Below are 286,613 nucleotides of genomic sequence, written 5' to 3'. Positions count from 1 at the left end.
TCCAATACTTTGGCTATCTCATGAGAAGAGAAGACTCTCTGGAAAAGACCCTGATGTTGGGAAAGATGGAGGGCACAAGGAGAAGGGGACGACAGAGGACGAGATGGCTGGCTAGTGTTCTCGAAGCTACCAGCATGAGTTTGACCAAACTGTGGGAGGCAGTGGAAGACAGGAGTGCCTGGCGAGCTCTGGTCCATGGGGTCACGAAGAATTGGACACGACTATATGACTAAACAATAATACTGGCGTTAAATTGTTTCTACAGTTCAGAGCCCAGCTTCTGCTCTTGAATTCAGCAGGGCTTCTCTCCTTTCCCTCATTCTTAACTATCAGGTCACAGAGGACACAGCTGAATCTCTTTATTAACTTCATTAGACCTAGTGCCTATTCATCACTCTAAGTTTTGTGTTTCATATTTTTATGTTGTAACCCGCCCTGTGATGGTTGCCAGCCTTTGAACAAGTCAGGATTCAAAGCCAATTCAAACAGGGATTTAGGATACTACGCTGCTCCAAGATTTCCTGGGCAATTCTTTTCATAACTGCTTATTAAGCCAATAGTATTGTTCAAATTGGGCAATTAACTTTTATGGGACTTACAAGGTTCTAGACTTAGATGTCTAAGAGGCACAGAACAGCTGATCCTCCAGAGCAGGGTTTCCCAAACTTGGGTCTCCAGCTGTTTTTGGACTACCGCACCCATCATCCCTGACCACTGCTAGCTTGGGATGATGGGAGTTGTAGTCCAAAAACAGCTAGAGACCCAAGTTGGGAAACCCTGCTCCAGAGCACCAGAGATCCTGCTGGCTCCTGCCAGGCAGAAGGTTGAAAGTGTTTTCCTTTCAACCTTCTGCCTGGCAGAAGCCAGCAGGACCAAAGATGGGGCTTTAAGATGCCATGGATTCAAAGCCTACGCAACACCATAAAACATCGTGGCTTACTTCCGGTAGTAGCTTCCAACCTGCTAGGGCAGATGTGTGTGTCTCCAGCACAGCAGGGCTACACACCTCCCACCAGTAGTTCTTCTACCACCCCTCCCCATCAACTTCAGAGGTTCAGGACTGTGTCCTTAGAACACAGCCACAACACATTACACACTATTATCAAAGTGCACCAGTATCTGAACAGGGCTTAGAATATGGCTTCTACCTCAGTATTAGAGTAGTTCACAGTGATCAGTGTTATGTAAAACTATGTTGCTGTTACATTTCGAATGGGGTTTTTTTGGTTGTATATATATTGCTGGGGGCGAGGGGTTGAACAATTTCTTTATTGTCTATCCTTATCATGCTTTCATTTCACTGTGTTCTTTCCATTTTGAACATTTGCAGCTAAATTGAAGGGGAAGCTGGCACCATAACAGGAAGCCAGCAGTCAATAAAAGAAATCAGTTTGTTAGCAGACTGTTCAAAGATCAGAACACGCTCCAATTTAATGAATGGGGTTGGCACCACTGGAGTGCTTTGCGAGGATTAATGCAGACAACCCAGTTCTCAAAGCTCTTATACTGGCAGGAACTGCAAGAAACAAACCATCAAAGAAATATGCAGTGCAGTTGTTTAAAAGATGACATCTCTGTTTTAAATCTGGGGCTCAGTTAATTAACAATCCTATTTAAGAGGGTCCTTGTAAATGAGGAAACCACCATAATAAAATAAAGATGGCAATCCTTGCTTTCTTGGCAGAGAAGCCATAGGAAAATTAACATAGGAGGGTGTGAGAAATGAGGAATTATGAAAACTTCAGTAATAACAATATTTTCATTATTTGCATCCTGTCCATCTGACTGGATTGCCCTGGCCACTTGGGCTGCCTTACAATGTTTTCTAAAAGTCATGTAGTTTTTAATGTCTTTGACATCTGATGAGAGGGTGTTCCACAGGGTAGGCACAACTGGAAAGGCTCTCTCCCTGGTTCCCCTGTAACTACACTTTTTGCAGTGGGGTAACCTCCAGAAGGCCCTGGGAGCTTGACCTCAGTGTCTAAATGATGGGGGCGGAGACGCTCCTTCAGGTATACATGGCTGAGGCCCTTTAGGGTTTTGAAGGTCAACACCAACACTTTGAATTGTGCTCGGAAATGTACTGGGAGCCAATGTAGATCTTTTAGGACCGGTGTCCCAGCAGCTGCTCCCAGTCACCAGTCCAGCAGCCACATTTTGGGTTAGTTGTAGATGGTATCATCCACATACTGATGAACACCCAGCCCAAACCCCAATGATCTCTCCCAGTGGTTTCATAGGTATTAAAAATCAAGGGGGAGACAATGGAGCCCTGAGACACCCCACAAGTGAGCACCCAGGGGTCTGAACACTCATCTCACCCCACCACTTTCTGGACATGGTCCAGGAGGAAGGAGCAGAACCACTGTTTAACAGGGCCCCCCAACTCCCAACCTTCTGAGACGTTCCAGAAGGATACTGTGGTCAATAGCTCTGATTAGAAAATGTAATTGGTCTCTCCTATCTGCCCACCCCACCCCACGCTCTTTCAGAGAAACTCCCTAGCTTCCTGTATTTCCAAACCTTTGGAATGTAAGGTAATTAGCACAACCAATTTTAAAGCCTTACTGATCCTCATATTATTGGCTCATTCGTGTTTTCCAGAAATGAAGGAAGTAACACTTTCCAGAACAGAGAGGGGACGTAACCATAGTGACCTTGGCAAGGGCTGTTGTGGACTGCTATCAATGGAGTTTACTCCCACATTAGTGTGCAAAGGGCTGCAGTGCTAAAAGGAATGTGGTGAGGAGTCAACACTTGTAGCCAGAAACGGCTGAAAGAACATTTTAGGATTGAGAGTCTCAAGTGAAGAAAATCTGGCTACATGACTGAATATCAAACCCAGATTATTTTAAAAAAACAGTTTTTCCAAGACCTATTGGGAGAGCACTACAGTGCTTTAGGCTGAAAAACTACTTGACTTACTCCCAGGTAAGTAGACATAAGACTGCAGCTAAAGTGGACTCCAAAGCCTATGGAAATACACAACAAAAGGACTGTTAATTTTTAAATGTGACAGATAATTCCTGCTTCTTAAAAAAACTTGCCATTCTTCTGTCACATTTGCAATGAATGACAGTGAATTAAAATAGATATGTTACTGGACAAAATCCATGCATTAAAAAACTGGAGTTTTAATAAAACTCTTTACCACTAGCCCTAAAAAAACCACTGAATCACAACTAATTTTGTTTTAAAATATGTTCACATATTCATTAAACTAGAAATATCTCAATTAATACATAACTTCATTAAATCGAATATATAGCTATAAAATACATTGGAGGACAACACAATACCCGTATATACTAGAAATTGATGGTATAATGCTGGAGATTGTTACCCACTGAGTATTTCCTCAGCTGGTAAAAAAAAAGATAAAGGATCCCTGACAGTTAAGTCCAGTCACAAACGACTCTGGGGTTGTGGTGCTCATCTTGCTTTACAGGCCGAGGGAGCCGGCATTTGTCCGCAGACAGTTTTTCTGGGTCATGTGGCCAGCATGACTAAGCCGCTTCTGGCGAAACCAGAGCAGCGCACGGAAACACCGTTTACGTCCCTGCCGGAGCGGCACCTATTTATCTGCTTGCACTTCTGGCGTGCTTTCGAAGTGCTAGGTTGGCAGGAGCTGGGACTGAGCAACGGGAGCTCACCCCGTTGCAGGGATTCGAACCACTGACCTTCTGATCGGCAAGCCCAAGAGGCTCAGTGGTTTAGACCACAACACCACCCGCGTCCCTTCCTCAGCTGGTAGATGTGTCCTAACATAGTCTTCTGGCAAATAAATTTGGGCTTCATTAACCAAATTATGGACGCTACATTTTTTATGAATCCCTGCTATTGTATTAATTGGTTATTTGATGGATTCAGATGTCTAATTAGAACATTGATTAGTACTTCTACCAATACAATTTGTTTTTCTAATGAAGTATTTCTGCCATCACTGCCAGGTGCCTCATTGCAATCCTGGATTTGCATCATGTCAGGGTGGGGGAAGAAGCAAAATAGAAGGCAGGTTTGAAAATGGTGGTTCTAAACAACAGCAGAGGCATGAATAATGGAGAAAATGTAGTGATTTTAAATAATGGCAGAAATGTGAATAGAGTGAGCCGGGGGTGACACTGAGCGTGAAAGTGGGATTGTGCCTTCCCACAATCATGTATTTCACTCTTAGTACATTATGGTGTCTTCAACATGAAATTCCAGATTCAATGAATTTAGAAATTATTTTATTAACAAGCAAACATCCGTACAAACACAACATCCAGCAACTTCTCTAACTGAACATTCTAGCCAACAGGCCTGCTATTAAAATTCACCTGAAAGATGCAATAAAGTACAGTATATGAGAATGAGGGGGTGCAGAAAGAAGGCTACAGAATAGAAAAGAGGCAGCGGCATAGAAATGAAGGCAACGTGTGAGCAAGGCAGAGTTGAAAAAAGGGGGAAGGAGGAGTGTGAGTGCAGAGTGGTTGCGGTCTCCACAACGGAATGTCTATGCGCTTTTTTGTGCAGTAACATTATTTTTGTTGTTCATTTCTATACCACTTTATATTTTAACAAAAAATCTCAAAGCCATTGACAACATATTAAAACATCAAATAAAACAATCCAGAATAAAATTAATTCTTCTCTTAGTGATGTTTTGCCTTTCCCATATTTCTTTACCTACTTAATTTATAGAGCTGCTCCACAGAAGAACTATTCTAGGTAGCCAGTGTGGTGAAGTGGTTAAAGTGTCGGACTAGGACCTGGGAGATCAGAGTCCAAAACCCCACTAAGTCATGAAGCTCACTGAGTGGCCGTGGCCCCAGTCACAGCCTCATAACCTATCTCACAGGGTCATTGTAGGGATTAACAGAGGAGGGGAATGAACCATGTACTCCTTGGAGAAAAAGGTGGGATATAGATGCATATAAACTCTTATAGAAATGGATCTAAGCTATTCGGCTCACCTGCTTAAGAAAACTGGAGGGGCCAGCCAGATGGAGATGTCAGTCGACAATCTGGCATCCAGAGATCTCCACATGTTTACATGCATGCACATGTATGATTTGCAATAAAATAAGAAAAACCTCTTTTAAGAAAGCCTCTGAATTAAAGAGCATTTGCCCTTCTAAACCAACAGCGTAGATAAAATTTATGCCTTAGGGGAAAGATCTTCAATTTCTGTAGCATTCTACTTAGGCGTTTTACTTTCAACAAGAGACTGTTTGAAATGCAGCCTCCCTGCAGCCTTCAAGCCAAAAGCTCCACCCTGAATGAAGGCCAAGAAAATGATATATTTAAAAACTGACAAAGAAAGAGGAAAGATTAAGTTACAAGGCTTATGTTCTTTCCAGACATGGAACATGCATTTTAACACAATACAGATGTGTCAAAGCATTAAGTGTGTGCAGTAACATGTAGCCGAAGTTAAGGACAATTATAAAAGTTTCAATTTGAAAAGAACATGGAAAAGTTTCAAGAAAGTAGCCACTGCAATTTTCAAATGGTACTGTGATGAGTATGAAGAGCTGTGTTAAAAAGATCAGAGTCGATAAGTGTATTTGGGGAGGGAGAAGGCTTTTAAACAACCAGTCTAACTTATACAATAATAAAATAATAAAATTCCTTCCAGTAGCACCTTAGAGACCAACTAAGTTTGTTACTGGTATGAGCTTTTGTGTGCATGCACAAGCTCATACCAATAAGAAGGTACTCTCTAAGGTGCTACTGGAAGTAATTTTTTTATTTTGTTTCGAATATGGCAGACCAACACGGCTACCTACCTGTAACTTATGCAATAATAGTTTAAACCTGTTAAAGGAGATAGTAATGGAAGACACAGGCCATGTTTGGATAGCACACAAAGCACAGGTTCTCAAGTTCTCCCAACCCCTCCTCCTGTGCAGTAAGGAAGAGGAGTCTGAATTAGGACTGCCATATGTCCAGTTTTTCCTGGACACTTCCTCTTTTTCAGGGGTAAATTTTCTGTCTGGGTAGATTTTTAGAATTTGGCAAAATGTTCAGAATTTTTGTTGTTGTTGAAGTGTGAGAAAGGAGGGGAACACCAGGAATCTGCACCAGGCACCTTGCTGTTGTGGGTGGGCAGCGCAGCCCCCACTAAGTCCCCTCCCAGTCTCACACGCGAGCAAGAAAGATGAATGGTGGGCAAACAATGGACAACAATGAAGCTGGTGGGCCTCATCCCACCTCACGTTGACTCAGCCAGTTCCTTCCCTTCCCAAAATTGGTTCTGCTGCTCTGCCAGTTGTGCCTCTCTTCCTGCCATCTCTTTCTCTCCCCACCCCCCCCCCAGCTACTGTTAGGATGGAGGTGTGCAAGGCAGTTGGGTAGGAAGGAAAGGGGGGTCATGGACACCATCCACTGGCATTCAAGTTAAAACGAGGAGCCAACAGCGCCCCTGAGCCTCAGGCAACGAAGGAGCAGCTGCCTGCTGCAAGACCGCATGCAATCTTATGCAGAGGGGGCTACATGGTGCAAAAGTAACTGCTCCATTGTCTATTGTCTGGGTGCTATAATAGTGCACTAAAGTGGCAGTGTAGAAGTGGCTGTCAAGTGTATCAGATGACTTGCAGCCTTTTTGAATAAGCTCTGCTGTTTTTTAGCCCGGGGTGCGGTGAAAACAAATAGTTGTGGCCTCTTAAGCAATAAGCAGTTGTTCAACAAGATCTTATCTACAAAGTGCATCTGAAAGTGACCCACCATGAGATATTTGCTAATATTTATACCAATACAGGAGTTTCATATAGGGTACCAATTGTTTGTATTATTTTATTGTTGAAAGTTAAGAACATTGCTATTAGCAATATAGTACAGCTTCTATAGCCTACGGGGCATTTAAAATGAGAGTAGTCATAGCAATCCATAGTTAAAAGTATAAGCCGGCAAATGTGTCCTTTGTTTTGCTCTTCAAAATATGACAACCCAAAATGCTTTCATGCTTTGTTAACTACAGCTTGCCATGCCATCCACACCTGCAACTAGTAACAAACTCAGTTTAAACAAGCCAGCTTTAGAAGTCATCATTAGCTAGTTTCAAATTAAACTGTTACAGTTCAGGTTTTGCAAAATCACATGTCAATGTGGTGTCAGGCCCTGCATGCTCTGGCAGGTAAATGAGGTGAAAGGAGGTTTTTAAGTTTTGCTATTGATAGTTCAAATTTTTTAAAAGCTGTGGACATAGGAGAAACAGAGCCTTTCACTCTGTTGAACAGGAATACCCAACATGCTGCCCTTCAGATGTTGCTGGACTACAACAGCTATCATACGTGGCCACAGAGCAGACGGGCCAATCCAGTCAGATGGGTGGGGTACAATAAATAAATAAATATTATTGGCCTCTGCTGGGGTGGATGGGAGTTGCAGTCCAACGGAGGAAACACACCAGCTACCCTTACTGTAGGCTAATGCTCGCTCAGTTCTCTTAGCAAGCAAGCATCCAAAGCTTAAAAACAAGGCTTCTTTCTAAGGACACCGCACCCAGTAAATGCCAGCGCCCTGCCTAAAGATTTTAATTTTATTTTTTTTAAATGGAACATCTGGCTGTACTATGAAGCAAAGTGCCTAATCTCAAGCTGACCGCCACCTAGAATGCCTTTGCTGTGTGTGCTCCTGCAAAGTGAACTAAAACAGGTGGCTACTAGGAAGAGGGCCTCCTTGGTGGTGACATTCTGGTAAAACAAAAAACAAAAGCAAAAAACAAAAAAAACCCTCCCCAGAAAGGCTCATCTACCGCCTTCTTTTGGACACAGATGAAGATTTCATTCCCCCACTGTAAACGCTAACTACCAAAAGCCTGGTGCCCAAAAGCTAATAATGGTGCCAGTTTACTACATATAGGAAAGAATAATTGCAATAAGTTATTTTAGTCAATTATTCTAATTAAAGATGTTTTAAAGATTACTATAGTTAAAACGCAGACTACACATTAAAAAGAAAACACTTAAGAATGCTAATACAGATTGGGTATAAACCACAAACTAACCCAGTTCAATTAGGAACCAAGAGATTTCCTCCACTAATCCAGGGGATAGCAGAGTTGATCTATGCTGGTGTTACCGGCTAATCGCTTCTTTGTATGCCGAGCAGTCTCTCCACTCAGTTTCTGCATGTCAGCCACCTATGGTCAGGTGCATTCTCTTACCTTCTGTAAGGCAGAATGCAGTATTTTGCATGAAATGTTTGAAAAATAGAGTAGTTATGTTATTCAGGGGCCCTTTTCTAAATGTCCCCCATTTTAGAGATATGACAGTTGGCTATTAATATCATTTGGCTATCTCCACATAGAAATAACTGCAGCCCTAGGATTCGTTTAGCTTCTTGCAATGCAACATCAACTGCCTAACACCAAAAGGAGCTCCTGTTCCTCCCCCTGGAAATAAACCCAATAAGCCATTTTCCAGCTTCTCAACTGCAAGGTCCCTGCCTTCAGGTCCACAAGTTTCATTTGGGAGGTATGTGTGTCTGTGCAGAAAACTTACCAATTGAATTATATGGAATTCAAATTGCAACGCAATAAAAATGCAACAAAAAGACAATTAAAAACCTCATCACATATAGCACAGCACATTACAACTGATACAACAGGCAGAAAACCAGTTCAAGTCTTTAAAGTGTCTATGTTTATGCAGCTAAACACCACCGCTTATAAGCAACCAGAAGCAACCTGAAGCCTCAGAGTCAAAGAACAAAGTATTGGGGGGGGGGGTCGGCTGGGTGGTGGTGGAAAGAAACAGCCCCAAAGTAACTCAAAGACCAAAAATGTTCAGAGTCCGAGAAGTGAAGGAATCCTTAAAAGTGGGAAAGGGAGAAGATAAAAATATAAACTAGTACAGTACATGGAACAAGAGGACGAGTTTTGTACGTGCAGAGGTATGTGAGCACACAGTACAGACAAGCATCTCATTCTCTAGATGGAACACTTCCATTATTTTTAAAATGTCCTCGGGCATAGAAGCATTGCAAGCAGTCATCAGTGGACAAATAAAGCAGTTCATGTTCTGGGCTTGGGGACAAGCGCAGTCACCCACTCCCCCCCAAAATATAAAGAGAGGTAAGAGATGCACCTGGAGAGAAGCTTCGGAAACGAAGCATGCCTCAGTGAGCACTGGATGCTGAGCAACTGTGGGAGGCGGGAAAGGGGGGGGGGAATGGAACTGAAGGGCCCGATCCCTAATTCCAAGGTTCGGGGGGGTGTCCCAATACCGTTTCTAACATAGCATGCTCCAATACATCCAAAGCAGGCCCACCCATGCAGTGTTGCCACGCTGACTTGGAGACCCCCGAGATCTGCAGAAGGACAGAAATTCTTTTAGCGAACTGGGGGGGGGGGCGGGGGGGGAGAGAGCTGGAGCTGCTGCTGCCGCCGCTTGATCCAGGAGTGCAGGGCCTGCTCTGCAGGCACTTAAGCAGCTTCCCAAGCAGCAGGCCCAGTGGGGGCCCCAGCTCTGGCCCTGGGAAAACCGACACAAGTGCGGAAAGTGGCGGGCCAGCCCCCCCTCCTCCTCCTCCTCCTCTTCCTGCGGGGAGGCTTCCCCCCTCTCGCCTGAAAACACGCCGGCTGCAGGAAACGCCGCCACCCCCCTGCTGGGGGGGGGGGACAAAAAAGAGGAGGTTGGGCAGGGGGGCCGCGCGACGGAAAAGGCGGGCGACAAACATAACGGCAATAACGGCGCGACGGTGCCCTGACTCTAGAGCATCTGCCGCCGCCAAAAGGGTTTCGCTCCTCAAGCGGCGGCGGCCCCGTCTCGGGGGGGGGGTGTTCGCTGCAGAAGAGAGGCCGCTCCACCCCCTGCATTGGACGCGACCCGAGCCTGCGGGGCTCCCTCGGCGCGCCGGGGGGCAGAGATCCCGCACAGACAACGAGCATTTCTCGGTGGGAGGAGTCACCTGTCGAGCAGCGGAGCGGGGCGCCCCCCCTCACCACCCGCACCCCGAGCCCCGGACGAGCCGACGCCGGAGAAGGGCGCCCCCCCCTCGACTCGCCCCGGCCGGGGGGGCGGCAGCTCTCTCCCTCCCTCCCTCTCTGTGGGGCCGCCCCCTCCCGAGCCCCAGGGGAGGCGAGGACGCGGCGGAGGCGGCGGGCTCTTCTTTACCTCCCTCCCCTGAAGACGAGGAAGCGGCCGCAGCCCCGGACGGATCCGCCACAGACGCGCCTTTCGCAGCCGAACCGACCCCAGACGCCGCCGCCGACGCCTCCCCTGCCCGCCCTCTCTCCGCCGCGCCAGGGTGCGGCTTTGAAGGGTCCGCAGGCCAATAAGCGCGGCAATCATTGGAGCGCGCCCGCGTCCCGAGCAAGCCGCCTGCTCATTGGCCGCTCCTGCGGGGAAAAGGCCCGCCCACCCGCCTTCTGGGATCGTAGACTTATAAAGGAAGACTAGGGAGCCCGCGCTCTGCTGCGGAGATGCCCCGGGTCCTTTCGGGGGCCATTTCCTAGAGCAGGAGGCGACAAAGGGAAGAACCCGGGATTTTTAATCCGGTGCAGCAGCTTCTCGCCCACGCATTCAGGCGAAATGTTGACCTGAAGGCGGAATTTTATTTATTTTTTTAAAGAAACGAACTACTTCCTTAAACGTTGTTTTTTCAAAGTAATACCCTGCAATTAAAGTGCAAGCACAGGCGGTGGGTGGGTAACACTCTGCAGCCTAATGCAGTGCCGTGGAAGCTGTTTCTAAAAATGGATTTTACAAAGCTAAACACAAAAACAATAAAGGAGGCATACTAACAGAAAAGAAACACATCGTATTCCCTATGCAGTGGAAGTTAGTAGTAGCAGCAGAATTTATTACCCTCTCTTCACCCTAAGGTCCCAGGGGTTACAACAATCAATGTTATTTTCATTGTTATTATTAAAAACAACTTTAAAACAATTTACAATCACAGAATAAGGTGTGAGTCTTACAAAATATACACCCTAAGGGTCAAAAGCCAGGGCATTTGCCAAAAGCTGTGTAATGAAGGTGTCAGATGACACCTATGGGGAGTGAGTTCCACAACTTAGGGGCTGCCGCAGAGGAGGCACAAACCCAAGCCGCCACCGCCACCCCATTTAATTTATGAGTGCAGAGGAACTACCAGGAGGTCCCTGGCTATTGATCTTAACACCCAAGAAGGTCTGTAAGGGAGGCGGTGGACTTTCAGGTATGTGGGGCTTGAGTCATTCAGGGCTTTAAACATCAACGTGAGCACCTTGAATTGGGCCTAGAAACAAACTGGCAACCAGTGCAGCTGTTTAAAACAGGAGTTATATGATATCTGTATGAAGCCCCACGGGACGCGGGTGGCACTGTGGCCTAAACCACAGAGCCTAGGACTTGCCAATCAGAAGGTCGGTGGTTCGAATCCCTGTGACGGGGTGAGCTCCCGTTGCTCAGTCCCTGCTCCTGCCAACCTAGCAGTTTGAAAGCACGTCAAAGTTCAAGTAGATAAATAGGAACCACTCTGGCGGGAATGTAAACGGCACGTGCGCTGCTCTGGTTCACCACAAACGGCGTAGTCATGCTGGCCACATGACCCGGAAGCTGTACGCTGGCTCCCTCGGCCAATAAAGCGAGATGAGCATCGCAACCCCAGAGTCGTCCGTGACTGGACCTAACGGTCAGGGGTCCCTTTACCTTTATATGAAGGCCCAGCCACTAATCTGGCCGGTACATTTTGGAACAATTGAAGTTCCTGAGTTGTCTTCAAGGACAGCCCCAAGATGTGGGTAGTACAACAAAGAACCAAAGAAAAAATAGCAATTGTCATAATGAGCAGAACATTTTAGGGAGAACAAAGGATGCTATGCTGGCTGAGTAGTAGGAACTACCAAATCTAGCCAGAATTGCAGTTTGTTTGCTCACTCACAACACATTAGTCATTGTTTTAGTGTTTTTTAAAGTGTTTAAAGTGCTTTCTTTCTTTCTTGCCAATTCAAAAGATCAGTGGATGGTGAGTATACATTGTCTTGATTATTACCCAATGGAAATGGACAGGGTCTTAAAGGATACAAGGAACCAGTGGTTTCTGACAAATTTTTCACAGCATCTGTCCGGCATCCTGGACTGAGAATGGAAGTCATGACATCTGCAGTGGAATCCACAACTGTCCACAGTGTCTCAAGGACATGGACTGTTGGAAACTGTCCCAGGGAGCCACTGGGGTGGCTGCCATTGGGGCAGTGGGTGGCAAAGACACCACACATAAGGAGGTGGTTGCTGGTTTTGTTTTAAAAGCACCTGACATGCAGTTTTTGAACAGGGAAACTAATATTTAACACTGTAAGATACCTATACGTAATCCATTTGTCTTGGATATTGGTTCTCTAGAATACCTCAACTATTTCCACATGACTTCAAACATCAAGCCAACACTTCCTTTTCATTGTAAACTAATGCTAATACTTCTCCTTTCCTGTTTGGTCTATTCCTTTTGAATAGGTTATGTCTATTACCACATTCCAGTCATGAGTTTCATGCCACCAGGTTTCTGTAATGCCTATTATATCATGTTTGACATCCTGCATTAAGAGCTCAAATTCATCTTGTTTATTTCCTATGCTCTGTGCACTAATATAGAGGCAACTGTAACCATAAGCCATTCCCTCCAGCTGCTTCAATATTGGTTTTTTCTTGCATATTAGCAGGTTCCTGTAGCACCACCCCAGTTTCCTGTCCATCAATGAAGTTATTATTCCCAGTACTTGGTGTCCCCATCCTCTGAAATATTGTCTCCCTCATCCTGAGGATTCAGTTTAAAGCTCTCCTAATCATGATGTCATATGTTTGACAGGTGGCTTGTTCCACCCACCTGTCCTATTTGTCCTGCCAAAGGTCCTTCATCCTTTGCCTATTGTGGGGTGGGTGGGAGGCTTGGTGAGATCTAAGGGGATAGGGGATCTAAGGGGATAGGGGAGTTGGCAAGCTGTAAGGGATGGGGATGGCAAGGAATATGCTAGGAGTGGGTGGCTTTTCTGGGACATAGGCAGTTTGTGAGCAAAGTGAGTGGGAACAGCAGCCACTGGTGCTACAATTAATATGCTGGTCTTTAAAGATGCCACAAGGTTCTATACCCAGTGCTTAGGTAGCTGTGCTCCCTTGGGTTGAAGATTTCCAAAGACTTCCTTCAAAAAGGAAAAAATGTGTTTCCTGAATATTTTATATAGGAATAGCATACAACAGTATTTTCTTTATACCTGAACAGGATTAAATTAAAGTTTGGTGCATATGTGGTCTGTGTACACATAACTACTATCTATGTTAAGTAACTCATGCTTGTTATATATGACCATGACTTGAACCATTTCTTCAGTCTGATGCACCGATTTGGTTATGAGCATCTTTGAAGCATTTGCATTCAGCACTTGGTGCAGAAAGTCTCCCTTACCTTGATACGACACAACTTCCACAGAAATGCCTTGCCTTCAAGACATACATGGCACACATGTCTCTTGCATAGCTAAATTCTAATGAATACATTGTGAAATATGTAGTATAGCACTGTTGACTTAATATTGAACAAAATAATTATACAGGAACACCACAGATGTATCAATACAAATCACAGATTGAGAAATCTTTATATAAACCCTGTTCAGTAGAGTTCTTCTTTCATAAGAGCCATAATTCGTTGGTATAGTTCTTACAATATAAAAATAATGAAATATAGGACATTAAAAACCCTTATTTTTCACATTAATTTGCATGTTAAAAACAAGTTGCCATTCTATTTATTCATTGGGTTAATACTTATGGTTAATCATATGGTCAACACATTTCTTTAACTTAACTATTTGGTGATAATATCAAAAAGTGCATATACGTCAATATTCCTGGTAGATTTTTCCAAAATTACAATTTGGCATCAGCTGAATTTTCACACAGTTACCCTTGCACAGAGGTGCTTTGTAACTCATTAAGCAGAGCAAAATACAACAATATTGTGTGATGCGTGTAAGAGTGAGAGAGACTGGTGCTTACTTTGACCATTATTATGAGGGTCTAGAGGCCTAGGGGGTCCAAATGCCCTTAAAATATCACAATTGTGACAAAGCAAAAGTGACAAAGCACATTCATGCATGGTTTGTATTATGGTGCAGTTTTGTGTTATTTACAGCTAAATTATAAACTATTTTAAAACTTTGTCAAGCACCAGTGATGAGTCAAAAACCAGCCAGGAAAACACATAGCAAGAAGCCATTAGCACTTTGCTTCTAGACATGTCTCTTAGTAGCTCTGTTAGTTGTCCATATGACCCATTCAAGTTAGGAGGTGTGTTCAGCCCTCTTCTGAAATTCGTCCAGGCTCTTTATGAAAAGCACAGGGGGAGGGGATATCAGTCTATAACCATTCATTAATTAGGAAGGTCAACAGTTGTGTCCTAGGATTCCATAACTGTGCTTGGTGTTAGAGCGAGAGTGTATTAGGTAGGTCTGTCACCTGGGTCCAGAATAGCCGTAAGGAAATTTGAGGACCAGATTACGGTGGCTGGGCAAGACATGGCTGCCGTAGTGCTCAACCAGACTTCCAAGGCTTAGAAACACAACATCTGCCTCCAGGTAAAACTTTGAGTCCTGTTGCGGAAGTAAAATGGACATCTGAAGTCACTGACCACCGCATGAACATTCCATGACAATACAACAGACATACAACTCAGAGCAACTCTGACATACTGCAAAACATAACTAATTGGCTACACTCCATAATGTTCGCAAGCCTAATTCTGGTTAATGTTCAGATCAGAATACTGTATTTCCTCCCTTCAAACATAAAAAAAGGTAAAGGACCCCTTAAAGTTAAGTCCAGTCGCAGACAACTCTGGGGTTGCGGCGTTCATCTTGCTTTACAGGCCAAGGAAGCCGGCGTTTGTCCGCAGACAGTTTTTCCAGGTCATGTGGCCAGCATGACTAAGCTGCTTCTGGTGCAACGGAACACCGAAACCAAAGCAGTGCATGGAAACGCCGTTTATCTTCCCACCAGAGCAGTACCTATTTATCTACTTGTACTTTTTGGCATGCTTTTGAACTGCTAGGTTGGCAGGAGCTGGGACTGAGCAACAGGACGCGGGGATTTGAACCACTGACCTTCTGATCGGCAAGCCCAAGATTCGAACTGCCAACCTTCTGATCAGCAAGCCCAAGAGGCTCAGTGGTTTAGACCACAGCGCCACCCACGTCCCTTTCCCTTCAAACATACGAAGACCTAAATCTGAAAAATCAAATGAGGCCCTTCTACATCTCCTTATACAGTGGTACCTTGGTTTTCGAGCGGCTTAGAAGTCAAACGTTTCGGTTTTCGAACACTTTTTGGAAGCCAAACGTGCCACATGGCTTCCATATTGAGTTTTTTGGATGTAAATGCTTCCAGAAATGCATGCTTCAGTTTTCAAACGTTTCGGAAGTCCAACGGTCTTCCAGAATGGATTACGTTTGAAAACCAAGGTACCACTGTAATCCAAACTCTGTGGAGGAAGATTAGTTTAGAAGCACAGTGAATAATATTTTAATCAAACACATAAAATAGAAGGGAATAGTTGCAAACCATGTTTTTACCCACCTGTTGAAAGATTCTGTAGTTTCTCACTTTCCCAATAGATTCATCCCATACAACCAATACCTTAAAGGAGGAGGAAAAAATCAAGATAAACACCTTACAACACCAACCATGTCCCAAACGTCTTTCCAGTTGGTATATTGCGAACAAAATTATTACAATTTGGTTTTTTACCTTGCCAGGATTTGTGGATGAATTCCTAATACAGAATAATCCACTTTTCGGGTGTCCTGTGGGATTTTCTGATCTGAACATCCTAAAATTGTAGGAAAATACTGAATTATTACTTTTTCGAAACAACAAAAACAAGCTTCAATATGGCAATTACAACAAACCTGCCAAATGAATTTTCAGCAACAGCACTCATTTTCAGAACAGGTTAAAGATTTGCATAGCCATTCAGAACACGGATATTTGAGGAAACCACAACATACCCATTATGGGAAACAGATACATACTGCACATCAATGAGAGCAACCTAACCTACTCATAAATTGCCACAGGATCCCATCTTCAAAGCTCTCGGCACCCAATAATCAATACTACAATAGTACATATCAGTACGTATCAACTGCCCAGAATTCTGGTTTTCAGCCCTTTGCCAGCAGCTATTTCCCCTCAGTTTTCCATCCCTTTTTCTGACTGATTTTTGCAGCAAGCACTAGGAAATATTGACATACCACAACGGCTTGTAATAAATGTATTTTACCTTTCAACTTCAAGGGATTCAGAGGTGTTCACAAATACTGAATTAGGCAGCTCAACCTGTATGAAAAAAAGGGTTGTCAAGCCAAAAGAATAAAAAGAGTACAATAGGTAAATGCCTATCAAAAGCAACTTTATGATCACATGTGACCACACCCATCTGTGGATCAAGCCCAAATCACACACATAGGGAAGCATATGTGATATCAGGGCAACATTATGAGAGTTGAATTATGAGTTGGCTGGCACTTCATCAACGCAAGTTTTTATTACTATATGTCTTCAATGCCAAATTACAGGAAATGCAGAATACTGCCCCAAAATAATAAAAGGCAGATGCTGCAATACCAACAATTCTGTAACTGACTTAAAAAGGTAAAGGTAAAGGTACCCCTGCCCGTTCGGGCCAGTCTTGCTAGACTCTAGGGTTGTGCGCTCATCTCACTCTATAGGCCGGGAGCCAGCGCTGTCCGCAGACACTTCCGGGTCACGTGGCCAGCGTGACAAGCTGCATCTGGCGAGCCAGCGCAGCACACGGAACGCCGTTTACCTTCCCGCTAGTAAGCGGTCCCTATTTATCTACTTGCACCCGGAGGTGCTTTCGAACTGCTAGGTTGGCAGGCGCTGGGACCGAGCAACGGGAGCGCACCCCACCACGGGGATTCGAACCGCCAACCTTTCGATCGGCAAGTCCTAAGCACTGAGGCTTTTACCCACAGCGCCACCTTGACTCAGCACTCAATAAAAGCCTGGCAGAGTGCCCTCTTTGTGCCAGGCTTGCGGGAGGGTGAGTTGCCACCAAGCATGGACTTGGGGCTGCTGCTGCCAAACTCTGTCCTTCCTCCGTGTCTCTTAGGACTGTAATCAACGTGAGACTTTGTCTGCAACCACTTACGGAATCAACATCCTGCATACATCTACCAAATGCTTGGCCTTCCCCCACCCCACTTGAGTGGGCTTATCGTGTGGCAACGGTTCACAACCGGGCTTGGTTGGCATTGGTAGCATCTATTGTCCAGGGTGCGTAAGGGTGGGCTCCCTGCTTACCTTCTGGAGCTAGATCTTTAAGGGGCTTGAGGCTGTGGACTGAGAGACGGCTAGCCAGCCATACCCTTCAGGTCAACAGTGGCGGTCATAAGCCATTTGCTACTACTTACACTTGCAATTACTTTCTTGCCCTAATCTGCTACTTGCTGCTAGTACAAACCCACATTTCCAAACACTATGGACTGCATACTTGAATACTGTGACACACATTACAACATTCCTACCGCATCGATTTTCCAGATGTTTCTGGACTACACCTCCCATCATCCTTGACCACTGGCTATCCTGGCTGGGGCCGGTGGGAGTCGGGTGTCCAACAACTTTAGACTGTAAACTGGCCTGTGCTCTTCAGATGAAGGGTGGCATATGAATTTAATAAGTAATAATAAATAATACCACTGCATTTTTTTGATGCAAAGGCAATGTCATGGTGAGCTGCATGTGAATTTAGTGTATACTCCTACTTTACAAGTGCTTTTGCTGTAGCCACTCAGTAACATATGAAGCCGTTCTGCTTGTTTAAAGATCATCAGATGATTTGCCCATCAATTCCAAATACAAGGTATATCAGGGTTCTGGTACCAGCCAACAGGATAGGACTGTATAAAGCAGAGCAATCTTACGGAATGAGCTGCCTTACCTTTTCATAGTCACCATCGGACTCTTCTCCAGATAAGTCTGATTTTGAAGGCAATAGTGGATTCTCAAATGAGGCAACTCGGAAACTTTGTCCATCTGGAGAAGATCTTCTAGGAGAAGCAGAGTCTAAACTGAAATTAGAAAGGAAATATTACATCGTTAACAGATTACGTAAGGAAATTCACATATGCCCAGTGCTTCATATGAACTGAGCCTGGGATAGATCTACTGAGTCTTCATAACTGAAGCATATGAATTGAATAACGCAATGCAACCAATAAATACACATGTAACACTTGTGGCTGCACACAACAGGCAAAAATTGGCAAAAGCAGACAAGTCGCTTTGCTCACCATTGTTGATCTTCCATTGAGAAACTCCCAGTAAAACTTCTAAGGGACCCTAGAACACCTGGGAGCAAGTCTGAAAGCTAACTATCTAAAGCCATTCCAGATGCTTAATTAGCATTAAAGGTAAAGGACCCCTGACAGTTAAGTCCAGTTGCGAACGACTCTGGGGTTACGGTGCTCATCTCACTTTATTGGCCGAGGGAGCCGCAGACAGTTTTTCTGGGTCATGTGGCCAGCATGACTAAGCTGCTTCTGGCGAAACCAGAGCAGCGCACGGAAACGCCATTTACCTTCCCGCCGGAGTGGTACCTATTTATCTACTTGCACTTTGACGTGCTTTTGAACTGCTAGGTTAGCAGGAGCTGGGACCAAGCAACGGGAGCGCACCCCGTCGCGGGGATTCAAACCGCCAACCTTCCGATCAGCAAGTCCTAGGCTCAGTGGTTTAGACCACAGCGCCACCCGCGTCCCATTAATTAGGATTAGGGGACCACAAATACAGTCACCAATCAATCAGGAATCAAATTCAGGGAACCAGGACAGGGGTTTAGTCAGCAGCCTGGAAAAACTGCAGTATTTTGCCATTTGTTAGAATCTGAAGCAGCAGCAATCAGGTGCTTAAAAAAATTATGTTCTTCTGCCACCTCTGTTACATCAACAGAAAAAATAATAAGAAAAAATATTCACAAATGTTTTCTCTCAGAGTTGTGTTTTTAAATTTTACATTCCTGGGACAACTTAGTTTTTTAATCCATCCCCCCCCCCCTAAAATCTGATGTTATAAGGGGCTTTTAAAAGTTTTTTTTTTAATTCACAAGTTTATCTATAAGCAGACTGTGAATATTATTTGTAGGTTGGTAACTCAGCAAATTGTTTGCAAGACTGCTCTGGCAGCTTTCCATTCCAAGGCAAGGATTTGGGGGAATGGTAAATGAATTACTACCACATAATTGAATTAACACCAGATTCTCCAACATGATCAATACACATTTGTTTTCCAACTTACTGTGGAGGCAAAGGATTCTCTGGTTTAGAAACAGGCACACGTGGTTTCTCACAAGGCACTTGAGGCTTAGCTGGTACTTTTGGTGTCAAAAGTCCAGGTTTCCTTGGTGCCTGGGTATTTACCAGTGGAGTCACAAGATACTGTGGTAATTTGGGCTTGCTGCTTGGCAATGAAGGAGGCACTTGCGCAGGAAGTTTTTTCTCTTTAAACCTCTGACTCTCTTCAGCAGTACGTAAAGTGCAGGTCAGTGGCAGACGTATACCTGAGGAAGAGCAACTCTCTGTGAGGTAGGTTGGCTTTTTGGCCAGAGGAATAGGAGGCACTGGTGGACCCTGGTTAGTGATTTGATGACGTGCTGGATGGGGTCTCACATCGTGCTCTGCTTGGCACTGAAAGGGGAATTCTCCTCTCCTGCTTAAGAGGACTTCAGGCCTCACATCCGTTAAGCTTTTCTTCAGGGAGGGCGCTGGAAGCACCGGCACACCACGCCTGCCGGAGAACGAGTGTGCTTTTGTCTCTGGAAAGAAAGCTTTTCCCAGCGATGGAACCGGAGGAGGTGGGTACACTGGTGGAGATACTACATGATCTGTATAAAAAAGAAGCAGAACAAGCCCGTCATTTAAATGGAAGTATCTTCTACTCAGAGGAGAATCTGACAAATTTATTTAAAGGTCATTTAAATTGTAGATGGGAGAGAGGAGGAAATGCCATGAGGCACAAATAGAGGACAGAGATGCAGAAATTAGAACAAGTGACAACAACCACTTTAAAAACGGTATTTAAGAAGTTAGCGGCATTACAGTCCATTTAGTATGTAATTCAGAGTAAGTCACAGACCCTGGGAGTGACAAAGAAGGAAGGGGCATGGTCCAGATCTGGCCATCACTCAGCAGACCACACCTCTAGTCCAAGTGCTCATTTTGAGTCTCATCAGTTACCAAACCATTATCTGGTATGCAAGGAAAGACACTTCAGGATGTATCCCAAAGTTATATTTTGTGGGAAGAATGAGTGACAGAGGTACAATTTGAGATTTTAGTGATCAAGACTTCAACACAGATGTTGCAAGTCACATTTGAGGAGACTTGGAAAGTTATTTGTTCTTTTAAAAGGGTTGTGAGATTCACTAATTGGGAAACCTAGTTTAATTCAGAAGCAGGATCTAGCTTATCTCAATATATTACTTACAATAGAAGGCAGCATGCCTAGAGAGTGGCAGGTGTAGCTGGGAACTGAGATTGCTTATACAGTGGTACCTCGATTTTTGAATGTCTCTGTTCACGAACATTTCAGTTTTTGAATGCCATAAACCCAGAAGTAAATGCTTCGGCTTTCAAACGCACCTCGGAAGTCGAACATGCCACGCGGCTTCTGCTGAGTGCAAGATCCTGAGGCCTAGCTGTCGACTACTGAGTTTTCAGTTTTCAAAAGTTTCAGAACTCAGTCTTCTGGAATGGATTACGTTTGAAAACCAAGGAACCACTGTGTAAGTATACATTATATGCTTAGTGTAAGTTGCAGCTGCATTGTTCTTGTTGTTAATCATTTCTTTTCCTTGTTTATATTTGGATTATTATTATTTTTTAAGTTATGTATTTCTTCAGCACAGAGGTGAGCACCCTTTTTGACCCTGAGGGCCACCTGCAGAGGTGATCACTTACAAACTGCATGCACACACTCATCCTTTGAGATCACCCTTTAAAGTATAGCATTGCTGGAATGGAGAAGGGTAGACTCCTCTCCCCACCAGCAGGGAGACATCACACTTCTCCTAGCTCACCTCAGTTTGGCAGGCTGAGTGCAGCATGATTTACACAAAGAGGAAGGTGCATGAGGTGACTCTTCCTGTGTGCCTTCCTCCCAACTGGAATCAACATTTCTCTGGCATGCTAACCTGATTTTTACCAGTGGCAGCAAAAAGCAAAAGTTTAGAGTAGACAATGCTAGGATAGGTAGAGAGTTTGAAATCTGTCTACCCAACCCAGTGTCCTGATAGGTATGGGAATTGGCCCATTTGATAGGCAGGGAGGCGGTGATACACTGAGAATGAGGAGCTATGTGTTCATGCAAGTGTGCACATGTGAAAGTCTAGGGTAGTCACGCCCACTTTCCACACCCACTCATTGCTGGGCTGTGGGTGCCAAATGGTTTACCAATGGTGAATGTAACTTTAGCCATTCCTGCTATAGATATTATTTTCATTAAACCCTCAAGGTTTTTCTCCTCTTACCAAGTACCAATAAATCCTCTTCATTTATTTCAAGCTTTGCACCAACAAATTGCACTAATTAGTTACAGGCCACAGCTGGTCAGATTTCTGCAAATCATCAATCTGGTTTCTGTGGAGATGTAACTTCCTAGTTCCACATACCTTCACACTTTATACCATCCGAGTTATCTGGCTGTAAATATTCATCATCTTCATCCTGGTCATAATCTGAAAAGCAAGGTAATGCATTAAATAGCACAGCAAAGTTACTTAACAGTACATGTCAGGGGCTCTGCAGCAGCTTGCCCAGCCAGAGGAAAACATGATTGGGCTGGAAATGACACAAAGCCAGTAGCATTCTGCTCACATCCTTATACATGGCCTCTCAAAACTTGCTTTGGGGATGGTAAAAACTGCAGCGCCCCTTTAAAAGGCCAGCAACCAACATAAAGACAGAAGAGAAGCCCTGCTGGATCAAGACAAAGGCCCATCTAGTCCAGATTCTTATTCTCACAGTGGGCAACTGGATACCTCTGGAATTCCACAAGGGGCCAATTACAACAGTGCTCTCCTGACTTGTGGTGGCCAGCAACATGCATCCTCCACCAGTGGAAGTACAGCATAGCCTTATTCTTCAGGAATTTGCCTAGCGGTCTTTTGAAGCCATCCACATTGGTGACCACCATCACCCCTTCTTGTAGAATTCCACAATTTAAACTATGTGCCATTTGATGGCTTTTCTTCTGCCTGCCCTGAGTCTCCCAACATTCAGCTTCATTGGATGACCCCAGGTTCTAGTGTTATGAGAGATGGAGAAAAGCTTCTCTCTCCTCACTTTATCCACAGCAGTCATAATCTTGAACACTTCTCCCATGTACCACCGCCTTATTGCCTTTTTCTAAACTTAAAACGTCCCAGATTTTGCAACCTTTCCTCATAGAAGCTCTAGTTACTTGATTGTTTTGGCTGAACCTTTTCCAGCTCTATAGTACCTGTTTCCCAGGTGAGCTGGCACAGTATTCCAAATGTGGTCTCACTATAGATTTGTATAACAGTGATATGATATTTCATTTTCAACTTGTTTCTTAATGATCCATAACATGAAGTTCACCATGTTAGGGGCAACCATGATACATTCATATTGAGCTTTGCTACTAATTAGGGACTCTGTCTGTTCTCTTTCCCTCCATGTACCTTTAAGAGTTCATGCCTTGGCAGTGGTACAAGTTCCCTGGGGTGAGCCAAAGGGCAAGAGCTCTAGGTCTCTTTGCCTGGGGTTTGTGTACCTGGGAGGAGAGAAGGAAGCCAGTCCAAAGGGACTGTGGAAAGGATGCTCCTAAGCTTCTCGCATGGAGAAAAGATATAGACAATCTGGATCTTCTTTGGAACCTGTTGCCCCACCCTTCCAAAAACAACATCGTTTCTTTATTTGATCAGTTTCTTTATTTGAGGGTGAAACAGAAGTGGAGACTAAAACCTAAGAAAAACTTTGCTGCCTGGGAAAGTGAATTCTCCCTACCCAGAGAGAATATATCAACTGCCCCAGAGCTAGTGCCATTTCTGATATTTTTTTGAATCACTATGAGTTCATATTAAAGTGCATTAACAGTTTGTTTTTATGGTTTGCTTTCTGCCGTATTTATATGCTATCATGTTTTTGATATGGTTATAGTGATTGTAACAGTTGCTAATTTAAAACGTTATTGCTATTACTTTGAGCTCAACATTGTTGTTGGAAAGGTGGAATACAGCTGTTAAGTCAAACCTGGTTTGGATAGGGTTGCCTTCCCACAAAGGGCATCATTCACTTCGGAGGTTTTCCACAGACATTGCTGTCTGTGGAAGTACAGGTGGCAGCTGTGCCTAAGGAGTGTGGCTGCCAACAAATGATCAGGAGACTTAACGTGTGCTCCTGTTTGTTCCTTGGCAGGAGAGGCTTGCTGCCACAGTCAATCAGCTGATCGCCAGTGAAAGAAGCCTGCGGGGATTGGCTGTGTTAGAGAGTTCCATGTTGGGAACTCCATAATGCGGAGCTTGAAGTCATCACCTGTCAACTGACCAGCAGTGACTGCAAAAGCACCATTTGAGTCCTAGCTGTGCTGCAGAGGAAGATCCAAGGTGAAGTCAGGTGATTGATGGTGGGCAGGCCAACCCACCTGTCAAAGTAGCCCTGTTGGGGAACCTAGGATCTGGCCCAGCCACTGGAAAGGTTCTTCCCTCTGCCTCACTCCAGAGGAAAAATGTCTACCAGCTGCATCACCTTTATGAAAAGGGAACTTCTAAATTATCTTCTTACCTGAATTTTCCATTGAATGTTGAGAGTAGTGTATATTAACGGGTCGTTCTACTGAGCCATAGAAACTGTCAACATCTGAACCAGAATCACTAGAGAGAGCAAGAGAGAGAAGTTTTAGAGATGACACTTGTACATTGGACTTATGGGAAGAGAAAAACTAGAGCACATTGATTGTGGAAATACAAAGTAACTGGGAAACTATTTATATCTTATGTTACTGACAAAATGATATTGTATTAACAGGCAACATTCTTATTTTAGACTTTATAGCAGCCTTCTCCAACCCTGTGGAACGCCCTCCCACCAGATGTCAAGGAGATGAGTAATTATATAACCTTTAGAAGACAGCTGAAGGCAGCCCTGTATAGGGAAGCTTTTTAATGTGTACTGTTTTATTATGTTTTTATATATGTTGGAAGCCGCCCAGTGTGGCTGGGGCAACCCAGTCAGATGGGCAGGGTACCAATAATAAAAAAGGTATGTATGTATGTATGTATGTATGTATGTATGTATGTATGTATGTATGTATTATTCTCCCTACTTTAGGGGTAGCCCGTGTGGCACCCTCCAGATGTTTTGGAATACAACTCAGATCAGCCCCAGCTGGCATGGCCAATGGTCTGAGAAAAAAGGAGTTGGCCCAAAGCTTCTGAAAGCACCAGGCTGAGGAAGGCAGCTTAAGGCAAGTTCCTTGTCATTCTTCTGCCATGATGCCTGTGCCAGCATGTGCTGACCTTAAGTCAGTAACAGTTTCCTTCTTCTCATGGTAGTGATCTATTTCTCTTCTAAGTGAGGCCATCCAGTCCTGAAAGACAAATGATGCATTATTTGGTAGGATTTTTAAGCAACAAGCATTTTGAAACAGGTATGTTTCCAAGATATAACTGCACAAACAGCTATGAAGCATGTAACATTCTATTCACTAATTTGTATTTTCAAAGCAACTATTATACAAGATTTATACAGGGGAGTAATCTCACAGGGGCCAAGCTCACACCATGGCCAGATTTTTAATAGTACGAATGATACAACTGCACTATGGCCCATGCCTGCAATGCAGCACAGACCCTAAGCTTTCATTTTTTAAAAAGGAAGTAGTAAACCTCTCACCCTACTAGAAGGAAAGTGATGAAGAAAAATATGCAGGCACCCTTCTAAGCAATTTCTGTGGCATATGCCAGCCTGGCTACTCCCATCTTTCAGTGTTTTTAGCCAATGAGTGAAGTTAGAACTGGGAATGATCAGTGAGTTATTTGGACACCCTACTGGGATCCTAAAGAGCTACTGCTTTCCCCTCCGCTCTAGTGCACTTTTCCTTCCTGCTTCTGTTTCATTTTCTAGTCTTTCAAATCTCAGTAGTTCTAAAGACCAACTTTTGCCCTTCCCTCAATCACCTCAGATGGTTTTGTTTGAGGTAAGGTAATCTCTAAAAGTATTTTTTGCAAATGCTGCTACATAATAGGTAGCTGAAGTCCAGGCAGCCCCTAAAAGTTCACCATATAGTTAATATACAATACAGTGGTGTACATGACTACTCAGGATTAAGTATCTTTGTATTTACTGCTGGCCACATGACCCGGAAGCTGTACGCCGGCTCCCTCGGCCTTTAAAGCGAGATGAGCGCCGCAACCCCAGAGTCGGTCACGACTGGACCTAATGGTCAGGGGTCCCTTTACCTTTACCTTTAAGTGGGAATAGGATTGCAGGCCTTTGCTTGCTTGTGGGGAAGGAGCATAGGGTGAGGGGGGGTCAATATCAATACAAAACAAGCAGATCTTGCATAAAGGCATTTATTTAAAAATTATGAAAGAGGAGTATAAAATTAACAATAATTTTAGCACAATTAAATTATTAATAATAAAAAACAATTATTCTATACATTTAAAAATCATGTTATTTATCCCAGTGGGTCTGCTGTTGGAGTAGAATATTGAAATGTAGGGCTTTTTGGTTTTTTACTGGGCCATTAGGAAAAATACTATCCTTACTATTTTACCTATAAATAATTAAAATGGTAAAAAGGGGAAAAAAATTAAAAGTATATCACTCTGCTTTTCACAATTATTAGTATATAATTATGGCTGTGAGAGGGCATAACTGTGACTATCATGAAGGGACCCTAAACTTCTGAATTTGCCACTACAGTACGGGTAGACATGGCTAGGAACATAGCATTGATTGCCTTTCAAATATCTTATTTAGATAATAAATTTTGTTTCACCTTTCTTTCATCTTCAGAGGCGGCAGAAAAAAACCAGGTCCTATGCTTTTTGCTAATGTGAACCAACTTGAAAGGAAATACATTGTTTGATGTTGTTTCTTCTGCTGCCCGCATAACCCTGTGTAACAATGAAATTATTTTTAAGCTAAAATCATGTTTATAAAGATAGCAAAATTGACATACCAAATCAATGCACAACACAACATCTGTACTGCTTTGTCTAAAAGAGCCATAAAAATGTAACCCTACTAAACTACAGGTGGAAACAACCTCCACCAATTAGGAGGACCACATGAAATAGTTTCCAAAGGGGTAGCCATGTTAATTGTTGCAGCCAAGAGCCTTGCAACCACCTTAAAATACATTTATTATGGCATGCTTCTTTGTGGACTACAGCCGACTTCATCAGCAGCATGAAGCATTCTCCGAAATAGGCAAGTACTACACAAGCGTAAAACAAAATGCAAATACAAAACAAGCCACACTGTGGGAACTATATTCAGGCTTAAATATATGTAAATAATTACAACAACAATTCATAAAACCATGCTGGTGAGAACACAAATAACCTTGTATTGCTAAGCTAATTCATGCATTATTAATTGAATTTATTATATAGCTACTCCATACCATAAGCTCTCTAGGCAGCTCCCAAAGCAAATTCAACAATTAAAATGCATTGATAGACAGATGCTCCATGAATATGACTAATGCTCTTTTAAAGTCATCAATGCTGATGGCCTTCACTGCATCTTATGGGAGCAAATTCCATAATTTAGCTATGGGCTACGTGAAAAAGTAGTTTGACTCTCCTGAATCTTCCAACGTTCACTGGATGGCCCCAAGAGTTCTAGTATCATAAGGTAGGGAGAAAAACTTCATTTCTATCATGGTGAAATACTGCAATAGGATAAACTATATTTCCACTTACCTATTATAGCCCTTCAGTGAGAAGGCACCCTGAGGAGCTGCCGAAGTGCTACTCTTAAAGTAGTAAATACATCCCTTATGGATAATCACAAACCTCAGTGGCCCTGGACCAATATCAAGGACATGGAAAGAAGGGGGGGGGAAGGGACTTCATGTATTATTAGATTACCAAAAAAATGTACTTGCTTACATCAACACTGATGGACTTCGGATCTATAGCATTTCCAGATGCCTATCACAATGCTAGGGGATGCCAGCGGTCTTCCCCCTTCCCATCCCAAATACTCCATACGTGGGGCAAAGTAGTATTTTATAAAAGCTAGTGAAAACACAATTCTGGCTCCTTGTGAATGGTTTTGCAAGTCAGATACCTGCCCCTGAAACATATGCTCCCTCCCTCCTTTCCACCCTGGAAACTGCTTAAACAGGAATCTGGTAAGTATCAGAAGTAGCCATAAGGCCAACTAGGGAAAGGAAGGGGACATTTGTGCCTGAAAAGGGACATGCTACTAACACATGTACCTGGTTTGCAAACCCTATTTTGCAGGGAGCTAGTGTTACATCTGCACCAGACTTCATTGGCTGACGACTCAACCACATTCTACACAGCTGCAACAAAAGCTCAGCAATAGGATGTGGGGATGAGTGTACATTTACTGCACTAAAAACAGATAGTGAAATAAGGCGTGCCAGTAAAATTAAGTCTAGTCCACTTTGACCTAGTGCAGATATAGCCTCCGTACAAATATAAGCACATACTTTATCACAGTTTGGAATGAAAGCATTTGAGGTTGGCACATCCTTGTTTTCCAACTTACATTTTAAGAGCTGGAACTGAGTTCCTCCTTTTTTGTGCAGGTATCCTGACTTGGTAACACCTCCAGGCATTGTCAGTAGGTTCTGTGCTCCAATAGCTTTCATTGGGACAGGCCACAATGTCTCTTCTGAAGTCATTGTTCTGAAATTTACAAAATGAGCACATTAGAGATATCATTTCATTAACATACACCAACACCATTTTACATGTAATGCATTATCTAATTTGATACAGCCTACAAACACTGATCTATTTTCTGGAAACAGAGAAACTAGTCTAGCTTAGACTGCTGCAGTGTGTTGTAAAACTGTGTTAGCTCCATACAAAGACAGCACACTAGTAACTGGAATTGAGTACTGAGAACCATTTTGCCAGTACAGTGGTACCTCCGGTTAAGAACTTAATTTGTTCCGGAGGTCCGTTCTTAACCTGAAACTGTTCTTAACCTGAAGCACCACTTTAGCTAATGGGGCCTCCCGCTGCCGCCGCACGATTTCTGTTCTCATCCTGAAGCAAAGTCCTTAACCCGAGGTACTATTTCTGGGTTAGCGGAGTCTGTAACCTAAAGCGTCTGTAACCCAATGTACCACTGTACTTAAAAGCTCCACTGAATTCTGGTTTCTTTCCAAGCATAGTTCAGAGTGCGGGCGCTTACAAGATGCCACAGAATACTGTTAACAAAGGGCCTAATAAACTTCCCACCCTAGGTATAAAGAATACCCCCAGCCCCATCCCAATATAGAGATTTCAACTGTAGACATTACCAAAGAGCAAGCCTCCATGAATGAAGTGCTTACTTCTGAGTAAACAAGCATAGGATTTAGCAGCAAAAGGAAAGTTTCAAGAACAGTGATGGGGTGGAGGGGGAAGCAAAGATGGCAAACAAAAAGCAAGGGAGGGAAGTCTTTCCTGTGGACCCAGAACCAAAAGCCAGCATTCATTCTCACCAAGCAGTGGAGGCAGGGGTTGCCTAAAACAAACCATAATCTCCTTCACTCACCCTCCTCATACTGCACAGTCAATACACACCCTGCTCCATTTTGTTTTGGTTTCTAGTACACTTTCAATCAAAGGGGTAGCCCACTAGTCCTAGCTTACAGCAGAAACAAGAAATAGTCCAGTAGCACTTTAAAGGCTAGAAAATGTATTACTGCATAAGCTTTTATGGATTACCAAGAATGGAGCATCTGAGGAGGGTGACTCTAACCCAAGGTACCTTAGCCATAATAAATCTGTTTCCCATAAGTGGAAGTTTATGGGAAGGCCCTGTAAAGAAGTCCTGAGTGGCACCTTTAAGGCTAACCAATTCAGGCTACAAGGCTGTGCATAGTTATCATGGAGCAATTCCCATGGAATTCAGTGTGGTCTGCTTCTGAGTAATGTACAGTTACTGTACAGTAGAATCTCACACCCTCCAGCCTTTCAATGAAAATAGAGGCATCCAATCCGTGCCTCTTCTGAACCAAAGCCGGACACTTTTCAGTTAACTTAGGTGTAAAACTGCAATGCTGAACGTTCCACAATATCTTTGCAAGAGAGGAGAGGGGGGAGAAAACCAGAATGACTTCACCACACTCCTATGACCTCCATCAGGCCCAGCTACCTGGGAGTAAGGTAAAGGTAAAGGGACCCCCTAAACATTAGGTCCAGTCGTGACTGACTCTGGGGTTGCGGAGCTCATCTCGCTTTATTGGCCAAGGGAGCCAGCGTACAGCTTCCGGGTCATGTGGCCAGCATGACTAAGCCACTTCTGGCGAACCAGAGCAGTGCACGGAAATGCTGTTTACCTTAGCGCCGGAGTGGTACCTATTTATCTACTTGCACTGGCATGCTTTCGAACTGCCAGGTTGGCAGGAGCAGGACCAAACAATGGGCGCTCACCCCATCGCAGGGATTCGAACCGCCGACCTTCCGATCCGCAAGCCTTAAGCTCTATGGTTAAACCCACAACGCCACCCGAGTAAGCCCCACTTAATTCAATAAGAGTTACTTCTGGGTAGACAATGTTTAAGTGTGTGCCACATATCAAAAACCACAACAACATGGCACTCATCTTGAAATTTTTATTTTTATTTTTGCTTTCAGTGGGTTTATTGTTCCAGTTGCAGATGTGTGCTTTCAGCTGCTGAGTGGCATACAAATTCTTCTGCTGGTAGCAGAGAACATGCTTGGTGTCAAAACGAGTCAGAAATTCCAGGAAGTTTGCAGTCTATTTTAAAAAAACGACAAAGCAGAAAGTCCCAGTTTATTTATGTACTTCGGAAAACAGACAACTGACCAAAGATGAAAAAAGGAACTTGAAATGCACACAGTATTTCCAAATGCAATCTTCATTGCTTCTCTGTCCTTGCGTGACTCTGTACGATCTCTTTTAACAAGAGACAATTATGATCTAATCAGTCTTCTCTGCAACAGTTCCCTCTATTGCCATCTTAAGACTGAAAGCTAGCTGCATACAAGGGTTTAATGCAGGGGTAGGCAACCTAAGGCCCGGGGGCCGAATCCGGCCCAATCGCCTTCTAAATCCGGCCCGCGGACGGTCTGGGAATCAGCATGTTTTTACATGAGTAGAATGTGTGCTTTTATTTAAAATGCATCTCTGGGTTATTTGTGGGGCACAGGAATTCGTTCATTTTTTTCGTTCAAAATATAGTCCGGCCCACCACATGGTATGAGGGTTGGGGGACTAGCCCACGGCTGAAAAAGGTTGCTGATCCCTGGTTTAATGCATGGGTGTAGCCAAGGCAGGGTGTAGCCCAGATCAAGTAAAAGAATAGAAATACTTAACCAACTGACCAATCACATCAGTTCTGTCCGCTCTAACAAAAGTCCTGCCCTCCCCCAACAAAAATCCTGGTGATGCCCGTGGTTTAATGCTATACCCTGTTAGAAATATTCTTTCCCCTATGAATTATTAGGTTTCCAATAATAAGTAAATACAGAAGCAGAGTTAAGGATGCTAATGCAATTTCATTACACTGTTATACTTCCCCCACTGAATAAACAAACAAAGCATGCCTGCAACTTTCCCGGGGTTTATGTTCTGGGGATCGTGCCTAAAGCCAAAATCGTGTATAGTCAAAACACATTGGGTTTATTGGCGGGTGGGGTTGCCAAAGTCATTTTTCCTGGGTGCCCACCCCCTTTTTATTTATTAATTTTCCCAAGCATGTAAAGTTGAATGCACACAAGTAAATTGTGTTTAAGTTGTGGACTTACTGTGCATGGAACCACTGTAAAAAATAAAGTAACTTAATTAAAACTAAATTCCCCCTCTCTCACCAACAGACCCTTCCAACTCTACAATTCTATGATTCTAAGTGTCACACAAATGTCCTCAACATATCAGTGCAGAAAAGAAATAACAATTTACATGCAAATGATAACATAGCAAAATATAATTAATCTACCAAAAGAGCAGTTTACTTCAAAATGCCCAAACAGCAACTCTTCATAAATTCTACAGTGGTACCTCGGGTTAAGAACTTAATTCGTTCTGGAGGTCTGTTCTTAACCTGAAACTGTTCTTAACCTGAAGCACCACTTTAGCTAATGGGGCCTCCCCTGCCGCCGCGCAGCCGGAGCACGATTTCTGTTCTCATCCTGAAGCAAAGTTCTTAACCCGAGGTACTACCGGTATTTCTGGGTTAGCGGAGTCTGTAACCTGAAGCGTATGTAACCTGAGGTACCACTGTATTGTTATTAACAAGTTTCACAGCATAAAAAACAACCAGCACTGGTGCGGGATTTGAAGATTAGATACATAGATAAGGTCTAAGGTCAAATCACATCAAAACAGATTTTCAAGTGTAGTAACAGCCAAAGTACCTATATACAACAGAATCCCTCCAAAATAATCACTGAAGAACTAAATAAAAAAATTCCTTCCAGTAGCACCTTAGCGACCAACTAAGTTTGTTATTGGTATGAGCTTTCGTGTGCATGCACACTTCTTCAGATACCTTGCATGCACACAAAAGCTCATACCAATAACTAACTTAGTTGGTCTCTAAGGTGCTACTGGAAGGATTTTTTAAATTTTGTTTCGACTACGGCAGACCAACACAGCTACCCACCTGTGACTGGAGAACTAGTAGTTGAAAAGCCCCTCCGTATGAGTTAAAGTAAGTAAGAAAAGGGAACCACACATCCATAAAATTGTATCCCCCACCAGCTAATCTACACTGAGAGTTAATTTCTCTTCTAGAGCTAACAGCCACTCTACGATATGAATGCCCAATCAAGATTTTCTCTAATACTGTACACTACTCTTTTCAATTATTTATTTAAGGCATTTATATACCTATTAATCATTAGCATTTCCCACGATGCACAATTTCCATACTCACTGCCATCAAGAACTTAATGATCTCTATGAAGCACTTGATTGTTACTGACTCTGAAAATACTGAGAAGTGCTAAAACTGGATCTTAAAACCTTTATGTGGACAAAACATTTTCTCTACAAGAAAAAGCAAAGAGACTTGATTTGCAGAAAATCAGTGCAGGTTATTATAAAGAAAATATCCCTCATTCCCTAGCTGAAGATGAGCCTAAACAACTCTCACTATACCTGGCCAATTGGCTGTGTTGACTGGGGGCTAACGGGAGCTGATATTTAAAACATCTCTGCTGGGCACCAGGTTGAGGGAAGCTATTCTAGGCTATAGAATCACAAGGTTGGAAGGGGCTTCAAGGCCAATCTAGTCTGAATCCCAGCCAGTGCAAGTAATTTTCTGGTACTGCATCCACCTCAAAGGTGGATGACCAAAGGCTGCTTGACCACCTAACAAACAAAAAGCTCACAACTTTCCAGGGCACTTTGTCTCACTGTCAAAATGCTCATACACATATGAAGATTTTTCTAATATTTGGTCAAAATTTGTTCTCCTGACATTTGAACCAGTTCCTTTGAAATGAGGCACAGAGGAGACTGTGGTGCCTTTATGATATATGGTTTATTTACACATATACAACCTGAGCCTACAGTGGAGGGGCTCGCAGCATTAACTCCTATCGCCACAGCCTTGGATTCAAACAGACATCAAACGCTGCTCTCTGACTCTCTTGTGCTTGCTGCTTTATTTCTAAGTTCACATCACAGCCCCAAAACTCCATGTCAAATTCAGCTTTGTCTGTTGTGGGAGGGACCCCCCACCTATTTGCTGTCTTGCACAGAGCCCCTTAATCGTTTGCTCCCTTAAGGTCCAGGCGATCATTTGCCAGGAAGCAAGCTTGGCTTGAACAGATTTTAACATTTCTGGATCCAGGGATTAGAGAGGGCTAACACCCAGTTTAACACATTGACACACACACATCTAAACTCATAACACCTTCAAATGTTGAAAGATAGCTATCAAATTGCCTCTTCATTTCTTTTTTAGGCCAAATGTATACAACTCCTTTAATCTTTCCAGGGCCTTCAGCAACCTTGTCACACTCCTCCAGACACTTTCCAGTGCCCCTGCACTGGTATCCGTCTTAAACTATGGTACCCAGTTTGGGCACAGAATTCTAGGTGAGATCTGACCAAAGCAGAATAAAAGGGTGCCATTACTTCTAAAGATCTGGTAGCTATAATTCTGTTGATGAAGCACAGAGTTACATTAACTTTCTTAGCTATCATATTGCCCTGGTGACTCACCTTTAACTTGTGGTGTACTAAAACCTCTTCCCACATGCACTGTTGTAAATAAAGCTCAGTATATTCCATTCAACATTTATCCACCTGATTCTGCCTAATCAAATGCAGAACTTTATATAATCTGTTAGACCAATCTTTACTTTTGGCGCAGTTCTCCATCCCATCATGATAATTCTGAAATCTTGTTTCTGTCTTTAAGGTTGTTAGGTAGCTCTACCAGTTTGATGTCACTTGCAAATTTGATAAGGATCCCCTCTACTCCTTCATCCATGTCATTTATTAACTATGTTGAAAGCCACTGAGCCCAAGACTATGGCACCCAACTTGTCAATTCTCAGCACAGATGGGCACTCTTACCAAACAGCTTACCATAGCTTACCAAACAGCTGCAAATTTACTTAACAATAGCACAATCTTGCCCACATTTTGCCAGCTCATAAAGAATAGTATGGGTGGGGAAGAAGACTTTTCACAAGGTGTACCATATCTACAGCATTCTCCTTAGCTACTCGGGCTAGTAACTATATTTAAAAAGAAGATACAGTTACTCAGGCATAAATTATTGTTGAGAAACCCTAGCCAGCTCTTTGTAATGCATGTACTTTTCTGAGTCCAGCTTTCTTTTTTCCCCCAAAGTTTTTAAAACTTCATTTTATGATGTACATAAAACAGAGAGAAGAATTATAACAGCAGATTAAAATTTGAAGGTGAAAAACAAAATCATAAAATAGGCAATATAATGAGTACAGTTGCACAATGCCTTAAAATGACAAAGTCCAAGTAAAGACTACCGGGGTTATCAGATTAGCAAGAACATTTCCAACAATTGACATTATTGACATTATGCTATTGACACAGCAGTTGCCTGGGTCCTCTTTCCCTCTTTTTGCAGAGGGAGGGATTTGCTTGCCTCTACTTCTCTTGTTCTCTAACAGTTCTGAAAACTTGAATGGACAGAGGCTTTTGAGATTACAGCTTTAGTTCCTTGAGTAATTGTCAAGCCCTGGATTCATTTAGAGAGGCTGCTAGCTGCTCCCATACTGCTTTACCCAACCTGGACTGCAGCACTCTCCCTTGTCAATTTGCTATATTTTTGCCGGGTTAACCTCGTGGGAGAAAACTGAGGCAAAGTAGAAGTTATTATTCGTTAGTTTATTCATTACATTTCTACCCCACCCTTCCTCCCAAAGGAGCCCAGGGCGGAAAACGCACCTTGTATCACATTTCTCCAGCAAAGCTACTATTTCCTTGGTCTTTCTCTTGCTTTGAACACAGTAAAAAAATCAGTCTTCTTATGAGCATCTCTCACACACCAAGCCTCATTCTATGCTTTAGCCCTCCTGACACTCTACCTACAAGCTTTGCTCACTTGTTTCGTTGTCTGTATATTATATTTAACATGGTGTCCTATGAAAAAGATGTTTCTCATTGATGTCTACTACTCAGTGAAAGTATATAAAAATTTCTTGGTGCTGTTCTACATGAGCCAGCCCCTCCCCACCCAGTTCTTCTTGCTCTTTCAACATCTGCCACAGTCAGAATACATCCACAATTTAATCTGCAAGCTCTAGCTTTCTCGTAATGATCTAACAAAGGGACTATTCGCCCAACAACTAGCAATTACAGCCCTCAAGTAAAACCTCCATGAATAGAGCAGAAACCCTTATCAAAAGGCTGTATTATCTCCAGGAACATTTCTGCCAAAAAGTTGGCCCAGTGTTGCTCAGTATTTGAAATTAAAAAACTATTTAAAAAATCAATTCATATGTAGTGTCTCATGTATTATTTATTATAGTCTCTTTTTTATAATATATTTATTAAAGTTTAAGAATTTATATAAAACAGAATAAACAGAACAGTAAAAACAAAAACAATAACAATACATACAATCCAAAAAAGAAAGAACACACATACAAAACAGGTATAATTTCCTTCCCTTATATTCATAAAACTTACTTTTCCGACCTCCTCATACCTCCCCTTTCTGTATTCCATTCTCTAATTAAGTCAATTCAGCAAATCCTTTCCCTAATTTCTATGTACTTTTTAACCTTTCTTTTCTTAATCACATAATCATTGCAGCTTTTAACTCCTTAATTTCTGAATCAACATCGTTCTAGCCTTCAATAATTTTACAATGTTTCTTAAGATAGTCCCTAAATTTCTTCCAATCTTCTTCCGCCGTCTCTTTTCCCTGGTCTCGGATTCTGCCGGTCATTTCTGCCAGTCCCATATAGTCTATCACTTTCATCTGCCATTCTTCCAAGGTGGGTAGATCTTGTGTCTTCCAATACTTTGCGATGAGTATTCTTGCTGCTGTTGTAGCATACATAAAAAAAGTTCTATCCTTCTTTGGCACCAGTATTTGAAATTAAAAAACTCAGTATTTGCTCAGTATTTGAAATTAAAAAACTATTTAAAAAATCAATTCATATGTAGTGTCTCATGTATTATTTATTATCGTCTCAAGGATCCGTACCATATAAAGATTCACTAGTTTAACCGACTTGTGGGCACAACAACCTCTTTCTCCACATCCACATGGAAAGTTTATACAATGATAACGCTATGGCACTCCAGTTTATGACCAAAATGGTGGCTTAACAACAGACACCAAAACAGAGAAATAGAGTGTTCTTTTCATGCCACCCTTTGCCCAACTTTATGGATATCACCTATCCATCTATAATCTGGGGCTGTATTTTGTAAAAGCTGGAACACTGATTCCAATCTACAGCGCTTAATGCAGTGGCAGCTGGTGCTTCCAAAATGTGGGGCTTCTCCAAGTCACACTTATCCTGCCAAGCTATTCAACCCCTCAGTCTCACCCACACAAAGTTCCTCTTAGGAGTCAGGAGACTGCAGTTGCTCTCATGCTTTGCTTGTAAGCTTCCTAGAGATATTTAACTGACTGCTGCTAAAATTCTGGACTAAGATGGAGACAGGCAACTTGTCTAAGTTAGTATAAAGCAGAGCTAAGGCCTGGGCACCAAACACCAAATGCCTATACCTTTTATTTGCTACACCACCACAGAATGCTGTGCTCTGAATTTATTCTCTTTCCTTCAGCACCCCCAACCCAGCTTTCCATGGTTCTGGAAGCAAGAGGAAGGGGAATGAATGTAACTTTGTAAAACACTGCACATGTTATTTCTCCTCACGTCTTATAGAATGAATTCACAAGCTGTGGCAATGACCACTATATTAATGGCTTTAAAGAGGATCAGACAAATTCATAGAGTATCAATGAACAGCTATTACCCATGTACACTAAATGAATCTACTGCTTTCAGAGGCATAATACCTCTGAATACCAGAAACTAAGGACAAAAAGGGAAATATCATCATTAGCTTCACATCTTCCTTGTGAGCTTGAGGAAACACCGGGCGAGCTACAGCTGGAAAAGGCTGCTTGATGAAGAGTGATGTATGAACATGCCTCAACCCTTCTGATTATCATTTACACTTTCATGTGGTATTTGAATTTCACTGCAATTGCTTTATTTTGTACAAGTCTGTGTTCTGTTGTGTGCGAAAATATATGCAGTTTGAATTGCAGTATATGTGTTATATTTTACAGTACACATATGATTTTTTTTACATAGCACACAATAGACATGCATATCTCATATTAATTCAATATTTACAAATGAATTTATTTCCCTGCATACTCCCTTCAAAGTTAATGAATTTTCAGAAAGTAGCCCTGTTACTCTTTTTGAGGAAAAAGAAGCAAAGAGCCTTCTGACACCTTAAAGACACAGTTAATGAAGCGGTTAATTGCTCACCACAAAGCCATTTATGACTGTAAAGCTAATCTACTCCCAGGTAAGTGGGGATATCTTGATTTCACAGTTCACTATAAATTTGTCATCCTAGCTCACTTCCCTCACTTGGGCATCAGGGTTGGTCAAGTTTAGTTATGTCAAGAAAACTGCAAGGAAGGGGGAGGAAATTTTAGATTTAATTATACTTTTTAAAAAAGTATACAGTGGTCAAATATGGGTAGTCAAATCAGGATGGTTCTTCCCACGCCGAGAAAGAGGCTAGGACTTTAATGGAGGATCACAAATAAAATCCACAGATATTGAGAGATTATTCTTCTCCATGTAATAAGAAAAGCAAAGAGGCACCTGTATACATCATTGACTTTCTCACATTTTAGAAACCCTTCTGTCAGCCAAAAACCAATACCTTGTGTTATTTACCTCCATGTGCATTCTGCTTTAAAGTAAATGAAGCAGCTAATGTCCAGCCATATCCCCTCATGCTTCTAAACCTCTGTTGTGCTTCATGATACAGTAATAGTGTTAGGAAACATCAAGTAAAGCAACAAGCCAAACATTACAATATTAATTACATAAAATCTTCACTTAAAACAGTGTGGATGAATGAATGTGGATTCCATTCACTTCAAGGAAGTACATTCCTGAGCATTGATCAAACATGCAAACAGGGAATTTCTGTATCTGCCTCTACTTAGAGCGGAATTCTCCAGCATCCGTATTGATGACTCAAATGAATTTTGAACTGATTCAGCAAAGATCTTATACATAAAAGCCCAATTACAATTTCCTGTAATAAAAATATTTTCTTTTTACATATTCACCTTCCCCAGATTCCTTGAAAATTAATTTTCTGGCAGAATTCAGTTCTCACCAGATTCCTTCTTCTAAACTCTTACCTCCAAACTATTTCTGCCCAAATTACATTTTTCTTCACCTCTAGGAAAATACTGGTTTCCCCCCTCACCTCGCGCATGCCAGTTCCCACTTCAATGAAGCACAATCCTGTTATGCCTGTAGTCATACACACCTCATTTTTTCAAAACAGATATGGCAACAGGCAACAGTTATCCAAACAGAAGCCTTCCATCAGAATATGCTAGCTTATTCCCATTTCACACTATCCTGCATCCATGTTTATAGACTGTGCAAGTACTAGTATGCCATTCTGCTTTCAACCACAAAGACATCCCAGAAGCAAAACCTTTTGCATGATGGGTTGGAGTCTTAAAGCTCCTCTGCATTTATTTATTCATTTGCTACTGTTGGAAAAGCAGTGCAAACACATTCACTCAGCAAGTATATCTTGTTCAGGATTGCCTCACGCTGATCTGTTAGTGGAAGAGACTGTCATAAGTAAGTTCATTATGCATCTCTCACTATTTAGATGTAGCATAATCTAATACTACTGAGTGGCTCTATAAATATATCAGGAAGCAGGGATGACAAAGGGCACACCTGCTAAGGACCCCAGGCTACTCAAGTCATCTTTTATCAAGTAATGAAGTCACAGGAAGTTTTTAATGTTTGCAATTTTATTTTATTTTTTATATTTTGCTGCAAGCCGCCCAGAGTGGCTGGGGAAATCCAGCCAGATGGGTGGGGTATAAATAATACTAATACTAATACTAATACTAATATGGCTGTACTGGATGAAGGGTTGCATATCAGCAATGTCAGAGCCAAAACATACAGACTTCACACTACAAAAGGGACTTCCTTTCTTTGCTTCTTCACTGTGTGCTTGAGGAAAAGTGCCTTTCTCTGCACAACCAAAGGAAATGCAGCAAACTGGAGATGCAGGAAGAGGAGAGCACTATCACATTGCATTTACTCCCTGTTTCCAACCAAGTTCTTGGCACTACACAGCTCCACTGGCCCTGCTTCTCAGCTGCCAAAAGCTCACCAGTCAAGAGAGTCAATGGAGGGGTTGGAACAGAGGCCAGTGGCACGTCAGAGAGCCAGAATGGGGTATGGCCTGCAGACAAGCTGGAAGACCTCATTTCTGCTTTTAAAAAGGTATCTAGGGATACGATTCTGGCAGGGACTTCATAGACATTCCTCAGATATGCTATTCTATGTACAGAACTTAAGAGCTGTAAATTACAAATTCTTTTTCATATTTTAGGCTATATAGGTTGCAATAGTCAGATTGTAGTGACTTGACAAATCCATGTTTGAGAAAGGCAGCTTTCTTCAAAACTGTACTCTAAATTGCCTACCAACTACCCTCACAAGCACCTTATGCCCAAATGGCAAATTTTAGACTAGCCAATCTTTGCTCAAGTCATCTTGGTTTAATGCTCTTCTTCACCAAGAAGAGATTGAACAACAAAACAGCAGCCACATATCCAACACTAAAAAGCAGCATTGCTATCCTATTGACCAGGCTGGGCAGGCTTTCCAGGTGCCACCAGCCAACAAGGGCCATACCTCAGATGTCTCCAAGACCTTGCCTGCCTCTCCAGGCAAAACCAAGAGAAGCAACCACAACTATTAGGAGCCAATGCAGACTTTGCTTGGTTTTCAGGTTACTGGTGACAAGATTGCTAATTCTCAGCTCTCAAAGCAAGGCTACTTACTAATGGAAATATTTCCAGTTCTTTGATTTGTAAGCCCAAGCAAGAGGCGGCTTCTCCTTGCTATCACCCAAAGTCTCAGGAAAGGAAGAAGCCAAGGCTCTACAGCAAAGCCATAAGCAGGAGGACAGTTCTCTAGGCAGGTTTCTGGTCATGAGGAGGATGCTGAAGCTGTCAGGAATCCAGTCCAAATGTTAAGGTACTCCCTACTGGAGACCCATTTTCTTTGTACCATAAAGGTAAAGGTAAAGGTACCCCTGCCCGTACGGGCCAGTCTTGACAGACTCTGGGGTTGTGCGCCCATCTCACTCAAGAGGCCAGGGGCCAGCGCTGTCCGGAGACACTTCCGGGTCACGTGGCCAGCGTGACAAAGCTGCATCTGGCGAGCCAGAGCCGCACACGGAAACGCCGTTTACCTTCCCGCTGGTAAGCGGTCCCTATTTATCTACTTGCACCCGGGGGTGCTTTTGAACTGCTAGGTTGGCAGGCGCTGGGACCGAGCAGTGGGAGCGCACCCCGCCGCGGGGATTCGAACCGCCAACCTTTCGATCGGCAAGCCCTAGGCGCTGAGGTTTTACCCACAGCGCCACAGCCTTCAAATACTGTCCCTGTCAAGAACACAGCAGTCGCTTAAATGTCAAGCTTATGTACAGATGCCTAAAAAGATCAAACCACATTTCTCCAAACTGAAGATGATGAATGCTTCTTCTGGAATATATATATTTTAAAAAATCACAAAAGTTGAGCTATCAATATAATTTATTTTTATTTATTTCATAAAATTTATCTACCGCAGTTGCAGGGCGTTTGATTTTCGCCTTGATTTTCTACCTCAAGCTGCTGTTAGGTGTGTGCGCGGCGGGCACCCGCCCTAGTCGGTCCCTCGGCCTTCTTTCTGGCGAGGTTCGCCTTATCAACTCGCACAAGCGGAAGAAACTTCTCCGAGCCAAGAGAGACCGAGGCGGAGCCCTTTCCCAAGTGTGAGGAGACGCCTTCAAGCGGCCATGGCGCGCAGCTCAAGGGCGCCGCGTCCACCAGGCCCGCCCGCCCGGAGGGAAGGGGAGCCCGGCGCCCGTCCCGCGCTCGCTTCCACACGCGGCCTGCCGCTTTCCGGGCTCGCACCTGGGAAACGCCGCCGAGGGAGAGGCGGCCTGAGCACCTGCTGCGAGCGCAGCCAACCCCGTTGCCGCTGAGCAGCGCGGAAGCGGGCGGGCTGCGCTTGCCGCCGGTCCTCAGCCTCCGGGGCGCCTCCGCTCTCCAGAGCGCAAGGCCGCTGGCCGCCTTCCTTACCTGCGCGCATAGCGCGAGTCCCGTCAGGGGCGCTTCTTCCCGCCGCGGCGCCGGGAGCCCCCCGGAGCCGCCATCCTCGCCGCCGCCTTCCCGCCCGGCTCCTCCTCGTGCGCGGACTTGCGCCTCCCTCGCAGCGCCCGGCTCCTCCTCTGCGCGGCTGAGGGAAGGCGGAGGCGGCGCGGGACACCTTCGCCAGAAGAAGCCTCGAGGTGCTCCGGGCGCCCGTCGCAATGGCGCCCCGCCGCTGCCGGCCCAGCGCCCGATACCGGGCTGGGAGTCAGGCTCCCCCAAGGCGCGAGAGCCCTGAAGCGCCTCTTGCCTCAGGCCGAATTGTAAACGCAACTGTGAAACCTTCTTCTTCTTCTTTCTTTGCTGAATTGCACGTTCACGTCGTAAATCCACCTCCCTCCTCCGCATTGTTCCCCCCCTTTTTTTTTCTTTTGCGCTACCAGTGACATAAATAGATGGAGGTTCATATGCTGAAACCCCTGATTCGTAAACTTTCAAGAGGGTGCAAGTCTGGGAGGTTTAAAGAGCGCAGTCTTGGTGACTCTGAAGAAAGAACTCGCAGGAACCTGAAGATTTGCTTTGCTACTTGGCGAAAGCTACCCTGGGGCGAAATGTAAATCGGTCCCTCAGTGCTGCCTCATTTGCAGTGACCCTGAAAATTCTGGATACGCGTAATGGAAAACTGCTTACCAGCACTGAATTAATAGGAAACCGGCAGCAGCTTCAGTCATCTACCACCTGTAGAAACACCTTCGAAGAGCTATGTTAAATATTATTCCCCCCCCCTTAAAAATAATCTCATACATTTTTATTAATCTTGACTTTAAACACTTTTATGGATCTTTATTGTTCTGAACATTCTCTTTGATGGAAACATGGCAAAAGGAATTCATGGTTTGCCTTAAGAACATGAGAAGAGCCTTCTGGAACAGGCCAGGGGCCCATCTAGTCCAGCATCCTGTTCTCACGGGGGCCAACCAGATCCCTCAGTGGGAAACCTGCAAACAGGACCTGAGCACAAATAGTGCTTTCCCCTCCTGTGGTTTCCAGCAACTTGTATGCAGAAGCATCGCTGCCTCCAGTTGTGGAGGGAGGGCAGAGCACAGCCAGCATAGTTAACAGCCATCAATAGCCCTCTCCTCCTCCATGAATTTGTCCAATCCTCTTTTACAAGCCATCCATCACTGCCTTCTGTCGAAGCAAGTTCCATAGTTTACCGTAACTACGTGCTATGTGAAGAAGCAGGGCTTTTATTCCAGGGGAACTCACAGGAACTCAGTTCCGGCACCTCTCAGATGGGTGCCATTGCCATTTTAAGAGAACAAGAGAGGCATTTATGGTGAATTCGAGCACCTTGTTCCCTAGAAAAATAGCACTGTGAATAAGTATTTTCTTTTATCTGTCCTGATAAAATGTCGATGAGGTTTAGTGCCATGAGAGAGGGAGAAATACCGGTACTTTTCTCTTTAAACTTTTTTCAAATCATGCATAATCTTATACATCTCTATCATGCCCTCCTCCTTTACTTACTTTTTTCTACACTAAAAAAAAACCCTTTTCACCTTTCCTCATAAGGAAGTTCCTCTTCCCTGCACATTTTCAGCTCAATAATATTTTTATATAGGTTTAGTTACCAGAAGTTTACAGATTATTTAAAAATGTAGTCATGCCACTGTTTTGTATAATGGAATTATGATATTTGTACTTTTATTTTCAGTTCCTTTCCGAAAGTTCCCTAACATGGAGTTCACCTTTTTTCAGGGCTGTCACACACAGCATTTTCAGGACAGATGAAAGAAAGTAGTGAGGTTCTGATCACATCAAAAAGGATATTGCAGAGGTAGAAAAGCTTCAGAAAAGGCCAAGCAAAATGATCAATGGATAGAGCAACTCTCCAGAAAAGAGTGGTTGCAACATTGGGAGCTGGGGATTGGCTTAAAGAAAAGGTGAGTAAGAACTGACTTGATAGTATGCTATAAAAGTATGCATGGCATTGAGAAAGTGGATAGAGGCAAAGTATTTTCCCTCATAAGAACTCAAGTGGGCACTTATCCACCAAGTCCTCTGGTCTGGCAGTGGGACTATGTAATGCCAGGTCAGTACAAAATAAGGCCATGCTCAGACATTCTTTGATCATGGATGAAGGTGCCAACTTGCCATGTATCACTGATACCTGAGTGGGTCTGACCTACTTGGTACAGCACCAGGTCATACTGGGGAGCCAGGGCAGGACATCACCAATGTCCATAGGAGTTCCATTTCCTTTGCTATAAAATGTCTAGCATTATGCTGGTGGTCCTCAGGGCAATAGTTCATAGTCTAACATCCATATAGAGGCTGCTGTTGGGCCAGCTTGGGACTTTGTGGTTTCCATGACAACCATGTGGCTGTCTCAAATGTTCATCGGTCTGACACACCAAGCAGATAATACCTTCAGTGTAATCTCTCCCCTGAGTGATGCAAGTTGTGGTCCGGTGGTACTGTGCCTGTGGTCGTAGTCTGACCAATATCTGGTGAAGTTTGGGTTGGTGGAGGTAATTCACATTAGAAGGGTGGTGTACCAGTTTGAATGGTCTGCCCCTGGAGCCTGATCAATTCCCGGGTGCTCCGGGGGATTTTACAGCTGAGAAAGCTTGAACATCCTGTCAAAGCCCTGATCTCACTATGGAATGGTGAGTTGAAATCAGGGCCAAGCCACTCACCCATGAGACAAAGTGAGACAAGGCCTCAGGCATCAAGAGCCACCAGAGAAGCAGATCCAGTCTCCAAGCAATGCATTGCCTTCTTCTGTTGCTGTGGTGGCAGCAATGACTGCGACACGCAGCCAGGAAGCCAGACATTCTGCTTCCTTGGCAGCCCCCTGCATGCCGCCTCCACAGTGGCCTCTCAGTGAATAGGAGGCACTAACGGCATTGATGGTCTCCTTGCACCCCTAGGGAGGAAATATTAGGGTCTCCTGGGCTCTGCACATGCCCAGCGTGATTCAGAGAAGCACCCTTGCCCATGATGGCCTTTGATTCCCACTGTTGGGTAAAGTTGGTTAGACTCCCGCCCCAGGCTTGTTCCCAATGTAGATCTTCACTCCCCACCCCTTGTTCCTGAAGTAGATCTTCACTCACCCCTTCTTCCCTGGTGGTGGGGTTCCATTTTGTGGTTCACCTCAGGTGCCAAAAATCTTGGGCCAGCCCTAGTTGAGATATTCACCCCTGAGTATCTGCTCTGGCGTTGTGGAGCACATTTGATTCCCTGGTATTCCGAGGAGCTATGGGCTATGAAGACACATTGCAGCACACACACAGAGCTGGCCCACAGCTGAGGCGGGATGCAGCAGCCGCATCAGGCAGCGGAAACGCAAGAGGCAGCATCCTGCCCACCCCACCGCTTCTGCCACTGTGGAAGAAGCTCTGTTTTGGCACTGATGTCCCTGTGCCCCTAGAGGTGGAGAGAGGTCAGTGCCAAAGCTCTCTGGAATGCCCCCCTCTCACTGAGTATTGGCCAGAGGTGCGGTTCTGGACACCCTTGTGGATTTTGCCACACACCCCAATCTTGCAGCGAGGCTTTCTAAGGTCTTTTCCTTGAGGGGAAGCCTTTGCAGAGCCTCACCCATTCCTATCACAAGGGTGGCAGCAGGACGTTTTGCTGGCAGAAGCCTTGCTTTGAAGTTGACCAAGCTCTGGTTAGTGTGCATAGCCATGCCTGCCATGCAGCAGTGTGGGCAGCTCAGAAGGCATGCTTCACAGCTTGCATTGCAGCCTCAAGTAGCTAACCAGCAGGGCTCTTTTGGGTGGTTCTGAGGCTACTGCTAAGCGGGAAGGACCACCGCAGCCATCAAATACCTGCTGTGATCAACTGAATGCGCATTTTAAGGATAAAGTATAGGTGACTGTTTTTTAACAGACAGCTGCTAGCACTTGCCATGGAAATAACCCAGTCCAAATTTTAAATGGTTGGACAAATCATCTTGATGATTGCATAGTTGAGACCGCATAGTACTAAAACCTGTTGAACCTCTCTTCCTTGCCCATATAAAGTTGACAGTGTTTGTGTAATTCAAATTCAGATTTTCACTTGGAAGTTATGGTGATATTTCAAAAGGTGATATTTCAAAAGCTTCATCCACTGCATCTTTTGCTCTGTATTTCTCATTCAGGCTCCAGCCTGATGACTTCTCCAGCTATGTTAAAGCTGCCACTGAACTGGGAAGCAAGAAATTGTGAATACTTACGTCTGCTGGTCCTTTTGTTTGCTGTTCCACTTTCAGAAAGGACTCCAGGTATGCTTTGAATTGATAACTGACAACCTACTTCCTCCATTGCTTGTGTGTTGAAAATAATGATTAATTTTGCCCCATTACAGGTGAGCAAGATGTGCGAGAGAGAACTGGTGGATAAATGGGGCAGGATGCACAGCAACTACAATCTTGCTCAGTTTGTAATATGGCTGATTCAGGATATTTGAGTTGTGTGATTATATGAAACACACTGAATTTCAAAAATGTGGAATGCATCTAAATACAATGAGTATTATAAGCAACACCCCTTTGCTAAAACCACCCATTTTTGCTGACTTGGGCCATACAGAAGTTGTTTATTTGAACTTTTCTGTCTTGGGTTCCATTGGAGGCTCATCTTCATTGCTGTGTTGGAGATGTTGAAAATGCTACGAACTAGGGACCTATGGACTTGCACCATCCCTGACCATTGGCTATGCTGGCCGGGGCTGATGGGACCTGGAGTCGACAACATCTAGAGTGCCAAGGTTCTCTCCCAAGAAGCAGGGCAAAGCAAGTAGGGAGGGCCTCCTACCTTAGAAATCCAAGACTGCAACATAATGCAGAAGGAAAGAAGTGAGCACAGGAGAACGCAGTTGCTACAGCTATAACAAATAATGAATAAGATCAAATTAATCGTATCCTAGAATGGGATAATGTAGAGCAGGTTGATTTTAGTATTTTTGTTTTATTTTCTCCCTTAAATTTCAGGGCCTGGTTTCCAGGCACACAAGCTGAAATCCTCGCCTGCGTTCTCATTTTTCAGTTTTACTTCCATGCAAATCTTTGCTGGTTGGATAGTGAGAGGCTGGCTGGGAGGGGCTTGCTCAGATGCAGCATAGGCAGATGACAGCAGTAGCTGCAGCAACAATCACTGAGCTAGTACCAGGCAGCATTTGCTGCAGTCAGCTGCCTGCCACTTTCTTCACATTCGGCAAGATTTCTCAGCGGCAAGCTTTGGGAGCTGCCTCTGCACAGGAGCTCATTTAAGGAGCAGCTGGCTAGAGAATTTAGCTATGTCAGCAGGGCCTCTTTGCTTTGCATCTGGACCCCTTCTGGCATTTTGAGTTCTGCATTGTTGATTTTTGGAGCCGATCTTGTGCTTGTTCTTTCTTTCATTCACCTTCAAATCTTTGCTGCATCGCAAGCTCTCATTATGCTGCACATCATACCACAGTCAGTTTCTTGCCTCTGCTAGGCAGTGGCAGCATGGATGGTGTTCTTGTGACGACCTCTGCTGATTCTATCAGTCCACTGCGGACAGGCATGCTGAGTAATCCTGCTGTAAATGGGCGAGGACACAGACACACGGAAAATTAACCATGGCTTTCTTCGAGACCACAACTATGTGACTGAAGGTAATGCAGATGTTGACATAATTTATCTTTTTGTTTTTGAATGCTAGTGCATTATAATCAAAACCTGTATTCACTTGTTTGGGTAAGTTATATATAATGAAAGCAAAATTTTTATGTTTAGCAGATGAAGAAGCCAAATCTCTCTGGTCTTGCTAAAATGCAAGGAAATTTGCCAGGTTCCTGTAAAAATCTGAAGTAAATGGAGCACTTGGATTAGCTTGTTGAGAGGAATGTGAGCAGCTGGAACTGCATGTCTAGGAGATAACTTGAGAGATCAATTAATATGATAGGCTGAGCTTCCATACATCTTTGGAAATATGTATTCTTTACCTTGCACCAGATCTCTTTTAAGTGAGCCCTTCCTTTTGAGTCTCTTCTGACTTTCTGTCTGGAATGTTATGTAAAAAGCTTGTTCCTGTAAATGTCATGGACGCTAAAATATTTATAGTGAACAAATATATTTTACAGGCAAGCAGGGCTTATATCCATAACAATGTATAGCTGCATAGCATAATACTGGAAATATGGTTTTAAAAACATTGGTCACGACTGAGCAACATGCCTATCAGTCACTGTGTGATCAGGTTGTGAACTTCCCAAGCATGTCGTTGTGGTTGTGTGTTGCATGTAGCCTGTTTCTGTAGCATCTTCCGTGTGGTATTTTCTCAGCTAGGATGGCAGCTTACATAAATTTAATCAACTGGGCCATGCTCGATTATTGATGATCTGCATTTTTCTAGAAGTATAAAGCAGCTTTATTACTGGAACTACAAAGACAATTTTGGGAGAAACCCCCATCGCTTGCCTGAACTTAAGGAGCAATATAAAAATTAAGTCAAAACAGCCATTTCTACAGCATTGACTCCAAGGCCTACTGCTTTTATGTTCTGAATTGTTGTTTGAAGTCTTGCATCTATCTGTGCGCTTTTTGTCCTATGCATGTCAATGTTAAATATTATTTACACATATTTTGCAATCAGGTGGTAAGGTCGCTTTTATTGGGTATGAAGGATGGCAAAAAATGAGCAATGTGACAACTGTGGTGTGCTCACTTTAGCCATGTAGGCTTGTACATGTGGACAGCTGTAGGTTAAATAGAGACTGAATTCTTCAAGGATCCAGAGCAGTATTTGGTGCCCTCAGTAATTACCACTGGAGAAAATAATTTGCTCAGTTATATCTTTATATATTAAAAATATCTCATGCCCAGAAAATGGGTATTGTTATAGCTCTTTTTCGTTTTGCTGAGCATACTGCTGATTCATGCTTTCATGGTGGCTAATACTTGAGTTGCATTTATTTTTAAAGTTCAGTCACTTTCCTGCTAGGGTAGCCTTGAAGGGGAATGTAGAGCGGCCTTCCCCCACCATACTGTTCATGTAAATATTACTACAAATTAACTGCTATTTTCTCATGGCAAAACAGGTTCGAAGTGTCATATTCTTCATTACTTCCTATTTTATTTTAACACGAGGGGTGTTCATGCAAAATACCCTTCATGTGATAAAAGAGGGGATGGGGATGGTACAAAGCGGCCGCATCCCCCCACTGCTGACGCACTCGCACACCATGTGACCATGTGCCAGGTGGCTTTACAACATGCACATATAGAAATCTTCCATGTGGAGGTGACCCTGGCCCAAGCAATAATTATTATTATTATTATTATTATTATTATTATTATTATTATTACCTCGCCCATCTGGCTGGGTTTCCCCAGCCATTCTGGGCGGCTTACATCATATGCAAAATATTAGTATATATATGTAGCATCTCTTCACACACATGCCACAGTTGTGTGTTTGGGTGGGGGATCTGAGCACCTTTAAATTGATGGCTGAAAGAGAAGTTAATTTGGGAATAATTTACATGTCTCAAGTTTTCTTCCTTTCATTTTGTGACCTCCACCTACTGTTTGGCTTGTTTGCCCCTTAAAGAGAACCTTAAATCTTCCTGAAATAAATAAATTGTGGTTCACATAAGTATTCTGTATCGAAAAGGAGGAAAAATAATGGAGGGCATCCACCATCAGACATCAGTGTTTGGCATCTCTGTTACCTCTTAGTTCTATCTGGAGCTGTAGATGAAAAGTGTACCTAGGTTATGAATACAGATCAGCTGACTTAATTGGACTCTTAGGGCCAGTCTTGCCACAGGAGTGCTTTGGGAATTATTCCTGTTGAGACAAAACATGGAAAATGTTGCATCAGAAACTAAAGCATTGGGGTCGGGGGGGGGGCTTTCCTGGGGGAAAAAACATAGATTCCTGCAGACTTTTCTTAATAGAATATTTCTCAAATTTTAGGAATTAATGCTATGCCCAAACTTACTAGGGATTATTTTATTTATTTGATGTACTGCTCTTTGTTCAGAAATAATACTCCGAGAGGTCTAGCAAAGAAGTTTGAAGCACTATCAAAGAAAAATAAATATGATAAAATAAAATATTATAATTCAGTACATAGCAATGCAGATTGAAAAATAACATATAATGGCTCTAAAGTCTGGGCAATTAAGAAGTTATGCACCTAGTGCCAAAAGAATATCAGACAATGGTGCCATGTACAGCCAAAGCACTGGGAAAGAGGATAATTGTAGATAATGATTGAGGATATTTATGGAAACTTATTTCCCTGTAATTATGTACCTAACGTATCCACCGAAGCCAAACATGGGAATTTTTAAAAATGCTGAGTGATAATGCCAACTCCACTCTAGATAACAGTACCAGTACCAAAGCAGTGTTCCTCAAATTTTTCAAACAAGATGACCCTGGTTTTCTTCACAAGGGTCTACTGAAAGAACTGGACTGCATTCCTTAGCAGGCCTCAGACTACAATGGATTAACAAAAGGTGGGGTGCTGCATATTAGTGCTAGGTTGAGCAATGAAAATATATCTGCCATCTAGGATTTGATTGTCATTTGCGGATGAGTCACAACTTCAGCAATAGTTTGGTGAAACTGATTATTTAGATAGGGTTGCCACATTTAAAAAAAAATGTAAACAAAAATCGCCCTATTTGCCATACGTCTGGGTTTTCTTGGACATTTTGCAGATTCAGCAAAAATCTGCCCGAATGCCATTTCTCAGCCCGATTCCCAGATTTATGGCAGCCCTAATTTAGATCCATTCCAGTTTGGCTTTTACTCTGATTTTTGTTACCCCAGTGGACCATCGTTACCCTAGTAGATCACCTGACCAGGCAATAAGCAAAGGAGATTGAAGCCCTGTTGAGTATCTGTAGTATCAACCGAATTCAGTATCACAACATAATATGCTTCTGGCTAGGATGGGACTTGAGGGACGGCACTACTTTGTTTTGTTGCTACCAAGTGGTGTTCAAGGTAGCTAGCAGCACTAATACAAAGAAAAATACAAAATAAAATGAATCAAATCATGAAAACAAGGCAGGTTAATCACATCAATAAAATCAGTCAAACCGGTACAGACAGCAGCCAAACCAATGGCAGCATGATTCCAAGAAATAAAAAAGAGACTGTGAAGGCCTCCCAAAGAACCTCTCCAAAACTGAGTGAATGGGTGATAAAAATGGCAAATGCAGCTCAGTGTAAACAGGTGTAAAGTGATGCATGCTGGCACCAAAAAAAAATCTTAATTTCCCATACATGCTCAGGCCAGGCCAGATCAGGTATGAGACCTTCGGGTCCTAGCTTGATGAAGATGTAGACCCAGTGTGCAGCAGCTGTGATAAGGACAGATTCTATGCTAGGGATCATTAGGAAAGGAATGGAAAATATGTCTGTCAATACCATGGCATTATACAAATCTATGGTGTGACTGCATTTGGAATACATGCAGGTCCCGCTAGGTGAACCTAATCTGTTCATGAGAAACAGTTCATAATGTGAGTGTTTGTATAGTGAGCTGACAATTTCCATTCTTAATTGGGAAAATCCCAGTGCATTCCCAAACCCAGAATGGTTAACCCCCAAATTATTAAAAAAAAGCAACAGCAACAGAGGCTTGAATATAATTACACACAGGCCTTGCTATTCAGATTCTCCTCTCCTTTTATTTTATTTTCACCGACCACACTTCCGTAGATTGCATTCAGTCAGGGCGCTGAACAACTTCTTGCTGATCTGTATACATGCAGGTCCTGCTGTTCGGATATTTGAATCAGACATTCATTTAGTGACCTCAGAGTAAAGATCCTTCACGTGCAGATAACTGAAAGTTCATATAACGAGTGTTTGCATAGCTGGACCTGCATGTAATATGTATGGTTCACATCACCTCACATCAAAAAGGATAGGGCAGAGTTGAAAAAGGTTCAGAAAAGGGCAACCCAAGTGATCAAGGAATGAAAGGACTCCTGTGAGGAAAAGGTTGCAGCATTCGGGACGTTTTAATTTGGAGAATAGGCAAGTAAGAGGTGACATGATAGAAGTTTATAAAATTATGCGTGGCATAGAGGAAGTGGATAGAGAAAAGTTTGTTGACTTTGAACGAGGATTGGACATGGGGGTGTGCTGATGGGGGTGTGCTGACATTGTGCAACATGCTCAATCGCGGGGGCAAGGTGGTGCGTGTGATCCACTCAAACCAGATACAATATTAGGATAATTCCTAGTGTTGGGGCAGAGTAGTGTCCTTATGCAGGCCTACCATATTACTGGAGTTTCCAAGGTTCAGATAACAAGTACCGAATATACCCGAGTATAAGCCGACGAGAATATAAGCCGAGGCACCTAATTTTAGCACAAAAAACTGGCAAAACTTATTGACTTGAGTATAAGCTGGTTCACCACACCACAAACCTGGTGGTGGCAGCAGCAGCAGCGGAGGAAGAACAAGCAGCCTGAAAGGGCTGCTTTTGGGCTGCTCATTCCTCCGACAGTGGCAAAGGCACTCGTCCCTCCACTCGGGCCACTCGTCCCTTCGCCGCCGCCACCGCCCGCCTCACTCAAGTATAAGCCAAGGGGTGCTGAAAAAGTCAGCTTATACTCGAGTATATACGGAACATACTGTGTTGAGTACGTGATGTTAAGCACTGCTTTTTTCTAGGAAAAAAATGTGCCAGTATTCGCCATGATCCTCTCCACCCCCCTTCTCTCTCTCTCTCTCTCTCTCTCTCTCTCTCTCTCTCTCCCCCCCCCAGCCTTCCCACTTTGCATGCCCGTCCCCCTTCCTTAACCTTCCCCCTACCTTGCTCCACCTACTGTTCACACCCGCCCAGCATTCTGCCCTTCCCTTTTTCCTTCTCCCTTCCCCTCCTTCCAGCCACACTGCCCATGCTCCCCTCTATGGTTTGCCCCAGCCAAAGAATGGAAGGTGGTGGCACTAGCAGCAGAAGATTTAGCGGGGGGGGGGAGGTGCCAGTACTGTGTACCATTGAGCACCGCCAGGGAAAAGAAGCCCTTAAGATTTCTGGCTGCTATCTTTCATTTCTTACTAATAGGGATTATCCGTTGTTGTTTCCTGAATGACTGAAAATCCCTTTAGAAAATGCCACCTTTCAACTAGTGGAAGGGTTTGCAGTCTGAATTAAAAGACAGAGAGTGGGGCATTTTAGAGCTTGGTTTTATCTGGACTGGAAGCAGCCGGGGTTTGGCTAAGGACACGCACAAATGGGGAATCTGATGCAATTTTGCATCTGCTTTTAGAATGCATTTGCTTCCACTCTGGTGTGCTCAGCTATGACCCTACAATTACGAAGACTGAGGCAGCCTCTTCAAGTGCTGAATGCTGGGGAGGGCGGATCTTGTGGTGGATGCTGGGGCTCCATTCCTCCTGGGCCCCCTGGCCATTTCCCTCTGTTGGAAGACAGTCATGGGTGTGCCACACAACCTGCCCTCTGTCCCTAAGTTAACTTGCTGATCTCAAGTGTGGTGAAATAGAAATTATATTCAACTGTCAGATTGATCTGCATTTGTATTTAAATCTGGGAGGTGTGCCATCTTGTCCTTTGTTTTAGGCAGCAAAATGTCTTGGCTCAGCCCTGGTTCTGCTTATGTATATGTAAGCAGAACAATCTCCAAACCTCTCACTATCAAATGAGACCTTATAGCATCAACCTAGACAGGTGGTGGCTCAAGAAAGTGTGAAGCACTGAACTATATTGTTGAAATCACACCAGTTGCTACATCTGAAGGGTGAGGTCATTATCTTGTATAAAATGCTAATCTCTTTGTAATTGAAACTGGCAGATCAAAAGCATTGAATAATGCAAAACGAAAGAACACACAGTTCATGCAGAACACTTCCTGTTGCTCCACTGCAGGGGATTTTTATCATCACATCATTCTGAAAGGGAACACTTATGTTTTGTATCATAGTCATCTAGAATATTTTTCTTTGATGACCGGGTCTCCTTCAGAATGGATAAAGAAATTAGAGGAAGACAGACAAGTTGTCAATTCAGTCTATGACTGTGAAATATGGTTGAATAATACTGAATATTTTATGGTAGAAAAATTAGAAATGACTATCTTTTATTAAACTCATAAAAAGAAAATCCATCACTACTGGGTGTATCACATAACTTATTCCACGTCTCATCTTTCAAAAAAATGAAAATGAAAAAGGCAATTCACATACTATAAGTTATCAACGTACAAGGAACATAGCTGTCAATGTTTCCCCTTTTTTAAGGGAAATTCCCTTTTTCTGAATAGGATTCCTCGCAAGAAAAGGGAAAAGTTGACAGCTATGACAAGGAAACATCCTTCCTTAATGCCTGAGTGAGAGAAATAAGGTCAGTGTGTAAAATCAAGCTGGTGAGACTGGGGAAGAAATTTGATTCAGTTGAGAGTTAAATTAAGCTGAATTTGTCAAATTTGCAGTTTCCAAAACAACATGAGAAGTGAAATATAGCCGTTTTTGCACTTACAGTACCTGAATTTTGCAGTGCAGTTTTCCAACCAACCAGTATTTACAAAAAATCACAAATTAGGTAAACGTGTACATAAATTTGAATATATTAGTGTAAACAAGGTACAAAATGCATTATAAAGGTAGAAAACACTTGCAAAAATGTGTACATTAGTCAAAACTGCATTACAAAAATGTGTTCTTAGGAGAAATTCACTCTAAAATGCTGAAGGCATTTCATTAGGATTTTAAAAAATTAATAAATGGCTGCAGAAATAAGGAAAACTGAATTTAAGATTTGAAAAATGGGCAACAGAAATTGAGAACAGAAATTGACAGATCCCTCTATCCCTGTCTGGTAGTAAACCCAATTTAATTCATTGGGGCTTACTTCTGAGTAGACATGCAACTGTAGATGGTTTTTGAAAGGCCATTAGCCACTGCATTTCATTTGTGTTTAAAATTCCATAAGATTTTTTGCTGCGAAAGACTAAGAGAGCTATCCATCTGGAACGTCATTAACTTTGAAAGGAAGGCAACTAATTTGTAAATAAATAGTTGAGGGATATATGTGTATTGTACAATATATGTAAAAAATATGTTTATTTCCTCATCAGCAACGAACTGGAAGAAAGACTTGTACAAAATATACCAGTTGCAGTGAAACAGAAAATACTGGATGAAAGTGCAATTAATTAATTAAATTTCTATACTGCCCTTCATCTGAAGAACATGGCATGGTTAACAATATAAAGACATCTACAGGTGATACCTAACACCATGTAAGCTAGCGATGATACACCCAGGAACTTCACCTAGGTGCTGGGGAGGCTGCACCGCCAAGGGCACATAGCTCCACATATGGTGGGAATGCTCCAAAATTCAATCCTTCAGGATATCAGTTTTACAATAGATCTGCAAAATAACAAAACAGGTAATAGAAGCAACTCCAGAACTGGCCCTACTAAATATCTCCCAATACAATAACACACAGTCACATGACAAAGAACTCATTAGTCAGCTCCTGTGCTCTTTGGCAAAACATGCAGTACCGGTAAATAGAAGTGTGGAAATACAGTGGTGCCTCACAAGACGAATGCCTCGCAAGACGAAAAACGCGCAAGACGAAAGGGTTTTTCAGTTTTTGCGTTGCTTCGCAAGATGATTTTCCCTATGGGCTTGCTTCGCAAGATGAAAACGTCTTGCGAGTTTGTTCGCTTTTTTCTTAAAGCCGCTTGAAGAGGCGCAGTTGCGACGGACCGTGCTTCGCAAGACGCAAAACATCGCAAGACGAAAAGACTCGCGGAACGAATTAATTTCGTCTTGCGAGGCACCACTGTACAGGCTTTAAATCCTTAAAAGGTGCCCCTTTCAGTTAATTCCAAAGTATTCCACATTAAAATCTCCTTCCAAATTTCCTTCCCCCAGCATAGAAGAAGACCACACATTTGGTAAGTTATAAAATAGTTTACTTACAAACTCCCCAAAGATCATATTCACATACTTTTCCATACAGCAGTAAGCAAAGTTCTGCAGGCTGTAAAATGTAGCTTGGTTACAAGATGGTAAAAGTCCCTAAACTATTAGTATAGGAAAACGCTACTTTCAGATTCCATTCTTGGTCTGAAGCAAAAGTGACAGGTTGAAGTCATCTCCCCCTTCAGCCTGCCTGCTACATTTTTCACCTCAGGAAGTTTCTGAATTGTGTTCAAGGGCAGCCCCACATTCAGTGCATTACAATACTCCAATCTGGATGTCACCAGAGTATGGAGCACAGTTACCAAATAATCGTCTAAGGGGCAATGGAGCCAGCACCCCAGCCAGAGATGGAAATAGGCACTCCGGATGACAATTACCACTTGTTGCAAATAATCTGAAAACATATATTTTGTTTTTCTACTACACGGTTGCAACTCCTGGACCTACTCCCAAACTTCATACATTGTCCAGGTCTTCTGCAGACAGCCTTCATGCACACAAACTGTAGGCTGTGTCTGTGTAATCTGAGTAGGAGTGTGCACAGGCACCGTGAAGGAGCTCTGAACAATGGGTGGTGAATAATCATGCTTCATCTTCCACATATTGAAGATTGCCACTGTTGTGGGTGAACATATCAGATGACACAGTGATTCTTCAAACAGCTCTTGTTTATTCAGAGGCCAGAACAGAACTGAGCTGAAGGGCTCAGTCAGCCTGCTTATATAGAGCTCCAGTACAACGTTACTGTAGCAACTTTTTAAAACTATCCAATCACTGAACGTCACTTTCAATCCTTCATTTGCATAACTATCTACAGTATCCCCCTGCTGGCCCAGGGTGAGAACTTCAGTACATAACAGCCACACTGTAGTCATCTGCACAGGATTAGTAAAAACTCTCTGTAAGACAACCGAGTGCATAATTGATACCTAAGGCTCAATACACCCATGTGTCTATGCCACCCTAACTGGTTCGCACCTCAGTATGCAAACTGCCCTCAATGAAGAATATTATGTTTGAGGTGATTTGAAAGTTGTCTCTGTTACAGTATTTGAGCTTCTAAATGACATAGCATCGCACCTTGTGATTCAGTTGCCAGTATATTGCCAGAAACTATCAGTACTGTATTATTTCTAGAAATCCTTGAGAGATACATGCAAGAGATAAACAAAAATGTGTGTAACAATAGGAATTATCAGACTTTGTTGCTTGAGGACAGCTTCTAGCTGTCTTGTATCATTTTTATTTTTTTACAGCACGGGTGGGAAACATTTTTCAGTCTTGAGAGCCCTGCATGCTCAGGGGGTGGGGGTGGTAAGAGGTAGGCAGGGGCGAAAGCCAGGGAATCAATGGATGTACAGCAGAAAACATTTCACCCATGCAAAAGTCAGAGGGTCACACCCACCCACCGTTCCCCATCTTTGTGCAGGCAAGGAAGAGGCATTCAAAGACATAGTCCAAATGGGGGGGAAATCTAAGGAGGGTGTGGAGCAGGACTGGCAAAGGGTGTGGCTTGGGCAGGGGGGTTGTGGCCTAGAAAGGCCTGGAGGGTTGAATTCAGCCCCCTGACTAAGGCTCCCCACCCCTGATTTGCAGGCTTAAACGTAGCATATGAATTAAATGTTGAAATAAAACAGAGGGTGTTGATTACAAGAGCTGAACATTCTCATCGGGATCATGGAGAAAATCACTTTGGACTTCTGATGGAATAATTTCTAGTGCAATACACAAGGCATTTTAGATTAATTTGTACTTAGACTGTTACAGGGAAATTATAATTGGAAGATTTCCCGTAGACCTAAGTGCACTTTTGCATGATCTTTGAAGACCTTCAGAAGCAACACTTCAACCATTTATTTTGTTGAGGTCGGAACTGACAAAATTGTGGGAGAGGGCTTGGAATACATCAATTAGTTGGCAGAGCAATCCTACCGGGGGTTGCGAGAGCCCCAGCATCAGACGCTGCAAACCCTTGCCAGGCGCAAGGTGGAAGGAAAGGAGGAATGGCATTTCCCCTTACTTTATTTCTTTCTGGGGGCAGATCATACCACACACTTACAGCACACAACTTCTGCCAAAGAATCCTGGAAATTGTAGTTCTCCCCCACAGAGCTACAATTCAGTATCCTTAACCAACTACAGTCCCCAGGGTTATATTGGGGGGGGGGGGAGTCATGTACTATCAATGTGTATTACATGTGCTTTAAATGTTTAGTGTGGAACTGCCCTGTTTTTGTTTTCTTTCGGAATGTCTCTCTCCCATGGTTTCCAAAATATATATGCCATATCGTGGGCTTGTGTATATTTGCCCCGGTTTTGAGAGTGTGCTGGGTTGAGTGGGGGGGGGGGGTTGGATCCTTCAGATTCAAACCTTCTCCCTAATACGCTTCCTGAGACGCTCAGCTTTTGTTTCTATTGATGTCAGAGCTCTGGTGTTAGTGAGGCAAGGGCCACTGAGGTTTCTGAGGCAGTGGGGAGAGACCCTACACAGTCAGATCACCCTCTCAGAGAGGCAGGTCTTGAGCATTCAATGACCCCTGGGACACTATTCCAAGGACCATAGGAATGCGGTCTATAAAATATTAAATAATCAAGGCAAGCTCATAAGTTGTCTCATCCTCTTTTAAAGCCATGGGCCACCACATCCTGTGGCGGTGAATTTTATGTAATGTATAATTGACTTACAAGATCCACTGCCACAGCCACAGGATGTGCTGATAGCCTCTAAGTTAGAAGACTTGAAAGGGAGATAATTAAAGAGGCGTGTCATTTGCAGTGGTGTTAAAAGGCTGAACAGCACATGCTAGAAACAGAGAACAGGGCAGGGCATTTGTTTCCCCGCCCTTTTGTGTAGGCAGCTCTCTTGGAAAAAGGAGGCCAGACAAGGTGGTGCCCCTGTCTGATCCACCAGAACTCTTTTGATGTAACAACCACACATTTAAAGGCCTCGAGTAGAAGCTGGGACCAGAAAACTTGGGTTTCATCTCCTTAGAGCAAGCATGGCCAAACCTGGCCCTCCAGATGTTTTGGGACTACAACTCCCACCATCCCTGACCACTGGTCCTGTTAGCTAGGGATGGTGGGAGTTGTAGTTCCAAAACATCTGGAGGGCCTAGTTTGGCCATGCCTGCCTTAGGGTATGCCCTGCGTCTCCTCATTACAGGGGAGTCAGTATCAAAAACAAGTAAGTCATGCTAGCAAACATGGCACATTAATGGTTCAAATCTGCTTTCTGAAAAGGCAAGTCACAGCTGAGGTTCATGTAGAAATGTGAGGATTAAGCTGGTCATATTTGTTCTTTGTTCTTAGAAAACCATATATATATATATATATATGAGGATATATATATCCTCATCAAAAGATTTTACTGGAAGAGTTCATCCCATAAGAAATATTTTAGGGAAGGGGAAAGGCACAAAATGCCATTTTCCTTATTGCAAACAGTTTCCCCCAACACATCCTTTGCAAACACATGTTACAAACTCAATTCATTAAAATAATGGTGTTTGCAAATATTTTGCCTAAATATTGTTCAAAAAAAGAGCAGTGCATATGAAGTTAAGGGCTCTTCATCGTTGTTTCTAATGAAGATGGGGCTAGAGAATTTTGTTTGTTTTCTTTTTCTGCACATGTAACCTGACAGGTGCTGAACTGGCAGCACTGGAAATTGAAGTCCTCTATTTCTCCACAGGACTGGCATAGCATGGGCGGCGGCAGCCATGCAACCTTCCCCACACTGCCATGCCAATGTGTCTGAACCCTCTTCTGAAGAGAGCACCTCTGGAGGTGAGTGGGAAGGTCAGTCTCTATGTCTGTCCAGTCAGTGGCCTGCATGCCAGTGACTCATGAAGCTGCCCAATGTGTTAGTATTCTGTGGACACTCATCCACTTGGATGAGAGGAGGGCTGGCCCTCCCGTGAGGCAAGGTGAGGTGACCACCTCGGGCGGCAGGATCCACTGAGGCAGCAGATCCGGCCTCCGAGGAATGCATCAGTAGAAGATCTTTATTCCCTGCTTGCTCCCAATGTAGAGCTTTGCTCCTCCCTTCATCCCTGGCAGGGGGAGGACGCCATTTTGTGATTCGCCTCAGATGCCAAAATGTCTTGGGCTGGCCCTGGATGAGAACACCACCTGTACCTTGTGAGCCATGTAATGGGCTTGGCTTATGGTGACAGTATAGTCAAAGCCTTTTGCTGCTGGGCTACAAATTACAAATGGTGGGGGAAGAACAATATTAATTGACACTTATTGTATGGGCGGCATAAGAGTTGCACTCACTCTCTGAGTGCAGCTTGCTTGCAGCTAGCCTGGGTTTTTGTCTCCTCACTATCTTGCATTATAGCTGCCAGTAAGTGATGTTGGGCAAATTCCAAATTCCATTATTGTGCATATATGCTCAATAGTGCTAACCAAGCATCTCTTCTGAGGAAGAACCTGCATAAGGGTTTGCATAAATCCTCAAGGCTGGATCACTGCAATGTGCTCTATGTGGAGCTACCCTGGAGGTTTGTCTAGCGGGTGTAGCGAGTGCAGAACATGGTGCCTAGGTTACCTGGAAGGGGGAACAAACTACTCAGTGGCGTAGGAAGGGGGGTGCGGTGGGTGCAGGCTGCCCCTGGTGTCATCACTGAGGGGGTGGCAAAATGGCAAAAATATGTGTTTTTGAAAAAAAATAACTCCCACCCCCACCTACAGGAGCCCTCTCCCCTCAAGTAATTTCCAGAAGCATTGCTTCCTCCAACTTTGCAGGCAGAGCACAGCCTTTATGGCTAGTAGCCTTTGACAGCCCTCTCCTCCATGAATCTGCCTAATCCAGAGGCATAGCTAGGTGAGGTGGGGGCACGGGGAGTCACACCGCGGGGCCTGCAGCATGCCTGAGTCATGCGTCTCTCCTGAGGAGGAGGAGGTGGTGGGTGGACTGCCTGCAAGCTCCGCACCGCTTTTTTGAGCAGCATGGGGCTTGCATCTGCCCACCGCCTCAGCCACCCTACAGCTGAGGGGGAGGTTGTGGAGAGGCTCCACGCAGCCCTGCTTTGGCTTGCCCCACCCCCATGGGCAGCTTGCCCCGCCCCATGGGTGGCTCAGTCTGCCCCCGGCTGCAGGGTGAGGGCTCCGCCCCAGGCACCAGCGCAGCTAGCTACGCTGCTGAAACTCCTCCCAGCATACAGCATCTTACTTGGGGACTTACACTGGCTGCCAATATGCTACTGGGTCAGGTCAGGTTTAAGCTATTGGTACTATCCCATAAGGGACGCGGGTGGCGCTGTGGGTTAAACCACAGAGCCTAGGGCTTGCTGATCAGAAGGTCGGTGGTTCGAATCCCCGCAACGGGGTGAGCTCCCGTTGCTCGGTCCCAGCTCCTGCGAACCTAGCAGTTCGAAAGCACGTCAAAGTGCAAGTAGATAAATAGGTACCGCTCTGGCGGGAAAGTAAACGGTGTTTCCGTGCGCTGCTCTGGTTCGCCAGAAGCGGCTTAGTCCTGCTGGCCACATGACCCAGAAGCTGTACGCCGGCTCCCTTGGCCAATAAAGCGAGATGAGCGCCGCAACCCCAGAGTCGGTCATGACTGGACCTAATGGTCAGGGGTCCCTTTACCTTACTATCCCATAAAGTCCCATTCAGCTCAGGACCAGGTGACATGAGGGACTGCCTTATCTATTATATACCCAGCAGATCACAGCAGGCCCTGGGAGATTTTTCTCCTAATAGTTCCAAAGAGATCCTCCACAGTAACTCGGAGCAGGGCTTTTGATGTGGCTGCGCATTCTGTGAAACAGCATCCCTGTCGAGATACAACAGGGGCCCACTCTCTGCATTTTTGGAAAACACCTGAATTCATTTTTGTTCCCAACGAGCTTTCCCAGCTGGATGAATAGGTCTCTGGCATGAGTGTCTCATGTTATTCTTTTTTAAATTCATTTGCTGTTATTTTCTGTGCTGGTTTTTAACTGATTTTATCATATTGCATATGTCACCTTGAGACATATATGTGGAAGGTGATTAATTAACATTTAATAAGTTGTCTATATGCACTGTACACAATTATGTTTACTCATGTTAATCTTTCCTTGAGCGCATTGGTGTTCAAGGTCTTAGGTATTACGAGGTGACAGTCTTCCGCAGATGGGAGCTGTAGTCCAAATATCTGGGGGGCATCTTGGAAACTCCGTTTGCTTTACACAAATCACTTTGTCCAGGGTAGGTTTTTGTTCCTTAAGCATGGGCAGGTGCCTACCAGGGTGTTTCGACTGTAGCTCCCATCCACCCTAGCTAGCCAGTAGTCAGGACTGGTGAGAATTTTCGTCCACAGCGGCACTACAGCACTTGCCCCTTCCATAAAAGATAGCCGTAGGTGTGCCGTCTTTCGTGGGTGGAGGTCACTGTTCCAAGGCTGGCCTGTGAGGGAGCTAAGGCAGTCCCAACAAGGAGATGTGGCTTAAACAGCTTAGAATCCCTTGTTTTCGTAGGCAAGGAAGATACCCAGCCTGAATTCTGATGGTGCAGCCTGTAGTGAGTTCCTTTCAAGTTTCTGTTAGGCTCCCTGTGTCCATTGAGTGTTGCACAGACTGAAAGTCGTCTTCTAGGTTTTGGCTGCTTTCATGTATTGTGTTATGCACCATGTTTCCCTTCCTTATTCTGTGTGTGCAGTCTTCAGATTATGGCAAGTAACTCAGCATTAATGTGATCTATTATACCGAGCAATGATAGTGGTTGCAAAGTGGCAATATACCAAGTGCATAATGATTGCTTGCAGATCCTGTATACTTCCGTAAGGGCTCAATAAATCTTAGCAGACACGACTGATGCAAAAACAAAGCACACAAAAAAGAGTTCGGCTAATACCAGCATTTAGCATTTGCTGCTTTGATATCTCTTGCATTAGAGATCTACCCAGGAGTCTTGGAAATTAATCATGTTGTGTAAAGAAGCCATCACCCTGTTGACATAGATTCTGTAGTGATGAACATCTGTAATGCAGGAAGTATGGGTATTATTAGTTTATTTGGGTGGTTGAATAGCTCTGATAAATCTGTGTTCTCATCTCATGATTTGTACACTAGTTTTCAAAAGGCCAGTGTGCTTTTGTGAGTGTGAGAGAGGTGACTTGTTGGGTGCATTTTGTTTCAGCTTCTCCAAGAGAAATAATAACCCCGAGATAATTGAAGTGATTCTATAATGTCTTGTCAGGCTATAAAACCTGAAAAGTTATGATTGGGCAGACATACATAGAAGGTTGGATTTTGTCTTGGAGACTTGTGATCCTCAGTGAGACATGGTGGGTAGTTAGCTCAGTTCCTTTTTGTCCTCTTCCTTTGGACAAATTAAAGTCTTGTTCAGTTCTAGTGACTCGTCTCAAAAAGGGTGTTGCAGAGTTGGACAAGTTTCGAAACAGAGCAACCCAATTGATCAAAGGGATGGAGCAGCTTCCATATGAGGGATGGTTACAGCATTTTGGGCTTTTTAGTTTAGACAAAAGAGTAAGAGACAAAATGATAGAAGTGTATAAAATCATGCATGGTGGGGAGGATGTGGAGAGAGAACGGTTTTTCACTCTCACGGTGCTAGAACCGAGGCACGTCCAGTGAAGCTGAATGTTGGAAGATTCAAGACAGAAAAAAGAAAGTACCTTTTAACACAGCACATAGTTAAATTATAGAATTAGCTCCCACAAGAGGCAGTGAAGGCCACCAACTCAGGTGTCTTTAAAAGCAACAAATTAATGGAAAACAAGACTACCGAGGGCTGTTAGCCACAAGGGCTGTGTTGGAGGCAGCAGTGCTTCTGAATACCAGCTGCTGGAAACAGGAGAGAGTGCGCTGAGGTTCTGTTCATGAGCTTCTCATAGGCACCTGCCTGGCCACTGTGAGAAGATGCTGTTGGACTGGATGGGTCACTAGCCTGATCCAGCAGGATCTTCTCATGTTCTTAAGCTACAGTCCAACCATACAGAAGTCAGAATTCCCAATTTTTCTATCAAGAGAAGGAAGATGTATTATTTCAGTGAAGAGACAGATTTCAACAAAGCAAAAGCCCCAAACCTGGATTTTGGCATCCAAGGATTCTCTATTTTTAGACCTATTTTCCCCTTAACTAGCCAAATGCCAATAATTTGCAAGCTTGGCCACCTCACTGAGGGAGCAGTGGGTCCTGGGGCATCTAGGTGCTGCATTGCGGACCCTGGTTCTATGATATTCAAGCTAGATATTAAAGAAGAAATTGAATGAATGAATTTGTTATTTCGGTCACAGACCAGTTCCAGCTCACATACAAAATCAGGGGAGTCATGAAACACAACAGGGATACATTTAAATTAGCAGAAATTAAAGAAGAAATAACATAAGTGCTTCTGTGGAATCCATGGACATAACCACGGTTTACCTGGCATACTTTTCAGGCTATAAAGAAAAACCACAGGACACAAAACCAATAACTAAGCCATTATCCTTCAATTCTTATACTGACTTTTTTGTATAATCTCATTGGCATCAGTCACTGTGCTGGCTTTGGTGCAATAAAGCTGTGATTCAGGCATGTAGTAGCTGGGCCACTGATTGGTTGCTATGGCAGTGTGCCTGTTCAGACCAACCAGCCTCCTGATTCATTTTCACTTGAGAAACACAAAATACTAGTGTGCGGCATATCACTTTTTGTTACTGGAATAAAAACATCAGCCCATTACTTTGGGAATCAGAATGATGTTAACTGAAAAAGAATTGATGTGGCTATAGTACAAGTAAAACGAGACACCTGTCTTGCAGAATGTAGTAGTTTATTTTTCAAAATAAAGTACAAGAATACTTTGTGGTTTTTTAACAAGCAAGTGATGTATAAATTTTATGAAACAAACAAACAAATCACAGCTCTAACTTCACATATTGGCTAAAAACACTGAAAGGCAGGAGTCGTCAGTCTGAGGTATCTCCCAGAAATTGCTTAGAAGCTGGCCTGTGCATTATGCTTCATAACTTTCTTTCTAGAAGGGCTCGAGATACGTTTTTTAAGAAAGCTCAGAATCTGGGGCACCTGCTGGCATAGGCCTGGAAAGAATTGCTGCAATAGCGCTTTCATAAATTCAGCCCCAGTAGTTACCACTCCAAGTACTGTGAGCCAGGGTCCTGTGGCCATCAGGTGGCTGAAAGCACTTGAAGCAGAGCTGGAGAGATGGAGAGAATTATGACTTGAACACCTTTTATATTGATCAGAACCTGGACCAGGAGGGTGAAATCTCCTATATTTCACATAAGTTTCAGTACTTATGGTATATAGGCTAGTCCATTTAAGAAGTAGACTGTGGATGACTACCATCAGTGTAACTGGGATACATTCTGGTACATTGATTTGAAACTTTAACAGTCTTTATAATTTCATATCCAGTGTGACACTATCGTTCTTCTCTTCCTGTTCTTTAGCATCTTTTCAAAAGGTTACAGTGATGGTATGATGCTGTCATTAATCTTATTGCCATCCAAGTTGCCAGGGTCTCATGTGACTGTTACTGAGAGTCAACAGTCGTTTCCACAGGCCCACACAAAGGTGGTCGAGCACTGAATCTGTCATCCATGGACGTCCATCTTGGCTGCTCTCCTGCTTCCTGAAGTTTGCTGTAGCTGGTAGTTTGGCAGGCCCAGCACAGTCCAGATTAGCAAAAGTGACTGTTTGTAGCATCGGGAACATATATTTTGAGAATGTTTATTATTTATTTTACTGATACCATTGGCCTGTAAAGTGCTGAACAATAGTAATAAAATACTTCACTAATCCATAAAAGCAGCCCCTTTATTGTCCAGTAATCCAGAAAATAAATAGCCTAGGATGACATTTATGCCATTGCTATACAAGCAGAGAAAGATCTTGCCTTAACGCTTCTTTCCAAGCTGGAACTCATACTATGCTAAAATTCAAGGATCATCTATTCAAATTAATGGTAGTGGTGCTCTTGGAAATAGTGCTCAATTGGAAGGATGCGCGCAATCTTTCTACCCACAGGTGTTGCTCCTGAATATGGCCACTAGCATTTGATGAAAAACTGACTAAGCAATGTAAGAAGGCATGGAGTGAAATCCAAAGATGTAGGTTTCAGGACACTTGGTTTCAGTTTATTAGTTATGTCAACTTTAGTGATCATTTGATCCACTGTCCTCGCTCTCAGTGTCCTCTTTGAAGAAGATACCCTTCTTCAATATGATCTCTTTAACGGTTTACAGTATAAGTATTTTGCTGTGCTTGAGAATGATTATGTTTATTTCTTTGTGCAGGACACATGTACTTTGAAGTTTTGTTGTTCAGAGTTGGAAAAATTAATAAACAGTATTTTAATAAATGCAAAGTAGCTTTGTTTGATGTTTTTGCCATTATTCCACTGCTCATTTTATGTGTACATATTTCTTTAATATTGAAATCATGATCGTATGAATTTAGATGTGCTAATTAGCTTTCGGTGATGTCGTGTCAGCATCTGGGTCCAAGCTGTTTTATAACCATCATCTCTTAATGCGCTTCATCAGAAGTTCACCTCCGCTTGATCCAATTACTCTCAAGGATCATTGGGGGTTGTGCCAATGGGTGTCAGAAGCGATAAAGAATAATGAAAGTGGCTGTGCAATTAAGTGAATGTGGAATACTATTCAGATAATTAAATTCAGAATAATTTGCAGTGTTCTTGTGTTGTATAGCATATAAAGTATTCTCCATCAGTTACAAATAGATTAAAAATTATTCCCCTATAGCTAGAGTATTCATAGCAAGTGAGTGAAAATATTTGACCTTTTTAGTGCTCTGAATAGTCAGGGAGCTTGAGATGGAGGAGTATTTTGGTGGTTTAGTTCCTGTTACCATTTAGTGGCCTGTAATTAATGAACTGGTTTCTAGATGGGTGACATCTGGCTTCTCAGCAGTACAAGTCAAAAGGATGTCAGTGTTTTAGAAAACAACAAGCTAAACATGAATCTGCTGTGTGTTCTGGTGGCTTAAAAGGTTCAAGCAATTCTAGGCTCCATTAACAGAATTACAGATCATAGTAAGTACCACTCTATTCTGCTTTGGTCAGACCTCACCTAGAATATTGTGCCTCCTGGGTACCGTAGTTTAAGAAGGATATGATGCAAACTGGAATGTGACAGATATGGCAAGGTCCTATAAAGAGAGGCTGAAAGAACTGAATATACTGTATTTAGAATGAAGGAGGTCACTTTGGTGCCTGCTAACGCAGAGGTTTGACCCCCAGAGGCGTACTCCATTGTCTCTCGAGATAGATGCCAACAATTAAGAGGTAATAGGACAGCCATCTTCAAATACTTGGCATACTGCAAATACATAGAGGATGGAGCAAATATGTTATCTGTTGCTCCAGAGAATATCACTTGAACCAATGGATTAAATGACAAAAAGCATTACTTCCTGACAGAACTCCATGAAGAGCTGGATGACACTGTGAGCTGTTCAAAATGGAACAGATGATTGAAAGGTGCTGGGCTTTTCTTCACCAGAGGTTTTTACATAAAGGTCAAATAGCCATCCATCAGGTGTGCGGTTGGGGATTTCCTGCATTGGCAGGGGGTTGGACTAGATGGCATTTGAGGTACCCACCAGGTCTGTGATTCTGTGACTTAAAATGCTAAAGTTCTCTTGTGGTGGAATGAAGGTGGGGCTCAGGAAAAGAAAGAAAAAACCCCAAGTAACTCATTGTGAAATATTTGGTATTTTGGAGGGGCGTTTTTTTCTGTAATTTGATTTTTCTACTTTTTCTTTCACAGCTGACATTATTTCAACTGTTGAGTTCAACCACACAGGAGAGTTGCTGGCAACAGGGGATAAAGGAGGTCGAGTTGTTATATTCCAAAGGGAGTCAGAGGTATGAGTTTTTAAAAAGGTGTTCTGATTGTTGAAGGAATGTCTCTTACTACAGTAGCCAACAGCAAATAACCCCACCCTCTGTTTGACCATACTGTTAGCTTCCATGTCCTGATCCACAAGCCCTGTGCACACACAAAATGCTGATACAGTATTCTCCAAAGCTACACTAGCTCTGGACGCCTGCCCATAAGTGTTTATTGTGGCACTGGTGCTCCTTGCTTTTGCAAGTTCTTTTTTGCAGCATCTTCACGATGTCACTGGCAGCAAAATGCCAGCTCATCTGTGTGCGCGCGCACACGTCTACGAAAATCTGATATCTTTGCCGGACCTGTTTGCAAATTAAGCTGCTGACTGCAAGCACCCTGTGAATATTTTTAAAAAACATCATGATGTACAAGCTGCTATTCCCCTGTTGTTTGCAGGACAATAGATGTGACTGTTCTGGGCTTATTTTAATTGCACACTGGCTATTTTTGTCGTGCTCGAATGCATGCTTGATAATGTAATGGTTACATGTAAAGGTTCTTATTTGTGGTTCAAATCGAAACTTTCCGAAAAGATTGTTTGTGATTGTTGGAAAGAAAAACTAAGTTAAGCCCTAGGTTTAGAAACCGTGAAGCTAAGGCTTGGAAGGGATTGGTGCCTTGTATTTTTAAAATTTGGTTTGTCCTCTCAAAGTGAGATAATATTGGCTTTTCCAGTAGCAGTAATTCTCCCTGGTGCAGCTAGGTGATGCTGCAAGGCAACATTCAGAATGGTGGAAAGAGGAATTTTCTCCTTCTCTTGTAGAAGCTTTTTGCAAATAAATTGATTTGCAATAGACTGAGAACAGACAAGAGAGTGGGTGATATTCATCTAAGTTTTACTCAGAATACACATAACTTAGTCATGCTCATTGAGTTCAGTGGGTTTGCTTTGAGTACAGCATAGCTGAATGCCAACCTGTACTTTTCCACATAACAAATTACCTTGCAGAATGCACCACCACAAGGGGAGGTGGTCACTAGTTTAGATTAAAAAGAAATTATTAGATAACGTCATGGAGGGCAGATCTAGCAGTGGCTATCAGAACTAAATGGAAATCCTGCGTTCTGAAAGCAGATGCCCAGCGAAAGCCATGGCCCGACCTGTTGCTGTAATGGTAAGTATATAGGCTCCCTTCCTTCTTGGTTGCCATTGAACATATGGTTTATTTGGATCAAGTCAACTTGAAAGATCAGATAAGCTCTGAGGTCAACAGTTCATTTTTTGTTTGTCTTCACAGAGTAAAAATGAGCCTTATAGCCAAGGTGAATACAATGTTTACAGCACCTTCCAGAGTCATGAACCAGAGTTTGACTATCTGAAGAGTTTGGAAATAGAGGAAAAAATAAACAAGATAAAGTGGTTGCCGCAACAGAATGCAGCCCACTCTCTTCTGTCCACAAATGGTAAGACAGCAGGAACAATACAGGATTCACAGTTTTTCCTTGTCTCTGGCAGATGGGCTTCAGCTGAAAATTTGATGAATTACATCTAATTTTAAATATACATTTTTAGTGTGAAAAAGAACCTTGGAAGTGGCAGCAAGTTATGATGTGTCTTCACTTTATGGGAGTAAAGATGGGCACAGGGGCGTACGAAGTGGGGGGGCGGGTCGCCCTGGGTGCTACTCTGGGGTGTGTGTGACAAGATGGCTCCTGCATCCACCCCCAGCTGTAGAGCAGCTGAGGGCGAGCAGTCAGTATGGGCACCGCTTGCACGGCGTCCATATGGGTTGCCGCTCTCGCGTGTCGTCAGTATGGGCTGCCTCTGGCACGGCGTCCATACGGGATGCCGCTTGTGTGGCAGCCCATATGGTTCCCGTGCAAGCAGCAGCCTGTACTGTTGGCATGCAAGCGGCAGCCCATATGGCAGGAGTGTGCACATGTGGCAGCCCGTACAGTCGCTGCGCGTGCACAGTCCGTACGGACTTTGTGCATGCGTCACCAGGTGGTTTGCCCCGCCCCGGGTGCCAGAGAGGGTTCCTCCACCACTGGGTGGGCAGCCCTCATGTACCTGTGGAGCCATCTTTTCCCCATACTGTTAGGCCCCCCATAATGTTCGATTTTGATGCACACTTACCAACATAACATAACATAAAAATCATGGGTTATTTAAGCCCAGGATGAGGAACCTATGGCCCTCCAGCTGCTCTTGGACTCCAGGTCCCATCACCTCCAGCCAGTATGGTGAATGGCTAGGGTTGGTGGGGAGTTACCTCCCCTCTTTTCATGGACTCAGTAGGCAGTGTCCCTCCCCAAATTAAAGAGGAGCTCTTTCAAGCACCCACTGAAACACATGTGACTTTGAGCTGGGAACATGGAAGCCGCTCGCCACAATAACAGATGCCATCTGTTAGACCTTTGCACGTACAGTCAAACCTTGGTTTTCAAATGTCTTGGCAGCCGAACGTTTCAGAAGCTGAATGCCAAAAACCTGGAAGTGAATGCTTCCATTTTCAAATGCGCCTTAGAAGTCAAACGGCTTCCAAGGCGCGTTTCTCAATTTTCCCCATTGCTGACAGCCCTTTGATCCTTGGTTTTCAAACGTTTCAGAAATCGAATGGACTTCTGGAATGGGTTACGTTTGAAAACCAAGGTTCTACTGTATAGCACCAAGGTTCTAAAGAGGAGTCAGGCTAAGGGTGAGGCAAGGAAATGGATCAAAAGTGTGTAGATTAACTTGGGATGTGTTTTATCTAAAGTGAGAATCTTAGGACCGGAAGAAGAGCTCAGAAATGTTTGCTGCTGATAAGAGGTGCAGGAACAGTTGCCCTAGCTCATGGGTAGGCAAACTAGGGCTGAGGGGCCGTATGCGGCCCAATCGCCTTCTCAATCCAGCCTATGGACAGTCCGGGAATCAGTGTGTTTTTACATGTGTAGAATGTGTCCTTTTATTTAAAATGCATCTCTGGGTTACTTGTGGGGCCTGCCTGGTGTTTTTACATGAGTGGAATGTGTGTTTTTATTTAAAATGCATCTCTGGGTTATTTGTGGGGCATAGGAATTCATTCACCCCCCCAAAAAAAATAGTCTGCCACCCCCACAAGGTCTGAGGGACAGTGGACCAGCCCCCTGCTGAAAAAGTTTGCTGAGCCCTGCCCTAGCTCAAGATTTTCAAAATTTAGAACCCTGGGGCTCATTGAAAATTACTGAGGCTCGCTATTAAAATAGTGGCACATGGGCAGAACCAGTCATAATATGGCAGTGGAGCCAGTCACAAAATGATTGTGCAGAAACAAATTGTATAATCTCTTCCTGTTTCCTAATAGTGGCTACATTGGTTATACCAAACAATTTGGGAAGTGATAAAAAAAATTAAGAAAAGAATGAATAAATAGAAAGTTTGGCAAACAGCACAACTGACTACATTAACAGTGTGTGTAATATTAAAAGATGGAAGACATGGGGAACCATCTGGAGCAGATCTGGGGAAAGCACAGGGGAAGAATGAATCATGCCCCCTCTCCAATTCCATTGAGAGGTGCCTTCTGCTGTATGGGGAGCAGCAGTCCATGTGTCTAAACCAATACATACAATCTGCATGTTGTTCCTTTTGTAGAACAAACACTTCTTATACAGTGGTTTAGGGAAGCTTTTAATATCTGATTAATTATTGTATTTTAATATTTTGGGGTATAAATTATTATTATTATTATTATTATTATTATTATAAAATGAGGAAAAATGTGACAGTTACTTCTCATAACAGTGCTGATGTCTTTTTTAAAAAGATAAAACTATTAAACTGTGGAAGATCACTGAACGAGATAAGAAACCTGAGGGGTACAATTTAAAGGATGAAGAGGGGAAGCTTAAAGATCTTTCGACGGTGACATCACTTCAGGTGGGTAGATGGAGAGTTGTTTTCTTCACTGAAAGAACAACTCGTGATGTTCTAATATTTTATGTGCTGCGTAGCTTCAAACAATGGAAAACACTTGAAATGCAACACAACAACCTGTGAATAGGCATTTGAATGTACAACAGCAGCCAGGGAAGCTGGGAGCTAAGGGTGTCAAATTTCTCATGGTTCCCAGTAGCCCCTGGATGTTACCATTTCCTGTGTCTAAAGCCTACCTGAGGTACCTGTGCAGACACAGAGATGAACCAGGCAATTTGGTCTGTTCTATTAGTAAAACTGACATCTTAGACGCCATCTTAGGCTCCAATGCCTGGAAGATGAAGGGTTATAAAAAAATCAACAGGAGATAGTCTATTTTAAGGCCACACAAAACCAATGTTTGGAGAGTAAATAAAGACACTTACCCATCAGCCATATGCTATGATAAGAAGGGTAGGAATGGGGGAAAAGATAAAATCCAGACAGATTAGGGAAGCAAGGTTGGAACATTCAAAGGAAGCTGGCATTTTACATGAAAGAGTGGGAAAGTGTGTGGCAGACCCTAAGTAATGAAGCTGAATTTTGGAGACTTATGGCTGTAGGAGAGAGTGAAGGGAGGACCATAAAGGAGGCCTCGATTTCCCCACATGAATGGTTTCTGCATTGTAGTAGGGGTTTTGGAGAACCCTCAAATGTCTATTCCCCTATTCTTGACCTTCCTATGGAACAGGGTTACATTAACTCAACAGGCATTTTAATTCCAGGCTAGTCATCTAGTTTTGTTGTTCCAGTCTTTTAAAAAAGGTAACAACAGACCAATAACCTGTGGGATGTACCTTCTAAACTGTTCTCCAGATACCTTCTGATCAAGCCAGTAATATTAAAAATTGTTTCCAGCCTTTATAGACCTGACCACAGCTTTCAACTCAGAAAACAGGTCCTGCCTTTGGGAGATGCTTGTTAGTACCAATTTTGACGGAAAATAGCTTTGGTTAATTCAAAAACTCCAGCAGAATAATGTTACCCATATATTAGTGGGTTTAAATGGGCATCTTATGGAAGACAAGAATATTTGTCAGGGAGTCTAGCAAGGATGCATTTCTCATTAATTACCCCCCCTTAAAACAAGCACGGTTCCAAACTTTATATACATGAGTTACCATACTTTTTCGTCTATATATTTTGGGGGACTCAATTTTAAGAAATTGAGGGGAGATGGCCCAAAGTTGTTGAGCTTCTCCCCCCATGCCACTCTCCGTGTATTGGACGACTCCAGTTTATTTACACGGTGTTTGAGTCTTAAAACCTCGTCCAATACACAGAAAAATACGGTCTGTAGTTCTGCTGTCGTTCAATTAGATAGGATTGTGACGCATGTTAACTAAGCTCTTTTGCAATGAAGGACATCTTAGCACTGATTACCCGAAAACTAATATAGTTGTTTTTGGGAAAGGACACAGAAAGCATAAGTGCACCGTGGATGTCTCTGCTGTTGAGCAGTGTAGCTCTTTTATATAAGCAGTCAAAATGACGGTATGCAGAACTAGACAATGGACGTTAACAGCTTTTATTTCTGAAGGCGGCCGATTGGTGGAGTCTGTTCTAAAACATATTTGTAGGAAAAGCAGTTGCTCGAAGGTGTTTTGGTCCAAGATCTGGAGTGAAGACAGTGTCACTTCATTGGAAATACTTCAGAATGGGTTCTTGAGAAAACTACTTCCTTTAATCCTGAATACACCAGCAGCTTTGAGAGCAGAGACAGCTGTGCCCTCTACTGAGTCAGGAGTTATAGCAGGTTGATCCAGTATTGGTGGAGACTAAATGAAATGGGCAGCTCAAGACTCCCAAAGAAGAGTTGGTATGAACAAGTGAGATGGGGGGGGGGATGGGCAAAGATCTGCCAGGGCAAAATGAACATGTATTCAGCGAATTAGAAAATTCAGTTTATCCCGGGATAAGGAAGCGATTAATGACCTTAATAAAAACCACTCCTCTCAATGGTATGTTGCCATTAAAAAAGGACCATCAAATTCAGAGATATTTCTCTAACATTACCTACCAACAACTGATAAGTTTTTACAGAATTAAGATTTCAACAGATGCGTTCCACAGATTTGACTAGCAGGTGTCGTCATATTCCTGTAAGAAACAGACATAGTACAGTATTTATTGCATTACTCAAGAAATTGTTATCTTGTGTTGCAATGTAGTGGGTAGCCAATATACAACATAGTAATTTACTCATTATCTGAGGAATATGTGATTATCTATATGCGGGTGGCACTGTGGGTTAAACCACAGAGCCTAGGACTTGCAGATCAGAAGGTCGGCAGTTTGAATCCCTGCGACGGGGTGAGTTCCCGTTGCTCGGTCCCTGCTCCTGCCAACCTAGCAGTTCGAAAGCACCTCAAAGTGCAAGTAGATAAATAGGTACCGCTCCGGCGGGAAGATAAACGGCGTTTCCGTGTGCTGCTCTGGTTCGCCAGAAGCGGCTTAGTCATGCTGGCCACATGACCTGGAAGCTGTTCGCCGGCTCCCTCGGCCTTTAAAGCGAGATGAGCACCGCAACCCCAGAGTTGGTCACGACTGGACCTAATGGTCAGGGGTCCCTTTACTTTTACCTTTATATCCCGTCAAGTTGTTTACAGTTGCAGTGAAAAAAAAATCCAAGTGAGAATCCTTGAACCAAATGTAAAGGTTTGTCAAGGTGACTTGTTCATTTGAGCAAGCTAAATGCAATTGGCATTATGATTCAAATGCGTGTTCATACTTGGATTTTTTAAAAAATAACTTTATGTATTGTGTTATATTATATTGTATGTTGTATGTATGTTTTGAGAAGTTCTCAAATAATGACAAATGTTTTAAAATATACCAAGTTCAACTCACAATTCTATGAACAGCTCCAAGTTTGAAATGCTGTTTAAAACACATTTATTCATTACTTTTTTATGTAGGTGCCTGTACTGAAACCCACGGACTTGATGGTAGAAGTCAGCCCCAGAAGAATTTTTGCTAACGGCCACACCTATCATGTCAATTCAATTTCTGTCAACAGTGACTGTGAGACATACATGTCAGCAGATGATCTTAGGATTAATCTCTGGCATTTAGGAATTACAGATCGAAGCTTCAGTATCCTTTCTCATGGCTACGCGCACTAGTCAGCTACTACAGTTTTTTATTTCAATGCATTTCAGACATCTCAGTCTCTGGCTGGTTTGTAACTAATGTACTAAGCAAACAAACCAATAATGGCGACGCTTGGAGACTTCTGCATTACCAGCCCACTCAAGCACACCCCCTCGCCCCCATGACTGAAGGGGGCAGGGCCCTGCTATGCGCATACACTGTGCGCACATGCTGCAGGGCATGCTGACGTCACTCACACATGAGTGCATCACATGGTGTGTGCGCACAGCTGCCGTGAAATTTTGAGGGGGCCTGGCCCCATCCTTGAAATTTGGGGGGGTCTTTAACTCCCCGCCCCCAGTTGGCACCCCTGACCCCACTTGAATATCCAATCTCTGCTGGAAAATGCAAGGAGATATCAAGTCTTTTTCACTACTAACCCTCTTGTCAGAGCCAGCTCAAGAGGTTTTGCCACTTGAGGCAAAATCACCAGTGCTTACCCCTGCCCCCCTCTTGATTTTTGCCCCCTGCCACCACCAGGCACCCGCTGCTTGCCACAAATGGGTGCCTGCTGCCTCCTCTGCTGCCCAACCAAGGCCATGACCCCCGGCTGCCTCCAGCACGCCAGGGCTTCCCCCCGGCCGCCTCCAGGACAGCACAGCAGGACTTGGCCATTGTGGCAGAGCACAGCCACCACAGTGGAGGAGCAGGAGGTGGTAAAGGCCCTGCCATGGTAAGTGGCAGGTTCCCAAAGTCATGAGACAGTGGCAGTGCCACCCTCGGAGCCTGCCACCAAGGCCACAGTCTCAGTACACCTCATGGCACTGCTTATGGTGACACCCCCCCATCTCACACAACCCCATTCCATTTCCCCCAGAATTTAGCGAGCAGTGGATAATATCTCAAGAGGCAGCTGACCCTGTATAAAAAAATGGGCAGTCATGCCAAAATGACGTTTTGGTCCACCTTCTTGATTAAAAATGACATCCAGTGTCCAAATGGTGACAAAGTCTGCCACGTTACCTTGGGAACCCTTGTTCCAAGTTTGATGATGATATAGAGAGAAGGCCAAACCTATGCTGTGGTAGAAAACAGGTCAAGTCCCACCAAACTCACATTTTGGTCTGCCATCTTGATTCAAAATGGTGCCTGGTGTCCAAGCATCAGCAAAGATAATTGCCTCCACTCTGGGAACCCCTGAGTCAAATTTGGTGGCAATATCTCAAGAGGCATCCAAAGGCACAGAGAATAACCAAGCAGACAAACTATTTTCTAAAGTATCTGGTAGATAGTGTCTGACGGTTATGGCCAAAGTGACAAATCAGCAATTCTCTCTATAAGTCTAGAAGAGTTAATGTAGCTTTCTCCTGGCAGGTGCTATAAACTGGATTAAGGTTAGAAAGATATAACTAAATTGGTCAATGAATTAAATCCCTACAAAAATACAAAATAGGTTGCTGATGTGGCCTTATTAAGGACCAATAGTGTTTGAAAAACTAAATTTCTCAAGGATGTTGAAGCTCATAAAGCAGTAGCAAAAGGTTATGACAAAGTGCAATGATAGTTCTTCTCATTGTCACCCACAGATAATGGCAGATATATATTAGCAAATAATGGGATGAGTGCTGGCGCCTACGGCAGTGGTAGGAGGTTCCTGCTGATTGTGAGCTGAGTCTGAATCAGCCCAGGAGTTCTTTCAAAGAGGCTGAGTGTGGACTTCAAAATCCCCAAGCAGAACCTGGATCACTACTTCACAGACAAAATCATATTTATCTGAACATAGGAGGGGTGCATTTCAGCCTGGTTGCCAAGGCAATACTTGATGCATAAAAGGCCCAGTTTCTCCTCCTCTTTTTAATGGGTTTTAATGGAGATTTTTTTCAAACTCTCAGATTTCACTGTCAGTCCCATAACTGCATCAATTGCATCCTCAACAGCTTAGCAGAACAAGTGGTTTTGACTAATAAAATGTACATAGCAGATATGATTAGCTAATAAAAGGTATTTTTAGCTTCCTAGCTATAATTCAGTAGTGTTTTCAATGAGAAATCAGTAATATAGCATACATGAAAAGATGGTAGAGTATAAGTTTGTCTCTGAACATGTTCCTTACTAAATATTTCCACTCAGACATTGTAGATATAAAGCCAGCCAACATGGAGGATTTGACAGAAGTAATTACGGCATCTGAATTCCATCCTCACCACTGCAATCTCTTTGTTTACAGCAGTAGCAAAGGGTCTTTGAGACTTTGTGACATGAGGGCATCAGCGCTCTGTGACAAGCATTTTAAACGTAAGTTACCGAGTGAGATTTCCATTAAAAAAACGTTGACGTCTGCATATGGCAGACTTGAATGTGGAGGTTATTGTTTATGCGCTCAGTAGAAGTAGAGATGGCTCACTAATAAGCGCCATGACCATTCCGCCCCCCCCTTGCCACAGCCACCTGCCCAACAGCCAACATCACTGGGGCAAGAGGACAGGTTTACCGTATTTTTCACCCCATAAGACGCACCAGACCATAAGACGCACCTAGTTTTTGGAGGAAGAAAACAATAAAAATATTCTGAATCCCAGAAGCCAGAACAGCAAGAGGGATCGCTGCGCAGTGATCCTGCTTGCTGTTCTGGCTTCTGGGATAGCTGCTAAGCCTGCATTCACTCTATAAGACGCACACATTTCCCCTTACTTTTTAGGAGGGAAAAAGTGTGCCTTATAGAGCGAAAAATACGGTAAACCCTGCATTGGCTATAGGTGAGATTTTTCTCAACATGATGAGTGGGAGTTGAATCATGCTTAGTTCAAGCAACCCAGGAAACTAGAGGCTCACCTTGGAGTGTGTGGGCTGCCTGAAAGCCCTTGTGTCATGTCAGATCTGACCCCCCTCCCTCCGATGGGGCACAGGGGTGAAATGGACGAGGAACACAAGCTGAGCTTGAATCCTGGCATGATGGAGGCACGGTGGGTGAGTAGCTCCCATCTCCGAGAAATTGGCCCATTACCTACCCTGGATGGAATTGCACTCCCACTGAAGGAGCAGCTTTGCATTTGGGAGTGCTTCTGGGTCCATGTCATGGTCCGGTTTACGGGCAGTCGAAGTCCTGGTGGAAGACGTTGGAACTGGGGGCAAGACGGCAGGGTGGGAGCAGGAACGAGAGTCGGGAAGCCAGGAGTCGGGAAGCCAAGGGTCAGAGAGCCGGGAGTCAAGAAGCCAAAGTTCCGAGGATCAGGAAGCAAGGCGTCAAGAAGCCAAACGTGGCAAGGCAGGAAGCGTGTTACTGTGGCAAAGAGCCAAAGGGAAACGCTGACCTTATATCCCTTCCCAGCTCTTGCCACCAGGTGCTGTGAGTTACCAATCGGCCTCACCTGTGCAGCCACGCCTTGCCTCTTGAGAACAAACTTAGGAAAGCCCCAGTCTTGCAAAGGAGTCACAGGGCCTGACTCCTGCACACACTCCTGACAGTCCAGCTCCACCCCTGGAGGCTCAGGGAGCTTCAGTGGCTGGAAGCGCCTTTGACCAGCAGCCTTGCCACAGTAGTCCATGCGCTGGTTACTTCAAGACTGGGATTCCTGCAATGCATTCTACGTGGGGCTTCCCTTGCTGACAGGAGGAGGCTGCAGTGCAGAATGCTGCAGCACGATTGCTGACAGGAGTGAGGCCTCTCCAGCATATAACATCCATGCTCAGAGATCTGCCCATTTGCTACTGGGACAAGTTCAAGGTTTTACTATTAGCATATAAAGCCCTTAACAACTTGGGTCAGTTTACCGTATTTTTCGCCCTATAGGACGCACTTTTCCCCCTCCAAAAATGAAGGGGAAATGTGTGTGCGTCCTATGGGGCGAATGCAGGCTTTCGCTGAAGCCTGGAGAGCGAGAGGGGTCGGTGCGCACCGACCTCTCTCGCTCTCCAGGCTTCGCGCAGCTCTCCGCAAGTGGTGGGAGCCCGACGCTGGGCTCCCACGGCTTGCGGAGAGCTGCCTGTTCTGGGGGCTGGGTTGGGGGAACCTCGGGCTTCCCCCACCCCAGCCCCGCACCTGGGGGGGGAAAATAAATTTTCCCCCTTTATTCCCCCCCCCCAAAAAAACTAGGTGCGCCTTATGGGCCGGTGCGTCCTATGGGGCGAAAAATACGGTACCTAAAAGTTTGCTTTCCCTCACATGTAACCACTTGACCAATTTGACTGGTGAAAATGGCACTTCCACAGGTGCCTCATAATACACTTTCTGCCTTTGTACTTGTTTAATGGCAGCACCTAGACTGCGGAACTCCCTGCCTGTTGATACCAAGCAGGTGCCTTCACTGAACTCTTTTTCAGCGCCTGCTAAAAACATTCTTGTCTAGACAAGCCTAAGCAGGTGCTTAGAAAGTTGGGGTAATTTTAATCTATTTTGATATTTTAACTTTTGTATGTTTTAAAGTAGGGTTTTTCCCCCAACCCCTGGTTTTCATGATTTATCATTTTGTAAACTGGTCTGAGTTACTTTGCAATTAAACAAATAAGTAATAAAAAACCAGAACCTAGGCAGTGATTAGGCACCTTGGAGGCACTGTGTGAAATGTTAGCATTTTAAACATTAAGTCAGTTTTACATTAACAGGACAATCCTATAGATATATGTCTTGTTTTGAGTTAGCAGAGCTGTATTTGTTATTTGAGCCAGCTATAAAAAATACATTTTTAAAACACCTTTATTGTGCCTTTTCTTTTTAGAAGTTCAAGGTGGGTAACAGATTTTAAAAATCAGATAAGAAATTACAATGTAATATTCTGATTAATGTGAAAATGCCATGACAAAATAAGTGATGTGTACTTTTTAATAGGTGTATTTTTCTCTTTGTTTGACCTAATCAGTTTTTGAAGAGCCTGAAGACCCCAGTAGCCGCTCGTTTTTCTCCGAAATTATTTCTTCTGTGTCTGATGTCAAATTTAGCCACAGTGGGCGATATATGCTTGCAAGAGATTACCTCACTGTCAAGGTTTGGGATCTGAACATGGAAACGGTGCCAGTAGAGATATACCAGGTGAGTGTTTGTTGTTTCTGTTAGACCATGATGGTCTAATAAATGGCAGTCTAGGATAAAATCTTCTCAAACTCTGTGATACAGAGGAGACTGGATTACCTTTGACAAGTAAGACAATATTTTTAAAGGAAGGGATGTGGTAGCAGTAAACTCTTCCAGGGCCAAAAGTCAGCGCTTCTTCTGACATTACTTAAAAGTAAGTAGCTACAAATGCTATATAAACTGTTAAATAAACAGAAGGGGGTTACATAAAGAATTTATAATGATTCAGAGCCACTGAGAAGGAAAGCTAACTGACAGATTTTGCAATTTTCCCATCACTCCCATGCAAGAGGCAAGTGAATCCTCTGGAACATGGGTAGGAGTTGTGAATGTGCCTGTCATTAAACTCCAACATATATCTAATACTATCTTTTTAATCCTAAACCTAATGCCTCTTTGTTGCTGTTGTTGTTTAAACTGTACCTGTGAGGTCCTTCAGCTCCCAGGGATGCTAACTTACCGTATTTTTCGCACCATAGGACGCACTTTTTCCCTCCTAAAAAGCAAGGGAAAATGTGTGTGCGTCCTATGGAGCGAATGCAGGCTTTCGCTGAAGCCTGGAAAGTGAGAGGGGTCGGTGCGCACCGACCCCTCTCGCTCTCCAGGCTTCAGGAAGGTCCCGCAGGGATAGCAGCCTGCTTCCCGGAGCGTCGGGCGCCCTGAAAGCAGAGCGCCCGTCGCTTCCGGAACACATCCGCAGCCTAGGCAACCCTGCGGGAGATCCCGCAGGGATGTCTAGGCTGCGGATAGCAGCCTGCTTCCCGGAGCGTCGGGCGCCCTGAAAGCAGAGCGCCCGGCGCTTCGGGAACACATCCGCAGCCTAGGCAACCCTGCGGGAGATCCCGCAGGGATGTCTAGGCTGCGGATAGCAGCCTGCTTCCCGGAGCGTCGGGCGCCCTGAAAGCAGAGCGCCCGGCGCTTCGGGAACACATCCGCAGCCTAGGCAACCCTGCGGGAGGTCCCGCAGGGATGTCTAGGCTGCGGATAGCAGCCTGCTTCCCGGAGCGTCGGGCGCCCTGAAAGCAGAGCGCCCGGCGCTTCGGGAACACATCCGCAGGGTGGGGAGCCCTGCAGGAGTTCCCCGCAAGGCTCCCCACGCTGCGGATAGCAGCCTGCTGCCCGGAGGGCGGGGCGCCCTGAATCAGAGCGCCCCTCGCGCCGGGCAGACATCCGCAGCGTGGGGAGCCCTGCAGGAGTTCCCCGCAAGGCTCCCCAAGCTGCGGATAGCAGCCTGCCGCCCGGCGGGCGGGGCGCCCTGAATCAGAGCGCCCCTCGCGCCGGGCAGACATCCGCAGGGTGGGGAGCCCTGCAGGAGTTCCCCGCAAGGCTCCCCAAGCTGCGGATAGCAGCCTGCCGCCCGGCGGGCGGGGCGCCCTGAATCAGAGCGCCCCTCGCGCCGGGCAGACATCCGCAGGGTGGGGAGCCCTGCAGGAGTTCCCCGCAAGGCTCCCCAAGCTGCGGATAGCAGCCTGCCGCCCGGCGGGCGGGGCGCCCTGAAGCAGAGCGCCCCTCGCGCCAGGCAGACATCAGGCAGCCCCACAAGCTCGGGGGACAGCAGGGAGGCGCAGCGCCACTATCCCGCTGTTCCTCGACCTGGTTCGGTTTCCCTGACCTGCTTTTGGGGGGGAAATAAAGGGGAAATTTTTTTCCTTTATTTCCCCCCCAAAAAACTAGGTGCGCCCTATGGTCCGGTGCGTCCAATCGTGCGAAAAATACGGTACTTCAGTCTCCTCTCTTCTGTTAAGGCAAGTCTGGAAACATGCCAGTAGGGCTTGAAATATATAGAAACTCTTTGAGAACAATGCAAGCAATAGGGGCTTTGGGCTCGTCCACACTTTTGCTTGTCCTACCACTTCCCCTTGGAGGAAACCTGCTCTTTACTGCTGAAGTGGAGCAAACGTCCGTTGGGTTTCCTGCAGATTAATGTTTGTTCTGATTCAGCAGTAAAGAGCAGGTTTTCTCGGGGAAAGCAGCAGGGCAGATGGAAAACTGCTTTCTAGGCACCCAACAAGTGCAGACAAGCCAAGAGAGCTGCTATTGCGAGCGTTTTGTGTGGGAGAACATGGCTATTGAGATAAGCACCAGCAAACTGCAGTGGAAACTGCACTGCACATTGCCCATTTCCCTAGGAATTTGGGCTGAAATCCTCTAGCCATTTTCCTAGGAGTAAACCCCACCTAACAGGAGTATAGGGTTGTGCCATTACAGTGGTACCTCGGGTTAAGTACTTAATTTGTTCCGGAGGTCCGTACGTAACCTGTTCTTAACCTGAAGCACCACTTTAGCTAATGGGGCCTCCCGCTGCCGCTGCGCCGCCGGAGCACGATTTCTATTCTCATCCTGAAGCAAAGTTCTTAATCTGAAGCACTATTTCTGGGTTAGAGGAGTCTGTAACCTGAAGCGTATGTAACCTGAAGCGTATGTAACCTGAAATGTATGTAACCTGAGGTACCACTGTACATTGAAACTGAGCATAGGCCTCTTCTAATTTCACCTTTGAAGCAGGGATGGCAAGGACATTGAGCTACGTAATTCAGCTTACTACAGAAGTCTCTTTCAGGGAAAGATGTTCTGTTCTCTTAATTTTATTGTCAATGCTTGTGTACAGGCAACATTTAAAAAGCTGATTCCACCAAGAGCTGTTGGCACTGGTGTTCTTTGAGGGCAAATGGAAAAATAAAAGGTCTAACCTTGAAATAACAAAGCTTTTTGCTCACAAAACAGGTTCATGACTACCTTAGAAGCAAGCTGTGTTCCCTTTATGAAAACGATTGCATCTTTGACAAGTTTGAATGTGCGTGGAATGGATCCGACAGGTAATATAGCCACCCAACTGTCTTGTTTACCATACAATGCTACTTTGATAAGATGAGAGGAGCCAGTCAAGAACGCCATTATAGCTGATGCCTAGGGGAAAGGCTTCTCTGATGTGCTAGATTATGAAGAGGAATATTTCTTGCTCTAAGAGATGTTTGGAAAGTCTGAAATATATTGCTGCTCCCTTCAGTGGGGGGGGTGGGAAGCAGAGTGGCGCTGCGAAGCAAGAAACCTCCACATTATTATCTATTCACATAGTTATTGATTTTATATCCCCCACCCTGCCTCTCAAAGGAGCTTAGGGCAACAAACATGGATAAAATAATGAAAGCCATCTTCGAATGATCATAAAAAATAATTCCAGCACTGATTTCAATGGCTCCTGTGCAGAGGCTTCCCCTACTGGGTTGTGCCCTTCGTAACGTTTTCCCTGTTTTCCTTCCTCTGCAGTGTCATAATGACAGGAGCATATAACAATTTCTTCCGAATGTTTGACCGGAACACGAAGCGCGATGTTACGTTGGAGGCCTCCCGAGAGAGTAGCAAACCCCGAGCAATTCTCAAACCTCGGCGGGTGTGTGTCGGAGGCAAGAGGAGGAAAGACGACATCAGTGTTGACAGCTTGGACTTTACCAAGAAGATCCTGCACACGGCATGGCACCCAACAGAGAACATCATTGCTATCGCAGCTACAAACAATCTGTACATATTTCAGGACAAAATGAACTCTGAAATGCACTAGGATTCCTCTTTGTAAACAGCCGCCCAAGAGGTGACAGGTGTGGTCGCTGTTTGAGATGTGATGCTCATCCTTTTACCTGGAAGCAAACATCACTGAATTCAATGGGTCTTACCCCCATTAAGTGTCTGCAGGTGTGATGGAGATGGATTTGCCCTTTTAACTACCCCTACCATCCCTTGAGACAACCACTCAAATGTTTTAATTTATTGCAATTGCTGCAGATATGTTTCAAAATAAATTCTGTTAAGAAGGGCCCCGTGTCCCGCTCATCACTAATTATTTTATATTGTTTCTAAAAGACTGCCCACAAGAATCAGACACCTACGTAGTTCAAGGTCCTCCGTGATTCTTTTTAAGGATATCCCTTGTGGGGGAGGGGTTTAAGCCCACTAACACAGTTGTAGTTCCAAGAGCAAGGGGTTACTGAAGCACAGAAATGGCCCCAAAGATGCCTTAAGCCAGAATCTGGGGCATAAGGAAACCTTGCAAGAAGCCACTGCTTGGGCCAGGGCAGCTAACAGCACATATGCAAGCAGAAAGTTGTGGCTGAGATCAAAGGTAGATAGGAAGGCCTTTAGACTAAGGACCACATGGTTGGCCCTATCATAAGGTATCAGCTAAGGGGGTGGGACCATTAAGGACACAAGCAAAGCAGAGGACCACCTGCAGCCTGTCAAGCAAAACTGCTGCATGACTCTTTCAATCCGCAGCTCTCCCCTACTATGCAATACCAGAGTAGGTTTATGGAGGGACTGGCAATTATTCTTTAAGGAGATCTATTTTCCGCTCAATTTGAGTAAGGTGGGTAGAATATGATGATAACAGCTATCTAATGACTTTTCAAAATATCTGCCATTGTTACATCTGAAAGTTTCACTCTGAAAGTTCAGAAAGTAAAAGGGCCAGGACGACAGGCACTAGCTCACCTAGGAGACACAAAACAAATAAATGACTATCCCAATTAATGTCACAACGCAGCCATTTAAATCACTCTTCCGTCAGAACTCGGCTCTTCCTACCAGAACTCACTGAGTTGGCAATGCTAGCCCCTTGGACACCAAATGTGGAGATTTAAAAACCTGCAGCATGCTCAATGAAACCTGTAAAAGTGAGTTGTCTCATGTCAACCATCTCCAAGTTATTTCTTGGCCTGACTGAAATGGAGGAAAGCACAATCACCTAACTGGCCAGGCTGCCTTTCTCAAGATCCCTCTGCTGTTAATTAATTTTGCACTATTCTGCATAGACCTTTCGATAAATGAGAGGAGGGCGTCATAAAGAAACTTGCATGCCTTTGCACTTTGATTTGGAGGGGGGCGGGGAAAGAGAAGGGGGGAAAAGTGAATCCAAATGGATTCTGTGACACCATGATTTTAATCAGAAGCTTTGTTAACACTACATGAAATGAAGGACACCTGACATTTTCTTGATGCTGGACATTGTGTACAGAAGCATCAACTCCAATAATCCACATACAGTATGAAATGTATACAGTAATTTTACCTGGGAATGAATGTTTGTTTATAAAGCTACTGCATACTCTACGAGACACTGGCAGTATTTACATACACTGTATTCTAATTGAAATTTGAACAATCCAGTCTTCTTGTAAAAACTTTTAGGAATATGAATACTGTATAGAATTCTTGTTAAAGCCAAATAACCATTTTTCTTTTTTTAACAAACAAAAAAACCTTTTGGCTTTATTCATTAATCAGAGTAATTTTAAAAATGATAACTGCACACTGGAATTTTATGTCTAAAAATTGTATTTTGGGGGGTGGCGGGGGCACTGTCTGGCAGTAACCAATGATGCAATTGTTCTTCACACTCTTTCCCCCAGTTTCAATTCTATTATCTTATCCATCAACTACCAAACTGGTTTATGCAGGGATTATATAATATCTTTCTAACTACATAAAATGGGTTTTCAGGCCACATTAATACAAAGTTTTCTGTTAAAAAGGAGGAACTAAACTCAAGACAGTAGTGATCTATCTGGGTCCCCAATATCACCATTATAATCTAATTTTGTGAATGTAAGAAATGAATGTCACTCATTCCAAATCCATGAAGAACATCTTTTTGCTTTGGTTTTGAACTTAAGAAGGTAAATAATGATACAGTTGGTAAATCCAGTTAGTTGGAAAGCTTCATGGCTGTATTCTTGTGTTGCACAAATTAGCTGACTGTTGTTGGAACATATATATAAATATGTTGATACTGGCTTTTTCAATAAACACTTTCTTTAAAAAGCTGAGCTGTGCTTAATTCTACTCCAGCAGTTGCTCCTTTAAATCAAATAATTGCACCTTTGATTCAATTATTGCTCTCAAAGCACTTGAAATGTACATTTAACAACAAGATCAACCCTACTCTATTCAGAAGTATGTGAGGAGCAAAGAAGTTGCACTCACACACGCAAGACACTTCCAAATTTAATAATTATGCGCTCCACCAGCTTCCTCTCATCTGTCCCCACTGGCCGAAAGACCCCCCTCCCCATCCTTTACTTGGAAAGTGGCAGCAGAAATGGTTTTGAGTAAAGCACGGGCGCCATATTTCTTGAAGCACAATTTAAAATGCTGGGCGTGGCCACACTGCTATCCAAATCTGTGGAGTTGCCCTCTAATTGTGGATTTCCTTTTGGCATATTCAAGAAGTTCGCACAGAGCAAGAGGGAAGTACCCATTAGTTCATACTTGAAGGCAATAAGGAGGGAGGGGTGCAGGCCTCTATAGTAGTCCATTATTGAACATAGTCTGGGATACCGCGCTTATTAAGTGGAAAGTGGTGTAAAATCTAGAACGGTAGGTAGGTGTGTGAGACAAAAGTGCATTCAAATAAGACTACAAATCTTTATAATGTAGATTTTGAATCCTTGTTTAATTTTGTGTTTGTATTCATATATACAGACCATTAGCCAGATGTCCATTTCCACCTTCAGTACAGATTCTGACACATTAGCCATTCAGACTTTCCATTATGATCACACAAAGTACTTTTCTGTTCAAGAATACTTTCAACAAAACTGATGACTGATTTAAGTCTGTCATTCTCCAACACCGAATACACGATTTCTATCTCATAGCACAGTTAATATTTTTGTATGAATCACTACATAACTGGCACTAGACAGTTGTCACCCATGAAGTCAGCTTTAAGTATAGGAGAGTGGAAGAGTGAATTATCTAAATAAAGTGCTTTTAATATTTCTGCCTGATGTTAAAAATCAGCTCTTGTAGGAAACACTGTTCATGCTTTTAATAGGCAAATAATGTTTTTCACATATAGACATGTCCAGCACAGAAATTACTAAGATGGCATTGTGCATTGTACTCAAAACTAATTTCATTCCTTTGAAACATTTTTATAACTTGTTTTTAAGCCAAATCTTTGGTTGTGCAGATATGACAATTAAAATTCAGCATGCAACTGACAAAAATGGGGAGAAGAAAAAATCAAAGGCAAATCTGAGAGCTTTCTGGACGGTGCTTCGCCAGTCATGCTCTAGTTTCACATGCCTTCCTGCAGGAGAAAGTTTAGACATGCAATTCAAGCAAGAAATGGCTTTCAGCTCAAATACAGGCCATTTGCTGCCAAGACGGCCTTCCAGGATGGTACTGAACTCAATGACACTTCCTTGCCTCAAGTTCAGTAACACTTTCTTAAACTCGTTGCTTGCCTTCAGCACAATATCTTTGGTTACATCGTCCTCTTCCATAACCTTGCTTCCATTGAAAGGCATGCCTACCGTTATTTCAAATTTATAGCGGTCAAACCTTTTCATGTGGCAGTCGTGTTTCGTCAGATACTTTAGACGACAGAGTTCCTCCTCTTCCAGGGTTACATTTTGGGGATCACATGCTGGATATGTTTCACCGTACAAGCACCTCAACCAGTCACCAATGAAAAAAGGAAGCATGTTTACTGCTGATTCTGCACTATTGTCAATGTCAGTAACTCTCACGTATTTGAACCTTCCCGTCCAAGTCACTCTATGGCCCTCCAGATGACTACATAAGATTTGGGTGCGCGCCATGTTAGTTTCCTTCCAAGCCCGGGGACCACACAAGAACCCATACTGATTCCACGTCAAGGTAGAGTTATACACCTTCATCCCCTCTGAGCGGTACACATAAAACCAACAGAACAACACTATGGCAGTAATCCACACCAAAATAAGCTTAACTATAGAACTCTTTGTTAGGGATTTCACAATTTCAACCACAGAGATGCTGGCCTTTGTCCACCATCGGAAAAGCAACGGAACAGCACATAACAGAAGAGTTACCACAATCTTCATGAGCTCTAATGTTATGAACCATTTTATGAAGTGGACGAGGCACATCAGTGCAATGCCTACCATGAGAACAGGAAGAGCAAAGAGGAAAAGGAAGTAGCCAACCGAGGCACGAATGAGCCCAATGCCAGAGGATTCCTTCAAAATCACCACTGACAGTTCACACCACATGAAGCACACTAAATAAGGAACCAGGTAGCAATAGGTACCTTTGAAATTCCTCATCTGTGCCATTCTGAAGAAGAGATAAAATAAATATAAAAACAAAAGGCAGGGAACGCTCACATTCAGGACAAAGAAATGGCCAACAGGAATGCTGTAAAAGGTTTTCCCCAGTAGCTTCAAATGGCCCAAATGAACAGGTATAACCGGCAATAAGGAGAGGGAACCTGCCGCGACTTCTGTGAGTAACGCTCTTCGTGTGTAGGGCTCGGCACTTGCGCCCAAACTCATGTAACTTGTCACCATGAAGAAAACAGAGATAGTGGCCAACTCTGAGCAGGGGATCCAGTCCTTACTAGCTACAGGGAAGGAGAAAATGACAAAGAACACTGAGAGGAGGAAGTACAGGTAGGGCTCTAAGTGGTTCCAGCCAAAATTCACTTCCGCTTCCTCGACATCTAGGTTGGGTTCAAAGCGAAGGAGCAAGTCAGTGAGGGTGCGGAAGTTTTCCCAAGCTTTGCTATCTTGGAATACTTTCAGGGTGCAAATCACCATGGAAATGAAGGACAGATAGAAGATAACTAGTGGGATAAAAAATGCAAAGAAGTCAATGGTCAGGTTACTGATGATGAAGAAGAAAATGAGAGCATTGATGTGGTGTGTTGGGATAATAGTGGAAAGCCAATGCATTCCTGCTTTAGATGCAAGATCTATAAGGTGCTCTTTGATTTCCATAATGGCATGAAGTGGGAACTTTATCACCTGGAAAGAAAGAAAATGCAGTTCACGCAACAACTCTTTTGTAGCATCACGTATCACCCCACGTCCCCTGGACAGAATGGACAATCAAGCCAAACCTGATCAGCTGTTTCAGAAGCTTCTTCTTCTTTTTAACAAACAAGCTGATTGTGATAGCCATTGTGTTGGGCTCTCAACTAGTGCCCATAGACATTACAAAACTTGTCACCATTTCATCCCATTGAAATGGTGAACTCAGGTGATCCAAGTACATACGAGATGGAAGTGAAATGAGTCCTTTTAAAAATATATATTTTTGCAGAGGCAACCTGGGTTCTACACACTGGCGAAGGGGGGCTCCCCACATATGCAGAGGTTTGCAAATTAAAGGAATTTTTTAAAACCCAACCCCCAAATGCCTGACAAGGACCAGGTGGTAGAGAGCCTATACAGAGAAAAAGAAAGAGAGTGTAAAGAAACCAGAGGCAGATTATATGAGTTTATCAATTAAGTCTATAGACGGAAACAGATGAGACACAGTATTTTGGCTGCCAGTAGAAAAGCAACCTCTTCAAAAGGAGAATGAAGAGTGTGGAATTGGACCTGCTAAAGCCTCTTACGATAAGTATCCTGCAATGACAGTTGTGATTGGGGAAGGATACATACACACACACACACACACACACACACACACACACAGCAAGAGAGAGAGAGAGAGAGAGAGAGAGGGAGGGAGAGCAATTGAAAGGAAAGGAAAAAATGAGGCTACATTCAGTTCTCACACTTCAGAACCTTGGCCCTCCTCACTTATACTTAAATAAAATTTCACCTTGAGTCGAAGAGGAAGGTCTTCTGGACTCTTTCCTGCCAGTTCATCGTCATCATCGTCCTGCACCAGAAGGTTGGTTGGGATGATGCCTTTTGCATACTTTTTGGTAATTTCAACAAAGTCATCCAAGGCAATATAATTCTTAGCTGAAAGTTGTAAACACAAAATGCATTACTAAAACTTTTTTTTTCTTGAGAGAAAATGGTTAATGGTGAATTATTAAGCAGTGACAACACATATAAACTAACAAGACTAGATTTAAAGTTGGTTCCGGTATCAACATTTTTAACGTGGCAAAACTCTCTTCCGTTTGACTCTCCCATTTAAGTCACGAGTTCAAGATTATTATGTCCTTAACTCTGCAACTTTAAGCCTATTCAACTGTATGACTGCCGCAGGGGCCTGTGGAGGAAATAAAATTCTAGAAAATATTTAGAATTATCATGGCGATCGAAGGATGAAGAGTAAAATGAAACTCTGCAAAGCCAGCCAGTCACATACACCAGTAAATGCAAATCCTGAACGATGGGCCTGAACTGCTGATCTCATCAACCAAAGATGGGGAAGCTGTGGTCCTCCAGATCTTGGACTCCAGCTTCCATCAGTCCCAGTCATCATGGCCAATGAAGATGAGCCCGTGACTCCCAAGTTCCAAACAGATAATTAAAATACTCCTATGCCTTTATTTTTAAAAAGTGGATTTCAGGAACTTTGAATGAACTAGTCCTTTAAACATCCTGTGAAATAAACAGGATCTTAGTCTTTTTAGCTCTTGTCTGTTTTTTATCCTTGTTGTTTACATTTAGGATCCAAGTAATAATCCAAGGAAGTTTCAGACTAGTAATTATGCCTTTCTTGTCAGGCAAATTGGGAGAATCTATAAAACTAAGTTTAGGAATAATGACTTTATGAAAAAGAATTTTAACTTCAAACTTAACAGTTATGGTGGAAAATATTGAGCAACAGCTGTCTTGACACTTGGAATAAAAAAGGCTAAGAGAAAAGATTCCTCTCCCCCTTTAAGGGGGAGTGTGGGGGAGGGGGAGGGAGGAAGGTGGCCCTTTCCCAGAAGCTTAAGGATCCTATTGGTGGGCCCTGATGATTATCCAAACCCTTAAACGGCTGGAAAAGGGCAACTTGCACTGCTCTATGAGCATGACATTCCCTGCTTTAGCAGCATACAAGCCCCTGAGGGGTTAAGTGGCAGGTCAATTCAGATACTCAAAAGAAGCTATTTGCCCATCCTCTGCCTCAATGTATGGACACAAGGCCCCCTCTCCCTTCTGCCCTTCCTTCAAGAAGCAAAGCACCTGAGGTTTCCCCCATAAGAACCCTGAGAGGTAAGGTTATGATGCAGGTGATTCGAACATTTAAGCTGGCATATTCTACCTGAGATCCCCCCGCTATTCTATCGTATGCAACAAATAACTTCTAGGAGACGTGATCATGGTTTATTGTATTTGCAGTGCCTGGTGTTTTTATGGTTTTCGTGGTTATTGTTGCTTTTCTTTTTCTTCCCTTTGTGAATGCTGCAATGCCAGTGCAATGAAGTTTATAATGATGATGATGATGATGATGATGATGATGATGAGAGTGTGAATGGTCAAAGGTCACTCAGCGACCGTGTACCAATTCCCCCAACAAAGTCCCCCCACCCCACCCACTGAACATTGCTGGCTCTTTATGGGAAGTGTGCTTCCCCACTTTGGAAAAGACTCAAACGTGAAGGAAAACAATTTGGAGCAGCGCAGCAGGACACTGGAGGGCAACCGTTAGAAAACCGCATCTTGAGCCCAACTGAAAACATTCTGAGGACATGATCTCCAACATCTTTCTCACAAGGTAACTGATAAAAGAATTAGCCCGAACCGTGTATAAGATCCAAGTTTAACAGAAGAAATGCTTCCTTACATTCGCTGCTCACCAGCCGTTCCAGCATCCTTCTTTGCTTCTGTACGGCTTTTGGAACTGGGCCGCCAGTCTGTTCCTCACCACCTGTTTGTTCAAGGTATTTCACACAGCATTAGTGGGAAAATTCAAAGAAAGAGAAACGCACCCAAATGATATACATACTGTATCAGTCATTGTGTAGCATAGCAATCTGCTCTTTCAAAATTGTGGCCCCCATGTTTTAAAAAAGCAATGTAAAGCCTGATTCTACAGGGATTCAATCAACAGCTTTCAATGGATTAGAATGTAAAGTTGATTAATTATCCAAAATGCCTCTTGTTTAAATGGAAACCTATTTGCCACAGGAAGGAGCAATTTTTGAGAAATCAAAGAGAGCGAAGATAGTGTGAAAAACTAAAGACTGTCACTTAAACTTTGAGGGCCACTTTATATCACAGTAACACATCAGAAATAAAATACTGTGCCTAAGTGTGCTACCTGCTGGGTTTGGGTTAAAAATAATAGGTTTTTTTTAAAAAAATCCCAATTAATGAAAAAGAATATGTAATTTACCTAACAGATCAATCAACTAATTCTTATGATTCCTGGGGATCTCCAGTTCTTGGGAAATAGGACTGGGAAGGACCTGTCTCTTCTTGAGAACCTGGAGGAGTCCGCCAGACGGGGCGAAAATACTAGGCTAGATGGATCATGGTCTGACTCAGTTTAAAGACTGCTTCTTATGGCCATAATAGATAAGGTACTATTGTCTCCAGACACTTTACATTCTCAGAAAGCACAGTGGAGTTCATGTGCTCTTCCACTTGCACGTTTTAATGAAATAATACCTATGACTATCACTGCAACATTTTTTCTCTTAAGCAATTTTCCCTACAGCAAAGGTTTAATTACACCATTCTAATTTTGGAAGAATTATTCATGTTCAGTACATCTTTTATATTATATTGGATACAAACCTTCACTGTCAACTTGGCCAACGTTTTCTAACAGTTCTGAAACAGCCAACTGCTTTTTCTTCTTTGGGTTTAGTTTCCAGTACATGACTAACGCAGCCTTTCTCACAGCTCTTTCTAAATCAGTCTCTGATGATAATTTCTTCACTTCTTGTTCATTCTCTGAAGTGATGCCTCAAGTAAAGAAAGAAAATGAATTGGGTACGATTATCCCACCTTCTAGGCTGAGGGAAGAGTTGACACCTTTTAATAGTTTGTCACTTCAAAAGATATCAAAGTGCTTGCAAAAACTAACATTTCAAACCAGAGTTAGGTTACTCGAATAGACTCTAAATTCACATCTTATATAGCTAAAGTAAGTAGGCAATTCCTTAATTCACACTGTATTTTACAGAGGCATATCTAAATACCCTTTGGAACAAAGACTCTTCTTAATAAATTAAATACCCAAAAGAGTTTTGTTGATGAGTAGAGAAGTGAATTTTGCCTGATCATGACATGAGGCTCATGCCAAGTCGGATCATGAGAGCTAAGCAAATGGAGCTGCAAGAATCACATGCACTTTCTGGTTCTCATTGTAGCCAAAACCAACAACCCTTCTCCAACATTATGCCATTAAAAAAAAAAAAACCTACCGTATTTTTTGCTCGATAAGACTCACTTTTTCCCTCCCAAAAAGGAAGGGGAAATGTGTGTGCATCTTATGGAGCGAATACAGGCTGCACAGCTATCCCAGAAGCCAGAACAGCAAGAGGGATTGCTGCTTTCACTGCACAGCAATCCCTCTTGCTGTTCTGGCTTCTGAGATTCAGAATATTATTTTTTCTTGTTTTCCTCCTCCAAAAACTAGGTGCGTCTTATGGTCTGGTGTGTCTTATAGAGCGAAAAATACGGTAATTATTTTCTTTCTGTTGTTAAATACTAAGTATTCCTCTGCATACTGCTCATCTGGCCTTTAAAAGTGTATACAAAACTGCAGATTCTTGGAATATAAGAATCTCGTCTTCCCCTTGTTAGTGGCTGTGCACAAAGAACAAAAATGTAGCCAAGCAAGCTACCAGCCACACACATTTTCCGCTGGACTAGAGGAAGGCCAAAAACTGGAAACTCATTCCATGAGGGTGCTGATGGAGGGTGGTTCGTCTATTCAGGAATATGTTGTTCAATGACTTGTGCAAACGGCTTCACTCCACCATAACCATGGGGCGTGCAGCTTGGGAAAGCTCATGGATCTATAACTGTTGCTAAAGGATCAAATGGCTTCAGTGTTATGGATTGCCCTTTGTTAGCCAAGGCTAATATACTAACTGTGGGCTTTCCTGAACAAAGACTGCATAACCTCAGTTACTCAAACTCTGTCTAGTAATTTGCAGGCTCAGATGGCTGCAGTGCATTCTTGCTGGGTTTTGCCTTTGATGAAAACCCACATGCTCCAACAAGTTCAAAACGAAGCTGCTAGACCGCTAAACATGGACTAGGGACTCAGCTATACAGCTGCAAATAAAACGTTTTAAGTGTGTTGTAAAGTGCAATATACAAATGTGACATTAGATGGCGATGGTGAGCTATGGCAAATTCAATATATTTTACAAAACGTTTTTTTTAAAAAAGCATTTTCACAGCATTTTTAAAATCTGTGTGTAGATTCCACCTAGCAAGGAGGATCATAGCAGACAGGATAAATATTATAAAAATAAATAGAATAAAAATGAATCTTGAGATTTTTCTAACATGCTTATCCTTGAGGAAGCTCAACAGAAGTCTCTTGAAATTCACAATGGAGGTGTTAATTGTCAAGGACCAGGAGGGATGTATACCTCTTCTTTCCGCTAAACATCTCCTCAGCAGTTTAACAGCTTCCCTTCGTCCCTGTTTGGCAGCAAGGATCAACCACTCCACCCCACTGCAACTGTTCAGCTCCTCATCCTGGTCTTCTGCAAGCTTCAGGTAATGCTTCCCCACCTATACAAACATGGAAAAAAGATATATTTTTTGTTTTAATTTAAATAGGGTTTCTTCCACCTCTACAACTCTTTGATTCTACAATTCTCTTCTGCGTCCAAATCAGGGTTCTCCTTACGAACAGCCATATTCCATAGCATACTTCATATTGAAAGAAAAGTACCAGCAAACCAAGGATTCCTTTCAAAATGAACCCGGCTGACATCTATTCCCGTGTTTGATGTAACACAGCTGGGTAGGAGTGACCAAATATGTTGCTCTAAGTCAAAGACAGGATGAAGTCCTGGTCAGCCCTCACCTGGGCAGTGGGGGGAAAGACTGGTGTTACCCCACGGGCGGAATAGATGCTTTCCCTCCTGTGTTTCACATCTTTCCAAATTGCAAGTTTCTGTAGTAAAAATGGAATCTCTGAAAATTCAGCGCAACGCATTTATAATCCTATGAAGTTACAACTACAGTATAAGACTTTAAACTATAATTAGAAAAATGGCATCCAGCACTATTTAAAGAGAGCTATACAGGAAAGTGACAACCATGAAAAATTACCTCTGTCTGCGCTTTAGGTTCCCCAGCTTTTGCTCTTTCCAGAAGTTCTTCAAAGAGCTCCTCTGGTTCCTCCATCACAGTCTCTACAGAAGGCAGGCAAAAAAAGACGTGCGTTTACTAAAGGAGCATTGAGGCTGGGTCCATCTACAACCTGCACTGCTTGAGCAGATCATGTACTCACTGACGCTTGAAACTCAGTTTTTCAGGAATGCAAGTCAAATCTCCAGCTGCAAGAACGAGTCTTTACAATGATGCTGCGCCTGGCATTAGTAATAAATTAGTTAACCCAAACCGGATCTTGGTCACAGGCACACCACATATTTAAAATACTCTTTTTAAAAAAATAAAATTATTAAACAATTTTAACAAAACAAATTAATAATCAAAATAGCCAATTACATTTCCCTCCCCTTATTCCCCCCTTCCCGCCCTCTCTCACCCGCTAAAGACTTCCCTCAACTCCCCACTCTGATTTGTTTGCACGTATTATTCTCTGCATGTTAAAAATTGTACATATCTTTGCCTTATCTGTCATATATTCTACTAATTAATTTGTGGTTGTTTATTCAAAACCTGCCAAGGAGTCAAAATCATTTTGTTGTTTTTTTAGATAGTTTGTAAAAAGTTCCCATTCTTCCTTGAAGTCACAATTGTCCTTCTCACGTAATTTATATGTCAACTTTGCCAACTCCGCATAACTCATCGGTTTTTCTTGCCATTGTTCTTCGTTGGGGTTTCCTCATTCTTCCATCCTTGTACTAACAAGACTCTTGCCGCTATTGTTGCATACATAAATAGATTATTTGTTTTTCTTGGCAGGTTTCGTCCTAAAATCCCTAACAAAAACGCTTCTGGTTTCTTTACAAATGTCATTTTAAACATTTTTTTTTCAATTTGTTATGTATCATCTCCCAAAAATTTCCAACTTCTCTACATTCCCAACACATATGGTACAAAGTACCTTCTTTTTCTTTCCATTTCCAACATGTATTTGACCCAGTTTTGTACATTTTTTTCCATTTGTACTGGTGTGATATACCATCTATAGATCATTTTCATATAGTTTTCTTTCAAGAGAGAACAATCTGTAAATTTCAAATCCACCTTCCACAACTTTTCCCAATCCTCAAATTGTATATTATGTCCTATATCTTGCGACATATTTAAAATACTCTTGTTCCACTTTAAGATTTATGCAAAATCCTGGGAGCTGTAGTTTGTCAACAAAGCTGGGAATTTTAGCTGTGTGTGGACAGCACCATTAAGAATCTCCCCAGGATCCTATGGGAGAAGCCATGACTGTTAAAGTGGTCTAAGTGCTTTAAACGGATGGTGTGGATCTGTGGATATAGTACTAGCTCTGCTAAACTGGAACAGCAGCAAGTGAGTCACGATTTCTACTTCCTCTCTAGGCCAGAAAGCGCCATGGTTTGTTTTCGTGAGAACAGTGCAACACGCTGAAAAACTGTGCCTCAGGACCACCATAGCTGCTTGTATATTTTCATTTTCTCTCTTCCTCCATCTCCTCTGGAAGGCAATTCATCTTTGTTTGGATGATAAGTTTATGTTCAGCATGAAACTGGGCCTTTCAAAAAGCTCTGACTCATGCAAATGCACGGCCAGTCTTCAAAACAAGCACATACTTTACAAAGGTCACCTTCTTAATTCTTGGAAGGAAAGAAACCGGCAGCAGTATTTCTTCTTAACTCTTTAAAAGCAATACACCTTCCTGCAATTAAGTGGACGACGAAGAAACTCTTCTTCCACATTCAATCTGAAGCAAGTCCATCAGACGTCCTCATCTTTTTCTCCCTTGGTTCTATGGCTAGTCCCCTTATTAGCAGCAGCTCTGACAATTTCAGGAAAACTAAGCAGTACTATCACATTTTTATGCAGAAGTTATTTTCAAACAGATTATCTAATTAAAAAGGTAAAGGACCCCTGACAGTTAAGTCCAGTTGTGAACGACTCTGGGGTTGCGGCGCTCATCTCGCTTTACTGGCCAAGGGAGCCGACGTTTGTCCGCAGACAGTTTTTCCGGGTCATGTGGCCAAGCATGACTAAGCCGCTTCTGGCGAACCAGAGCAGCGCACGGAAACGCCGTTTACCTTCCCACCTATTTATCTACTTGCACTTTGACGTGCTTTCAAACTGCTAGGTTGGCAGGAGCAGGGACCGAACAACGGGAGCTCACCCCATCCCAGGGATTTGAACCACCGACCTTCCAATCGGCAAGCCCAAGGCTCAGTGGTTTATAATTCCCAAGCAAATCAATCTGCTTTTGAAAAAATAGTAAGGGATGAAACAGCTGGAAAGAGGCCATTTCCTCAGCCTCCAACAGCAGCAACCAACAAAGTGGAGGGAAATCCCTGGGTTCTAGCAGGCATTACAGCAGGGAAGTAGGTGCAAAGCTTTCATTATTAGTGGCAGACATGCCTACATCACATTGGCTATTCGGGCCCTCAAGCCCTTTGCACTTAACATAGAAACTTCTGCTTTCGAATCACTGGTAGATATTTCTTCTAACAAGGACAGACTCTTAGCTTCTCCAGAGTCTATTTATACTCCTCGAAGCGAGTTCTGTGGCTGAATAAATATCCTGCTACACATGGAGGGACCAGGCCTCATCCTACGTATCAAGTCCCGTTCCATTCTTAAACTACACTGATCAAACAGCTTTGATAAATCCTGATTAGAACTATCTGTGCTTACACTGCAACTCGTACCCAAACGAATGTCACCAGGGTTAGTATGATGGGCACCTGCTAAAGCCCACAGTAGACACACCACGGATCTGAGATGCTGGGGCACTTGCTTACTTCTTGCATGGTCAGGTGCTTGGCACCACAGAATAAAGAGGGTGCAAGGTTCCAATGCTACCTCCTTCAGGCCCCCCTCCCAAAGACCCTTGAAAGATATACCATTTGCAAGAGTTAGGTAGAACAACACTACCTCAAATTCTTTTTGGGCCTGCCAGTTCTGTGGAAGGAGAGTCATGCTCCGTTACCACCAGCAAACAGGTTTCAGGGGACACTGTAAAATTTCATGGCCATCCAGGGCACTGCTCCATTTAGAGATACCCTTAGAGCAGGCATGGACAAACTTGGCCCTCCAGACGTTTTGGGACTACAACTCCCATGATCCCTAGCTAACAAGACCAGTGGTCAGGGATGATGGGAATTGTAGTCCCAAACCATCTGGAGGGCCGAGTTTGCCCATGCCTGCCTTAGAGGGAGGAGAGTTGCCACTTGCTCAAACTCAAAAAAAAACCCCCAAGTTGTTGCTCCACCACCCCATCATTCTATTTCTATTTCTATTAGCTATTTACTAGACTAAACAAGAAATGCAGTTGATTTTGCTGTAACTATGAAAATGCGAAAAAAGAAAGCTACTTAACTAAAGATTCAATAAGCAAAGTAGATGTATCTACTAGTCAGCGATACTGAGAGCGAAGAGAGAAATCCACACAGTATTATTAACATCTTATATTCAGTTTTCAGCAGCAATGACAAACATGCCATCCCACTACAGAATGGGATTTTGTTATGTTTGGTCAGGCGGAAAGTATCCATAGGTGTTTTGGCATCCTTAAAATCCCATTCTAAATGTGTTACACGGAAGCAAGAGTCACTGAAAGAATTCTGAGATATTGCTACGCAAGCATCTGTGATCACTGGAGAGTTAGTCACACCTCAACTAAAAGCTATCAGGCACACTAAGTGCCAAGGGGATGACATTTCTACGCCCACAGTGACAGTAATAAGAAGCACATTTAAGATATGTAGGTGGAGGAATAAAAGGGCCAAATCACTTGACACTTCACAAGAATGAAATAAAAAAGGCATGTTACAAAGGATAATTTGATTTTTTTTATGTGGCACCAATTATTCAGAGAACAATGAAAGTCATTTACATAGAGTTTGATCCAGATTTGGAATCATCACAATTCCGCTCACAGAGGAGGAAGGATGAGAGGAGGCAATTCATCCATCTCCCCGCAGCCCTAAGAAAATCTGCTCCAAAGGGTTGTAAGATGGCAGGCAGGAAAGGGGAAATGTGGCAAAAATCACTTCCTCCACTCCCCCTGCAGGGAATCCCACTGGATCTGGGGGCCTTCCATGAACTGAAGGCATTTTGTTTACAGATGGGAAACCCTGGATCCAACACACAGAGTATTTTTAAGCATGAAAGGAGATCTTCAGCCCTAATCAATATACAAGAAAAAAGCACACCAAGAACTCTGGCCAATGTAAGTTTCAATAGCGGGAGTGGTCCCTACTCACAAATCAATAGTCAATTGTAACAAAAACTAATCCGTTCCAAAGTATGTATTCTGACAAGGATTACAAACTCAAACAGAGATTACAAACTCAAACTCATAAAGATATGTTTAACACAATAATTTGTTACAGTATTAAAGATAAGAGTTTTTGAGTAGAGATAAATTCATGTTAGTCCATAGTAAGATTTGACGTGAAGATCTTAGTTTCAATCATTGAGCAGAAGTCAGAAGTCAATTATGGATCAGAAACCAGGACAGGGCCCCGTTTCAATGTATTCACCTAATCAATATACAGTCATACCTCGTGTTGCGTTAGGTTCATTTTGCGTCTTTTCGGCTTGTGAACGCGGCAAACCTGGAAGTGTATACTTCCGGGTTTCAACCCGCACGCGTGCACAGAAGCGGCACTCTAGTTACTGACTTTTCGGGGCATGAACGGTGCCCCGGAATGGATCGAGTCTGTAACTAGAGGTACCACTGTATAAGTAAACAACAACAATACAGGAACTAGTCAATCTTCATTGTGTTGTACAGGTGCACTCTTTCCTTCTTTCACAAATAAACCATCTGGCAGGAGGCAACTCTACATCCAACTAACTTTCTTTCCCAAATCTCTGGTTGAAACCTAGCAAACAGTCTAAAGATTAACCCAGTGTGTCGTTCATGGTGCAGATCAGGCAACTGGTTGAATCTGACAGGACCCTTCTGTGCCGCTCCAGATGCGTTTTTAGCAATTTTAAGTTATCCACTTTCTAGCAAGACCCAATGCAAGCAAAACTTTCAAACAATTTGAAGATTTTATAAGCACATCAAATGCCTGCATTGATGGACATTGAAGAGTAGATTAGACCAAGATCCACGCTTTCAACAGTTGCCATCCAGAAAAAAAACAGACTAATTAAATATTTACTAAACAATGGCATTTGCTAAATATTACTTTATTATTTTAGCAATCTCAGAATAGAGTAGCCTAAATGAGACTCCTGCCAACTGTGATGATCAGGTCTACGCTTGCCACCTTTTCCCACAGCTATTGGATTAGGACGACCAGACCAGATACTGGTCCCCAAGGGTACAGTCTCCCTCGGCAGGACTTGAACCAGCAAAACACAGTAGTCTTGCCACATGCCACCCAGGCTGCTCTGTAGGGCAGGGAGAGACATTTGGGGGAGTGGAATCTGAGCATGAATACTTCTGGGGGGGGATGGACCACTGCCTCCCTTGACACCCCAAATTCAGAGCAACTTTTCTATTCTAAGAAACATGATAAAAACCCTCGATATTAGACTATGAGGGGATAATTAAGAGAAACAATGATATTAATGAGGTCCAATATTTTTGACTGGCCTTTGTAGCCCACCCCAAACCTGTGTCAACCTGTCCCTCCCCAGGCTGGTTTGGCCACCATGAGGCTGAGGTGCACACGGCAGCCACAGGAAAGCGGTGCAGTGTCTGTCCAGCTGGCTCCTGCTTGGCCAAGGCACTTTGGGTGCTTTGGCTGGGCAAGGAAGCCCCCCACCAGCCTTTCCTCCTTCCAAGCAGGAAAGTTGCTCCTGAACTACAAATATACTCCAACCACCTCAGCAATGCTGTGGCCACACTCCTCCCAGGCTTCTCCCTGTCTTGGGAGTGCAAGGATGATCTTACTACTACTTGAGAAAGTGACAAAACCCTATTTCACAGCAAGTACAATCCATTTCACGCTTCATGCATCCTGTTCATCTCAACGATCCCTTTCTGCCTGTTTGGCAAATTGAGGTGGAACTAAGTAGACAAGAACTAAATCTCCAGAAGACGATCAAGGTTTCTGATTTCCCTCACCTTGGCCTTCAGCACCAGCAGCTGCATTTAGTTGGGATCTTCCAAGCTGAGTGTAATGGATGCCTGAAGCAGGATCTTGTTTGGAATCCATTTCTGCTACAGATTAGAAATAACAGAGATTGGAGAAAGTTTATAGCCACTGTGTGCTGTTTTTAATTTCTTAACCATGAAAATAATAAAATAGTAATGCATATGGAAATGATCAAGGTCTAATGCTTATCTTTTGAGAGAAAAGCAAACTAATTACAAAATGTATTTCATAGAGAAATGCGGCAATCCTATTCCAGTTTACCAAGGAAGCATGCGTAGGATCATGCTGGAAATTGTTTTTCCCCTACTTCTTCAATTCTTCTTCAAACAAGAGCCCTGAACTGACCCCCCTCCTTCAATAAATATGGGTCATATTACACCAGATCATCTTTCTAAGCATTCGCTCTCATTCAAGGTACGTGTTTTTACTCAGCAAGAAGCTCATAACATTGACTGCTGCTCGTATCAGGAGGTGTAGTAAGTTCTAGCACACACAGATTTTGACCCACCCGATATCTGCATGCAAGAAGAGGAAATTAGTAGTCACCCTTTCCTCCTTATGAGGCTTCGCATGCCTGTCAGCTGCTTGACCAAATACACTACAGGCAGTGACCATTTTGTGCAGGGGATAAAAAAAGGGGGAACCTAACAGAGGAATCCCCCAAATAGCCCCATAACGGATCAGTGGCATGGAATGTTGAAAACAAAGAAGAAGAAGCAGCTTGTAAACTGGGTGCTGGGGGAATGAAATGGAGTAGTTGAAATGCGATCATGGAGAACCAAGGCTATATCATTCAGTATTTAGATATCCCTTGGGGGGGGTCTCATTGTCTGGAGAGGGAGCTGCCTGGTTCACAATGAGAAGCTATTTTTAAATAATGCCAGGAAGAAATAAATGTCCATAAACATCAGTGGGGAAACTGAGTCCGGCATAAATGTGCCTTGGCCACAGAGAAAACAGCAACAAAAGCAGCCAATGAGGACTGAGCATGTTCACCAGGTGTGGAGCTAGAACCCCGAACAGATGCACGCCAAACTGAAACATTTTGTTGCATTTAGCTAACTGCAAGTCTCAAACCATCTGATGATTGTATTGCTTCTAGTGGCTTATATAATCAATATTATATATTGATTAGATTGATGCTTTAAAAAACACTTGACTAACCTCTGCTGCCAGTTAAGATGATCAAGGAACACAAGAGGGACCTACAGAAAAATGCTGCAGTATCCTATCAGGAGTGTTCTTGCTCAGGATTCCAGCTAGACTACAATAATAGTACTATCCAGGATACAATAAGGAGCTCAAAATGGGCAATTCCCTTCTCTGCCCCCTGCCCAACAGAAATGACACATTTTGTTGCCCCTGAAGATTCTAAGCATTCTCAGTCGTCAGTGGATTTTTCTGGGGTGGGGGTGCCCCTTTGGGATTAAAAAAAGAAGTTTTATACTTCCACATACCTCAGGATTCACCCAAGCCTGCCTCTTGCTTCTCAGGCACCCAGATCTGGCTCCAATCCTGCCAGCACTTAGCTACCCATGTTGGCAACTAGAGGGAAGGAGCCTTGTTTACAAGATTCCATAGAGATAACTATGGGCAAAAACTGGAGTCTGGTTATCCCAGGGGCATAATAATTCGTCTGACAGCCAGTTTTTCCTCTAGGATAGGCAGTCTCAAATGCAAAGAGCAGATTACAAGTATTAACACCCGATAAAATAACAAATCCGAAAATATGAAGCCTATGCAAGTTTCAGAATATCCATCGAACATTATTAGGTTGTTACAAGCAGAATTGTTTTTACAAGGTCAGTTCAGCGGGCACTGTTCAAAGTTTTCCATGCTGATACGGAAGCTACAAAAGCCGCCTTTGCAGCTGTCCGGTTTAGTTCTTGAATTTCTCGGAGGACACGGAGCCAGCTCACTGCGCACGGGAGCCAAGCGCAGCAAGGCGGCGCAGAGGCAGAGCTCCAGCCCGCAGCTTCCATTTCTGCTTGTGGCCCAAGCGCGGCCACTGCAAAGAGTTTCCAAAACAAGGGCAAATTCTCAATGCAAGAAGCGGGCGCTGCCAGGGGAAGGCTGAAATGGGGGAAAGGAAGGTTTCCCCGTTTATCCTCACCCTCACGGCCGCCAATAAATAAGCAGCTCGCTCTGCACGCCAAATGAACTAACCGCCTCGGAGCCAAAGATTTTGGAAAAGGCACATTTTTAAAGTTGCTGTTCAACGTGAAATCGGAACAATTGTCTGTTCAGACAGCAACCCCGCCAAGAGAGGTTTCCACAAAAGGCGAGGGTGAGATGGAAGAAATGACAACTTTCTGGTTCTGCGCTGGGAGTGGGGAATACGACGAGGGAGTGAAAACGGAGAGCGGAGGGCGCCCGAAAAGACGCGCTGGGAATTCATTTTAATGTGGCTTCTCATAAATTAGCAAGCGTGGCTTGAGAAGCGCCAGGCTCCGCTCCAAAATATGCTGAGTAAGAGACATGCATTACGCCGTGAGGCTTTTTCCTCGACGCTGCCCGCCCCGCCAGGTGCCGCGAAAGAGTTACCTCGCCCGGCAGAGCCGCCTCTTCGGAGCAGCCCCGGGTCGCCCGGCCTCCACCCGGCGCGGCGCCCCGAGCCGCTCGGCGCAACCTCGCCCCCCGCCGCCGCCGCGCCCTGGCTCTTCTGGTCGGCGAGCAGCAGCTCCCGGAGCGAAGAGCAGCGCGCCCAACCAGCAGCACCAGCACCAGCAGCAGCGGCGCCCCGAGCGCGAGGGGGCCGCCTCTTCGTGGCCAAGCGCGCCCCGCCCCGCCGAGGGGAAAGCCGCCTCCTCCCGGCAGCAACTCCGGCGGCGGGTGGGGCTTGCTCCCGAGGAAGTCTCTCCGCTCTCCGCTCCTCGCCCGGGAAGCGCCAAGCGGGGACGGGGGAGACCGCCTGGGTTCGTCAGGGCAGCCGACCCCTCCGGCCACCCGCCTCACCCGGAGGCGCGGACGGGGCGCCGGGGCGAGTCCCCGCGAAGCTGGCCGCGCGTCCCCGCAGCCCCTCCCCGTCCGGCCCGGGAGGAGCTCCGCTGCCCAGCTGCTTCCTGCCCGCCCCTTGCCGGCCGCCCCTCGGCCTGCGCACCCCAGGAAAGGCCGGGAGGCGCGCAAGGCCGGCTCTTGCCCCGGGGAGGTTTTCCTGCTGTATTCACTTGGAACCCCAACATCGGGGATCCCCCGCCAAAGCTTTGCAAGCATTTCCAACGCAAACCTTGCTTTCTGCTGCAGCACCCCCTCTCCCGAACTGAGTAACTGCGACGTCCAACCAGGGTTCGTAGTAACACCACTCCCGTTCTCCCATTTACTCCAAACCGGGCCAAAGTTTTGCAGAGCCCAACCTTCATGTTTTGCAACACCCCGAAAATGCGCATTTCAGTGATACCTCAAACCCGGGTTGCTAGTTAATACCACTCAAAATCTTGTGTTGTTGCAGAGCATTTGAATTTTTTCTAATGGAAACTAAGGCACCCAATGCTAATGCTGCTTTTTTAAAAAAAGCAAAACTGTCATTGCTTTGCCTTCTGTGTGCAACTTTGATTAACATCTGCTATGAGAATAGTACTTTCTGACTCAAAGATTAGCAGCTATTACTATTCATTCATGCTTCAACCTCTCTTTTAACTTAGAAGAATCACTTCCAAAATGGTGGATAATAAAGAAAAATTCTGAATTGCACAACTGTCACTGAAAAGCCAGGTTTCCATGCAATGGTTAGCCACACCATAACTCGGCAAGTAGAAGCAATCATGTTGGTGCACAGAACCAAAACCACCACCACTCCACTCCTTCCTCAGTCTTGATGCAGCGCTAACCTGTGGTTTGGCCCTGCAGAAACCCCAACCTGTAGCCTGTCTCACTTGAAACAAACCATGAGCTGTAACTCATAGTTTACAACAATGGGCTAAATACGCAACACTAAATACACATCTACAAGAATGCAGAATGAGTTAATAAAATAGTGTGGCCAAATTTTGAGGGAAGATGTTGTGAAGGCTGACACTTTTATGAGATTATCAGTTTTCGCAGCACACATTTCTGGCATACAACAACTATCTCTGGGTATAAAATTTGTGGAAGAAAATGACCGGAATGCATCAGTACTTGAGAAATTCCTTGGGTTCTTTTCAGTCTCAGGCCCAACTGCAGTCAGCATAGCCAAGAGAATCCTATCTGCTTGTTCTGATTTTGGACTATAGCTTAGTAAGGTAAAGGGACCCCTGACCATTAGGTCCAGTCATGGCCGACTCTGGGGTTGCGGCACTCATCTCGCTTTATTGGCCGAGGGAGCCGGCGTACAGCTTCAGGGTCATGTGGCCAGCAGGACTAAGCCGCTTCTGGCGAACCAGAGCAGCACACGGAAACACCGTTTACCTTCCCGCCGGAGCGGTACCTATTTATCTACTTGCACTTTGATGTGCGTTCGAACTGCTAGGTTGGCAGGAGCAGGGACTGAGCAATGGGAGCTCACCACATCGCGGGGATTCAAACCGCCGACCTTCTAAGCAGCAAGTCCTAGGCTCTGGTTTAACTAGTAACTATAGCTTACTAGTGGACAAATAAAGCAATTTGTTAGAAGTTAGTTCTGAAACGTATAATAAGGTTACCATATTTTTTTCAAAGAATCCAGGGACACTTTTTTTTTAAAAGAGAAAAAAATATTTTAAAAAGTTTTTTTAAAAAAAGAAGAAGTAATATCTTCTGTGGGCAGTTGGCCAGGTGGCTGGGCGCTCTTGCTTCCGGATTGATTTGGGGGGGGGTCAGTGGTTCCCCCAGTTGACATGCTGGGTGTCCCCGGTTCCCCCTTGGCAGTGGCGGCAGCAGTCTCAGCAGCCCGGAGCCAGCCTGGTAGTGCACTTGGCTCTGGCTGGCTTCAGGAGCTGCTCACTGCCGTGCGCCCGGCATTTTGCCTCACCGGAAGTCCCCATACGATGTGTCTTATGCCATTGAACCAATCACGCCACATTCATTCCCTACTAATAAATCTACAATACTTAAAATATAAATCTGGGGACGTTAAATGAAATCCGGGGACATCTGGTAACCATAACGTATACAAATACACTAAATCACTTAACGGGCAGAGCTCAGCATGGTTTCTCGTTGCTTCTCTTCAGCACCAGAAAATGTTTTGTTCCTATAAAGTCAAATACTGTAGTCAAGTCAGCAACCTGTAGTTACAAGTCATAGGCCTGACCCATTATATCAATAAAGAAATAAAGGGGTGTGTGAACAATTCAACTGAATGCAAATTAGAATTAAACACACATACACCAAATACAAATTTAAGTCACCAAAATAATTATTGGTGTTGTGGGGTGGTGATTTTTAAAAATGATTTGTTTTATTTATAAATATCAGAATATTGTCAGTGAGGTCTTCTTATATTCTCACTTAAAGCTGAAAAGTTACTAAGAATTCCAAAGAGCAGAATGTTTTACAGGATGCATTGTAGTAATCAATAATCAATAATAATAATTTCCCCCAACACATAGTAGAAAATTAAATGTTGATTGTTTGCCCGCTAGTATACCTTTAATTTTGGGGTTAGTTTTTCAGCAATAGCTATCGACCAGATTTGACTATACCATAAATCCTTATTAAATCCCTCTAAATATTTCAATTTTCTTGCCATAACCACCCTGTCAGCTAACAAGAAATATAGAATCAATTATTTATCCAAATCATATTTGTTTGGCCGATGCCACAACCCTAGTTCAGCTAAGAAAGGGGTTGGGGTCAATTATTGTCTTGTTTATAACAACTCCGTCTCCCCAAAAGCTGCTAGTGGGTAACGTGAAATACATAGTTATGTTTTTTTCACAGAGCCAGCATTTGGGGCGGAGATTGAGGTTAATATGTGGTAAATTCGTGGGTGCACAGTGCCACCTACTGGTTATATTAAGGGTAGAGCCTTGAAACTTTGCTGAGATTGATTTCCTAGGCATCTTGTTCCATATTCTTTCCCATTCTGTGGGTTCAATATCGTAATGCATGGGCGTAGCCAGTGGTGGGGGGGACAGGGAAGGGCAGGTGCCCCCCAATATAACAAATATACATAGTTAACTGAGGTTCTGCCCCCACAAACAAAAATTCTGGCTACGCCTATGTCGTAACCCAAATCCTTTCCTCAGCATTTTGTAATCCTGTTATCTAATTTTGTTACTATTCTACATATGTGAGTGATCTGTCATTAAATTATGTCCCACAATCAAGTGTTCAAATTGTGTTAATTCCCTTTTACTTGTTGTTTATATTTTGCTATGGAGGAGCTAACTCACCTAAATTCAAATCAAGAGTGTTCTTGTTTATTAAAAAATAAAATTGATCTCTCGTTCTGTTTTAGGTTAGCCATTATCATAGAAATTCCTAATCCTTTATAATTCCTTTTTTTAAATATTATTTTAAATAATTGTTTAATTGAATAAAATAAAAAATAAGAAGGAAAATGTGAATTATATCATTATAAAATTTAACAATTACAATTCCATATATGCTTAAATATAAGTATTATTATTATCCAAATACATACAGTGGTACCTCAGGTTACATACGCTTCAGGTTACAGACTCCGCTAACCCAGAAATAGTGCTTCAGGTTAAGAACTTTGCTTCAGGATGAGAACAGAAATCGTGCTCCGGTGGCAGCGGGAGGCCCCATTAGCTAAAGTGGTGCTTCAGGTTAAGAACAGTTTCAGGTTAAGTAGGAACCTCTGGAACGAATTAAGTACTTAACCCGAGGTAGCACTATATAGGTATATATATTTAGCCTACTATATTTTGTAGAAATGTGTTACAGATATCATTATACTTGTCCATGCAAAGTCTACATCTATAAGCAATCCGTTCATAAATTGCAAGTGTGGTCATATCTTCAATCAGTTGATTAAATGCAGCCATACACTTACCTTTCCAGTGCATCAGTATCAGTCTCTTGGTCACAGTAATGGCACGAAGAATCCATTTATGTGTTCAGTTGTCAAATTCCATATAGTAGGTAGATAGTTCAAAAAAATATTTTTCCCTGGAAAAAAATTACCCACACAATTATATTTATATCATCCACTATTTTCCCCAAAACTTAATAAACATTGAACGTTGTAAAATCATGTATTTTAAATAAACAATCTCCTTACTACTTCTCCAACAACATGTTGACTTAGACAGTCCTTTTCTATACAGTACTAGCATAGTGGAGTCCAGTAAATTCTAAACATTATTTTTTGTTATATAAATCATAGTTTAAGGTCCATTGACACATTTGCTACAGGAGCTAAAACACTTTCCCTTTGTCTAGGCAATATAGGAACCTCCAATTCTTTATGCACTCATTTCTTAAAATCTGCATATCAAATTGATTCATTTATAACAAATATCTATAAAAACTAATCATGGGTTTTTTTTTAATTTCAAAGGATTTGACCAATTGTTCTAGTATCACCAGTGTCTCAGAAGCTGTAAATGCTGCTGATGCAAACAAGGTTGTTAACAAGTGTAGTAGCTGCAGGTTTACATCTGATAGGTAAAGGGACCCCTGACCGTTGGGTCCAGTTGCGGATGACGCTGGGGTTGCGGCGCTCATCTCGCTTTATTGGCCAAGGGAGCCAGCGTACAGCTTCCGGGTCATGTGGCCAGCATGACTAAGCCCCTTCTGGCGAACCAGAGCAGCGCACGGAAACGCCGTTTACCTTCCCACCAGAGTGGTACCTATTTATCTACTTGCACTTTGACGTGCTTTCGAACTGCTAGGTGGGCAGGAGCAGGGACCGAGCAACGGGAGCTCACCCCGTCCCAGGGATTCAAACCGCCGACCTTCTGATCAGCAAGTCCTAGGCTCTGGTAGATGATATTTATCTTGCAAAATAGCATATGTTAAAAATTTATCTTTCTCATCTATCTGTTGATCCAAAGTCAATATGCCCTCTGGATGTGCTCAGGACAGCAAGTCAAAGAAAAACAATAAGCTTAAGACTCTGCTAGGAAAGCAGGGAATATTTATTTCAATTACTTTCTAAAATGAACTTTGGACATGATTTTATATTCATTTTACAATATTTATACAGTGGTACCTCGGGTTAAGTACTTAATTCGTTCCGGAGGTCCGTTCTTAACCTGAAACTGTTCTTAACCTGAAGCAGCACTTTAGCTAATGGGGCCTCCCACTGCCGCCGCGCCGCCGGAGCACGATTTCTGTTCTCAACCTGAAGCAAAGTTCTTAACCTGAAGCACTATTTCTGGGTTAGCGAAGTCTGTAACCTGAAGAGCATGTAACCTGAAGCGTATGTAACCTGAAGTGTATGTTACCTGAGGTACCACTGTAGCAATAGCAAGGCAATGGTAAGGGTAAATGGACAAGATTTGGATATTCTGAACACACAAAGGGGCACGAAGCGAGGTTGTCCCTTGTCCCTTGCTACTTGCATTGTCAAACAAAGTCCTAGCTAACACCATCCAGAATAACCAGAAATTTAAAGTTATCTTGAGAAATGGGCAGAGTTTTCCACTAAATATATTTGCTGATGATATTGCCCTTATGGTCTCCAACCCGCAGACATTCTTGTCAGAGGCCCCTAGGGAAACAGAAGTATTTATAGAGCTAATTTTTTGTCACTAGTGAAAAATATACATATAAAGATCTAAACATTTGGTCTAAGGCCATCTGTCTGTCTGTGACAGATGGGTAGAGTGGCATCAGTCAAGATGATGGTAGCACCAAAGTTTTTATTTCTGTTTCAGTCTTTAGCTATATGTATTTCAGCAGAGACCCTTAAGAAACGGCCAAAAATGATTGTAAGATTTGTCCACCAAGTTAAAACATCCAGATTGTCTTTGGAGATTTGAATACCATATTGGCCTTAATGTAATCCACACTTCCCCCCCCAAAAAAAAAAATTCTGAAAGGTTAAAGTGCAGCTTATATTTGTGACCTTACGGTATGCAGCCAGGAGCATGGGTCAAGCAGCGCCCGCCCCATGCGCTTCCCCTGTCCAAGGCCAGAAAGGGAGAGAGCAAGGAAGGGGAAAGGCCGGAGGCAACACAGTGCAGCTCCCCCCCCGCCCCCCTGCCGCCCAGTATGCAGCCAGGCAGCGAGGAATAGAGCAGCTTATACAGTATTTGGGTCTTTTTTCTTTTTTTCTCCTCCCCCCTCCAATTTTAAAGGTGCGGCTTATATTCAGGCCAATACAGTGCTACCTCGGGTTAAGTACTTAATTCGTTCTGGAGGTCCATTCTGGACCTGAAACTGTTCTTAACCTGAAGCACCACTTTAGCTAATGGGGCCTCCTGCTGCTGCTGCGCCGCCGGAGCACGATTTCTGTTCTCATCCTGAAGCAAAGTTCTTAATCTGAAGCACTATTTCTGGGTTAGCGGAGTCTGTAACCTGAAGCACATGTAACTTGAAGCGTATGTAACCCGAGGTACCACTGTACAGTATGTTTCAAGTAGCTAGGTGTTCTTTTCCTATCTTGGGCTGCAGCTCCCTCTCTCCATCCTTTATTCGGTTGTCACCAGGTTGGGCGCTGCTTTCCTTTCAGGTGAAGACAGGAGGCAAAGCAGGCGTTAAGCAGTTCTCCCTTTGAACCAATGACATTCTCCCATCTTCTCCACACAGAGGGCCTATGGCTTCCTGGTTCTTCCTCTTGCTTTGAACATAGCTGAATAAACCTTTTTTTATTATTTTAAAACCTCTCTTGCAATTCATTATGAGCTTTGGCCAGCTTGACTTTCTCCCTGCTCGTGTACACTACTCCTTTGTGATTTCCCCTTTCCTATACACGCCCTTTCTTAAAACTCAGCTGAATTCAGCCTGTGTTTTACGTGTTCCAGGTCACCAGAATCAAAACAGTTCCATTCCAGGTTTTACAAAATGCTCACGGGCTCTAGGGACAAGGCCCTGAAGCAGCAAAGAGAGAGTTTTCTGTTGAGCTTTTCACATTCTAAATAAAGTGGTTTCATCACCATTCTTCCCATAAAAAGTACAACTTAAAATTCCCCCTGTATTGACAACAATCCAGCTTTGCATTCATTTTGCCCACAATAAAATATAGCAATAGCAATCAGTACGGTTATACAATAAATTATCTCAGGTCAGATGAAACCAGCTTTCCATGATTTGATAATGGATAAGGAAGCTGATCTGGTCTGTATCACTGAAACCTGGGTGGGTGAGCAGGGCAGAGTTGGTCTCACCCGCCTGTGCCCACCTAGGTACTCCTTGCAGCATCAGGGCAGATTTGGGTCAGGGAGGGCAAGTTGCTGTGCTGTATATAAATTCTCTCTCTCTGCTCTCTGTCCAGATGTGAGGGGATATAGAGTGTGTGTGTTCCTGACATTGGGCAATTGGGACAGATTAGGGATTCTGCTGGTTTACCACCCTCTGCAGAGGTGAGGGACCTACATATTACGATGGTCCACCCTTAGGAGGTTGATAGATCCAATGGGTTTCCAGTAGGCCTGAGTGATATTTGGTTGTTAACATCAAGCTATATCAGCAGCTGAATACCATGATTTACCATGTCTGAAATGCATCTCAGCTGCTTCTTCCTCGCCATGAGCAAGAGCGGTTTGAGAGCTTGATCAGCTGAGGGGCAGGCAGTGTGTGAGTAGCAGAGTCCCATACCAGGAGAGGGGTCTTGCATCTTGTGGCTGGCACAAATATCCTTGTCACCCTACTTGTGCCCATGGGCATAGCCAGGATTTATGGGTGGGGCAGAACCTCAGTTACGTATTTTTATTTACTTAAGAGGGAAGCTGCCCCCCTCCCTTGGCTAAACCCATGCTTGTGCCATTGATTTATGGGCTTTCAGGTTCTGCAGCATCTGGAGAGCAATCCTGCGCATGGCGAAGCAGCTATTGGGCGCAGGATTGGAGGCCTGATTTAGCCCAGTAACGGGACCAGCCCATTATTCACTATGAAGCATGTCACTATTTGTTGCAGTGCATATAAAAATGCAGGTTACAAAAGTTTGAGTGCTGCCATAAAAAGTTAAAGCGAGTCATTGTAAGATTGCAATTAATTGGAAATGATATAAAGCACAGGTTTCTTTTACTTTAAAAAACCAGATAAACGTGTAATTATCCCTGCAGCAGCGTCACACGTAGTTGCCCCCCGGGTGGAGGTCCCGTCCCTCAAGCACTTCTTGAGGGCGAGTGCTAAAAGTGGTGCTCCACGAAAAACAAATTCTAGTTTGAAGGGGCCACTGTGAGAAGCACCCCCTTCAGAGTGTTGCTACTGCGGCGTCTGCGTTCTTTCAAACGGATTCATTCCGCTATTTTAATTGCGCCAGGAGCTCTTGCGGATACAGGAGTGATGGGGGGCGGAGGTAGAAAAGGGGCGCCGTCGGAGGGGGGCCTGGCGAGCGCGTCTCCCATGCGGAAGCCTTCGTGCACGTACGTAAGGGCAGAGGGAAAGCGTGGCTGGATCCGGTCCCAGGCCCACCTCGCGCGGCAGCCTAGGCTGGCGGCGTCCACTTAGCCAGGCGCCCGCGGGAGGCACCAGAGGAGCGCGCAGCTTCTTCATCGCGCTGGGTCCAGGCGGGCGCAGCGCCTCTTCCTCAGCATCCTCCGGAGCCCCGGCCGCAGGCGGGGGAGAGGCGAGGCGAGGGCGGCGGCGGCGGCGGCGGCGCGCTGGAGTGGCGGGGCCCGGCGCCAATCCCGACCAGCGCGGCGCGCTTCAAGGCGCTGGGAGGCGGAGCCGCGGCCGCAGCCCGGCGGGGAGGAGCGCGGAGCCGAGCCCAGCGCAGCACAGCCTGGCAGGCGGCGCGCCCGCCGCCCGCCCCGCTTCCCTCGGGACCCTCGGCTTCCCCCAAGGCAAGTGGACGCGGCCAGGAGGGGGCCAGCCCCAGCCCGGCAGGCGGGAGGGAGGGAGGGCGGCAGGAGACGCCCGGGAGGAGCGGGCAGCGGCAGCCGCGTGGGCTGGGGGCTCGGCGGGCGGCGGAGACGACCTGCCCCGCGAGTAGGGAAGGGCTCGGCCCGGGCGCGCAGGTGCGCCTCGCCCGGCGGGCAGGAAGGCGTCGCCCGCCCCCCGCCAGGGAGCCACCCTGCTGCTGCCGCTGCCGCTGCCTGCCGCATCCTTCCTGCCCGAGGATGCCGGCGGTGGCTTGCTTCGCGCAGGGCGCACCCGCCCCAGACGGGAGGAGGGAAGGAGGGCTCCCCTCTCTGCGCCCCTCTTTTCCAGGGGGCCCCGCTGCGCTTCCCGGGGTGCGGCGGCCTGGCGAGCCTGCGCTGCTCCTGGGAACCAGCCCCGCGTAATCCGTGGGTCAAGTGCGGGCATAGGCGGCCCACCCGGCGCTGCCTCCGCGACCTCGTTCGCACCTGCGGGGCTGGAGGGGCCTTGCTCCCGAGGGAAGGGCAGGGGGCCCGGCAGCGCCCCTCGGAGGCAGCCCCCCGCGCCCGGCCTGGCTGCTTCGGGGAGGGGCGCCCCGGGGCCGGGTGGTCGCGGGTGCCGCTGGCCCGAATCCGCTGCTGGTCCCGCGTGGGAGCGGAGCCTTCTCTGGAGAGAGCCGGAGCAGGATGGGGTCTGGTGCTCAGATCCCAAACTTTTCCTCAAATGCTCTGAGAAAACAGTATTGTTTCTGATCTGCAGAATGATTCATGAGGGACCAAGGATATGTGTGAAGATTTTATTTTCACTCTGAAGTGGTCGCAGACTAAGATATGAGAAGTGGTGCTTCAAAGTGGAGTGTTTACACTTCACCTCATCCAAATTGTCCCCTCCCCAACCCCCCCCCCCAAAGCTGTTTGTTTTTCTGGAGAAGCTGTACAATATTGGTACATAGCGGTTGGCGGGAGGGGGGTTTAGACTGGGCGGAGGGAAAGACTTGATGAGGGTCCAATGACTGCTTTTAAGTAAAAATCAAAGCACCAGGAGTTAAGGATCTCATGGACCCTGTAAGTTGTCACCAAGAGTTTAGTTTGATGTTGCAAGCCTTACGGTGAGGTCTGGGAGACACTTTGGCATATAGAGACCTTTTTATGAGGAAGTGTGTGTATGTTGAGTTCAGTGTAGCTTTAGGATCTCAGGGTCAGTCATTGCAACGCCTCCCATACAACTGACAAAGTGTTGAATTTCAATTAGTACTATTAACTTCAGAAGAGGCCCTTTTTTGCTCCCACTGAACTGTGTTGTGTGATGGCAACTCTTATGTAATACAGTGTCATGCAGATTTTTTAAATAAATGGTGGTATTAAAATAATTTTGCAGACTTTGCTGAGGGTACTGATTTGCTTTTTGCACTTCCTTACAGTTTGCTTTTTGTTTTGTCTTTTAACATATTAATGGTCCACAAATGTGGAGTCTGTATGCTGAGTTCTGCAATCAGTCTTCAGATTTTAGGCCTCTGTGACCACACAGATTTATGGGAGGCATGGATACTTGCTTTAATTGAAATTAGTGGCTTCTAAGGTCTATTATTATCCAGTTAGAGATGCTGTATTGCCAGGCAATTTTTTTCTTTTAAGTGCTACTTGCTTTTAAAATAGCACTTAATGAACCCAATGTCTAAAATGACATCAGGAGTGAGATGTATATTTGAATGGGAAGATACCAACTAACTTTACGTTCATTTCCCTTGTGCTTTACACATCCATTTACTGCAAAGTAGTCCAGTGAAAGAAATTGTGAGTTACCGTACTTAATATCCTTGTGGTATGAAGTGCATCTTGATACACATGGTGAATGTTACCTGATTCAGGTTTTAGCTCTTATTTAATTTTTATGTTTTTGACCAAACTGATTGCACAGCACTGCTCCCCCATTGTTGTTCTGCTGTTCGTTCTAAATTGAACACTATTTGTGTTGGCTTCTCAAAAATTTTGTGACAACCAAAATTGTGGCAGAGGGGGGGAAATGCTTAGGAACCACTTGAACAATAAGAAGTACAGTTGTACCTTGGTTCCCGAACACCTTTTTACTCAGACGTTTTGGCTCTTGAACGCCACAAACCCAGAAGTGAGTGTTCCAGTTTGCGAACATTCTTTGGAATCCGCACGTTCAATGGGAGCTTCCTGCAGCCAATCAGAAGCCGCACTTTGGTTTCTGAATGTTTTGGAAGTCAAATGGACTTCCGGAACGGATTCCGTTCGACTTCCAAGGTACGACTGTAGCTGAATTCTGTTGTGAAGTGAATTTTACTTTGCAAAGTGTAAATGTATTTGTACATGGCGCATGCATAAATAACAACAGCAAAGTTAGGCTGAATGAGATGAATGTCTATTTAGTCCAGCAGTGGTCAGCCAGATTCTTCTGGAAAGCTCTCAAGAAAAGGATGAGGGCAATGGTCCTACCCTGCTCCCAGAATTTACAGCAGAGGTGTGGGAGCTCCAGTCTGCATTAGACATCTTAAGGCAGCCCTGTTCAGGGAAGTTTTTAACGTGTGATATTTTACTGTATTTTTGGTTTCTATGGAAGCCGCCCAGAGTGGCTGGGGAGGCCCAGCCAGATGGGCGGGGTATAAATATTATTATTATTATTATTATCATTATTATTATTATTATTATGCCATTAATTCTAGCTCAATTTTTAGAAAGACCGCCTGTCTAGGAGCCATTCCATTTATCTTGGAAATTATACTTCTGAATCCTGAGCACATTACATTTATATTGTTCTTTGGGATACAGATGTAAAATTCATGGAAATTTGTAGACATGGGGTAAAAAAAATCCTGTTTCCATTGTTTTCTAAAGATAGTGTGCTTGGGGGTCTTTCATGGCTTAGAAAATATTTACAGTTAATTCCAAAGTGGGAGTAAGTTTGCAGCATCTGGGGTGAAGGACCCAAGGATGTGCTGGGGTCACAGTATGAACTGTGTGATTTACTGACAGACGCGCTGTGTGACATATTTATTATATTCCACTACTTGCAGCATTCATATTAAACATAGAACTTGCTTTTTGCTCAAGTTTATTTAGGCCCCAGCAGTACCTGTCATGTAGCTCTACTTGTGGTTAATGTCTGGTTTTTGTGTACAATGCATTACTTTTTGAGTAATGAGAAGTTTGGGGCTTAAACCTGCCTGCATGACCCATACCCTTTCAGATGCTGAAAGCTGAGGACTGAGCTGAGGCTTAACAGTGGATGAAGCAGCACTCTTCACACACAACTCGTGTGGTATTGCAAAGCATACAGTAAACCTATTGAACATCCAAGGCTGAATTAAAGGTTGTTACTTGCTCTGCAGTGCACCCTCCCCCTGTAGAAGTCCCTTTTAAAAGTCATTTTAAAAAGTTATCTCCCTAAAAAAGAAAAGGAAGTGATTGCTGCTGCTGCTGCTGCTGCTGCCGTTTGAGTCCCCAGTTCCTATGCTTGTGCCTTGTAGTCCAGCCTTAGAAAAATCAGTTTTGGACTGGGACAATTTGGCATGGGGAGAGCTTTGAATGTGGACAATTCTGCTGTTGGTGTTTTTTCAGTGGTAAGTAGAGGGGGAATGCAATTGAGGGCAGCTTGGGAACCTTTTTCAGAGCAGGATTGATGTCATCTGCAAGAGTGGCAGGTCAGTTGACAGATGAATTTGAAGTTTGGTGCCAATGACAGGACCCCCGGTCCCCGCTGGTGAGCTTCCTCCCTCGTTCAAATTTTCCTGAACTGTAGAGAATGCAAGAGGAGGGGCAGCACCTGCCTCTCTTCTCCAAGCGTATCTACTCAGAAGCACTTGCCCAGTTTTTTTAGTAGGCAAGCAAACCTCTGCTAGGTGTGCCATGGCAAGGGCCAAGGAAGATTCTCATGGTAATCAGTAAGCTGAGGGATCTGTTTCCACTTGGCTGAGATCCCTGCGGGTGGACTTCCCTCTTCTTGGCTGACTGTGTCTTCAGTGGAGTTGAAACACAGGGAGGAGTGAAGCCACATCAATGAGGATTTGTCTCATGAGTGTAATTTGTTAACAGTTGTGTTCATGGAGAATTTGCTCAGGAAAAGGAGTCCTGGTCACCCTATGCTTGTGAGAGAGCTACTTTGAGCAGAGTAGTTACCTTAGTATTTTTGTGTACTTTGCGTTTAAAGCATTAAATTTGGCCATAGTCATGCAGTGATCGTGCCCAAACCTTTTGTGATCTATCCATCCTCACATCTACCCTGCTTTGAATTTTTTACAGTGATCACTTACAAACTTATATTCTTTATATCAAGCAACTTGCACTAGTAATAATAATAATAATAATAATAATAATAATAATAATAATAATAATAATTTATTATTTATACCTCACCCATCTGGCTGGGCTTCCCCAGCCACTCTGGGCGGCTTCCAACAAAATATTAAAATACAGTAATGCATCAAACATTAAAAGCTTCCCTAAACAGGGCTGCCTTCAGATGTCTTATGAAAGTCTGGTAGTTGTTGTTCTCTTTGACATCTGGTGGGAGAGCATTCCACAGGGCGGGTGCCACTACCGAGAAGGCCCTCTGCCTGGTTCCCTGTAACTTCACTTCTTGCAGTGAGGGAACCTCCAGAAGGCCCTTGGAGCTGGACCTCAGCATCTGGGCAGAATGATGGGGGTGGAAACGCTCCTTCAGGTATACCGGACCAAAGCCGTTTAGGGCTTTAAAGGTCAACACCAACACTTTGAATTGTGCTCGGAAAGGTACTAGTGATTTGTAAGGTGCCAGATGAACTAAATGACAAATATAAAATAGTTTTATATGCAATGAACAAACAAAGGTGTGCAGATTCACAATGTAATATGAAATCTTGTAGCATCACATAGGCATATGGAAGGTGGAGCAAGCTTGTTCTCTCCTGTCCTGGAGGGTAGGACTCAAACCAATGGCTACAAGAAAGGCGATTCCAGCTAAACATCAGGAAGAACTTTCTGACAGTAAGAGCTGCCCCTCAGTGGAACAGACTCAAGAGAAATTATGGACTCTCCTTCCTTGGTGGTCTTTTAAGCAGAGGTTGGATGGTCCTCTGTCATGGATGCTTTAGTTGAGATTCCTGCATTGCAGGGGGTTGGACTAGATTACCTTTGGGGTTCCTTCCAACTCTATAATACTATGATTCTATGTAGTTCACTGAAAGTTGTTGTTTGCAGCCAGTGATGCAGCTAGTCAACTTTAAGGTAAAGGTAAAGGTACCCCTGCCCGTACGGGCCAGTCGTGACCGACTCTGGGGTTGCGCGCCCATCTCGCTTAAGAGTCCGGGGGCCAGCGCTGTCCGGAGACACTTCCGGGTCACGTGGCCAGTGTGACGAAGCTGCTCTGGCGAACCAGCACCAGCGCAGCACACGGAAACGCCGTTTACCTTCCCGCTATAAAGCGGTACCTATTTATCTACTTGCACTTAAGAGTGCTCTTGAACTGCTAGGTGGGCAGGAGCTGGGACTGAAAGACGGGAGCTCACCCCGCCACAGGGATTCGAACCGCCGACCATACGATCAGCAAGTCCTAGGTGCTGAGGTTTTACCCACAGCGCCACCCGCGTCCCTAGGCAACTTTAGACCCTGAAATCAATGCTTGTATAATGTCCCCCTTTAGATAGGAGACCTATAAGCCTATTACTTCACTTGTAGAGCATATAATTAATGCCTCTTTACAACGTGTTCTATTACCACTTCTACATTCCTTAAATGTTGCGGGGTGGGGAGTTTGCCAACCCAGTGTGCAGTTTTGCCTTTTAAGATCAGTTAGACTGCCAGGATAAAATGGAGATTGGTTTGGCTGCCATGATGCTTAGCACATTTACTTTGGAATAAACACTGTTTTATTTTAGAATAAGATAACATACATTTTAAAGTAAAAATAATATCAACATCTTATTATTGTTTTTTACAGCTACGGAGCAGCCGTCACATGGTTTTACAGCTGCCCTATAGCTATAAAAGTTTTTTTAAGGTAAGAAAGGATGCTGTGGTGACCATGTTGGCTCCCGAGGGCTTAGCATGCATGTGCCAGCCGAAGTACTGGATGCTAATTTGCTGGTGCCCCCATCTTCTGCCACTTTCATGTTCTGTGGGCCCTGGATTTCATCTCATGAACCTTTTTATAGTTCAAGCAGGTAGATATTCACAGAGCTGATCTAGTTTGTATTATGTAGAGCTTTCATAGTACCTCAAAAAGCTTTCAGAGTACCTCACCAAAGTTTTCAGAGTGAGTTTAGTTGTCATGAAATAAGAAGGCAGGTCCTCTTAGGGTCATGAGTTAAAAAAAAACCAGTAAGCTGAGAGCAAGAATAAATGTAGTTCTGCCAGTGAACAGATCAAGAAAGTGAAGTCCCCAAAATGGTTAGATTGGGAGTTGTGCATATTACCTTGTTTAATGATCTGTAGTTAGGGCTTAGCAATGAGATAGCCATGTTTGTTGACACCAAATTGTTAAAGGTGATTAAAACAAGGGATGCTGAAAGGAGCTATCAAAGGGTCTCTCCCAACTAGGTGAAATGGCAAATGCAATTCAGTATAAGCAAGAATTAAGTGATGCGCAATGAGACTCCCCCCTCCAAATACTTATTTAACACATGCTAACAGTATTTAGGGACGCGGGTGGCGTTGTGGGTTAAACCACAGAGCCTAGGACTTGCCGATCAGAAGGTCGGAGGTTCAAATCCCCGTGACGGGGTGAGCTCCTGTTGCTAGGTCCCTGCTCCTGCCAACCTAGCTGTTTGAAAGCATGTCAAAGTGCAAGTAGATGAATAGGTACCGCTCCGGCGGGAAGGTAAACGGCGTTTCCGTGCGCTGCTCTGGTTTGCCAGAAGTGACTTAGTCATGCTGGCCACAAGACCCGGAAGCTGTACGCCGGCTCCATCGGCCAATAAAGCAAGATGAGCACCGCAACTCCAGAGTCGGCCACGACTGGACCTAATGGTCAGGGGTCCCTTTACCTTTACCTTTAACAGTATTTAGGAAAGAAATTGAAAACAAAACTTCCAATAATGCTGTGATACAAATCTATGGTGCGACCACCACTCTGGCCACCTCACGTGAAAAAGGATCCTGCAGAGCTGGAAAAGCTTCAGAACGGGGGCAATCAAAATGATCAAGGGGAAGGAGCCACACCCCTACGAGAAAAAGTCACAACATTCGGGCCTTTTTGGTTTTGAGAAAAGGTGAGTAAGAGGAAACATGATAGAAATGTATAAAGTCTTCTTGGTGTAGAGAAAATGGATAGAGGGGGGAAATAGCTGCCTGCCTACACACTTCCAAGTCAAGTGCAAGGTATGGATGAATTGGGGTCCAAATACTTGCAGGCATGCTTCTTGCCCTGTCTCCAGCTTGGCCCTTGAGACCCGGGAGGGAGGCCCTTCTCATGGCCCTACAGCGACCCAAGATACAACCTTCTCTGCTTTGCCTACGTAGCTCCTTGCTGTCAGAGGTCCACCAAGAATTTTTTGTATTTGGACTTGGATGTCGCCATTTATTTCATGCTGTGAGCTGCTCATTTAAAAATTCAGGAGTGGTCAGTAAACAAAAGATGTAATTTTCAGCTTGGTCTGCCTTCAGAGAGGAAACAGATATGTGAGTTCAGGCACGAGGGGCATTCTTAAAATGGGGACTCCTTGCCTGCCACTTCTGCTTCTTCAGTCTATCTAATTCAGCTCGTGGATGGGATGCCCCTCCACTTTAACTCTTTATGCCTTCATCGGGGGATCTCTTCCCACATTACACATCCATGGGTGCCAATCTGTTGCTAGATCTTTGGCCGGTGGCCCTGAGAGCAAGGAAACTCACTGACTTCAGACACAGGCAACAGGAGTGATGTTGATCAGCTGGGACAGAAAGTAGTATTATTTGCCCTACAGGTATTGGATTTGTCATTTTCTGTTTGCGGTTTAGGTATCCTGCCTATTTTTAGCTAAGCGTACGTTAAGCTTCTTGGTAACTTAAGGACAGTTTGTTTCTCTTGCAACCTTTTGTAACCTGAGTCCTAGTATATTACCTTTGGTGTTTCCCCCACTTTGAACTATTATTTTTTTAGGACTGCAGTATGCTTCTAGAACACATATGTGTTCAGCACCTGTTGTAAATCAAATGTACCTGAATTGAATATAGCAGCAGAATTCCTTTCTTGAGGAACATGCCAGGGCTAGTGGTAGCAAATATTCAGAAACAAGTGTGAGGATATTTCCATTTTTTGTAAGTATATAAATTGATTTGGTGTCAATTTTGAGGTTAGACATTTGCTTTATTCCATTCTGTTGCACCTTGGATAAAATGTGTTGGTGATCCTGGTTTCCCACAGTGAGGGCTGGTAATGAGAAATTCCAGGGGTGCCACTAACTGGATTTATGACACTTGTACAATATTTGATTTATGTACAAATTATACACAGAATCCTTTCTCTTTCAACTCTATTTTTGCCCTCTCAATATGCCTCTTAATTTCTCCCTCCATGGCTTCATTCCACTCCTCCTCCAACACAACTCAGCCACTTGGATGTTTTATTTCTCTAGACCAGGGTTTCCAAAACTTGGGTTTCCAGCTGTTTTTAGTCTACAACTCCCATCATCCCTAGTTAGCAGGACCAGAGGTCAAGGATGTTTGGGAATTGTAGTCCAAAAACAGCTGGAGACCCAAGTTTGGGGAACCCTGCTCTAGAGACCTGTGCAAAGGTCTTTTCCATTTCATCATCCACTGCCTCCAACTTTACCATTGCCAGAGCAGCAGATATTGCCAGCCTTCATGTCATGTTTGCAGACAGCTTTGTAACACACTCTGCCAACAGGCCTGGTGCCTAAAGCCAGCTGTCCATTCCCTTGGGAATCCTTCCATCCTCCATTCTGTGGACATCACCAAGCCAGCGTAGACTTTGCTGAGACAGGAGTGTGAACATGCTGGGAAGTGGGCTTGGAAGAGCACATCATTGTTTGATAGCAGGCTCCATGTCCTCAATGCCAGCCTCAAACCAGCTGGGGATCTGCTGCTATATTTTCCCCAAGAGGGCATATATGTGTTCTAGGTTGCCTCTTTGATGTCGTTCCACCTTGCTTCAATGCTATCTCTTGGGCAGTTCAGTACAGCTTGTTCAACGGTATCACAGAAGCGTTCACAAAGTTCAGGTACGACTGTTCTGTTAGTGTTGATTCCAGGCCATACTTTGTGTTATGAACTGTCTTTGGCTGGAGATGGATCTTGTTCACTACTAGGGAGTGATCTGTGATCCGTGTTGCAGCTGGCACGGTGGTAGCTCAGTGTAACATGAACACAGTTCAGTCACCAGATCTCCTGGTGGCAATCAAGACCATCTGGTGCCAGTGGCCTGACCTTGGGTGTCTCCAGGATCCTCGATGTTTTGCCTTGTTAGAGAAGAATGTGTTCCTGATGCAGAGGCTGTGATACAAGCACTGCTCAAGCAGCTTTTATCCATTCTCACTCATGCTGCCAATTCCAAAGTGGCCTACGCAGTTATCCCATGTGTGATGATCATTCCCAACTCTGGCATTGAAATCTCCCAGCAGGAATAGGTGTTTACAGTCTGGGACCCTCACTCTGAAAGATAGTAAGTGTGTTGGGAAGGCTACAGACACACCATAAATGGCCTATGAAGAACTGGCCAGTCTGTATTTCCTGGCTGCAGCACTAGCTAGAAAGCAAAGATGGGGCCGATGCTATGTGGGTCCAGGAACCAAGAGACTGCTGTTTGTAGCAGAGAGGTAAACAGGAGAGAGGGAGGCTGAGCCCTGCCACCCCCCTGCAGTGGCGAAGCTTCATGCTCCAGCACTGGGAGGCGGAGAGCAGGAGGGGGTGTGGCTGGTGTGCGTCCCAGGGGTGTGGCGCGCCACCCGCAAGGACATGGCGTGTGTCCTGAGGGTGTGGTACACCACCCACAGGGGCATGGTGTGCGTCTGGGGGCGTGGCACGCCGCCTGCGGGGGCGTGGACAGGGGCAGCCGCAATGGCACCCCACTGGGATCGCGTTGCCAGGTGCTTTGCGCTCCTCCCGCACTCCTCTTCCTTCACCAGTACCCCCCTGCAAAGACAAGAGGAGGGAGCGAAAAAGCTGGTTCCCTTTTTTAAAAAAGATTTTATTAAAACTTTTCAAAATACAATAAAAGACCAGAACAAAGCAGAGGCAGAAACAAAGCAAATAAGACAGAAAGAATATTAAAGGAAATAATAACTGAATAAAAAGATAAAGAAAAAGCTAATAAAAAAGAAAAAGGCAATAAGTAAAAGTGACTTCCAACTATCCATCTGTCAGTTATATATACACGAGTTCCTCAAAATAATTGAATGTTCAATCCCGAGTAATATCCAGCTATTCCTTTGCTAGCTGAAGTTTTCCCAGTCTTCCGTCTGGGCACCTTTTCCTTTTCCTTTCTAACCAAGAAGTCCAAAAGAGCTTCTCCAATGATTATTATAAGTAAAGGTCAGCAGTAGTCTTCCTCCAGACCCACATCCCAGCTTTATCTCCAATATTAAAAAACACCAGGCCTTATTTTTTTATTCCTCAAGGGTTTCTTTGCTGTGTTTATATAATAAAACAATGATCTATCATTGGTTACTAATTGTATAGGCATTAATTCACACCCAAATTCATATACAAATCTTCCAATTCTCTTTCCTGTTGGCCATGTGTTACATCCTTATCTTTTTTTACAAAGTTTCAATTTCTTGCTTTTCCGTTCTTTTTCCAGAAGTGTTGCAGGAGGCATAGTGGCTTTTCCCTCTGAGTTCATTCCAAATTACTCACAGAGTCCTTTCTTCTCCAACATCATAGCTTCAACTATACCTTGTTCTGCTCCTTCAAGCATCAGTATGGAACCATCCTCTAGGACTGGCCAAGCATCATCAATATTTTTCCAAGAGCTATAAATCTGCAGCCATCTGTATGGAACCATCCTCCTGATCTTGCACATCATCACTGGTATTTCCCCCCAAGATCTTCTCCTGTCTCTGCTTTGTCCAATACATTTCCCCATATCAGTTTCTGCATCTTAATTCCTTTAATTGATCATTTAAAAGTTGTTGTACAACTGCAACAGTCAGTAGGTTATTTTTTTTGACATTTTTTCCAGTCCTGGCTGCTTTAAAATAAGTTTACACAGTCCTTGCTCAGATAAGACACATTCCTAGCCTTTCAATGCTCCCACAGCAAGTACAGCCAGCAGCCATATAATTTTGCATTGCAATAAACACCCTTGAATCGGAGGATTAAAAGTAGAACTAAAGAAGATGGAAACTTCTCAGAACTGGACAAACTCTTGGCTGTTAGAAACAGTTGTTATAAACTTTTTTGGAATGTAAATCAAGGTAAGCTTCCTGAAAACTATTTTTAACCCCTCAAAGATGTATTCTTTTAAGTTGTGTTTTACATGCACATTTTAACTGACAGATAACTTCCGTAAATATAGTCTCTATAGGAATTTCAAAAGTAGTTGCAGAAAAGAGGTCTTGCTGGTCTTTGCCCTAGAGATTAACCTCTAGTGGCTCTTAAGTGGTGCTAGGGCAAGGTTACGGTTCTGCCACCCCTGGTCTTTTACCTGTCTGAGTTCCTCAAAGATTTATCAGTCCCACAGAGAGAGTAATCCTTCCAGAGCATTCAGAAGTTAATCCCTTTGTTATCTCTGTACCTCAGAGATGAAATGACCGACAGGAACTATCATTAATCACCACATAATTACATCTGTTGACAGCGTCTTGACATATGCAGCTAACCAGCCATGACACTCCCCGGAAGTCCCAAAAAGCTGGTTCCTGACCTGATAGCTGCACATGTTGTAATGGTGCATCTGGCAGCTTTGCTGCTACAGTTGTTTTCACTGTTTTTAATTTGTGTGGGGTTTTTTGGTGGTGTTTGTTTTTATTGAGGGAGAGGAGATGTGCCTAGAAGGAGAGGAGCTGGGGAGAGCGAAGGGGTAGGGTGAGGTATAGTGTGGGAGATGGGGCAGGCCAGGTAAGGAGCACACAGCACAGGCAGTTGTTGACTGTTGCATGTCAGCCCCTCCTCCAACCTGGGGAATTGTGGTTGTCCTGTCAGCCAGCCCTCAGGTCTGTGGCTGCCGTTGAATGCCAGGTCAGCTCGGAGTAAGTCCTCCCTCATCCATGATCTGATTGTGGATGAGGAGGCCAATCTGGTCTGTATCACTCAGACCTGGGTGGGTGAGCAGAGTGGAGTACTCAGGGCAGCATCAGGGCAGACTAGAGTTGGGGAGGAGGAGTTCCTGTTTTAGCAACACCTGGCAAGCTGTTTTAAATCCCAACTTTAGAATTTCAGAGTACCTTGCACATGATGTCAAGTATCCATGCCTTCCATAAATCTGTGTTAGTGATATACAGATCTAGTGCATGTCAACAGTGCAGAAAATATTGATCCAGTAAAACTGCTAGCACATTTGCAAAGCTAAGCAGGGTCCAGTATGGTTTAAAATTGGATGGGAGGCTGTGTTGAGATTCCTGCATTGCTGGGGGTTGGACTAGATGACTCCCAGGTTCCCTTCCAGCTCTACAGTTCTATGAGTCTATTTGCCATCATGATTTTTACTTAGGATGATATGAAAACCAACAAATCACAGAACACATTCATAAACACAAAATTGATGGTGTTTTTCTGAGGATTACTTGTAGAAACTATAATGATCTGTCTGGATCTGTGCCTCAGATCCATGGTTGTTGTTTTTTTGTATCATGGCAGTGATGGCAAACACATGGTTCAGTCAGTGGAGACAGATGTGATCTGTAATTTCATCGTTGGTGCGGGGAGTGAGAGAAGGCCCTTTAGGGAGAAATAATGCCATTTCAACAGGACCTTTTCTTTTCTGTATCTCCTACCCCTCACACACTGTGCTTTCCTCTCTTCTCTCAGATTGCTCCCCTTTCCCTCCTAGTCTCTCAGCCATTTTACCTTTTCTTCAGCTGCCAAGGAGCCGGTTTGAATTTTGAAAAATGCATAGAGGTGAAAGAGGACGTTGCAGAGAGCATCACTCTTTCAGCTCTATGTACTTTTTTTGGGTGGGTGTGTATGTTGGATAATGACCTTTGCCATATTTTGTGGGAGGCAGGACTCAGAAAGCTATAAGGGCACGACGCTAGTGACCCCAAAAGTTGATGAATGGGAACTGGGACATAGACCCCTCATCCAACAATCCACACCTAACAACTTGAGGAAGGAGGAATCAGGTGTGTTTGACTGCCTGTTGCGCTGTCTGCTAGGAAAAGGAGCCCTATATATCAGTAAGGTTTCCTCTGCACACATGGACTATACTATAATTGCCCTAGATCAAATATAACACCTTGCCAAAACAATAGCTGTTCAAAATCTATATGAATTCAATAAAAGCCATGACTGTTTCTGCCTTATGATTCATCACACCAGAAGTAAATGAGGGGACTTTGAGCGTAAGGAGTCTACTCATTTGCCAGCGACAGCTAAAGAGGCTGAGGAAACCCAGCCAGATGGGTGGGGTATATTATTATTATTATTATTATTATTATTATTATTATTATTATTATTATTTTAGATAGAGCCAGGTGGGTGTAGTTTTCTCGTTTTAACCTCCATAGTGGAAGCAGCTAAGGTGTGTATCAAGGCATCCCTTTTTCCTAATCGCACTTCATACAGAGATGAGAGCTGTAGTAGAGTGAAAGCTTTAGCTAAAGAGTGTTAGTGATGGAGCGAGCTATGAAAGCAAAACCATGTTCTTGTCCCAACAGGGTCTCTGTGCTTCTGAAAACTGCTGTCTGTCATGCAGAACAACAGGTGCAGTTCCCCCAGATGCACAAATAGAGGATGGGGAACCTGGCTTGATAGCAGTGCTTGTGAAAAGGATCTAGGGGGCCTTAGTGGACTACAAGCTTAACATGAGTCAACAGTTAAGCAAAAAAACTATTATTTCTACAGTGATTTTTATTATGATAAATTGAAACAGATGATTTACGCGCCTCCCCCAAGAACCCCATGAAAAGGTTCAAGAATGGCTCCCCTTTCCAAGATCATGACAGCAGGGCAAGGGTTAAGCCAGGCGGTTGTAGTGAAACATGTAATTTGGCTCTGTGAAAAGTGCTCTATGCTTTGTGACTGCAGCTGCCTTAACTTCTTGGGTTTGAGTGCCTTTATTGGCCTGCATAAGATCTTTGGAAAGATGACAATTGTTGTTGTTTAGTCGTTTAGTCGTGTCCGACTCTTCGTGACCCCATGGACCAGAGAACGCCAGGCACCTCTGTCCTCCACTGCCTCCCGCAGTTTGGTCAAACTCATGCTGGTAACCTCGAAAACACTATCCAACCATCTCGTCCTCTGTCGCCCCCTTCTCCTTGTGCCCTCCATCTTTCCCAACATCAGGGTCTTCTCCAGGGAGTCTTCTCTTCTCATGAGGTGGCCAAAGTACTGGAGCCTCAGCTTCACAATCTGTCCTTCCAGTGAGCACTCAGGGCTGATTTCCTTCAGAATGGAGAGGTTTGATCTTCTTGCAGTCCATGGGACTCTCAAGAGTCTTCTCCAGCACCATAATTCAAAAGCATCAATTCTTTGGCGATCAGCCTTCTTTATGATCCAGCTCTCACTTCCATACATCACTACTGGGAAAACCATAGCTTTAACTATACGAACCTTTGTTGGCAAGGTGATGTCTCTACTTCTCAAGATGCTGTCTAGGCCTGTCATTGCCCTTTTCCAAGAAGAAGGCGTCTTTTAATTTCGTGACTGATGACAATTATGTGGTGCTTAATATGATGGGATAGCACTGATCAGCTTTTCTGTAACTTTTGCCTTTATTGCATTGCACTAGGCTGCATTTCTAACTGTACCAATAAAAAATACATCTGCAAAGAGTATTTCCATGATGCTGCTTGATGTAGTAATCAACATTGTATAAGACAACATTAGGTGACAAAATAGCCCTCAAATTGCTGTCTGGTAGTATTTGACAAGTCAGGTAGTACTGTACTCTGAAAGACTCTAAATCAGATGTTTTGCTTTCCAGCCACTGCTACTCTATAAGCATATTTACTGTAAGTGCTAGCTTGGCCCTGGGCAGCATCTCAGATTTGCAGAATTTTCACACACTGTTGAGTTTTTACCTGTAGATTTGGTCTAATTAATTTTAATTAATTCAGTGAACCTTTTTTTAAATTGCAGGGTTTTACTGTAACCAAACAGGGTGCATGTTACTTCCCAGTTGACGTAAAAATGTTGGCATATTGATACATGGGGTATGATTTAGCCACATTAAACTTCTTAAATCTCATTAGTTTAATTGAAAATGCCTTTAGTCAGATCCTGCAGAGATGTTATGTTCATGTTATGTTATATGTTCTCCTGCAATAAATGGGAATGAAACACAATAATCTTGGACAGCATTATGTTTGTTTAAGGCTTTCTTTGATCAAATAGATTCAGGTAGGTAGCCGTGTTGGTCTGACGCAGTAGAAATATATCTGAAGTGTATCTGAAGAAGTTTGCATGCATACAAAAGCTTATACCAAGAATAAACTTAGTTGGTCTCTAAGGTGCAATTTTTTAATATATATTTCTACTTTGATCAAATAGTTAACTTTCATTTCCCTTTTTATTTTGTTCTTTAGAATATCGAGGATAGTGACTATGACAGCAGTGGGTTCTACATGGGATGGCACTGACTGCTCCTTGACGTCTTAACATTCGATGTTCAGAGCTGCTTGGCAGTTGATATATTGCCAATATAAGAATACGTATTTGAAGCCATGTCGAAGAAAAACCGCACAAAGGCAGAAAAGGACATGGAGACTGAAGCTGTCCAAGCAGTGGCAAATGAGGAATTGCGGATGAAATTGACAAACATTCAGATTGAATATCAGCAGGAAAAAGGCAAGGTATGTAAGCTTAATGCTATGTGGAGGTATGTCCAGCTGAGCAATGAGCAGCTCTCACACCATCAGGTCTTAAGGGATTTAAAGAAATGAAACACTCATCAAACTTGCATACAGTGTTTTCATAGCTTCCTTCTCCTTTCTGGAAAGACGCTCCCTCGATTTCAGTGCTTTAGAATAAAAAGGTGTGTATAATTTTTTCTGGGACGGAGGTGTTGGTGTCACTGTTTCACCAACAGCCAGATGAAACTACTTTGCTTGTTGGTGTTATCCAAATAGATAATATTTTTGAATGATAATTTTAAAGATCCCAGGATGCACCTCTTTCTGCCTTGTTACTTAATGTGAGAGATTTGGTATATTGAATCCCTGTGACAGGGTGAGCTCCTGTTGTTCGGTCCCAGCTCCTGCCCACCTAGCAGTTCGAAAGCACATCAAAGTGCAAGTAGACAAATAGGTACCGTTCCGGTGGGAAGGTAAACAGTGTTTCTGTGCACTGCTCTGGTTCACCAGAAGCAGCTTAGTCATGCTGGCCACATGACCCGGAAGCTGTCTGCGGACAAATGTCGGTTACCTCGGCCTGTAGAGCGAGATGAGTGCGCAACCCCAGAGTTGTCCATGACTGGACCTAACGGTCGGGGTACCTTTACCTTTATGCACATAAAACTTCATACACTTCAATGGCTTATGTGTTTAAGCTGTGGATTATTCACTTCAAAAACTCTTAAGACCCTGTTGTATCAGCTTTTCTCAAACTCAGGAAGATCTGTGTAAAATGCTGAGTCTTATTTTTTTTCCAGCTCCAGGTTCGCTAAATTGGAGAGTCTTGCAAGAAATAGATATATATTCAGAATACCAAAAACCTTTTCAAGTGCTTGCATACATGACCTACTAGGTTATACATGTCTAGATTTAGGGGTCTGCTGCTGGCATCCTTATCTCTTGTTGCAGCTCTTGTTTTCAAGGTGACAGCTTTAATTATTTAGCAATAAACTTTCAGAAAAAGTTCCTTGCTAGAATTATCCTGCCCTTTCCTCCTTGCTTTTTGAGAAATAAGTATTTCACCTTTACAGCAGAAAAAGACTTGCTGCAGCTGTCACAAAGATGAGTTTTAGATGACTGCTTAAAGCATTTCTGTTTACAGAAGCATTCTCTGAAGTGTTATGTGATAAGATATTAGTTGTATATTATCCCAATATAAATTCAAAACATGTGCATTATATTGTGAAATCTTAAGGCGTCCACAGCTTAGGTATTTTGATTAGGCAGTATGTACAGTTGTATTGCATATAACAAAATAGTAAGCCACTCGCTTAAGAGAATTTTATCACCCTCTTTTAGACAGGGTTTTGCAAGTTGGTAGCTAGGGGTTTGTTTAAATAGCTGGTTTATCCCAACATGGTTTCCTTTTTAACAGTAATTGTTTTGCTTGCTAGATTTTCTTAAGAGTGGGTTTGTTTTGTAAGTGACCTCTCTTGTACATGCCATGGGCGACAGGTGCTTATTAAGCAGTTTAACCTAGATACAACCCAACTAAGGTTTGACAAGAGTTAGGAAGCTGGGAAGGGAATCTGTGAGTGCAAGGAGAGTTGAGAGCACTCACTCATGTCACATCAAACCATGGTTTGTTATTACACAGGCCCTGTAGGACTGGAATTGCTGTCATATTTGCCTAGTCAACAAAGCTTAGAAAATAAGAGCTGTTATTGCACATGTATGCCACTTAATGTTTCTTCACACTTCAGTAAGTCAAAGAAGATAATGTTGGTGCATAAAGCTAAAAAGCAATAAACAGTAAACTTTCTGTGCTGTTAAGGCACGTATGTACATATACAGAAAGCTGAGATTTATTAATGATGTGTGCTTAGCCAATTTTATATATAAGTGATGGCTTTGTAACTATTTTAGTGTTTGAGTTTCCCCTTAACAGATGTTCTTTGCATGTTCATTGAGTGTGTGCAGGAGGCTCTGCCAAGATTTCTGATGACACAGAGAGCCCTCTATACGTTCAACTGTAAATGTGTGTGCTCTCTACAGGTGTTTTAACGAGGGTGAGTAGGTTGGGGTGGAGTTTTCTGCTGCGGTGCCATCCTGCCTAAGCATCCCCACTGAATGAGCGAATAATGCTCATTCAAGGATTACACTGTTCATTGACTTCAGACGCCAGGCTAGGCTTTGCTTCCAGGCTCTCCCACCAATATTAAGTACCTTTGTCTCTAGATTGTTCATTAGCATAGGGATATCAGTTTACTGAAGAAAGGAGTAATGTTGGGCATGGAAGTGGTCTGTTTCTAATAATCCAGTAGCTTTTGCTTGCTGTCATGTTTTGGAGCTGCCTTGAATTTTTGCTGTTTGTCCTTGCTAGATGGCTATGCAAGTAACCAGCTGCCAAATTTCTCCAGTGTTGCTTGTTAGTCAGCAAAATTGGGAAGTGATTATAGTTACTATTCTTTAGTTATGCTGTTTCCCTCTGTTTCTCGGGTATGCATAATGAGTAATTGTGGGAAACTTAATGCAATTGGACAGGGAAATTGCCAACTTCTTGAGGCTGGTTCACACAATAAGTACTTCTTTTGTCTGTGCAAATATTGCATGGTGTTCACGCTTACGGACAAACATAATAACCCATTTGGGATGTAATGATAAACAAAGGTTTATTGTTGCATGTAGAAGACTTGGGGTTACGGGCTCTCCCTCTGCCATTGCTGTGAGGGCTGTGGCTTAGTTACCCAGAGTTTAGCATTGTGTCTGAATGGAACCTTAAACTGCAGTTGAGAATACTGTATTTGTCAGTGTATAAGACTATGTTATTTTATTAGAAATAAATGTTAAAAATTGGGGGTTCTCTTACGGATAGTGTAGAGGGGGGACGGGCGATTGTTGGCGGCCGCAAGAAGGAGATTGTCACTGGCGATTGTGCGGGTAATTGGTGGCTGTGGCACGGCCTGCTGTCTGTTGGCTTCTGCTGCGGCAATTGGGCGGTCGATTGGCAGTTGCCAACAGATGGCTTTGGTGAGACGTGCGACTGGCAGTGGTGGTTAGGCGGGTGAGCTTAACAACTCTGGGAAATCTCCTCCCATTTCCTTAATTTGGAGTCCCAAAAAATAGGGGCCATCTTATGCATGGGGGGGTGTTATACACCGAAAAATACAGTAACTATATTTAGTTTGTTTCAGTTAAGGCAAGGCTAACTGCAGTTTGAAGTCAAGCATAGCTCTTACCTCAAGTTAATCTAAAACAGAAGTGGAAAATTCAAAACCCTTCTTCCCATCCCTACCAGAGGGGAAGCGGAATGTTGTAGCAAGCTTCAGGTGTGTACCTGTGCCTGTAATGATAAACAAGGGCTTTTATCATTCCAACCAGATGAAACCAGTGTGTGAGCAAGAGATCACAGATATGGTCAACAGCAGTTCTCATGATGATGCTATCTGGAAAAGTGCCTCTGATTTTCTGATTCACATGCTGTGTTGCTATTTCACTACACAGCCCAGGCTATCTTTCATTGTGGGTGTGTATGTTCTGATTTACACAGGCATTTTTCTAAAATAGTTCTACTTCCTTAGTTTTAGGGACTTTCAAATAGATTTGAAAATGTGCTGCTTTGTTCGTATCTTCCCCTAAACATAGGGCTTGTCCAAACTGGGCCTAATGGTGAGTTTGAGGCTGACTGAGTCCAAGATTTCTGAGCATCGTGAAGCTACACTCAACCAGAACCCATTCTGCTTCTTTTGATGAGTGAATTTAGACTTCCCCAATCCTGGGAAAATCAGGAGAGCAAAGCAAAACCTCTGTAGTCAAGGTGGCATCAGGACTTAAAAGAGCAACATGGAATTAGCTTTTTGGTTTGTGAAACTGTGAATTGAACCGTGTACATCCATTCAAGGAGCAGCAGGGGTCTGTTCAACCTGGCATGTCTCTACACCAAGACAAGATGGGCCTTTGTCTTCATCCAGCAGGCTCTTTGCATAGGCATAAAACTGAAAATAAGAATGAAAAATGCACCTCTTTCCCTGGGAAACTGTATGAATCTGGCCCTGTCCACTACTGGACTGGGAACCCTGACAGCTTTTTGCTGGGGTACTGTGACCCTTGGACTGAAGAGCTTCACCCCTAATGCAAATCCTTGCTAGTTATTTCCACTATGTGCTAGTTAACAGACTCTTTGTACACAGGAAACTCTGGTAAATAAATGAATTGACAATTGAGGATTATACCTACTTGGTCCATGCAATGCACTTAAATCCTCAATGAGTCCTCAGTCCAGTCATTCTGAAGAGGATCTGGTGCAAAGTGATGGGATGTAACTGAAAGGCAAATTCATGTTTGTCCCACATTTGGAAGTAGCGAGGTTATTGAGTTGAATCACTGCTTCCCCTTCAGTGCACCTTTTGGGACTGAGTGTTTAGGAGTATTCACAAAAATAAAACACTTCCAGCTGGGATTTCATTGGTTTGCTTTTAATTGCTGTGCTTGTTCTATTCTGCAGCAGGGAGTAGCTGTTGAATGGTTTATTTAAATGTAAAGGTTCATCATTGTTCCACCCAATGTGTATGTCTTTAAGGGGCCAGAGCAAGGGCCAGAGCAAGATAACGAGACCCAGCTTTACAGCTGTGAAGCATAGCAGGTGCTGCTGAGTTGTATTTGATTAAGGTGTGTCAGCATTTGGGTGTAGTATATAAGGAGCAGCACCTAGCTCTCCCATTACCCTGGGGGATGGGTTGGTGGTTGGGTCTGGTTTGGTTGTTAATGTATTTAGTGTAAAAGGAGTTTTTGTTTTTCTTATTAAAACCTAGTTTAAGTTATTTTTGAGTCCTTTATTTTTTAATGCATGGTCTCCCCAGCAAGCTCTCTGCAGCGTTACCATACTGCAAACAGCCAACATCTTTGGTTATGGGCCCAGCTGCTGAGTGGATGACTGCATATTTTTGGACTCTGAGAAAGGTTTGAAAACTCCTTCTCCTGTTAGCGTAGTTCTGTGGGTCTGGAAGAGTTCCAGAATGGTTGACCGGGTTCCTGAAGCTGAGAAGGCTCTGGTCTTCCCACAGCTAACAGATGAGAACTATAGTTTATGGTCTTTTCGGGTGGAGGCGCTTTTGACCTCTAGAGAAGTATGGACCTATGTAACTGATGAACCTCCTGACCCTGTGACTAATGCTTGGTCGAAAGGAGATGCAAAAGCCAGGGCGATAATTAATTTGGCAGTCAGCGACCAGCAAGTAGTCTATATAAGAAATAAGAAAACTGCCAAAGAAATGTGGGACAGTCTTGCAGCAGTGCATGTTAGAAAAGAGTCAGCATCTGCATTGACGTTTTTCAAGCAGTTGTACCAGACGAAGTTGCAGCCTGGTGGTGATTTGGCAGCACACTTGAGACGTCTGGAGGCAATATGCTGCGAATTAATTCGAAGGGACATGGAGATACCTGATATTCAGTATGTTTTTATCATTCTATGTTCCCTTAATGAGGACTTCGATGGTATAGCTAGCCAGATATCTGCTGTTCCACCAGCACAATTAACTGTGGAAGGGGTAACGGCAAGATTAATGGGCGAGTTGGATAGAAGGGAGGCTTGTGCCATAAGCACTCCTATTTCCAGAAGTAATGAGGAACGCCATATGCAAACCTGTGGTGATACAACTGCATTTAAAGCTGCAAAGCGTTGTTGGTTCTGCAATAAACAAGGACATTTTGCAAAGGACTGCAGATCCAAAAGAAAGCAAAGTACTCCCAAGCCTGTTTCTGTTCGTCAGTCATGGTTGTCAGCCCAGCAGCCGACATCGTATAGTAGAGACAGAAACGAGCCGCGAGTTTTCCATGCTAGGACAACAGATCGTAAAAGACTTAAACGTGCCAAGTGGAAGTCTTTTGTTGTGGACTCAGGAGCATCTCAGCATATTTGCAACGATCGAAGCTTGTTTATTTCTTTCGAAGAGGAAACTGGTAATGTACATTTAGCCAATTCACAAGTCTTGCAGTCGCTTGGCAGGGGTACTGTTAAACTTGACTCTTTAAACATTACAATAGCGAACTGCATTTACTGCCCGTCAGTGGACAATTTATTATCAGTAAGGTGTTTTGCTCGTCAAGGCATAACTGTGCGTTTCTTAAAGTCAATGTGTGAGTTTTTTGATGGGAACAAACGTCTATTATATGCCCGGGAATCTGATGGTTTATATAGACTGTATTTTCGCACCTACTCACAATCGCCTATAAATTGCAGAGCAGCACAGTCAAGCCAGGGGTTGAGGAATGTAAGGCCACATTCCGGGTGTGTCCATGAGGCACACAGAATTCTGGGACACCTGAATTTTGCTGATGTAATTAAGACAAAGAATATTGTTAATGGCCTCAACTTAAAACCATGTAAATTCTTTATGCAATGTCTATCCTGTTGCAAGAATAAGATTAAGGTTGCACGCAAGGGTAGGTGCTCAGATAGGAAAGTAACTGAGCCATTTGAGCGTGTACATTGTGATTTAGTTGGGCCACTCCCACCATCATTAGGAGGTTCTAAGTACTGGCTCACTCTGATAGACCAGTATAGTAGATATTGTTGGACTTATGCAATAGCTGAGAAGTCCCAAGCATTTGAGAAGTACAAAGTTTTTTGCAACTGGGTAAAAACGCACTTTAACAAACCAATTAAGAACCTGTTTTCTGACCGGGGCGGGGAATTTGTTTCTGAGGATTTTGAGAATTTCCTGGAAGCGCAGGGGACTACTCATGAGTTATCTTGCCCCCGAAGTCCCTGGCAAAATGGGCTTGTTGAAGTTGTGCAGCGTGACCTACAGGCAGGGGTTAAAACGTATCTGCACGATGCTAATCTGCCCAAAGACTTTTGGGCTGAAGCGCTTAATGCTTTTTGTTATGTTAAAAATCGCAGTTATCATTCTGGTTTAGATGTCACCCCCTATGAGAAGCTGTTTAAAAAACGCCCTAATCTGAAATACCTACGCATTTGGGGTTCAGATGTAATTATGCATTATCCCGCTAAGCAGAAATTGGGTGAACGTAGTGTCCAGGGAAAATTAATGGGCTACCAGCAGGGGGCGTACAGAATTTACATACCAGCAACTGGCAAATTTCATATTACCAGAAGCATGATACAAACTGTAAATTGGAATGGAGTTGCTGTCTTCCAAGATACTGATGGTATAGATAATACTGAGGAAGAAGAGGAAGAAGCAGCAGCAGCAGGAAATGGTGCTTCTGAATTAATGGAAAAAGACAAAAAGTCTGTTGAATCTGATTTGTTTGATGATTTAAAGTCACAGGCACCCAAGGGGAGGTTAGATTCTCTTGAGTTTTCTGACCGTGAGCTTAGCTTACAGGGATCTCTTCAATCTGACAATGATTTACAACCTGAAACTAGTGGTTCACTTAGTCCCATTAAGTCTGAGGAGTCTGACTCTCCTTCCGGACTGAGACGTTCAGATAGAAAGAGGCAGAAGCCACAACGTTTTGCAGATGAACATTTTAATACTGTGTATGCCAATAAGGCAGTTTTTGAGCCAAAAAGCTACAATGATGTTCAGAAATTACCTAAGCAACAAGCTGCAAATTGGTATAAAGCTATGAACTCTGAGATAGCTTCTTTAAAAGAGCATAACACTTGGTCTCTTGTACCACAAACCCCAGATATGAGACTTATTGATTCAAAGTGGGTTTATAGAGTTAAAATGAATGACAAAAATGAAGTTGTAAGGTACAAGGCTAGATAGTTGCTAGGGTTCTCAACAAATTACAGGTGAAGATTATGATTTGTGTTATTCACCAAGCGTAAAATTTGAAACAGTTAAGCTTTTGTTAAAAGATGCATCACAACGTGGACATTCTGTTTTGAAAGACATGTACAAAGTATGCTTTATGTTTTTGTTCCACAATGATGAACCGCAGGGGAAATGTTGAATGGTTTATTTAAATGTAAAGGTTCATCATTGTTCCACCCAATGTGTATGTCTTTAAGGGGCCAGAGCAAGGGCCAGAGCAAGATAACGAGACCCAGCTTTACAGCTGTGAAGCATAGCAGGTGCTGCTGAGTTGTATTTGATTAAGGTGTGTCAGCATTTGGGTGTAGTATATAAGGAGCAGCACCTAGCTCTCCCATTACCCTGGGGGATGGGTTGGTGGTTGGGTCTGGTTTGGTTGTTAATGTATTTAGTGTAAAAGGAGTTTTTGTTTTTCTTATTAAAACCTTAAGTTATTTTTGAGTCCTTTCTTTTTAATGCATGGTCTCCCCAGCAAGCTCTCTGCAGCGTTACCATACTGCAAACAGCCAACAGTAGCCTTTGCAGTAGCACTAAACTGGTGAGGATATGTTCTTGCATTTGCAATGAGCTTACAAGTGAAAAGCTTATGCAAGGATGACTGTAATGAGATTGCCTTACTTTGTTGAAGGTAGTATGGGCCCATCAGTAATCTTATTCAATCAGGAGACCTTTGAATGTTTGTGTTTAAATATTCCTCCTATTTATTAAAGAGCTAATAATGATGAAGAAAGTAGTGGAGCAGTAGGACTGAATTTTTCTTTCATTTTTAGGATCTCACTTGAGTAAATTTTATGACCCAGCGGATTCCGAAATGCCTAAATGTATTTCTTGTATTCTGTAATCTCCTTTTCTGAACACCTCGCTGCAATCCCCACCCTTCTTCCAGCCCTGGCTATCATTCAACTGCCTTCCAATTAGCTATCCTACTATCTAATTTCTTTGCAACATCTGCTGAGCTAAGGCAACCTCCACGCTCATCACCTTAACTATTATTAACAACTAATAATAGCTAAAGGGTTAGTAATTCCGGCACTGTGCTTTGCTTATATGTATGTGGATACTGTATGTCAGGCATAGGCAAACTCGGCCCTCCAGGTGTTTTGGGACTACAACTCCCCTCATCCCTAGCTAATAGGACCAGTGGTCAGGGATGATGGGAGTTGTAGTCTACTGGAGTGACAGGGATGGAGCTTGTTGTTGTTGTTGTTTAGTCGTGTCTGACTCTTCATGACCCCATGGACCAGAGCACCCCAGGCACTCCTGTCTTCCACTGCCTGCTGCAGTTTGGTCAAATTCATGTTAGCAGCTTCGAGAACACTGTCCAGCCATCTTGCCTTCTGTTGTCCCCTTCTCCTTGTGCCCTCCATTTTCCCCAACATCAGGGTCTTTTCCAGGGAGTCTTTTCTTCTCATGAGGTGGCCAAAGTATTGGAGTCTCAGCTTCAGGATCTGTCCTTCCAGTGAGCACTCAGGGCTGATTTCCTTCAGAATGGATAGGTTTGATCTTCTTGCAGTCCATGGGACTCTCAAGAGTCTCCTCCAGACCATAATTCAAAAGCATCAATTCTTCAGCGATCAGCTTTCTTTATGGTCCAGCTCTCACCTCCATACATCACAGGGATGGAGATTACTTAACAGAAATAGACTGAACAGGAAGGGTGGAGAGTTAAAGGATGAATACACATGCAAAGAAATCCATGAATTTGAACATCTAGGTCAAATTAAAAGAAGAGGAAAATAGTGGTGCCATTGTAGGAGTATGCTACAGACCACCAAGCCAGGCAGAAGTCTTGGGTGGTGCCTTCCTATATAAGAGTATCACTTGTGTAAATTAGGCCTTCATGTAATTAATTTAAAAAACCTGCCAACTTAAAACAATGGAAAGGTGATCTTCTAGTATTATTTTATATGTATTTTATATGTCTTTCTGAATGCTGCTTTGAGGGCATTTTGACTGAAAAGTAGTGTGTAAAAATATTGTAATACCCGTGTGTGTGTGTGTGTGTGTGTGTGTGTGACAAGACTTTGAGTTTTGAAATACAGGGTTTTTGTCGTGGGATCACACAAAGGCCTGCTATGGAATCCAATCAGTATTAAACATTTTGTCCGTAGCCCAAGTTTAGAAGTACTACGTTCAGAAAGACTTTAGATATCTACCTCATGTTTCATTTGCTTCCCAAACGTTCCTCCAGTTCTACACAGTCATGCTAATGGGCTGCTTTTGTTTTTTGGTGGTGTTTCAGGTGAGTAAACTGAGAGAGAAGCTCCAGGAAGCAAAACAAGAACGAGAACAGGAACAGCACAAACACACAGCCTACATATCTGAACTCAAGGCTAAACTCCATGAAGAGAAAATGAAGGAACTCCAGGCTCTCCGAGAGGTACTCATTCGGCAACACGAACAAGAAGTGGCTCGTATGGTGAAAATAAAAGACAGTGAGATCCAGCGATTGCAGTCCACAGTGAATGTCCTGCGGGACGGGGCGGCTGACAAAGTGAAAACTGCCTTGCTCAATGAGGCCAGGGAAGAAGCCCGGAAATCATTTGATGGTGAGCGCATAAAGATGCAACAGGAGATACTAGAACTGAAGTCAGGGAAAAAACAGGTGGAAGAAGCCTTGAGTAACATCATGCAGGCAGATAAGATGAAGGCAGCTGACCTGCGCACAGCCTACCAGTCCCATCAAGACGAAATTAATAGGATAAAGCGTGAATGCGAGAGGGACATCCGTAGGCTGGTAGGTTTACCCAATATTACCGTGCATCTGTCTGGTTGAATATTCCACTATTTTAAATTGCCACTAGTATGTCATGTCACAGTCACTTGCTTTTCCCCTGCTTTATTTTGTAAATAAATGGATGTTAATCCTGTATTGTAATTCTCCCTCAGGGAAAGGAGGGCATTTCTTATTCAAGTCTCTTTTATTTCCTCTGACGAGTGGCACACTTAGCAGATCTGATTTTGCATCAATCAAAGCAGCTGTCTGTTCACAATTGCCTTACATTGCCGTTCATGAGATTTTTGAAAGGAAGTCAATTGTTCTCATAACTGGCTAATACTAAGTAAGTCAAACAAACACATTATACAAAAAACAGAACTTAAGTTTATTTCTTTCATAGAAGCATCCCTGGCTGTAAATCCAGCACATTCATACCTCAGGTTAAATATGCTTTGGGTTGAGCGTGTTTGAGTTGCGCTCCGCGGCAACCCGGAAGTAACGGAGCGCGTTACTTCCGGGTTTCGCCGCTCGCGCATGTGCAGACACTCAAAATGACATCACACGCATGTCCGGAAGCGGCAAAACACGACCCGCGCACGCGCAGACGCGCTGTCACTTGTTACATTCGCTTCAGGATGCGAACGGGGCTCCGGAACGGATCCTGTTCACATCCCGAGGTACCACTGTACTACTTATCCTTTGGCATGATTTGGCTAACATAAAGTGTTGGTACGGCAAAATAACATTCGGTTTAATGGGAAGTATTTGGAGAAATTCACATCGTGTTGCTTTCTAACTCTTCAAGATGGATGAGATACGAGGCAAAGAGAGAGTGATTTTGGCTTTGGAGAAAGATCTTGGTGTCCAGGCAGGCCATACACAAAAGTTGCTGCTCCAGAAAGAAGCCCTGGATGAACAACTTGTTCAAGTCAAAGAGGCAGAGCGGTTCCATTCCAGCCCAAAGAAAGAGATTCCTCCCTCTGTGGGAGATATGATGGAACTTGTAGGAAACCAGGTAAGAAAGCTAACTGTTTTTTACATGCGTATGAATGTTAAAGTTATTTTAGCAACGTGGTGATTCCCTGCTAATAGATTGTAATCAACTCCTTTCAGAGTGGGGCGATGAGTTATCACCTTCAACATACAAATAAATTATACTTTGAAAATGGAACATTAAGCTTTGCTTCCATCCTTCAGAGAACTTTACTGCTAGAAACAATAGTTCAGAAGTACATTGTGCATAGTCCATTTTTATTGTCTCTGTATTGCCCGGGTGGTGGTGGTGAGGGGACTGCAGGCTTAAGCTGAGACAGTGCCCTTGTTTGCAACGCCAAGCCAAATCATGTCTTAGTGCAAACAAGCAGATGTGGGGGCTCTAAGAGAGGAGATTACCTTTTTGCTCCTCTGGTTGTAATCCTGCTGTGCTTTTGGTAAGCTGTGATGTGGCTTAATGTATTGTTCAAACCCTGGCTTGTGGTTTAGCTCACTTCAGACACACAAGCTGTGATCCCCAAAACTTTGATTTCAGGACAGAGAGCAAACCCAGCCTCTGTATAGTCATAGCCCCAGAAGAGAGTACACAAAGACTAGCACCAGACCTATTGTTCTCCTTCTTGCCCCCTCACCGGTCTTGTCTGCTCACTCGTCTGCCTGCTCAGTCAACCCTGCCCCTTCCCTGCATAGCTCTGCCAAACCATGGCCCAGGCGAGCAACAAAGGAACAGGGACAACAGGCCCGGTCACTTCCCCAGCAAACATCTTGTTCTTTTGTTGCTTCCCTCCCCTTCACCCGCCAATGTGGATGCAGACAAAATGGTGGCCTTGGGTGCACAGGGAAAATGGAGCAAGATGGCTGCTTGGAAGCTGCCCCTGGCTGTTCCTCCATGGCTCTCCTGAACTGTTTACTCACCTGCCTGCCTGAGCTGCCCACGTGCTGTTCTGTCCGGCAGCCACACAAATTGCAGCCTGATCACAGCCTTGCAATTTTATTATATCTGTTATTTTACTGCTTCTTCCTACAGCAGCTTTCCTATCTTCTCCCCTTCCTTTTCGTTCCCTATTAATTACAGTACTTTTTAATTTTTATTTTAATTACCGTAATTTATTTGAGTGCACACTCTGGCCCTTCACCGTCATGTCTCTTCCCGCAAACCCCTCTGCCTTCTTGCCACTTTTATTCAGGGCCTGAAGACTTGCTGCTCATGTTGCCATAGGTCCAGCCAAAAGGCAGTAGCATGGCCGGGGCATAGCAAAGGAAGCAGCTCCCTCCCTCCCTGCCGGCCAGGGAGGAGGGAGGCTCCAACTGTGTTGCTTGGCTGTGTTGCTCACCCAATAAGAAGTCTAAGAACGACTGGGGGGTGGAGCTTGCATGCCTTGTGTGTGGCTAGTTAATGCAAGCTGAGGGGGTTTTTGAATGCTGGACGCCATTTTGTTGCACGTGCTGCTGCAAACTTTGCAGTGCAAAGCCAGGCCGGGGAGCCATCTTAAGTTGAGGCTGCATAGGCCTTGTGGTGCATGTGATTCATATTCTATTCAGTTGAACCTCTGGTTACAAAGTTGGTTGCACAGTGTTCTCGAAGCTACCAGCATGAGTTTGACCAGACTGCAGGAGGACAGGAAGACTGGAGTGCCTGGAACAGGTGAGGCTGCAGGTCCTTTATTTTGGCTGCTGGTCCCTTATTTTCAAGGCTGCTGGTCCCTTATTTTCAAATCTGTAAGTTGACAGCTATGGGCCGGGGGGGGGGGGCAGAAATGGGTGAGGATGGGGGTTTGTGCCCCTGAGGCCAGCCTCAAAGGAGACTGAGGCCAGCTGGTGGTCTCTGCCCACTGTTTGAGAAAACACTACCTTCCTCCATCTATTCCACGTGCTTTTTTACTTTTCTGTAAAATGAAGTTATGCCCAGTTTTGTGCTGCAATGTAGCCTTTTATTTTCAAGGAGCAACATATGGATGAACGAGATGTGCGGAGATTTCAGCTAAAAATAGCAGAACTCAGCGCTGTAATTCGGAAACTGGAAGATAGAAATACACTTTTAGCAGATGAAAGGAATGAACTAGTAAGTAATTTTGATGTTTTATTTAACAAAATTTATATGCTGCTTGGTTGTTGTAAAACCTCCAAGGGGTTTACAAGAAATATTAAAATTATCAATAAAACATTTAAAAACAACTTACCGTATTTTTCCGTGTATAAGACTATATTTTTCCCTAAATTTTTGAAATTTAAAATAAGGGGTCGTCTTATACACAGTGCATAGTGCATTTTCTTAATTTTGAGTCCCAAAAAATAGGGGGCGTGTTATACATGAGAAATATGGTAAAATATTTAAAGATATTAAAATTAAAATACATCATCAACACCTGTGTGTCTGGATAGGCTTGTCTATACAAAAATGTTTTAAGCAGGTGCAGAAAAGAGTACAGTAGAATGAATGTACCTACCTGTCAATAGGCAGAGGGTTCCAAAGTGTAGATGCTGCTGCACTAAAATATCAGTTTCCCACAACTTCATTATGTATCTTTAGGCACCAGGTGAAAATGTCTCTCTATAACTAGGCCTTTGACTAATTAAACAATCTTTTAGAACTGGGCAGGATGCTTTGAATTTATTTATGCGGGGAGGGTTGTGTTGTTGTTGTCTGTTTGGTCGGTTGTAAGTTCCTTTGGGTTCCCCTGAGCAGGATCAAGCAACTAACAAATCCAATAAATAATAAAAATAATGTAAGTGGACATTTGCCAAGGTCACATTTGACTTTAACAAAAAAGAAAAGTTCCCCAAATAAGGGTATGGGTAAAAAGCAAGTAGAAAGGGGACACATCTCTCCAAAATGTTTAGCAGCTGTTCGGGATTATAGAATATCGGAAGCTCAGCTAGAGAACATACCACAGAACAGGAAAGAGACTTCCAAGGCCAGCAGGGGAATGAGCAAAGGCGAGGGAGCTGTGAGAGGCAAGGAGGCTCCTTTCAGAAAATGGAAGTCTTGTCCAAATGAGGAGAGCAAAAAGAACAGAAACTTGGGTACAAGAAATTCTAGCAGATGATAAGGGACGAAAAGAAAGAGAGAGATAATTTGATGAGCGCATTACAAAAGGAAAATAGAGGAACGACAAAACTTATTTAAATACATTAGAAGCAGGAGATCAGCTAGGGAAGTGGGTGGACCTTTGGATGACGAGGGAGTCAAATGTGTTTGTGTTTGTCTTCACAGCGGGAGACGGAAGGCAGATCCCTCTGCCTGAGCTATCTGTCTCAGAAAGGGAGTCTGAGGAGCTGATGTAAAAGTGGTGACAAGACACAAAATGGGCAGACCACCAGGCCCAAATGGCATCCGCCTCAGAATCATAGAATCCTGGAATTGTAGAGTTGGAAGGGACCCCCGAGAGTTATCTGATCCAACCTCCTGCTGTGCAGGAACCAGTTTTTGAAGAACTCGGAGAGCTACCAATGTCAGAATGCCATTACAGTCATACCTCAGGTTGAAGTTGCTTCATGTTGAGCACTTTCAGGTTGCGCTCTGCGGCGACCCAGAAGTAACAGAACGCGTTACTTCCTGGTTTCGCTGCTCATGCATGCGCAGATGGTCAAAATGACGTCACACACATGCGCAGAAGTGGCAAATTGCAGCACGTGCAGACGCGGGTTGCATTCGCTTCAGAATGCGAACGGGGCTCCAGAACGGATCCTGTTCGTATCCAGAGGTACCACTGTATATGGCAAGACCCCACTTGGAATACAGTGTCCAGCTCTGGTTGCTTCAACTCAAGAAAGACGTTATAGAGCTTGAGAAAGTTCAGAAAAAGGCAGCCAAAATGATTAAGGGGTCAGAGCAACTCCCTTATGAAGAAAGGCTATATTTGGGACTTCTTTTGTTTAGAGTAAGGGAGGGAGATGTTGTTGTTAAGGTCCCAGGTTGGGTTACAACATTAAAACACAATATTAAAAACAAACAACTTACAATTACAGAACTAAGTTGGGTCCTAAAAATATACACATCAAGCGTCAAAGGGCAGGGCAAAGAAGTGCATCTTTGGCATTTGCCGGAAGCTGTATAATGACAGTGCCAAGAGCACCTCTGTGGGGTGGGAGCTCCACAGCTTTGAATGTCCTCTCCCAGACTGCCACCTGCTGAGGGTCCAAAGGTGGAGGAACTACCAGGAGGGCCACCTCTGCAGAACTTGGCACCCCATAGGGAAGCAGGCAGTCTTTGAGGTGTTGCGACCTGAGTTGTTTAGGGCTTTAAACTCTAACGTGAGCACATTCTACATCAGCTGGAGCTTCCAAACCCAGGGCAGCCCCACAGAAGAGCACATTTCTGTCCAGCCAAAGCATGGACAACAGTGGCCAGGCTATCCTCGTCCAGGAATGGCACTAGCTGTCAAACCGGATGAGGCTGGTAAAAGGCCTTCTTAGCCACAGAGGACGCCTGGGCCTCTGTTGACAAGCTACCCACTTGCAACCCCGTGCAGAACAGATCTGCTTTAAAAAGAAAAAGAAAAAAGTACAACTTTTTTTGCAGCTGAAGCGGTCTCGGGAGACGGAAGTGCAGGTGAAGCCACTTGTAGAAAAAAACAGAAGGCTGAACAAAAAGAACGAGAGCTTGCTGCAGAGTATACAAAGAATGGAAGAAAAACTTAAGCGTCTTTCTAGGGAAAATGTCGAAATGGTAAGCAGTCGTCATCTTCAGGTCACAGATTCTGATGATTTGTTTGCCAGCTGTGAGAAGGATGGCCAGAAAGTGCTCTGCTCCCTTTTTGCTTTTATTGCCAGTAATATTATTTACTTGTTTAATAAGTTTTATATCCCATTTTCTCAGAAATCTTTTCCATAAAGTGGTTTTCACTCTATCTAGTACATTTTTACAGGTGGAAAGTCCTACTACAGATTTTGATTCAATCTGCTTGATTGGCACATTGACATAATTCCTATTTTTAAGGTTTTTTCTAAGAGTGTTGGGTAGCTCAAAAACAGAAATTACAGTTGTTCTTTTTCTTTGGGAGCATCTGCAAATCCAAGAAGGATAATTAACAAAATGAGTCATTACCTAATGTGTAGCCAAATACTGTATGTAGTACTTTATAACATATGGCATGGGCAGGCGAACTAAGGCCCAGGGGCCAGATCCAGCCCAATCGCCTTCTAAATCTGGCCTGCGGACAGTCCAGGAATCAGTGTGTTTTTACATGAGTAGAATGTGTGCTTTTATTTAAAATGCATCTCTGGGTTATTTGTGGGGCATAGGAATTTGTTCATTTCCCCCCAAAAAATATAGTCTGGCTCCCCACAAGGTCTGAGGGACCGTGGCCTGGCCCCCTGCTGAAAAAGTTTGCTGACCCCTAACATATGGCCTGCAGAGTCAAAATGTAACACATTCTGGACTGACCATTTTTAACTGGTCAAGTGGTCAGCTGCTGTGTCCAGCTGCTTACCATGCTGTGGGCTTGAAGAGGAAAGGCATCAGCTCAACCCAGCCCACAGGGTGTTACCCAACTCAGTGTGCCGTCACCATTGTCCTCGCCATTTATTTGTATGCTGCCTATGGGGGCTCACATGAAAAAATCACATTATTCACGAGTTACAAAATACAGCAGAATTTAAATAATCTGTTAATGAAAGCATCTCATTAAGAAATATTCAATAAAATTGAAAAACCCCTTATAATTCATGATAAGATCTAATGACAAAACACGAAAATATAATAACAAAAACAGCAAAAGTAATGGACCACTAAAATTAAATCTGGGCCACACAGTAGTCCCTAAACATCCTGTGTAGACTCATGGTCAAGACGGTCTCAGGTACCTCCTGCAGCAGCTTTTGTAGCTGGAAATGGTCTTGGCCTCCCCTCTCTCAGCCCAGATAGAAATATGCCAGCAGAGATGGGAACAGGCCCCACAGGACTTGCAGGTAAGATCTCAGCATCTCTAGAGTCTGAGCCGGGAACCCCATTGCCCTAGTGCTGAGAGGCTTCTTGGGGCTCTGCATCCAGGCTGCAGAATCTTCTCGGGCCTAGAGGCACATTTGGAAATCTAAGAAACCTTAATGGGCACTTCAAAATACCGTATTTTTTGCTCTATAAGACTCACTTTTTCCCTCCTAAAAAGTAAGGGGAAATGTGTGTGCATCTTATGGAGCGAATGTAGGCTGTGCAGCTATCACAGAAGCCAGAACAGCAAGAGGGATTGCTACTTTCACTGCGCAGCGATCCCTCTTGCTGTTCTGGCTTCTGAGATTCAGAATATTTTTTTTCTTGCTTTCCTCCTCCAAAAACTAGGTGCGTCTTGTGGTCTGGTGCATCTTATAGAGCAAAAAATACAGTACCTATTTCACAAAAGGAAAACTGGTGATGCTTAGGACCCCTACCCCAAATGACAAATCACCTCCCCAGTATTTACTTAAGCTTGCTGAAATCAGATTTTTCAAAGTCCAGGGTGCACATATGACCACGTTCAACTTTATCTTTTCCCAGTATCTTGAATCCCAAGTCGATGTGGTCACTTTCACCCAAGACTCACACTTCTGTCATGTGAAAGGGATAATAGCACTGGTTATTAGCAGTTGCTCTGTTTAGGATTACAAGTCATTCGGTCTCACTGCTAATGCTTACGTTTTCACAGATGTGTTTTACTGTTTTCTCTTTGAACGATAATGTTTAAAATCATGATTGGAAAAGGGCAAGGATGTTTACCAGCCACCTTCTTGTACTAGTATTGTTTTGGCTGAAACCAAAGAGGGTGTGAGAGAGATTTGGTTGTGCTAATGAAATTACATTTTTTTATAGAGAGAAAAGCTATCTGCTCAGCCAACAATGAAGAGGCACACATCATTGAATGACCTCAGTAGCACACATGAAGAACCAGAAGTTGAATTTCTTAAATTGCAAATTATAGAACAACGGCATCTTATTGATGATCTGACAATGGTAATATGCAGTTACTATTAATCTCTCCTTTGGCATTCATTTCTTATTCCCCTGGAGAGACATTTGTAAGGGCACATGGTCACTCGATCCAAATATAGCATTGTATTTTGGAACAGCCTCCCCTACCCAAATTCATGTTCTTCCTTGTCACATCAGCCATGGAGGAGGAGCAGGGGCAAGTGAGGTGAGTAGCCTTGTGACAACAGACAGTCATGTTTGCTGCTTTCAAAGCATTATATTCTTGGCAAAGTATAACAGAACGCTATGTGTTTGGGGGTAAAGATCACAAATAATAGAATAAGATATATTTACAAGCCAAAAAGTGAAGTGGGGATGTAGTATCCCCAATATTAATTTATATTCCTGCATGTGGATGTTTACAAAGGGCCATTTGAAAATTCTGTGCTTCACTTTGACGTCCCAGCAATCAGGGCTTCAGAGGGAAGCATCACCTGACATCACAGTGAGGTTAGTTGATTAACAGGTGAGCGGCCCTGCCTCACTGTTAACATTGGCCTGCCAAGGGTGGGGCAATAAGAATCTGATTAGAAAAGGTTCCCCACTCCTGAATTAGAAGGAAATAATCTATTTGTCCAGTTTTAAGCCCATCTCCTTTTTCATGTTTTCATTTCTGTTTCTCATAACTCATGAATCTATCTCATAAAAGAAGGAGCGGATAAGTGAAATTATCCAAAATCTCTTTCCATTTCTCATGGCTTGTCAGCTGTGTACATTGCCGATTCGCTGTGTTTCCCTCAGATTTTCCTCTGCAGCAACTAGTTTTAAAAGTGTGTATTTCAGAAGAAGAAATGGAAAGGGATCTTTAGCTTTGCTGTGCAGCATGTTAGAATTTTAGATTCCACACCCATGATTATCTGTTACGTATTTTGAATATATACTAAATAAATTATTTAAAAGACATTCCTTGCTCTAGGAGCGGGATCGATGGTTACGCTCCAGGAAACAGAAGACGCAGAATTTGAAACCCACAAAGGTGAGTGGCATTTTTATTGAGACTAAGAGATAATGGTTTTTCCAAACTTCTTTTCTATATTAAAATTATGGCAATAAAATAAGAAAAACAACAATTGCCATCACTATTAATAATTAATTAAAAAAACTACAAAATGCTGATTTTTCCACAGCTGCTTCTTGTTACTTTAATATATGGAGATGTCAAGTATTTAACTGCAGTGTAACCTGGAAAGTACTGCTGAAGGCCTGACGGTGGCACTTTTTCTTAACGTTCTGTTCTGCACAGCTAAGTTTGCAAACATGTGCACACTTATCTGGAAGCAGGTCCCAAATAACTCAACAGGGCTTCTTCTGAAACAGTTTAATTTAGTTATAAAATTTATTACCCGCTTTCAGTATTAAACAGTCCTAAAGCGGGGTACAGTACAGATGAAACTCTATAAAGTCTTGTAATCAATCAATACATAATGAAATAGTAAAAAAGGAAACAGGTGACAGCACATACACCGTTGTATATTCTTTGTTTCTTTTTGTTTAGATTAGTTTGTTTTTTATTGTAATGTATTATGAAAAGTCTTCATAAAATCTTATAAATAATAGGCATTGTTTGAAACGGAAACATAATTCTACAGCACTGAATGTGGGCAGGGTCAGGCCAGGATATTTCTCTGCCCCTCCCTGCCAGACCCCCCTACTGCCATCTGGAGGTGGCCCAGGAAAAAGAGGAAAGGAGGCTGGAGAGGAGCAGGTGGGGGGGCACAAAGTGGGGGGGCACAGTGGTGGGGAGGGCATGGAGGAGGAGGCGGCAAGTGGCATGCTCCTAGGGCCTGGGTCTGACTGCTTTGCCTCGCCTCATGGGCCAGCCAGCTCTGAATGTTGTAAAATGCAACTGTGGGTTTTTTTGGGGGGGTGAGTTTGTTTCTCAATGAATTTCTAAAATGGAAAGCTTTGTATCTAAGCCTGTATGGCTGTCACGTGGATTTGACTAACCTTCCCAGACTTGGAGGATCCTCTTCCTATCTTAGGCAAAAGAGGTCAGTTATGTTTAATCACGTGTGTGATGTACTCTGCACATGAGCAGAGGTTATGGCTTCACATTTTCAGGATTGAATCATGGGTTGCAAATACGTTCTTCTGTGCTCCGGCTCAAGTGAAACCATCATTTTTTTATTCCATTGGCTGGAATATTTAGAGAAAGAAAGAAATGTTTGGATTAATGAGAAGTTAGTTTGATTTTTGGGCGAGGGGGCAAAACGGCAAGCAAGGGTCCTCACATTTTAACATTTGTGTGTGTGGCTCTGTAGTGGGGGCAGGGCTGTGGGGGCTGCAGCCAGGCCTGGACCCAGAAACCGCCGAGGGGGGGAGGAGGGAGGCCTGACGTGGTTCTTAACTCACCATGGGGAAGAAGCGGGGTCCTCTCAGCTGGCCGGCCAGCCACCCGCCAGACTGACAGGCAGACTCTTCACCCACTCCTGCAGCACACGCCCAAAAAAACCCCGGACATTTTTCAAAATTTAAATTCACCCAGATGGTGATTTTGCCTTTGGAATCCCAGGCGTGTTCAGGGAAATCTGGACGTATGGCAACCCTGGGGGCTGCATGCCAGTAGCAGGGAGGGCAAAAGGCCACTGAGCAGTGGATGTAAACGTCATACCATAAGCTAGTTTCTACGCACACTCAGGATCCATTCTCTAATCTCTATCCAGGCAAGCAAAAGCCATTATCTGAGTTCTGGGACACACTCCAAACAGCCAGGGCGGTTTGAATCCCCGGGACAGGGTGAGCTCCCGTTGCTCGGTCCCTGCTCCTGCCAGCCTAGCAGTTCGAAAGCACGTCAAAGTGCAAGTAGATGAATAGGTACCGCTCCGGCAGGAAGGTAAACAGTGTTTCTGTGCGCTGCTCTGGTTCGCCAGAAGCGGCTTAGTCATGCTGGCCACGTGACCCGGAAGCGGTACGCCAGCTCCCTCAGCCAATAAAGCGAGATGAGCGCCGCAACCCCAGAGTCGGTCACGACTGGACCTAATGGTCAGGGGTCCCTTTACCTTTACAATGGCAAAACTCATGTCTCAAAATGGACTGGAACTGGGCAGTGGATCTCAGGAATGATACAGCCACTGCGTATTTCCTCAGGCACATAGCTCTCTCTGAATTACAGAACTGGAGAGATGGAAGAGACCCCAAGGGTCATCTAGTGCAGTTCTCTGTAATGCAGGAATCCTGCCCACAGCCATCCCTGGGTGGGCTCAAACAGCCAGATGAAATGACCCATTGTTCTACAAAAATATATACATTCAAGCATCTGCACATTATAACATGTTATAGAAATGATTAGCAACAAGAAGTTTGGATATCTGCAACCCCAGAGTTGTCCGCGACTGGACCTAATGGTCAGGGGTCCCTTTACCCTTTACACACACTCAGGAGCCCTTCTCTAATCTCTATCCAGGCAAGCAAAGGCCATTATCTGAGTTCTGGGACACACTCCAAACAGCCAGGAACACTCAAGGAGGGTGTGCAAGGGGCAAGGCCTGGGGAAAGAGCGGAAGGCTGGCTGGAGAGTCCCAAGGCCCAGCTAGGGAGGCCCAGAGGGCCATATTTGGCCCCTATCCTTGAGCTTCCCCATTCCTGGTCTAGAAACTAGCTTACTGTACCAAAGTAAAGAGCATTTGCCTCTGACCCCCGTGGTGGGAGGAGGAGAATCCTTGGTTTCTAAGGAATCATAGAATCATAGAATTGTAGAGTCTGAACGAACCCCAAGGGTCATCTAGCTCCACCCCCTCAACTAAGCATCCATGACAGATGGCTATGCAACCTCTGCTTAAAAACCTTCAATAAAGGAGAGTACACAACCTCCCGAGGGAGACTGTTTCACTGTCAAACAGCTATTACTATCAGAAAGTTCTTCCTCATGTTTGGTTGGAATCTCTTTTCTTGTAATTTGAATCCATTGGTTCGGATCTTCCCTTCTGGAGCAGGAGAAAACAAGCTTGCTCCATCTTCCATGTGACAGCCCTTTAGATATTTGAAGATGGCTATCATGTCTCCCAGTCTCCTCTTTTCCAGGCTAAACATGGCCAGCTCCTTCAACTATTGCTCATAAGGCTTGCTTTCCAGATCTTCTTGGTCGCCCTCCTCTGCACATGTTCCAGCTTGTCAACATCCTTCTTAAATTGCAGTGCCCAGAATTGGACACAGTATTTCAGGTGTGGTCTGACCGAGGCAGAGGAGAGTGGTACTATTGCTTTCCTTGATCTGGATATTGTACTTCTGTTGATAGCATTAGATTTATTTTGCTGCTGCATCACACAGTTGACTCATGTTAAGCTTCTCGTCCACTAAGATCCCTAAGTCCTTTTCACATGTTCTACTAGTAAGCCAGGTGTCCCCCATCTTATGCATCCTGTTCTTCCTGCCTAAGTGTAGAATCTTACATTTGTCCCTGTTGAAATCCATTTTGTTAGTTTGGGCCCAGTTCTCCAATCTGTTGAGGTCATTTTGAATCCCGATTCTGCCTTCTGCGGCATTCGCTAGCTCTCCCAATTTGATGTTATCATCTGCTGCTGCTGCTTTTGCTAATAATAATAATAATAATAATAATAATAATAATAATAAATAATTATACCCTGCCCATCTGGCTGGGTTTTCCCAGCCACTCTAGGTGGCTTCCAACAAAATATTGAAAGTACAATAAAACACCAGACATTAAAAACTTCCCTAAACAGGGCTGCCTTCAGATGTCTTCTAAAAGTCAGGTAGTTGCTTATTTCCTTGACATCTGATGGGAGGGTGTTCCACGGGGTGGGTGCCACTATCGAGAAGGCCCTCTGCCTGGTTCCTTGACGAGCACCCCCTCAATTCCTTTGTCCAAGTCATTTATAAAAACATTGAACAACAATGGGCCCAGGATGGAACCCTGCGGCACCTGTTTGTCCCCCACTTGACAAGGAAAGTTGCTGATCAAGTGGGGAAAGTAGTCAATGGGAGGGCAGCCATCTCCACAGCCAGTAATATGTGATGGCCTATGACCCAAACACGAATAAACTAAATCTGCATCTCGGCCAGTAGAAGGAGCTCTGCTGTGGCAGCTAAGGAGATAATCCTGAAACTTGTGACCATGGTTAGAGAAAGTTGGCCTCATCAGACATCCTATGAAGAGAGTGAGGAGGGATTTGGATGTCTGTGAATCTGTCAGTAAAGCTCTTTATTTGCACGCATGCCTAGCCATGTGCTTCCCTGTGGAACCATGAAGGAAGATGGGCAGGGAAATAAACATTAAGGCTGCAGCCAGTGTTACTGGGTACCTTCAGTAAAGCACTTTCCCACCAACTTTAGAATATTTTGTATTTGCTCTACCTTCATATTTACTTCAGCAGTCAAAATGGACATGCCAAGTGCTTACACATATTGCTCATTTTGGGAGTTTGGGGCTACCAGAGCGAGAAACAAGATATTAGATGGCAAGGTGCTGTCCCCTATTAATTAAGCAGTGTTTTGGGGGACTGTTCGGCAACCAAGGTACCACTGTAACTCTCCATGATAATAGACAGCACTTCTGAGAACAAGCCCCTTCGGTACCCTAAAATTGATCTGACCCCGAGGACTTGAACTTGTTTAAGGTAAATAGGTATTTTCTCCTTGTCAAATCTGGAACTGCGGTACTGCCACATCCTACAGTAGTGGGTAGAGCTGCAAAGCAACCTTCCCAGTAAGTGCGTCACGGCTGCTTACTGGGAAGGTTGGAGGGGTTCTGAGCGCATCAGATTGGTTCCACCAGTGCAGTAACTGCACTAACCTTCCCAATACCCCTCTCCTCCCCCCCCCAAGCAAGAGGAGGTGTCACACCAGCTGGGAAACTAGCATTGTGGCTGCCCACCCCCACCCCACTGGCTGCTTCTACTTTCAGAAGATTGCATGTAATTCCCCCTCTGGGAGAATAGAAAAGCAAAAAACGGAGTTGAGCAGTTCCGGCATCTAATAGTTGGCCCTTAACATTTCACCATCCTTAGGAAGCAATTTCTCTTGTTCTGAGTATACATGAACAACGCACCCCCACCCCCCGCATCCCTCTCCCTCAGTTTGCCTATATTTACCGTTAGTGACTTTCACCTCTTAGGCACGCTCCCTTGCCTTTTTTATTCATCTCCCCACTAATCTTTTTATGCAACCACATTGGCCTTTTTTTATATTTTACCTAATTTTTTTTGTTTACTCGTCCCCGTCCCCCGATTATGCCTTTAGTAACATTTTCTCCAAGAACTCCCATTCATCTTGGCCTCCTTCCCTCATTAATGAGCCTAGTCTTTCTCTGAGCTTATTAAAATCAGCTTTTTTTCTGAAATCCAAGCAACATGTTTGCATTACGATCATAAATTCCAGCATTACAAAGTGACTTCCCCCAAGTGTTCCTTCTAATCATCCCCTTGCTTACGTGTAAGAGGTAACAGTTGCTATGCTTGCTTTCACTGGGCACTCTCTTAATTGCCATGGGAAGTTTGAAAATAGCAGGCTGCTGGCAGCTAGCTTCGGTCTCCAGGAGCAGCCCTGAGGGTGGAGCTCTTTGTATACTGGGTAGCCATGGATATTTAAATCTTAGGAACTTTGGTGAGTGAAATGGGTAGAAAACCTCTCCAACATGTCTGACTTTACGATGGAGTAATGGAACTACAGTGTTCGGAATTTAGACAGCTCGTGGGACTATTTGCTGCTCTGCAAACTTAATTATGATGCTCTACTTTTTATAAACAAAGTGTTTGCATCATTAAGATGGAATACATATTTCTCGTCTTGTATTTTTCTTTTTTCCTCTGTCTCTGTGCTCTGGTATGCCTATATTTTTCGGGCTGTCAAGAAATGACTTACAAGCATGATGGTAAGAAACTCTGTGCTATTTGTTCATATTCTTGTGATGCTGAATTTAGTTTTGAGTTTCTACCCTGTTACTTCGTTAATGACGTAAAAAATGTAAAGTGAAGTATATGAAGTTACTGAAGTTAAAAGAAGAGAAAAGGATGTTTGTTTTTTACACAGTTTAGCTCCTGTTACTTTTAGTTAATTTATATATTGCTCTTCATAAGATTTCAGGGCAGTTCACAAAATAAACCGCTAATCATTCAGTTTTCAATGATGTTCAGACCATTTCTTGTGCAAGAAAATCCCAGTGGATTTTGCCCTTTGTCTTCAGAAATAAGACATCATTTGCTCATAAACAGCTCTTATGCTTTAATCAAAGTGGTGTCGCCCAGTGGTGAAATGGATAGCATCTTCTAAACCTTTTTGGTGTCTCTCATAAATTTTCACTGCAGATCTTCTGGGGTGATGCTTATAAAACGTATGTTGCCGCTTTGGATAGGGAAAATATAAACACAAAGGGTACAGTGGATGAATTTTGACAGAAGAGAAGAGTTGTTAAATGTTACCACTACTGGTCTACCTATTTAAGTGCTTATCTGATGAATACGGAACAGTTGCGTTGTAAATTACATTGCAGGTGTTGCATAAATCCCATGGTGCACTTAACCTCGTAATAATGGTGGTGTGTTAATTTTCATTTTAATGAATACGTTTCTCTTACACGGAAATAGTCTGTGTGTGATGCTTTCCAAGAATTTTTCATATACTGTAAAGCATATTAATTGGCACTCAAACATTATGGGCCATTGATTAATAATGTAGAGAGGAGGACCATTGTGTGCGTTTTGGGGCTTGGAGGTCCTGCCCCTCTTTGTCTCAAGCCCTTTTGTGCTTTCTTCTGCCTCTTCACTTCTTTGCACAGCTGCCCTGTTTTCTACATTGCCAAGTCTTTGCTTCCACACGAATAAAAATAATAACTACTTTGTTAGCTGTCCATACAGTTATGTTAAAGGTGTGAAATATAAATTATGTAAATATAAAAAACCCTCTTCATTCTGACACATTTCTAACTCCTAGTCTTCACACTCCCATTTACAATTTCTATTCTTGTGTGCATGATCTCCTCCTCCAAATCACTTTTTGAAGTGGGCTTACACATTCACACATACAGATAGTGTCCTCCAGGCACAACAGCACTTCATGGCATTTCTAGACAGCAGTCTAGATTAGGGATTAGGTGCCTGTGGGAGACAGTGCTATTTAAAGGGCTAATACCCCCCACAGAAGAATTCCTATAATTATCTGTTTCTTGTTGGGCTATCAACACTAAAGAGCTGTTTAACCAAAGAACCACAAGACACAATTGTGAAAACTCTTTGTAGGAGGCAGAGTTTTAATTCTGAGTTATAAATATGGTGCTATGTGAAACAAAACACAGCAAGGCTGTTAGAAGTATGGACGCCAAGTTCTAGAGGGCACCAGGGAAGAGGCGGAGGCTGGACACAGCGCCTCCCGGCATCAGCTCACCGCCCTTGCCCGCCTCCGCCATGCCGCGCTGAAGCAGTGACGCACCTGGAGCCTCCGTCTGCCGTGGCCACCATGGCACGAAGTGGCCAGCTGAGCCGGGAGGCGCCCCGGCCAGCCTCCGCCTCTTCCCCGCCGGAGGAGCTGCCCTCCAGCCACTGCCTGCCTCCTCCAGCCCTGCTGGCCACGCGGTCCTCTCTAAAAAACTCTGGGAAATGGGGGGTGGGGCGCCGGAGGGAGCTTTGCACCACGGCACCGGATATGCTTAAGACGGCCCTGGCTTAAGGTGAGGATTTTTACTACCTGGTATTTGAACGCCAAAGCTCAAGCTGATGTGCAATTCCGGGCAAGAAATCTTCATTTTTGCATTTCTTGGAATTGTGGGAGAGTGGTGTCATGAGCTCCATAATGCTGACTGCCTCAGGGCTGGGGCGGCAATTGCTGTCAGATGAGGAAGACGAGGAGGGTGCAGATTGTAGGGAGGACAGGCACCATGCCCCTTTTACCTTTGGAGGCAGTCCTGATGACTTCCTGTCCTGCCCCCTCCATGAAGCTGAGTGATGGCCTAGCAATGGGGGAGGCTGTTGACTAGCCCTCAGGGGAGCTGGAAGGAGAAGCCGGATCAGCTGACCTCCACCCCATTGCTTGAACTCAGGGCTGCCTCTGCTGTTGGGAACAGACCCACGTCCCTCAGAGAAGTGTGCACCTCCACATTCACTAGTTTTGTAGGGACAAAGTATTGCAAGTGAGCGTGCCACACCTCACCTTTAAAAGCTGGTGGGAGAGGCGTGACTGCTTGTTGGGACATCTTCTCAGCTTTCATTTGTCACAGACCCCGGATGCTGTTCTTGAACTCTGAAGGTGTGCTTTGGTGGTCTGTACATGTACTGATGCCTCCGATTGTTGTCACCTTCTTTAAAGACAGAAATAAAGGCCCTTTTGATACAGCTCTTTGAATAACTTGCTTGTCTATAACAAAGTACATTGGTCTTATTTCAGAGGCATGTTGTGGAGACATTTTTTGGATTTGACGAAGAATCAGTGGATTCAGAAACATCATCAGTAACTTCCTATAATACAGATAAAACGGACAGGACTCCAGCTACACCAGAAGAAGACTTGGAAGATGTAAGCACCTGTGACTTTGATATGGCATACTGTCATGGACTGGTTGGACCTAGAGGAATGGTGGGAGGCACCAGCTGGGGAGAAGGCTCAGAGCCTGGTGGGACAAGGGGGAGAAGAGGCATCGGAAGCTGCAGAGATAACAGGGCTGGGGGAGTGGGGGGAGTCTGGGAGAAGAAGTCCCAAATCAGAGGCAGAAGCTGAAAGTTAGGTGCAATCTCCGCGAAGCCTCCGGAGCGTGGAGGGAGCGCTCCCTCTGCGCTTCGGTGGCTTCGGGTTGCTATCGCTGAAGCCAAGGAGCCTGCATTCGCTCCATAGGACACACACACATTTCCCCTTAATTTTCGGAGGGGAAAAAGTGTGTCTTGTAGAGCGAAAAATACGATAAGTCCAGTCACAAGCAACTCTGGGGTTGTGGCGCTCATCTCGCTTTACTGGCCGAGGGAGCTGGCATACAGCTTCCGGGTCATGTGGCCAGCATGACTAAGCCGCTTCTGGCGAACCAGAGCAGCACACGGAAATGCCGTTTACCTTCCTGCCGGAGCGGTACCTATTTATCTACTTGCACTTTGACGTGCTTTCGAACTGCTAGGTTGGTAGGAGCAGGGACCGAGTAACAGGAGCTCACCCCGTCGTGGGGATTTGAACCGGCAACCTTTCAGTTGGCAAGCCCAAGAGGCTCAGTGGTTTAGACTACAACGCCACCCGCGTCCCTATTATAGGAAATAAAGATGGCTATTACCAATGTAATAATGAAAGAGATTGGAAGCACAAGTGTAGGGGAGAGATCTGGTGTGGTGGTGATGTCTGGTGTCAAAGTTGGATTGGGGAGACCATGTTCCAGTCCCCACCCAGCCATGAAACTCACTTTGGGCATCACCCTTTTGCAGCCAATTCTACCCTGTAGGATAAAGGGGAGGGCCGGAAACACTATCGTTTTAGCAAGAGTGGGATATAAATCTAACAAACACATAAACAACATTTTCATGTTCACAGCAAGGCCTTGTCCCTTTTATGAATCAGATTTCTGAAAAGGCTAGGACTTCTCCATTATCATTGACCTCTTACAATATTTAATGTACTGGTTAGAGGGCTAACCAGGCTGGGATAGCTGGGATAGCAGGCTTGTTGGTTTTTGAATGTCTGGTGTAGATTTTTTCAATTTCATTATTCTGTATGGGACAATGACAATAAAGATTATCATATCATATCGTATCATACTGAAACTATAGCTACGTTTGTGTTTCAGTCATCACCAAAAGTATATTGATGTTTGCAATTTCAGGACATGGCAAAAAAGTGTAAAAAGACTTAGCTAGAATGGTATGTCTGCTATAATTTGTTTATTTACAGAGTTCTTTCTCTTTTAAAATGATGACAGTAATTTTGTGGGGTTTTTTTACATTTCTTTAAGAGCACTCCTAAAGAAGAAGCTGACTTGCGGTTCTGTCAGCTAACCAGAGAATATCAAGCTTTGCAAAGAGCATATGCATTGCTCCAGGAACAGGTTGGGGGAACCCAGGATGCAGAAAGAGAAGCAAGGGTAATTTTTTTTAATGTGGCTTTGCAAAAAAAAAAAAAAAAATACAGGTTCTTTCAGTTAATTTGACATATGTTCAGTTTTGAAATGCCCGGGCTTTGCCTGTTTAACTTCTTTGCTCTGTCTGAATGCATGCTACCTGATTTTTTAAAAAGCACTCTTTACTTTCTTTTAAAGTTTTACCTTTGGTATATAGTCACTCTTAGTTGGTAAGGGCATTTGCATTTGCTTTGGAAACATCTTTTTTGTGTGGATCCTGACTTCAGAGTCAGATCCAATAAAATTACAGACTGGATCTCAAATTTGTTGCATTCTGGAATTGCCAATTTCAAGCTGTGAAGTGGATCTGAAAAGTCACTGAGCAACTTGATATATATGTTTATAATATTTTTATCCAGGAAGTTTTTAATGTTTGAAGTTTTAACCTGTTTTTAATATTCTGATGGAAGCCCCTCAGAGTGGCTAGGGATACCCAGCCAAATGGGTGGGGTATAAATAATTTGTTTGTTTGTTTGTTGTCAATTTAAGGCAAAATCTTCCTAAAATTGCCTTAGAATATCATCTAATAATAAGAAGAATCAGTATTTTAAGGTGATGCACTTCTTGACCTACTGGAGCTTAGAAATGTTCCAGTAAGCCCTGGTGCTGAAATGCTGGATTCCTCCTAGGTGGAACACAAAGCCCATCACCAGAAATCAGGTTAATCTGATTCGGGCAGCAACACTATTCCTTGGTAGGAAGGAGATTACCTATTCCTTGGTAATTTGAACCCTTTCCCATTTTACTTTGAAGCATGTTTTAAGGCAGAGTGTCCGTCAGCTTGATAACGCAGTTTATTGACATTCCCTTTAAATCAGACTGGACAATTTTTATTCTCCATAATTCTTTTTCCATCATAGAATTGTAGAGTTGGAAGGGACCCCAAGGGTCATCTAGTCCAACCCCCTTCAATGCAGGAATCTCATCTAAAACACCCTGACTAACTTGGGTTTACTGCCAAACCCAACATAGTATTTACGGAGTGTCAACGTAGTTGGCTCCCACTACCGCTTTCAAAACAGTTACTGATTTTGTTACATAAATCTTACTGGAAATGCTGAGTTTCGCGATGATTAATTGTGCACAAAGGCAGAATATAGTAGAACCTCCTATATCCCAGTTGTTACCATGATATCAGTTAAGTATTCTTCAAACTCTCTATTCAGACACGGGAACAACTACAAGCTGATCTTCTCCGGTGCCAAGCAAAAATTGAAGACTTGGAGAAAGCTCTGGTTGAGAGAGGACAGGTAAAAGACTCTCTTCATACTTTCCGTCAGTTCATTCTCTCTTCTGCATGCAGCGCTGCTCTTATCATCTTCATTGCTTGCTGGTACATTGCTGTGTTTGATGTACAATAGACGAAATGGGGAAAAACAAATGTATTGAATGGAATTATATGTACTGGGGAGGAGGCCTTAAAAGTAGTGAAATAATAAAAACACATTAAGGTTGATATCCTTCCCAATACAGTCCAATAGCACCTTGAAGATTCCCACCAAGACCCTTACAGAAGAGAACTTCGACTGATGATGTCAGCTATGTATTTTCCATCTCCATGATGTAGTAGTTTAGGCACTTGCTCAAAACATTTGTGTTTGTTTTGTGTTGTCTTTGTAAGCAGGCAATGACCCCATGTTTGCAAACAGCATACTGTATTCCTTTATCAAAGAACACAGGAAGATTCTGTATCATATAGAAAGGTTATGACATACAAGCTTAAGACAATTCAGAATTTCTTAGTAACAACAGATCACAGATATAGAAGATTCCTTAGGAAGTTAGTTTTTCTAGAACTCAAGTAAAAACTGTAGCTCTTCATTTTGCCTAAGCAACCTCAAAATGTAGCATACACAGTTTTTATTTAGTGGTGGGGAAAATCCATCATTTTACGAAGACTGCACACTAGATTTGTGGGGTCCATTTTATTCAGTCCCATTTGGGAGTTTGTGGACCCACAAAGGCCTACTTGTGCTCAGCACCCCTTCCATGCCCCCTCATGTTGTACCCTTTGCTAGAGACAGGGGGGCCATGGGGGTCAGACCTGTGCTGAGAAGGCCAGTGAGCCTAAGGAGGTATTAGGCACTACTGCAGATGTACAGCACTTCCAGGTTGGTTTGCTGTCATGGAAAGGGTCATTATTTTTGATGCCGAAGTACCCAGAGTATAGCCTGCAATCATGGCAGCACCTGGTCCTCTCTAGTCCAGCATCTTCCCTGGCTTGGATTAGGACTTCTCCGCTGCCTTCTATCTCTGGAAAGAATTGAGAAGTGGGGGTCAAGTGCCCTGGCTCTTGGGGAAGGGCAGTGTTCCTAGAGAGGCTCGGCCACTGCTATGCACCTGTCATACATTCTGGTGGCTTACATTCTTCTGCTGACATTCAGAACAAGTCCTCCTGCTGCTATAGCAGTAGAACACAGCTTAGAAGAGACAATGTCAGGCTCAAAGCAGTCTTACTGATCCTGGCTCAAAGCAGTCTTACTGATCCTGGCTCAGCTCTGCTGCATTTGGGGAGGCAAGACTCAAACTTGCATATTTCCTAACAGAAACTAAGATGGTTTTGGTTCTGATTCCTTGCTCTTCTTACCTTTATCAGCTTTGGGATGCTATGTTTGCTGTCAAATGGTACATGCCATATAATTTTTTTTAAAAATCAAACTGTTAACATATAGGAAATGGCTGCCTTTGCGTGAGGGCCAGTTTAACGTTTTTGAGTGGAGGAGCTTCCTTGCAAACACCCTCAAGGTATTCAGTCCAAATGTACCTTATCTCTCCGGGGCTGCGGTCTGGGTGGTGGGTGGCACCCAGTTTTACTAATTTACAGCAGGGGTCAGCTGTGTATAACTCAGTGGATGTCCCTAATGTCACTGAGAAGCACCTCTGCACAATTCCCATAACAGTACAGCTTTTTAAAAAATAAAATAAAAAATATCATTTTATTTTGTCAATAAGGTAACAGTGAAGGAAAAAAACCAAATGTACACAAGCTCCACTTTTAAAAATAAAAAGGGAGTGTCTCTCCTGAAACATGGGGAGAAGTGACTGCATCAGCATTCAGTTTGCTGCTACACATTTCCATTGGTAGCAAATCATTCTCACTGTGGGGCTTCGGGGACACTCTGAGCTCTGTTTTACTGTTAGCCTTTTCTTTATGTACTACTGTATTAAGCTACGGAATGTTCCACAATTGTGAATGTCTCTTGAAGTTCTAGGAAAACACAAAACACTTTTTCTTCTTAGGGCATGGTGTGTTTACTACTTAGTTCAGTACTAAAGTGAAACTGTTAATAAGCAGTTCTTCAAAATAAATTTTGTTTTGCAACTCATGAAGTTTTCTCGTGCATGATGTAATTTATTTATGTTTAGTAAAATGGTTGTTTTGCAGCAGAGCTAGTAGTATTATTTTATCATCAACGAAATGCCTGCTTTTCACCTGAATTGGCAAGCAGTTGTCTTTATTCATGAGGAGATTTAAAATGCTTCAGATCATGATCTCTGTTAGCATTACAAAATAAGATAGACCGGTCTTGTCACCCTCATATTGTCAATGGCCGACACAAAATGTTAGGCAGCTTGCCTAAGCTCAGACTTGACTAGGTGGTCTAACAGCATATATGAAATACAGTGGTACCTCAGGTTACATACGCTTCAGGTTACAGACTCTGCTAACCTAGAAATAGTACCTCAGGTTAAGAGCTTTGCTTCAGGATGAGAACAGAAATTGTTCTCCGGTGGCACGGCAGCAGCAGGAGGCCCCATTAGCTAAAGTGGTGCTTCAAGTTAAGAACAGTTTCAGGTTAAGAACAGACCTCTGGAACGAATTAAGTACTTAACCCGAGGTACCACTGTAAATTTAAAAATGTCCAGTAGCACTTTAGAGACCACCTAAGATTGTTCCGGGGATAAGCTTTCGTGTGCATGCACACTTCTTCAAATACACTGAAACAGAAGTCACCAGACCCTTATATACAGTGGGAGGGTGGGGTGGGTTTTTTTCAGAAGGGTAGTAGGAGATGGGTGATTGACTCATATATCAAGTATTTGGTAGCACTCTTAAGTATGTGAGCATGTTCCTGCCTGCCCTGCTCTGAATGACTGCAGCTGCAATTTAGCTGAGAATCTGTACCTCTGTGTGAAGGTGTTACTTGTGACTATCATTTAAAGTCAGTACCGTATGAGGCTGTGGAAGAGCTGAACTAGTGTTTGATGTCAGTAATGGCCTGGATGAGAGCCAGTGAACTGTCCTGTGAGTAGATGGTTCTCCAGTTCAGGGAGATGATAATCAGTTCTGGATGAAGTTGCACTATTGCTTAAGAAAGAGATTCACACCTTGGTAATGGCCCTCGATCTAAGCCCAGGTGACCTCTGTAGCACACAGTAGTACCTTTCGCCAGTTTGGGCTGAAGTGTCAGTGACCACCTTTCATAGGCAGATAGTTTGGCCATGATTATCCATGCTCTGGCAACATTCTATCTGGGTTACTCCAATGCGTTTGCACACAGGGTTTCCTCTGAAAAAGGCTCAGAAGCTTCAGTTAATGCAGAATGCAGCAGTCAGAGTTTTGATGGGCATTGCTCACATTGTTTATTAAATCTCTTCACTGATTGCATATTCATTTCTAGGCCCAGTTCAAAGCTAGTAGCTACTACTTAACTTTAAATACCTAATTGGCTTGGGACCCAAGGACTTGAAAGAGCATCTCCTCCCATACCTGCTTGCCCACACTATAATGTCGTTGACCAAAGCCTTTCTACAAACGCCACCTCCATTAGGGTAGAGGTTTGTTTCAGTGGGCAAACTGAAGGACAAGGCTTTTCTGGCAACTCGGGCAATGCAGTAAGCTTCCCTAGAGTGGTACACTTGAAGTCATTTTGCTGCTTTGATGCTGTGCAATAACGTCTATTCACCCAGATAAATTCAAATCTCATGATTTTGATTTCTACTTTTATATGTTCGTTGTTTTGCATGCTTTTTATTATTTTGTAAATGTCTTGGTCATTGACAAGTTGCAGTGTATATGATTTTTAAACATAAGTAAAATACATTATAATTCTAAAAATTCCTTGCAGGACTCTAAATGGATAGAAGAAAAACAGGGGCTTATCAGGACAAACCAAGAACTGCTAGAAAAGGTGGGTGAAATAAATGGTGCCTTCAATGTTTCCAGAACTGGTTACAACAACATCCTTTGTGCTGAGTAACTCAAGTTTTCACATTGATAATTTTGTTTTCTAAAAATATGTGATTAATACAAACACTGTTTTTGTTTATTAAATTCCTGTCCTGCCCTTTCCTCAAAGAAGCTGGGTTTCACTAGCCAAAATGAAACTATTAAGAGCCTTCAGAAAAAATTATATATAGCATGTAGTAGGCAGTAAGGGAGAGGATAACTGGATTGTTTTAATGATAAACCTCTTTGGGTTCAGTCAGTCAACCAGCTGCAAATCCACCTAACAGTACCTTGTTCAACTAACATTTTACAAGCTTCCTCACAAGAATATCATAGAGGACTTTGTCCAAATCCTTACTGAAATCAAGATACACTATGACCACGGCATTCCCCTAATCCACCAAGCTTGTAACTCCATCAAACAAGAAATGAGATTAATCTGGCATGACTTATTTTTGAGAAACCCATGTTGGGTTTTGGTAATCACAGCATCTTTTTCTTAGTGCTCACAGACCAACTGTTTGAATGATCTGTTCTAGGACCTTTCCAAGTATTGACGTCAAGTTCATAAGTCAGTGGTTACCTGGGTCTTCTCCCCCCCCCCTTTTGAAGATGGGGACAACATTTGCCCGCCTCCATTCTGCAGGGACCTCACCTATTCTCCAAGAATTCTTAAAGATTATAGACAGAGGCTCTGAGATTACCTTCGCAAGCTCCTTTAGTACCCTTTGATGCAGCTCACCAGGCCCTGGAGATTTGAATTCGTTTAAAGTAGCCTGGTGTTCCCTTACCACCTCTTTTTCTATATTGGGCTGCAGCTCCCTCCTTGCATCATTTATTCTGCTATCACCAGGTTGGGCATTGCTTTCCTTTTAGGCAAAGTAGGTGTTGAATAGTTCCGCTTTCTCTCTGTCACCCAATAGCATTTCTCTGTCTTCTCCATGCAGAGGACCTACCACTTTCTTGTTCTTCCTCTTGCTTCAGACATAACTGAAGAAACCTTTTTTATTATTTGTAACCTCTCTTGCAATCCTGAGTTCATTCTGAGCTTTGGCCCACCTGACCTTCTCCCTGTAACTGTTGGGTACTCATACATACTCCTCCTTTGTGATTTCCCCTTTCTTCCATTTCTTACACATGCCCACATACACCTCACCTCACCTCATCTCATCTCATCTGTAAGCTCCTTACGCAGCCACACCAGTTTATTTAGACGCCTCCCACTTTTCTTTCTTGTTGGAATTGCCTCTCTTTGTGTCTTCAATATTTCATTTTTAAGAAACTCCCATCCATTTTGGACTCCCTTCTCTTTCAGTATTTCTGACTGGAATCTCTCCCCTTAAGCTTTTTGAAATGAACCTTCTTAAAGTCCAAATGCATTCCCGACTACACTCAGGTTTCCCTTGCCCCTCTATATCATGAAACCCAAGATGACATGATCACTTCTTCCCAAAATTCCAATACTTCCACTTGGTCAATCAGTTCCTGCCTGTTGGTGAGGACCAGGTCCATAATCTTCTTCCACCTCCTGGGAAAAGAAAGTGTCAGCAAAGCAATGGAGGAATTTGTTGGACCTTACTCTCTTGGCAGAGTGAGTTCCAACAGATAGGGGCAGTTGAAGTCTCCCATGATTACTGTTCTGGGCGGCGGCATCTGTCTGTCCCAAGAGACAATGGAGTGCACCTCTGGGGGTGAAGTCAAACTGCTGGAGAATCACAGTGCTTACTATGGCTGCAGAGACTGGTAACGCGTAACAGCTGCCTTGTGTGTTGTTTTTGCAGTGTTAGCAGCACCAAATTGGCTTCTTTGGGGTGCAAGCCTGGGAAGTATGTATGGAGGTCCTGGGCTGCTAGATCTCTCCTGCTTGAGGTTTTCAAGCAGAGGTTGGATGACCATCTGCCATGGATGTTTTAGCTGAGATTCCTGTATTGTAGGGGGTTGGACTAGATGACCCTCGGGTCCCTTCCAACTCTTAAGATTCTATTATTCCTTTTTGAATGTTTGGTAATCTGCTGCAGGAAGGCATCACCCAAATCTTCAGTCTGGCTTGGAGGTCTGTGTTACTCCTCTCTTCCTGTTTGGTCTGTTCCATTTGAATAGGTTATACTCCTCAATTTCTGCATTCTAGTCATGAATCTCATCCCACCAGGTTTCAGTAAAGCCTATTAGGTCATCTTTGCCATCCTGCATTAAGAATTTCAATTTGCCTTGCACATTTCCCATACTCTGTGCATTAGTACAGAGACAAGTGAAGCCATGAGTCATTCTCTACAGATGCTTCCGTCTTATAGTTTCTAGTCCTTTAGCAGGTTTTTGGAGTACCGTCTCAGTTTCCTGTGCATCAGTGAAGCAGTTATCCCCAGTACCAGGTGTCCCCCTGTTGTTTGTAGTATTGTCTCCCTCCTGCTCAGGATTTGTTTTAAAGCTCTCCTGAACAGGTTCAGTTCTTGTTGGAAGTAGGCAAACAGGATATGAAGACAATAGCCCTCTCTGGTAGATCACTTGGCAGCTCATATTCAGTGACTTACTGTTTCTCACCATAGAGTTTGCATATACCCATCCTGACCATTAACTAGTTTCCTCCATTCCAACCACTTGCTTTTTAATGGCTCACTCCTAACTGCAGACTATTTGTGAATTAAAAGCATCTGTCCCAATACAGATCCTCAGGAACTTCACTTCCTGCATCCTACCATTGTAAGAACGCTATAAGAACTGTCCGATTAGTCCCAATACCTGCTTCCGAATACCTGATCCATAAGATGACCTTTGCTCTTATCTCATAACTGCTAAGTTTACTTGGGAATCTTTTGGTGAAGGACTTTGTCAAAAGCTTTTTGAAAGTACAAATATGGAATATCCACTTGATCACCCTTGAAGAACTCTAAACTTTACTGAGACTGGACTTACCTTTGCCACTTTGGCCTTGTTCTTCTATATTCTTTATAATTTTATTTTTAAGCATGCTTTCCACCAATTTACCCAGGACTGATGTTAAGCTAACCATCTTGAAGTTTCCTGGATCCCATTTCCATTCTAAAACAAATCTTCCTGCATTCCTTACAAGGGGTATTCATGGGCTGACTTTTTTAAAGAGCAAAAACCTTTAAAATGCACACATTTTACAGAAAGGCTTACAAAGTTGTCCTAAGACTGCCTCTTTATTCCTTTTAGCATTTTTAACATTTTCAGCTGCTTTAAACATGGTAAACAAATACCTTTAAGGGGCTTCCAGGAAGTGGCCGTTCCATTGTAATGTGCATCCCCTCCCTGTGGAATTGTGCTGGGGGGGGAGGTGGCTGCCTCCATCTGCACATGAGGGTGTTGAAATGTGCCTAGAGACGAAACAAGCCCCTAATGACTATTGTTCGGGATCCCCAAACTAAGGCTCACGGGCCAGATAAGGCCCGAGGGACTCGTTTATCCGGCCCATGGTGACCCCCACTGCCCGCTGTTACCAGCGCTGCACTGCGCGGCTGCCCACTTCCGGGTTGGAGGAGCACCGGAAATAGCTGGTGCACATGTGCAACCATTATTTCCGGTGCACATCTGGGTCGGAGGAGCTCCGTGCACATGCGCACAAGCTATTTCCGGTGCTCCTCCGACCCGGAAGTGCACCGGAAATAGCATGTGCGCACGCATATGGGCACGCGCTTCCCCGCCCTGCCGCGTGATCGGCGCTGGAGACACTGGCCCAAGGCACAGTAAGTTTGCTGACCCCTGCTATTGTTGGTACAGTACATAACATTCTGTGGTGAAAGGAATCAGCATGTGTTTTGCACCAAATTTGACCTTTATGGAGAGCCTTACCTCCAGTAGTATTTATTTCAACATGTTTAGTGACTGTGCAGAATCCATGACCACAATGACCCATGTTTTCCCAACTAAATGTCAGGAAGAACTTTCTGGGAGTAAGAGCTGTTTGACAGGGGAACAGACTCCCTCGCAAGGTGGTGAAACAGAGTACTTTTCCTTGGAGGTTTTTGATCAGAGGTTGGATGGCCAGCTGTCAGGGATGCTTTAGTTGAGATTGCTGCATTGCATGAGGTTGGACTAGATGAACTCTTACCATTCTGTGAATCTATTTGCCAAGTGCTGCTGAACTGGCATGGAATCCTCCTGTCACAAGGTGTTCATTTCTCTTAAGAGCTGTTGTCTTGCTCAGCCTAAGTGGGGCTGGCGTCTGGAAGATCCAAATTTGCAAGCCCACACTAGTGACTTTTTAGAACTGCGTATGATAGAATTTGGGACGCGGGTGGCGCTGTGGGTAAAACCACAGAGCCTAGGACTCGCAGATCAGAAGGTCGGCGGTTTGAATCCCCGCGATGGGGTGAGCTCCCATTGCTCGGTCCCTGCTCCTGCCAGCCTAGCAGTTCGAAAGCACGTCAGAGTGCAAGTAGATAAAAAGGTACCACACCAGCTGGAAGGTAAACGGCGTTTCCGTGCGCTGCTCTGGTTCGCCAGAAGTGGCTTTGTCATGCTGGCCACATGACCAGGAAGCTGTACGCCAGCTCCCTTGGCCAATAAAGCGAGATGAGCGCCGCAACCCCAGAGTTGTCCGCGACTGGACCTAATGGTCAGGGGTCCCTTTACCTTTACCTTTATGATAGAATTCACTCTTGCATTTCATTAAGAGGCTTCCCCCCCCCCAGTGGCTTTCATTTCTTTTGCATGCTATAAAGATGTTTGCAAGAATGTATTCTACTTCTCCCTTGGCTCATAGCTGCATGATATTTTTCTCTTAGATCTACAAGATAGAACAAGAAGAAGATCTGCTGAAGAATGAGATGCAGGATGCCAAAGACCAGAATGAGCTGCTGGAGTTCCGAATCCTTGAGCTGGAAGTAAGAGATTCTCTGAGTTGTAAACTCACAAATGGAGCAGAACTTGTCATTGAACCCAAGCTGAAATACGTATGACATCCATTAGCATCCATTGCATGTGTAAGGGAAAACTAACTGGATTTTCTGAAATCTGCCGCGATGTTGGGGCAATGAATATAATGCCTCTGCCTTAATGTAGTTTTGGAGAGCATGCTCACTAATTTTGCAAAACTGTAACATACACAATATGTATATTACATATAGTTTGTTCTGGCCAATAAATTTTTTTCTGTGTTTCTGTCTTTTTGTTTGTTTCATTTCCATGACTGCTCCTTTCTTGCATGTGACATTATCTGATACACATACTACCAATTCCCAGCTGGCATTATTTTAATTAACACACCTCTGTGCATTCTGCATGAAATCAAACCTTAGGCTGTGACACATCCTTCATCTTAATATTTTTTTCTTAAGTTTACTTTGTCAGTTTTAAAAGGAAAATTTCTACAGAACTTCTCTTATTTTATGGGGAAAAATATTTACATAAATCTGTTAATGAAGTAACGATGCAGTTTAAAATGAAAGAATCTTAAATAGAAAAAAAATATGGTTACCTAAAGAATTTGCATTTTCTTAGCACATTAATTCATTCAGTCTGGTTCCATTGTGTTAAAGGAGTGGATGATATTGTTGCTACATTTTTTTTTGTTTTAAAAAAATGCTCCGTTGTAATGGGAGGGGTAAGACTGTTGCATTTTCATACCCATGTGCAGTACATAAACCTAACTAAAAGATCGTTAACAAAAATCATGTTCATTAGGCTATTTGTAATTTCATCTACTGAATATCTCAGAACTCTTGGCGTGCACGATCTTCATTCCGCCTCATTCCACCTCAGCCTCACTTTGGAAATGCTTTTGTTCTGCATATTACTTAGATATCAATCTTGTTTGACCTGTTAAAGCAGGGGGTGGGCAAATCTCCATTTCTGTTGAGGGCCATGCTCCTTCAAAGACAAGCCACTTGGGGCCAGAGCCAAAGGTGGGTAGAAGAACTCTTTCTGTCTCTCTTGCCCTCTGCTCTTCAGCTGGCAAGCCACTGGCAGTAAGGATAATATGCTATTGCCAGAAGTCTGAACTGAGCACTTCTAGTGTTGCAGAGGGCGTTTGACATCAGGATAAGGGTCCTATCATCCAGTTAAAAGGATATTTGGTAGCAGGGCTATAAAGTACCTTCAGCCAAAATAAACAGCTGCGGGATAGATGGGCCAGTGTGCCTGGCAGGAGGATACAGAAGCACCGCAGGTATATTTTGCAAGCTATGAAAATTAGCTCCTCCTTGACATCTTGGAAATTCAGCTGTGGATGGAATAGACATGAAAATGAAACCAATGTTTACACTGATTTTGTTACTTCCCTCTTTGCTTTTGCTCACGCCCAGTGCTGGAGGGGTGGTGAAACCTGTGGCCTTCCAGATGGTGAACTCTTAAGTCCAGTCAGTATGCAGGACCACAGGTTCCCGATCCTTGCATTTTTTAATGGGTTCGCCTGTCTAATAGTTAGACTGTTGGATGATGAGCTGGGAGACCAAGGTTTGAATCCCCACTCAGCCTTCCTTGAAGATCACTGGCCGATTTTGGGCCAGTTACAGTCTCTCAGCCTAACCCACCTCACAGGGTTGTTGTGAAGATTAAATGGGGAGGTGAGGCTCAAGTACACCGCCTTGAATCTTTCTCAGGAAAAGATGGTATATAAATGGAGTAAATAAGAATAGGTCAAAGGAGTGGTGCTATCCAGAGTTCATACGCTGCACTACATGGTTGGCAGATCCAGTGTGGGATGTCAGATTAGTCTATTAGTTGGAAATGCCATTAAAGAAACCCCTATTTCTTTCTGGGTCTGTTCTTGTTACTCTCTTCCTCTCACCATTTTGTGTTTGCTGGTATCCATGCCATTTTCTTCACCTCTCACCTCATAACTGCTTGTGCTCTCTTATGTCTTCCAACCATTACCCCTTTAATAATTTTGGTTGAAAAGCAGAGTATAAAAAAATCCTGAAACCACCTAAGAACACCATCTATTTCCATGTATAAGGAAACCCTCCTTTGCAGCAGCAACTACCCTCTGAAAGCTTAAAGGTAGCCTCACACGGCCTGGGCCTTCTCATCTGTGGACTGCACTGGATATATCTGTGGGAGGGATTCAAATGCATAATGTAAATTATGCATTTGAGCACCTAAAGTTGTTCAAAGTGCTCTGTCATCTAGTGCAATAAATCCACTTCGAGAAGAAGCAGACTTTAGGAAAGTGATAGATATGCATTGAAACGTGTGGGATGAGCAAATAATCACCGGGTGGATGTACAAACAATTCAGAATGAAAATCGGACATAATCTAACCACCACATGTTTTCTGCAAGCAAATCAGAATGAACGCCCAGTAAATAGGTTGTCTGGAGGAGCCTTCAAAACTGCTGTGTAATTAGGGCATATGCTGCAACCACACCATTTGTTTTCATCTATGAGACCTAGATGCTTTTGAAAAACCAAATCAAAACCCAAAAGTTGATGCTTATATTTTAACAAGAGCGATCCATACGAACCTCATTCAAACTGGCTCCTGTGGTTAAGCAGTCACAATGTAATGCCATTTGAGTAATTTTTTGTTACCATGCAGTCAGTTGAAAGGGGATTTACTAGAGCCATATATCACAGTTGTGTATATACTGGTCCCTTGATTCCTCCGCAACACTGCGGATCTTGATAAAAAAAAAAAGTTCTGAAAGATAGTTTCTGCTCTAATTGTGGGAAAGCTCCACAAGTTAACTTAATACTTTTTCTGCAACATGAGCAGTGTTTGCCTCTACAAGATAGTTCTTACTTTTAAAGCAAAACTAAATTGTTTAAAGCAGCCACTTTTCCATTCCTTTCATTCCTCAACTGCCTCATGAGAGAGAGAGAGAAAGGGCACAGAGCTCTCAAATATTCCATAGTATGTTATTCAAACCTCTGCAGTTGTTTAAAACTGCCATTTCCCTCTCAGGTTTCTACATCCATACTGTGCTCAAACCTTGCTTTAAACCACCACTTCCCCCATCTTTCCAATGTTCTTGCTCCTTTCCATGATCAGAGCCCTGGTGCAGTCTGCTTCCCCCAACCCCACCAACTTCATGCAAATTCGGGATTGTGATGCAGCACTACAGTGCAATGACAGCCGTAACTTTTTAATTGCATGCAAACACATACATAAGGAAGATGTAACAGGACTCCTATGGTGATGATAAGGATGGTGGTGAATTTGCACGGCTGCTGCTGCTGTAATTTGAAGTCTCACCGCTCAAGCTTTTTCTGCTGCATACTAAGCAATATGGAAAATCTGTTTGGGCCATTATTTTCTGGTTGCATTTCTGCATGGGGAGATTGGGGGTAGGTCTCTCAAGTCTGCTTCTCTAAGAATCACTCACTGCAAGCCGAAACTAATGCCTGAGCTTCAGTTAAATGCACGGTCTCTCTTAACTGGGTGGATATTGGATCCAATCTGAGCATTACTGTCCTGTGTCGACTCAGAAGCTGGATTGTTAAAAAAACAACAACAACCCACAACCTTGTTGGCTGCTTTGTGAGCAGCACCAGTTAACCAACTTTGCATGTCTCACCCTCTACCCCCCCCCTCAACCAACACTTTCATTTCCTTTATCACAAAGTTGCAGGAAAAGGAAGGTGTGAAGCAGAGGTTTTCAACCTTTTTGAGTCCACGGCTCCCTTGACCAACTCCATTCTTTCTGTGGCACCCCTGTGGGGCACAGGAGCCCAGTTAGGTCACCCCTTGCCTGCAGAGCTGGCAGCTCCTCACCCCCTTTTCAAACACCCTTCCTTGTGGAGTTTGAAGTCACCTTCTGTTTCAGTGTATCTGAAGAAGTGTGCATGCACACGAAAGCTTATGCCCAGAACAAACTTACTTGGTCTCTAAGGTGCTACTGGGCAATTTTTTTATTTATTGAAAGAGGTCGTGTTCTTATAACAGTAAATAATCTTACATTGCATATCAGGGAAGGACTGACCTTGCGATGCATTTTGGTATATTTTTCATACGCAAAATCCAGTATTTGTTCATTTAACTTGACTTGAATGATTTGTAGAATAGAAGTTTGGTATCTTTTATAAACACCTATTCTATTTTGAACAAAATCTTCCCTTAGGAGAGAGAACGAAGGTCGCCAGCTTTTAACCTCCATATAACTGCATTCCCTGAAAACAATGGAAGTGCACTTCAACTGTTTTGTCATCACGAGGGAATAAAGGTAGATGGAAATTTGTTGGTTCTTGTGCAGCATCTGCAAGGTGGTCTGTGGGCCACCAGACTTGATGCGATGGCAACAGAGGCATTTGTTTGATCAAATCTCTTTCCTGTTAGTTCGCACAAAGCAGAAAGTGGGGTCTAAACATCAAAGGGGATGCATAGCTGTGGGGAGGGACCTCTTCTCCAGCCAGAGCTCTTCTTACCTCTAGAATCAGAGCTGTGTTAAGGGGAAAGTGGCTTTGGTGATGAGCCAGGGAGGAGGTAAGATGGGGAGCAGGTTCAGCTTTCCTCATCTGCATTCCACCTTTGAAATTAAAATCGGATGGATACCCTCTGCTTTCTAGGTGTGGGTGGGGGACACACCATTTAAACAAACATAGCTGCCACCATGACATCTAGTTTCACCTTGTAAACCTATGCAGTTCCTACCCTTATGCGTAATTATACGGAAAGATCAGTCTCCACGACCCTGTGGAAATTCCACCTAAGATCTCAAGATGGTTTCCACATCTTCCTGCACACTTCGTATGAATTCCCAACCTTATTATTCTCATCTCATCTTATTACCACTAATTTTGTTTTACACGAAGCATTCTTTCTTTGACTATGAATAGAAAATGGGTGTAATGTTGCCTAGTCCATTAAACCTGGTATTCTTAGGCAAAAACCTTTAATGCTGTTCAGTGTTACTAGTAGCGGTATGATGTGGTGTGAAAAGACCTATTTCAGTTCAATATTATTTTCAGTGTCTAATCAAATGAGTAAATAGCAACAGACTATATGATATAATCAGTAGTATTTCTGGCATTGTACTGTTTCATTATTAACTTTGATAACTGTTCTTACCTAAATTTCCTGTGACTGAGAGGAAATCGGGTTCTCCCTTTTTAAAAGATGATGGCAGTTTTGCAATTGCTGGAGTCAGAATGTCTTCCATGGTGTTGTTTCTCCAGCCTAGTTAATGTGAAAGAATTTGTAACAGTTAAAAACTAAACAAATACATGATTTAATTCTTGATTAAAAGATAAATGTTGAAATTTCTTTTCCAGGATGTGAATATTTCTGAACTTATGAAGAAGCTAGATATCCTTGGTGATAATGGGGTAGCTAATGTATTTATTTAAGTAGTTCCAATTGCATATTTGTGAAAGGGACACTATCTGTAATAGCATGCCACCAGGGATGCCGCGATGGAGGGTGGGCAGCACGTGCCTCTGTGTTACGCTGTGGTCTTATATGCATTCCCCCCCCCGACTCACTGGGTCTCCTGTCATGACAGCTTGAATTTTAAAATGCGAATTTAAAGTGCTTGAGTATGTTTCAAATACATTCCAGATATATAACTGGAAATACTATATCAAGATGAAGTTATTGATATTAAGCCATTGGGATCATGAAAACAAATAAAACACCCCACCCATTCTTTGTTCTTGTTTTGCTTCAGTTGTTTTGGTTTTAAGTTTATCTGTTGGGATTTTCTTCAAATTGTTTTAATGTCAGACAGCTAAAATTTTGGAACAGGAGTACTGTAGAATTGATGCAGAGGGCGCACCAACTGTAGGTTGAGCTCCGTTGTGTTCTTGAAAAACGTGTGCAAATTGAACTGATAGCATGCATCTAACCCAGGCTTCCTCAACCTCGGCCCTCCAGATGTTTTTGAGACTACAATTCCCATCATCCCTGACCACTGGTCCTGCTAGCTAGGGATCATGGGATTTGTAGGCCAAAAACATCTGGAGGGCCCAGGTTGAGGAAGCCTTATCTAATAAATTAAGTGGCAGCCCTCTAGTCAATTCTCTCTCATATAGCTCAGTATTTGAAGCAGTTCATCCCCTTTCCATTAAGAAAAGGCATTTACTTTATCATTGTGCAGCTCCTATCATCAGAAGGGCACTGGCTTCTGCTGATCTGCCAGAATGCAAGAGTGAGATACCTGCAAGATAACAGCTCAGGTCATAGGAGCCAACTCCTAGGGGCCGAGGTCCCTTCGGCCCATCCAATAAAATATTTGAGGGGGCCACACACACACCCAGTTGATGGGCATTGCCATTCAAATGGTGGGTGTGTGCCACATCTTGTATAATTATGTGGGGTAGGGTTTACCTGGGCTCCCCCCAATATTTTATTGAAGTTGGCACTCTTGCCTCAGGTAGTGCAGGAGACCATGCTTAGACGAGGGGCCCCCAAAGTTGGAAAAGATGGAAGTGTTAACATGATTTCTGCAGTGTAACCTTTTATCATGTAATTGAGCAGGATTGGGGGGTGGATAATGTAAATCAGAATATTATTACTTTAATGACCATCAGAAGCCTAAAGTTATACAACAGACTAACCTTATAGAGTGTGCTGTAACGCCTAACCTTACAATGATTGGAATGTTAATTAAACTGAGGACAGAAAACAAAATTTCAAGATTTTTGCTAGGGGTAGATCAAGAATTGAAAGCTGGCTTGGGTGTTCAACTATGCAAGCAGAATTAAAGTTTGGCACAGCGTATCTTGAACAGCCTGCCAGCCTCAATGCTGCTTCCATGCCACAGCCCTGGGACATCCTGTGCCACAATTTTGATGGAAAATTAAGGGATTATTTGAAAAGCAGAACTTCAGAAGGCAGCTGCTGGAGGGCAGAAGCCCTAGTCTGCCCACTGCAGAGACCCCTCATACCCCATCAGGAGGTGGGCATTGCCCCAAATAACCCAATAACAGTTTTTCCAGGAGCAGCTTTTCAGTTTGATTGTTTGTGAGCATTCCCTTCGAGTACTCACAAAACCTGGGGGACTTTTGTGTGTTCTTTAAGGCTTGCAAAAAAATATACCCATTTTGGATCTTCTTTTTCTTTGTCAGGGTGAGGAGCCAGAATCAAGGGAGCAGATGTCCTGATTAGCTTGAGCGAGTTTGCCATTTGTTACCTCTTCAATATTGAGGATTAGGGCATAAGTAGGGATGCGGGTGGCGCTGTGGTCTAAACCACTGAGCCTAGGGCTTGCTGATCAGAAGGTTGGCGGTTTGAATTCCCGTGAAAGGGTTGGCTCCTGTTGTTCGGACCCAGCTCCTGCCAACCTAGCAGTTTAAAAGCACGTCAAAGTGCAAGTAGATAAATAGGTACCGCTCCAGCAGGAAGGGAAACGGCTTTTCCGTGCACTGCTCTGGTTTCGCCAGAAGCGGCTTAGTCATGCTGGCCACATGACTCGAAAAAACTGCAGACAAATGCCAGCTCCCTCGGCCAGTAAAGTGAGATGAGCACTGCAACCCCAGAGTCTTTCGTGACTGGACTTAACTGTCAGGGGTTCTTTACCTTTACCTTTAGGGCATAAGTAGATGCTGTCCTCTGCTGACATCTGCCACTCTGAGCTGCAGGATACTGCCTGATCTCCCTTATGCCCGGTTCTCAGAATTGAGCTCTCAAGGGGCCTAGCAACCCAATCCTGAGTTCACTTTGCTCATATGCAGCACAATCCTATGCATATCTACTCAGAAGTAAGCCCTATTGGGTTAAATGGGATTTACTCCCAGGTAAGTACGTATAGGATTGCAGCCTACATGATCCTACTGAAAAGTAATGATTTACAACTTTACAGTATACTCCTAAGGTTGTTGCAATTCCTGGCAGTTTCTGGCAATTTGCCTTTGCCAAACTTTTTAAAGGAAAGGGAAGTTGGTGTGCTCAGGAATGCTTGCTGCAGCATGTATTCTGCTTATTTTAATTTGATGGATTTCTGCTACAATGTAAAATACACTGAACTTCTTGTGTTTTAGAATTTGAGGAATGAAGAACAGGTTGCAATAATTCAGGCGGGGACTGTACTTTCTCTCTGTGAAAAGGTAGAGTTCTGTGAAGAATTGCTTCTCTTAGGCACGAATTTCATCCATCCCACAAAAGCAGTGCTCTCTGCACAATTCTGTTTAAATCTGTAGCTCTGCTCATAAAAGTCTTGAATGTACAAGCCTTTTTTAAAAAAAACTCTTTCTGTATAAGAACAGCAAGCTAAATTCCTAGTGGAACTTAATGTATTTAGCAAGCAATATGTCCTCACTGACTGAGTTGTCTGTGTGACCACAATGGGTGTCGTGTGCATCTGACCCAATAATTGGCATGTGACTAGTGGGGTATTTTCTTTTAGTGAGGACTGTACCGCAGAAGAAAGGTTAACGTTAATAGTAGTGGGATGAACAAAATCATTTTACAGCTACTTTAAGGATTGTCAGTAGGGGTATGTACCACTCAATGAGTGTACAGTCTGTGTACTTGGGTACACAACAGTTGCACTGCATCCCGTCCAACATTCCTCAGGTGAAAATAGGGACATTTATCACTCTCACATCCCATCACTGGGGTGGCTTTTGTGATTCCCTGGAAAATAGGGCTACTTGGAGGGTTTGGAGATGTACCCCCTGCACAGTTTTCACATGTCACATTCAACAAGTGTAAAATCTCTAGTCTGCACAGATTTGCTGCCAGCAAAAGGAAATGGCTCCCATGGCACTTATTAAATTTGTCGTTGAAGCAATTCCCTTTTACTGGCCGCAGGTCAAGGCATTATAGGTCTATTGTACTTTCTGAAACAGTTCCTTATGTTTTGCTATTGCATTTGCTAGCATGAGGGCAACTGGACAAGTCCAGTCCAGAGAAATCCTGCTATATGCACCTTTTTCTCTGATCCACCAGCTGGAAGCTTTCCTAAATAAAAGAGGATTTGCATATTACAAGGTTTCATCACAACCAGAGGGCACCAAAAATTAGCAATTGAACTTGTTTCTCATCTTCAGCCCTGGAACTGTTATGTAGTTTTTTTTAAAAAAGTGTGAGGGCATCTCGCCATGTGCAGAAGATTTTGCCTTCACCACCACCATGGCTAACTGAAATAGGGGAAGAGTTTCCAAAAACAGCGAATGTCTTATAGGCACTGTTAGCTCTAGCACCACCATACTTTTAAACCACATGGCTTTCCCCCAGGAATCCTGGGAATTGTAGTCTGTTAAGGGTGCTGGAAATTGTAACTTTGTTGGGGTAGACTGCAGGACTAATGTTTCCACTCTGGGGACACATGGAATATTCAACAATCATGAGAGGAGAAGGCAGATGTATACTGCCAATTGTACATTACATAAAATTCAGAACACAAAGATACATAATTTGCCATTCTAACTTCCATTTAGTCCAGATACTACATACACCACAATTAGGCCTCTAAGGAGCTCTATAAGGGCCAATGCAGTTACAATGCAAATGAAAATTCAAGTGCTCTTGGAAACTGCCTTTCCCCCCATGAGACACCTTCTAAAACTGTTTGGGGAAAATATTATTACGAAAACATGATTTCAGATGGTTGTTGCCAAGGCTTAGGCCTCTCCAGGGTCTTTCCTGGGTTGGCATTGTGCTGCTATTTCATCCTAGGGCTTTGTAACCTTTTATATTTTTAGCACATATGAAGTACATGCAATGTTATGTCCCCCAAACTCATTGTACTGGTAGCTTTGTTGGGAAACATACGTTTTTCCCAATTTGGGAAGAATGAGCTATATTTGAATATAGCCAGTGCTCCCTCATTATAATTAGTCACCGTTTTCAGGTGTCCAAATCAATAGTTCTGTACAAAATTGAGAAAATAATGGAATTTAAGGTAAAGCGCTTTACTTACCTAATGTTTGGTATAAGCTCTGTCTCAAACTGCTGTTTTATTTTGCCCCCGTCATTTTTATATAGTGGCTAAAGCAAATAGAGGAAACTGAAGCTGCCCTCACGCAGAAGATGATTGACCTGGAAAATGAAAAGGTAAGAGAAGCATTACTTCATAGCCTTTTAGCTTGGGCAAATAAAAGGAACACGGGTGCATGTTGCGTTGGGGTCCCCCCCCCCTGCTTGATATAAATGACTGCATGACTGGCACTGTGCATGAACATTATTTTCCCTTGAGCATGGCTTTGTAGTTGGCAAATGCATTAAATTGGCCCAGAAACTAAAGGCATGGCTCTGTAAGTGAATAAAGTCTTTCCCCCACAAAGGCACCTGCACACACCTTCTGTTTCATTCAGCATTGTGTTTCAGAACTAAGTGAAGAAAGGTTTTGCTTGTTTTTTAGAGACTGACTTCTGAGGATATTAAGTGGCATTTGGGCCTGGTTGCAGTTCTTTTCGCTCCCCGGTCACTCACCCGCCTGGGTTCCTTGAACATTTTTTGGTCCAAACCAAAGAACTGGATTTGCATTGTGCCAACTCTTACTCTTTTTCAGCAAGTTGATTCTGACAATTTCAATGCTGACAATATTAATGCTATTAACAGGTGCAGGAGCAGGCCCTATATCCTAAATTCAGCACTTCCATGTGGCTTTGGCAGTACAGTGGTACCTCTGGTTACATACTTAATTCGTTCCGGAGGTCCATTCTTAACCTGAAACTGTTCTTAACCTGAAGCACCACTTTAGCTAATGGGGCCTCCTGCTGCCGCCACGTCACCAGAGCACGATTTCTGTTCTCATCCTGAAGCCAAGTTCTTAATCCGAGGTACTATTTCTGGGTTAGCGGAGTCTGTAAACTGAAGCGTATGTAACCTGAATCATATGTAACCCGAGGTACCACTGTACTGATCATTCTCATTGCTTTCTCTACTTTCTGATTCCAAGGTTGGACAGTTCCTTATCGTGTCATTGCTTGCTATACAGCAGAGTTCCTCTCCCCTGCTCTCCAATGTTTATTGTTGTTGTACGCATCTGTCTGTCTTGAGAGAGACGATGGAGTATGCCTTTGGGGGAGAAGTCAAGCTGCTGTGTTAGCAGCACTAAAGTGAGCTCCCTGGGGTGCAAGCCTGGACAGTGTGTATGGAGGTTCTGGGATGCCCTGGTGACAAGACCTTGGCCTCCCTGATGTGGTCCAAAGGAAAGCAAGAGCAATACGTTTGGCACCAGCTTGGCTGCAAGAGTTGCCGGAAAGAGGCATACAAGGTGCCATCCAAGCACCTTAGAGATTCCACTCCGGATTTGTCTAGGGTTTACTCCTTAACCTTTTCTTCTCCCGAAGATGTCCCACAAGGCACCGGAGGTTAGGATCAGAGTTTCCCTTCTCTCCTTCCCAGACCTCTTGGCTACTCTTTCCACAGTTGCCTGTGAGTAGTTTACAAAGTAAAATCACTTGAATTTAGTATGGATATTAGTTGATCATATCTCTTGAGATTCCAAAGCAAAGCAGGCTCCTACACAACCACCCTTAGTAATGCCCCACATTTGCTCTCTGAGGTGCCTTTGTGGAAACCTCCTTTAGAGCCGTGGAATGGAATGGAAAACAAGCTAAGGCCTCTGTTCTATTCTGCTTGCAGGCTTCTTGGTACAAGGTACAAGTGAAAACCTGCTCTTTACTACTGAATCAAAGCAAACAGCAGTCCACAGAAAATCTGAATTGCCATTTGTTCCACTTCAGCATTAAAGAGCAAGTTTTCCTGGGGAAAGCAGCAGGGCAAAAAAAAAAGTGCTTGGACACAGATCATTAAAACACAGAGCAAAAGGTAAGTGTGGGAAAGGCCTGGGAGAAGAAAGCTGTAGCTGAATGAAGCAGGGCCCAGTACCTGCTCACTCACTCAGAGCTATCACCCATACTGCCCTCTGCTGCCCAGGATCTAACTGACCACCATTAAGAAAGCATACCTGTGTCACCCTTAGGTGGGGCAGTTTTGGGGGTGTGGGGGTTGTATGAAACCCTTCCACAATTTTTCTGCAGAGTTGGGTGGCCTCTGCAGATGGTAAAGCGGCCCCTTCTTCCTGCACAGCGGACACCAAGTTTAGAAACAAATAGGAAAATCTTTGTCTTTTCTTAGTGCTGAGCTGAAAGTTCTATACCCAGCACTGTTATCTACCTGCTCCTTGGCGCATGTTATCTCGCTCTCTTTTTGGCCTTTGTGGACTAGCTAGCTATGGATACCTGATCTGCCAAGGCTTGTGACATTTTGAGTCAAGCTGATTATTATTATTATTATTACTCAGGACCTGTTCAGTAAACAGAAGGGTTATTTAGAGGAAGAACTTGACTACAGGAAACAAGCTCTGGACCAGGCTTATATGGTAGGAAATATGTGTGTTTGCTGAAAGTAAAATTCATATGTGTACATGTATGCTGTCTATTCTGCTAAATGAAGGACCTAGATACTGCCTAGTTGAGATAGATAAAAAGGGTCAGAACTGTTTTTTAAGGTGTTTTAAGTAGCATATGCAAAGTTTAAACGGACTGCAATACTTACACTGCTTGTGGCAGAGATTTGTAATTTCTTGTTCTCGTGTTCTTGCAATGGCAGTTCTGGGAGTTGTTACCTGCATTCTTTAAAACTATGATTGCTGGAGTTCTGCTCAAGCTAGTCACATTGATTCTAGTCCTACAGAAATCAAGTTTATTTCTAGGCTTTCCAAGTATGAGGGTAATGCTTTTCTAGAAACTCTTACAAGCTGCCAGGCAACTTTGCTCTCTCAGTTTCAGCTGCCAAACAGGTAGACAGAAGAGGCAGAGACCGATCAATTTTCACTTAAAAATGGGGGCACCAGGCTACTTTTTTGTTTGAGTTTTAACTTTATTCTAACAAGACACCACTCCGGCCTCAGACAAGCTCTGTGTGGGCCTGGTGGCAGGTTCCACTCATACAATTCGGATCCTGAGTGCAACAAGAACCCTGGTTTCAGAGAATCCTCTCCATATACAGTGTTGACAAATATGTGTTTACGATATCACAAAAAAGGCTAGCCTATGGTAGGGAATTGCAACAGGAAGAATTTCACTTGAACCAGCCGGTGGACCCTAGTGCTGGACAAAACTGTGTTTCCATTTTCTCAAGACCATTCTTCCCCCATGAAAATGGACAGTGAATTCTCCTTTATTTTCTGTGAAAAATGTATAGGAGAGTGGGTGTGGGGAGAGAGAGAGAGAGATGTGGGTTGACTTACCTCCCTTGTGGGTGAAGTGTTTTAGGGCAGTATTCTTTCCATGGCCGTCTGTCACAGGAGTGGGAAAGCAGGCTCAAGGAATTTGGGCAGCTGTGGGCAGCATGAGGTGTCACTAATGGTAGTTGACAAAGCTTCTTTGGAAGGGTTAAAAAAAGAGCAAGAAACCCACAATTGGTCACTGTATTTGGAAAGCAGGGCAAACCAACCCTACCTTCAAATTTCTTGTAAATGGGTCGCCCAACTCAAAGTTTGTTAGAGTTTCTATTTATCCTTCCTCCTGTGACGGGATGGGTGTAAAGCCAGTTAAAGGAATGGCCCAGCATTAATACGAAGGTGGTGGGTGTCCCTTTTTATACTATAGTGGAAGCACAAAGCTTACTGGTCAGTCAGGACGAAATAGAGAAGCACGTGCAGTAGCATTTTGTTTGCTATCTTGCTGGCTCAGAGTATGCATTTTGTTTTTCTTTCAAAGCGAGAAACATTTGCTCCCGCTGTTTTAAAAGGCAACCAAAATGATCAAGGGGGTGTAGCAATTCCACCAATAAGGAAAGGTTACAAAGCTTGGCTGGTGATTTATCCTAGCTCTTTGCCATGCTGTTAGTTCCTAACAGTCTTTTGCTGGCCAAAAACTGAAGAATTGCATTTGTTTGATTGTAATTTAGTCGCTGATCATCATAATAAAGATTGATTGGTTGATTGATTTAAAATTATATTCTACTTTTCATCCCACTTGGGTCTCAAAGGGACTTTGATAATAAAAATGTGCAAAAATTAAAATATAAATTAAAACTCTGAAGAATAAAACATCAGAAGACCATTTGTGGCGCAGAGGTCTTCTGAAATAAAATCATTTGCCTTTGGGGCTGACCCTTTGCAGGGATGGTACCTCCTTGTCTCTAATGAGAGCGAGTTCCCTAGAGTTGGGCATGCAGTTTGGAAGGCACAACTGCTCATGGACATGAGTTGGGCTTCTAGTCCATGATCTTGGTGATCATTTATGAAGGAATGTGATGATAAGAATACAAGAAAATCCCTGTGGGTTCTGACCAAAGGTCCATGTAGTCCAACATCTTGTTCTTACAGTAGCCAACCAGATGCCCTTAGGAGGCTCTCAAAGCAGGACCTGAGCACAGCAGCACAACCACTTGTGATTCCCAGGTATGAAGGTATTACCCAGACACCCTGACTTGGTAGTCTCGTCCTCCATAAAACGGTGTCACCCCTTTTTAAAGCTACCTAGGTTGGTGGCCGTTCCTGCAGCTGGTGGTAGGGAATGCCATAGTTCAACTAAGTACTATGTGAAGAACTACTGTGTTTGTCGACTCTGAACCATCCAACCTTCAGCCTTGGATTCTCTTATTATGAGAGAGGAAGAAAGACTTTTCTCTATCCAGTGTCTCCACACACTGTATCATGCTGCCATCATCCTGTTTGCCTTTTTTCTAAGCTAAAAGCCCCAAATGTTGTAACCTTTCCTCCTATTAGAGTTCTTTCAGCCCATTAATAATTTTGGTTGCCTTTTTCTAAAACTTTTCAAGCTCTGCAATTTCCTTTTTGATGTGAGGCAACCAGAATTGTACACAGTATGCAAAGTGCAGACACATCATAAATTTGAATAATAGCATTATGATATAGTGCTACACCATGTGAGCCCTTCACACAAGACATTCTCCGCTCGTTTCTCTGCCTCATGTGGGAGCTGCTTCTCTGCTGCTGAATTGTGCCCTTATGCCCTGCAAGCTTTGCTTCTCTTGCCTTTCTGTCGTTACCGTCTTGTGTGGCTCCCTGTGTTCAAACATGAGTCTCTCTTGAATATCATTTGCATTGCATTAGAAAATCCAGGAGCTGGAAGCCACCCTCTACAATGCTCTGCAGCAGGAGACAGGGAAGAGGGTGAGCGAATCCCTGAATGAGGCCCAGAGGGAGGACTTGTGCGCTGCCGTGGAAAAGGTGCGGAGACAGATACTGAGGCAAAGCCGTGAATTTGACTGCCAGATTCTACATGAGCGCATGGAGTTGCTGCAGCAAGCACAGCAGGTAACCTAAAACTTTCCATGTCCCTCCTTTGACTACCACCACTTGGGGACTATGCTGCCACTTTTATTTCACCCTGCCACCTTCTAATATTTCCCTCAAAAATCCAGTTTCAGTTGGGGATCTTTAAGTTGTGCATGCTGTATTGCTGGAAAAGTGGTTCCCATGTCCCAATTTAAAACGTGCTCCGTGTGCAAGCACAAAGCTCCATTCTCGGAACCTGCAAAGTCCAAATCTGTCCTGGGTGTTAATGGCTGTAGTGCGGTATTGATAAACCAGAGGGAGAAGACACAAGAAGTGTTGGCTCTGCAGTGTTTTTAGCCAATCCATAGTTTGAAAACTGTCTGAAAAAGCTCTGCACATTAGATACCTGTCTGATTAGTCAAATGACATACCTAACCATTCTCCAGCGGAAGAGATTGGCTAAGATCTGTCTGTGATTACCATGTGATTTGACAGCCATAAATGGCAAAAATTTCACCAGGTACGATTGACTGGAGGATGGAAGGTAGTGCATGGTGAAAAGGAAGGGAGGAGATTTCAGACTGCAAGTCAATGCAATAAAAAGCTCATGGGGCCACAGGCAGCATTCTTGTTGTTGTTGTTTAGTCGTTTAGTCATGTCCGACTCTTCATGGACCAGAGCAGGCCAGGCACTCCTGTCTTCCACTGCCTCCTGCAGTTTGGTCAAACTCATGTTAGTAGCTTCGAGAACACTGTCCCACCATCTCGTCCTCTGTTGTTCCCTTCTCCTGGTGTCCTCCATCTTTCCCAACATCAGGGTCTTTTCCAGAGAGTCTTCTCTTCTCATGAGGTAGCCAAAGTATTGGAGTCTCAGCTTCAGGATCTGTCCTTCCAGTGAGCACTCAGGGCTGATTTCCTTAAGAATGGATAGGTTTGGTCTTCTTGTAGTCCATGGGACTCTCAAGAGTCTCCTCCAGCACCATAATTCAAAAGCATCAATTCTTCGGCAATCAGCCTTCTTTATGGCCCAGCTCTCACTTCCATACATCACTACTGGGAAAACCATAGCTTTAACTATACGGACCTTTGTTGGCAAGGTGATGTCTCAACTTTTTAAGATGCTGTCTAGGTTTGTCATCGCTTTTCTCTCAAGAAGCAGGCGTCTTTTAATTTCGTGACTGCTGTCACCATCTGCAGTGATCATGGAGCCCAAGAAAGTAAAATCTCTGACTGCCTCCATTTCTTCCCCTTCTATTTGCCAGGAAGTGATGGGACCAGTGGCCATGATCTTCGTTTTTTTGATGTTGAGCTTCAGACCATATTTTGCACTCTCCTCTTTCACCCTCATTAAGAGGTTCTTTAATTCCTCCTCACTTTCTGCCATCAAAATTGTGTCATCTGCATATCTAAGGTTGTTGATATTTCTTCCGGCAATTTTAATTCCGTCTTGGGATTCATCCAGTCCTGCCTTTTGCATGATGAATTCTGCATATATCAGTATTCTTACAGAGGTCAAATTATTTCCTGCCCTTATTCGCTGTTGGAATACAAAAGGGCTATGATATTCCATAATCAAGCCTCTGTGAGGTGTGTTTAAAACTGGAGAAAGTACAGGACATTTGAGGGCTGCTTGCTTCAAGGTAAGAGAGCGTTCTAAATATAGGTAACAGACATTGCACAACTAACTTGGAACGTTTTTACTGCAACTCACTAATGGAGGTTCTATTCCTTCCTCCCTCCCTCTCTCTGAATGAGATGTGGCAACAACAGACACATTTCTTGTTCCCATATCTGCTACACTCATGTCTCAAAGGAGAGACAGTATAATTGTGACCACAAAAGGGTGAGCTAAAGCCCCCCCTTTTCCACCTGACGTCCCCTTAGGCCGTTGTTTCCATTTAGGCACCTTTCTATCTAGCCTGAGTCACTTCTGATATCAGAGCTGGGCCTGGAGAAAGGTGTTTCAAGCAACAGAGCACAGTGTAGTAATGGAAGGAAAGAGAAAGGGCTCCGTTTCCCTAATCCATAAATCCCTTTTGTTTTAAAAATTAGACACACACACCCCTCTTTGGATGGGGCAGACATGCAAATAACATCTGCGACTTCCTCCATCATGGTAAAACTTAGGAAAGTTTCAATAGCTGTGCTAAATGTGACCTTGAAAGAGAGAGAGAGAGAGAGAGAGAGAGAGAGAGAGAGAGAGAGAGGCTTGCTGTGTATGAAAGAAGCCAGTCTGTCAACTCTCTGGACTGTGACGAACAGCCAGTTTGCAAAACCTAGCAGTTCAACATCTTTGATTTCTAACCTTAATCTTAATTCACAGTTTCATTATACAACATTTATATAACAAATAAACGTGCCTTTTTGTCTATGCACCTTTCAGCATTTTCATTAACAGTGGCACCACTTCAATTGTTTTGAAAGCAGAATTCCTTACCGTTGTGAGCTGCAAGATATTTCTCATTCTGGCGATTCTTGCTTTTCGTATTCCAGACCATGTGTTTAGTTGCAGGATGAGGTTGTTCGAAAGAGCTCTTCCTTAGGCATATCTTGTAAATCATACTGAACCTTTCAAAGGTTTTCAAGCTGAGTTTATAAGCAGCTTAGGGAGTCCTTTTGAACCTGCCTTGTGCTAAAATTACCACATTGTTTTCATGGATTTGTTAATGAAAGTAAATCCAATAAGAATTACATGAGTCACAAGAGCTACTAAGCTGCTTGATAAACCTCCAGTTTTATATTATAGTAGTTCAGACAACATCCAGAAAGTGCTTCAGCAAAATAAATTAATGGTGCCAATGAGCTAAATGGTGCCCATGCCAGATCAATTTTACAGGATGTAAAATTGTGGGTGGGCGCCACCCTCAAAAGTGACATTGAAGGTCCTTGTCAAGGTCACATATCACTGCACTGCACATATGAATCGGTTGGACTACTTTTTGGGAAACTGTTGTAGCTCCAAAAGTAATGAACTTACATTTGGATATGCTATGCAACAAAATGAAGGCAAGAAGCTTAGATACAGACTCCAACCACTGTAGGTAAACTCAAACATGAACACCTTTATTTAAGTGTAATAGAAAGGGAGCCCTGCTTACTCTGTGGCCTCCAGGTACACACTGGCTTTCAAATCAAATTTATTAAAAACGGTCACAGACCAGATTAACTCGTACAGCTAGTCAGCAAAGCATAACACCGGAAAAAACAAAGGACAATTTCAATACAGATTAGGCCATAACAGCAATTTAAAATTAGACAGCATAAATAAAATTAAGTATTTGCCTTCGCCTGCATATTGGCATTGGAAAGCTCTTGTTTCCTGCGCCTAATAGCGGCTACACAGAATTTGGCAACATTGATCGTAATTTCAGGAACCTTATCTTCTACCAAGGCTCTCATACGTTGGAGTTCTGGTTCATTTTTAAGCTTTTGTAGAACTGGGGCAATAAAGGTCAGGCGTAGATCCTCGTAGTAACTACAGTGCAGCAATACATGCAGATTTGTTTCCACTTCCAATGAGCCACATGGGCAAACACGTGACTCATATGGTTTGCCCTCATATCTGCCTAGCAGCAGGGCAGAGGGCAGAACGTTAAATCTGGCCAGGGTAAAGGAGTGTCTGTACTTAGGTATTTGTAAATCAGCCAGATAATTTGCGGGTGAGAACCCTCTCCCAGAGTCTCTAATTGTGGCATGTTTCTCCATTTTGCCCATATGACATTGCAGCTCTATGTCCCTAATGCGTTGAAGCACTTGACTTCTGGCTCTCTCATATCCTGCCGCTATCAAGATCTGCGGGGAGAATCCCAAGCTTCTTATCTTTTCAAACAGGGAAGCTTTCCAGGTAGAATGAAAGGTGTCTAAGAGTGTTAAAGGAGCCAAACCGGCCGGGAAAAAAATAAGTTTTAACCAGTAGTGTATCTTTAGAATCCACAACCGCGCGTTAACGGGTGGTTGTCCAACTTCTAAGCGGACAGCTATATTAGATACACAGGGGGGGATCCCCAATAAACACCGATAGAATTTTGTTTGAAATGCCTCCATAGGCGCAAAATTTTTAAAACTGCAAACCTGGGATCCATAAGTGAGTTGTGGGAGTATTTTTGCAGCAAAAACCTGGGAGGCCGCCGGAACGTATTTACCCCCTTTCCCGTGAAAAAATCTTGTAAGGGCTTTATTGGCCCTTCCTGCATTGGCAATGGCGTTTTTCATCTGTTGGTGCCACGAGACCCTTTCCTGAAAAGTTATTCCCAGGTATTTGAAAGTTGCTACCTGGTCAATAGGTTGACCATTAATTCTCCATATGTGTTTCCTTCTTTTCTTTGAAAACACCATAATTTTAGATTTGCTGTAATTTATTGATAGTTGTTCCGCTTGACAATAGTCAGCAAGTGATCTCAAAAGCTTCCTCAAGCCAACGCAGGAAAAGGAGAGTAGGACTGCGTCGTCCGCATACAGAAGCACCGGGAGGGGCATACCTGCCAGATTGGGAGGGTGGGCATTTTCTTTCGCCATATTTACTGCTAGAGAGTTGATATAAAAATTAAATAGCGTTGGCGCGAGGACACATCCTTGTTTAACCCCATAGTGCGTTTGAATTTCTTTAGTTAGATGGCCTGACCGATCGCATCTTACCCTCACCCTGGTGTTTTCATATAGACCACGGATAAGGCGTAATAAGCGTTTATCTATACACACTGGCTTTCTCCTTCCACTCATCTTCACAGGAATTAACACATCGCCCTGTTTCATTTTAGCTCCAGTATTATCCCTTCCCCCTTTGGGATCTGTTTCAGATTTACAAGTCCATCTGCTGTGGTGGCCTCACTTCCCAACCACTCCTGGTTCATTAGGATGATGGTGGAGATTCCAGCTCACCAGGTCTCTATGGTTCTTCCTCCTTTGGTTGTCTCTGTGGTGATGATCGGATCTCCTCATTGTCAGGCAGTGGCCTTTGCTGTAGCTCCGTTTCATGGAACTCTTGGGGATTATTTCTATAGGATCTTGTCAAATAGAAGCTGTCCTTCTAAACAGACTTTCAGCTACTGTCCTACACTCAAGAGAGCCTCTCACACCCCCTTCAGTACCCAAACCTGCACAACAGTCTTGCAGTGCTGCCAGTTGGGTCTTACAATCTGTTAGTTGTTGCCCCCTTTTTGATCACCTTCAACTCTAGAAACAAGGGAATAGCCAATCAATTGTCAAACCCTGGGATCCTGGACCAGCACACTTCCAGTCGATCCCTTGACTTTATGGTTGATAAAACTTTCCTCACGTCTTCGCATGCTCTTAGTCCCAACAAGTTCATCCAGCACATAAATAATTTTTTTGATTTCCTTGCTTTTACTCCGCAAAATAGTTCTGAACATTCCATGGTTGCTACTCAGATTTTAGTCAGATTTTAAGAGGCTCTTCTTGAAATTTAATTCAAATAGAGTTAATAGAACCTGCAAAACATACCTTTGCAAATTGTCCCTTTTTATTGCAATATAGCATACAGAATCCTTAGCTGGGCTGTTTTATTTTCTGTTTTCTCTTCCCTTTGCGCTACAGGCATCTGTCCTCTTGACTCAGAGTCTTAACTTTTTAGACTGTTCCCATGGGCAGTTTCTGTTGCAACCTTCTTTGTTCCTTTTGCTTCTGGCTTCTATCTACTTCATGGGCACTGCTGCCCCCCTGGGTGCCCTGTTGCTGCCCCTTGACCCTTGACCCATTGCATTGACTTATTTTTGCAAAATCTAAATGGTCTTGGTACTTCACATCCATATTTAACGATCAACATAGTAAATTTTATGGGAAGGAGACCAACGATAACAAACCAGATAAACTAAAGGAGTGACCAAGGGTGAAAGAGGAGGAAATTAGAGAGATAATTAATAGTTTGAAACCAGGCAAATCACCAGGGCTAGATGGTCTATCAATAGAATTATTTAAGACATTCATAGATTGGTGGGCCGAACCCCTAGCTCAACTTTTTACACTGGACTTCTCCGTGACCCTTCCCCTCTGCAGGGAGGTGGGACAGATTTGGATGGTCTGCCCCTGCCGCTTAATGGATCCAAATGGTTTCCAGAGAGTGGTAGGGGATGTTTTATCCTGTGTTGATGGCCTTTCAGCTGATTCCCTGGTGGCCCGCTGGAATGCCTCTCCAATCTTCCAATCACTTTGTCATATTTCTTCAGATGATCTTGACTCAGCTCAAGTGAGAGCAGAATTTCATCTGCTTGGTCTCACATTAAGTACGTCAGGGTGTTTACGCCTCTTCAGGTTTATTATTTCATCCTGAGACTGTTATGAGGCACTAAAATCTGCACTACCATCTAGGCCACTCCCCTAGTGTTGAAAATATAAATGGCTTAAGAGACTGGACATTAAAAGAAGCTGTGGCAGAGATCACCTTCTGAATTTGGCAGATTGCAATAATCCCAAATTCTTTGGTTATTTCATTTAATTTTCCTTCTACTAAAGCTGTTGATTTCAGGAATCCACTGAGCTGCCATCCTTAGAAACAGACTCCAGGCACTTCAGGCAAACTCAAACATGAGCAGCTTCATTTGGGAATGATAGGGAGCTCCGCTTAGCCTTCAGGTCTGCACTGGCTTCCTCCTCCCTCTCGCCTCCATGGGACCCAGGAACTAACCGACTACACAGTTTCTAGAGTGGCTTCTTTTTTGAAATGTTTTTTTCTAAGAACTCAAAAGCTTCTGCTGTGATTTTGCCTATGCTTTGGTCAAACCTCAGTAGAAGAGTAACAAGGAAAAGGTGTCATGTTTTGGTCCAGTGTGTTAGGTTTAGAAGGTTCTTGTGTTCATCTTTTGAATTCTAGTACAGAGCTTTGAAGCAGATCTCAAATCTTTTCAGGTGGCTGGTTGCTCTATTTTAGGGGTAGCCAACCTGGTGCCCCCTCCAAATGTTGCAGGGCTCCCAAGTCCCATCATCCCTGGCCATTGGCCCTGCTGGCTGGGGCAGATGGGAACTGGAGCCCAGGCACATCTAGGGCACCGTGGTGGCGGCCCCTGCTCTCGAGTGTGTGAAAGATGGATATTGTTTGACTACCTATAGGAAATGCCTTTTCACCTTGGAAAATTTTTTTCCTGTTTATTCCAGAGAATTCGAGAGCTAGAAGAGAAAATTGAACTTCAGAAGCGGCAGCTCAAAGAAATTGAGGAAAAGGTAGTTTATTCTCAAACCAATCAATACTGTAAATTCTGGACTTCTCAGCATTTCTTTTTAGCTTCAGATTTTAATCTATTTTGGAAAAATGCACATTGTCATTAGAATTCTTCTAAGTCCAGGTAACTCGCATCTTACGTGAGGGCTATCACATGTATACACAAAATCACGTAAAGCCAGAACAACTCAAAAGAACTGTTTAAAAATGCCGCACATACTTGTCTTCTTCCTTCTCTCCCTTGCTGGATGATGTTTCAGTGGATAATATGAGGACAAGAGGGGGTTGAGGAGGTTAAGATCCAGGTTAGTATCCATCATGTTAATAACAACCATCATAATTTTATTATTTATACCCTGCCCATCTGGCTGGGTTTCCCCCAATCATTCAGAAGAAGGTGAGCTTTGTGTAAGCAGCGGGTGAAGCAGCAAATCATACCTTAATCCAGAGGCTGGATGAGAGAGAAGGGGAGAGAGGGACAGCCTCTTCTTTGCTGTGGGCAAGGGGGTGTCCAGGAACATTGTCCCCAAGCAGCAACACTCTAAACCAGGGGTCAGCCAACTTTTTCAGCAGGAGGCCGGTCCACTGTCCCTCAGACCTTGTGGGGGGCCGGACTATATTTTTTGGGGGGGCGGAATGAACGAATTCCTATGCCCCACAAATAACCCAGAGATGCATTTTAAATAAAAGGACACATTCTACTCATGTAAAAACACGCTGATTCCCGGACCGTCCGTGGGCCGGATTTAGAAGGCGATTGGGCCAGATCTGTCCCCACAGGCCTTAGTTTGGCTACCCATGGTTTAAACTCCAGGTGTTTCTCGTTGAGAGAACATCTCACCTCTGGAATGAATAACTTGTGGAACCAGCCCAGAATTGTTACTCTAGTCACCTTGGCCTCTTTGCTGGAGTGCCAATACTGTACACAGGACAGGAGGGAGATAATTGTCCTTCCCTTTTCGGGCATGTGGGTGATCACCTTTGCTTGCTGCCACAGCACTACAGATCTCCTTCACCACAGATCTCCTTCTCAGACACCTTGATGGCATGGATGCTGGATTCATTCTGGCCATATTTGCATGCCACGACGCCCACGCCAGCCCTCAAGCAGCCCAGCACAGCCTCCTTCTCTTCCAGCGTGGGAATCACTCTCTGCTTCTTTGGTTTTTCAGTAGCTGATGCTGAGGCCCTGCATTTTGGGGGCATTCTGCAGTCTCTCCAAGCAACTCCTCCACAACTTTCTCCTGCCTCCTCCAATCTATCTCCAGCCACCGCCAAAACTGCCTGCTACCTCCTCCACTCTCTGCCCACACTCCACCGACTCTCCAATTACACCCAACCACTCTCTCAATAGCTGATGGGATTGCTGGCCATTTCCCTCCCCCCGCTCTCCCGCCTCCTTTCCCCACATGTGTGACATTCATTTAATTATTTTTGGTGGTCCATGTAAAGCTGCAATTGTGCAAATATAATGAGCATAAGATGCGAGTTACCTGTAATGTGGTAGAAGTAGGACATCAACAATCCTGTCATAGATAAAATAGGTGGATCAGGCAGAACTAGAACTTGCATTGCACGCTTTTTGCAAAGCAGCTCTTCTGTATGGGACAAAGAAGCCGTTCTGTATGGGGCAAGATGGTGCAACAACACACAGGTCTTAGACCCCACACACATAAGGCACACCCAAGAGACTGCAGTGTTAGAATGGACAGATTTATCTAGTTCCATTCTGTGGGATTTGCCAGCATTGAATATTTAGGAATGTGAATGTTGCTAGGAAATTGCTAACATTGTCATCAATGGATTCATTTCTCCTGATTCATGAAAACATATGGAAATTATGAAAAGCAGTATAGTATGGCCCACTGCATTTTTAAAAATAGAGTTCTAGCAATCTGAGGTTTGATACCGCTGAATCAATATTGCATATCTTACATCTTTTTTCTTCTTTTTCTTCTTTTCTTTTTGACCTTACTTTATAGTTTTTGTTTCTTTTTCTGTTTTTCTCATTAGCATTCATCCTGTGGTCTTGATGAATCTACAGCGAGAGGATATATGGTTGGTATTATTATTTTCTTTTACAAAGCTAATTTGTTGTTAGATTTTGTTAATCTTTGAAGATCTCCTTTTGGGAATGTCCATAAAAGGCTGAAATATGAAATAAAAATGACCAGACTCTAGATCTTCAATGCTATCCATAAATTCTGTACTAAAAGTTTGAGAACGCAACTGAATTGGTTCATAACATGTATCCCTTTGTAACTCCTTTAAGAGAAAACCCTTTTATAGGAGAAAATTACTTTTCAGAGGAGATTCGTATTTTTAACCCCTATGGGTCTTGCTTAGCTTTGTTCAAGCTCTGGTCACCTTTACTTCAGCATGCAGGTGAGCTAAGAATCTCTGCTGGGGCAAAAGTCTGATGCAGGAGTCAAGTGAAGGAACCCTGGGAAGGCAGACAATTTTGCTGGATAATAAGAGTCTAGCCTGCTCAAGAGTGAGACAGCTCTTAAAAATACAAACACACAAACACAAAAAAGCTTTCTACCAGGTGCCAGATTTTTTTAACGGCTCCATGCTGATCTGCATTTGCCTCTTAAGTAATGTGTGTGCTGCCACATTGATAAGAAATCAGTGCTGTGTTTGTCGTGGCTTAGCTTACACAAGGTAATTCTCACAATTAGTACTATATAGTATGTGTTTGATAGCTAAGGTAAAGGGACCCCTGGCCATTAGGTCCAGTCGTGGCCGACTCTGGGGTTGCAGTGCTCATCTCGCTTTATTTTCCGAAGGAGCCGGCGTACAGCTTCCGTGGCCAGCATGACTAAGCTGCTTCTGGCAAACCAGAGCAGCGCACGGAAACGCCGTTTACCTTCCCGCTGGAGCGGTACCTATTTATCTACTTGCACTTTGACGTGCTTTCGAACTGCTAGGTTGGCAGGAGCAGGGACCGAGCAACGGGAGCTCACCCCGTCACGGGGATTCGAACCGCCGACCTTCTGATCGGCAAGTCCTAAGCTCTGTGGTTTAACCCACAGCGCCACCCGCGTCCCGTGTTTGTTAGCTAAGGTAAAGACAAAGGTACCCCTGCCCGTACGGGCCAGTCTTGACAGACTCTAGGGTTGTGCGCTCATCTCACTCTATAGGCCGGGAGCCAGCGCTGTCCACAGACACTTCCGGGTCAAGTGGCCAGCGTGACAAGCTGCATCTGGCGAGCCAGCGCAGCACACAGAACGCCGTTTACCTTCCCGCTGGTAAGCGGTCCCTATTTATCTACTTGCACCCAGGGGTGCTTTCGAACTGCTAGGTTGGCAGGCGCTGGGACCGAACGACGGGAGCGCACCCCGCCGCGGGGATTCGAACCGCTGACCATGCGATCGGCAACTCCTAGGCGCTGAGGTTTTACCCACAGCACCACCCGCGTCCCCGCGTTTGATAGCTAGTAGCTGTTAATTAGCAACACACTGGAAAGCAGTTTGCTGGGATTTTGACACATATCAGTCCCCAGCCTGTCCCCCCTTTTTAAAGATCAGTAGCACATTAGGAGGAATTGCTTTTGAACAGTAATATGTGGCACTCTTGGTTGTATAGCTGGCTTTCAAACGTCATAGAATTGTAAAGTTGGAAGGAACCCCAAAGGTTCATCTAGTCTAATCCAACTTGCTTGTCTCAGGAGTACTGCAAAAAAGGGTGCAGGATGAATTCCTGTATCTATTTGTTCTTGAATTAGATGATCTTACCAATTAATTACTTTTAAATATCTAAGAAAAATTTTTGCAGTGTCAACTTTGGACATATATTAGAAGAAAGAAGCCTAAAAGATTTTTTTAATTGTGCATAACAATGAACTTACTTGCTATCTGTTATATTCTCTCTCTTCCTTAGGGTGTGAAAAGGGCCTTTGGATTGAACCAATGAATTTGTGTGCAAATTTCAAAACTGTACAAGCAGTTCGAAGTCAAAGTCTCTTTATTTTTCCTTGATGCAGTTTGCAACTGTTTGTATTTATATGTTAAGCTGTGGGCTATTTGGGTTCCTCTAGGTATTTTATAAAATTATAGCTATAAACTGGAATTATTTGATAAGTTGATATAAGCCAGCACACACTAAGAAACTTAGTGCACTTTTGAGACAAGTAAATTATTTATTATTATTTATTATATTTATATACAAAACAATGAATAAAAATGCAGGGGCCATTATTGACAGCAGTCTGAACTATGTCTACCTCTGTGAGTGTTATTGTTAGCCACCTACCTTTTTGTACCCAGTTGCATGATCTCAAAAGCACAGTCTTCGTTTCACATAAAGACATCTGCACTGGAGCTTTCAGTGCAAAGAAGCAGTGCTGGTTCAATCTAGAGTGAGAGCTACTACAAGAACGGAACGAATTAAAGAACTCAGATTTCCCTTTGATAAAGCTAACTCCAACTTACAAAGACTGGACGTTACCAAGAAAGGGAGAAACGACACCAGGAGGAGAGAATGGCCAGGCGGATCGAGGCAACTCCTGTGTTAGAAGAAGAAGAACTTAGAAGTTCTGTGAAAACTGAAATGCTTGCGAAGAGGTTATCGTGATCTCAGAAACAAAATTTAGTTTCTGGAAAGTGTTTGACTGGGGAAGTTGAGTATTAACAACTAAAATTCTGGACAAGCCTACTATGATGAAATGAGAGGAAAAAACCAATCAGTTGAAGTTTAAGCTGTTGTGTAGTTTGGAGCTAGAAAAACTGAGGATGAAAGAATGATTACTGAAAGAAACATTCAAAGAAACACAACATGTTAAATAGAGCACCTTAATGCTGCCAGGGTAGGGAAAAACCTGGCCATAACCCCATTTATATGGATTTACAATATTGACCATTTACAGTATATTAAAAAAGTTCTAGTCAAACAAAAAAATGAGGATGGGTTAGAATATGAAGACACACAATGTTTGGCACAGAAGAAAATGTGATGTATGTATTTTTACAGCATTGGTAATAGAGATACACTTTCTTCACCTTTAAGAAAAGTTAAAATAGCAAAAAAATAAAATAATCTCTTATTGGGAATGTTTCTTGACAAAAGATTGTGCAAAGATAGCCATATGGGATATTAGGAGGTATTTCTTGGATGAATTCAAATAACTTTTTGTATATGGTTTAATTAGTTACACATAGATTTAACTCTAATTAAAGATGAACTGCAAAGAACAGGATAAATCTTCTTAGCCATTAAAAAGTACAAAGCTAGCAAAAGGGAAGGCGATAACCTAAAAAAAGAGTAAAGACTTAAATGCAAAAATATTTTCATAATACCAATCTAGAAATATAGAAAACATGCAACAATCATGCTAAGTCAGAAATGATCTCAAAGTGGTTAAATTCATGTGATGTTGGGAGAGGGGAGTGATTTTTTTAATTTAAAAAACTTGTTGAAATATCCATCCCCCACCACCAAAGACGGAAGTCATTAATATGAACTTATTAAACCAACAACCTGCAAACTTTGAATTGAGCATGACCTGCATGGGAAAAGTAGGACTGGCCAACTTGATATTAAAGATGGGAAATGGAATTATCTATGCAGTGGTGGATATAGTACAATAACAAATCTGCCAAGAAACATATTCTTGTCACAAAAAGGGCTGTGAGAAGTAATCTGAAATAGTAACTCATTGGCAGTGTTGTTCACAGGGGAAAAAAATTAGCCTTGAATAAAGCTTATTAGATCAGCCTCAAAAGTTTTAATTGCAGCTTTGGGAATCAGCTTACAAGCACAAGTAAAATGTGTGGTTTTGCTTAAAAATCTAGAAGTCTATACTCTGCAGAAAATGTTATTGGGCAACTTGGGAAGCACATATGTTACAAAAGCATTATACAGTGGTACCTCGGGTTAAGTACTTAACTCGTTCCAGAGGTCCGTTCTTAACCTGAAACTGTTCTTAACCTGAAGCACCACTTTAGCTAATGGGGCCTCCCGCTGCCACTGCGCCGCCGGAGCACAATTTCTGTTCTCATCCTGGAGCAAAGTTCTTAACCCAAGGTACTATTTCTGGGTTAGTGGAGTCTGTAACCTGAAGCGTATGTAACCTTAAGCGTATGTAACCCGAGGTACCACTGTATATGAGAGAAAAGAACCTTAGACTAAAGGTTGAAGAAAAATCTTTAGCTGATTTGGAGCATTATTCTAGAATTACTATTTTTTAAACCAACCCTGCAATATGATTGAACCACCGTATTGTTATTATATGGTGTAGTGGTTAAGAGCAGTAGACTCGTAATCTGGGGAACCGGGTTCGATTCCCTGCTCCTCCACATGCAGCTGCTGGGTGACCTTGGGCCAGTCACACTTCTCTGAAGTCTCTCAGCCCCACTCACCTCACAGAGTGTTTATTGTGGGGGAGGAAGGGAAAGGAGATTGTTAGCCGCTTGGAGACTCCTGAAGGGGAGTGAAAGTCCAAACTCTTCTTCTTCCTCCTCTTGCAACAATTGGTTGCTACCTGAATTGGCAAAACTGAGTTGTGATGAATGCAGGCTGGACTTCAACTTGGAATCAGATCTCTGCTGAGCCATGAACCTTGGAGAGGGGGGACCCTTATTGTTTTATCTGTTGCATCTTGACTGCTGAATTCAGGCTCCATGCAGATGATGTTAACTTTATTTACAAAGTTATACACAACACCCTGGCAGAGTTCCTAATGCAAGTCTGCACAGTGGTTCTTCTAGTCCTTCCTTAATAGTACCTGGCTATCCCCCTGTTGCACAATGTCTACAACTTTCATACCAGGTAGGCAATTTTTTATATTATTTTTAAAGGTAAGTATGTGCGGATCTTCATCTTATGGGTGACTGCCTGGAAAGCATATGTATGGCACTTGGGTTCCATGATGGAGGAGAGGCAGGATATACGGTAAATATCAGACATCAATAAATAAAGTATTTATTCCAGAACAGTTTACAATGCAAATTAAAACAAGGAACAGTAATGATGCTCAACTATTAAGAAACACAGATATTACTTATTCCCAGTGTTTTTAAAGTATAGCATTGTTCCAATACATAAAATGCAAATCATTAAAATCCCTGAGTAAATGAAAATGCCTTAACTGAATGGCCAGACATCTGGCACCCTGTTCAACCAAAAGGGCCCCATGCAGAGCTGGCATCTGATAGGCAGATCTCCTTGCCTCTCTTCCCTTGGGATTAACAATTAAAAAAAATAAATGACAGGCTACTGGAACTTCAGGGGAGCTGGCTAGCCCAGTGTAGCATCTGCCAGCCAACCTCTGTGCCGCCACCTGCCTGCCTCCCATCCATCCAGCTAGCAGGGAGGGAGAGCAGTGGGATGGCAGGGGCAGAGAAGCCCCCTGAAGGCACCTGGTTCAGGGCCTCCTCAAACATCGGCACACTTCCCAATCCAATACCTAAAAGATAATATAATATATGCTTCCCCAAGGTGTTGGTGAGGATGTTCAGAAATTGGATTGTATGTCCGCCTATGGTGTGGTTGTACTAGAGGGCAAGAATTTGGGGGCAAGGTGAAAGATAATAAAATGGCTGTAGGTAAGCCTTCCTGGTGGGAGAGTTCTGTAACCAGAGCGTCACAGTCTAGCCTACCTCGCAGGATTGTTGTGAGGAAAAAATGCTTGGGGGAAAGGATCATGTACAAGAACATTTATCTCCAACATAAAATGCAAAATATATATATAGTTGGAAATAGTTCAAAGCAAGCCATCCTGTCCTAGTATTCATTGTGTGCTGCTTTGCAATGTAATGTCCACACATACATACCCCAAAAGATAAGTTGCCTCGAATATTCAACCTTTAGATTAATTTTATAGAGACCCTGGAAAGGCAGCTAAGCCCAACTGAACATAATGAGATTGACTTGTGAGTAAGCATACAGTAGTTTCTGCTGACATGAAGTAATTGTTCAATGGATACTAATAATTTAATATTTGAAGAAGACACCGTTTTGCCCCTCATTTGTTGCATCCACATGCCTGCATTTTTTGAATGATTATCAAGAACTGAAAGAAAATTGGCCATTCCCGCCTACCCGAAGCTAGCTCTGACTGCGGAATACAGTCTGCAGAACTGTCAATAGTCACGTTTAGAAAGCAGATTGGCAAGAATCTGTATCCGTGCCTCCCAAGCCGGGAGAGCATGGACCAAAAACTCGAACAGTTTGCTTCTTGTTCTCCGCTAGTGCCTTCCTCGGCAGCATGGGTGCCCAAGCACCCACAAAATTCCCCATAAAGGGGCTGGGCACCCACAAATTTCGGTGCATGGCACCCTAGCGTCGGGTCTCTACTCTGCCTCGCCTCCCCGCTTTCTGCTCCATCAGTCCGTCTGCCTTCTTTGCTGCGCTGGTTGCTTCGCCTTCTGCCTCCTCCCTTCCTTTCTTCCCTTTTTCCTCCTGCAACTCTCGCAGCCTCTCTCCGTCTTTCTCCCCTCCAGGCGCTACTGGGCGCTCCGCTAACCCTTCTAATAGCGACCCAGAAGAGCGGAGGAGCGGCCTGGGGAGCGCCGAGAGAGCGCGGGCTCCCAGCCACTGCAGAGGCGTGACTTTTGCGCCCACCTCCGAAGCGCGCCCTTGCCTTTGGGCAACCCAGAGCTCTTTCTCGGCCGGCGCTTCGCTCCCCGGCGGCGGCGGCGGCTGCTCCGTGGTGCTGAACGGACAGCTCCCTCGGCGCGCAGGGGCGGGGCCGGGCCGAGACGCCCCTTCGCCGCGAGGCTGCCGCCCACCCACCCCGGCCTCCTCCGCCCGGGGCAGCCTCTGCCGCTCCCCGGAGCCTGGCAGCCGCTTGGAGGCGGGAGGCGCGCCGGCCTGGCCTTGCGCTCGGCGTCCGGGAAGCCCCTCCCCCGGAGAGAGGCGAGGGTCGGGGCGCCCGGCGTCCGGCTGCGCGGCCCTCGGCGTGCGCTGCTTCTGCGCGCGACCTTCCGCCTCCGAGCCGGGCCGGGCTGCGGCGCTGCCATCCCTGCTGACGCCGCCGCCGCCGCCGCCGCCTCGGCTCGCCGCTTCCCATTCGTCCGCGCGGCTTCTCCAGCCCCCTCCCCGCCGCCTCGTCCTTTGTACTTTCTTTCACGTGTTCCGGGCGGGCGGGCGGGCGAGGGTCGGTCCCGGCCGGGAAAGAGGAGCGCTCGGGAGGCGGGCGGGCGGGCGGGCAGGCGGCTTCTCCTGGCAAGGCGCGAAGGGCCCCGCGGGCCGTGCGTGCGGCCCCCGCCCCGTGGCGCGAGGATGGCCGAGAGGAAGAGGATCTGGAACACGGAGGACGACCTGCCGGTCTACCTGGCGCGGCCGGGCACCACGGCGCAGACGCCCCGCCAGAAGTACGGCGGCATGTTCGCCTCGGTGGAGGGCGCCTACGAGAACAAGACCATCGACTTCGACGCCTACAGCGTGGGCCGCAAGGGCTCGCGCACCCCGCGCAGCGGCAGCCGCCACGACCTGCTGGACGGCGCCGGCGGAGACAGCTACAGCGAGACGGCCAGCGACGTCAGCGAGATCTCGGGCTCGGTGGTCAGCTCGCCCAGCGGCGACAGGGAGGCCCGCGCGCCCGGCGTCGAGATCCGCTACCCGGCCGGCAAGGAGCCGCTGCGCGGCGCCCACAATGGCAAGGTAAGCGCGGGGCTGCCCAGGCCCAGCAGGCGCCGCCCGCCCAAGTCGCGGCTCCCCCTGCAGGGCTCGCTGCGCAATCGGGGAGGAGACCCGCACCAGGCCCGGCAGCAGCAGCCAGGCCAAGCCAGCGCCCGAGGAGGAGAGCGGCCAGCGGCGGGCTGCGTTCCCCGGGGCAAAGGATGTCTCTCGCGGAGGAATGCGGTGGGAAATGAGGGCATCGCGCTCTCTCCCGCTCATCAAACGTAGCCTGGCCCTTAGCTAGCATGTCATGAATATACTGCAAAAAGTGTTTCCCCGCTGAAATCTGATTTTATTTGCTTCTCTGTCTAGCTGTCGTCTCATAACCAAAGGTCTCTGAGTGACAGTCAAAGCAATTCAACATGCAAATTCAATAAAACCCACAGTGCCCACTAATACAAAACAGCCATATCTTAATGATGGACCACATCAGAGAGGTCTAGGGGGGGGGTCTTGCCATCTGGACAGCCAGGACCTCCATATACACACTGCCCAGGCAGTGGGAGGTCGCTTCCGTGCTGCTAATGCAGGGTCTTGACTTCACCCCCGGAGCTGCAGTCTCCTATCTCTGAAGATAGGATGCCTACAGCCAAGGATAGCCAGCAATCCCCTTCCTTTGCAAGTCTGGAAGAAAGCTATTCAGTGGAGGCTGCTCCCCTAGGGTAGTCAGATGTGTATGCAGGTGCTAAGAACTTGTGTGCAGATGCTCTGAATATTAATGCCCTGTGACTGAAATGTGTCAGTATCAGTTTCTCTTTCCATGATTACTTACATCAACTTATCTCTGCACGGCTGCCATACATGTGTGTTGGGGAACAGTCTCTTTTAAAGCACTGTATCTTACCTCTATGACTAACAGTTTAGGTAGTAGCTCAAGCAGTTGCAAGCCTTCAAATTCAAGAATTTTTGAATTCTGTAAAGTCAGACAGTTTTCATCTGGAGTTCTGGTTGTGCAGTTCCAGCTTTTCTGAACTCATCAATGGGCAGTGGCTTCTCTGTGCTCTGCTTGACCTTTCTTTCAGAAAAGCTAACTGCTAATTTCTATTTGGAGTCACTGGAGCATCGAAACACTCAGTCAAGTTTGGTTATGGGGGTTGCGAGCGGGTGGGGGGGACAATGACTAATGAGCTGATCAAGAAACCCGTCTTGATTGGCTGCCTAGTAACCTTTTGTTAAGGAAGAACATCTAGCATTTAGTTGTCATGGCATGCAAGACTTGGGAAGGTTAGTTCACATGCCCTAATATAATCCATATACATCCAGATATTTACAGTTATCTCCTCCCCCAAATTAAAAATCAAGCGTCTTTCAAGGATTTGATCAGAAATGGAAGCTGTTGAAAGAATGGCATTGTTTTATTATTGTACAAGAATACTTGCTAGTGATTTGTGACCTGCCGACATCTGTATGTCTTCAGCTGTGCATTGCAATGAACACTGGAGAAAGGGAAGACTGTAGAATTGTAGCAAAACCTTTTGAGCAAGGTCATTATTGGAATTCTTCCAGATATTGAAGCCTTCAGAAATGTATCACTTTTTCAAGGCCATAATTTGTTCTTGGCATGCGGGAAATTAAAGGGAAAGATGTTTCCCACTATCCCTACTGAAACTCATTGTGACTGCAGTTAGCCAAGCTTATAACAGTCCAAACATCCCATAATCTGCTCACCAAATAGGCTGGTTGGACTTGCCTGCCATTGCAATGCACCATGATCCACCCTCTAAATATCCAGGATCTGTTTCTTCACAATATTACAGACCCACTGAAATTAATGGACCTAAATTAATCATGTCCACCAACTTGAATGGGTCTAGTCTGAGTAGGACTAGCACTGGATGCAATCCTTTGCGTAGGATAATGAAGAACATAATTCTGTTTGGGCATTCCACATCCCTCAGGCAGTAAGGGAAAGCAGGGATGGGCATGTTGGCTCTGGCCCCTTGTTGCCTCCCACAAGTTGGAGCAATAATTTCAGGAGCAGGACCCTACTCTGTCCATATATGCTTTCCCTTTCCTGATTTAGAACCCTAGAAAAACCAGGGTTCTAGATTTAAGACAACCAACCTGGTGCTATGAAAATATGGGAGGAAGAAAAAGTGAACTGAGTTAATACTGTGGCCAAAGTACTAGTTTTCAGATATGTCTTGAAGCTGGCTATTAGAAACTGCACAGAACTGTGTTTTAAGAAGTGAATGGCATGGGAGAGAATTTGTCTCCCTCCTATATGAAATTGTCATCAGTGAGCATCATATTGCTAGGAAAGTCATAGTCTTCAACGGATGTTTAGCTGCAACCATCATGACACATATACGCTAGTTACATGTATGCTCCGCATGTATCTCCTCAGCCCCATTGTTGTTGCCCATCATTTGAAATGTGGTTTTGAAGAAAACATGTGCCAGTTTACTTGGTTCTCATAGTTATATCGAATTTTATTTGTGTGTATACGCCTTCCAGTAACTTGGTTCTGTGTGCTCAAAAGGGCAGCTTAAAAGCTCTTGCAGACAGAGGATGGCCTGTTTAGTTCTCCTTTGGTGGGACCAGCTGAAAAGGCGGGTGGCTGTCCTGTTCCTTCGGATGCCCAGAGGCAGTTGAGGAGGTCCAATGTCTGGTCAAACTGGTTTCGCAGGGATGTGAAGCACCCCAGAACCATATGGGGTGGTGATGACAGAAGCTAAGAATAGCACCAGCCTCTTCCACAACCTTACTGGGCCGACCCACCCCAAGTCAGATCTGGCAGATCCTGAAGCTGGTCTTTCTTTTCCCCCTCCCCTGCTTGTTCCCGACGAAGCTCTTCGCGGGGAGGCGCCATTTTGGGGTTCTCCTCAGGGGCCCCCGTGCCCTGACCATTTCCCCCTCTCGCGCAAAGGGCGCTTCCTTCCTCTGCAGCCCGAGCGAGCAGCGGAGGGATTCTGGGCGGGCGCCGTCCTGGGTGGCTGGGACACAATCGCAGCGCCCGCTCTGGGCCAGGCCCTCCCGGGGCCCTTTTCTCCGGCCGGGGCCGAGCGGGAGGCGGCGCTTTCCGGCGCGAGAGGCAGGCCGGCTCCGAGGTGGGGAAGCGGCCTTGGCAGCTGCAGCCCCCGCAGCCGCCTCTAGACGGAGCTGGTCCTCCCCAGTCCCGCGGGCGGGCGGGGCGGGGGGAGCCTCTCCCTCCCTCCGCCGCGCCCCTCCTGCCTGCCCGCCTGCCTGCCTGGCGACTCCTCGGCCGGCGCCGCCGCGCTTTGTTGTGCCGCCGCCGCCGGGCGCGCCCCTCTCCGCCGCCGGAGGCATGTCTGGCCACCAAGGCAAAAAGAGCATCCCGCGCATCACGGTGAGCAGCAGGCGCGGCCCCTCCGCGCGCGGCAGACTCCCTTTGTCCGCTGGGGGGGGGGTCGCCGCCGCGTGTGGCGCCGCTGGAGGAGCCCTGCGGGCTGGGCGTGGGGAGGGCGGGCTTGGCGGCGTCCTCTGGGGACGCGGCGGGGCAGCAGCGCCGCTTCCCGGCTGCAGAGGCGCGGAGCCGGGCGGGCCAAGCAGGACAAAAGAGCGCGGGGCGCCGGGGCGAGGGGGAAGCCGCCCCGCCAGGCTGAGCACCTGCCGGGGGGGGGAGCGGGGCGGGTGTCCCAGAATAGGATCCCGGGCGGGGCTTCCAAAGGGGGCCAAATGACAGAAGCAGCGCGGCTAAGATCTCCGAGGGAGCTGTGATGTCCATCGTGGAGGCGCCCTTGGTTTTCCGAAGCGGAGCAGCCCGCCCCCCATCCCCCCATGCAAAAGGCATTGGGGGCGCTTCCCTGGGCGCCCCCCCCCCCACGGGCTGGGGGCATCCGCGATGGAGGGAAACGGGAGCTAGGTGCTTCTTCCTTGGCGCAGCGCCGGCGCAGGCCTCCGCCAATTGCCACGAGGCTGTCAAGAGGTGCGCGGCATATTTCTGCCACATGCTTCCTTGGAAGCCAGTCCCATTGTGTTCAACGGGGCTCGCTCCCTGTAAGTGTGATTAGGGTCGCATGTTTGGATTTCCTTTAAAGGGCAACACAGAGAAGGAAGAAATGCTGCGCACAGGAAATTGTGAAGTGCACAAAAGGCTGCCTGCTCTAGGGTGGCAGGTGGCGCATTGTGTGCTATTCACAGATAGAAACATAGGGATGTGATACAGCGCGATGTCGCTCTAGCACCACATGGAAAAGGAGAAGCTGTGGCTGCCCACAAGTTTCCCTCTGAAAATCCAGGTATTGCTGGGAGCAACCAGGAATCCATCTGGATATTATTATTATAAAATTTATATACCACCCATACCCACAGGTCTCAGGGCAGTTCACAGGATTTATTTTAAGCAATAAAGAATGTACTTGTTTCTCTTTGAGACTCCACCTGTTTATCCAGACACCCAGGTTTGTGCAAATCTATTTTGTTAAGAATCTTGCTAGATTTCTCCATGTTTCATGAAAACCTCTCAGATTTATAGCTTAAGAAAAGAGCTTAACATTTGCTTTAACTTTCCTTGTGGCAGGAACTGGTTGTAATGTGCAGATGTGTGGATTGTCCGTTTCCCCAAAACATTGATTAGTTCCCCCTCTGAAATCTGACGAACCTCCAAACCTGTTTCAAATTGCATGTTAGGTGAAATTCTTGACTGCAACCCTGATCACAACATTAAGTAAGAGATAGTTGGGTCCAGGGACAAATTTGATTAGGAGTTAGTCCCACAAGTTGCCAGGAGCTTAATTGCATAAGGAAGAGGCAAGAATCTTAGAACTGTCCAGCAATATTAAGGCAGCAATTTTCAGTATTTGGAGGACATTCAACCCCACCAGCACCAAACTGGGCAATATTTCAACCCCCCTCCTCTTGCCCCCAACAGACATTTGGCATTTTGTGGCTGTTGAACAGACTCATTCCTTGTGGGGCTTTTGGAGGTGAAACCCCCTTAGGCACCAGAAGGAGTGAATACAGTATAGAGCAGGGGACCAGGTGAGTGCTAACTCCTAGCAGCCACTCAAAAGAACACCAACTGTTTATATGACAGTTACTTTCCACTGACAGAAAAACAGCATTTGAAAAATTATTTTGAACAAACTAATTAGGTGGAAAGGGAGGTGAGACAAACGAAGAGGTTCTAATCACATCCTCTTGATAAAACATGTGAATTTGAAGCACAGGGGGAAAGGCAGGGTCGCTGGAGCAGCTTGGTTTATTTTAATGCACCTGCTCATGTCTCTTTAATGCAGAAGCTTTTAGTTGGCAAACTTTCCCCTGCTGTTTATTTCTGTGTCAAGAAAGCCTTCACCAGCTGAAAGTCTGCACACTAGACAGCTAGTCAAGATGCAGGAGCAGGTCCAGGAACCAAGGTGTTACACCAGTGCAGAAGATCATCTGGAGGGTCCCTGGGTCCCCAACCTGACTTAAAGCTTGTGGACTCTCTGTGTTTAACTGCTCCTCAGCCTTAACGACTGTTTCTCTGCGGCTGCAGTCTAGGAGTCAGGGAAACAGAGTTGCCCTATTTTTCCTGCCAGGTTCCCCGTGCCTTCAAAAGCTACATTACAACACACATCTGTGGGTATATGCCCATTTATTAAGTATGAGGTTTAATTTGAGCCACAGGGTGGTTGGAGTTCTTCAGGGAAAAGGCTAACTCATACAGGACAATTAGATGAACTGTTTCTGTTACCCATTTTACAATAGAATTAACAAATTCATATAGCTTTCTTATAATGGTTAGCTTCATCAGTATCTGAAAATTCAAACAGAGGCTCTTTATCCTGTTCAATGCTAAATGTAAATACACAAAACTTGTTAACATACCATATTTCTAGCACACATTATAAGCAAAATGATCAAGGCTTATTTTAAGTTTAAAGGTCGGCTAGAATTTTTTGTTGTTGCCCAGTTACAAATTGGAGCCAAATTCTTGCAGAGAGTTGTACTTTGATTTAGTAACTCAGTGATTGCAAAGCTTATCTTGCCTATTTGAACTCCCAATAACAAAATTTAGGAAGCAAAAAAAAAAAAAAATCCTTGCAGGACAGTATTGTCTGTTGTAGAGATGCTCACACATAACCTGGTTGAAAACTCCTAATAATCAAATATTGAAAGTGTTTCTGGTTGGACAGTCAGTCGGAAAAATGTAGTAGACCCTATAAATAGCTCCTCTGACCAAACTAAATTTCTCTCTACTGGGAGAATGTTTTCTGGAATAGAAAATAAGTGTTAGCTCGAAGGTGGAACTGGGCAAAGAAGAGGATTTAGGCAGGGCCACCCACCATCACACAAGCCCCACAGCCCTGCTCTGCACTGATATCTTCTTTGGTGATGAACTGGTGCTGGTCCTGCTAAAAAAAAGCCAGTCTGTGAAGGTTCCTGGCACACAGCTAAGAAGAGCAGCTGTAGTCCATTTCGATGTTGAGAAAGGGGTGCTAATTGTGTTGGTATCTGCTTGGTTGGAGATAATGTTGAACATTTCAGAACTTATTTCTCACAGGTTACCAGAGACACATTAGGTGGCTAAAAACATTGGAGTTTTTAGATGTAAAGAAGTTGACTTTAAGTAGCAGGAAATGTGACCTGAGAACAGATATCCTAATCTAGAATTACAGCAGTGATATTGTACATGAAGATCGTACTTCAGTTCTCTTAAGACCTTGTGCTGTTGATGGTTAACTACATGTTTTTAAGTAAGGTATTCGACCTAATTCTTTTTCTCCTTTCCCCCCTTCAGAGTGAACGCCTGCTCATTAAAGGTGGACGGATTATTAATGATGACCACTCCTTCTATGCAGATGTTTACCTGGAAGATGGGCTGATAAAGTTAGTTTTAAAACTTTGAACTTTCTGTGTATGTTTGGTGATGCAAGAGTTGCTAGCAACATTATGGTGTACTTGCCTATTTAACATATCTTATCTATAGTCAAAGCTACAGGCTCCCCCATCCAGTCTTCTCTGATATCAGTAGACTGGATTGATTCCAGCCCAAAATTTCTCTTTGGAGTATGTTCACATTAGCAAGGTCAAACATACACCACTTCTGTGTTTCAAACTGCATTTCACAGCGTTGTTAACATTGGGAGTGGGGGTGGGAAATGTCTTCACCCAACAGACATGAACTTTTTGGTTTCTCTGCCCCTGCAACACCTGCCCTCCCAAACTCCTATTTTGTCATCTGCGCAGGTTGCTCATCTGTGCATGTATGATGGGTGTTAGGATTTGTTCACATTAACCACTTCTTCTGCATCCAGTTTTTTAGTTAGATTGAAGCTGGTTTGAGCAAGGTGCCATGTGAATGTGACTTAAAAAACTTTCAGTGGGAGCAAAATGGTAAGTGAACATGCCCTTAGTTATAGGCATCCATCTGTCATGAGAGACATTGGAGTGTGTAAACCGCTGTGTTAGCAGCACCAAAGTGACCTCCCTGGGACGCAAGCCTGGGCAGTGTGTATCAAAGTCCTGGGCTGCCCAGAGGACAAGACCTCCTTTTTAGCCTCACTAATGTGGTCCTAAGGAAGCTATTGCATTTTCTAAACATAAGTTAACTGCAGGCGGGCAAATCAATTCTAGTATTCATAGTTGGCTATAGCTCTTCCCCTTAGGAAGTATACTATGAGCAGGTTCATATATAAGGCCTTTGGTGCTCCACTGGGAGCTAAGCCATGGTTTGTTTAGGTTGCTGTCTGAATTGAGGCTCATGGTTTGTCTTGCTCCAGCTGTAAACCCCAAAATTAGCTTTGGTTGCAGCTCATGGAGAGCCAGTGTGGTGTAGTGGTTAAGAGCAGTGGACTCATAATCTGGTGAACCGGGTTGGCGTCTCCGCTCCTCCACATGCAGCTGCTGGGTGACCTTGGGCCAATCACACTTCTCTGAAGTCTCTCAGCCCCACTCACCTCACAGAGTGTTTGTTGTGGGGGAGGAAGGGAAAGGAGAATGTTAGCCGCTTTGAGAATCCTTAAAGGGAGTGAAATCCAAACTCTTCTTCTTCTTCTCTGGGGTGTCTGGAGTGATACAAGCCACAGTCCTGGATTCTGTGGCAAGTTTTCCGTTTCATATGTTCATTAGTCACAATGCCAGTTACAGATACAATCTTAGGCAAGCTTGGAAGCTTCAAGGTTGTTAGTGAAAAGAAACAAATACAGGTAAATAAACATACTAAATTAAATCACCCTCTAAGGCACCAGTAAATTTTCGGATGCAAAACTGTTTTGTTTTTGCAGATTAGTGTATTTTCCATAAAACTTTTCAGTATGTATTTTTCCAGAGAAAACCCTTTAGTGCTTTAGTGTGAGATCTCCAGCCAAACTAGCCTTTCACATTGCAAAATTTGCAGTATTTCGTATTGACCCAATTTATATGTAAACCGCATTGATGCAGTGATGCTCAAAAGAATGTGGAGAGTGCTTCATGTGTGTGGAATGACTGAGCTGGATTTTTGTAAACCTCTTAGATGTTTTCTTAAAATCAAGCAGTATATAAATTCTGTTAAATAAGATAAATGAAATTTAATGTCTTTGTTCTCTAAATCAGTGGTTCACAATTAGCTAAGTACTGTGCACTCACTGTTTTTCAAAAGCCAAGCCACAGACTCCCTCCTTTTGAAATTTTTGAGATATCTGTGGCAGTTTTTGTTATGTGAATGGTGTCACAGACTCCCTGGGTGGGTTATCCCTGAGGTTCGCAGGCCACCAGTCGGGAACCACATCTCTAAATGTTTAGTTGGCATGGCTGAAGCTTGTTCAGCCACCCCACAGATGCACAGCTGTTATTTCACTGTAGCACTGCCTACGGGCAACTGTGTCCATGGGGTTCCAGGGTCTACCTTTAGCTCTAGCTTCTAAGTTCTGATACATCTTAAGAATGTTCATGATTCCTGCATTGCGGAGGGTTGGACTACATGACCCTTGAGATCCCTTCTAACTCTGTGATTAATAATCCTGTGATTCTGTGATTCTTCTATGAGCCCATTTGGGGTATCAGAGGGACAGTGGGAGAGAGGTTTGCAAGAAGCAACTGACAACTTTAATCAATTATATTATTAGAAGAACTATACAACCCAAATAGTTAATCGAACTTCACAAAGGCATGGGCAATTTGCACCATTCTTCCATTGCCAACATTTGTGTTATGATTTGCATGTTTTGAAACTGCATCTCAGGTTTGGGCTGGCTATGATATTCTTTCTGGTAGTAGACATAGTAATAGCTTCACTGTGCTGTAAGGAAAGCTACAGTATATGACACAAGCAGTTTGCAGGAATTCTAAGCAGTGTAAAGACCAGCCCATGAGATACTGTAGCTAAACTCATTTGCAGGATATATGGTTGCGAAATGCATGCAAAAATGCAGTGAGATCTATTGGGATGCAAGATGCTGTATAATCACATGTTAGACCCTAATATTAGATTCAACTGAAGTTGAGGTTTATATTTGAAACCTTCAAGATTGTTGTTAATGTTTCTAGACAAAAGAACCAAAATAGCCTTATTCCTTTTCGTCAGACAAATAGGAGAGAATTTGATTGTTCCTGGTGGAGTGAAGACCATTGAGACGAATGGGCTTATGGTTATTCCTGGAGGCATTGATGTCAATACTTACCTGCAGAAGCCCTCTCAAGGCATGATGGCTATTGATGATTTCTATCATGGCACAAAGGCAGCTCTAGGAGGAGGCACTACCATGATCAGTAAGTACTGGAAATGCTCAGCACTGAGGAAAAGCTGAGGACGTGTCCCATTCATAGAAGCATTAGAGAAAGGTTTATTTTCATATGGCACAGGAGAGCAAACAAGCAAGTCCAGACCCTTCTCCCCATTAAAGATATTAATAGCTGAAGCTTCAGTGGCTGTAATGATATGTGCAAATGGCTTATCGAGACTGAAGGAAAACAAACTGCTGGTGAATGAAAACATTAGATTTTTAAGTGGATATATTGTTGTTATTGTTGTTATTAATTTATTAGTTCCTTACCACATAAGTCTCCAAGTGACTTCAAAAAATTGAAAGCTGAAAGAATGGCAAAAAACCCTGAAAAAGGACAATGTAATACAATGGTAACCATACCTGCCCTTGGACCATAGGGTGAAAGGCTGGGAAGGAAGGAAGGAATAAAATAATCTACAAAAGAAATCTATTCAAACAGCAGCAAAAGCATAGCTGTCAACCTTCCCTTTTTTTGCGGGAAATTCCCTTATTCCAGTGCCGTTTCCCGCTGCTTCCTGCTGCTATCCTGGATTGTTAGATACCCCATAGACAGGTGATCCCTTATTTTCAAATCTGAAAGTTGACAGCTGTGAGCAAAAGCACTCTATCAATAGACAGCAAAATAAAACAGGCAGCGACCATTTCGCAGGGGGGTTCCATTCCCAGCCCCCGCATGCGTTGGCAGAGAGCGTATAAGAGTGCCCTGCCCCATTATTCCCCACCCCTTTCTCCCCGTTCTGCCCTCATTTTGCCACCTTCTGGGTCTCTGAAAGGACCCGTGCATCGGTGATCATGCGTCAATTGGAAACACCAAAAATGGTCGCCACCGGTAGTAGTAATAATAATTTTAAAAATCATTATCCATCAAATGCCTGGGAGAATAGGTAAGTTTTTACTTAGCATAGGGACGGTGTTAAGTGATGGAGCAGGGTGAATCTCACTGGGGAGGGTTTTCCAAACTTCCATGAGAGGAGCACCCAGAGAAGGGCCCTGGGTGAAAACCAGAGTGTCTGGGTAGGTTCACATCATGAGTGGGGTTTGAAAAGATATTGGGGCTCTGAGCCATATAGAGATTTAAGGTTAAATCACCACTTTGAATGGGGCTTGGAAATGAACAGGCAGCCACTGCGACTGAGTCAAGGGCCAGTGCCATGTGATCCATTTGCGCTAAACCTCTTAGCAATCAGGTGGGTGCATTCGATGCTGCCTAGTTTCCGAATCATCTTCAGAGACACCCCTGTGCAATTACATTGCAGTAATCCAGAGGGACACTGTCTAGAGCATCCTTCATGCTCTAGCAGCATCTCAGTCTTGTCTAGATTAAACTTCAGTCCATTGGTCCTCATTCAGTCCCTTGTGACCATGCAACAATTCAGCACATCCGCTGCCTCACCTGCAGAAGATAAAAATGAGAAACAGAGCTGGCTGTCCTCAGGATACTGATAACAATGTGCTCCAAAACTGAGTATGACCCCACTTAGCAGTTTTAGTGTCATAATGTCGGCAAAACACTTTACATTTCATCTTAGTGTGTGATCACACCGGCTTTGGCTGGTTTACTTGTGGCCTTGTGCAGAAAATTTAAGCTTAGCTCAGTGATACATCCTCTGTATCACTGTAATATGCTCCTTATGGGACTGTTTTTAAAGACTGTTAGGAAACCAGTTGGTACAGAACATAGCAACAAGAATGCTGGTACCAAGTTATCTGAAGGGCCACTTGCATCTATATGAGCTTTCTTGGGCTTTCAGATCCACTTCTGAGGCCCTTCATTAGTCTGATGCGTACCAGGTACAGGGCCTTTCAGGTGGTGGCCCTATAGTTATGAATGCTCTCCCTTGGAAAGTACGAGTGACTCCATCTTTGGAAATGTCTAAGAAACTACTAAAACATTTTGTTTCTGTCTTTTTATTATCTGCTGTTGCTTTAAAAAAAATATTCTAATGTTTAAGTGGCTATTGTTCAGTTTTAAGCAGGTATAATGCCATATTATTATTGTTGTTGTTGTTGTTGTTGTTGTTGAGTCATAAATTTTGGACACTGTCTTGAAGTGGCTGTTGCACCCTAAAAAGTAACATATAAATCAGGTAATAAATAAAATAAACAAAACTGTTGAGAATGATTGGCAAAAGGTGTTATTTCCGCATATGTCCCTTGTTAGATGCATGCAGTCTATTTATATAAAAAACTGAAAGACTGCAGTGGAGCTAAACAGTGGAGCTGGGCGAGAGAATTTGTCAGTGAGGAGCTAGGTGGGAAAAGGAGCCTATTTCTAGGAAGAGAGAAGAGAGCAGTGTGTGAAAGTGCCGTTGGGAGTTGCTTCTTGTTCAAGCTATTTTATTGTCAGCTATGATTAAGCCAGGATGTCAGTACGGGCATAACAACAAACTGTGATTTATGATCCTAGTTTGCTGTCTCAAGCATAGTACGTCTAGTGTGCCTGCTGGGGTTCAGGCATGCAGGCAGGCTGGGGTTATGCTAAAAACAGCAACAACCCTATGGCTTGGTGTTACTTGCAACGTGGGCCACTTTGGTGCTTACTCCTAAGTGGGCATTGGCCAAGGCTGCACATATTTCTTAGGGGATGACCTATTATTACTAGCTTAGTCAGCTCAGTGTCCTGCTTTTTGGAAGAAATAGGCAAGATGAAACTTAAATTAATTGAAATAGTTCTTCCTCGCACAGAGAAATGACTAGTTTATTTAAGCTCTTCAGAAATAGCATGGCAATGAAACAAGAGGTTTCAGGACCTGTTTTGTTTCACGTACTATTGCATCTGTAGATAAAATGTGGACTGAACTTTATTTGCCTGTTAACAAACACTTCATCCTGATTGCAGTTGACCATGTACTTCCTGAACCCAGCTCCAGCCTGTTAACCTCCTTTGAAAAGTGGCACGAGGCAGCAGACACCAAATCCTGTTGCGATTACTCTCTCCATGTGGACATCACCAACTGGTATGATGGAATCAGGGAAGAGCTGGATATCCTGGTGCAAGATAAAGGTTAGTAACAGTCTAGCAGAATAGTCAGATGAAGAGATAAATATAAAAATATGGGGGACATTGTCAAAAACCTTACTGAAATCATGATACGCAATGTCCACAGCATTCCCTTAATCTACCAAGCTTGCAATTCTATAAAAGAAATAATTAAATGAGATTTTTTTTTGAGAAACCCATGCTGGGTCTTAGTAATCACAGCATCCTTTTATAAGTTCTTGCAGACTGTTTAATTATCTGTTCTAGGACATTCCTGGTATCGATATCAAGTTGACCGGTCAGTAGTTACATGTATTTTCTCCCCCCCCCCCTTTTTGGAGATGAGGACAACATTTGTCCTCTTCCAGTCCTCAGGGACCTCACCTGTTCTCCAAGAATTCTCAAAGATCACACCTGCAAGCTCCTTTAGTACCCTTGGATACACATCTCTGTGCTCTCTGTCTCTTGTATCACCAGCTATCCTGTTTTTGCATTCCAAAAACTTATTTAAAAATTTCATTCATTCTCAAAGTGGTATTTTTACAAATAGCTTGTTGCACTCATAAAGCCCAAGTTCATTCACTTAACACTGCTTCTCTCCATAACTCAGTATACCATCCTCTTAAGTCTGGTGTCTGACAGCTCTTCCAGTGTTAGCATATATGAATAATTTTCTGCAATAATAATAAAAAAGGAACATTCTGTAGGTTCCTTTCTTTTAATATTGTTAAACTGCCGGTGTAGCCAAATATGAGCAGTGCTGAGCACAAGCCACACTTGCAAAGGAAGACTTGGGCGTGCGTTCCAAGGGTTGGGATTGGGGCTTTGTAGTTACAACTTTACCTGACATGCACCTGATACCTTCTGCAATCAGGCGAGGGTCAAGTGGGCAGGGCAGGGAGGTAGTGGCGGAGGAAGGGGGGCCCACCCCAGGTGCCATCTCTGAAGGGTGCTACAAGAGGGCGTCCCATGGGGGCTTACCCCGCTGCCCCCAGGCACGACGGTGTGAGCCGCCGCCATCACTCCACCACAGCTGCATGCGGAGGATCCTTTGCTTGCAGCTGCACCCTCTGCTGCCACCCACGCTCGAGCGGGGGCGGCAAACTGCCCAGTGGCGCATGCGCGACAGCGCTATGAAAGTTGCTGCGCATCCACCTTATGTACGGGGTGCACGTATGCACCCTATGTAGCAGTGCTGCACATGCACCATACGTACAGCGCACATGCATGCGCCACCAGGCGGTTTGCCCTGCTCCCCTGCACCAGGTGCCGGTTCCCCTTCCTTCGCCCCTGCAGGGAGGAAAGGACTCGTGGGCCAAAATAGGACTCCTGGCAGTCCTATGTCATCAATATGCGGATGATATCCAGCTCTACCTCTCTTTTAAATCGGAACCAGTGAAGGCAGTGAAGGTCCTATGGGAGTGTCTGGAGGCGGTTGGAGGATGGATGGTGGCTAATGGATTGAGGTTGAATCCTGTCAAGACAGAAGTACTGTTTTGGGGGGACAGGGGGCGGGCTGGTGTGGAGGACTCCCTGGTCCTGAATGGGGTAACTGTGCCCCTGAAGGACCAGGTGCGCAGCCTGGGAGTCATTCTGGACTCACAGCTGTCCATGGAGGCACAGGTCAATTCTGTATCCAGGGCAGCTGTCTACCAGCTCCACCTGGTACGCAGGCTGAGACCTTACCTGCCCACGGATTGTCTTGCCAGAGTAGTGTATGCTCTGGTTATCTCCCGCTTGGACTACTGCAATGCGCTCTACGTGGGGCTACTTTTGAAGGTGACCCAGAAACTACAACTAATCCAGAATGTGGCAGCTAGAATGGTGACTGGGGGTGGCCGCTGAGACCATACAACACCGGTTCTGGAAGACCTGCATTGGCTCCCAGTACATTTCCGAGCACAATGTTGGTGTTGACCTTTAAAGCCCTAAACAGCCTTGGCCCAGTGTACCTGAAGGAGCGTCTCCACCCCCATCGTTCTGCCCAGACACTGAGGTCCAGTGCCAAGGGCCTTCTGGTGGTTCCCTCACTGCAAGAAGTGAGCTTCCAGGGAACCAGGCAGAGGGCCTTCTCGGTGGTGGTGCCAGCCCTGTGGAACGCCCTCCCATTCGATGTCAAAGAGATAAACAACTACCTGACATTTAGAAGACATCTGAAGGCAGTCTTCTTTAGGGAAGTTTTTAATGTGTGACATTTTAATGTATTTTTAATCTTTGTTGGAAGCTGCCCAGAGTGGCTGTGTTGTTAATAACAACAACAACAACAACAACAACAACAACAACAACAACAACAACAACAATAATTAATGTAGCTTGTGGTCTAGTGGTGGTCTATGCCTGGGCTAGGCCATATGTGATACACTGAACACTTTGTGAATCAGGAAAAAGAACTGAGAAATAAAAGCGGAGACAACACTTTCTTAAAAGACAGCTGCACGTAACTAGCATTTTTATTTTCTGCCAGAAGCTTGCAGTCTTAACAGGATCTGATCATTAACTTGACTTTGCAAGCAGAAAGTGAACTAGTTGGACTATTAAGCTTAAAATAGAAGTAGCCATGCGTGCATCTGTCATCGTATTTTCTGTGGCGGCATCTGCACAATGCATCCACCTTCTCTGCCTTTTAAAAACCCAAAAAACAGCTGTGCTCCCAGCTTTCACTGGTGCTTGACCTGAATATATCATATTTTTAACTCTGCCTTATTTTTTTATTTGAATTATCTTTCTGTATTTTAATGTTTGATACGTTTTTAAATATTGTATACAACTTTGAGATGATATGGGAGATAACAGAGAAAGATTTTAAACAAATAAAAAATAAATTAAAACTATTGTAACATAAACAGTATTAATATGAATATTTGTGTTATATATGTGAATATTTATGAAGGGAACTGTTTCAGAATGCTAAAAAAATGCACATTCGCTTTATTCTGAATACCTTTTTTCCTGTAAATAGGTGTTAATTCTTTTCAAGTCTACATGGTCTACAAAGATCTCTACCAAATGACTGACAGCCAGGTAATCTGTGTATTTTCATATGAGATCTCTGATTCCCAGGAACTCTTCTAATTGAGATCCATGCTTTTGAATAAAGCTTAAGTTTGGTGTGTGTGTGTGTTGAAATGTGACCAGTCATGTCCCTCTCCTTCCTCTGAAATGAAAGTTACTGAACACCCTCTCTGTTGTTATATCTTTGGAGTCATGAGTTTCAGGTGGGCTAACATTTAGTTTTTAATTGAAATTGTGATGAAAGTATTGTGCATATTACAGTTAAAACATAACATTATGGCAGAATTTATTGTGAACACAAATTTTGAATTTTGAAACATGTCATTTCCAGCACAGTGACTGGTATGGCCTCATGTTTTCAAGGACTTTCTTCACACGCTTGGAGCATATCCAGAACTTGCTTTAGAATATTAAACATTTACAAATGCTTGTAAATGTTTAATGTGCACTGTTTTTGTTATTTAATGTGTAGCTGTGAGGCCTCTGGGCAGGACTGGGACTACTGGAAGCTGCTGCTAGTCTTGTGAGGGGATTTTCCTCCCAAGACTTATAGCAGCTTCTGGAAAGGGCTGGGGGGGGGGCTTAGCAGGACAGTAGCCTGCCCCCCTCCCTGTGTGCTGTGCTCCCAGTTCTACTGCTCTTTTGAGAGCAAGAACTGTGCACATTTAATACATGCATTTAGCATCTAATCAAGAGTTGGCTTAGTTTTTGTTCCTACTTTTTCTCCAAGGAAAAAAAAAGCTTTGGAATCGTTTTAGAAGTTCTTGCCTTCTTCTTTTAAAAAAAAAAATTTATTGTTACCATTCACATTAACACACCATACAGAAAAAGAAAATAAATTCCATCACCACCAAAGAAAAAAAGAGAATTAATATATCAACTAATAACCTTCAAAACATAAAATACATAAAATAAAAGTGGTCTTTTTCTATGCACCAGACTTCCCATCTATTCCTTATTACAGATCCTGTATTAATTGTTCGCTGCCATTGTGTAATGAGTTTTGTTCAATTTCAATATCCCTTAATCCATTCATTGGTTTTACCACATTTTTAACACTGCTACTGAAATTATTCGAACGATGCGTATGACCTTAAACTACTATTATTATTTTCCAAGTTTATTTAAAAAACTTCCCATTTTGAGATAAATACCTGTTTTGGTTTATTTTTTATCTCTTCTGACATGCTGTTTAATTCCGCGTATTCAGCCATTTTTTGAATCCATTCTAATCTTGATGGGACTTTATCACTTTTCCAATTTTCCGCAAAAACTTTGCAGAAGTTCTTGCCTTCTAATTGTGGGAATCTGAGTTAAATTGTGAGCTCTTCATGAAATCATAAACAAGAAAGCATCTACAGATTTTTATTTTTTTTAATGTTCAGGTTCCTGTCAAACTTATATTGACAACATTTATCTGGAAGGTGGTGGAATTAGAGCCAAAGTAAATGTGATGCTAAATGTGTTACTCCAAAGCATATCTGGGTGGGGTTAATTCTTAGGATTTCAGCAGACAGGGAGGGGGAACCAATTCACCACTGGTGTCAAGCGCTGTGTTTTCCTTTGCTGATGAGAAGGGATGAGATGAAGAAACAGAGTGAAATAAAGTTTTGCCCTTTTTTTGGCTGTTGTGCTACCCTAAAAGGAAAGGAAATGTGTGTATGCATGTGTGTTTTAAAGAAGGGGATAAAAGAATTGGGATATACAATAATCTGTCATTGCTGTCTGTTCCCTTGGTACTGTATATAGCTCTATGAAGCCTTTACTTTTCTGAAAAGTCTTGGAGCTGTAATCATGGTCCATGCTGAAAATGGAGATTTGATAGCTCAGGTGAGAAAAACTTTTCTTCTACATTTATTCTTTGAGCTGTCTGATACCCTTGATAGGTAGATTCGTTGGGCACAGATGTTTGCCATCTTATCCACCCATCTGATTTGGTTGTAGATTAGTACTGCAGTGTGGCAGTAGCAATGGTCATCAAGCCCTCGCAAAATGTAATGAGTGCTGAATGTCATGGTTGTGACAGGGAGTAATTGAAAATGAGCCCTACTTGACGCCATGAAAAATTAAAATAAGATGTAAAGTAATTTATAGGTTCCCGTTAATCCTGAATATAGAAAAATCTACTGATATCAATTGGACAGATGTGCTTAATTGCGTGCTTCACCAGGACTTAATGGATGCTAGCCTTTCTCTGGACTGGACTGCTTACCCTGGGCTGTGTTTAAGCCATGCTGTGATTGCAGAAAGGTACCCAAAACATGCAGACATTATTATTTGGCCCAAAGTTCAGTACTGGGTGCGATGATGATGATGCTAGTATCAAAAAGAGGTTCTTTATTGCATAACTGTCCCAGAAAGACCTATGTGACAAATTGGTACCAATTCAAGTGCCACCTGGCCTTAGATGTCCATGCTTAGAACCAGGTAGATCTTAAGCGATGAAACAGTCAAGAAGGGAGGCCTTGGAACAGGTGGACATTTTCAAAATTCTGTCAGGCAGTTAGCATATAGAATCTGTAATAATTATCAGTGCATTTTAGTTGTGGTGGAAGAAGCGAATGGGCCTCTGAGTTTGCCAGAAATTTAATTTATTTCATTTTATTTTTGAGTTTTTGTGGTGCTATTCATGGCCAAAAACAGTTCCAGCTAAAAGCAAACAACAACATGCTGCCCAAATGACTGGGTTGCCCCAGCCACTATGGGCAGCTTCCAACAAAATATAAGAAACACAATAAAATATTAAACATTAAAAACTTCCCTTTTGACATCTGATGGGAGGCTATTCCACAGGGCGGGGACAACTACTGAGAAGGCCTTCTGTCTGGTTCCTTGTAACTTTGCTTCTCACAGTGAGGGAACCACTAGAAGGCCCTCAGAGCTGGACCTCAGTGTCCAGGCAGAACGATGCAGGTGGTGATGCTCCTTCATATATACAGGGCTGAGGCTATTTAGGGCTTGAAAGGTCAGTACCAACACTTTGAGTTTTGCTCAGAAATGTTCTGGGAGCCAACATAGATTCTTTAAGACAGGTGTTATATGGTCCCAGTGGCCCTCCAAGTCACCAGTCTAGCTGCCGCATTCCGGATTAGCTGTAGTTTCTGAGTCACCTTCAAAGGTAGTCCCACATAGCACACATTGCAGTAGTCCCAAGCAGGAAATAACTGGTGCATTCCCCACTCTGTGAGACAGTGTGCAGGCAGGAAGGGTCTCAGCCACCATACCAGATGGAGCTGGTAGATAGCCACCCCAGACACAGAATTAAGCTCTGCTTCCATGAACAGCTGTGAGTCCGAAATGACCCCAAGGCTGCACACCTGGTCCTTTAGGGGCACAGTTACCTCATTCAAGACCAGGAAGTCCTTCACACCTGATTGCCCCCCCCCGTCCCCCAGAAGCAGTACCTCTGTCTTGTCAGGATTCAACCTGAATCCATTGATTACCCTCCATCCTCCAGACACCTCCAGACACACAGGACCAGGTTCATCACATTCACTGTTTCTGATTTAAATGAGAGGTAGAGCATATTGGTGAACACCCAGCCCAAACCACCTGATGACCTTTCCCAGCAGTTTCATATGGATGTTAAAGAGCATGAGAGAGAGGGTGGAGTCATGAGGCACCCCACAAGTGAATGTTGAGGGGTCTGAGCACTCATCTCCCCATGCAACTTCCTGGACATGACCCAGGAAGGAGTGGAACCATTGTGTAACAGTGCCCCACACTCCCAACCTTCCTAGATGGTCCGGAAGGATACCATGGTTGATGGTATCAAAAGCTGCTGAGAGATCCAGCAGAACCAGGAAACAACTTTCACCTCTGTCCCTAACCTGCCAGAGATCATTGACCAGTCAACCAGGGTGGTTTCTGTCCCATGGTGGAGCCTGAATCCCGATTGGAAGGGATCCAAATGGTCCACATCCTCCAGACATGCCTGTAGTTTAAAACAATTTAAAAATAAAACAGGCACCTAGCATAACACATAGTTAAAACAGCAGCAGTTAAAATTATAAATCAGGAACATTATGCAGTAAAAGCAGATTGGAATATCCGAAATCTGTAAACTACGCAGAATACATAGTTGATTGGATGATATTTAAATGCTAACAATAAATGTTGTTCCTTAACCAACAGACATGACTGAATACAGTGTATACAAGAGACTTTTGATACATATCAGTTGTTATATTTGTAACCTGTTGGCCATCATCTTTTGTCTATTACCTCCTCAGGAACAAAAGCGTATGCTGGAGATGGGCATCACTGGACCAGAGGGCCACGCCTTGAGCAGGCCGGAGGAGGTGAGAGCTGTGTTCAAGTTCAGTCTAAGGGCTGCAGGAGCTATGCGTTAAAGTGTCTACCATTTTTTTCTAGCAGAACTAACCAAACCAAGAGAAATCCATAAGCACTTCACATCACTTTGTGATTCTGTGATAATAATACCTCAATACAGAACACCTTAATAACAAAATTTTAAGCTGTGGCCTTGAAGCTGATCGCCTGCAAATGCTCCATTGACTTCTATGAGAATATTAAAGAAGAAAGGGGTCACTCTGGTGATGAACACTTCAGTATAGCAGTTGCTTGCAATGTGGCAAGCTGATTACATTCAGTTTTTAATGTTTTTGAAGTTGTAGGAGTTTTTTCAGGTACCACCTTGAGCCATTCATGCCATTTAGATCAGGGGTGAGAAATCTTTTTTCCTGTAAGCAGTATTCTGAAATTTGTGTATAGCTTCAAATTAATTCTGCTTGCAGAAAAAGCAAAGTGTGAAGTAGCAGGAAGGGTTATATGTTTGTAAGTCAGTTAAAAGAGGAAGGGGGTTGAGGGATGAGGAACTGTTCATAAAGCAGAAGAGGAAAGTGGCTGGAATCTGGGAAATACCTGTGTGAAAAATTTGCAAGGTAATAATGAGGTTACTTTGACTGAATTTCTTTCCTTATTTCAGCTTGAAGCAGAAGCTGTTTTCCGAGCCATCACCATAGCTAGTCGCATCAACTGTCCGTTGTATATCACCAAGGTCATGAGCAAGAGTGCAGCTGACATCATTTCACTGGCTAGAAAGAAAGGTACAGAATGCAGCCTTTCATACTGTTATGAGAAAAAAACTGCTCCTTTTCCCTTATGGGGTATCCAAGAGCCCATAGAAAGTCCTTTTGTAGGTTCTCTACCGGTAGGAGAAAATAACAGAGACCAACGAGAAAATATTGAGAAGCAAAGCAGCTAGTAAGCCTGATCGTTATTAAAGCTGTTGCAACAGGGTGTTCCTCCCCACACACAGGAGGGGGGGGAGGGACCCCGAGCCATGGGCCCAAGCCATTATATAGACTTTTTAAATTGCCCGCCCTAGAGTCCAAGACCACCCCCAGAAACATCATACATACATCACAGAAGGGGTGTGGCCCAAGACTACCCCCTTAATACATCAGAGAAGGGGCGGAAATCTGGGTGTGTCGTTTCTTCCTGTCTGCCAGGTTACCTGATTGGATTACCTGGGCATCCTGAGCACTCTTTTGTTATGATAACTACTCAATTCCTGAATCCAGGTCACAGGTTTACACCCTATTCATATTTTAGATGTGCCCTTAAGACAGGATTTGTGAAAGAGACAATGGGGAGATTTCCCATTTCTTTCGACCTTGCAGAGTAATATTTGAGGTCATTTTGGGAGAGAGAAAATGGTTTCAGGACTTTTCTGTGGGTTTCAGACATGTGGTTTACATATTTGTATGTGTTTGCTTGGTACATTTATGAACATCTATTTATGTACATTTATGAACGTGGGTGGCGCTGTGGTCTAAACCAAAGACCCTAAGGCTTGCTGATCAGAAGGTCAATATCATGTATCTGAAACGTTGGACTTCTAGACATGGGTCCTTGTCTGGGGGACTCTGGGCTCTTGGGGCAAAGGCGAGGCTATAGGATCAGGCTATTTGGACTTGCTTCAGTAGTAATTCCGTGAATGAGCACACTGAAGAGAGGACTGTTCTCATCCCAATACAAACAGAAGTACCTTTATCCAGTGCTTTGAGACACCAAATAATGTCGCTTCTTTTCAAGGTGCTAGAAAGAACAAATTACCGTATTTTTCGCTCTATAGGACGCCCTCCAAAAATGAAGGGGAAATGTGTGTGCGTCTATGGGGTGAATGCAGGCTTTCGCTGAAGCCTGGAGAGCGAGAGGGGTCGGTGCGCACTGACCCCTCTCGCTCTCCAGGCTTCGGGCAGATATCCACAAGCCTTGGGAGCTCGGCGGGAGTTCCTGCGGGCTCCCAAGGCTTGCAGATAGCAGCCTCCAAACCCGACCTGCTTTGGGGGCTGGCGGTGGGGGAAAGCAGTGCTTCTCCCCACTGCCAGCCCCATAAGCTCGGGGGACAGCGGGGAGGCGGAGTGCCACCTTCCCGCTGTTCCCCCACCTGGTCTTTGGGGCTGGAGGTGGGGGAAAGCAGTGCTCCCCCCCCGCCAGCCCCAAAGAGCAGGTTGAAAGGAACCCAAAGCCTCCAGAGCCCAGCTGGAACTCCCGCTGGGCTCCAGAGGCTTCGGGTGAACGCACCTTGAATGCACAGGACGCACCTTGACTTAGAGGGGGAGAACAAGAAAAAATTTTTTTTTTCCTGTTCTCTCCCTCCTATGATCCGATGCATCCAATAGAGCGAAAAATACGGTACTCCATTTTGAACTCCCAAGCCACAGCACAAAGGTCTTCCCCATATCTACATATCCATGGCTTGCTTTCTCACCACTGGATATCTTGTGGCTCAATGTATGAAGTGACTCTATTGAGTGAAAAGCCTTGTATATGTGGGGAGACTATGCAAACATTCTGTCCGTGGTGCTGGATGAGCGCTGCCTCATTTATCCTTGCAAATTGCTACTTGATACTGCAGTGAGTCATCGAGTGATGAATACCTCTGTGCAAACCAGCAGGAATCACTAAGGGAGTAAAATGGTAATGACAGAGAAGCTAAAGAGAAGGACTTGAACTTTGTTGAATGCTCTGAGCTGGTTCTGTACAGCTTCACATCCCCTTTTCCAGTGCTCCTTTCTTTTCAGTTCTTTTGGACCACCCCTCTTCTGCGCATTGGTTCTCCTTCTGAACTGGTTCATGGCTTTCTGCATTAAATCAATCCATAGCTCATAGACCTCACCTCTTGGCTGTGCACATGAGAACCGTTTGGCGCACAGTCTGGCCATAGTGACTGGTCCCCAGGGAACTGGGTGAGATGGAGAAAGGGGCCACCAAAATCCCAGTATGGGGTTCTTCCCCCCATTTCCTCTCTGGCTGTGCTGTTTTACCTTTTTTAAGCAAGCCAACTAGCTCTTGACCAGTCCACTAAGAAATTCTTTATTGACTTTATCAAGCCATCCTTATATATCACATTCTTGCTGTACATTCAGATATGCATTTACTTGTGGTTTTCGTTGCATCCCTGAAAGTCAAACAGCTGAAAGCATGTCAGTCTGAGCAAGATGACTGAAATGCTGGCTGCACTTGCATATCTCTACTGAAAGTCTGCAGGACTGAGAGCTTGGGAAAGTGAAGGGGCCCATGAACTACTTTGATAATCCCTCAGAATAGATAGACTAGCTCCCTGGTGAGGAAATATTTTCTTCTGTTTAAACATGTCTCTCTGGAGCTCTTTATATATCTATAATTTTCCATTACAGATTTTCAAATTCAAATCAATATAACCATTACACCACAAAGAACTCATAACCCACCTACTTTCAGCAGCCAGAAACACCATAACCAGACACTGGAGAGACCTGTCAGGAGTAAGCATGGACCAATGGTACCAAATAGTATGGGAAACAGCCCTACTGGAAAAATTAACTAATAAACTGAAACTGACACGGGGACAAACAGAAGAAGACACCTTCACCCCGGTATGGCTCCCCTTTATCACATACACAACCCAACAGGACAATGACAATAATCCACCAACAGCATACAAATCAATATGGCTAACCTGATCCAAAACACACACACACCCCACTCACACACGAAAACAAAGATCACCACAGCCAATCACAAACAAACAATCACACCCTAGGCCAACCCCAAACTCTCTCACCACCAAAGGAACACAAGTGAACAACACAAGCAACGCTGACACCAAACTCTACATACACTAAGCATAATAGAAACACCACCACCTGACCCCACCCCCATCCATCTTCCCTCCCTCCACCCCCCCTTTCTTTTTCTTTTTCTTTCTTCTCCCCCTAATGCCTCAACAAATGAAACGGATTTGTAAAAATGTTACATGGGGGGAAAAAAATACGAGGCATTACACTTCTGTAAAACAAGAAAATCCTAAATAAAATATTTTTTAAAAAATCAATATAACCATAATCATTTACTTTCCTTCCCCTCCTCCATGGTTTGTTTTAGTTATCCATTACTAGTGCATATTACATATATTTTATTTTATCTCCTTTCTCATTATATCTTCACTTAATTTAAACTGCTGAATTTACTCTAACCCTGCTAACGTTTTAACTTGTTTACAATAATTATTCAAATCTTCTACAAACATTTTCCAATCTTCCTTAAAGGCTCCTTCTTCCTGTTCTCTTATTCTGTTAGTTAATTTTGCTAATTCTGCATACTCCATCAGTGTCACCTGCTATTCCTCCTTCGTTGGTGCTTTTCTCTCCTTCCATTTCTGAGTATATATCATTCAGGCTGCCATGGCTGTGTCTGCCGTAGTCGAAACAAAATAAAAAAATTCTTTCCAGTAGCACCTTAGAGACCAATTAAGTTAGTTATTGGTATGAGCTTTTGTGTGCATGCAAGGTATCTGAAGAAGTGCGCATGCACACGAAAGCTCATACCAATAACAAACTTAGTTGGTTGCTAAGGTGCTACTGGATGGAATTTTTTAATTTTTAATTTTTAATTTGTTTCATACATGAAGTGGACGATGATTGTTAGTTGATTCATTTACGATAACATTAGTTTAATTTGACTAGTCTTTACATTGTCTCCAATGTTAGTTAACGAATGGTAGGGGAATGTGGCTTTTAGGTTGCTGTTAGGATGTAGGCAGTTCCTTAGACCGGAAAACCTAACTTCTGTCATCTATGCTCTGGTGATCTCTAGGTAAGATTGCTGCAACACGTTATACATAGGGCTACCTGAGGATGGTTTGGAAACTTCAGCTGGTTCAGAATTTGGTGTCCAGGTTGCTCCCCAGGGCATGAAAGTTTAAGCATATTACACCAATTGTGGCCTGAATGCACTGGCTGCCGATTAGTTTCTGGGCTCAAGTCAAAGTGCTGGTTTTGACCCATAAAATCTTAAATGGTTCACAACTGCAATGCCTCAAGGACTGTCTCTTCCCATATGAACCAGTTCAGACCCTGCGATCATCATCTAAGATCCTCATTTGTGTGCCTCCTCCACAAGAGTTCTGAAGGGTGGCAACATGAGAACATGCCTTCTCTGTGGTGGCTCCCTGTTTGGGGAATGCTATCCCCAGGGAGCCTTGCCTGGTGCCCTCCTTCCATATCTTTAGGCACCGGGCAAAAACTTTTCTCTTTAATCAGGCCTTTGGTTGATTAACATACTATGTCCTTAAATGTGTTTGTGGGAGGTGGGGTGATTAGTTTGCTTTTGTCTATTTTGTATTTTGTGTTCTCATTTTGTATTTTTTGTATTTTTGTTTTGAACCACCCTGTGATCTTCGGATGAAGGGTGGTATATACATTTTAAAAATAAATTAAAAATAAATTAAAAGGATGGTATAATCGGTTGTGTGTTTCCATTCCCCAAGGTGCTCTTGTTTTCGGGGAACCAATCACTGCCAGCCTGGGGACAGACGGGACACATTATTGGAGCAAAAATTGGGCCAAGGCTGCAGCATTTGTGACCTCACCGCCTCTGAGTCTGGATCCTACAACACCTGATCATTTGACCTCACTTTTAGCATGGTATTAAACTGCAACTGCTTGTAAACCACCAATTCAGCCAAGGGAGTCCTTGAGCCTCTTGGATGTCAGCTAAAGTGGAGAAGTAATATGTAATAATAGACAAGTATTTTGATGTGGTTTGATTATTGTCAGATTTGTTCTTGTTTGTAAGGGAATAGCAAATACTGTATTTAGCTCAGAGTGAAATTAGACATTATGCAGGAGACATGTGACACCCCCAAAACAGGGGAGGAGTCTGCTTAGCCCTTTCCCTTCCTGACCTTACCCTGTTCAGAATTACCCCAGGCAGCTTACCCTCTTCCCCTTTGACAGGGAAATCGGCTCGGAAAGGATGGTTTTAAGTGACAGGAAGGAAAAGGATTAGATAGCCTCATCCCCATCCACTCAAACTGGCAGTCTTCTGTGACTGCTTTTCAGTACAAATCAATCAATCAGTCCGTCATCAGATGGTTCACAGGCCTCCCATGGAACATCTAACTAGGTCCTTAGTGGGATGATTGTATAGAGTGAGTTTTTAAAAAAATAATCTGTAAACAAAATTGCTGTTCAGTTTCACTTTGGTTTGCCTTACTGATGCTGTTAACAGAGACCTGAAAAACACTAGGAAAGATACCCAAAGAACAATACTTTGGAGAATAGTATTGATGTGAATGTGGAAGCAGAGACTGGAGAGGTTAACAGAATTGAAAAGCAGTAGTTAACCATAGAGTATACATTCCTGAATGAATGTGTGGCACCAGTAGCTAGAAACACAAATGGTAAGCAACCCACATCCTTGCCTCCAGCCTTTAAAAATATTTCTGTCTCCCCTCTATGTTCCTTCAGTGGTGACCTGCAAGTGACTGGAAGTGCCCACTGTACCTATAGCACAGCCCAGAAAGCGGTTGGAAAGGACAACTTCACTCTGATTCCAGAAGGAGTAAATGGAATTGAGGAAAGAATGACCGTGGTCTGGGATAAGTGTGTGGTAAGCAAAGGCAGCTGCTGCTTTACACCAGATCCTGCCCTGTACTGCTCAGAGATTTCCAAATCTAACTTTTAGCTAGAGGGGACTGGGGTCAGTGGGCCAACACCCAGGGCCTTTTATTTGGACTCACACACCGGGGCCTCAGGACACACAACTCTGCCAGCCTGGGCTGCTGTGATGCTCTACTATGATGCTGGAACTTCATTTAAAGGCGACCAGGAAACTTCCTTTTTCTACAAAGTGTGGCTGCCAAAATGTTTCTGGGAGGCAGAAGCTTTGCGCCACCACACATCAGTGACACTAGTTACCAGGGCTGTCTTAAGCATATGCGGTGCCGGGGTGCAAAGATCCACCCAGCACCCCCCACCCCAGGTTGCCCAGTCCCAGCCATGCAGAAGGGCGGAGCCAGCCGGCCACCTCAGCCCCTTGCTGGCTCAGTCACCCCTAAACTTGCGGCTTAGAGCCGCCCACAGCAGAAGAGCCTGCTGCGGCGCTCCAACCGATGGGCAGACTCTTCCCCGGACTCAACTCTTGGGCCCTGGACTCTCGGCCTGGCGCCCCTGAGAGCCTGGCAACTGGGTGCCCCGCACCCCTAGTGCCTATGGGTAAGACTGCTAGTTACCAGTCTGCTTCTGGACTCAGTTAAAATGCTGATATTATCATTATTTCTCCCAATTCAATTCTGTCGGTGCTGTCACTTGCATTGCCAAAACAACTACGCGCGCACACACACAGTATCAGCAGGCTTGGGATAAGCCCAAGGTTTGCAGAAGTATAAGGGGGTGGCAGCACTGGATTTAGGGCAGCGCAACCAGTTCCCCCACACTGGGCACCGAGCCAAGGGGGCACCTTCCCAAAGCCCAGTAAACACTTGGCTGGCTTTGGGAATGGCTCTGGCAGGATCCTAGAGCCCTCCCACCTCCTTTCCAAAGCTGGGAAAGCACTTGCTAGGCCCTGCCTGGAGCCGCCACCAAAGGCCTCATGGGCCACATATTGGACCACCCTGATCTGAGCGATTGTGGTGGAGCATAGGGACTCAGGCAGTCCCAAAAGCACCTGGACCCCAGTTGTTGAAGTCATCCGTGGGTCCTTTGCACCAAGTTCATGCATGTGAGACCTGCCCGAAACAAGGTGCTGGGGACAGTGTCAAGTTCTCAGTGGTTTTCTCCCCTTGCCTCTGCAGCTTGGTTAGCCTATTCTCTTACTCACTGAGGCACATGGTTCTCTTTTTTCCTTTGAAACCAAGCCTATCTCATTGCCCCTATTCCCAAGTACTACTTGTATGGCCCATGAATATTGTGGCAGCTTCTGGGAGCTGCAGTCAAACCTCTTCTTACGTCTGGCTCCGCTCGCCTCCAATTTGCCCAACGTCCGCGGCAAACCCGGAAGTAACCGGTGGGTTTGCCGCCATTCGTGCATGCACAGAAGCAGCAATTGCTGTTCGCACATGCACAGAAGCAGGCAATCGCCGCCCGTGCCTGCGCACAACGGCGCCCCTCCCAGAGACCTGTTTCAACTTTCGGACGGGCCTCTGGAACGGATTGTAGTCATGAGTAGAGGTTCCACTGTACTCACATAGTCCCAAGATCTTAAGTGATGCTTCCTCCATCTCCTCCCAGCAATCTCTCTTGTATCCATCAGCACCATCATCTCGCCCCTCCCCCATGCTTCATCTCTGCTTAAAAGGGACGCGGGTGGCACTGTCGTCTAAACCACTGAGTCTCCTGGACTTGCTGATCAGAAGGTCAGCGGTTCGAATCCCTGCGACAGGGTGAACTCCTGTTGCTCTGTCCCAGCTCCTGCCAACTTAGCAGTTTGAAAGCATGCCAGTGCAAGTAGATAAATAGGTACTGCTGCGGCAGGAAGGTAAAAGGCGTTTCTGTGCGCTCTGGCTTCTGTCATGGTGTCCTGTTGCACCAGAAGCGGTTTTGTCCTGCTGGCCACATGACCTGGAAAGCTGTCTGTGGACAAACACCAGCTCCTTCGGCCTGAAGTGAGATGAGCACCACACCCCATAGTCGCCTTTGACTGGACTTAACCGTCCAGGGTTCCTTTGCCTTTACCTTCCCTTAAAATCTCTACTTGCTCCACTCCTTGTTCTGGTGGCAGCCTCCTTCAGAGCTTAATATCTTCATTAACCTTCATTCAGTTAATGAATTAACCATTCATTCAGCCTTCATTAACCTGGTGTGGTCCGGTTGTATTGTGCTACAACTCATATCATCCTTGGCCACTGGCTAGCCTAGATGGAGTTTATGGCAGTTGTGCTCCAGATTTAGTAGCGGGCAGCAGGTTGGGGAAGGACAAATAGCCCAGTCAACCCACCAGGTTCATCATCCTTTATTCTAACGGGGCCAAACAGTCATTTTACCCACAATAGCCACTATAACTAAGCAAATCAACAGGCTTCTTCCACTTGCCATGCAATTTTTCTGGCATTTTGCCCCTCTGAATTCCAAGTCTCAACTGCTAGCTTCATTTGCCATCTGCTGGTATGTTAAGAATTATTTTTTTAAACTCAATTACCTTTTTAATAAATAAATAAATAAATAAATCCATAACTAATTCCAGGAAGAGCCACCAAATCTAATACCTGTCTACATCCGCATACATATTCCTGGTGGCTCTTAATCTGCTGCAGGAAAGAATACCGGTGATTTAATGGCAGATCTTGTCCATTTGTTCCCAGTGACTTAGATGTTCTCTGAGTAAAATTTTGTTGACCACCACCTCTCATCTCTGTTGTATGTACACATATACTACTATTCTTAAGATACGTTACTCATGGAAAATTTATCTTAGTCTTCAGGTAAAATGGATGAGAACCAGTTTGTTGCCATTACTAGTACCAATGCAGCCAAAATCTTTAACCTCTATCCGCGAAAGGGTAGAATCGCTGTGGGTTCGGATGCTGACATTGTGATCTGGGACCCAGAGAAGGCGAAGACCATCACAGCCAAAAGCCATAAGTCGGTAAGAGGAAAAGCTCTTCAGTTTTTTGGAGAACTACTTAAGGCACTACTGCTGCAGGCTGTCAAAAAATACCCTCAACCACGGCAGCACAACATGTGCCCAATTGCTCCTTACTGCATGTGTGCATCACCCAATTGTGTCTAGAGAATGGATGCCAGTGCGGCTACCATCAAAGATACACAGGCAGCAGGGCCGGCCCACCTGTGAGGTGGGGTGAAGCACCCACCTTGGATGGCAGAAGCCCCCAAGGCAGCACCCCACTGGCAGAAAAGCGCCACCAGCTTCTGTGCCAATTTCCGGTGAGACTTTGCCGAAACCTGCCATCATCGCTGCCACTTTGTGCCACCACACCGTGACGTTTTAATGGTTTTGACTCCCTGACTATTAAAGAAAATTAACTATCATGTTTAACACCTTCTACAATTTAATGCCGTATAAATCATTCATGCCTATCAATAAATGAGAATTAACTGCATGTTCTGGCCTCCCCATTGCAGGCTGTTGAATATAATATATTTGAAGGCATGGAATGTCACGGTGCTCCCCTCATAGTCATTAGCCAAGGGAAGATTGTGTTTGAAGATGGAAATCTCCATGTAAGTAAAGGAATGGGCCGTTTCATTCCCCGGAAGCCCTTCCCTGAATACCTTTATCAACGCATCAAAATTAGGAATAAGGTAGGTTTGTATAGATATCCAAACTTCTTGTTGCTAATCATTTCTATAACATGTTATAATGTGCAGATGCTTGAATGTATATATTTTTGTAGAACAATGGGTCATTTCATCTGGCTGTTTGAGCCCACCCAGGGATGGCTGTGGGCAGGATTCCTGCATTACAGGGAACTGGACTAGATGACCCTTGGGGTCTCTTCCATCTCTCCAGTTCTGTAATTCAGAGAGAGCAATGTGCCTGAGGAAATACGCAGTGGCTGTATCATTACTGAGATCCACTGCCCAGTTCCAGTCCATTTTGAGACACGAGTTTTGCCATTGTAAAGGTAAAGGGACCCCTGACCGTTAGGGACCCTCCAAATGCCCTTATTTTCCAGGGACAGTCCTGGATTTACAGAAGCCGCCCCGCTTTCTGATTTGATCCTGGAATGTCCTGCTTTTCCTTAGAGGTAAAGGGACCCCTGACCATTAGGTCCAGTCATGGCCGACTCTGGGGTTGCGGCGCTCATCTCGCTTTATTGGCCGAGCTTCCGGGTCATGTGGCCAGCATGACTAAGCCGCTTCTGACGAACCAGAGCAGCACACAGAAACGCTGTTTACCTTCCCGCCGAAGCGGTACCTATTTATCTACTTGCACTTTGACGTGCTTTGGAACTGCTAGGTTGGCAGGAGCAGGGACCGAGCAACGGGAGCTCACCCCGTCACGGGGATTCGAACCGCCAACCTTCTGATCGGCAAGCCCTAGGCTCTGTGGTTTAACCCACAGAGCTACCCGCGTCCCATTATACATGTGAATAAAAGTTAAATAAAAAAATGAGAATGCTGGCTGAAGCTTTGTCATTTTACAGGGATGGGGGAAATATTGAAAATGATCCATTGATCATTTGTGGGCCCTCGGGGAATTTCAGGTTGGCATACCCAGTGCCTGGCATTATCAATCAATCTTTATTACGGTCCAGAGACCCAACAAATCGTTACAAAGCAATGCACAATTCATACAGCCTGCCTCCAGGTTAAACAAGCATTTTGTTCAGACTTAAAGATAGGGATCATTGTTTCTTGCAAACACCGATAAAAACTTTGCCACTGCTAATGTTCTAGCATTTGTCCGGTCTTCCAATAGGAACCTGACATAGTGAGCCTCTGATTTTCCTGGGAAAGGTACCAGCAAGGGTAATATCAGTTCAGCCCTGGCTTGCTCATATTTCACACAGTGCAGCAAAATATGTTGTATAGAATTGATGTCTTGAGCACACGAGCAAAGTCTGTCCTGGTAGGGAACTCCTCTCAACCTGCCATCCAACACTGCAGAAGGAAAGATATTTAGTCTGGCTTTGGTGAATAACCTTTGATAATTTGGTACTGTCAGGTTTTTAATATAAGGTGTTAACTTAAAGACATGCCCATATTGTACTCCTACTGCCAGCGGACTACAGACTGTGTGTGATCGAGCTCGCAAGTCACTGTGTGTATTATCCCATAATCTTTGCTTTAACGTCTTTAGGGCACCTTCATAAACCAGGTAATAAAGTTGGTGGGGGGTGACAGACCAATAGAGGTGGCTTTTCTAACCATGGTTTTCTGCCATATGCTGACAAATTCCTCATTGGTCAAGTGTTGGTACAAACCCTTCCCTAGATCAAACACTACAATCCTGAGCCAATGTTTTAGGGCAGCCCACCACGCTTTAGTTGGAATTGGGCATTCACCAGCTTCTGACAGAAGTATGGAGTTGGGGACGCAGTTGGGTACCTGCTGCAGAGATCGTAGAAATTTTGCCTGAAAGCCATCTAGCTTTGGCAGGTCCCCATTATGCCAGACATTTGCAGCGTACAGGAGTTGGGAAACGGATTTTGCGTTGAAGACCCTTAAGGCTGCTGGAACATATTTGCCGCCCTTTGTGAAAAAGAATCTGAGTATGGCTAGCTTCGTGATCTCCGCCTTTTGAAGGGAGGTTTGCCAGTGGTGCTTCCAAGATCCTGTATGATGGAATGTGAGCCCTAGATAACTGAAGTATTTAATCTGTTCAAGGTTATGGCCATCCAGCACCCATTTAGACCGGGAGAAGCTTCTTTCGAATACTAAAATTTTAGATTTTTCATAATTAATGGATAAACCATTTCTAGAAAACTTCCTCATCAGATATTTAAAACCTGGTCTGGAATGTGAGATGATGGCCGCGTCATTCACATATAACAACAAGGGGGTCCTTCTCATTCCTTTTTTTTGGAAAGTGCCCACCTGGGTCCATTAAGCTCTCTTCTAGGTCATTTAAGAATAGGCAAAACAGTGTGGGGGCCAAAATGCATCCCTGCCTCACCCCCCTAGTCATCTCGATGCTGTTCGATAACTGTCCCTGCCAACCGCATCAGACCTGCAGTTTGGTTCCATTGTACAGGGCTTTTATAAGAAAGAGGAGTCGTTTTGTCCTGCAAAATCAGATTTAATTCGGATCATAGCTGGGATCTGGGGATGGAATCGAGCACTAATTTCAGATCCATGAAGGCCTCGAAGAGTTTACCCGGTAGAGGCCTGGTGTACTTCTCGGCTAGGAAGGACAGCATTAGACAGTGGTCTGATGTTGAATAGTTCTCACGAAAGGCTGCCTGGACTTCAGATAGTATATTATGTTCATTTAGAAAAATTGTCAGTTTGCTACTGAGGAATCGGGCATACAGCTTGCCAATTATTGAAAGCAGGCTAATTGGCCTATAATTGGAGGGTAAGTTTGGGTAGCCTCTCTTAAAGATTTGAACTACTATAGCATGTTTCCAGCTATATGATACTTTGCCTGAGTTATTTACTACCGTAAAAAGTTCTGCCAGAAGTGGAGCCCACCAGTGCTGGTTTGATGTAATCAATTCCACTGGTATAAAGTCTTTCCCCAGAGCCTTTCCGCTTTTCAGATTCCCAATTAATGTATAGTGTTCCTCCACAGTAACCAGCCTCCAATGAGGGAGCAGTGACAATTCTGACTGGCATTCTTGTCAGTGCCCACTTTGTCTTCCATTCTTAGCAGAAGATGGAAGGAGCTTCTCTCTGTGACCAATCACAGTGCCAATAGGGGAGAGGGGCAGGCCTTCACCACTTTGTGGTCCTTTTTGAGATGTGGCTTTTTGAGATGTGGCAGCCATTTTCTGCTATGCCATGCTCCCATGCCAGCCATTTTGTGACTAGCGCCCACTGCACCTTTTCAAAATGCCAAGGGGCCTTCTGGCCCAATTAGGCTGGCAACCCTTTCTTAGATTGCACGGCACTTCACTTTTAGGTGCTTAGAAAATACTAAATCTTAGGATGTGCAAATCTCCCCACTTTGGGAACAGAAGATGGAAATGATGATGGAGGAAGCGGGACTCAGCAGCCTTGCTCTGTTGCATACATTTTTCATTGGTCTTATGCTTGAGATGAGTGGGTCAAATGCCAGGCCACTGAAATGTAATTGCATTTCTGTTTGTGATATGCAGGTAACAGAATTGCAAGGTGTCTCCAGAGGAATGTACGATGGGCCAGTCTATGAAGTTCCAGCAACACCAAAATATGCAACTCCTGCACCTTCCACTAAATCGTCTCCTGCCAAAAACCAGCCTCCACCAATCAGGAACCTCCATCAATCTAACTTTAGCTTATCAGGTGTGACAAACTATCAGTATCAGCAACCTTTTTTTTTGAAAACAGGGTCCACTGCAGAGAATTGCTTAGTACAAATCCATCCATCAGTAATTTAGTAAGGACCAGCATTGATGACTTACTGGCAGAAGGAGGAGGTTTTCAGTGTAAGGGGAAGCCCAGAGAGAACTGCGGCCTTGTGATGTGCTGTACATGTCTCTCTGCATTTTCAGTGCTACACCTGCATGCTCAGGTCTGGATAAAGGATGCCCACTCCCAGAAGTCTTGTGTGCAGGTGTAGGTCAAAGACAATTGCACAGAGGAAACCACATTGGTTTTCTGTAGATGGACCCGTGTTTCTACTAGTTCAGTAGGCAAATACCCATTAGCCTTGATGAAAAGTTACAGAAGAGACTTAGGATTCAGTGTCCGATGAAGGTTTGAGCACTGTCGCTTCAGAGTGCCATATCCTAAACATTATGTCGCAGGGGTGTACTTTGTAAAATCAGTATTTGTGTGGGTCAGCCCTCATTTTCAGTATAAAAGGGCAAGATGTTTAGCTCATATTAAGCATTTGCAATTACTTGTGCCATTGATTTCTGAGTAAATGAAAGGCTGGAGAAGCTATTAACTCTCACCTTGTTTCTGGATTGCTGTTGCACAGGTGCTCAGGTAGATGATAACAACCCACGTCGCACTGGGCATCGCATTGTTGCACCTCCTGGCGGTCGCTCCAATATTACTAGTCTTGGATGAACTCAGATGGAAACAGAAACCAAGAATAAAGGCTCATAGGAACAATTATTATTTCCTTTCTATGTCTGTGTTGTTGATCCCACACTTTTATTCGGTACTTGTGTGTGCGTGTGTGTGCGTGTGTGTGACAGGGAATCTCTCCTCCTCCCCAAGAAAAGTGAATAGAAAGAAGTCATCATTGTGTAGCGTGTTTGCTTGGAATAAATTGCCTCACAATTGTGCTTTCATACCTTTGCCACCTTTTAAAGCATGGTGCTTCCATTTCTCCATTAGTGATGGATGCTTTTAGCTTTGTCTCGTAATGACCTGATAGTTCGTTTGCACCCCCCCACCCGTTAGCCGTGCTAGAGTAGTTGATGCATGTTACTAAGTTATTGATGCAAGCTGCAGTTTGTGAGTGAGTCCACTTTAGAAAGAACACTTTGCCAATACTTACCACGATGCCAAGGTAAGTAGAAAGACTGGTCATTTTTAAAATATGCAGAATAGGACAGGAGTCTTTCTTTTAATGTTATTTTTTAATTTATTAAATCCCAAGAAACCTCAATAGAGGAGGGCCTAGTGGCTCTGACCCACTTAGTACATTCCAAGTCTGTGTCTTTGCTTTTAGAAAGAGCCATAATTTCCACATAGTGACGCTGTTGCCATTTTGTTCAGGGGATTTCTACAACTGGCCAGTAGCGCTCACCTTTTGCATGAAATATTTGGTACTTCTAAAGAATTCAATTTGCTGTTGGATTTTTAATGTTTTTGTACAAAGTTTTTTCTCCTTTATAAATCACATTCATTTTTACTTATTATAATGTATCAGATCTACTAGTTGTGGTTCATTTTTTTTTGAATTGAAGGCTTGTGAAATAAAAGAAGATGAAATGAAATGCTTTGCCTCTTTTTGCTTCCAGTTCATAAACAAGCTTCTCATTCAGGGCATAAGCAGAGAGCAGGTTGGGAGCCACAGTGTGGGGAGATGGGTGGGAGGGAAGAACCACTTTAGCCAATAGTAAAAGGTAAAGGTACCCCTGCCCGTACGGGCCAGTCTTGACAGACTCTGGGGTTGTGCGCCCATCTCACTCAAGAGGCCGGGGGCCAGCGCTGTCCAGAGACACTTCCGGGTCACGTGGCCAGCGTGACAAGCTGCATCTGGCGAGCCAGAGCCGCACACGGAAACACCGTTTACCTTCCCGCTAGTAAGCGGTCCCTATTTATCTACTTGCACCCGGGAGTGCTTTCGAACTGCTAGGTTGGCAGGCGCTGGGACCGAACAACGGGAGCGCACCCCGCCGCGGGGATTCGAACCGCCGACCTGACGATCGGCAAGCCCTAGGCGCTGAGGCTTTTACCCACAGCGCCACCCGCGTCCCTACTTTAGCCAATACCAAAAGGTAAAAAGACACTTAAGGTTGACCTGGTTCCTCATTGCAGAGGCTAGCCACCATCTCCAGAGACCCTTTAATGTACATCTGTGAAGACCCCCTGCCCGATGTATTCACCAAAACAGTCATTCGCTGCAGAACTGAGGAAAACGGGAAGCAGCAAAGGATGGTCACAGGCACTGGGCGCTCCTGAGGTAGACACAGCACGGCAGCACCCAGAATGGTAAGGGGGGGGAAGGCAAAGAGGCCCGATTCTTCCACCTTGCCAGCTCACTTTGAAGCGTTGCCAGCCCAACATGCATGGAGGGGAGACTGATGAGGGAAAGGGGCCCAGGTCCTGTTCTCCCAGGGGGCCAAACATCCGCCAGCATCACAAGGGGCTGGTGTGGACTGGTGCACCTAGGCCTACTTCAGACGTACCTTCTACATCTACTAGCAGGCAAATTCCCCATGGCCTTCCGGTGCCATGAAGCTGCTCCCTCAGTGGTGAAGGTCTCATCATTGCCAGGGCTCTGGTCCAAAAAAGCTGGGTCATGGGCCTCTACCTCATCCCTTTCAGCCTGGAAGGCAGGCAGGCGTCAGAAGAGGCAGAGGCTCCACCTCCTTTGCCCCCAGCCAGAGCCACAGAGGCTTCTATGCCCCCCAACACATCCTATGGGGTGGGGGGAAGCACTCACCTTGCACTGTTGGACTGCTGGGTCCATCTAGACCCCGTTATTACCACCATCATTGTAACAGGGCCTCTGCCCCCAAGAGGGCTGACCCTCTAAATTTCAACCGGGGGGGGGGGGCAAACCAGACCAGCTCTGGTCTCCATGAACAGAGCGGTGTTCCTCCACCTCTACACTCCAAGTTTCCTTTACAACAGCAACCATGAGAGATGCCAGGTTGGAGGAGATGGGGGTTGAGGGAAATGCGCCTAGAACCATCACAGTCATCACAGAGAGGCTGTGTGGCTGAAGTATTCCCACTTCTAAATTACAAGGCAGATCATGCACATCAGCCCCCCGTAACAATCCTCACACTCCCTTTACTCTGCACCACAGCCTTGCCTCCCGCAAAATCTTAACACGTGATGAAAAAAGCCAGAATCCAGAAGCATCGCCCTTCCTTGCAAACTGTGCATGCATCTGTGCAAGAGTATATTTTATGTCTTGGAACTGAATGCTTTATGGCTGGCCAGAGCTCAGTGGTACAACACACATTTGCAAATGTCCCAGGTTGAAACCCAAAGATCCAGGTAGGGCTAGGAAAGACTCCATGAAGGCAACGCTGATAAAGCAAGGGTCTGACAATATGCAACTGGTAGCTTCCTATGCGCCTGTGTGGATGTGTATGAATGCAAGTGTGGGGGTGTGCGTGAAGACTGAAGAAGACCGGCTCTCTTTTGCACTGGCCCTGCCCACCTCCGGCACGAGGCAGCTAAAAGGTGAGTTACAATACGTCTCTCCCCCCGGCCCCCGCACTTCACTGCTGAAAGCTTTTGCCAACCACAGAAAGCTATCTAAATTGAAAGCATGGGGCGTTTCAGCAGTGGATCTGCTTATGGGTAAGCAGACTGCTATTTGTGGTTAAAGGGAGGTTTCCCATCCAGGCAATCCAACCTGCACCAAGGAAAGCAAAATTCTGCATTCTATATCAATCAGGCAAGGGAAAAATAAAGAAGGAGTTGATGAATAAATAAAAAGCTTTTGTTTATTTATTTTTGTTTATTCTTATGTTTTGTTTTTTCTTGTTTACAGCAAGAAAGGAACACACCATTTCATAAAGCTCCAGTCTGTATGTTTTGGGACAGTTCCATACAACTCATCACAATGGAAACGACACTTCCAATGTCCCGCGTTGCCACTGCTGCAGTTGAACCAGGAACCAAAATCCACTTTTACAGACAGAGAAATAGAACAAACACTGTATTCATAAAATAATGGTGCTAATTTGTTTTAAATCAACTCCTAGTTTGTACTAACAAGTTCAAGCATTTTCCAGAAAGTACAGTAAACAGGTAAGAAAGATTGCTCGCTTCATTAAAAGATTTTGCCCACGTCCATCCTGCTGGTTCCAGCAGAATGTGTGTTCAGGATTGCAATTTCAATATTTTCTCAGCTAGCTGGAACAGAAACAAATCCAATTCAGAGACTAATGTTCTATACTTTATTAATATAACTCTGTCATCTATGCACAACAATGTCATAAAAGATCTTTTCAGTAAGAAAAAATACATATAGCATGCAAAGCTTGGAAGAATCTTACTCATAGTAAGTTATACGCCTAGTGGACTGTGGGTTCTGTTTGTTTTGACAAAGAGGGTTGTTTACTGTAGTCTAGACAGAAACTACATCCATACATTCATGTTAGCGATCCACAGCCGGTGCTTTGTGCTGTAAGGACTTGTCAGCTATTCAGTTCAGGTAGTTTGAAAATCTGGAAGCAATTGTTCCCAGCTTGAGATGTGCAGACCAGGAATTGCTGCTCTCTTCTTCTCTTGTGAAGACAGTTGCACACTAGCGCATTTTATAGGAATTAGATACAGAAATTTCACAGAGCTGCCCTTTGAAATCCAAATCTACTGTGAAATCCAAGTCACGCTGTAATGCAGATTAAGAATAATTTTTTTGTGGCATAGGACTACCGGTATATCTTAGCACTTGGAACGTTCTGCTTCAAAGCTTCCTCCTTTCTGAAATTCAGTAGGTGGCTTAGCCAATAAAAAAAGACAAAAAACAAAACCCTAGCCCTTTTCTGAATACAGGGAAACATATCTGGGGGTCTTCAGCATATGACTCAGCTTGTGCTCCCCCACTTCCATCCTTAAAGTACTTAGCAGGAACAATTTATGCAGAGTTATGAAAATATTTACACCCCCATGATCTATAAATAACATAGCGTGGGAACGTAACTTAATATAAAAGCAGCTGAGCAAATCACACAATGAACAGTACATACTAAGATACACCATCAAACAAATATTATCTCACAACTAACATAAGGTACAGAAGTATTGGGGTAGACTAATGTTTCTGTTCTGGAGATGGTGCAGAATTCTTTCATGGAATTCCTATTAGCTGTCCCTCAAGGCACCTCTGCACCTTTTTTAAAGGCAGAAACAGGATTGCTTTCTATACAAACCTTTGCTCATGTTATACTTGCTTTGCACTGGCTGAAGTTGGTATGTGTGAATGGTTCTCGCCTGCTCCCCCTGCTCCCCAACACTTTCGAAAACAACTCCAGACTTCAGCCCCTAACTCTTGGGTAAACTCTGTTTGAAGCACCCTGAATGCTTATGGGATTAATATGGAAGTTAATCCACTTTCTCTTCTACCAAAGTTAAACAGTTTTTCAAAGAAGGAATAAATGTTTATTCTAAATGATAAGACATTTATTCAATCAGATAAATGTAATAATTGTTATCCTATTTGCTGCCCTTTATATAAAATGGCATTTGGTTTGGAGCAATACTTTACTACAGCTCCTTTGAGAAAATCAGTTTTATGGCTTCGGTGTTTGTACTCTGTAGGAAGTTGTATTTGTGAGTCCAGTGAAGTTGAGGATATCTCACTGCTCCTTGTTTGAGTCCCCAAGGTATAAATTTTGCACCCATATCCTCTGCCTCCTGTCAAACAGATACGCCGCTGGAACATATAAGTACATTGCTAGAAAACAGTGACATTTCTATTACCATCCAGGTTGCAAAATGTGTTCTGTCTGCTAGAAAATTAAGAGCCAGACATAAAAAAAACTTAGTGGAGTGAATGGGATGCTTGTAGTATCTAGGCCAAAGGTGTCCAAACTTTTTTCAAAGAGGGCAGATTTGATGAAGTGAAGGGCCATGAGGCCTTTTTTTAGGATTGACCTTTTTTTAGGATTGAAGTTGTTGAGCTTTTCTATGATTTTGTTGAGCTTTTTTTTAAGATTGAAGTTTGAAGTTGTGGGGCCAGATTAAACCGACTGGTGGACTGGATTAGGCCCCTGAAATGCACTTTGGACATGCCTGATCTAGGCACAAATTTGTAGGGTCAGTGACCCTTTACTTTGTGTCTTGATTGATGGAATATGCTAAACTGAACTGTATTTTCACATGTATTTTGTCTTGAATCGTGGTGGCCTATGGGTTTGAACAATAAAATGTTTCATTAAAAAACATAAAATGTATGGGCAAATAAATAAGTCTTAGGCTGCTGCCAAAATGCTAAGGATGTTGGTGTTAGTTGTGTCTTTTACGGGAGGGCATCCTGCAGATGGGGGGGGGGCATCATGGAGAAGCCTCTACCCTGGTAACTCAGAGGGTATTTTGCTTCTGGTAGTAAGGAGCACAAAGAGCATTGCTACATAATTAGGGCCGGCTCTGCCATTAGGCATACTGTGGCAGCTGCCTGAGGCAGCATAAGCCCCAAGGCAAGAGCTCTGCAGGCACAGATGTGCCACTGGCAGCAGTGATGATTTGGGCTGAAGCCACGCAAGATTGCATGCAGGATCTCACCCCCCAAAATTGCAGAAGCGGCAGGGCGGGCAGAGAAGCAGCAACAGGTATGGTGGTGGCAGGAGTGGCAAGGCAGGGAAAGGCAGCACTTCTCCTGCATATAATGCACATAACTGCAAAGTGCTGCTTCATAATTCTGCATTCTGCCATTCTGACCTCGCATGTATCTGTGTTTACATCTGCCAATTCTTTTCTTCCCCCCTCTTTTTCTCTTGGAATGGATCTGAAGGGAGTGGTTGCAGCTGCCGGCAGCCATTGCAGGAGGAAGAGGTGGCCATGTGACCGGAGTCGAGGTAGAGCAATTATTCCAACACTTCTACGTTCTCCACTGAATTTAATGGGGCCTGCTTTTGGAGAAGGATTGCACTGTGAAATAATAGCTTTGTAACACAGTGGTCTTTTGTTTAACCAGAACAACTGACAGATCATGAAACGTGTTTGGATGTTGGAAAAAAATCAGATCCATTTTTTTAATATGATTTACTAAAGTGTCAAAAGTCAAATCAGGCAATCAAAAATGATTGCGTCCTGGGGTAGTTTCAGGTACTTTTCAACAAATGTCCATGTACAAATGTTTCAGAAATACCTGTCCCAGACACCCATAGGTTCCTAAGCTGATCATCTAAATTCAGTTGTGTGAGCCCAACTTACCACATTTTTTTCATTTGGCTTTATGGATATGCTTCCATAGAGTTCTTCACCCCTTCTTACAGTTAGGTAGTCTTCCAGGTAGAAGACGGTTTGCTTCCAGTGGGTGTAAGGGGCATCTGGTGCTACAAAAGGAGACAGATTATATGGAAGAAATTCCCCACCAATCTAATGTTGTTTATATTTACACCAATGAAATTGGAGATGATTTAACAAACTATCTTCACACTGGCATTATTGTCGGGTGATTCCATGGTGAGCAATGTAACATTTGTAAGTTTCTTTACATAATATTTTGTCTTTTTGCTAATATTATTTAACTCCTATGCTATTAATGTCACTTTATGTTATTAAAATATTTGTTAATTGCCTTGATCTTCCCTACAAAAATAATCAAGAAGCACACCACAATAATGCTTTCCTTTTATTGTGTTTTAAAATATGTTACTAATGTGATCGTTTTCTAAACTCAAGAATTTATCCCTTAAAACCCCACTCAGTGTTATCACGTTTCTGACCCTGATGTCTGTACTCGGAGACAGAACTCACACCCTGAATCAGCATGAAGCCAAAAAAAGAACTTACCTGTAGAAAACCCTATTTTCTTGTGGCACTTTGTAAATTCTATATTAAAGTAAGTAACCAAGGCGTGAATGTAGTCATTGCGCTGAATTTGGAGGCAAAAGGCAGAGGTAAACACCAGGTCCTCAGTCTTCACTGTATAAATATCCACTTCCTGTATTGTTGGGTGTTGCAGAAGGAGAAGAGAGAAGCCATAGAAAACATCAATATAAAAGACCAAGGCTAGGCAGTTTATATTACCTAGGTAAGCAAGTCTGCTTGTTTAACTAGAATGATCTCCTGTATCTGGCCTGTTATATCCCTGGTGAAGTTGCCCTTGCATTCCTTGCCCAAACCCCTCGTGCAAACACAACCTCTTGCATCTGCCCTGATGTGAATCCTCGACTGAAACCTGCCTGGGAAGTGGCACCTTCTCTGTCCAAACTAATGTTGCCAAAACTTCCTCTGCCACCTGAGTTGCTGCAATAGTACCTCTATCAGGTCCACTGCTTACAAAAGGTCTATAACAGGCTTCCTCAACCTCAGCCCTCCAGATGTTTTTGGCCTACAACTCCCATGATCCCTAGCTAGCAGGACCAGGGACGATAGGAATTATAGTCTCAAAACATCTGGAGGGCCGAAGTTGGAGGAGCCTGGTCTATAACTTCCCCTTCCTGGGAATCCTCCAGCAGGGAGTGGTACAACAGGCAATGGTTTGCAAAACCCCTTTGAACTCGCTGCAAAGAAGCAGAGCAGAGGAAAGTAACACCCACAATGAACACCTTTTAATTTTCAAAAGAAATTTTGGGCTAGCCTATTAATATTGCATACTTATCTAATTATACTGAGGTAAAGAAAGGAGGAGGGAAACACACACAAAACTCATTACGCACTCTTCAAGTGGCAAGGCTGTCCACATGTTACAAACAACACATTCCAGGTTAACAACACATGCCTCAAGCCACCTTTGCTGCCTGTATTCCTCCACCAGGACTGTTGCAAAGCATGTGTCTGAACCCTCCACATGTGCGTGTGTCTAGCACTCGTGTGCATTCACACACACTTCTGAGAAGAATCCCAAAAAATCTACAGAAAGCGAGTGTGACAATTTTGTCACAGAACCCACACAAATGGCAAGTCAAGAAACAGAGCGGGGGAGAGAACTGAGGGCCTGGCCTTCACCAACAAGGAACTTGCCTACATATGGGATGAGTTTCACCCCACTGTTGTGGAGGAAGAATATTGAGCAAAGACACAGTATTCCCATATGGCATTCGGGTGGGAGGACAATTGTAGCAATGATCCATTACAGCAAGTGTAGGTTGCTGCGCCCTGGCATTTAATAATAATAATAATAATAATAATAATAATAATAATAATAATAATTTATTTATATCCCGCCCATCTGGCTGGGTTTCCCTAGCCACTCTGGGCGGCTTCCAATATTAAACACAATATTAAAATACAGTATCAAACATTAAAAGCTTCCCTAAACAGGGCTGCCTTCAGATGTCTTCTAAAAGTCTGGTAGTTGTTGTTCTCTTTGACATCTGGTGGGAGGGCGTTCCACAGGGCGGTGCCACTACCGAGAAGGCCCCCTGCCTGGTTCCCTGTAACTTGGATTCTCACAGTGAGGGAACCGCCAGAAGGCCCTCAGAGCTGGACCTCAGTGGTAGAACGATGGGGGTGGAGATGCTCCTTCAAGACTTGGTGTAGTGAAGTGAAAGTTGCTATTGGCTCTTTGTGCCTGAGTATTGAGGCAGAGTGCATGTTAAATAAAAAGACTTATGAGTTTTAGCAATGTGAGCAAGTTCTTAGGAGTGATCAAGAGGCAAATTGCTTGCAAAGTCCCCCCTTTTGTGCCCTTGTGTAATAAACTGCTCTATCTCCACAGTTCTCCAACACCAGAGTTCCCTCTTGGGAGCTAGGTACATGGACAACATCTGTGTGTACATCACAGTGTGGTGTTTTTGGGTGTTGAGCTATACCACATCCTGACCCCTGCCGTTCCCAAGTGGGTGGGATGACAGAAACAGCACGTGGATGTTTCGCCATAACTGTAAAACCCACAAATTTCTCACTGGTGCTTTTGCAATGCTATTAATTACAAATCTCTACAAAAGAAAAGAAAAAACATGCTAAAATAAATTACTGTTGGTAACAGACTAAAATATATCATCACTACAAACTGGTTTTCAATTAACATACAGCTACAGTAATTCGAATACATAAAAATTCTTCACACGTACAAAGGATTCAATTATGAGCATCTCTTATATAGCAACATCTCTTAAGACTTTATATACATCAATATTAAGCTCTCCAGTAAGCCAAAGGCTCGCCAGAATGAAGGGGAAGCTGGCTATAGACATTCAGAAATGGCAAGCTGTCATGAGGCGGCCACTGCCCCTCTCCACCACCAAGGGCAGTGTACCTGGCATCCAGGATGCACATTTACAACTTCCCCTTAACCCATTTTTCCTGGACTAGACCATGTACAGTAATTATCCTTTCCATTAGTTAGTGGCATTTACTAGCTGCAACTTTTGACCAGAGGGGACTGAAGCAGAGCCACCAGCATTATGGCCTGTGCCATAGTACAATGGAACACCGTCGTGTGGCTTTTATATAGAAGGATCAACATTTGAAGCTGATTAGCAACATGAAAAGTCAGAGCGAAAGGACAAAGACCAAAGTACTGGATCCCTGAAGTCACAGAAATCTTTTTAAAGTAACACTATTTTAAATTTATACTTTTAGAAACGCCAAACCTTTATTAAACAGGCATTGGTCACCACCTGCTTTGGGTCTACAATGTCCACCAAGGGTTCCTTCATGGCAACATCCCTGATACAGGTCATATCAAAGCCATATACATTCTCCCACCCTGTCAAAACAAATGGAGAGGGTCAAAGGTCAGTACAAATAAAAGGGAAACATTTGCAATTCGTGCAAGTTTAGCCTAGGGAAGAGAAGATTAAGGGATAATTGCTGTTTTCAAATATCTAAAGGGCTGTCACACAGTAGATGAAGCAGATGCTCTTTTGCTCCAGTCAGCAGGACTAAAGGTTGGAAGTTTCTAAGAAGCAGATTTTGGTTAAACATGAGGAGAAATGTGATAGCAAAGCTTTTTGACAATAGAAGTCCAAAGCAGAATTTTGAGTCCTCAGGAACCTGCTGTGGCAAGGCTACGAGGTACTTTGAGGGCAAAGTTGCTCACATTCAGACAGAGCGTGATGCAAGTCTCTTGAAGTTGTTTGGCCTACCATAGGGATGCTTGGCCCTTGTCCAGTTGTGCGTGTTAGGCCTTGACCTCCTTGGACCTGCATACAGGCTGCACTTGATGGAGGAATACAATAATCCTCTCCACAGCAATATCAGCTAACAAACAGCTTGTATGAAAAGCATAGAAGAATTGTAATATCTACATACTTACAGTGGATTTTGAAGTCTTTGTACTGCCTATCTTCAATTGCTACCACATACAATGCAGCCCGGTCTGGAAACATAAGCCCCCCAGGTTTCTGTTGATGAATTATGGGGAAATAGATCTTATAATCTAGTCACTTGACAAAGACATCATATTTTTGAACTGCTCCTACCAAAACACCCACATTTGCTTTCTTTGAAATCCTTCATGTCACTAAGTCTCAAGGTTGTTATATGAATCACTGCTAGAGAACTGCAGGGTGTCACTCCAAAATGAAGCTTTGATTCTAAAAATCAAACAGATCTATTTCTCTGTTTATTTCACCCTCTTTGCAGATCTTTTAGAGAGTCTCAAAGTTTGCTTTTGTCTATTTTGTATTTTGTGTTCTCATTTTGTATTTTTTGTATTTTTGTTTTGAACCACCCTGTGATCTTCGGATGAAGGGTGGTATATACATTTTAAAAATAAATTAAAAATAAATTAAAAGGATGGTATAATCGGTTGTGTGTTTCCATTCCCCAAGGTGCTCTTGTTTTCGGGGAACCAATCACTGCCAGCCTGGGGACAGACGGGACACATTATTGGAGCAAAAATTGGGCCAAGGCTGCAGCATTTGTGACCTCACCGCCTCTGAGTCTGGATCCTACAACACCTGATCATTTGACCTCACTTTTAGCATGGTATTAAACTGCAACTGCTTGTAAACCACCAATTCAGCCAAGGGAGTCCTTGAGCCTCTTGGATGTCAGCTAAAGTGGAGAAGTAATATGTAATAATAGACAAGTATTTTGATGTGGTTTGATTATTGTCAGATTTGTTCTTGTTTGTAAGGGAATAGCAAATACTGTATTTAGCTCAGAGTGAAATTAGACATTATGCAGGAGACATGTGACACCCCCAAAACAGGGGAGGAGTCTGCTTAGCCCTTTCCCTTCCTGACCTTACCCTGTTCAGAATTACCCCAGGCAGCTTACCCTCTTCCCCTTTGACAGGGAAATCGGCTCGGAAAGGATGGTTTTAAGTGACAGGAAGGAAAAGGATTAGATAGCCTCATCCCCATCCACTCAAACTGGCAGTCTTCTGTGACTGCTTTTCAGTACAAATCAATCAATCAGTCCGTCATCAGATGGTTCACAGGCCTCCCATGGAACATCTAACTAGGTCCTTAGTGGGATGATTGTATAGAGTGAGTTTTTAAAAAAATAATCTGTAAACAAAATTGCTGTTCAGTTTCACTTTGGTTTGCCTTACTGATGCTGTTAACAGAGACCTGAAAAACACTAGGAAAGATACCCAAAGAACAATACTTTGGAGAATAGTATTGATGTGAATGTGGAAGCAGAGACTGGAGAGGTTAACAGAATTGAAAAGCAGTAGTTAACCATAGAGTATACATTCCTGAATGAATGTGTGGCACCAGTAGCTAGAAACACAAATGGTAAGCAACCCACATCCTTGCCTCCAGCCTTTAAAAATATTTCTGTCTCCCCTCTATGTTCCTTCAGTGGTGACCTGCAAGTGACTGGAAGTGCCCACTGTACCTATAGCACAGCCCAGAAAGCGGTTGGAAAGGACAACTTCACTCTGATTCCAGAAGGAGTAAATGGAATTGAGGAAAGAATGACCGTGGTCTGGGATAAGTGTGTGGTAAGCAAAGGCAGCTGCTGCTTTACACCAGATCCTGCCCTGTACTGCTCAGAGATTTCCAAATCTAACTTTTAGCTAGAGGGGACTGGGGTCAGTGGGCCAACACCCAGGGCCTTTTATTTGGACTCACACACCGGGGCCTCAGGACACACAACTCTGCCAGCCTGGGCTGCTGTGATGCTCTACTATGATGCTGGAACTTCATTTAAAGGCGACCAGGAAACTTCCTTTTTCTACAAAGTGTGGCTGCCAAAATGTTTCTGGGAGGCAGAAGCTTTGCGCCACCACACATCAGTGACACTAGTTACCAGGGCTGTCTTAAGCATATGCGGTGCCGGGGTGCAAAGATCCACCCAGCACCCCCCACCCCAGGTTGCCCAGTCCCAGCCATGCAGAAGGGCGGAGCCAGCCGGCCACCTCAGCCCCTTGCTGGCTCAGTCACCCCTAAACTTGCGGCTTAGAGCCGCCCACAGCAGAAGAGCCTGCTGCGGCGCTCCAACCGATGGGCAGACTCTTCCCCGGACTCAACTCTTGGGCCCTGGACTCTCGGCCTGGCGCCCCTGAGAGCCTGGCAACTGGGTGCCCCGCACCCCTAGTGCCTATGGGTAAGACTGCTAGTTACCAGTCTGCTTCTGGACTCAGTTAAAATGCTGATATTATCATTATTTCTCCCAATTCAATTCTGTCGGTGCTGTCACTTGCATTGCCAAAACAACTACGCGCGCACACACACAGTATCAGCAGGCTTGGGATAAGCCCAAGGTTTGCAGAAGTATAAGGGGGTGGCAGCACTGGATTTAGGGCAGCGCAACCAGTTCCCCCACACTGGGCACCGAGCCAAGGGGGCACCTTCCCAAAGCCCAGTAAACACTTGGCTGGCTTTGGGAATGGCTCTGGCAGGATCCTAGAGCCCTCCCACCTCCTTTCCAAAGCTGGGAAAGCACTTGCTAGGCCCTGCCTGGAGCCGCCACCAAAGGCCTCATGGGCCACATATTGGACCACCCTGATCTGAGCGATTGTGGTGGAGCATAGGGACTCAGGCAGTCCCAAAAGCACCTGGACCCCAGTTGTTGAAGTCATCCGTGGGTCCTTTGCACCAAGTTCATGCATGTGAGACCTGCCCGAAACAAGGTGCTGGGGACAGTGTCAAGTTCTCAGTGGTTTTCTCCCCTTGCCTCTGCAGCTTGGTTAGCCTATTCTCTTACTCACTGAGGCACATGGTTCTCTTTTTTCCTTTGAAACCAAGCCTATCTCATTGCCCCTATTCCCAAGTACTACTTGTATGGCCCATGAATATTGTGGCAGCTTCTGGGAGCTGCAGTCAAACCTCTTCTTACGTCTGGCTCCGCTCGCCTCCAATTTGCCCAACGTCCGCGGCAAACCCGGAAGTAACCGGTGGGTTTGCCGCCATTCGTGCATGCACAGAAGCAGCAATTGCTGTTCGCACATGCACAGAAGCAGGCAATCGCCGCCCGTGCCTGCGCACAACGGCGCCCCTCCCAGAGACCTGTTTCAACTTTCGGACGGGCCTCTGGAACGGATTGTAGTCATGAGTAGAGGTTCCACTGTACTCACATAGTCCCAAGATCTTAAGTGATGCTTCCTCCATCTCCTCCCAGCAATCTCTCTTGTATCCATCAGCACCATCATCTCGCCCCTCCCCCATGCTTCATCTCTGCTTAAAAGGGACGCGGGTGGCACTGTCGTCTAAACCACTGAGTCTCCTGGACTTGCTGATCAGAAGGTCAGCGGTTCGAATCCCTGCGACAGGGTGAACTCCTGTTGCTCTGTCCCAGCTCCTGCCAACTTAGCAGTTTGAAAGCATGCCAGTGCAAGTAGATAAATAGGTACTGCTGCGGCAGGAAGGTAAAAGGCGTTTCTGTGCGCTCTGGCTTCTGTCATGGTGTCCTGTTGCACCAGAAGCGGTTTTGTCCTGCTGGCCACATGACCTGGAAAGCTGTCTGTGGACAAACACCAGCTCCTTCGGCCTGAAGTGAGATGAGCACCACACCCCATAGTCGCCTTTGACTGGACTTAACCGTCCAGGGTTCCTTTGCCTTTACCTTCCCTTAAAATCTCTACTTGCTCCACTCCTTGTTCTGGTGGCAGCCTCCTTCAGAGCTTAATATCTTCATTAACCTTCATTCAGTTAATGAATTAACCATTCATTCAGCCTTCATTAACCTGGTGTGGTCCGGTTGTATTGTGCTACAACTCATATCATCCTTGGCCACTGGCTAGCCTAGATGGAGTTTATGGCAGTTGTGCTCCAGATTTAGTAGCGGGCAGCAGGTTGGGGAAGGACAAATAGCCCAGTCAACCCACCAGGTTCATCATCCTTTATTCTAACGGGGCCAAACAGTCATTTTACCCACAATAGCCACTATAACTAAGCAAATCAACAGGCTTCTTCCACTTGCCATGCAATTTTTCTGGCATTTTGCCCCTCTGAATTCCAAGTCTCAACTGCTAGCTTCATTTGCCATCTGCTGGTATGTTAAGAATTATTTTTTTAAACTCAATTACCTTTTTAATAAATAAATAAATAAATAAATCCATAACTAATTCCAGGAAGAGCCACCAAATCTAATACCTGTCTACATCCGCATACATATTCCTGGTGGCTCTTAATCTGCTGCAGGAAAGAATACCGGTGATTTAATGGCAGATCTTGTCCATTTGTTCCCAGTGACTTAGATGTTCTCTGAGTAAAATTTTGTTGACCACCACCTCTCATCTCTGTTGTATGTACACATATACTACTATTCTTAAGATACGTTACTCATGGAAAATTTATCTTAGTCTTCAGGTAAAATGGATGAGAACCAGTTTGTTGCCATTACTAGTACCAATGCAGCCAAAATCTTTAACCTCTATCCGCGAAAGGGTAGAATCGCTGTGGGTTCGGATGCTGACATTGTGATCTGGGACCCAGAGAAGGCGAAGACCATCACAGCCAAAAGCCATAAGTCGGTAAGAGGAAAAGCTCTTCAGTTTTTTGGAGAACTACTTAAGGCACTACTGCTGCAGGCTGTCAAAAAATACCCTCAACCACGGCAGCACAACATGTGCCCAATTGCTCCTTACTGCATGTGTGCATCACCCAATTGTGTCTAGAGAATGGATGCCAGTGCGGCTACCATCAAAGATACACAGGCAGCAGGGCCGGCCCACCTGTGAGGTGGGGTGAAGCACCCACCTTGGATGGCAGAAGCCCCCAAGGCAGCACCCCACTGGCAGAAAAGCGCCACCAGCTTCTGTGCCAATTTCCGGTGAGACTTTGCCGAAACCTGCCATCATCGCTGCCACTTTGTGCCACCACACCGTGACGTTTTAATGGTTTTGACTCCCTGACTATTAAAGAAAATTAACTATCATGTTTAACACCTTCTACAATTTAATGCCGTATAAATCATTCATGCCTATCAATAAATGAGAATTAACTGCATGTTCTGGCCTCCCCATTGCAGGCTGTTGAATATAATATATTTGAAGGCATGGAATGTCACGGTGCTCCCCTCATAGTCATTAGCCAAGGGAAGATTGTGTTTGAAGATGGAAATCTCCATGTAAGTAAAGGAATGGGCCGTTTCATTCCCCGGAAGCCCTTCCCTGAATACCTTTATCAACGCATCAAAATTAGGAATAAGGTAGGTTTGTATAGATATCCAAACTTCTTGTTGCTAATCATTTCTATAACATGTTATAATGTGCAGATGCTTGAATGTATATATTTTTGTAGAACAATGGGTCATTTCATCTGGCTGTTTGAGCCCACCCAGGGATGGCTGTGGGCAGGATTCCTGCATTACAGGGAACTGGACTAGATGACCCTTGGGGTCTCTTCCATCTCTCCAGTTCTGTAATTCAGAGAGAGCAATGTGCCTGAGGAAATACGCAGTGGCTGTATCATTACTGAGATCCACTGCCCAGTTCCAGTCCATTTTGAGACACGAGTTTTGCCATTGTAAAGGTAAAGGGACCCCTGACCGTTAGGGACCCTCCAAATGCCCTTATTTTCCAGGGACAGTCCTGGATTTACAGAAGCCGCCCCGCTTTCTGATTTGATCCTGGAATGTCCTGCTTTTCCTTAGAGGTAAAGGGACCCCTGACCATTAGGTCCAGTCATGGCCGACTCTGGGGTTGCGGCGCTCATCTCGCTTTATTGGCCGAGCTTCCGGGTCATGTGGCCAGCATGACTAAGCCGCTTCTGACGAACCAGAGCAGCACACAGAAACGCTGTTTACCTTCCCGCCGAAGCGGTACCTATTTATCTACTTGCACTTTGACGTGCTTTGGAACTGCTAGGTTGGCAGGAGCAGGGACCGAGCAACGGGAGCTCACCCCGTCACGGGGATTCGAACCGCCAACCTTCTGATCGGCAAGCCCTAGGCTCTGTGGTTTAACCCACAGAGCTACCCGCGTCCCATTATACATGTGAATAAAAGTTAAATAAAAAAATGAGAATGCTGGCTGAAGCTTTGTCATTTTACAGGGATGGGGGAAATATTGAAAATGATCCATTGATCATTTGTGGGCCCTCGGGGAATTTCAGGTTGGCATACCCAGTGCCTGGCATTATCAATCAATCTTTATTACGGTCCAGAGACCCAACAAATCGTTACAAAGCAATGCACAATTCATACAGCCTGCCTCCAGGTTAAACAAGCATTTTGTTCAGACTTAAAGATAGGGATCATTGTTTCTTGCAAACACCGATAAAAACTTTGCCACTGCTAATGTTCTAGCATTTGTCCGGTCTTCCAATAGGAACCTGACATAGTGAGCCTCTGATTTTCCTGGGAAAGGTACCAGCAAGGGTAATATCAGTTCAGCCCTGGCTTGCTCATATTTCACACAGTGCAGCAAAATATGTTGTATAGAATTGATGTCTTGAGCACACGAGCAAAGTCTGTCCTGGTAGGGAACTCCTCTCAACCTGCCATCCAACACTGCAGAAGGAAAGATATTTAGTCTGGCTTTGGTGAATAACCTTTGATAATTTGGTACTGTCAGGTTTTTAATATAAGGTGTTAACTTAAAGACATGCCCATATTGTACTCCTACTGCCAGCGGACTACAGACTGTGTGTGATCGAGCTCGCAAGTCACTGTGTGTATTATCCCATAATCTTTGCTTTAACGTCTTTAGGGCACCTTCATAAACCAGGTAATAAAGTTGGTGGGGGGTGACAGACCAATAGAGGTGGCTTTTCTAACCATGGTTTTCTGCCATATGCTGACAAATTCCTCATTGGTCAAGTGTTGGTACAAACCCTTCCCTAGATCAAACACTACAATCCTGAGCCAATGTTTTAGGGCAGCCCACCACGCTTTAGTTGGAATTGGGCATTCACCAGCTTCTGACAGAAGTATGGAGTTGGGGACGCAGTTGGGTACCTGCTGCAGAGATCGTAGAAATTTTGCCTGAAAGCCATCTAGCTTTGGCAGGTCCCCATTATGCCAGACATTTGCAGCGTACAGGAGTTGGGAAACGGATTTTGCGTTGAAGACCCTTAAGGCTGCTGGAACATATTTGCCGCCCTTTGTGAAAAAGAATCTGAGTATGGCTAGCTTCGTGATCTCCGCCTTTTGAAGGGAGGTTTGCCAGTGGTGCTTCCAAGATCCTGTATGATGGAATGTGAGCCCTAGATAACTGAAGTATTTAATCTGTTCAAGGTTATGGCCATCCAGCACCCATTTAGACCGGGAGAAGCTTCTTTCGAATACTAAAATTTTAGATTTTTCATAATTAATGGATAAACCATTTCTAGAAAACTTCCTCATCAGATATTTAAAACCTGGTCTGGAATGTGAGATGATGGCCGCGTCATTCACATATAACAACAAGGGGGTCCTTCTCATTCCTTTTTTTTGGAAAGTGCCCACCTGGGTCCATTAAGCTCTCTTCTAGGTCATTTAAGAATAGGCAAAACAGTGTGGGGGCCAAAATGCATCCCTGCCTCACCCCCCTAGTCATCTCGATGCTGTTCGATAACTGTCCCTGCCAACCGCATCAGACCTGCAGTTTGGTTCCATTGTACAGGGCTTTTATAAGAAAGAGGAGTCGTTTTGTCCTGCAAAATCAGATTTAATTCGGATCATAGCTGGGATCTGGGGATGGAATCGAGCACTAATTTCAGATCCATGAAGGCCTCGAAGAGTTTACCCGGTAGAGGCCTGGTGTACTTCTCGGCTAGGAAGGACAGCATTAGACAGTGGTCTGATGTTGAATAGTTCTCACGAAAGGCTGCCTGGACTTCAGATAGTATATTATGTTCATTTAGAAAAATTGTCAGTTTGCTACTGAGGAATCGGGCATACAGCTTGCCAATTATTGAAAGCAGGCTAATTGGCCTATAATTGGAGGGTAAGTTTGGGTAGCCTCTCTTAAAGATTTGAACTACTATAGCATGTTTCCAGCTATATGATACTTTGCCTGAGTTATTTACTACCGTAAAAAGTTCTGCCAGAAGTGGAGCCCACCAGTGCTGGTTTGATGTAATCAATTCCACTGGTATAAAGTCTTTCCCCAGAGCCTTTCCGCTTTTCAGATTCCCAATTAATGTATAGTGTTCCTCCACAGTAACCAGCCTCCAATGAGGGAGCAGTGACAATTCTGACTGGCATTCTTGTCAGTGCCCACTTTGTCTTCCATTCTTAGCAGAAGATGGAAGGAGCTTCTCTCTGTGACCAATCACAGTGCCAATAGGGGAGAGGGGCAGGCCTTCACCACTTTGTGGTCCTTTTTGAGATGTGGCTTTTTGAGATGTGGCAGCCATTTTCTGCTATGCCATGCTCCCATGCCAGCCATTTTGTGACTAGCGCCCACTGCACCTTTTCAAAATGCCAAGGGGCCTTCTGGCCCAATTAGGCTGGCAACCCTTTCTTAGATTGCACGGCACTTCACTTTTAGGTGCTTAGAAAATACTAAATCTTAGGATGTGCAAATCTCCCCACTTTGGGAACAGAAGATGGAAATGATGATGGAGGAAGCGGGACTCAGCAGCCTTGCTCTGTTGCATACATTTTTCATTGGTCTTATGCGTGAGATGAGTGGGTCAAATGCCAGGCCACTGAAATGTAATTGCATTTCTGTTTGTGATATGCAGGTAACAGAATTGCAAGGTGTCTCCAGAGGAATGTACGATGGGCCAGTCTATGAAGTTCCAGCAACACCAAAATATGCAACTCCTGCACCTTCCACTAAATCGTCTCCTGCCAAAAACCAGCCTCCACCAATCAGGAACCTCCATCAATCTAACTTTAGCTTATCAGGTGTGACAAACTATCAGTATCAGCAACCTTTTTTTTTGAAAACAGGGTCCACTGCAGAGAATTGCTTAGTACAAATCCATCCATCAGTAATTTAGTAAGGACCAGCATTGATGACTTACTGGCAGAAGGAGGAGGTTTTCAGTGTAAGGGGAAGCCCAGAGAGAACTGCGGCCTTGTGATGTGCTGTACATGTCTCTCTGCATTTTCAGTGCTACACCTGCATGCTCAGGTCTGGATAAAGGATGCCCACTCCCAGAAGTCTTGTGTGCAGGTGTAGGTCAAAGACAATTGCACAGAGGAAACCACATTGGTTTTCTGTAGATGGACCCGTGTTTCTACTAGTTCAGTAGGCAAATACCCATTAGCCTTGATGAAAAGTTACAGAAGAGACTTAGGATTCAGTGTCCGATGAAGGTTTGAGCACTGTCGCTTCAGAGTGCCATATCCTAAACATTATGTCGCAGGGGTGTACTTTGTAAAATCAGTATTTGTGTGGGTCAGCCCTCATTTTCAGTATAAAAGGGCAAGATGTTTAGCTCATATTAAGCATTTGCAATTACTTGTGCCATTGATTTCTGAGTAAATGAAAGGCTGGAGAAGCTATTAACTCTCACCTTGTTTCTGGATTGCTGTTGCACAGGTGCTCAGGTAGATGATAACAACCCACGTCGCACTGGGCATCGCATTGTTGCACCTCCTGGCGGTCGCTCCAATATTACTAGTCTTGGATGAACTCAGATGGAAACAGAAACCAAGAATAAAGGCTCATAGGAACAATTATTATTTCCTTTCTATGTCTGTGTTGTTGATCCCACACTTTTATTCGGTACTTGTGTGTGCGTGTGTGTGCGTGTGTGTGACAGGGAATCTCTCCTCCTCCCCAAGAAAAGTGAATAGAAAGAAGTCATCATTGTGTAGCGTGTTTGCTTGGAATAAATTGCCTCACAATTGTGCTTTCATACCTTTGCCACCTTTTAAAGCATGGTGCTTCCATTTCTCCATTAGTGATGGATGCTTTTAGCTTTGTCTCGTAATGACCTGATAGTTCGTTTGCACCCCCCCACCCGTTAGCCGTGCTAGAGTAGTTGATGCATGTTACTAAGTTATTGATGCAAGCTGCAGTTTGTGAGTGAGTCCACTTTAGAAAGAACACTTTGCCAATACTTACCACGATGCCAAGGTAAGTAGAAAGACTGGTCATTTTTAAAATATGCAGAATAGGACAGGAGTCTTTCTTTTAATGTTATTTTTTAATTTATTAAATCCCAAGAAACCTCAATAGAGGAGGGCCTAGTGGCTCTGACCCACTTAGTACATTCCAAGTCTGTGTCTTTGCTTTTAGAAAGAGCCATAATTTCCACATAGTGACGCTGTTGCCATTTTGTTCAGGGGATTTCTACAACTGGCCAGTAGCGCTCACCTTTTGCATGAAATATTTGGTACTTCTAAAGAATTCAATTTGCTGTTGGATTTTTAATGTTTTTGTACAAAGTTTTTTCTCCTTTATAAATCACATTCATTTTTACTTATTATAATGTATCAGATCTACTAGTTGTGGTTCATTTTTTTTTGAATTGAAGGCTTGTGAAATAAAAGAAGATGAAATGAAATGCTTTGCCTCTTTTTGCTTCCAGTTCATAAACAAGCTTCTCATTCAGGGCATAAGCAGAGAGCAGGTTGGGAGCCACAGTGTGGGGAGATGGGTGGGAGGGAAGAACCACTTTAGCCAATAGTAAAAGGTAAAGGTACCCCTGCCCGTACGGGCCAGTCTTGACAGACTCTGGGGTTGTGCGCCCATCTCACTCAAGAGGCCGGGGGCCAGCGCTGTCCAGAGACACTTCCGGGTCACGTGGCCAGCGTGACAAGCTGCATCTGGCGAGCCAGAGCCGCACACGGAAACACCGTTTACCTTCCCGCTAGTAAGCGGTCCCTATTTATCTACTTGCACCCGGGAGTGCTTTCGAACTGCTAGGTTGGCAGGCGCTGGGACCGAACAACGGGAGCGCACCCCGCCGCGGGGATTCGAACCGCCGACCTGACGATCGGCAAGCCCTAGGCGCTGAGGCTTTTACCCACAGCGCCACCCGCGTCCCTACTTTAGCCAATACCAAAAGGTAAAAAGACACTTAAGGTTGACCTGGTTCCTCATTGCAGAGGCTAGCCACCATCTCCAGAGACCCTTTAATGTACATCTGTGAAGACCCCCTGCCCGATGTATTCACCAAAACAGTCATTCGCTGCAGAACTGAGGAAAACGGGAAGCAGCAAAGGATGGTCACAGGCACTGGGCGCTCCTGAGGTAGACACAGCACGGCAGCACCCAGAATGGTAAGGGGGGGGAAGGCAAAGAGGCCCGATTCTTCCACCTTGCCAGCTCACTTTGAAGCGTTGCCAGCCCAACATGCATGGAGGGGAGACTGATGAGGGAAAGGGGCCCAGGTCCTGTTCTCCCAGGGGGCCAAACATCCGCCAGCATCACAAGGGGCTGGTGTGGACTGGTGCACCTAGGCCTACTTCAGACGTACCTTCTACATCTACTAGCAGGCAAATTCCCCATGGCCTTCCGGTGCCATGAAGCTGCTCCCTCAGTGGTGAAGGTCTCATCATTGCCAGGGCTCTGGTCCAAAAAAGCTGGGTCATGGGCCTCTACCTCATCCCTTTCAGCCTGGAAGGCAGGCAGGCGTCAGAAGAGGCAGAGGCTCCACCTCCTTTGCCCCCAGCCAGAGCCACAGAGGCTTCTATGCCCCCCAACACATCCTATGGGGTGGGGGGAAGCACTCACCTTGCACTGTTGGACTGCTGGGTCCATCTAGACCCCGTTATTACCACCATCATTGTAACAGGGCCTCTGCCCCCAAGAGGGCTGACCCTCTAAATTTCAACCGGGGGGGGGGGGGCAAACCAGACCAGCTCTGGTCTCCATGAACAGAGCGGTGTTCCTCCACCTCTACACTCCAAGTTTCCTTTACAACAGCAACCATGAGAGATGCCAGGTTGGAGGAGATGGGGGTTGAGGGAAATGCGCCTAGAACCATCACAGTCATCACAGAGAGGCTGTGTGGCTGAAGTATTCCCACTTCTAAATTACAAGGCAGATCATGCACATCAGCCCCCCGTAACAATCCTCACACTCCCTTTACTCTGCACCACAGCCTTGCCTCCCGCAAAATCTTAACACGTGATGAAAAAAGCCAGAATCCAGAAGCATCGCCCTTCCTTGCAAACTGTGCATGCATCTGTGCAAGAGTATATTTTATGTCTTGGAACTGAATGCTTTATGGCTGGCCAGAGCTCAGTGGTACAACACACATTTGCAAATGTCCCAGGTTGAAACCCAAAGATCCAGGTAGGGCTAGGAAAGACTCCATGAAGGCAACGCTGATAAAGCAAGGGTCTGACAATATGCAACTGGTAGCTTCCTATGCGCCTGTGTGGATGTGTATGAATGCAAGTGTGGGGGTGTGCGTGAAGACTGAAGAAGACCGGCTCTCTTTTGCACTGGCCCTGCCCACCTCCGGCACGAGGCAGCTAAAAGGTGAGTTACAATACGTCTCTCCCCCCGGCCCCCGCACTTCACTGCTGAAAGCTTTTGCCAACCACAGAAAGCTATCTAAATTGAAAGCATGGGGCGTTTCAGCAGTGGATCTGCTTATGGGTAAGCAGACTGCTATTTGTGGTTAAAGGGAGGTTTCCCATCCAGGCAATCCAACCTGCACCAAGGAAAGCAAAATTCTGCATTCTATATCAATCAGGCAAGGGAAAAATAAAGAAGGAGTTGATGAATAAATAAAAAGCTTTTGTTTATTTATTTTTGTTTATTCTTATGTTTTGTTTTTTCTTGTTTACAGCAAGAAAGGAACACACCATTTCATAAAGCTCCAGTCTGTATGTTTTGGGACAGTTCCATACAACTCATCACAATGGAAACGACACTTCCAATGTCCCGCGTTGCCACTGCTGCAGTTGAACCAGGAACCAAAATCCACTTTTACAGACAGAGAAATAGAACAAACACTGTATTCATAAAATAATGGTGCTAATTTGTTTTAACTCCTAGTTTGTACTAACAAGTTCAAGCATTTTCCAGAAAGTACAGTAAACAGGTAAGAAAGATTGCTCGCTTCATTAAAAGATTTTGCCCACGTCCATCCTGCTGGTTCCAGCAGAATGTGTGTTCAGGATTGCAATTTCAATATTTTCTCAGCTAGCTGGAACAGAAACAAATCCAATTCAGAGACTAATGTTCTATACTTTATTAATATAACTCTGTCATCTATGCACAACAATGTCATAAAAGATCTTTTCAGTAAGAAAAAATACATATAGCATGCAAAGCTTGGAAGAATCTTACTCATAGTAAGTTATACGCCTAGTGGACTGTGGGTTCTGTTTGTTTTGACAAAGAGGGTTGTTTACTGTAGTCTAGACAGAAACTACATCCATACATTCATGTTAGCGATCCACAGCCGGTGCTTTGTGCTGTAAGGACTTGTCAGCTATTCAGTTCAGGTAGTTTGAAAATCTGGAAGCAATTGTTCCCAGCTTGAGATGTGCAGACCAGGAATTGCTGCTCTCTTCTTCTCTTGTGAAGACAGTTGCACACTAGCGCATTTTATAGGAATTAGATACAGAAATTTCACAGAGCTGCCCTTTGAAATCCAAATCTACTGTGAAATCCAAGTCACGCTGTAATGCAGATTAAGAATAATTTTTTTGTGGCATAGGACTACCGGTATATCTTAGCACTTGGAACGTTCTGCTTCAAAGCTTCCTCCTTTCTGAAATTCAGTAGGTGGCTTAGCCAATAAAAAAAGACAAAAAACAAAACCCTAGCCCTTTTCTGAATACAGGGAAACATATCTGGGGGTCTTCAGCATATGACTCAGCTTGTGCTCCCCCACTTCCATCCTTAAAGTACTTAGCAGGAACAATTTATGCAGAGTTATGAAAATATTTACACCCCCATGATCTATAAATAACATAGCGTGGGAACGTAACTTAATATAAAAGCAGCTGAGCAAATCACACAATGAACAGTACATACTAAGATACACCATCAAACAAATATTATCTCACAACTAACATAAGGTACAGAAGTATTGGGGTAGACTAATGTTTCTGTTCTGGAGATGGTGCAGAATTCTTTCATGGAATTCCTATTAGCTGTCCCTCAAGGCACCTCTGCACCTTTTTTAAAGGCAGAAACAGGATTGCTTTCTATACAAACCTTTGCTCATGTTATACTTGCTTTGCACTGGCTGAAGTTGGTATGTGTGAATGGTTCTCGCCTGCTCCCCCTGCTCCCCAACACTTTCGAAAACAACTCCAGACTTCAGCCCCTAACTCTTGGGTAAACTCTGTTTGAAGCACCCTGAATGCTTATGGGATTAATATGGAAGTTAATCCACTTTCTCTTCTACCAAAGTTAAACAGTTTTTCAAAGAAGGAATAAATGTTTATTCTAAATGATAAGACATTTATTCAATCAGATAAATGTAATAATTGTTATCCTATTTGCTGCCCTTTATATAAAATGGCATTTGGTTTGGAGCAATACTTTACTACAGCTCCTTTGAGAAAATCAGTTTTATGGCTTCGGTGTTTGTACTCTGTAGGAAGTTGTATTTGTGAGTCCAGTGAAGTTGAGGATATCTCACTGCTCCTTGTTTGAGTCCCCAAGGTATAAATTTTGCACCCATATCCTCTGCCTCCTGTCAAACAGATACGCCGCTGGAACATATAAGTACATTGCTAGAAAACAGTGACATTTCTATTACCATCCAGGTTGCAAAATGTGTTCTGTCTGCTAGAAAATTAAGAGCCAGACATAAAAAAAACTTAGTGGAGTGAATGGGATGCTTGTAGTATCTAGGCCAAAGGTGTCCAAACTTTTTTCAAAGAGGGCAGATTTGATGAAGTGAAGGGCCATGAGGCCTTTTTTTAGGATTGACCTTTTTTTAGGATTGAAGTTGTTGAGCTTTTCTATGATTTTGTTGAGCTTTTTTTTAAGATTGAAGTTTGAAGTTGTGGGGCCAGATTAAACCGACTGGTGGACTGGATTAGGCCCCTGAAATGCACTTTGGACATGCCTGATCTAGGCACAAATTTGTAGGGTCAGTGACCCTTTACTTTGTGTCTTGATTGATGGAATATGCTAAACTGAACTGTATTTTCACATGTATTTTGTCTTGAATCGTGGTGGCCTATGGGTTTGAACAATAAAATGTTTCATTAAAAAACATAAAATGTATGGGCAAATAAATAAGTCTTAGGCTGCTGCCAAAATGCTAAGGATGTTGGTGTTAGTTGTGTCTTTTACGGGAGGGCATCCTGCAGATGGGGGGGGGCATCATGGAGAAGCCTCTACCCTGGTAACTCAGAGGGTATTTTGCTTCTGGTAGTAAGGAGCACAAAGAGCATTGCTACATAATTAGGGCCGGCTCTGCCATTAGGCATACTGTGGCAGCTGCCTGAGGCAGCATAAGCCCCAAGGCAAGAGCTCTGCAGGCACAGATGTGCCACTGGCAGCAGTGATGATTTGGGCTGAAGCCACGCAAGATTGCATGCAGGATCTCACCCCCCAAAATTGCAGAAGCGGCAGGGCGGGCAGAGAAGCAGCAACAGGTATGGTGGTGGCAGGAGTGGCAAGGCAGGGAAAGGCAGCACTTCTCCTGCATATAATGCACATAACTGCAAAGTGCTGCTTCATAATTCTGCATTCTGCCATTCTGACCTCGCATGTATCTGTGTTTACATCTGCCAATTCTTTTCTTCCCCCCTCTTTTTCTCTTGGAATGGATCTGAAGGGAGTGGTTGCAGCTGCCGGCAGCCATTGCAGGAGGAAGAGGTGGCCATGTGACCGGAGTCGAGGTAGAGCAATTATTCCAACACTTCTACGTTCTCCACTGAATTTAATGGGGCCTGCTTTTGGAGAAGGATTGCACTGTGAAATAATAGCTTTGTAACACAGTGGTCTTTTGTTTAACCAGAACAACTGACAGATCATGAAACGTGTTTGGATGTTGGGAAAAAATCAGATCCATTTTTTTAATATGATTTACTAAAGTGTCAAAAGTCAAATCAGGCAATCAAAAATGATTGCGTCCTGGGGTAGTTTCAGGTACTTTTCAACAAATGTCCATGTACAAATGTTTCAGAAATACCTGTCCCAGACACCCATAGGTTCCTAAGCTGATCATCTAAATTCAGTTGTGTGAGCCCAACTTACCACATTTTTTTCATTTGGCTTTATGGATATGCTTCCATAGAGTTCTTCACCCCTTCTTACAGTTAGGTAGTCTTCCAGGTAGAAGACGGTTTGCTTCCAGTGGGTGTAAGGGGCATCTGGTGCTACAAAAGGAGACAGATTATATGGAAGAAATTCCCCACCAATCTAATGTTGTTTATATTTACACCAATGAAATTGGAGATGATTTAACAAACTATCTTCACACTGGCATTATTGTCGGGTGATTCCATGGTGAGCAATGTAACATTTGTAAGTTTCTTTACATAATATTTTGTCTTTTTGCTAATATTATTTAACTCCTATGCTATTAATGTCACTTTATGTTATTAAAATATTTGTTAATTGCCTTGATCTTCCCTACAAAAATAATCAAGAAGCACACCACAATAATGCTTTCCTTTTATTGTGTTTTAAAATATGTTACTAATGTGATCGTTTTCTAAACTCAAGAATTTATCCCTTAAAACCCCACTCAGTGTTATCACGTTTCTGACCCTGATGTCTGTACTCGGAGACAGAACTCACACCCTGAATCAGCATGAAGCCAAAAAAAGAACTTACCTGTAGAAAACCCTATTTTCTTGTGGCACTTTGTAAATTCTATATTAAAGTAAGTAACCAAGGCGTGAATGTAGTCATTGCGCTGAATTTGGAGGCAAAAGGCAGAGGTAAACACCAGGTCCTCAGTCTTCACTGTATAAATATCCACTTCCTGTATTGTTGGGTGTTGCAGAAGGAGAAGAGAGAAGCCATAGAAAACATCAATATAAAAGACCAAGGCTAGGCAGTTTATATTACCTAGGTAAGCAAGTCTGCTTGTTTAACTAGAATGATCTCCTGTATCTGGCCTGTTATATCCCTGGTGAAGTTGCCCTTGCATTCCTTGCCCAAACCCCTCGTGCAAACACAACCTCTTGCATCTGCCCTGATGTGAATCCTCGACTGAAACCTGCCTGGGAAGTGGCACCTTCTCTGTCCAAACTAATGTTGCCAAAACTTCCTCTGCCACCTGAGTTGCTGCAATAGTACCTCTATCAGGTCCACTGCTTACAAAAGGTCTATAACAGGCTTCCTCAACCTCAGCCCTCCAGATGTTTTTGGCCTACAACTCCCATGATCCCTAGCTAGCAGGACCAGGGACGATAGGAATTATAGTCTCAAAACATCTGGAGGGCCGAGGTTGGAGGAGCCTGGTCTATAACTTCCCCTTCCTGGGAACCCTCCAGCAGGGAGTGGTACAACAGGCAATGGTTTGCAAAAACCCCTTGAACTCGCTGCAAAGAAGCAGAGCAGACAGAAGAAAGTAACACCCACAATGAACACCTTTTAATTTTCAAAAGAAATTTTGGGCTAGCCTATTAATATTGCATACTTATCTAATCATACTGAGGTAAAGAAAGGAGGAGGGAAACACACACAAAACTCATTACGCACTCTTCAAGTGGCAAGGCTGTCCACATGTTACAAACAACACATTCCAGGTTAACAACACATGCCTCAAGCCACCTTTGCTGCCTGTATTCCTCCACCAGGACTGTTGCAAAGCATGTGTCTGAACCCTCCACATGTGCGTGTGTCTAGCACTCGTGTGCATTCACACACACTTCTGAGAAGAATCCCAAAAAATCTACAGAAAGCGAGTGTGACAATTTTGTCACAGAACCCACACAAATGGCAAGTCAAGAAACAGAGCGGGGGAGAGAACTGAGGGCCTGGCCTTCACCAACAAGGAACTTGCCTACATATGGGATGAGTTTCACCCCACTGTTGTGGAGGAAGAATATTGAGCAAAGACACAGTATTCCCATATGGCATTCGGGTGGGAGGACAATTGTAGCAATGATCCATTACAGCAAGTGTAGGTTGCTGCGCCCTGGCATTTAATAATAATAATAATAATAATAATAATAATAATAATAATAATAATTTATTTATATCCCGCCCATCTGGCTGGGTTTCCCTAGCCACTCTGGGCGGCTTCCAATATTAAACACAATATTAAAATACAGTATCAAACATTAAAAGCTTCCCTAAACAGGGCTGCCTTCAGATGTCTTCTAAAAGTCTGGTAGTTGTTGTTCTCTTTGACATCTGGTGGGAGGGCGTTCCACAGGGCGGTGCCACTACCGAGAAGGCCCCCTGCCTGGTTCCCTGTAACTTGGATTCTCACAGTGAGGGAACCGCCAGAAGGCCCTCAGAGCTGGACCTCAGTGGTAGAACGATGGGGGTGGAGATGCTCCTTCAAGACTTGGTGTAGTGAAGTGAAAGTTGCTATTGGCTCTTTGTGCCTGAGTATTGAGGCAGAGTGCATGTTAAATAAAAAGACTTATGAGTTTTAGCAATGTGAGCAAGTTCTTAGGAGTGATCAAGAGGCAAATTGCTTGCAAAGTCCCCCCTTTTGTGCCCTTGTGTAATAAACTGCTCTATCTCCACAGTTCTCCAACACCAGAGTTCCCTCTTGGGAGCTAGGTACATGGACAACATCTGTGTGTACATCACAGTGTGGTGTTTTTGGGTGTTGAGCTATACCACATCCTGACCCCTGCCGTTCCCAAGTGGGTGGGATGACAGAAACAGCACGTGGATGTTTCGCCATAACTGTAAAACCCACAAATTTCTCACTGGTGCTTTTGCAATGCTATTAATTACAAATCTCTACAAAAGAAAAGAAAAAACATGCTAAAATAAATTACTGTTGGTAACAGACTAAAATATATCATCACTACAAACTGGTTTTCAATTAACATACAGCTACAGTAATTCGAATACATAAAAATTCTTCACACGTACAAAGGATTCAATTATGAGCATCTCTTATATAGCAACATCTCTTAAGACTTTATATACATCAATATTAAGCTCTCCAGTAAGCCAAAGGCTCGCCAGAATGAAGGGGAAGCTGGCTATAGACATTCAGAAATGGCAAGCTGTCATGAGGCGGCCACTGCCCCTCTCCACCACCAAGGGCAGTGTACCTGGCATCCAGGATGCACATTTACAACTTCCCCTTAACCCATTTTTCCTGGACTAGACCATGTACAGTAATTATCCTTTCCATTAGTTAGTGGCATTTACTAGCTGCAACTTTTGACCAGAGGGGACTGAAGCAGAGCCACCAGCATTATGGCCTGTGCCATAGTACAATGGAACACCGTCGTGTGGCTTTTATATAGAAGGATCAACATTTGAAGCTGATTAGCAACATGAAAAGTCAGAGCGAAAGGACAAAGACCAAAGTACTGGATCCCTGAAGTCACAGAAATCTTTTTAAAGTAACACTATTTTAAATTTATACTTTTAGAAACGCCAAACCTTTATTAAACAGGCATTGGTCACCACCTGCTTTGGGTCTACAATGTCCACCAAGGGTTCCTTCATGGCAACATCCCTGATACAGGTCATATCAAAGCCATATACATTCTCCCACCCTGTCAAAACAAATGGAGAGGGTCAAAGGTCAGTACAAATAAAAGGGAAACATTTGCAATTCGTGCAAGTTTAGCCTAGGGAAGAGAAGATTAAGGGATAATTGCTGTTTTCAAATATCTAAAGGGCTGTCACACAGTAGATGAAGCAGATGCTCTTTTGCTCCAGTCAGCAGGACTAAAGGTTGGAAGTTTCTAAGAAGCAGATTTTGGTTAAACATGAGGAGAAATGTGATAGCAAAGCTTTTTGACAATAGAAGTCCAAAGCAGAATTTTGAGTCCTCAGGAACCTGCTGTGGCAAGGCTACGAGGTACTTTGAGGGCAAAGTTGCTCACATTCAGACAGAGCGTGATGCAAGTCTCTTGAAGTTGTTTGGCCTACCATAGGGATGCTTGGCCCTTGTCCAGTTGTGCGTGTTAGGCCTTGACCTCCTTGGACCTGCATACAGGCTGCACTTGATGGAGGAATACAATAATCCTCTCCACAGCAATATCAGCTAACAAACAGCTTGTATGAAAAGCATAGAAGAATTGTAATATCTACATACTTACAGTGGATTTTGAAGTCTTTGTACTGCCTATCTTCAATTGCTACCACATACAATGCAGCCCGGTCTGGAAACATAAGCCCCCCAGGTTTCTGTTGATGAATTATGGGGAAATAGATCTTATAATCTAGTCACTTGACAAAGACATCATATTTTTGAACTGCTCCTACCAAAACACCCACATTTGCTTTCTTTGAAATCCTTCATGTCACTAAGTCTCAAGGTTGTTATATGAATCACTGCTAGAGAACTGCAGGGTGTCACTCCAAAATGAAGCTTTGATTCTAAAAATCAAACAGATCTATTTCTCTGTTTATTTCACCCTCTTTGCAGATCTTTTAGAGAGTCTCAAAATGACTCCCATTCCAACAAGCTGACTTGGGGGGAGGACAATGACTGGCAAACTAATGGCCATCCATTCACCTACCAGCCACTTGTCTCTAGCGAAGATGACAGTGTTAAGCATGGACTCATAGAAAAGTGAGTAACCCATCCATTCACTGACGATGATGTCTACTTTGTCCACAGGCAATTCAACTTCTTCTACTTTACCCTTAAATATTGTGATTACTGTAAGAAGCAAAAAAGAACAGATTTCATATACTGTACTTAGAAAAATCTTGGTGGAACATAGTATTCTGTCTCTTCTAATTTCATTTACATATTAAATTTTAATCTTAGTAAAAATAAATCCATTCCCTGCAAACAGCAACAGGATGTAGGTTCGCACATGTTTGGCAGGGATGAACGGAAACTTCTTTGTTTCTACCTTACGCAAAACTGAAATTGTTTTATGTTTGGAACACTATTCATAACTGGAAACAAGGGGTAAAGATTTTACAAATTGCTAGTTCACATATTATTTCATTTGTTCATTTAGAACTTAGTACTATTGTTCATTAACCCCACCTTATAGATTACAGAGACCTGGCTTATTTTTATTTTTAGATAGGCACCTATGGGCAAATGCATATCTGCAAACATCTATTTCCTTTATTATGATTTATTATTATTTTTTTACTGCCTGCTATTTCACAGGATGGGACGTGGGTGGCACTGCGGTCTAAACCATTGAGCCTAGGACTTGCCGATCAGAAGGTTGGCAGTTCGAATCCCCACAACGGGGTGAGCTCCCGTTGCTGGGTCCCTGCTCCTGCCCACCTAGCAGTTCGAAAACACGTCAAAGTGCAAGTAAATAAATAGGTACTACTCCGGCAGGAAGGTAAACAGCATTTCCATGTGCTGCTCTGGTTCGCCAGAAGCGGCTTAGTCATGCTGGCCACATGACCCGGAAGCTGTACACCACGCGCTTCCTTGGCCTATAGAGCGAGATGAGCGCCACAACCCCAGAGTCGGCCACGACTGGACCTAATGGTCAGGGGTTAGGGTTACCTTTACCCTAGAAAGGGGTGTGTGTGTGTGTGTGTGTTAAAAAAATTAATCACATAAATCCATAAACCAAAATGCAAACATGGGTATGTAAATACATCAGAAACACTAGGCACCACTAATTTCCTTAAATATGTCTTACTGTGGTCCAAGTGATTTGCCTTGACAATTTTTTCCGAGTAGTCAGATATACTGGAACATTCAATCTAAAGGATGCAGGAGAGAAAGAGAAAGTGCTTTGCATTAAGTATTGCAGAACCAATGAGAGGCATTTTATTTGAATCATGCCAGAAACTGTACGGAGAGAGAAAAAAACAGAATATGAAAATATGTATCTAAAAGAAGCGGGAAATACAAATTTAAGTTTTTAGTGTATATATGCTCATTGAGGCATAGTCTCCATTTTCTTTTCTCCCATTTAGGACAGAATAGTGAGCCACCTTCTTTCCAGATTTGGGGCCATGGAAGTAATGATTCCCCATTTCATCCCTTTAAGAACCCCAGTTCAACCCTTTGAGACCCCCAAATTGATAACTTGGTTTCGTATCATGACTTCCTACATGACTTCCGGCAATTGCCGACTGGTTAGCGAAGTGAGGAATCTGTTAGACGACCTTCTTTTAGTCTGTAGTGCAAACATAGACCAACTGTGCTTTAGTAAATAATGTGATATGCTTCTTTCATTTTTCTCTTTTTATTATTTTAATTAATTTTCTGTTGCAAAATCAGTAACAAAGCATTCACAAAACGATTACAGTGGTACCTTGGTTTACGAATTTAATCTGTTCTGGAAGTAGGTTCTTAAATCGAAACCGTTCTTAAACCAAGGCGCACTTTCCCTAATGAGGCCTCCCACTGCTGGTGCCCTTCCACCGCTCGGATTCCGTTCTTAGACCGAGGTAAAGTTCGCAAACCGGGACACTACTTCCGGTTCTGCGGAGTTCGTAAACCGAATTGTTCGTAAACAGCACTGTTCTTAAACCAAGGTACCACTGTATTGTAATTTCTTTGTACAAACATAAATAATAAACCATGACAAAACTAACAAAAAAATGAACCACTAGGAGGGAGAATACAAAACATAATAATGAGGTGATTACAAAAAAAAATATCAATAGATTCTTCAATAAATCAAATTGGAACTAAAGAATATTGCCTGCTTATCCATGCCATAATACAGTATATGTTTTAGGTATTTCTCATCCATGTGATATTTCATTTGTATAGTTAATAAAATCATATCATACAGTGTAAATATTATTTTATTTTTCTGTGTCCTTGCCATGTTCAATTCTTGTGACAACTTTTCCATTATGTCTGTTTGTGAGAATATATTATACCAGTGATCTATATTCAGTAATGGCAAAGTTTTCCAAGTTCTGGCTATTACCATTCTGGTTGCTCTTAATAAATGTGTAATTAATTCCTTACTTCTTAATTGGTGCATATCTGAAGTATATAAATTAAGGAAGGCTAATGCTGGGGTTATTGGGATTGTCTGAGCTGTAATCTGAGATAGCTCTTAAAAGACATTTCCATTTTTTTTTCTATTTGTGGACATTCCCATCACATGTGTTGATATGTACCTATAATTTGGTATCCTTTCCAACACAATGGCAGGCTATTGGACTTTACATAAGATAGGCGCCTTGGTTAACACCATCCATGCACAATTTTTAGTGAACATTTCCTAGTAGTTGCTGACAGAGGTGCATACGGTGCTTTTGTTCACAGATAGTTGCATTTATCGTTATCAATATTTATATCCCAATTTAGTTCTCACCAGTTTTTTAGATTTTGTTGAAGGCAAAATTGGTTCTCAATCAAGGTTTTGTATAGAAGGGAAATTAATCCCTTAGTCATTATACTTCCTCTTATCTTTTTAAATTCTTTTAGCTTCCTCATAGCTTCCTTTTGCAATTTGTATATGTGTAAGAAACTGATATCCTAACAACCATAAAATTTGATTATTTTCTAAACGTAATCTCTGCTGCTGTAAGAGGTTGTCCCTTGCTATAAAAACCTTTCAAATAATATAACTGGTGTTCTTTCCATACATTCACATTTTATGATCTATTTTTATTTTGAGATAAAGGAAGGTGCTGTATTGGACTTATAGGTGACAGTGACAGTCCTGGAGCTAAAACTTTTGCTCATTTTCCCTATATTCTAAATGACGTAAGAGTATAGGGCTTAGCAAGCCAACTCAACTATCAAAACGTATTTTTCATTAATGCTAATACCATACAATTTCTATCTCTTTCAGTGTTGACAGCTGGGTTCTCTTACTGGATGACCTCAATTACAAATGGTTAAGTTGGATTGCTTCATAATAGCTACTTAGCTACTTAAGTTTGGAATGCCCCAACTGGTTGATGGGTGGAGATACAATAAAGATTTTTTTAAATGTGGTTGGTCCAACTGAATAGAAACTTATTAAGTTTTTTCTGCTGATTGTTCAGATAAGCTATTGGTATTCAACCTTGCAGCGATTGAAAGAAAAAGAGCAATTAAGGTGCAATCATAATTTTGGATGTGGCCAGTCTGTCTATAATGGAGAGTCTCAATTTATTCCAATGTATCTGTACGTATTTTTTTCAAACAGTGCTATAATTATACTAACATTCAAATTATAGGTCATTTGTACCCCCAGCGATCTAAAACTTTTCCTAGCTATTGGACTCTTCAACATTGTTTTAAGTGTATATGGAGTGGTGTATGAAAAGACATTACCTCTGGTTTTTGAAAATTAACTTGCAATCCGGAGACCCTGGAGAACTGCTCCAATTCCGTACATAATATGTTGCCTGCTGTAATAGGGTCAGAGGTGCATAAAATTATATTATGTGCATAGAGGCCTAAATTTTGTTCTTTTCCATTTATAACCACTTCCATTTATAACCACTCCCGTACCAGAGAGGCCATTGTGTAATTTAATTGCTAATGGTTCTAAAATTAAGACAAATAACAGAGGCAACAGAGAGCAGTCTGTTTCGTTCCACAACTAAGAACACATTTTGGAGAATCTGAATTATTTATTCTAATTGCAGCCTGTCTTCTATCATAAATGCCTTCCAGAAGTTTTTACAAGTTTTTTTTTACAAATCCAATTTTTTAAACTACTACCATTAGGTAATTTGGATCTGCACATTCAAATGCTTAAAAATATATCAAGTGAGACACTTGCTAAAGGTGATGATATTCCCTTTCTCTACTAAAATGAAGAATGTTTAACCATTTTCTTGTTGGATCAGTAATTATTGGACCTGGAACAAAACCAGATTGGTCAAAGTGTACAGCCAGTGATCATTTTAGGGTTGTCCAGTAAGTGTGCAACCCTGCAAGCATGCATCATACCAACCCTGGAAGTGACCCAAAAAGTCAAAAAGGGGGCAGCTTACACAGGCCCCACCAACGAGTGTGGGAGTCTGGAACGTAACCCCTCACAAATCAGTTGCTGCCTTTATATAAAGGTAAAGGGACCCCTGACCATTAGGTCCAGTCATGACCAACTCTGGGGTTGCGGTGCTCATCTCACTTTAATGGCCAAGGGAGCCGGCGTACAGCTTCCGGGTCATGTGGCCAGCACTGGACAACACTGTAGCATTGTTTCTAAATCAGCCTGAGGGAGTTAGCATGCTCACTGTCTCTGTAGCAAGGGGACTTTTAATGGAAAAGCCAAGTGTGGCACTGTATTTGAGTAATGTGTGACAGGTATTTAGTTTGATAAAACGTCTGTCAGGAGTTTGGGTGTAACCTTTGACGCCTCCCTCTCTATGGAGGCGCAGGTTGCAGCTACAGCAAAGGCGGCATTTTTCCACCTTCACCGAATTAAGCAGCTGGTCCCTTACCTTTCTCGCCCTCATCTAGCCACAGTGATCCATGCAACAATCACCTCCAGGCTTGATTACTGTAACTTGCTCTACGCGGGGCTGCCCTTGAAGCTGACCCAGAAATTCCAGCGGGTGCAGAATGCTGCGGCGAGGCTCCTTATGGGGTCCTTGCTGTGGGACCACATTCATCCAGTGCTATACCAACTGCACTGGCTCCCGGTGGAGTATAGGGTCAGGTTAAAGGTGCTGGTTTTAACCTTTAAAGTCCTCTGCGGCCTAGGACCCTCGTAATATGGGACCACCTCTCCTGGTATTCCCCACAGAGGACCTTACAGTCCGCAAATAATAATATCTTGGAGGTCCCGGGCCTCAAGGAGGTTAAACTCAACCAGGACCAAGGCCTTTTCGGCTTTGGCCCCAGCCTGGTGGAATGCTTTATCACAGGAGACCAGGGCCCTGCAGGACTTGACATCCTTTCGCAGACAGAGCTGTTCCGCCTGGCCTTCAGTTCGGGCGCAGTTTGACCCCCCTCTATGTAACCCTGTAAGTTACCTCTTTTATCAGCTCATGTGGGACCAACATGGATAGCTGGCCCTGATGAATACTTGAGGTTCCCGACCCCTATGGTTGTAATTTCATGGGAAGTCATTTAATTTAATCCTGATTCTAATTTTTAAACTGTATTTTAATCAATTGTTTGATTGTGTTTTAATGTATTTGACAGTTGATGTTAGCCGCCCTGAGCCCGGTCTTGGACAGCGAGGGCGGGGTATAAATAAAATTTACTTACTACTTAGTTATTGTCATATTATTGAGTGCTTATTACTATTATTGATAATATTACTATACCGCTATTCTATCATTAATAATTTTATTATGTATACCTCACCCATCGGGCTGGGTTGTGCCACCACTCTGGGCGGCTTCCAACACACTTATATACTATTACTGTATTTTCATAACATAGATAATTGTATATTTATCCCTTTTTGTTTGTTTTTTATTATGTGGACTTCTTTTAAATTAGTGCTTTGGCAGTGTATGTTAGTGACAGGAGGAAATACAAAATGCTTTGTATTTTGATATTACCTGGATGTTGTTGTAAGCTGCTTCTGGCTCAGCTTAGTCTGGAAGAGAGCCAAAGAAATAAAGCGCCAAGTGTGGGGGAAGAGTGACTGGCTGTCAGAAAGTTCTGATGAGGGGTTAGAACCTTCCCCAATAAACCACTCTAGAGTTACCTACACCCTTTTCCACAGTGAAATCTTTTTCTAACCCATCCCCTTCCAACCTAACTGGCAGATCTAATACTCATCAATTTCCAGAAAATATTTCAAAGGAATCTGAACCAGGAAGTGCAGAGCCACAATCTCAATATGCAGCTGCCATGTTAGAAATTGTGAGGGGAACTTATTCAACTTGAGTCACCTTGTTTACCACTAAACAAATGTCTGACTCCAACCTCACAGATATTAGGACACACCATGTGGCTGAAAAGACCCAAATGAATTATCTGTAGGTACAATCCTATGCACATTTCCTTGTCCTTCCCTGTTGCAAATTGTGGGACTTGGGAGAAAACACACAAAAGATTGCACTAAGTGACATGTAGCAAGAAAAGGAATGGATGAGAATGACACCAAGATGGAAAGAATATCTAGTGCAGATCCTTTCTAAGTAGGGTTGCCAACTTGGTTGGGGGAGGGGAACTGACCTGGCTGATTTTTTGGCCAATTGCTAGAATTTCTAATATAAAAGCCAGACATTTTGATTGATTGCCAGAACATTTTGCCTGGCTTCATATCCTGACTAGTCAGAGACCATTGAACTTCACTGTGGGCATCTAAATTTTTAAAATCAAAAGTTGGCAACGCTGCTACAAAGCTGCAAAAATATACATGCAAATGTGACAGGATTTTTCAGAAAATGCTCTTCTTACCCCATAAACTTTCTTGGCTCCTGCCTTTGCTGCAAACATTGAAAGGATCCCTGTGCCACTTCCAACATCCAATACAATCTTATCCTTAAAAACATGTTTATTATGATACATGGAGTTCCTGTACGTTAATGTGCGCACCTCATCCTTCAACATTTCCTGTGTTAGAAAAAGGCACCATATGTTTACTTGAAAATACATGATTTACTTGTGTTCCATTTTTAAAAATCATATGTTTTAGCTAGCAAAAATGTTCTCAACTTTGGGGAGAAAACACTTGGAACTTTTCACAGATTCGTGGATTTTGCAGCTATATCTTGGAGGTCGTTTAGTCCATCCCTTGCTCACGTTCCACAGTAACATGAACAACATCAGTAAAATCGCTGTTCAATTATCTGTACTATCTATTGTTTAATCTAACATGGAATTAGGCAAGTGGAAGTTTCTGAGCAAAGTTTTGCAGCCATTTTAGCTATATAGTTAAAGCAGCTAACAGTGCTGCTGTAGATAGTTCAGTTGGTTAGAGGGTGGAGCTGATGGCTAATACATTTTCAAGATAAGGCAGGGTGAGTTCCACCTGCTCAACTACTTCCCTGCGCCTGAGGACCTGCTTCAAATGTGTGTCACATTTTAAACTGACTATTGGTGATGGTGAGCTGGTGGTCTGCAGGCTACATCTCTCAGCCACTACATCAAAGGTGATGCTGCCTGAAATCTCCACCAAATTTTACAAGTTACAGGGAACCAGGCAGAGGGCCTTCTCGGTAGTGGCGCCCACCCTGTGTAACACCCTCCCACCAGATGTCAAAGAGAACAACAACTACCAGACTTTGAGAAGACATCTGAAGGCAGCCCTGTTTAGGGAAGCTTTTAATGTTTGATGGATTACTGTATTTTAATATTTTGTTGGAAGCCGCCCAGATCAAAGCATTATACACACATACAAATTCATGTATGAGGGACTGAGGTGCAACTAGACCTTGGGAATTCCATTTTTTTAATATAAGTCCTTGACCCTTCTTGATTTTGATCACTGTAATATTTATTACATGTAACTACATAAAAGTGGCATGGTTCCCCCCCCAAAGAGCAGCCTGGGAGTGCGGGACAGCAGTGCACAGCCAGCCCGCTGCTCCCAAGCCTACCCCGCTGCCGGCTGTGGGGGGAGTAGTGCTGGGAGGCGGTAGTGCCAGGAGGTGGGTCGCACCTACAAATAAGCCTTGAATTTTAAAGGTGCGGCTTATTTGCGGGTGCGGCTTATATTCAAGCCAATACGGTAGTGTTTTTTTTAAGGGATTACCTCATGAATTCCAAAGTGGGCATATGAATCAAAGTAATAATCCCTTGATGTCATCTCTTCTGGATTGAGGAATTTTGCTATTTTTCCTCTGCCTGGAACAGGAATGGTGGATTGGACAGGCTTTGGAACAGCTGGAGGCTGAATGGGCGGGGAAGGACCACTGCCAACCTAGAAAAGAAGAAGAATTATGGAAATTCTCACTCTGTCGTGAGAGAACAGCAGAGATTTAAAATCACAAAATATGCAGCAAAGTATGGAAATATAGGCTGTAAAACACTCATAAGTCCTAGCCACTCTTCTGCACACACATCAGAAGAGAAAACTCATATCTAGAATAGATCTAATTTAGATTTAGTATATTCCTTAGAATTTCAGTGGATGAGAGCCATGGCCTGTATAGACCATTTTTAATCTGTTGGGAGAATTCTACATTCATCCCCAGGTGGCCTCAGTGCTCTGGCTCAGGACTTAATGGCCTCCATGAGAACCACAGGGCAGTCCCAATATGGCAGAACATGACCTGATTTTTGCAACAAAGCTGATTTGAGCACACGGTCATGGACAAATGATTCCCTGGTGAGGTCTGGGCTGGATGCGCCTCTCTGCCTCTGCAGAGGAGGAGAACCATTGAGATAGTCTGCCCTGGAGAATTATAGAATCAGGTTGTTTCCTGAATGCTCTGAAGAATTTTCTAGCCGATACAGCTGGCACTCCTGTTGAGGCCGTTCTCTTACTGAGAGCCAGTGTGGTGTAGTGGTTAAGAGCGGTAGTCACATAATCTGGTGAACCGGGTTCGCGTCTCCGCTCCTCCACATGCAGCTGCTGGGTGACCTTGGGCCAGTCACACTTCTCTGAAGTCTCTCAGCCCCACTCACCTCACAGAGTGTTTGTTGTGGGGGAGGAAGGGAAAGGAGAATGTGAGCCGCTTTGAGACTCCTGAAGGGGAGTGAAAGGCGGGATATCAAATCCAAACTCTTCTTCTTCTTCTTCTTCTGTGGGAATCGTGAGATGTGTAGGCCTTGAATGCAATTGTTCCTGGGTATCCTTGCCAACACCATGAAGTACTTGGAGACGTGTATGTGATGAAGGAGGAAGGGTGACTACGGGAATGCAGTGGTACAAAGCTGAGTCTGACTGAATATGGGTTAACAGTGTATTATTGTGGAAGCAATGATAAGGGAAACTTATTTCTCCACCACCTGCATCCTCCAGCAATTATGTTATGTAGTCAATGGCTTTCTGTCATATGGCCAGCAGAGCAGTGTTATTGTTCCCCATGCTACTTATATGAGGCCATTTTGAAATGATGCCAAATCAGGGAATTTGGGCTGAGGTGGCACCCAATGCTGATGACACCAGCTTTACCCCTCCACACCATCAGAATCAGGAAAAGAAGACCAGTGCCTGGATGCAGTGGCGTAGCGTGGGGGGTGCAGGGGGGGCCGGCCGCACCGGCTGCAACATCTGGGGTTAGGGCAAATCCACGGGTTAGGAGGCGCAAATCCACGGGTTAGGGGGCACAAATCCACGGGTTAGGGGGCACAAATCCACGGGTTAGGGGGCGCAAATTACTTGCCTTGCCCCGGGTGCTGACAACCCACGCTACGCCACTGCCTGGATGTGAATCCAGGCAGGAGGGTGGCTTCATGGGGGGGGGTCCATGAGGTGTGGACACCTTCCCTGGATTAAGGCTGCACTTCCCTTGAAGAAGCAGGTCAGTCTAACAAGATCAAACATCAATGGTACCCACCTGCTCTTGTTAATAGTTAGTAATCACTTTCAAAATAGTCATCAGTCATTGGTTATCAGTTATTCAGGAAATCAATTAAGGCTTATCAGTTCAATGAGTCATCAGTTCATTAGTTCTTGTTTACAGGGTAGTTTTTAGATAATAGTAAAGGTAAAGGTAAAGGGACCCCTGACAATTAAGTTCAGTCGCGAACGCCTCTGGGGTTGTGGCGCTCATCTCGCTTTACAGGCCGGGGGAGCCGGCATTTGTCTGCTTCCGCAGACAGCTTTTCCAGGGCATGTGGCCAGCATGACTAAGCCACTTCTGGCGAACCAGAGCAGTGCACGGAAATGCTGTTTACCTTCCCGCTGGAGCGGTACCTATTTATCTACTTGCACTGTGTGCTTTCAAACTGGTAGGTTGGCAGGAGCTGGGACCAAACAATGGGAGCTCACCCCATCACAGGGATTCGAATCCACAGCGCCAGTTGTCAACTTGCTAGTCACCAGAAGAAATCAAATCTATGAAGCTGAACCAGAGTATTATCAAGTTCGTTAATTAATGGAATTCCTTGGTACAATATGCCTCTTATATCTTTATGACTAATTAATGGCAGGTACATTGCTGGTCACTGAAAATATCAGTTATAAAAGACAGTAAGTTGACTCAGCATGCAGTTAAAATTTAACCAGTGAGAAAACAGATTCTGTAGTCTTAATTTGAAAGAAGCAGTATCTTAAAGCATCTGATACATCATCTGACAGAGGTCAATAGTAGACTACATTAGTAGATAATTATTTGAAGATAACATTAAATGTAGGTGTTAGGTCCAAGTTAACAAATATAGGCTTGACCATAATTTCTTACTCATTCTTAAACAATATTTATTCAAACAGAGATGTCTGAAGTTTCTTCAAACAATGACTGAAGCAGTGGTGTGTGGTGAAATTTTTCATAGGGAACAGTTAGGACCAGAGGTGCTAGCTTACGAGAGGCATGGGGAGTCGGTGTCATGCGTGTGACATTGTGACGTCCTAATGAGCATCGCACCTCCCTCCCTAAGCAGGGCGGAAGCTTCCCGGGACAGGGAAGGAGGGAGCAGGGGAACATTTAGGAGAGTAGCCTAGTCCCTTAGTCCAATGACCGCATGGCACTGGACTGAAGTAACAAAAGCGATCAGTTATCCGTGAGTTTATGGTTAAGGTGAGATTTGATACTTGCAGAAGCACCCTTGAACGCCTTAACTTCACAACAGAAGAGGGTGGGTTATAACATAGAGTTAGTAAGGTAAGAACTACGGATATGTTGTAAGAGATAAACTTACCGTTATCTTGTTAACTCTATCTTCAGTAGAGAATAGCTACCCATTTTTAACTAGTTTATAATGTTACTCTCCCTTTAGCAAACATTTAACTTCAATATGAGAAGAGCCTGCTGAATCTAAGCAAAAATCTTTGCAGCCAAACAGATCACAATCATCACCTGGTATTCTGGGGCATGTTGTTTTGAACACGGAGGTTCTACCTGGCTACCACAGGTCATTTGGATGCAGCCTAAGGAGGGCAAACTCATTGCTTAACGTTTCCAAGCTGAACATTTTCTACCTGCCTTCACAGGGCGAGGAGGAGGAGGAGGAACATAACGTTGTTCAAATAATTAAAGTTTAAGGTCTCAGCTAATACGCTCCCCCACCTTCAAGCATCTCATCTCAGGTAAAACGGCTCTAACCAGCCAGGCTGTGACCTTCATTCGAACCCCAGTTGCAGGCGGCGCGGCGCGCTGCTCCTCCGGCACTTTGCAGATGCTCCGCCCGCCTGGTGCTGTTTTTAGCATCGTCTCCCTCACAAAGTGTTTGCAGGAGCTTCCATGCAGCACCTGCCATGTGGCTCCCGCCTCGATATTTTTTTTTTGCTTTAATCATTCTCCTTTGAGATCATTCCAGCCGCCTCGCGTTCAGGCGCATTTAGAAATCTTTCTTGCACGTAGGCGAAGAGTTGTGGAGCTCAGATTGGAGGCAGATTGCGATGCGGGGGGAATTAAACATTTCCAGGACATCCTCCTCCCCCCGCAAGAGCCAAGACCCAGGCAAAGTAGGTCAGCGCCCTGCGCGAGCCTGGCTAAACGGCCGGCCGGTCGAAAGTCTTCGGGAAGGGGAGCCCGGCGTACAAGCTGCAGGCGGAAAGGGACGTGGGCTCCTGGGGCGCCCGCCTGCGCGCAGCCCCGACTCCCGGGACCCTTCCCGCCCCAAAGAGTTTCCGACTCCGCGGCGAGGCTGCTTCGCCACGTGGAGCCGACCGACCCGACCCGATCGCGCGCCCCGCCGCTCGCTCCCTCTGCGGCGCCCGGGCCAGCTCCGCCGGGCACTGCGGGCTGCATCCTGCCCTCGCCCGAGGCGCCCCGCCTGTCCCGCCCGGGAAGGAGCCGGTCTGCGGCAGCCGGAGAGGAGGGAGCCCCGGCCGGGCTGGAAGAAGGTGGTCGTGCCGGCCGGCCGGGAGACCCTCCGCTTCCACTCTGCGCAAAAAGGAGTCCGCCCCGCGCGCCCCCGGGGCCGGCGGGAAGACGAGAGGTGCCCGTCTCGGCGGCGCTGCCCTTGCTTCGCCGGCCGGGGAGCCGAGGCTGGGCGCTGGCGACGCCCGGCTCCGGGGCGCGCTCAGGTGGGCGCCCGCCAAGGGGGCTGGGGGGGGTGCGCGTCGCTCGCTTTCTCACCTCGGTGTTCTCCGCCGCCGCGCTTTCCGCCATTTTCCTCCTGAGGAGCAGGCAGCGCGAAGAGTGTTTGGTGCCCATAGGAGCCGGCCGAGGGGTCCGGGGGCGGCAGCAGGCTCGCTTCCTCAGCCCTCGGCCAGGCTGGCGCGCTCGGCGGAGCGAGAGGGCGCCGGCGGTGCGTCCGCGCGTGCCTTTCGGCTGCCCCGCCAAGGCTCCGGCGCCCGTCGGCTCCGCATCCAGGCCCCCCGGGCTCCCTCTCCAGCCCGGCCGACTTTGCCTGCCCGGGGCGAGCAACAGGCGCTTCAGGCGTCTCGGGAGGCCCCTCGGCCGCGGAAGAGCGAAGACCCGACGCCGCGGAACTTGGGCGGACATGGATCAGCTGCCCCGTCTGGGGATCCGGAGGCGACGCGGAGCGCCAGGGGGGCCGGCGGGCGGCATGGCCCGCTCCCGCCCGGGACTGCTCGCCTGCTGGAAGGCGCCCTCGGTGCGGCTCCGCTCGGGACTCGCTCTGGGTCCGCTCGCCTCTCCGGAGAAGATTTTGTGGGTCAGCCCATTAACTCCTCTCACTCCGGCTCCGCAGAAGGGAGCTCACGTCTTGCTTGCGCCGCGAGTCTCTATGGCAACTCCCGGGCTTCCCCGCTGGGCTCTTGGGCTGGAGCGGCGCTGCAGAGTCCCCGCTCCGGGCCGAGGGACGGCGCGCCTTCCTTCCTGAAGAGCCCCAGCTTCCCAAGGACGGGTCCTGAGCCCCATAGAAGCAAACGCGCCTTCCTGCCTTGGAAATGGTGCGGGGCTGCCGCCGGGGCTGCATTACCTTGCGCCGCACTTGTTGCAGCACCTGGGGATGAGGCGGGAAGATAAAAATAGAAAAGAATAGAGGTGCCCCCCCTCCAGCTGGAAGTGAAAGCACCTGACACTCCACTTCTGCTCTGTCCTCAAAAGACCTCTTTGGCAGGCAGTGCAGCAGAAGCGCAGGCTGGCGTTGGGCGAGGGCGCCGAGGAGACCGCCCGCTCCATTGAAGGAAGGGCAGCTTAGGGAACAAACCGGGTCAGAAGCTCCCTTCCTCCATTCCCGGGCAGAGTCGACCATTAGGCAGCGCAAACAGATTTGAGGGTATAATTGAAAGGGCAACCGATCGATCACTGTTCAGCTTATCCATATGGCTAGATCGGTTTGACTTTTCTGTCTCAAGCATATACTTATTGAGCCTCAGCTCTCCAGGAGTGTAAGCAGAAAGGGGAAGGGTATTGAAGGTACATTACCCCACCTCCTCCAACTATACCCATTTAGCAATACTTCTAAGCACGTGCAGAGTATCTTTCCGTTTTCACTGGGCAACTGCAGCCTCTGCACAGTCAGAACTGGGGAGTTGGGTCTCCCTGCAAGGCAAGATTGCACAGGTGGCTTGCATGCACCTCCATGTCACCTCCTATGAAAGCATACTGAGGACCTCCCTCCACACCTTTAGTGGTATTCCCATAGCAAATCACTGTAACTCCAACAATTTTACTCTACTCCCAATGGCACACTTTTCCATTGTCTCTCAAATCAAAAGGGTGGCAACTAGTAATTGCTGAGGGGCATATAGTCCAATCCTTTGCAATGAAGGAATCTCAGCCAAGTTCATTACCACACCCTGGGAATGCAGAGAGATAAATCACAAACTAAACAACTCGATGTACTTTACAAAAATTCATTAACAACAATGTGCAGCACTTCAGTACCATGAAATCTTCATACATACCCAACTCCTTCAACCATTCCTCATCAGGCTTTGCTTCTAGACTCTCCTCTGCACACCTTCCAGCTTGTCAACATCCTTTTTAAATTGTGGTGCCCAAAACTGGACGCAGTATTCCAGGTGGGGTCTGACCAGGGCAGAATAGAGTGGAACTATTACTTCCCTTGACCTGGACACTAGACTTCTGTTGATGCAGCCTAGAATAGAATTGGCTTCATATCACAGACCAGCCTTTTATGTTGCCAATCTTAGCCATATTGAACTTATTTGAAGGTGCTAACGAAGATGTCACATTCAAAGACTCAGTATTTGTTTGTTTTAGTAACAGCACACCTAGAAATAGTGCACTAAAGGCTCGCATTAGAAGATACTTGGACTCATGGTATGGTAGGCTTTGGACCATTGCTGTAGCTGAAAGAGTAACATACCAACTTCAAAAAAGCACAAGGACACACAGAAAGAGCCAAATTTCCCATCATTTCATATTCAGTTTTTAATTGAATTACGAAACAGGCAGAGGGCCTTCTAGGTAGTGGCGCCCTTCCTGTGGAACTCCCACCAATCAGATGTCAAGGAGATAAAGAACAGCACAACTTTTAGAAGACATCTGAAGGCAGCCTTGTATCAGGAAGTTTTTTTAATGTTTGATGTTTTTATACTTGCTGGAAAGGGTATAAATAATAAATTTTTCTCTTTCTTTCCTTCTTTCTGCTTACACTGAATACTTAGATACTTAGATACTTAGATATCCTGAAAGGTTGCAAGGGCCCTTATGGTCTTGCATTTAAAAGTTTGAAAACATTTGTTTTTCACACAATCTATTTTGAAAATTGTCTTTGTTTGCTTCTCGTGTGGGCCCCTGCTGGAATACTGGGATTCCAATAGCTTTTTGAGGCTCTCCAAATTCCCACCTTCTCATAGGTTTCCTGATGCCCATTCGACTGCTTCAATCATCAGAACTGGCATTTTTACAGGTGCCACATAATACCCACACTATCTGTAATGACTACATCTTTTTATGTGGCAGCACCAACACTTTGGAACTCCCTGCCTATTGACGCCAGGCAGGCACTTTTCCTGTATTCTTTTCAGTGCCTGCTAAACACACTGCTATTTAGACAAGCCTATTCAGGTGTTTAGGAAGTTTGTATGAGTCATGATTTGTTTTAGTCTATTCTATTGCCTGAACTTTCTGTATGGTTTAAACTATGGCTGTAACTTTCTTTTTTTTTAAAAATCTTTTTGTAAACTCTTTTGGTCCCCCCCCCCGCAGTCAAGTGGCAGATACATTTTATGAAATAGATAAATAAATGCCAACCACCCAGGCTGTCCATAGTTGTTGTGTTCAAGTGTACTCAAAAGAATTCGCAGTAGAATTAGACACATTCATATGCATAGACCTCTAAAAGCAGTAGCTTTTAGTAGCTCTGTTCCTTCACCATAAGAATATGATACATGTATCAGAAAGGCAAAAATGCACAAATAGTGATGCCCAGCCCTTTTGGGTATGTGTGGCCCAAGTTAGACCAACCACAGGTCAAGTCCTTATGCCAGATACATAACTGCTTCCTGTTAGCCACACATAGGCCACAGCCAGAACCACAAACTTTTTGCAGTAGCTGAGGAATGTCACCAATTTATATATGTATAAAAGGCAAAGAAAAACACATATAAAACTCTGTACATGGTTATTAAAAATGAACAAAACAAGAAGCTTTGCTTCAACCTTTAATATAAATGCAAATCAACAGTTGTATATGCTTAAAATGTTTTTGCTCAATATGAAATTTTATTTAAAAACATGCTAAAAGTGTGTAGTTAAATAATCAAAGCGACATTTGTTTTCTTTTTGAGGAAATGCATACCCACCCCCCAGATGCATACCCACCCACCAAAAACGTAGTTTTAAAATAAAGTCAGTCAGCATCCCTTTTGCCAAACAGTTACAGGACAATTAGTATTCCTTAAGAGTATAATCCAATGATTTCCCTTGAAATATCTGGTTTTCTTAACTTAAGAACAGTATTGCTTTTGTGTTGTCTATGCAGCAATCTGCCCTGCCCTATGTGGGCGACAATTCCACCCGCTCCCATGCTAAGTGGAGCTGTTTTCCTTTTGTTCTGGCCCCCCACTGGCATCACTACCTGCAATGGGGGACTCACATACACCTCCCACATGCCAACTGAGTCATCTTTTTCCTCCCCCAGGGCATGAGCACAGGGGACTCCGGTGAGCCCAAGGCTCCAGAGTGCCCAACACCAGCTTTCCATGGCTATCCATGGTTTGTTTCATTCTCGGCAGCATGGTCTGGATAATGCTTAAAAGACTACAGGAAATATCTATGTGCTATGCATTCATAAAATGTAAGTGAGCACTCTACAAAAAATAAGGTTTAAAAGGAGGCAAAATGGCCAGCTACCTGATCCTAGGCCTTGTTGTTAGTGAGGAGGTAAAGTAGTATCTGGGCTATACCACTATGCATTCATGGTTTCTTCCTACATGGAAAACATTAGCATGTCAGGGAGAAGGATAGTCTAGAATCCTTTTCCCTGGCACCTAATTTCTATATATGGTGGGACTGTGTGAGCCATATGCTGCCTGAAATGGAACAGCTCTGATACAGCTTTAGCCACCTCAGTGAAAATTAGCAGGGTGTCCTAGTGCACCGTCAGAGACCAAGACATAATCCAGGGATTGCAATCAGATAATCTGATTATCCATTAGGAACAGGGTACAGAGGTGCTTCACAATTCAGATATACAGAGACAGGTGTTTAAGTATAGATATCTGTTGTTAACACGTTTACATATTTGCTGGAAGAAACCTAAGTCTACCAATGCACAACATGTGGAGCTGCTGTTGGTTATCAATGAATTAGGCTTTTCCTGCCTTATAGTTAACAATTTTATCTTTTTTTAAATGGAAACCCTGAAAAAAAAAATCACCAGAGGTTAACATTCAACAGATACCACTGTGCAACTTTGAAAGGATTTTCAATTCATATTGCTGCTTGCTTTTCTGTGAGGTAGCAAGAGCTGGTTCAAGGATAACAGTTGTGTTAATTAATTCCTCTAACATTCTAGAGAAAGGTATTCACAAACTCATGAGTATGAATGCCATATTAGGGGATAAATGCAGACGAACTTAAAGCACATGAAGACAGAATGAGCTAGAATGAAGAACACGGAACTTTCTGCCCAACCCAGTAAAACTAAGTTCTTCCGTCTGCCCCAGCAACATCTCTTTATTTATCTTCTTACATTTATATCCCCTTACTTCCATCACAGAACTCAAGTGACCCCTGTACAGTTTAGTAATGAAACATATCACACTGTGATCACATTGCACATTCCATCCCATACAGACAATGCCAGTGATTTGGAAAGGGAGAAGGAAAATGCGTTATAGCAGAGCATTATAACAGAGCTGAATCTCTCAGGTGATCAGAATCATGTCATGAGGGAAGAGTGGGACCTCCCTCCAGGGACCCTGGAGCTATTTAAATCACACGGTGGGCAGGGGTGTGGAGAGCAGACTCCCCACTTCCGACCTTTGTATCATACATAAGCTCCATGACTATGTTGTGAATGAGAAAGAAGGGGGACTTGCCCTTTTTAGCAGAAGCTTAATGTTCCCTGGCAGATCTAGTTCTATCTTGGATACAGGAAGAGAGTTGTAAGATGACATCGGTTTAATCTTACACTATGAAGCATTTGTCTTAGACTTGAAGCATTTGTCCTGCAGACAAGTGCCAATTTAGTCCCCCTCACCAGCCAATGGCAACATGTAATTGAGCCACTGGTAAGTGACATACTGATATACATCTCTGAAGTCAAGCCTCAGCAATTGACATGGAGGAGTGATGGACTCCTTGGGGCTGCAGAGATACAAGCTGCATTTTTCACCTCTTGTTTTGTTTTCTTTCTTTTTATTCTAATGCCTGCTTAATTGACGTAAGAATGTGAGATTTGGGAGAGAGTGGAAATAGTTTAACTTGACTGGATGAGGGAAAATCTATGGTAAAAATGAGAAAGAGGTAGAGATGTGGCGTAATATTTAATAACGGAAACAATTTTTTAAAGCACTCGTTCACACATACACACACAACCTTGGGCACCTGTCCATTCATAAATCCCAACTCAGAACAAATCAGACATAACTCTTAATACACGTGGTCCCATTTTCCCCAATTTAAAAGTAAGCCATCTTCTTGCAACCTCATCTGAATATCTCAGGTCTTAAAAAGTAAATATGAATGAAAAAATATTTCCCAATATGGCTAGTAGAGCATCAGCAAGGCATCACTGCAAGGACTTACACCTTTATCTGAGAACCAGTAAGTCCTGACAGTATGTAAATGCCTACCATTCCGAGGCTGCTGTACACACAGCACAACTGTACACATGAAGAGCCTCAATACAGGGCCAGAGACAGCAGAAATGAGAAAGCAAAAAAGGAGTGGGGAGCAGCAAGTGTGGACAGAACAGAAGCCAAAAGCACTCACTGCAGGAAGAGACAGCAGGACACTCCCTTGACTTCCTTGGTAAGCAACCTGTAAGTCTGTGCCAAACTTTTAGAATTTGAAGAGTGGGGACCTTTTTGATTCCACAGGTCAGCTCATTATCAGGCTTGGCTGCTCAAGGAAAATTCGACAGATTGGGCAACCTACCATTCAATCACATGATGTTAACATGACATTTCATGATTGACAGGCAGGTTGTCTCACTCACTTTTCAAAATCCCTTGGTGTTCCCAAGCACCTGACAGTGCTTTGGAATGTGTGGATCATACAAGCTTCTCAAAGCCTGCACTTAAGAGCTTCTCCCTGGCTGTGTGCAAGGAGCACTGGATGGTTTTAATGTTGCTCAGTTTCGCTGTGCACACCTATTCCCAGCAGGTTCTTTTAAATGTAGGCTTCCTTCTGTTATCTGCCCCCACACGGAAAGCAGAAATTAGCACTTTGCCAGCCCTGTGGCTGGTGCTCACCAGAGAAGTACCAATCCAGCCATAGAGTTTGGGAAGACCTTTATTTCTTCCTTCCCCTGGAAGGTACCTGTAACTAAACGGAGCATAATTTAACCCCCACTCATCAGCTGATGAGTGAAGGTTGCATCCTGCTGCATTGTGTCCTGCCAGACTTGAACCGTGCCCTGCTGCCCATCAGTTGACATCACATGTGATGCCAGGTGATTGACAGGAGTGTGTGCTTTGGAGGAAATAGCATTGTTGGGCCAAGACTGGCCTGGAGGTTCCCCAACCTGGATTGCAGTAACCAAGCCAGAAAGGAAGCAAGTATGTGACTCTGCATATGCTTCATACATACCCCCTGATATGAGTGGCGATTGATTTCATGGTGAGTGTTTTTGTACCCTGTAGCTGTACCCTCTGATGGTTAGTCCAATCCACTTCTGGACTGGGTGAGTATAAGAGAATGTTGTCAGTACTGGTGAATGTCAGAAATAAGAGAGCTACACAGCTACTTTGGGGCCAATAAGCACAGCTGAAAGGACAACACCTAACTGAAGCAACACTACAAGCAAGTCGACCAAAGTGGTTCAGCTTTCTTTTCCATTCACATCTTCTTTTTATGGAGCAGCAAAATAAACAGAAATCCCCTTGTGAAACTGAGATCAAAGAGAGGGCACTACTGCAAGAAACAGCAACAGACAGAGGTGTATGTTCAAGGACATGCAGGAATGTTGACAAAAAAGTGTGCAATGTGCGATGCAATTCTGAACAACCTTTGAAAATGGAAGGCCGTCTTGTGTGCAAAGACACACATACGCATTTGAAATGAACAAAAGCTATTCCTAGTAAAAATATTGAGCAAAACACCAAATTCATCCCCTTGCAGTCATTTCTATTTGGATCTGCCACACACTTTACTTGCTTTTCATCCCCTTCATCTCCTTTGTTGAAATGCAAAGTTTGGAATAATTGCAAATATTACGAAACTGTTTCTCAGAAAAACTAACAATCACAATCCTTGAAGGGCAAGATGGCACTATCCTTATTTCAAGCTTCACAAAACTCATGGAATTAGAATGAACAGCCCAGCTTGGGACTTTAAATTTGTGCACCAGTGTTTTCATGCAGATCACTTTAGGACCCATATATACAGTTAAGCGGCAAATAACTTCCATGACTTTGGGCAGCAGGCAGGGGATTGTGTATTTGTCTGGACAGTCTATATATCAACACAAAGGCTTCATTTCTGATATTCTATTTTATGTGTATGAATGATTAGTTTTGGTTATTTTAGAAGAGGGATTATTTGAGCATGCCATCTCCTCCCCATCCGCAGCCTAACTGGCACAGTCCTGGAAAATCTTTATTACTTGATTAGCTTGATAAGGCAGGCATTTTGTAAAGGGCCATCCCACAGTTTATTTTTAACATGGAGGTCCATTTCTAAGTTGTAAGATGTGAAGCAAAAACTCCTGTGTGAATGTTTCAGAACTACAGGAGGAACTGTTATTAATAGAAATAAAAAATATATTATGCTACCCAACGTAAGAGGGCTTTTAAATAGCAGGGGCAATGTAAATTTTCATTTTCCACAATTCATCACTCTTTTAGAATCTCTACGACTTGCCAAGGATGTCATCTGCGTGGTGAGCACGAGGATTTCAAGTAAGTTTATGACAGTTCTGCATTGAAAGAATTGGAGAATGAGAAAAATGGTAGAGCTTAGATATTTCTTTCATTTCTTTTGATCAGTTTCTACTTCACAACAGCCGTTCAAATGGTTAACACTGATTTGCAAGATTGTCTACATTTCTAATTAAAAGGTTGCATATCAGCTGACTGTTAAAGCTCAATATATTTTACCAGTTGAACCGATGCAATGCCGTTCACTGTCTGGAAACATATAACTTGGGTAAAATGGACCAAAACACTGTCTGCATTTTTGAATTCTCCCAGGGAGTATGCCTGGGGACTGCAATGATGAGCCTGTCAAAATTTACTACTACACTCACAAGGTGCATTAGGATTCAGAACAATGCATAGGTTCGGTTTTTATGCTTGAGATTTTTCAGGCCTTGCTGAAGGTTTTGTAAAAAAATAACCTAGGCTGGACCTCAGCGCTTACCTGTCAACTCACAGGACTCCAGGGCTTAGAAGGATGGAGAGGGCTGACAATCTGCATTAAACATGTTCTGGTTTAATAATACACAATTCCCCAAACTCTGATAGCGGAAGCACAATTTTTCTGGAAAAAGTTCATTCTTAAACCACAAAAAGCCTGAATGTGTTAAAAGTCACCCCCTTCAGAGGAGCCCCTTCCGCATCTCTCTTAGCCAGCAAGTAATTCTGCTGTTTTCTCTGTGACTGGGAGTGAGCAAATAATCCAGCCACATGCCTTGCAGCAACTGTGCCCCATATGGTGTCTGAATGAAAGGAGGAAAAGCAAAACCAGGGAATGCCTCTGGTTAGGTAACTGGAGCTCATAAGAACCTTTACATATTGTGGTATAGTAGCAGTTACCTTCACACAAAGTTTGGGAGTTGCTCTTTTAAGGTCTGATGTTTCTTGTTATGGAGAATCATAGGTCATATTTCCTTTCTGTCTCACAGATGAAAACCCTGGTGTGGTATTTTT

The 286,613-nt window shown here is 44.0% G+C and overlaps 9 protein-coding genes across 50 annotated transcripts in view; 4 read left to right on the top strand and 5 right to left on the bottom strand.

Moving 5' to 3' along the window:
- Positions 1–10,235, bottom strand: part of ADD1 (adducin 1) — a 48,903-nt gene extending 38,668 nt beyond the window's left edge. For 4 of the 8 annotated variants that reach the window (XM_053402795.1, XM_053402798.1, XM_053402801.1 and 1 more), the window contains exon 1: positions 10,101–10,234. The gene's annotated coding sequence lies outside the window, so the exon portion shown is untranslated. Of the gene's footprint in view, positions 1–9,894; positions 9,917–10,100 lie in introns of those variants that run through there. The other 4 variants (XM_053402797.1, XM_053402802.1, XM_053402799.1 and 1 more) reach the window with 3 other exon arrangements.
- A 3,309-nt stretch (positions 10,236–13,544) lies between these two features.
- SH3BP2 (SH3 domain binding protein 2) lies at positions 13,545–41,156 on the bottom strand. 5 transcript variants are annotated; one of them, XM_053402806.1, is made up of 15 exons: positions 39,765–39,895; positions 36,408–36,492; positions 33,087–33,278; positions 27,755–27,894; positions 26,938–27,040; positions 26,007–26,124; positions 24,520–24,590; positions 23,786–23,874; positions 21,652–21,717; positions 19,281–19,866; positions 17,926–18,055; positions 16,243–16,298; positions 15,708–15,789; positions 15,537–15,596; positions 13,545–14,554 (listed from the first exon to the last, which is right to left on the bottom strand). In XM_053402806.1, the coding sequence occupies exons 4-15, from the start codon at positions 27,888–27,890 to the stop codon at positions 14,417–14,419; spliced, it is 1,635 nt and encodes a 544-aa protein (XP_053258781.1). In that variant the 5' UTR covers positions 27,891–27,894; positions 33,087–33,278; positions 36,408–36,492; positions 39,765–39,895; the 3' UTR covers positions 13,545–14,416. The 5 variants fall into 5 exon arrangements, with proteins under 5 accessions (XP_053258781.1, XP_053258782.1, XP_053258779.1 ...); XM_053402807.1 differs by lacking the exon at positions 33,087–33,278; XM_053402804.1 differs by lacking the exons at positions 33,087–33,278; positions 36,408–36,492; positions 39,765–39,895 and adding an exon at positions 41,052–41,156.
- PPP2R2C (protein phosphatase 2 regulatory subunit Bgamma) lies at positions 40,667–84,739 on the top strand. 6 transcript variants are annotated; one of them, XM_053402811.1, is made up of 12 exons: positions 40,667–40,741; positions 42,822–43,006; positions 45,211–45,333; positions 46,529–46,688; positions 66,757–66,854; positions 68,121–68,286; positions 70,611–70,723; positions 73,678–73,855; positions 75,983–76,147; positions 78,709–78,878; positions 81,645–81,736; positions 82,188–84,739. In XM_053402811.1, the coding sequence occupies exons 4-12, from the start codon at positions 46,619–46,621 to the stop codon at positions 82,477–82,479; spliced, it is 1,344 nt and encodes a 447-aa protein (XP_053258786.1). In that variant the 5' UTR covers positions 40,667–40,741; positions 42,822–43,006; positions 45,211–45,333; positions 46,529–46,618; the 3' UTR covers positions 82,480–84,739. The 6 variants fall into 6 exon arrangements, with proteins under 6 accessions (XP_053258786.1, XP_053258787.1, XP_053258785.1 ...); XM_053402812.1 differs by lacking the exon at positions 40,667–40,741 and adding an exon at positions 41,486–41,954; XM_053402810.1 differs by lacking the exon at positions 40,667–40,741 and having other exon boundaries at positions 42,523–43,006.
- A 607-nt stretch (positions 84,740–85,346) lies between these two features.
- Positions 85,347–102,682, bottom strand: WFS1 (wolframin ER transmembrane glycoprotein). Of its 3 annotated transcripts, none has more exons than XM_053402781.1 (8): positions 102,562–102,682; positions 99,987–100,082; positions 93,884–93,966; positions 93,193–93,337; positions 91,379–91,549; positions 90,423–90,506; positions 88,512–88,657; positions 85,347–87,706 (listed from the first exon to the last, which is right to left on the bottom strand). In XM_053402781.1, exons 2-8 carry the CDS (start codon positions 100,075–100,077, stop codon positions 85,904–85,906), a joined length of 2,523 nt encoding a protein of 840 aa, XP_053258756.1. In that variant the 5' UTR covers positions 100,078–100,082; positions 102,562–102,682; the 3' UTR covers positions 85,347–85,903. The 3 variants fall into 3 exon arrangements, with proteins under 3 accessions (XP_053258756.1, XP_053258757.1, XP_053258758.1); XM_053402782.1 differs by having other exon boundaries at positions 99,987–100,079; XM_053402783.1 differs by lacking the exons at positions 99,987–100,082; positions 102,562–102,682 and adding an exon at positions 94,061–94,110.
- Positions 102,683–127,455: 24,773 nt separating this feature from the next.
- On the top strand, positions 127,456–193,778 carry JAKMIP1 (janus kinase and microtubule interacting protein 1). Of its 10 annotated transcripts, none has more exons than XM_053402785.1 (21): positions 127,456–127,738; positions 137,747–138,241; positions 139,029–139,238; positions 141,159–141,278; positions 143,739–143,885; positions 146,001–146,141; positions 147,076–147,135; positions 155,490–155,618; positions 157,030–157,158; positions 158,361–158,444; positions 162,264–162,326; positions 167,110–167,208; positions 171,385–171,486; positions 172,535–172,588; positions 175,241–175,306; positions 177,189–177,257; positions 179,455–179,532; positions 182,236–182,439; positions 189,507–189,572; positions 191,584–191,628; positions 193,453–193,778. In XM_053402785.1, the coding sequence occupies exons 1-21, from the start codon at positions 127,610–127,612 to the stop codon at positions 193,483–193,485; spliced, it is 2,523 nt and encodes an 840-aa protein (XP_053258760.1). In that variant the 5' UTR covers positions 127,456–127,609; the 3' UTR covers positions 193,486–193,778. The 10 variants fall into 10 exon arrangements, 9 of the variants coding, with proteins under 9 accessions (XP_053258760.1, XP_053258761.1, XP_053258762.1 ...); XM_053402786.1 differs by having other exon boundaries at positions 191,553–191,628; XM_053402787.1 differs by lacking the exon at positions 172,535–172,588.
- A 4,936-nt stretch (positions 193,779–198,714) lies between these two features.
- Positions 198,715–234,628, top strand: LOC128420745 (dihydropyrimidinase-related protein 1). Of its 2 annotated transcripts, none has more exons than XM_053402602.1 (14): positions 198,715–199,173; positions 205,880–205,968; positions 208,646–208,830; positions 211,687–211,851; positions 214,787–214,848; positions 216,589–216,669; positions 219,072–219,140; positions 219,788–219,908; positions 224,618–224,774; positions 225,600–225,741; positions 228,544–228,714; positions 229,212–229,391; positions 232,853–233,018; positions 233,659–234,628. In XM_053402602.1, the coding sequence occupies exons 1-14, from the start codon at positions 198,793–198,795 to the stop codon at positions 233,748–233,750; spliced, it is 2,061 nt and encodes a 686-aa protein (XP_053258577.1). In that variant the 5' UTR covers positions 198,715–198,792; the 3' UTR covers positions 233,751–234,628. The 2 variants fall into 2 exon arrangements, with proteins under 2 accessions (XP_053258577.1, XP_053258578.1); XM_053402603.1 differs by lacking the exon at positions 198,715–199,173 and adding an exon at positions 202,369–202,501.
- A 2,172-nt stretch (positions 234,629–236,800) lies between these two features.
- On the bottom strand, positions 236,801–244,448 carry LOC128421046 (protein arginine N-methyltransferase 8-like). Its single transcript, XM_053403277.1, has 6 exons — positions 244,424–244,448; positions 244,246–244,368; positions 243,581–243,696; positions 240,834–240,984; positions 240,252–240,373; positions 236,801–237,708 (listed from the first exon to the last, which is right to left on the bottom strand). The coding sequence occupies exons 1-6, from the start codon at positions 244,446–244,448 to the stop codon at positions 237,625–237,627; spliced, it is 621 nt and encodes a 206-aa protein (XP_053259252.1). The 3' UTR covers positions 236,801–237,624.
- Positions 244,447–254,773, top strand: LOC128421045 (dihydropyrimidinase-related protein 1-like). Its single transcript, XM_053403276.1, has 7 exons — positions 244,447–244,456; positions 244,727–244,919; positions 245,745–245,886; positions 248,689–248,859; positions 249,357–249,536; positions 252,998–253,163; positions 253,804–254,773. Exons 1-7 carry the CDS (start codon positions 244,447–244,449, stop codon positions 253,893–253,895), a joined length of 954 nt encoding a protein of 317 aa, XP_053259251.1. The 3' UTR covers positions 253,896–254,773.
- A 2,173-nt stretch (positions 254,774–256,946) lies between these two features.
- LOC128420758 (protein arginine N-methyltransferase 8) lies at positions 256,947–277,418 on the bottom strand. Of its 14 annotated transcripts, none has more exons than XM_053402637.1 (10): positions 277,276–277,418; positions 272,841–273,008; positions 271,544–271,699; positions 265,917–265,980; positions 264,813–264,955; positions 264,390–264,477; positions 263,725–263,840; positions 260,974–261,124; positions 260,392–260,513; positions 256,947–257,849 (listed from the first exon to the last, which is right to left on the bottom strand). In XM_053402637.1, the coding sequence occupies exons 1-10, from the start codon at positions 277,351–277,353 to the stop codon at positions 257,766–257,768; spliced, it is 1,170 nt and encodes a 389-aa protein (XP_053258612.1). In that variant the 5' UTR covers positions 277,354–277,418; the 3' UTR covers positions 256,947–257,765. The 14 variants fall into 14 exon arrangements, with proteins under 14 accessions (XP_053258612.1, XP_053258613.1, XP_053258611.1 ...); XM_053402638.1 differs by having other exon boundaries at positions 263,752–263,840; XM_053402636.1 differs by lacking the exon at positions 277,276–277,418 and adding an exon at positions 276,262–276,743 and having other exon boundaries at positions 256,947–257,371.
- Positions 277,419–286,613: the final 9,195 nt, after the last annotated feature.

This window comes from Podarcis raffonei, chromosome 9 (genome assembly GCF_027172205.1).
Source record: "Podarcis raffonei isolate rPodRaf1 chromosome 9, rPodRaf1.pri, whole genome shotgun sequence".
In the NCBI taxonomy this organism is placed as follows: domain Eukaryota; kingdom Metazoa; phylum Chordata; class Lepidosauria; order Squamata; family Lacertidae; genus Podarcis; species Podarcis raffonei.
This window is presented reverse-complemented; position numbering and strand designations above follow the sequence as displayed.

Coding starts and splice junctions, on each gene's coding strand:
- SH3BP2 (XM_053402804.1), bottom strand. CDS start 27,890: ATGACTTCAGAAGAGACATTGTGGCCTGTCCCAATGAAAGCTATTGGA. Junction 18,056..19,280: donor GAGAATCCTTTGCCTCCACA/GTAAGTTGGAAA, acceptor TTCTAATTTCAG/TTTAGACTCTGCTTCTCCTA. Junction 14,555..15,536: donor ACTACAGAATCTTTCAACAG/GTGGGTAAAAAC, acceptor CTTCCGCAACAG/GACTCAAAGTTTTACCTGGA.
- PPP2R2C (XM_053402809.1), top strand. CDS start 58,723: ATGCAACCTTCCCCACACTGCCATGCCAATGTGTCTGAACCCTCTTCT. Junction 66,855..68,120: donor TATTCCAAAGGGAGTCAGAG/GTATGAGTTTTT, acceptor TTGTCTTCACAG/AGTAAAAATGAGCCTTATAG. Junction 68,287..70,610: donor CTCTCTTCTGTCCACAAATG/GTAAGACAGCAG, acceptor TTTTTTAAAAAG/ATAAAACTATTAAACTGTGG.
- WFS1 (XM_053402781.1), bottom strand. CDS start 100,077: ATGGATTCCAAACAAGATCCTGCTTCAGGCATCCATTACACTCAGCTT. Junction 88,658..90,422: donor ACGGCTGGTGAGCAGCGAAT/GTAAGGAAGCAT, acceptor TACAACTTTCAG/CTAAGAATTATATTGCCTTG. Junction 87,707..88,511: donor ACCTTCCTCTTCGACTCAAG/GTGAAATTTTAT, acceptor CTTTCTTTCCAG/GTGATAAAGTTCCCACTTCA.
- JAKMIP1 (XM_053402785.1), top strand. CDS start 127,610: ATGTCGAAGAAAAACCGCACAAAGGCAGAAAAGGACATGGAGACTGAA. Junction 158,445..162,263: donor CTCTGGTTGAGAGAGGACAG/GTAAAAGACTCT, acceptor AATTCCTTGCAG/GACTCTAAATGGATAGAAGA. Junction 162,327..167,109: donor ACCAAGAACTGCTAGAAAAG/GTGGGTGAAATA, acceptor TTTTTCTCTTAG/ATCTACAAGATAGAACAAGA.
- LOC128420745 (XM_053402602.1), top strand. CDS start 198,793: ATGGCCGAGAGGAAGAGGATCTGGAACACGGAGGACGACCTGCCGGTC. Junction 199,174..205,879: donor GCGGCGCCCACAATGGCAAG/GTAAGCGCGGGG, acceptor TCCCCCCTTCAG/AGTGAACGCCTGCTCATTAA. Junction 208,831..211,686: donor AGGAGGCACTACCATGATCA/GTAAGTACTGGA, acceptor TCCTGATTGCAG/TTGACCATGTACTTCCTGAA.
- LOC128421045 (XM_053403276.1), top strand. Junction 244,920..245,744: donor TTGACCTCACTTTTAGCATG/GTATTAAACTGC, acceptor ATGTTCCTTCAG/TGGTGACCTGCAAGTGACTG. Junction 245,887..248,688: donor TGGTCTGGGATAAGTGTGTG/GTAAGCAAAGGC, acceptor AATTTATCTTAG/TCTTCAGGTAAAATGGATGA.
- LOC128421046 (XM_053403277.1), bottom strand. CDS start 244,448: ATGAAGGATTTCAAAGAAAGCAAAT. Junction 243,697..244,245: donor CAAAGACTTCAAAATCCACT/GTAAGTATGTAG, acceptor TTGTTTTGACAG/GGTGGGAGAATGTATATGGC. Junction 240,374..240,833: donor GAAAATAGGGTTTTCTACAG/GTAAGTTCTTTT, acceptor CTCCTTTTGTAG/CACCAGATGCCCCTTACACC.
- LOC128420758 (XM_053402625.1), bottom strand. CDS start 276,402: ATGCTAAAAACAGCACCAGGCGGGCGGAGCATCTGCAAAGTGCCGGAG. Junction 271,700..272,840: donor CCCACTTTGGAATTCATGAG/GTAATCCCTTAA, acceptor TTTCTAACACAG/GAAATGTTGAAGGATGAGGT. Junction 264,478..264,812: donor TCGCTAGAGACAAGTGGCTG/GTAGGTGAATGG, acceptor ATTCATCAACAG/AAACCTGGGGGGCTTATGTT.